The sequence below is a fragment of the Fringilla coelebs genome (genome assembly GCF_963513975.1).
Source record: "Fringilla coelebs genome assembly, chromosome: 1".
Lineage (NCBI taxonomy): Eukaryota > Metazoa > Chordata > Aves > Passeriformes > Fringillidae > Fringilla > Fringilla coelebs.
Window position 1 is genome coordinate 110,299,814 of NC_140028.1, and position 239,345 is coordinate 110,539,158.

At 38.3% G+C, this 239,345-nt stretch overlaps 5 protein-coding genes across 9 annotated transcripts in view; 2 read left to right on the top strand and 3 right to left on the bottom strand.

Annotated features, from left to right (window-relative positions):
* Positions 1-1,383: 1,383 nt before the first annotated feature.
* On the bottom strand, positions 1,384-79,100 carry NEK11 (NIMA related kinase 11; the record flags this gene model as incomplete). The annotated part of the gene is made up of 15 exons (XM_084212188.1): positions 1,384-1,588; positions 14,368-14,464; positions 20,730-20,790; positions 26,052-26,176; positions 41,188-41,323; positions 42,187-42,280; positions 43,881-44,000; positions 47,812-47,897; positions 48,398-48,476; positions 48,559-48,708; positions 54,685-54,811; positions 55,275-55,339; positions 60,095-60,213; positions 65,267-65,432; positions 78,931-79,100. The coding sequence occupies 15 exons, from the start codon at positions 79,098-79,100 to the stop codon at positions 1,384-1,386; spliced, it is 1,800 nt and encodes a 599-aa protein (XP_084068314.1).
* A 3,667-nt stretch (positions 79,101-82,767) lies between these two features.
* On the top strand, positions 82,768-87,817 carry ASTE1 (asteroid homolog 1; the record flags this gene model as incomplete). The annotated part of the gene is made up of 4 exons (XM_084214242.1): positions 82,768-84,081; positions 85,655-85,865; positions 86,935-87,130; positions 87,394-87,817. The coding sequence occupies 4 exons, from the start codon at positions 82,768-82,770 to the stop codon at positions 87,686-87,688; spliced, it is 2,016 nt and encodes a 671-aa protein (XP_084070368.1). The 3' UTR covers positions 87,689-87,817.
* Positions 87,818-91,709: 3,892 nt separating this feature from the next.
* Positions 91,710-153,884, bottom strand: ATP2C1 (ATPase secretory pathway Ca2+ transporting 1). Of its 5 annotated transcripts, none has more exons than XM_084214199.1 (28): positions 136,616-136,690; positions 135,895-136,045; positions 122,069-122,179; positions 121,040-121,156; positions 119,407-119,496; positions 116,660-116,695; positions 115,699-115,760; positions 115,242-115,350; positions 113,306-113,461; positions 112,666-112,734; positions 111,894-111,969; positions 111,329-111,395; positions 110,148-110,272; positions 108,798-108,895; positions 107,273-107,368; positions 107,073-107,162; positions 106,254-106,358; positions 104,383-104,539; positions 102,932-103,102; positions 101,854-101,951; positions 100,292-100,342; positions 99,347-99,513; positions 97,741-97,809; positions 95,929-96,045; positions 95,022-95,169; positions 94,303-94,398; positions 93,362-93,503; positions 91,710-92,522 (listed from the first exon to the last, which is right to left on the bottom strand). In XM_084214199.1, the coding sequence occupies exons 2-28, from the start codon at positions 135,898-135,900 to the stop codon at positions 92,386-92,388; spliced, it is 2,766 nt and encodes a 921-aa protein (XP_084070325.1). In that variant the 5' UTR covers positions 135,901-136,045; positions 136,616-136,690; the 3' UTR covers positions 91,710-92,385. The 5 variants fall into 5 exon arrangements, with proteins under 5 accessions (XP_084070325.1, XP_084070326.1, XP_084070323.1 ...); XM_084214200.1 differs by having other exon boundaries at positions 135,895-136,063; positions 136,616-136,659; XM_084214197.1 differs by lacking the exons at positions 135,895-136,045; positions 136,616-136,690 and adding an exon at positions 153,795-153,884.
* Positions 153,885-183,722: 29,838 nt separating this feature from the next.
* Positions 183,723-205,580, top strand: PIK3R4 (phosphoinositide-3-kinase regulatory subunit 4). Its single transcript, XM_084212004.1, has 20 exons — positions 183,723-183,817; positions 183,980-184,748; positions 185,966-186,099; positions 186,266-186,848; positions 188,158-188,292; positions 190,199-190,420; positions 191,808-191,981; positions 193,126-193,271; positions 194,387-194,590; positions 195,388-195,589; positions 197,076-197,275; positions 198,228-198,438; positions 198,898-199,063; positions 199,519-199,683; positions 200,734-200,945; positions 201,221-201,352; positions 202,563-202,663; positions 203,645-203,733; positions 204,183-204,291; positions 205,205-205,580. Exons 2-20 carry the CDS (start codon positions 184,019-184,021, stop codon positions 205,373-205,375), a joined length of 4,086 nt encoding a protein of 1,361 aa, XP_084068130.1. The 5' UTR covers positions 183,723-183,817; positions 183,980-184,018; the 3' UTR covers positions 205,376-205,580.
* A 29,584-nt stretch (positions 205,581-235,164) lies between these two features.
* Positions 235,165-239,345, bottom strand: part of COL6A6 (collagen type VI alpha 6 chain) — a gene marked incomplete at both ends in the record, with an annotated part of 63,451 nt that continues 59,270 nt past the window's right edge. The window contains 4 exon segments of the mRNA XM_084208229.1: positions 235,165-235,337; positions 237,005-237,276; positions 237,484-237,577; positions 238,404-239,075. Coding sequence (XP_084064355.1) covers positions 235,165-235,337; positions 237,005-237,276; positions 237,484-237,577; positions 238,404-239,075 — 1,211 coding nt within the window.

A 239,345-nucleotide genomic window follows, 5' to 3' on the forward strand; every position in this document is an offset into this window, starting at 1 on the left:
TAATCAGAGCCTGATAGACAGTTGAAATTAGCAGGAGTGGGATGCATATGAAGAAGGGAGCATAAACACTAAGAAAGAACATTAACGCTAACAATGTGCAAGGCAGAAAAAAATCAGTTTATTGTTCCATTTTTGAATAATGAATTTAATCCAAAACTCTTTAGACAAGTACAGTGTATGACCAGACATTCTTCTGCCATTATGAATATACACACCTATCTCTGTGTATGTGAACATGCATATATGTACAGAAATATGCACATACGTATGTATGCCCACAGTTCCCCTGAAGCTCAGATTAAATGCAGCCCTTTTGAACAATCAATAATAACAAGACAGTTAGGGGCTGAGTGGCCATACATATACATATATGTTTAAGAGTAAATCTGCCAAATTACAAAAATCATGGGCTTAAGTATCACAAGGATGAGTTAGCACAGAAATCAGCAGCAGCTGGAGTCTAATCCTGCATCAGTCCATCAAAGGCAGCTTTGCCAGTGATGCTCTGAGTGCAGGACTGGCATCCAGCCATGGCCCTGAACACCCTTCCTTTGCTTTAAGTGGCAGAAGAAGGGGACTCAGGTAACTGTGAATTCTCCCTCCACTGTCACAAACGTTTGCTCTTCTTCCTGCCCCTGAAATTAGTGTCATATTTACCCACTTCTCACTGTTATCTGGACTCTCAAATGGAGCTTACCCACATGCTTATCTACTACATTACCTTCAGCAGTGTCCTCCAAACACCTCCTGTGTGGGAATCTTTAAAATCAGAGGGTTTTGGGAAAGCTGCAAAAGGCAGACCTCAAAGACAGCAGAACTGCAGTTAGAGCTAAGCAGTAGCCATAAGATTGGCCAGCAGCAAATATTATATAAGAAGTAGAAAAGTAAGGACAAATAGAACAATGGTCTGTGTATCAATGCTTAGATAAACTCCCTAAGCTCCAGAAAAGTACATCTAACAAGATATTAGGAAGTTCTAAGCTTAATAATAGAGCTCTGTGCATTGTGTTTTAAGGTTTACAATTAAGTATTGTATTCTAAATAAGCAAACATTGTTTTAACTGATGGTACGTGTGCTTGGATAAAACTACTGTCAATACGCTTTTGTTTTGTGGGGTTGGTTAAAAAGCTTTTAAAGTAAGTTGTAACATTAAGTTCTTTGTCTGCTGCCTGAGATGTGAGCTGCTGGCATCTTCCCATTATCATAGCCATGTAATGAGACTGATGCTAGAAAATAAAACAGCTTGAGATGCGTTCCTTAGCAGTCCCGTCCTGTTGGTGATTTGTACATAGCCCCCAGCCAGCGATACTCCTGCATTGCCTGCTGGCCTGAAGGAGGCCCCTTCCCCCTCGGTGCCATTCCCAGCTGTTGCAGACACACTGTTACAGCTGGAGATGTGGCCCTAAAGCCTGCAGCTGTTCCTCGAAGTACAGCAGCTGATCCACTTCGAAGCAATCACTTGCTCTAGAAACCAGTTTCTCCAGACAGCTCCTGATCTCCTCCTCACTGGCATTCTGCTGTCTCGCTTCCTTGAGGCAGCTGTACACTGCCTCAAATGCCTCCACTCCCAGCTTCCCAATGGCAGATCTGGGGATAAATATTATAGGAAAGGTCAAGTAATTCATCTCATATAGTAACACCAACATTAACTAGTGCAGATTCCTTCTAAATGTTGTAGGTTTGATTAAGCACCTTGTTTGCCTGACAGGAAAAGGAACTAAAGTTTCCTGGTGAATTTCTCCATGTTTAGTTGCTATACAGAGCCCAAGAATAAAAACCTGGCCGCAGGAAAGTCATGGGAAGCATGGCCATCTTCATTGTTACAATCCAAGAATCCTCTCCCTGCTGAGTCTGACAGACACTTTTATCTACAACAAGTCTGGTAAATGCACATGTATTACTGCCTCTGGATTTCATCAAAACCCAAAGAAGCAACCCAGTCAGCTGAACACCAGTGGCATTTAATGAGAGCACACTTTGTTATTCATTGCTTTATTTTAGCTTCTATCAAATACAAGAAAACCATTGTACAAGCTCAGTATGAGCTAACTTGACACTTTTTTCTTTTCTACAGTGCTCTCCTTTTATCAGAACACAAATCCGAAACTCGGTGACAAAACACACTCAGCATCTTAATATTGATTTATTAAAAGGAACCATTTGAAAACTGCAAGACAATGAACAGCATTTCTTCCTCCTAAAGGAAAAACATCTTTAAGTTCATGTATCACAGGTAACATAAAATTTTTCACTCAGTGATGGCTACATATTTTGATGAAAATACCAGGGTAATTTTCCTTCAGCATTTCCGAGACTATCTGCCTGATCTTTATGCTTCTGACAAAGGATTTGGTTTTTATCACTGAAACTTTACGTGTAAGAGCAGTTGAGAGCTGGCTGCCTTTTAGACAAAAAGGAGGTACTTGGAAGGCACCCATGTCATATGGTGCCTGCAGCAGGCTCCCCATCCAGTGCCTGAGGTAGCAGGAGCTGGAACACCCTCAGCTTGTGGCTGTACCAAGGATGATCTATGCAGGGGCAGAGAAGGGGATCACAGACATCTCCTGGGGCCAGTATAAAGGCTTAGAACTTCAGTAAATGTGCACGTAGGTTCAGAGGGAGCAGGCACACTTCCCATAGCAGTTTGAATAGTTAAACCTTCCTCCCAACAACAACTTCACAAGCTGCAGTTGTAGTTTTTCCTGGTTTTGTACTGATTTTTTGTCACATGTCTAACACCAGGGCAAGGTCAACTCTTCTCACACGATAGCATAATCAACCTAATGGTGCAGTTGCTTTTTACCAGTGGTCATCCTGTTATTGCTGAGGAAAAGCATCATCATAGTAAAATGTCAGCCAGTAAGAGCTCCATATTATGTGAGTTCCCCAATTCTTAGGAAAACAATGCAAAGAATTCTACTTTATTGCTTCTCAGGCTTCTGCCATCTCACTTCCTCTTTGCTTTTCTAGCACCTTAATCATGCCCAGGTGTGATCCCCCTTTGGCTTCAGGTCACCCCTCTGCTGGCTCCAGACATGGAGGCAGCTCAGGAACCTGGGGCAGAGAAAGCCAAAACCCAGGATCAGAACTCACAGGGCGAAGCCGGAATCTCTACAGGTCTAGACCTGATTCAGTCCTGCTTCCTACAACTAGAAATTAATGTTGTTCAGGAGAAAATAAAAACTGTTGGAAATAATTAATTCTCAGACACTGGAAAACTAGGGATTGGATTACCACTGAAAAGTAAATGGAGATTTGTTTGACAAACAATGTACATTTCTTCACAAAACATTATCAAAAATATCACTATTTCTCCCCAATAGTTTAAAAATCAATACATGAAAAGCCATCCTGAAATTACTGCTACTTCATCCGTGCCTTTAATGACTCCTCTCTCCCTCTCAGACAATTACGTTCAATTTTTGGGTAGTCCTGTCTATTTAAAGACGAAAAATTAAGCAAACATATACCTTGGGAGTATTGCTTCTGCTAATAAATGCGACCTGCAGACTTGGGTCTTCTCTGTTCAGCTTGGCAGAGCATGCAAATCAGCTAATGTGTGCAATAGCTGATACAATAGAATTAAGGGGAAAATGTTCATAGGTTGAAAATTACGGGGTAGGTAACAAAAATTATAACCTGCTTTTACAAAAGAAGACATCAGGCTCTGTTTGGATTTGAGAGCTGCATTAATTTGACTCTACTACCACATCATGCATCACAGAGGCAGAAGTGGGATCTCAGAGAGGAAATGTCAGAGGTGTCATGGAGTGAACCTATGATCCTGATGAAGGGAGAGGGGAAAGCACTTCCTGGAAAGTGGGGTTTGTCCATTATGGCGCTGATCCTGTGCTAGGGGATATTTTGTCCATCCATGTAAAATCCTAGAGAGGCGCGATTACAGCTTGCTATTTCACATGAAATACTGGATACCTGCACTCATGTTTTAAAAAGAATTAAAGCCTTACCACCAAATGTGCTGTGAGAACAAGTGCAGAACTCCCATTTACAGCCACACTTGGCCATCCATATTTTCTGATTTACTGGCATTTACTCTCTTCATGCTACCCTATAGCTCACTCACCTACAAACTCACTGTGAGTCATCATCTCTTTTTCAGCCAAGATGACACGAGCAGATACCTGACATCTGGGATTTCATTACTGTGAAAATTTATGGGCCAGACCACCTTCCCACACTGGCCTAAATGGTTTTTCAGTGTGCTAAAATCCAAGGAATTACATCAGGCTCTACCAATCAAGGGTCTGGCTTCGGATGATGCTCAGTAATGTGCTTAAATGCCGTATCTCAGATGTTTTAGAGGGAGGGATTCATGGAGCTCTACTTGCCTCCCTCCTGGCTGCACAGAGTGGTCCCAATGCTCCAGGCAGAGGAGACACAGGGCTGAGACACATGCTGTGACCACCAACCCACTGGCTGCACAGCAGATATTGCCAGTCTGGGGACACTGCCATCCACGTAAGCTGTGGCCTGAAAAAAAATGACTCTTGTTGCCAGCTCTTGTGCAGCGCACCACACATGCCTGAGAAAATGAACTGCAACAAGACCTAAAGGCCATATTGATATTTGATTTCTGGATAATGATGGAGTGTGGACATAAAATAGAGAACTTGGTTATATCAAGGTTAAGGCACCTCTGAGTATGCAAGACGCAGTAAAGAATATCAGCAAAATCATAGGCACTGCTGGAGCTAGAGGGGAGTTTAACAGGAGCCTTGAAAACTGCAATTTTTAGACACAGGGTGTCTAAAACCATTCCAAGTCATTTAGTAGATCTGAATTTATCAAGCTATCTGGTGATTTGCAGTTGATTTTCTACACATCACTGCAAAATTACTAAAATTTGACAATATAATAATGTTGTGTTCTCATCTTTCCCTAGGTGAACAAAAATTCTCTATTATTCCACTGGTCTTCATATTTACTATTCTGGTGCTAGCTACATATTAACATCTCCTTTCTGGCTTGGAGATCAATTACAATACACCTACCTTTATGCCACACTGACAAAAGCCACAAAACAAGATTAATGCTGAAGTTGTGCTCCTCCTTGGGCATTAGCAGCCAGGTTAATATCTCTCAACAGCTTGTCATGACCTGCCTTGAAGGATAACTGTGACACAAATCAGCAGCTAAGGGATTTTCAGCTTCTCACTTTCCAATGTCATTTAGCATGATGGCAGCTATAATTTAAAGCTATCCTGGTCTCAGTGATGCCTCCAGGGAGCTGTGTGTGGTCTGTGGAAGGAAAGGCTTTGCACAAGCCACTACTGAACAGACCAGAGCAGTAACACATGGAAGCTCCTCCAGATCAGGCATCAGCAATAGCATCTCATCTCTGCCATAATAGGCAACAAACAAACTGCTTCTAAGACAAACACAGAAAATTCAGTTATTTCAAAATACCAGTTACTCATGCCTACATCAAAGCAAACCTCAATAAAGAAAATTTCTGGACATGGAATACCCATTCCACTGGGCATTTATTTATCCTTTTGAATGCAGCCAGGCCACCTGCATCCACCACCAAAGAGCACATTTTAAAGTAGAAAACAAATCTGTGTTGATTTTGGCTTATGGGGCATTCTTATGCAAGTGCAGGGATCTTTGAAAAAATAATTTCAGTAGATGCCTCTAAATGCTGTTCTTCCTAACTCAAGGAGCTAACCCCATAGAGTCCAGCAGTATTACTTAGGATTCTCATCAACACATCCAAAAATGATTTGTCCCTGAATTAATGCTATTTCCAAGCATCAATTTATTAACACCATATTTCTCTTTAAAACAGTACAACCATGCCCTTAGCAGCTAACCAGTAGTGATATGAATCTCAGCAAAAAAGATTGTTAGATTTATCTCCTGAGATGACTTTGCAAAAGAATCAGGAAATTACATATCCTTAGTCTCACAGAAAATATTGCTTTCTATCTGTACCAGAAAATCTCAAGATGCCTGCTACAGCATCTCATGGTTCAGTAAACAAACAGGTTTATCTCAGTTAGAACACAAAGGATCTCTGTCCTCTCGAGTTATCTTTCTGTCATTCGGTTTGCTGGCATTACAGACTATGAATGATTAAAACTTTGACACTTGAAAGAAATGGCTCTGGGTTCAAATCTTCATTTGTAGCATTACTTCTCTGTTGCTGTTTAAAGACCCCCTGAGATCTGCTAGGAGAAGGGCATAATAAGTTCCATGATCCAGGTTTTAGGAACTTATTTCTAAAGGTAGGGCAACTCTTTTCTAGTTCTGACAGCTGTTCAGTCTTGGGAATGTGAAAAAAATAGCAAAGTCTAAGAAAAGGTCTTATAAAAAAATAAAAAAGGCAATGGAAAGTATTATTATATAAAAGCTAGTAAGAAAAGAAATACAAATTACTAATATTAGCCCCCACCTTTACCTTCAAGTCTCAATGGACTTTGACTATTCTCATATTACTGCTGAAAGAAAATTTCTTCACTTGAAAACACAATGATAATTTTCCTAATTCATCCTTAATTACTTTGTAATTCCTGAATTAAAGCACCTTAATTTGATTGCAAACAAAACTCTCTGATGTGCTACTTCAAAGATCTGCAAAATCTAAAGCATATTTATGACATGTTTTCCCATGAGTTAAGAAGGATCTCATTATTAAAACATGTAGACACACAGGTGAAGAAATATCAGCCATAATATTCTCCATGCACCTCATATTCAGAGATAAATGAATTTATATAATAGGAATTGAAGCTGACATCTGCTCTTGGAAGAAGAGTTAATTAGAATTTAGAGCTGCTAGTTGAATTCTAGCTACTATCAATTTAGAAGATGCTATATCATAAGAGAAAACATGTTTCCATTCATTTTTCCCACAGATGGAAAAAAAATTACAGCAAAACAGTCATTTAAATCAAACCTGAACACTGTAATTGCAAAGCCTTCCTATATAAAGAAATTTACTACTAATTTAATACTGAAAATAAGACCAGAACTATATTTGCTCCTATAGAGATATTCTTCATGAGGCAGGGTAAGTGATAATTGCACTGTTTTACTGTAGCCATGAAGAATTACCTGAAACACATTTCCCTGAGCTTTATATAGAGTCTGAGATTTCCTAGTCTTTCTATAATTATTTTAAACAACTTTCTGATTTTTAACAGTGCCATGTCATTCAAAGAATCTTTGAAAAGTTCAGTTTAATACCTTCAGCACCACTGATCAAGATCAAGAAGGAATTCCAGGCACACTTAACACATACCTGATGCTATTTGCTTTGTTTATCAATGCATTTGTTTTAGACAGGTGTCTCTGAAGAGCAGCACAATACACAGCTACTTCTTGAATGTGGGCATGTGAGGATACAGTACTTACCTCTGAAAAGTAAATAATTATTTGCAGATCTTGTAAGAATTTAAGAATAAAACTGCATTCTCCGTTGTTCAGCTGTGTGGTAATACAGAGTTAATGCTGACTTCCTTTTACATGGTTTAATACTGGGAGGGGTTCTCTCCTGACATAGGATTTCATACCAAAATGAAAGTTTTAAAACCAACAATTTACCTATCAGACAAAGGAAAAGGTACTTAGGTATTTCCATGAAACCATCAGAATACTAACTATTACTCTCTATATTTTTTCTCAATCCATGCATTGTCTTTAGCCATATTCTATTACGAGTTACTACATAAGACAATGCATTTCTGAGTTAGCAATAAGTCAGTCTCGCTAAAAGGTTTGTCAATGCTTCAAAGGTGCTTCATTGGTGAGATTAATGAAATCACTTGGTATGGAGATAGAAAATTCTTTACAGAAATATCACAAACACCACAGTAATTTACTCACAGAATTTCCAGCTGGGCTTGAGCACTGTACAGACACAGAGGGAGGTGAAGCAGCATTCAAGCTCTGAGCTATGCTAAACACCCATACAAGGTTACAGTAAAAGCAAAAATACTCTTAAACAATCCAGTGAAAAAGACATTTTAAAAGCTAAAAAAACCCTAACCACTGTGGAATGTGAGATACCCAATGATGGCAAATATTTAAGTGTATATGTACATATACATAAAAATAGACACTAACATATACACAAAAAGGCTCCCAAAGCCATTTGCATAAGGTTTTATACAAACAGTTTTTCTAACATCAACCATTTGGGCTTAGTTCACATCTATACCCTCCCAATGGGGCTTGAAGCTAGGTAGATTAAGTCCACAACTTCTTTTAGGTCTCTTTTTACATCTGTAGCTCTTTAAGAAGTTCCTAGCACAAAACAGTGACTAAGGCAAATTCACATTTTGGCAGAGCCATACAATTCCATGATGACACCATTCTACAGAGAAAGAAAGAAAGAAAAGCAATTATCAACTATAGACAGTAAATCTATGGTTTTCAGAAAGGCCTAGGAAGATTTATGTATTCAGTTTCTTCTGGTCTGCATAAAAATAAGCTTCACAGAGCTGTTTAGGCATTTAAAGATGTAGATAGAAGTCTAGTTTTTTTTTTCCTACAAAGCAAACATTTAATATATTTCAAAAGAGAGCTGTGGTCATTTCTGCATCAAACCTCTTGGAAAATTCCCTACCTACATTTCTCTCAAGCAAACTTCCCAAGGTTGCAGTGCCACTTCTAGTAAATGCTGTCAAAATGATTCAGGTGGTTCCATATTGAAAACAGACTATATAATTAATGCTGCATGAAAGCATTTTTGCATTTGCAAACTATTGACAAAATCAAGGTGCTGGAAATCTGAACAGCTCAATCTATGCATTCTGTATGCTCAGCATGAGAAACTAGGCAAGCTATGCTTTGTGTGCAAAATAAAAAGGAGTATTATGCTCTGAATGTTTTGAGTGTTTGGGGCCACTTGACATTTTCAAATGAATGAGTCTATACTTAAAATTTTAGTTGTTTTGCTACTGAAATGCAATTTTCAAAGTTAATAAAAACTCTCTCTAGTGCTGAAGCAATCATAGCGTTAATGTCCACTTTAAAAATAAAAGTCCTTAAAAATTCAGAATAACAGAATGACTCATGGATCTGTGACATACAGTTCAGCAGAGAAGCTGAAAAAAAATCTGTGTTTTCTTTAGATATCTAAGCAGATTCACAAAATATTACACATTGTTATGACCTGAGGTAATAGTAATGTGAGGTAATAGTAATTCAAGTAATGTGAAAAACGGGCAAAAGATGAGCATCCCCAAAAAAGGCATCAAACTTTAATTGTGCCCCAACACACACTCACACACTCACTCACTCACTCACTCACTCACTCACTCACTCACTCACTCACTCACTCACTCTAACTACCAAGTTTGTTCTCACTGCTCATTTCAAAGTGCACCCTAACAAATGTAAAGCTGCTGAGAACTGCTGAAATCATGGTGTGGGCAGGCGATGTGCTCTTCCCATCCTCAGGTGCAGGATGGAGAGGAGCAGCATAAGAGACAAAGTGCCAACAAGAGAAGCAGCCCATTTTTGTCACAGAAGGGGAGGACAGTGGGAAGAAGCTGAAGGAAGACCCATGGAAAATGCCTGAGGAATTAGGTCATCAGCTCTAACTTGAGCCTGGAGGAGTTCCTGCTGCCTCTGCTGCAGAGGACTCCTAGGCTTCTGAGCAGCAGACACTGTCTCACTCACCTTCATTTCTTCTTAAGCAGGAAAACACAGGATTTACCCATTCCAACTTTCAGTCATTGCCTGGAGGCAGCAGTGACTCCTGAGCCAAGAGCACCCACTCACTTCTCCCTGACAGAAGCCAAGAACCAATATCCCAGCTTGGCCACACACAGGCAGGGTTCAATCTTTCAGTGTTCCTGATGAACTTACTGTACCCTCACTTGCTTCTAAAGCAAACAGCAAACCCAAAATACTTTCTTCAAATTTGGGTCTGGAAAGTATTGAAAAGTATAAATGGTTCAATTCTCTTAAAATAGATTTTCAGTAAAAGAAAGAGAAACTCATAGACTAAGATGTTTAATTTTTTCCACAATGAGCTCAGTAGACTCATTTGAGACTGGCTTTTAAAAATGAGGTGTGAGAAACTGTGACAAGGAAAATGGATCTGAAAGTAAAATTTTGGCTTAGCCCATGAGACTCAGAAAACTATAGTCATGCTGTAAGATACCTTGGGATCACCAGACAGAAATTATAACCTGAAAATGGAGTGCTGGACAGAGCACTGGTGTGTGTAAGAGGAAATTCAATCCTCAAAAACATTTCAGGATCAATACCTTCAAGAGTACTCTATTCACCTGCAAGAAAGTGGTAACTCAGACAGCGTCAATAAATTTCCTCACCAAATATGTCTTTTGTCTGTGAGAAGACATCTTGTTCCTCAAGCTCGTTTAAATCATGACACCGTCAACTTGACAGTCAATGGCAATCAAAAGGTCACTGTTAAGTTTTTTAATCAAAACCTTAAAAAACAATTAGCTTTTCTGTATTTGTTGCTTTTTTCTTCACTAAGGCTGCCCTCAATGACATCAATAACAAAACCAGTTTCAGTTGGCTCAGAAAGGTCCATTCTGCATAAATTGAAATACTACATCAAGTAAACACGTTCTTTACTGTATTTTTTTTTTTAATTGCACAAATAAATGTACAAAAAGTCTTCTATACTTCTAGCATTTTAGGACTACTTATCTCAAAAAACATCCAGTGCCTACTGAATGACCTCAAAATGACCTTTACTTCTGAACTTTTAAGATAAACTATGCATTTGATGGCAGCATCACAAGCACAAGAAGCATATATACATACTACTCATGAGTCTAAACCAATAGTGTTGTGAGCATTCAGAGGAGCAGAATAAAAATATCACCCAATGCTTTTTCTTCATGACTTCTGAAAGACTGCTTTACTTACACTCAGCAGGGGATGATGAAGTCTTTTTGCTGATTGTGGTATGCTGCTGTGCATAACACTTTGGGGACTGACTAAGAGGTGCTTACTGCTGGGCTAAAGGATTTTAATTTACTTAAAATTTGGGGCATAAAAGCCTTTTCCTTCTACTGCCATACATTTTATTGAATCCTAAAGTGCATATTAGAGTTCATGGCTATTAAAATGACTCATTGTAGATATTAATGGATATCTCCACAAAGGAGCACAAAACTATCTGTACCAAGTTTTGTATATGACCTCGGGGGAAAAAAATTAATAGGTGCTACTACAATTTAATCTGACAGGGGAAAAATGCTTTGGCTTGAGGAGTTGCTTCTGAAGAACAGTGTGGCTCTGTTCTGTGATGCACAGTTGGAAAGTCTCTATAGGGGAACACCAGTGGAAAAGTCTGAACAGTTTGTCTTTGTGGATCTCTCCATGAAGATAACTTGGCTCTGGACAGCACGTGGCAGTAACGCTTCCCAGACTCGGCATGCACCAAGTTACCTCACACCTCCAAGATGGGAACCACCACGAGATTTTGATGGTGGCCAGGACAGAAGATACCAGGAAATGGCTCCTCCCACTTCCTGCACCTAACATGATTCCTCAGTTTCAAAACCCAGTAGGAGGAATAAGAGTCTCACAGCTCCGATTTCTATATTTGGCTGAGTTGTTGCTGCTGGCACACGGGACCAGAAGGAGCATAATGATAACCTTAGTGGGAGCTAGTTCAAAAAATGGAGATTTCTTATTAGCACTGCATATCCCAATATCCAAATGCTTAGCACTGAAGTGGAAATTTTTGTGGAGATAATTAACTCTTCTTGAAAGGTAAAGTTAAATCTCTGCTCTTATAAACTTCATAATGAATTCTGATACCAAATATAACAAACTAGAAACTGCTGTCACTGGAGTTGGTGATTTTATCATGACTTTTACTGACAGGACAGAGATTCACATTGATGCTGGATGCGATCAACTGGAACAGAGAGTGCAATGGTAATTGCAAAGAAAAAGTCAGGGGAAATATTTAGGGGTTGTAGTGATAAAAAAGCCATTTCTTTTCACTTAAAATAGGAGGAGACCAAGCACTCCTACCTACCACATTCAAGAATATCAGTGGCTTCCTTCTATATTCCCATAAAGAGTTTTTGCACAGCTTTACTCTCACATGAGTATCCTTGCCAAGTCCACCATAAGAATACAGTGGAAACCTCCTAAATTGATGCTCTGATGCACAGCAAGTCAAAGAAGGCATTTAGTGAGTCATGCTGCAGTCACTCGAGCAATGAGCACATAACATCTTGTCAAGTGACTGCCTTGCTACAGTGGTTTGCTAGCCAGCATTACTCACGTCTCAATTGGAAATGGCTAAAATGTGCTTTCACTGTCAGACCCTGTGTTATTTTAGATGAATCTGGCATTTTATCAGAGCTACTGACACTTTCTGCCAGTAACGTCATCTGTAATGCATGGGCACAAAGTTTCTTTATGACCAGCTCATGGCACAGGTCCCTCATCAGAACCTATTGCTCCTCACACCTGAAAATGGTGCAAATCCCAAACATTCACAGTCCTCTTTCTAGAGTGACTTGACACCCAAACAGATTTCACTGCACCTCCACATTATCGCCCTTGCTCTGCTCTTCTCTTTCCATTTAGGAACTCCAGCTACTCAGTTTGTCTCAGTAAGACAAACCCCCCACATTGTCTCCTTCATCAGAAGCTGTCATCTGGAAGACCCCCCCCCCCCCCCCCAAAAAAAAAAGTCTGCACTTATCCAAGTAAAACTGAATAGCACAAGTCTAAATTGTATTAGCCTTGCTTATGTGGCACTGTTATGTGGATGACATTCAAAAAACACATCATATGAAGCTTGCTGAAGGATGAGCAGAGAAGCTGTGGCTTTGTGTACTGATACACAGCCACATGTGTTTCCTTCTCACCACTGAAAACACCACTGTGGCCTGTGTGTAGATTGGCCATGGGTCAGAGTTTGCAGGGATCTCCTTGACTATGCACACGCTGGGTACTGTGCTCATTGATTTCTTCCTTAACACTTAACTTTCCAAGCAATTAAGTCCTTTCTGACCTTTATATATTCAGAAAATGAAAAAGTCGTGCTACGTTTTGGAGAAAGGACAAAAATGTGAGTCACAACAAACCATGAGAACCATGAAACAGCACTGGAAAAAGAGAATTTGAAAGAGGTGATCTAAACATACCTCAGCCCTAAAAGCAATGACTGTGAAGTCTAAATATTTTAATTTCTATCCAAAAACCATGAGAACACCAGGTGAAATCTCTAAGTTTAGTGGGCATTTTGACTAAAAATCTCACCTTGTAAGTAGCTGGGACAACATAATGCATTGATTTATTTTTATAAGTAGTTTCCATCAAAAGAGAATGGAAAGCAGTACAAGTGGAAAGCTGTGAGACCTGGGACTGATTGCACAGTAAGGGCTAAGCCATGAAGTGAAACTTCAGGAGCTGCTGCATCTTGAAATACTGTAAAACCAAACAACTTCTATCAGGAGTAAATGTGATTGATATTTTCCTGAAGTACATGGTGATGTTTTAAACAGTGATTGCTATCAATGCTGTTGGAATTGTACTCATTTTCTTCAGAGAGCTCACTCTACTGTTTGAATTTATTTGTATTCCAATAACATCCACCACATTATTGGCACTGTCCACCTACCCAGGAGAAAAAATTGCCCTTTTGTGAAGAGTTTACATTGTGAGAGCAGTTGAATCTTGCAACTTTGCAAAGAATATTTGATCTCAGAAATAATATACATCACTATGATTATCAGATCAGCACCTCAAACAGGATGCAATCAATCTTGGAAGGCCAGAAATTACTGAGTCAAGATAAAGGCTCAAGATACATTAACCAGTGCATTCTAGAAAGGAAGCACAGACCTTCTTTTTATTAAGACACTGAAATAAAGTGTAAATAAAGCTGGGATTTCAGCAATGCTGAAAACAAATAGACAATGAGTTTCAAAGGGAACTGCCCATGTACTGCCCGCTGTCTATTTGAAAATCCCAGCCAACAGCAGCAATTTTGTTTGGTTTAAAACATCATAGCACCATGGGAAGCAAACCCACTTACTTTTCCTTCCAGGCAAGTGAAGGAGCAAACATGGTGGTACTGTGTACATCTACAGGTGATTTGTGGGCATGGGCTGTGCTAATAAAGAAAGTGAAATTCAGAATGATACTGACAGCAGGTAAGACAAACTGGATCCTGGAAAGATGTCAGTGATTGTGCAGCTTACAAGAAAACAATCAGAAATGAGGGTCAGCTTTCATCCACTCTGGAGGCAAGTAGGCAAGTCTCTAAACACCTTACCATTCACTTCTTTTTGTTGATGGGATTTTTGGGTTTTATTTGCTGTGCTTTGCAGTTTTCCAAATCCATATTCTTTGCCGGCACATTGGTAACATATAAATATGCTACTTACTCCCTCATGCGTTTCAGCTTGGTCTCAGCCATTGTGCTGTTGAGAGCTCTGAATCCCTGGGGCACCCCTGGAGACACTCCGGTGACAGTCCTCGAGCCTACAAATCAATGCACAGACACACAACCTTCTTCACCTTCATCCCCCGAGCTCTACTGCAGAATCAAGGGCAGGCAGAAGGAGGAAGACTATTCCTGTTTCTCACAAGGCAGTGCCACATTAATTAAAGATGAATTCGATTATTAAATGTACATTAAGGGCAACTCCTTTCTGAGGGATAAGTAGGTTTATACCCTAAAGGCACCAGAACCGTAATGACAAGGAATACACAAGGAATTACAAGGGAAAGGAAAATCACTTCAGGAAGTTGTGGAACAGATAAATACCCAACAACATTAAATTTGTTTGGGCAATATGCATTTTCTTCCACTGTTTTTTTACTTATCTTTAAGAGCAAGAACATTCTTCCTAACAAGCAAGTCTCTCCTTGAGCTTGATCATTACTGTAAACTGGAAGTATTATACGTAAGTATATATCTTACGACATCAGTTTCTCCTTCAGATAAAGGTACTCTTTTTATGTATGAATATATATGTATATATCTAAACATACCTGTATATGTAAATACATATGTATGTGTAAGAAATATATACATGCATAAACACACATGCCCACTCTTCCTGTTTGCAGGCCTTGTGAGCTGTTGCAATATTTCAGGACCACACGTACCACAGAGGCCCTTGACCACAGGAACACAAAAGTGCTGAATCCCAGAGGACTGGCAGGGTTATCAGCTCACATATGCTGCAATTTCATCCCATCATACAAGTCTGTGGTTTTCCTAAGAAATTTATGTACTTTTTGCCCTGACTGCTCCCATTGAAAGACAATTTCAAAGCCTCACCAGGAGCTAGTGGCTAAAATCACTTATTTCCTGATAAAATTTCTTTGTCAAGCAGTTCATGCTCATTTTCCTCCTGTGCCAGTCCTTTCCCTTGGCTTATGCGGTTCTTTCCTTCCCTTTTGCATACTCATGTCACTGTCATATTTTCTGAAAAATCCCTTTGCCAGGATTTCTACTCCTGGGAAGCTGAGAAGCCTTAGAGAAAAATGAAAACAACAATTATCTGATTGCTTCTCCTGTGTTTTCCTGCTTTGGAATGTGGTTTGCAGATTGTTTACCAACAGGTGAATTGTTTTTACTTAATGACCAATCGCTGTCTGGCTGTGTCAGGACTCTGGAAGAGGTCACGAGTTTTTAATTAGTATCTTGTTAAGCCTTCTGTAAGTATCCTTTCTCTAGTCTTTAGTATAGTTTTAGTAGAGCATTCTTTAATATTATATAATACATAAAATAATAAATTAGCCTTATAAGAACATGGAATCAGATTCATCAAGTCTCCTTCGTCCTGGGGACCCAGCAAATACCACACCTTTTATTTCTTCATAATTGGAAAAAAAAAGATCCTATTTCAGCTTTCAATTTGTTAAGCTGAACAAAGCAGCTGTTTTATCATCTTCTTGCAAATTGTTTGGCGCTAGGATTTCACTTCCCAAAGAAAGGAGATGTATCAGGGTGTAAATGTGTGGGCTGTGCTACACAGGACCCAAGTTCTGAGCAGGCATGGGAGGGCTTTGCACAGGGTAGGAACAAGCCAAAAGTCAAACAAGTTAACACAATGTCTTGTCTAACTGAGCACACACTCCCCCCCTACCAGCAGTTTTTGGCTTGGACTCAGCTGGGGTTTGGCTTAGTTTGGATTGCATTAACAGGGATCACATGCAGCCAGAGGCAGCCTGCAGCCCCCCTCCATCCATGAGCTGATACAGACACCCCCAGAGAACACCAAATGCTTCCCTGGAATGTGTAATCATGGCTCTCCCAACAGTTAAGCTCCCATGCCTTACATGATTCTAGACCCTGATCATGTCCATCTGAATGCTGAGATAAAACTTTCCATTGTGAGTGATCCTACTGAATCACTCACAGTGAGCATCTGCTGGATTCAGAGGCTTGGAAGCACAGAAGAAATGGATTCCTGATTCTGTTAGCAGGATGGACAAACAATTGCACATTTAAAAACATTCTCCTAGCTTATCTTATACCTAATGGCTAAGAGTTATCTGGTGCTCAAGTATTACCACTCAGGTATAGTTAATGTAGTTTAAAAGATGAAAAATGACAAGCCCAGTTCTTACTGGCAACCAGTTATTTCACCCATTAATACAAAAAACATTTCCTGATCTTTTAGTGTAACAGTGCACATGCATATCCATATGTTTCACATGGAGTCTGTAAGCATTCAACTCCTTCAGCAGCTCTGGAAAATTCAGTTATCCTCAGGACAGCTCTGAGGAAATCCCACGGGCTGTGCAAAGCATTGCTTGTGACTTAGTGGGCTCCTCTCTCAGTTGGCACAGTATTAAGGTCCAGATGTAGGGCTTTGGTTCTTTGAAACCAATTAAAAATTGATGCCCTGAGCACCAGTGGCCTAAGGAAAATATAAACCTTGCAGTCTCTTAAAAAGGAGTACATTTAACCACAGGCACCAGATAAATTCTGGCATCACTATTATTACAGGATATATCACTGTAGTAAGAGCTCAGCATATTCTTTCTGTGTAGTGAATTCAGTATATTTATTACTACAATATTTCCTTCTCCTCTGACATTTCATTATTAAAAACATCCTTCTTGTTTGTTTTGGGTTTGTTTGGTTTTTTTCCCCTGGGATTTCTGGCTAAATAATTCAAATTTTGTTTACACATTGGCAGTTGGCCAAGAAAAACTTAGTCTCTACATGTATCTTTCCCTCCATTTAATATGATTTTTGGTCACTGCAAGGCAGCACAGTCTGAATATTTTAGGATTTTGCAAAGGTGTGGTTAGTCATTAAAAAAAAGAGTTCTCAGTGAAGACTGCTAAGAGCTTGATACATTGATGCTACAGCACACCTCAACAAATGTTGCTGGGGTGATTCATAAGCATACTAACTTCTACATCAAAGGTACTTTCTTAGAAGCAGTTACTTGATTAATAATGTATTTTGCACACAGCTTCAGGCAGTTTGTGTACCCACATATCAACACACAACAAGGAACTATGCTTCTTCAAAAAGTTACCAGATATTTGCATTTTTTAATCGAATATATCATTCTTGATCCATTAAACAAAATCAAATGAAACAACAAGAGCACTGTCTTTTCAAAACCAGGTATTGTGGCTTTCTAAATGTATTTCAATGTCTCCCAGTGTCTAACCCAGTACTGCAGAAACAACATAGAGCAAAGGGCAAAAGATCTTTGTCCTCTCAGGTGATAGAGCACCAGTTTGAGGTTTGCACTGAGGATCTGTAGAAAAAGGAATTTATTCACAGGTGCATTATCTGGTAAGAGTTTTCATAAATTATGGTCCAAAGGCATTCCTACAAACATTCCTGCTAATGACCAAAGAATAGGTGATATACACCTACTGCATCTCTTCATAAGCCATGATGAGCTGTGAAGCTCTTATCTCCACTGAATCACAAACCTCTGTTTGTATTTCAGATTTCTTTTCTTTACCTTTCACTTCTGCATAGGACATCCTACAATGCCTTTTTGTACAAGATATAAAAGATTAGAAACAGATGTGTTTTCCAGTTTCATAAACAATACAAAGTGACCTAACTGCCCCTAACCTTCTCTCAATGGCAGGCAAATTTAGTAAATTTTAAAATTAGTTTTTACACCTCCCTTATCTTCTGCAGTTTTTTCTGGGATCTTCCCAATTTTTCAATTTATCAGCACAGCCTATCTTACTTCAAACACACTCCACATGGACCCTTATAGACAACACAAAAGCAATTGTGTACCACAAAAGCTCTTGTACTTGGAGTGATCCTGGGACCTCTTGAGGAGAAAACTCAGTTACCTCCCAAGTCCTTTTATAACCACTGAGGTTTATACTAAACAAATTCCACCTATTGAAAAACAATTTATATTTATTGCATCCTTTTTATCACAGCCTTTGCTGACATAAAAAAAAAAAAGTTGTTCTAGTGTTTTTCTTCTTGGTTATTCTCTAACAACCGCTTGAAATGACTCATAATCTTTTTGCAATACTTTAATAATGAAAGATGCTACAAGAAATTCTGTCTGGCCAGATTCCTGCTTCCATTGCCCGATTATTGCCATGAAATCCATAGTGTTTTCAGGAGCAGCCATTATAATTCTGTTGCAGCTCTGTAGCCCAGCAATATGGTATTGCCACGCTTGCCCCAGGCCACACACCTGGAACTGAGTCCTCAAGGCTTCAGGCTTTGTCTGATCTTGTCTTGTCCTGACAGAAATTTTGATTGAATTGCTTAAGCTATAGCAGCAGTTCTTTGAATTACTATGTAGTGGGCTGTTTTGTTTTATTTCCAGTTATTCTTGTAACATACAACCTGCTTTTTTAGATGGATTAGTAGTATTCTGTGTAGAAAGACATATTTATAACTAACTTAATTCAATTAATGTAGAGAAGTACAGGCCTGGTACAACAGCAGATACCTTGAAAATTGGGAACAAAAGATGAGATGTAAAGGACTACAGGCATGGGATGTCAAGAAAGGAGGCTCTAGCTAATACTGGCAATGCCATGTGTAAAACCCATATGCTAGTGGTTAGTTAAAGAAATGCAGAGCTGGAAGGGGACACAACCAGCTTTAGGGTGAAAAAGACAGCAAGTATCTAACCTAGGTAAAATGCACTATACACAGAAAATTTTGATGTAATGAGAATTTGGAGCCCAGTGAAGAATATGCAAGGTATAAATGAACATTAGCAAACACATTAAAATGACCCCAAGTGAAGGTTTATAGCTTGATTTTGGAAGAACTTAAAATAATGAAAGTTTAAATTTTCTAAGTGATACTGGGCATACAAAGATAAAAGGGAACCTGGAGATCGGTCTCTTATTATCATCACATATATTTCTTTGGAGCAAATCATACCTAATAACTGCCTAGTTTGGAATAAGCCTGTAAGTTTCAGTACAGTCTGGTTGGAATTTTTTTTAGTAATAAAAGTACAATTTATTCTTTAATATTGCAATTTTTAAAAAGTCATCTTCTTGTCCCTAATAATAAAGGGAAAAGATTAAGATAAGGAGTTTCTAATACTAAGATTGTTTTCAAAACACCACTGTTTGTCTTAATATTCTTGTTTATTCTCACCAACCTTCAAGGCAATTCCTCTCTTTATTAAATGAAGGGATATTGAAGCACAGAGCAAAATTTTTTTGTTATTTCAACTTTTGCAAACCCATGGCAGACAGTGATGCTGCAAATGCATAAATGAGTGCAGAATTTGGAGATAGGAGGAGTGTGAAGAGAAACTGGATGTAAATGTTCCTTCCTTCAGTCCTCGGGGTCTCCTGGCATGGAACCCAGAAGGTGACCAGTGAAGGTGACCTAGAAGATGACCTACAAGATTATGATGGCCACAACTTTGATTACTCCCTTTCATCCTTCTTCTTTGGCTCTCTCTTCCCATCTGCCCAGACTCACAAGCAGGGGTGAACCAGAGCTCAGCACTGGAAGAACCTCTGGAAGCAGGACTTCCTGGGAGTCTCCTGTGTTGTGGTTTTAGATAATCCCAAATCAGGTTTATCCCAACTGAATGAGTGCAAACAAAGCAGCTAAATGAGGCTGCAGCTCCCATGGGAGCCTTTGGGAGCTCAGCTGGCCTTTCATGCAGCTCATGCTCGGGCTGCTGCCGGCACAGTCCCACCTGGTGGCTCTGAGGACAGTGACTGTGACAGCCACAGTAAATAGCCTTCTTTCTCATAAGTTTTCTTTTTAGCTTTTAAGTAGACCACAATGACCCAGGTTTTCCAACTGTAAATCTATAGACATTATTTTGCCAGAGATTTTAGGATTAAATTACTAACTTAAATTCTCCCTGTTTTCTTTTTACCTGTAATGAGATACTGTTATATAAATAAGTATTATCCAAACCTTCATCATAATTTTAAAAATATTAAATATTTTAATTCATTTTCTCTTATTGTTACCAGGATTAAAAGCTATAAAATAGCTTACACATCCTCAAATATTTTCCTCTTGAGAAAAAAATGACAGTAGCCAAGTTTAAATTTTTTTTTATAACAATCTATACTTCTGACTATCATGCTTCATAGTTTTATTATTTTCAACAGGAGCACTTAACTACTTATGCCTTTTCTTTTGGCATAGTTGTACTTCTTTGCAATAGATTAAGGAAGCAATTTTCAAAGGGATCACATTTTTTGAGTCATTTTGTTGCAAAATGAAAATAGCTGGACAGTGATGCATACAGACTGCTAATAACTGCTGCTATCTAAAGAGGATACATCATCTTACCCAATGAGCTGCTATTCAGGACACTCTCCAAATACTCAACCATTGCCTCCATATCACTGTCCTGAGAATAAAAGAAATAGGAATAGCATCAGTGTGAGCACAAACCTAAACACAAACACTATGTCCCAGAGGTACCATCCCACAAACATAGAGGATATCACATCAGTAAGTGTCAAGACTAAACTATAAAGAAGTTACATTGCTCAGGACATTTTCTACGTCTTCTTCTCCTAAATCATCAGGCTTTGGAATGATGCAATAACCAAACAACAATTTAAGTCAGATTCCTTGCAGAACATGAGTGTTTAAAACAACTGTGCATGGAATTTAAAGGAGATTATTTACTGTGGAGGGTGGTGTGCAGTCTGTGAAAATATACCAGCATTTTATCATCAGTTAGTCCTGGAAAAACAAAAACAATATTACACTGAAAAAGGCAAGTATATAATTGTTCATGATGCCAAAATTTTTTATGTTTATGATAGCTGCCCACAGCAAATTAATACCTATCTTTCATGTAATTTCATCTACTTACATGTCTAGTAACAACAACTAATTAAAAAAATTTTAATTACGAAGAGATTTTAACATTTTAATATTTCAAGTGTTCTGCTACCAAACAGATGGCTGACAGTTTTGCCACGATATCATTCATATGAAATGCTGTTTGTGTACACAGATGAAATTTAAAGTTCTGGCGATTAAACAGTGGTTGTTGTCCAGGAAGAACATCACAATTTTATGACAGTCCAAGAAAAGCTTGAACTCTGAGTGTGCAGAAGCTGCTGCCATATCACATTTAAAAACACAGCAGTTCTTGACTATTTAAAACTGACAGTCAAAATCTCCACCTTGCTAAAAAATATGTTAAAAATATGTATTTTTAAAAATATCTCAAAAATATGCATTTTTAAAAAAATAGTCAGCACTCTATGCCTTTAAGACTGAAAACAATGGAATAAAAAGAAACACTATTGACCTCCACTTCTACAATGGACAATCTGTTTTACACTCTTCTGTGATCTTATTAAAATGCCCATTCTAAATTTCTCAATTTAGGAACTGCCAGTACTCCTAAATAGGACAGCAGTAATTGTAGGCAATGACTTCCAGCTGGTTAGGGACCTTCTGATGCAAGTGGGAGCTGTTAGGGATGAGCATAACCTAACTATTCTTTCACCCCAAGCCGCTGTATGGACTTATATTTGAAACAGGCTCTGCTACTTTAGCTGCGGTTTGCAAGGCAGGAATCAGGTTCTTAGCTGGCCATTACAACAGGTAACCCACAAGCTCATAGGTTCAAAGGAGCCTCTCTGCCCTTTTGGAGCAGCCTGTGAGGTCCTGATTGGATCAAGACAGCACAAGTGTTTCCAGTTCTGCAGCCCGGAAATGCCAGGGAATGCATTCATTCTGTTAATATACACAGCACATACTGAATATTGAATTAAGACAGTATTACAGATATAATTTCTCTGTAATTCTAAAAAAAAAAGAACCATTAGGACTTCATTAAAACTATTTCATTAAATCTTATTCATTCAAAACGAAAAAGTTATATTGATTTTCTGCTATTATTACTTCATAATTATTTTTACTTTTATTATCCCTAACAGTTAACCACAAATCTACAGACAGATAGACAAAACATAGTAAATAACCATATACAACACTATTGCTTTAATGAAACCTTTTTAAAATGGGATAAAGCCTGTAATTCTCAAACCTTTCACTTCTCATAAAAGGACATCATATTTACTCCAATTATGACAACAAAGCTGGTTTCATCTCTTTATGCTGTAAAGCAAAAGATATATTTTCACCTCTTCATCACTCCTATCTTTCTACCTTTTCCCCACTTGGGTTTAGCACTAGAAGAGGGTTTAGCTGTTTCATTTAATCTATTTCTTTAATCTTTCTCTCTCTCTCTCTTTTTTTTTTTTTTTCAGAGAAGGCAGAGCCCTACAGGAATGGGCAAGGCAGTGTGACAGATGCCCAGAAGAGAGGCACTCCCATGCACAAGGGCCAGTGTGGGTGAATGCTTGCACATTCCAGATTCAGAACAAACAACCCCATTTCTAACAGCCACAAGCCTGCCAAAACATATGTTAGGAATCCAGGGGAGCATCTTAGGGGTCACAGCACACAGGCCACTCAGAACTGCTGGAGCTATGATAATTTATCTCAGCTGATTGTCTGGCTTGACAATCTCAGAAGCAACTTGGAATGTGAAAATAGGAACCTACTTCCTCTCAGTAGGTACTGCATCACAGGAGCAGACTTTGTCATAGTGAAGAGGGTGAATTTGTTATTATGGTCACTGAGAAAAACCACTAAGAGCATGGTGATGAACTGCAGCAAAGAGCATCCACCAGCATCTCAGCTAAATCAAAGCCAATGGAAGCTTCATTGCACACTAACTTTTCAAGATGAAACCTCTGTTAAGCATCACACATTGAAATGCTTTTAAAATCAGTTTGTTATTATTTTTTATGACTTCCCCCTTATTAGAAACTGGTTCTCCTATTAAAAACCATGTGGAAAAGAACCACTGGCTTGAAGAGGTGGAGGTCTGGAAAAGTAATTGGCAAATTGCCACTTGAAATCTGTCAATGTGCATTTCTGCTCCAAAAGAAAGGAACAAAAGACACTAAACTACAGTGCTAGAAAATGTATCTGAAATCAGATAGGCTGTACTGATAGGTATCAACATGAGAAAAAAAAAAATAAAGCTGTCTTAGCTCCCACCTTAAACCTTTAAAATTAGTGTTTCAGTGCCTAACTCTACCTTCCTAAGTGGTCTTACATGCCATGTGAGGCTGCTACTTCCCAGTCTGTCTTGACATCTGTGGGAGGCTAATATAGCTTGAATAAATAGCTCACATCCCTTTCTACATCTTGCACCTTAATATGTTGTTCATAAAGATGACTTTTCTGACCCCATGCTACTGCATGAACATTGGAAATTTTTTAAATCCTTGTTTGAAATAATAGGGTCACCAGAGAGCACCACCAGGTGCAGCATTTCTGCCCTCTCTGCACAGAAGTAACTAGTAAAGCAATCTTGGGATTGGAAATTTAAGAGATTTGCAGAAATTACCTTACCAGCTCCTGTGTTGCAGTGGAATGACTTTTTAGCACACACCTCCAAAAGCTTGGTTTAAGGTATCTTTGAAGAAAGGGTTTAAGAGTATGACTACCATCATAGAAATAGAAGTAGGAGTTTTGGTATTAAGTAAATGACTGCAGAAGCAAACCTTTGCTATTCTGGTAGGATTTGAAGCTTATTATTAATACTGAGCATGATCCCACCTACCTTTGAGTGGGATTCATCTCACATAACCATTGATATCCAAAGGAAGATGTTGTGTGCATGTTAATAACTCTAAATCCCTTTATAATCACCAAAGAGGGACCTCTCTGTGTATTCCATCCAACCTGCATTAGATGTTTATTCCCTAAGAATGCTTGCTTACTTCCCTTCACACCCTTCTGTTTGTTGAGTTCAGACAAAGATGTTCAGATTTGCACAGGTATGTTCAGTCTGCTTTCACCTCAGATTTACTGCAGAATTTTTCACTTGAGAAAGCAAAAATTGCCTATTTTCACTTCTCAAAAAATAGAAAAGGTAATTGTGTCATTAGCCAGAAACACACTTATTGAATATCTTAAGGTGACAGACACAATGGGGTGCCAGTGGGATAGCTCTTCCAGCCCACCATGCTGGTTCTTATTATGGCATTTTTAGTCAGTCCAGCATGAGGGACTGTTGCAGCTCACATCTGAATGCCAACACCTAATGTATTCTGCATTACTGAGAAATCTGTTTTTGTCTTCTGCCCTTCATTAATTCTAAGCAGCAGTCTGCCGGTTCAAAACCACTACTGATTGACACTTAATGGTACCATCAATGAAAGGTGAATGAAAATTTCAAAAGGCATTCTAAAAAAGAAAAAATGTCTCAGAGTCTGAAGAAAATTAGCAATTTCAATGATGAAAGTGGGTAATTTCATTTTCAAGAGTACCTTGTGGTAGACTTTCCAGACAATGGTTTCTTTACATGTCTGTGTGTTGTGGGTAAGCACAAATGCAGCAAACTTTTAAAAATTATTGTCTGAGATAATCCAATGTTTTACAATTGAATAACAATTTCTTTCGATCACAAACTGCTCCTGAATTTGAAGGCATCCTGTGTGTTTAATTTGAAAGTTAGGGGGACATGCCTGGATTGAATGGAGCTTTTTCTGAGTAAACTTCAAGTTTTACGTGGGGACAATTTCAGGATCCCCTGCTAGTGTGGTAGAAGTAGAGTTCTGATTTCTCACACTTTATTTTTGCCTTAAAAACTACATCTCAAAGAAGCTATTAGTTCAAATTTTTCAAAAACCACAAGTTATTTATAATTCAGTGAAGAGTATTAGTCTTCTTGGCCAGTTCCCTGAAATGCAGAAAACATCACACCCTGTTCTGCAAACTCTGCACATGATCACAGAACAAAGTTACTGTCCCTGGGCAGAACCAGATAGTACCATTCAGAGGCACTGCAGGCCATGCTTGAAACTGGAGGCCCATGGGAGAAATTGATAGTTCCTGAATGCCTCAGGAAGATCCATTTTCAGAACTGCCTTAGGCACTTAAGTTTATTGATTTCACTGAGACTTGATCACTGGAGACAAGATTCATCTCTGCTCATTCTGATCAGATCTAAATTAGGTGCCTTTTGCAATAATCTTCAACCTTCACGCTGCAACCCCTTTCTTGTGGCAGCCTTAACTGATAAAGCTACTTTAAGCCTTTCAGCAATAAGTTTTCTCTTCACTGATGATTTCAGTGGGGTGGAAAAGTCTACAGATTTGCTGAACAAGTCTTGCAGCTGTTTAGGCTCATCATTCATCACACTGTCCTAGAAAATATGTCTAATATAGGCAGGAACTAGAGGTGATTATCTTTGTCTGGGAATTAGAGCTGGAACTTAGATCTTATGCTTGAAGTATGCCTTCAGCTTTAATCTAATTTAAATCATAGCTGGCATTTGAGGATCCCACTCTGAGTGTTTTAGAGTCACAAGAATGGTTTCTGACAATGATCTACCTTAAGGCATTCATGGGAGTATTACCTTTAATCTTGAAGGAATACAAAAATCTTTCTCATCAATATCTTATAACACACATATAATTAATTCATGGTATTGATGTATTGATATATACACACACTCCTAAAAAAAAAAATCAGCAATGCCAGCAGGACAAATTCGGGGAAGGAACTCAATTTTCTCATGGAAAATGAGCATCAAATGTATACAGGGTTCTCAGAGGTCATATTTACCTGGTGATTTGTCTTAGAGACTGTCCATGACAATTCTGCATCTTCCTCCTCTTCACTGTCCTCTGAACAGGATTCAAACTCATCTTTATAATATTCTTCTGCAACTTCTGGGTCTTCAGGGATCTCTAAAAGCAATTATGAGTTTATAGCATATATAGAGAAAAAAAGAATGATCTGAAAAAGATATAAATGAACTTTATAGCACCACTGTTATGTCAATAACAATGCATTCTGTAATTGAAAGCAAAGGATAGTTCTCAGAGTAAAATGTGTGTATTTAGTGATATGGTAAGCAGTGTTAAAGCTGCTCTGGCAAAGTGCAAATCCTCATCATGTGTGAATTAATGAACCTAAGGGATCTATATTGATACTGCACTGAAATCTCTAAACTATACAATATATCAGGCAGGAAGTGACCTTATGGCATCATTAAGTCAAAGCAAGGCCAATTTTGAACTGAACCCAGCTTTTGTGACCTGAAATTATAACTCAGTATTGTTTTCTCTAACACACAGAACTTGTGGTGAATACAACTGCTAAGCTAATATAGAAAATAATATACATCAGGTACATGTTAAAAAGATATGAGAAATTAAATCTATATACTTTCCCAAACTTTCTTGAAGAAAAACTACAATAAAATAAAAGAAACTACTATAAAATCAAGATATGCACACTTTTGTGTCATGCTCTCTCAATTTATTACCATCACAAGTTTTAGTAATAGCAGTGAGTGCAATATTAATGTAGCCAATGAGCCCATGAAGTACAATAATTGGTATTAAAACTCAACACATTCATCACAGCTTGAAAGACACTCCAGCCACTCTGCACTGGGTGAAATCCTTTGGCATCCCAGACTCTGTACAAAAGAATTAGTGAAACAGCTTGAAGTCTGATTGCATCTCCTTCAGGGCGATATTACTAGAAGGAATGTTAGTTGAAGACAAAAAATATTTAATGTTCAGCTGTCATAAATCATCACTGTCATTGTCATAATTTTAGCTAATGCTAATTTCAACCACTCTCCTCAATTAAGTCTGCCCCTTTAGAGAAATAAGAACGATCTTAAATTTTACTGCATTTAAATAAATTAAGTTCAAACAATACGACATAAAAATTATTAATCGATTTTTAAATTGTTTTACATGGATAAAAACCCAAAAGGATTCAAACAGGGGAACGCAATTAAAATCCATATAAAGGACATTTGAGTTTGGGCAGGAGAAATAATTCTAATCTTTAAGGTGAAAGAAAGAGAACTCAGGAAAAATAGCGTAGCCATCTGCAGCATTAGATGGTTAAGCTCTCCTGGTGAGAGATAAGGTCTACTATCTATTGCCTCCAAAGTAATTTCAAAAATACTTCTTTTCTTTATAAACCTGATTTAGCTCCAAAATGCTGACACATTTTTACTCAGGTTTCTGGTTTAAGATATTAATGGAAGCTACATAAAAGCCCCATGCTCCACTGTCACAATTGCTAATCCTAATCCTTCCTGTTTCTATTTTTCACCTTTCTTCATTTGAAAAAACAGTCAAACAAACAACTAATCAATACCTGAGTTTCCAGAAGAACACCCCCAACCCAAAAACATATTCTCACAAAGAAAGCATTTATATAATTGCTTGAGTTCTACAAAGTGCCATTTGACAGAAAGTCCAGCACTTTGTTAAAAAGAGAATCTTAAATATCATCCTTTCTATGTGGAAAGAACACTACAAAATTATGATACATCTCCTTTTCCATGTGAGGTGATCAATTTTTCTTTCTTGCAGAGAGGCTGCCATCCCAATGATTATGATAATTTTATTAGGTTCATCTGCATTCTGTCTATGTGCATTCAAACACTTATAAAACAGCCCATTTATTATGTTGTAATACAAACATCAGACTATGCTGGTGTTTTCTGAGTCATCTTCTCCCACATTCTGCATTTGTTTATTGCTGTACTAAAAAATGCAAGCCTCTCCTTTCCAACCAAACAAGGTATCAAAATCAGTCTTTTTACTCATCACTGTAACCTTAAAATGTCTGCTCTGGCTGCTGTAAACTCTATACTTTGTGAGCAGCCCATGACCATAGAAAACTGGTGATGCCCCTGAACTATGCAGAGAGGCTGGCAGGGGCTGTATTCCACTTCCATGCCAGCCTTTGCATCCGTGTTGGAATTATTCACTTCAGCATTTGTGAAATTGGTTTGACAGCTGTTCATAGACAGCCAGTTAATCTGAGCTTAGTAATACAACTTGAAATGCTAGTTCACATGCTGGAGATGTCCCAGGGTATACAAGTTTACTGGCCCCAATTCAGAAACCAATTCCAAGTGGCATTTCTGAAAGAAGACAGCATGTCCAGTGCAGGGGAATTTAGCCTTTACCTAATAAAAGTTCTTAAAACTTTTTGGTTTTATGACTGGCATCTTGAAAGAAGGAGCCTTCAAAGCATTTACATATTTATTTAAACTATTTCCATATAACAATTCTTTGAATGTTACCAAAGTAGAGCCAGCTCCCAGTCCTCCATGTATTATAGATGCACAAGACATCTCTGGTTCTCTGCAGAATTATCTGAGTACAGAACAGCTTATTGAGCTGAGACCCAGGATCAGACAAATTTCAAGAACAGATCAGGTGGATTTGGCACAGCAGACACATAAATCAGCGTGGCAAGCTGTACCTGAGCTGGCCTAGTAAAGTCCAAGTGCAGAGAGCTTGAGTGAGTTGGTATTTTCAGCTCAGGCCCCACGAGCTTCCATTTCCACGCCTGCAGTCCATCCTCTAGAATATTTTCTACCTGAGTTTTCCCATAAATCCATGTGATTTCACATACACCTCCAATTTCCACAGACCAGGTGACAAAAGACTGGTTACTGCTCCCATTCCTGAATGTTACTGGAGAAGTTGCACAGAAGAAAATTCTTTAGTTTGTGCTTTCATATTTTTAAAAAAATGTTGATCTTTGGGCTAGGCTGCTTGACCACTGCAAATCCTAGCATGGACTCCAGTGACAGGACCTTGACCCTGTCCTTTGTTCTGATAAATAAAATAGAAATTAAGCCTGTTTGTGCCTGGGAGGTACTTGGGTAAAGAAGGGGTGCTAAGTGAGGGCAATGCCAAGACTATTGTGCTGAAAGAGGAAACAAAACTGCTGCTGCAGAACCCAGGGGACCCTGCCTCTGTTTTGACAGCTGGACTAGCATCCAGCTGAGCATATCTGATACAGCATTTTGCATTCTCCATAGGGAGCACAAGGAAGGGTCTGTAGAGCTGCTTCTGCCCCCTGACCCCCCCACATCTCTCAGCTGGTCTCTGAAAGCACCTTGTGCTTTATCCAGCTGTGTGTATTGCACCAAGGCCAGTCACAACAGCTTTTATTTGCTTACAAAGCACTGAATTCAAAACAAACTCAGCTGTTGCTTTGGTATTGCTAGATGGTTTAGGCATAGCATTGAGACACTTGGTACTTTCTATTAGATATTAGAAAGAAAACAAGCTTTGAATAAAACCATTCCTCTTTAGATCTTCTTCTATACAGTAACGTGATGCTAATAGTGGAATGAAAGGTAAAAACCCACTACCTAAAAAAAAAACATAAAAGCCTGGTTATTTCCCAAGAAGACTAGCTAAACAGAAAACAGAGGAATGTGATGCTTGTAATATTTTGCTTAAATCCACCAAGAGCTTGTTTCAGGTAGTGTGGTAACTCAGCAACAACAATTTTCTCCAAAGAGATGAAAATACTTTGATAAATATCTTTAATTTTCTTCTGCCTCAAACTCATACTTGTCATTGTTGCATTGATGTAGCATTCCCACATTCCAGAGCATGCAGAAGACAATAAGTAAGGCCACTGTTATTAAAAGAAAAAAAAAAAACAGTAAAAGGAAAAAAGAAAACAGAATGGTGCAACATATGTAAATTTTCACTATTTATATTCACAGTAACAGAGTCACACTTGACTCTTTAGGACTGTTGTACTTTTTGATCCAAAGGCTTCATTGCATCTCTGGAAAAAGGCAGATTTTCTCAGCTGCCACATTCCTACCTTAAGGAAAAAGTTGCTACATTTTCATTTTGTTACACTTGGTCTGCACAGCATCACATAGAGGAAAGTTAGGAGCAAATCACTCAACTGCTCTGACACACACTGTCATGAGACATTATGGACTCCTAAGATGGAAACATGAACCAAGACACCAGAAAGTGATGTTACCACACCTCTGCTACCAGAGGCTGACACAGAGAACTCAGAAAATTGAGAGACGGGGCCAGGACAAAGGTCCTGGCAGGACCCCATCAGTACCACAAAGGTGCCCTTGATCCTTTCCTTTCTGTGGAAATGCATCAGCAAATACCAGTTTGATCCCATATGAGCAGGTGTTAGTTACCTACTGGAGCAGATGCCACAGTGCCACCCAGGCTGGGTGCAAGAAGGGGCTGTGAGAGCAGATTCCCTTCAGCCCTGAGAAGGGAAGGCAAAGGGGAAACCTTGCTGCTGTCTATGCCTATCTGATTGGAGGATAAAAGGAAGATGGAGCCTGTTTCTTTGCAGAGCTGACTGGTGATAGGACAAGACACAACAAACATCTGGAACATCCTAAATTGGAGAGGAGAGGGAAAGGAAGAGGAGAGGGAAAGGAAGAGGAGGGAGAGGAGAGAAGAGAAGAGAAGAAGAGAAGGAGAAGAGAAAGAGAAGAGAGAAGTGGAATTGGCTTAAAGAATATGCAAGAGCTCAATCAAGCCTTGGAGGTGTTTAAAGCTTGATCAGATACCCCTAAATAGCTTGAGCTGAAAAGAGTGGCTTTGAGCAGGTTGGACTAGGCTGCCAGGGGTTCCTTCCAACCTAAATTATTTTATAATGCTGTGGTTATTTGATTCCTCACAAACAGTTCAGAATCTTCCCAGATCTATTTGTCTGTGCACACATATTTCACATACACACTGAACAAGCTAAGCAGAAACTTAGGAGCTGGCAAGAGGAGCTGGTGCACAGGGCTGGGCAGCTCTCTTCAGAGCTGTGCATCAGTTATCACAGAGGGAGAAAACAGAAAGGGATTTCTGCCTTCAAGGAAGAAAACATAAGGAGCTGAAGCATGGTCAGTAGGAGAAATGTTTGAAAGACAGAGACATGTTTCCCCAAGCTAGATCATCCTGAGTGACAAATTCTACCACAAAGGAGATCAAGGGCTCTGTGACACTCTGCAGCTCAGAACAGTACCCATATGATTAGAAAAAATAAACTAACTTCTTAATTATAATATAAGTTCAGTCAGATTGGTTTGGGGGTTTGAGGCAGTTTGTTGAGTTTTTTCCCTGTGCAAGACAAAATCCTTCAACTTTAAAAGTTTCAGTCAAAGAGAATCACCATCCTTTGGTCAGGTATAGATGATATACGCCTTTTCAAGCTCTGAAGATTCATTGTTCAGAAAGACAGTGGAATCTTTTGTCCATCTCTTCTAAACTATGCTGAAACAGACTCTCAGAACATACATTTAAGAAATTAACTAGGGGATGTATAGGATTTTTGTGCCCATGAAAGTTCTGCACAATCCTTCTGGAGAAGCACAAAGGGACTATGAAGTTGTTAAATGAATCATCTTCTGACATGGCCATGAGCGGCTTACACATAAAGTAAAATGAGTTCTCCAAAATGAGAACTAGAAATATACCCCATTTAAACAGTAATATTTTATAATTCTCCTCTTTGCATTTTTAAAAAAGTAAAAAGCTTCAATTATTTTATGGGTATCACTGAGTGAAATGGCTAGAAAAAGAGACACTGAGGTTGTAAATCAGAGTGGCCTCATGGGAATCATCTACTACTTGATGATAGAAAGAAAGTAGCAAGTTTCAAAGTGTTTATCCAAGGAAACATTACCTTTTTTAACCAAAATTAAATTTGCAAGAGAAGCATTTTATTTGAAGAACACCATTTTTTTTCCCCTAAACATTCTACCATCTGGTATTTTATCAGTAACTACAGAGACAAAGAATGAGAGGAAAAAAGAAGTTCTTCAAAGGACTGGTTAACAAAAATGAACAGCAAAAAGGAAGACTTTGATCACATTTTTCCCTAGTTTTCTGAATAATTTGTTGGTTTTTTCTTCTGATTTCCTAATTGTCACATATACAGAAATGGGAGCTCTGGTAGGCAGTGACAATGAAGATGAAGCCATGCTGCATTTCAGAGATGGTTTAAAGATCAGCAAATCTAAAAATCTTTCAAATATTCAGAAATCTTCTTAGCAGTGATGGGTGAGTAAAAAGAAAGAACAACATAGTGAGTGATTTAGTCAGTAACAGGGAGCATTTAGTGAGTTTTGGAAGCCATTTCATTTATGCATGAGTCTTTATTAGTGTAAAAGTTGCCCTACTACTTGCACTGCTTCCAGCAGGAACAGACCAAGAGATGTAAGTTGAAGGAAAAGTGACCTAATAACACCAACTTAAAGCTATCTTACTCCCTGAGTTATTTTAAACTTTTTGTATCAGTCAAAGTGTACTTTCCAATAAAAACTCTGATTTCCTCCTGAATCTGGCAGATACCGACCTCCTGACACTTTCCCTTTCAGTCTGCCATGAGTATCAGGAAGGAAAAAGTCCACATGTTAACACAAAATCTGCCCCTTGAGAGACTCATTTCCTTCTCCCTGAGATTTGGTTCAAGAATGCCATTTTTAAGACTTAAACTGGGGGTATTTTCACAACTAAAAGTTACAGAAAGAGAAGAAAACAAATGGGAATGGCTCATATCCAAACTTGGTGTAGGTAGTTTTGCACATAAGAGTGTGGATGTAGCAAAGATGCAAAATATATTTTATTTAGATATAAGCAATAATATAAGTCATATGTTGAGCAAGTAAGAAAAACAAGCAGAAAGGTGTTGAGCCCTTATACACCCAGATGAAATTCACTTGTGAAAGCACAAATTTAAAAGATCACAGGGGCACACTTTGCTCTGTGAAGCAGAAAATACAGCAGGAGAATTCAACCAAGATCTTCACTGCTGTCACCTTCTCATTCCCTCCACCCAGTTGTCTGACAGCCACATGCAGTGAAAGCTAAAGTGGCAGAATATATAATCTAATTCAGCATTTACAGCTTCTTTCAGAGCAAATTCTTCCTCACTTGGAATTGCCTCCAGCTTCTTGCATCACCGTATAATTTGTCTCAGCTCCCCAGAAATGCCCTCTAGTTGGATAAGTAAGCCACAAAACTGCAACTGGGGCTGGGCTGGGAATCCTTATAAAATGTTTTTCAACACCATCCTGTTCCCTGATGGTTTGTTGCAGCAAAAGCCTGGTGCATCTTTATTTACATCAGTTTAACCTCATGTCTAATGTGCAGTGTAAAGCTATGTTGCTCTGCACGTAGGACAACGTGGAATAGAAACCAGCATCTTTCTAAGGAAGATTTAAAACACTGAAATTATCTGGAAGTACCTGCTAGAGAATCCAGTATGCAGCATTTTTTTTGACTTACACAATCTCAGTGCATCTGCTTATAATTGCTTCTTAAATTCATAGAGTGCTTAATAAATGCTTTTTAGCATATTGCCTTGGAAGAAGTGAAGGGAATTCCTGTATCATTTTTAAAAAGACTAGGACAGAATAATTTTAACTTTAGTCATTGACCAAGGTAAATTTTGAAATAGACTCTCTTTATCAATACCAATATAAACCAGTCTAAAAAAGAGATTAGGAAAAAAGCAGGAGCTCTACAGTAACATAATTTACTCTCCCCACACTGAAAGTGTTTGGTTTTTTTTTACATAGCTGCTTTGTAAAGACTTCATTCTTGCAAGCTTCCCTCTGTGAATCTGCAAGTGCAAGTCTTCTTGTAAGAAGCAAGCTATGAATTTTCGTGAAGCTATGAAAATATTTTAGTAGCTAGGCATGTTGAAGAGGAGATAGATTTGGAAAAGATTTCCTGAGGAGCTTATGGCTAGAGTTCAACTCCTGCTCTCCAAATGCAATACTTCAAGGGAAGAACTTCTTAAATAAGAACAATAATGCTTTAGTCAATGATTAAAAAGGAAAAAAATCAGTGATTAATTTTTCTCTTTCTGGGTAAAACTTGCAAACTTCATTAAATCTTGATTTTGCTATAATAAATCAGATTTAGTATTGCTTTAATTGAATCTGGGACAAGTTGGGCTCAGTGTGAAACCGAGCAGTGAAAACAAGAGACAGATGAGGAGGTCAGAGGAGCACACTACTCCCTCAGATCCTGCAAGAGTCTCAGGAGTTTGTCACCCCATGTTCCAAGGACAAGTGTAGGACTGGTAACTGCAAATGCCAGAACTTGTGGAGTTTCTCTCCACAAGCATCCCAACGCTATCATTGCAGCAAGTCATGGAATAAGCCTTGTGATCCTGGAAGTAGGGTAACCAGAAGGAAGAGGAGACCAATGGTTAACCACAGCAGAACTCACAGCAATGCTGTCCTCTCAATTGAGACAAGATTTCCTGGTTACAAAGGATAATGTAACAAGAATAATGCAGAAAGGTGCTTAATATCACTTATCCTAAGTACTATTCTGCTTTATTTTGACTTGCCAGACTGAAAACCAAGACAAGACTTGATTTTCCTTAAAGCCTTTGAGCAGTGTGATCACATGTATGGTCATCTTTAAGAGTGTTAGTTACCCATGAGTATGAACAAGTACCATTTTACAGGCACCAAAACAAAGGTGTGTGTGCACAGATGCTGGAAGACCTGCTCAGAAATATTGCAGGCTTTCAACCTTCCAAGATTTACAAAACTACCTTGAAAATCCTTCAACACACACAGTTTGTAAAAATAACAGGCTAGGAAAAAAGCACAGTATTTTATAATGTGTGAGCATTTCCTATTTGAGGACCAACTGAACTTTGTCCACTTGAAAGTCAAAGCAATGTATCCATAACTTAAAACTAACCACGGAGACATAGGAATAATGTACACAATTACTGTAACTTACTTAGCTATTCTGAAACTGTAATGAAATCAGGGGGTTGCCAGGTGTAATGTATTACAAGATATTAAGCTAAGGAATTCAACAATTTATAATCTTTGCAGTATACAGAAATAAAAAGCAATATAATAGAGATCAGAGAGATCATAGAATATGTCCCTTTATTCATATGGCTTTAATTTGTTACTTTGTTTTTCTGCACAAAGAATTTAAATACCCCAAGTATTTAACTGAAGCTATTCTCCTCTTTTCACTTGACCCCTTCCCACACAAAAGCATGTTTATTAACTGCAGTAGCAGTTTATGAAGAGCTGGGAGTCTTACAAAAACGGAAGAGAACACAACGGAAGCCCCAGCCGGCAATCCAAAAAGGCAGGATACAATATTTTATTAGTGCTCCTTATGTCCGGTGTTGTTCTGCTTTGGCTTTTTTTCATTCCAGGCAATGAAGTGCTACAAAGAGGACAAGCTCTTAAAAATATAGATAATTTCTGGAATACCTTTTTAAAAAAATTAATCCTCTCCACCCTTGGTTACCATGTCTCATCAGCTGTGAGATTGATAAGAATATAAAATGGCAATTTTAGCCACAAATGCCAGTGCATAGTTTTAAGTTTTCATGCCTGTCAGAGTGTGGCTTGGGGAGTTTAACTCTCCCTATGGTTCCTGTAAAAGGTCTGGGTCCTTGGCAGCTTTGTATCCAGTTTATCTTTCAACTGTAAACACTGATCCAAACCAGAAACATCAACAAGGATGTTAAGGACATGGCAGATTTGTTGCATCTGGAATTGCATGTAATTATCCAGAAGCACTTTTAGATACAGCTTATGATTTTGCAGCCAATTTCAAGGCAAGTTCTACTGTAGAAATTGAATCAGAAACCCTGAACCTTTAGCTATTACTGTTGCATAACAAGATTATGCCTTGCTCTCCATGCTATTTTCAGCTGCAAAGACTGTGTTCCTCTACCTAGAGGATTTTCTATCTAGCAAACTAAGAAATTTGTGATATTCCACACTACTTTCCCACATAAGTGGGTACAGTGCATGGTCTGATACAGATTTCTCTGGATTCTACAGTAAACGCCCATAAGTGTTTCCTAATTTATTCAAAAACTCTGGAACTTAGCCAAGTCAAAAGGAATCAAGTTGTACAAAGAATTGAGAGGAACTATGCTGCAAAATCTGGCTTCATTAGAAGACATTGCAACCGAGGTGAAACTACCTGCACTCAATTATTGTGATGCAGTCAGAGATCTGCCATTACCCAGCCCAGTGTGTAGCAGCACACACAAAAAAGCTGAGGTGGTCTATCAGTGGAAAATCTAGGGCAAAGATGACTTTCTGCATTCTAAAATGTCAATATCCAGTTCTCTGGGAAAGGGGGTGTCTGCTTCTCTGGTTATTCTTTTTGAATCAGAAGAGTGGATGACAAGCTCAATGAGGTACATTAGAAGATGAAGATGAATTGTAATGCTGTACTAGGAAGCAATGCATTACTTTTGTGATAGTTCCAGTAGCTTTTTACAAGGAGTCCACATCATTAAACATGTGATGAACCTGCCCAGCTGGAACTGCCCTGCTCTAACTGGCAGAGGAAGACACTGACCAAATTTATCCATAACAACCAGGCTGGGTTGTAGGTCATGGATGGTCCTATTATCCTGTTGATAATATTTTGCTTATGTCTTATAAAATGAATGATTTTATTCCAGCTGCAGTCATTATCATTAATGGAAATGAGCAGTTTAATATGCAGAGTCCTTTTTCACAGCTTTGTTGGGTTTTTTTCTATTAGATGAACTGACCTCTGGTTGCCAGCACTACAAGATAATTTGCCTCAGCAGTATTTTCACAAACCCACTATTGAAAGATAAGTACATGCACTGAAAATGCAGTAATCTCCAGAAAAATACACATTGACCTATCTGTCCTAGTCCAAATGGAGATAGCTTCTATGAAAAATTGGTTAAGAGACAGGGGGGTGTGTGGGTGTGGGTGGGTGTGTGATGTTAAGCATTTTATTGCTAGATGGCTTTTTTTTAATGATAACAAGAGAAGATTAATAATTTGCTTTGTAAGTAACCCTCAGCAAGAACAGGAAACATAGGTACAAGTTTATCCTGACACATTCTGCACTGCTCATTCCTACATCATTGCCATGACTCGCAAAACATGCATTTTAACATTCAGAAATAATTAATCAATAAAATAAACTGGAGAAATGAAGCAGAAAATAACCCATCCAAATCAAAATATAAAGGGAATTCAGTTATTAATCATTAACTATTCCTAATGCTAATAGTTAGCTATTCCATTTTACACTGCTCATTGAAAACAAACGAAGGGTACAGATGTATAAATATATATATGTTCAACACACAAATATTTGAATTTAATGCTGACAGTGGCTCAGTGCTTCTGTGTACTATCTCTATACAAATCTTATTTCAGCTCCTTTATCTCTTGCAGAAACTGAAGATGGAAGAGACACAAAGATATCTATAGTAAGCCAAAATTGCTTCTAGTAGTACAATATATTCTTAACTGCACTGTCTGCCATAGCGTTAAATTAGTTGTATGATGATAATTCCATAAACTCCTGGACGCATAAGACAGAGATACCAACATTTTTCAACTAATATTAAACACAACTATAAAACATTTATCTTTCCATAAATATCTCATTAGCAAAAAATATTTTAAGTTTTGTTTTCAAATTAACCAATCTAAAAACTCAATGCAGATTAAAAATATTACACAAAAGACTTGCAAATGAGCTCATTTTCTTCTATTTATAAAGGTTTAGTATTCTAAGGAATATGTTAGTGGTCTAACTAGCTGAAACAATACAATAAAAACATTTACTGTTCCAATGATACAATCAACATGCTTCAGTTACTTACTTAATGTGGCTAACAGTAATCACAGAATTATTAATTAATCACAGGATTAATTTTTTTCTATCTCTTTCTTGGCCGCTCCATTGTCTGTCTTTTTACATATAAGGAGAATATTTGTTTACTTTAGATAGTATGATTAAAGATGCAAAACTGTTCAGAAACTTATAGTACTTTCAGAGAAACAGAAATTTAAAGCACATTTTTAAATCTTCACTATTGCAAGTAATGTTATCCCGCCCACTTCTCTGAAAATCTGCAGTGTGGAGAAAAGTAATAGCCAAACCAAAAGAATCCTTTGTTCTTTTATGCATGCTAGCTGGAGAGACCAAGTCCTAGAACCAGATAATATAAGAACAAATGCTAGATGACCCTGAGAAGAGGAATAACAGAAAATGAGGAAACTCAAAGAACAGAGCTGCGAGTTCAAAACTTAGGGCATTAAAAAACCAAAATAATTATTATGTATTCTGAGGTAAGAGCTAGGAAGCATCTTAAGGAAAGAATAAGGATGGAAGGTCCAGATATGCTAAAAGTGACCAGTATTAAAACAGTATATGAACAGTATAGAAGTTTATAGAGTTTTATACACAGGAGGAGAGAAGTACTAAAGCTGCTAGGCAATAAGGCAATGCATCTTAAAAATTCTAAAGAAACAGTATTTACATTTCCTGAAACATTTCTCTTTTGGAATAAGAATCTGATGATTTCTTATAAGATTGTCAAGAACCTGTACCAGCTGCAAGCAGTCTTGAGGAAGCTTTTCCGTAGTTCAATGAGTTCATCTCCACATCAAAACCACAGGGTCCATTCACATGTTCCAGAAAATAAATGTGCTTGAAGACTAACAAATTGGTCAGCTGTAGGTGATTTCAAAGAACTCTTTCAAATGTCTCTCAAGTGCACAAGGCTACGAGTTAGAATAAAAAATGTTCAGAATATCATTGCTGATTACATAAAATAAACATGGAGAGAAGCTTAAACTTCCCAGGGAAGTCTAAAGCAGTTGAATGCTTTTGCCATTGCTAAATTTTGTCCACTGTTGAGTCCAAAACCCCAAACTGCCATAGTGGGGTTTGTTTATCTAACTACACTGCCTTGTTTTCCCCAACTTTCGGTTAAGTGTAACTACCACTACTGAATCTGACTCAAGATGCCACAGAATTCGAAACTACTCACTGAAGCTAAACCTTAAGCTTTGTATTTGACACCTTCCACAATGACATACAACTGTGATTCATAATTGTTTAGATAATTTTCACTGAAAAAGGAGTGCAAAGTGTTTTATTCTTTATTTCTTTCCTTAATCCTTTAATAGCTTGATCTTTCAATGCTCCAAACACTGCTCTTCTCTTCAGCCCATTTTGCAAATTTTACAAGGACTGCAGGCTATGAGCCACAGACACTCTGAACTTTCCTCCACTCCTGCTGGGTCTGGAGTACTATCCCAGCTGTTCCTCATCAGCTTTTCTTGAGATTTTTTTAGGTCTGCCCTGGTAATTTAAAAGTTGCTCCTGCCTTTTCTCTTCTTTTCAAACATTCTGAGTGATTAGTTGGAACTAGGGAGCTTGGTAGTCTGGTTTTCACTGGCTAACTCATTCTGCTAATGTACTAAAGGTCAGCAAGATTAATTAGCATGTAAGACAACTTGCTAAAACCATTTTATAGCCTTGCTTCTAGTTTTTTTTTTTTCTTTTATTCTTGTATAGCCATTGATCAAGAGCTAAATTCTGTTGAAAAATCAACAGCTGGAACAGTTTCTACATTTTCAAATGCAAAGGTGCAATTAATAACTTAATAATTAGACATGTAGGATATGCATGGTTGCACTGAAATGCTTAAAGAAAAGAAGAGCATGAATACTGAATAGAATAAGAACAAGCTTTGACATCAGCTTCAGGAATAACAAGGTATTCACAAAGCAAAGAAAAGAAACCATGTAATTTCTCTTGCTCATCCATAACTCTTTTTTGTCATGAACCCACCACACTCCTCCATCAGAGATTCTGGCACAAGCAATTAAACATGCATTCAGTTTTGTACAATGGGCTGACCCAGCCTTTGCATCACAGATACAAATGCATCTCATTCCTGTCATTATAGTTTAAAAGCTTAATGACCTCTAAAGGCAGAAAAATCAGTTTCTTTCCTTCCAAGCATGTTGTTCTGTTTCTATTTAGGAGTCTTTGTACGTTTCTCCCAGCCCAGCTCTCACCCACTTTACTGCTTTCTCCTGGTCCTCCCTTTGCACGTTTCCCCACCCTCCCCCCAGGATGTATTTCTAGAAGCTGGGTTCTCTCCTACACAGGTCATCTCTCCTCATGCTGTGAAACAGCAAGCCAACCACATAGACACAAATGAGGGTACATTGAAAGAAAAAAAATAGCCATTTGCTATTAAAAAACCCCAAAACACCTCCACCACAAGCAAACTGATTCTGATGCCATTAATTTAATGACCTATACTTTCACAGATGCACATAAACCGACACTAAAAGGCAACGCTATTAGAGAAAAGTAGACTTCCTACTTTAAAGTATATTGATGCATATTTGCAAGATTTTAATCTGATTAAAAATCTTTCACCATAATAGTGCTCACACAATGATTTTTAAATATATGAGTAAGACACTACTCCAGAACATTGTAGGAAAAAACCATATAAATGTCATCTTAAAAATATTCTCCTCACTGACCACAAGATTTCCTCAGTCTGATGCTTTGCAAAAAGCTTGACTATTTTTTGTCTATAACAGAAAAATACATGTTATATAGTACTTCATATTCTTTAGACAATAGCTAAGTATTTGTGGACAATATAGATAAGAAGAGTTTAAAGATTTTCCATCTGATCCTCTCATTGTTAAAGAAAAGGGCATCGAAGTGTACCAAAGGTGCAAACACTTTGAATTCTTGTACTCCTTTTTTCACTGGAGAGATGAGTTAGGAAATGCTTTTCTAATGCCAATCATTTCATATGTGGAAGGTTGAAGTTATTTCCTTCTAATTCAGCATCTCCTTTGGAGGAAGTACATTCATCTCTATTTCTGCTCACAGGTCACTCAAACTTTAGGAGCACAGACCTCCTGCCATGTAACTTGCTATACATCTGCTGTACATACATTCACCCAGATTAATTTCCTTCTCTCTGCCCCATTTTTTGACAACTTTACAAATCTGACCACTTTTTAAGCTGCAGTTTCCCCACTGCATACGAACTGCAAAGGACAAATCTTTCTTGACAGGAATTTTCATTTTAACATCAGATTTTGAATTCTTACCATGGTCTGTAAGTTCAGACATGCTGAGTTCACTTTTCCCATTCCCTCCTGGTTCATCCTGTCCTGTGGACACATAGTTGTCCATAGTGGCTGGCTGAGAATGAATGAGGTGTTTTGAAGTCTGCTCATCAGGTTCCTTAGTCAAATGATGAAGCAGCATGGAGAAACAGGAACAGAGCTTTCAGCATGATCACAACACAATGGTTGCCCTGATCTACACAATTCCTGGGACATGTATTAGGCAAATGCTAAAATAAAATCCTAACATTTTTGTAAATGATTAGTAGTGAGTCAGCCATAAGAAGAAGCAGGTTTAATTTTTTTTTTCCTCTAGACACAATGGAAAACAGAAACCAGAGGACATGCAAAAGAAAAGACAGACTACAAAGCACACAAAAAATTATTCTGTGATGCATTCCCCAACTATTTCCAAACTGACCCTTTTCTTTCTACAATAGGATGTGGTGCTAGAATTGAACTGGCTCATCTTCTGTTGCAGATTGCTTAAAAGCAAAGGACAACCTACTCTGGGAGTCATTCCAAGGCTTCATTCTTACTAGAAAGCCAGTTGAAGTGTTAATATGCTTAGCCAAATGAAAAGAACCCTCAGCCACACCAAATATAAAATGTTTAAAGGATTACAATTCTAAACATCTTGAAAAGAAATGAATTTTCAACTCAGATGTCATACAGTCTGTAAAAACATTTCAGAGAGCAGATATTTAGATTTAAGGGCAAATTAAGAAAAGGTAACTGAAAAAAATGAAACTGTGCAATGAATGGGGAGCTTGTTGAACCATATCTGAAGAACTGAATGTACTTTGCCTCATCACAGATCAACCAGTTCAGCCAAGCAGCCCAGATTTTGATGCATTTCCCAGTTATTAGTCTCAGAACAGACCTGTGCCTCTAGTGCTAAAGAAACCATGTGGGAAACAGAAAAGTGCTATATACTGGTTGCACAAAAATGAGACCTTCACAACAACAGCCCATACTTACATGTAGGACATTGACATTCAGCTGCTGAAAATTACGGGACCTGAATTCTTGCATTCTTTTGATATTTTCTTGGTATTTTTCTTCTGCCAGCTGCCTGTAAATACAGAACACTTGTATTTAGAATATGATATCAGGGCATGTACAAAGGGATCTTCTAAAAGCAGACGTGGGAAAACAAATTCTGTATTGAGATTTTCATGTTGCCAAATATTCATGGCATCTCCTCAGGTCTTAATGAACACAAAAAGAGATTTCAGACCTTATTTCCAAACCTTACTATATTTTACCTTAACAACTTGCATAACATAATTAAGAAATTATTAGTCCCAGTCTTTTCTAGTTCTTCCAAAGGTCTTAAATGCTCTGGGCTTTATTCTACCATGTAGTGCAGGGACTTTTCAGCCTTGGACAGGCATGCAACATTTGTGTATGAACTCTTCCTCTGGGGGCCACTTGGTAACTGTGGATTTTTGTGTGGAAAAACTTAAGACAGGTGCTACATTAAGCAGTCTTTCCAGCTTCCATTAATACATTCCCTTCCCACCCATCTCTGGATTTGCACTGCTGGAAGCAGATCTCCAGTTTGAGAAGGTATCATTTTTGCATTGTTTCCAACATTTTTAGCCAGAGTCAGCTGATAATGATCTAGAGCTCAATGTTGATCCATTTTAAAGATTCATGACTGAGAACAAGGTCTGAATATTAATGTTGCCTTCATATTACAAAACAAATATATTTCATTTTGGTTTTGGGGAAAGGAAAAAATGTGAAAAACTCATCAGAAAACATAAAAATGCAAGAAAGTAATGATTATGAAAACCAAACTAGAACAATCTTGCAATTAGTATTATTTTCTGATTTCCATTCATTTTTAAAAAGTGAGACAGATTTCCTATTTACAAATTTCATATTAGTACAAGAATCACCTTACCATATTGCTGAAAGTACCATGCAGAAGAGGTGTTAAATTTAATACTTTTTATACAGTGGTTTCAGTTCAAGGAGAGGTTTTTTTTAAATGAGAATCAATTTATGTATGCCACTCAGACACAAGTGCTCTTCAGACATACTTCCCAAAAGGACATGAAGGTTTTCGTTCTTTGCTTCAAATGTGTCATCAAAACAGTATATTCTGGTTTTTATTAAAAAACCCCAAACAAAGCCTTCCAGTTGTTTCTCATATTCCATCAGAAACTGTACCTAGTCTCTTCCAAAACATTTTATTATGCCTCACTTAATGAAAAAACCCATCAATCATAAACACTTTACAACATGTCCATTATCCCCGTTTGATCTTTTGACAAGACTATTTATCCTCTGAGCTATTAATTGCTACTGGAAAACCTCTGAGGCCAAAACAATTGACCAAAGCTGGATTGCAGCTAAATGTCTGACTCCTCAGACTGTGCAATTCTTAACATCAACAGTCATTTAAAACTGCCTCCTATTGTAACACATTTGAAAATCTCTCACATACTTATTTAACCAGAACCATGGTACTTGAAGCACCAGTTTTGGGCTAATGTTGTAAGTTTTTTCCTACATAAATAATCAGTGTGATTTATTGTCTCCCAAGATCCTCACTGACTTTGAGTAGCTGAAGACTCATACTATTTTTATTTCTACCTTGACAATTCTAACTCTCCCATTAGACTGTGGGGTGGGCAAAATGGCATGGCTTGGGCACAACTTACTTCAACTTCTTTGCCTTCTCATCTGCAGCATTTAACTTCCTCAGCCGCATTCGTTCCCGTGGTGTCATTTTCTGAACTTCAGAAAGTTCCTGCAGAGTTTGCAAATGAACTTTCTTCTGCCTGAAATTGAATGCAAGCAAACCCATCTTCATATAAAAATGTAAATATTCAGTATTTTGACTGGATATTGAAACACAGTGACATTTCAAATGGAATAATTAGAAAGTCTCTAGAACTATAGCAGACTAAATAGACTTTAGTTTGGAAAGCAAATGCCTATTTAAATTGAAATATTTAAACTTGGATTTGTGAAGAGGGTGATTCATTTCAGGTGAGGATGGAAAAAGGCAGATTCATCTCCTTAAAAGAATAAATATTGAAGCTCAGTGAAATATTTACCCTGTCGGGCTTCATTATTGGGCATATTCCAAGTACAAAGGCAGTCATTAAATGAGAGCCATAATATGGCTTGTGCACGTTACATTGATTGTTACAAGCTGTCTGGAATAAATGAGAATATTTATGTGTCCTTAATGACAGATATAATTATCATGTTCTCCTCTTGAATTTCTGGTCCTAATCAATAATAAGAGTTCACAGGTAAAATGCTCTCCACAGACCATCTCTGAAAGCTGAGCATGAATTATTGACTCATGTATTTCAGCCGTATTTATCAACCGAGGAGAGCAATATTATTCCTTTATCAGAAAAAGGATACTAATCTCAGATTTTTATCTCACATCCTACAGTAATTAAAACAAAAATCACACCCTAGTTCAAAATGCCTTGGCAGTCTCCTTTCACTTACAATATATATATATATATATATATATATATATATATATATATATATATAAAACAGTGTATTTATAATGCCGAGTATTCATTTCAAATTACTGTTTATGCTCTTATGAGATAAATTCACTTCTGATAATCTAAGAGGCCAGGTTTGTAACCATACAAATTGTAACACTCCTTCTGGACTATCATTTTGAAATCAGGATTTTAATAAATGAGCAGAGAAGATTCATTATGTTTTTCAAATAGTGCAAAGATATGAATATTAGTGTGAAATATGAAAGATTAAGGACAAAGACAAGAAGACTTCAATTATTCATAAGAATGGAACTAACTCTTCAGGTATGAATAATGTAGACATATTTCTTGTCTCCTGTAAAAAACTGTAATTTAAATTAAAAGAATCTCATGGGGGGAAAAAGCAATTTTTCATTCAAGTTGAAACAGAACTTGTACAGCCTTATACTTAAATATTTAAAATTTATTACTTGAGTGAGAATAGATTAAAATAAGCCATCAGAGGCCTTTACTAGAAGAAACTAGGCTCAACCTTCTTGCTTTGAATGCCAAAAAGAATTCCTGGTGAGAAAAAAATGAACATAAATATAAAGTAGTAATGGTTGAGGATAACACCACAGCAAGCAACTGTTTGTACCCTCACTGGGACTAGAGTATTGCTGCAAGACAGCAGATGCGGGGAATTCACCATGTTTAATTTTTTTTCTCCTCCCCTTTTCTGCTCTCTGTCATTTTTCAGGTATTTTTTAGTTAATTTTGCTTACCTCTTTAGATCTGGGATTGCAGGAATTATTTGGCATTTTACTTACCAGTGACAATACTGGCAGCTAATGCTCTCATAAGTACAATGAGAGTCATTATAAGATTATGACTCCTTGCATATTCCAAACACTTGGGCAAAAATAATCACACTGTAGTACAAGTGAGGATAAGTTACAGTAAAGCTTCTCCTGGGATTTTTTCTCTAATTGATGCCCTGAATTTTAAAACTTCAAGATAAATTGACATTCATTGCTTCATGATTTATTGAAACTCCAGACCTCTGCAGAGAAACAGACTCTCTTTCCTTCTAACAGTAGCATAAGAGCATGATGGTTGTAGTTAGAACTACATGCTCTTCCTCTTAGAGACTACAAACTTGATTCTGAAAAAGTATATTTACAGATTCTGGGATTTACATAAATGTCCTTTCCACTTGCTAGCTCTGTCAGAAAATTATGTCCATTTGGAAGGTGATGAGACTCAATACACCCAAGCTAATGGTAATGGATTAGGTACAGAATACAGTACATATTTTACAAAAAATACAAAGTGGTTTTATCAGTCTCCTCTAGAAACATGAGGATATTTGAAGTCTGGGTATATATTCTGCAAATAACAATACTGCTTCCCCGAAGCAGATACAATGGTTTTGGTGCGTATAGAGAATCTGAAATAGTGTTCACAAGAAAAAGGTAAGAATGAAAAGTTTCTTGAAGATTTTCATAATCTATGTTTCAACAAGCATTAAATACTGAATATAACTCATAATTAATATTGATATAGTTATATTAATATGAATACAATATATTAATATTGATATAATTAATATATTTGTGCCATAATATCTGGGAAACATTTCAGTGCCCCAAAACTATTTACAGTTTATCTCTAAGGAGCATCTCTGTAGTTAACTACATGTACTTTGAAAATGAAGGAATCCTCTCACAGTTAATTGAATTAACTTGAATATATATATTTATTGTTTTTCACTGTACATCAAAGCCAGCAAAGTTCAATGAAATATTTACACCAAAGGTTCCTATTGATACCAAAATGGAAAACTTTGGCCTCACAAAAAACCGGACTCATCTGTCAACAAGAGACATTAAGGATAGAAGTGACAAGTAGAAACTCCAAACACAATTTGTACAGATGAGAGCCTACAGGCACACTGACAGCAATTAAACTGTGTGAAATGATGTATAAAAGGTTTTGCTATGCTGAATTCAACTGTCTGTGCTCTGCTCTCTTCCTACCACTGACAGCGAACTACACTTTGTTTGGAAAAGCTGAAAGTGGTCACCTCTCCTGAAGGGAGGCTTGCAAGCTGCAGAACTGGCAGCATCTGTAAAGGGATCACAGCTGCAAAACTGTGGGTTCTGTACAAGAGCAGAGGTCACCAAAAACAGAGGTAAAAGTCCTACTGCCTCAAAGGCACTGCAATTCTGGATTGTTTTAATCTTTATTAAAACAATTATCATTATGCTGTTAGCTAATAATTCAAAACAAGTATGAGAGAGCTGTTAAAATATTGACAGTTATTTAAATGAAACAAGAAACAGGAATGTTCATTGCTTCCTCACAGGATCAGAAACTTCTGATTTTGCTCTTGCTAGCTCCCAACAGAACAAAACCTGCACAGAAAACTCCGGGATGGGGAGCAAAGGGGAGGGCAAGTTGCCCATGAAACTGCAGAGCTAATTTACACAGGCAAAATGAAAATGTCCATGCTGGAATTTGCTTTAAACATTGCAGCATTGTAACTTAATGCAATTATTTAATTCAATATATATTCAATGCCTAAGAGACAGATCATGTGTGAAGACACTGCTGATACAAGAGCCAAGAAACATCACTACTCTTGATTTCTCACTGAAATTACAAGATAAAAATAACAGTATGCTACAGAGGCATTAGCTTAATATTAGTTTAAGTGTGCGTGCTTTCAGTCTGGTGTCATTTAGCAAACATAGCTTTCACATTTAATTTTTAGTAGGTACAGAAACAGCAACACTATAAATGATGATGACCTAACTAAAATGACAGCTTAAACCTTCAAAATTTCAGAACAAATGTCATTATTTACATATCAGTTGGTACTAAATTAACATCAACATATACTGCACATGCAATTTACACAGTCACATAATAAAAATATTTCATCTGCAAATCTTTTTTACTCCCTAAATCTTAATTATGCATCCCCCTAATGGGATTGGTTGCTCTTGTATTTCTAGGGAATAGGCTTGTCTAAACATAAAGCACTGTGAGATTGACACAAATGTTAATGACATTATTTGGCAACACTGTAATTTCATATACTACTGCCCATAAAACTGTTAACAATACTTACACAGCACCAAAAATGGGAGCAGTTTCTTTCTCACAGTTAAGTGCTTTGTCTTTCATGGTAATGTTTGTGAACTTGTACTGTATTTTCTGCAGGGAAATAAAACAGAAGGGGTATCAAGACTCGATGTAAAGTCATTCAGAATCTTCAGCTACTAGCCAATACCATCCTAATATAAAAACTGACTTAGCAGTTTCCTTCCCCACCTTCTCAGAAAGACAAATAATACAGGCAATGAAGCCTGGGCAAAAAGAGCAAAAGGCATTGGTTTTCATTAAAACTATGAGTAACCAGAACAGTTGAGAGATATATGTACCCAGGCCCAAGTGATCTACATTTTTTTATGCATAAATGTCTGGTTTTCTTATTGCTTGTAACATTTAAGAGGGGATACTTTCAGCATATCAAGTGATGGGGGCTTCATTCCTCAGTCATATTTGTACTATAGCTCTCAAAGTCCCCTAGATTAATGCTCCCATCAAGAGCTATCAAATTCTTTTTTCTCACCATGTTTTCCCTGCCTCCATTTTGCTTTTGCAAAATACGTACTCAAACGGCAAGTGTACAGCTACTGCTTTTTCTTACATACCTGTAGCTGTTCATCAATATAAGGGGATTTTAGGATCTCTGCTGCTGCTGGTCTCAATGAAGGATTCTTACTTAACATGCTGAAACATTAAAAACCAAATGTAATAATTAAGCCATTGTCCAAACTTACTAAAAAACGTGCTAAACAAGAAAATAGCATACCTGCATAGCACAGCATTCAGTTTGCTTGGATATGTATCAGGAAGAGAAGGTGTTTCACCTTCCACAATTTTTAACACAACAGACAAAAAGTTCTGTCCAGTAAATGCATGGTTCATACAGCACATCTCATACAAAATGCATCCCAGAGACCTTGAAGAATAAACAAGTGGGAATAGTATGGATTATTCACCAGTCCTAATGGCCATCATAAAAGATCACCAAGTTGAACATTTTAAATACTCTCATAATAATTTCATATAATGACTATTCATAAAAATTTGCACTTCAGCTGAGTTCTGTCTCATGAAAATTTTTTTAAAATAGGGGAGTTGAGTTTTGCAGGCCTTGGAGGATGCTCAGGTCTTTCTCCAGTAAGGGGTACTGAATTGATCAATGCTTGACTTGATCAAGGTCATAGAAAATTCTGATGAGAGCCAGATGCAGGTCGAGGCTCATCAAAGCAACCAGCTTAAATATCTTTGTATTCAATTGTGTTGTTTATAATTTAATCTGTGATTCCAGAAGAAGTAAGAAAATAAAGCATAATGATAAGAAATATGTATGGGAGAACGGATTTCAGGAAAGTGGTATAAAAATCTTTGAAAGCAAATAATGAATCAAATTTCATTTATTCATTTTGATGAAAGGAGTTTTGTTCAATCTGGCAATAAAAGAACAAGAGCAAATAATTTTAAAGATGAAACCCAGGCTCTACGTGCAGTGCAAATTAGGGGGCCTCGACTCACTGGTACTTTTCAAGCAAACATGTGAAAACCATTAGCAGACCATTTTTGCTAAGAACCAGCTAAAGAACAACTGCGGAGGAAAATAAATGGTTGCCTAGGTTTTTTAAAGATTTGACTGTCAAACAGCTTTCAAAATTTCAAAATGAGTAAACAGTAAGACACAGATGATAATCTCTACTTACGATGCATGTTCAGACTCTGAAACAAGATAATTACTACATGAGAAAATACTTAAAGCAAAAAGAACAACAAAAAACCCCTATGCACACAGCATCTGAAAGCATCAAATAAAAATGGAAATCAGCCAGAAAGAAGAAAAAAAGAAGGAAAATCCCAACCTGACAGACTGTACTATAACTTCTTTTTGCAGAATCAATATGTTTTGGAAGCTGCTTGATTCTGGCAGCTAGAAATTGTTTAATGAGCCATTAGGAATACGGGATTTGACACATCAGGGAAGCTGATTTATTCATCTAGTTCAGTATTCTGACTACACCTGAGATGGAGAAAGATTAAAAGAATGTCCAGGGCATTCTGCGGCAGCCAGGCCTATGAATAGGCTATCCAGGGAAAATCCCATCTGTCCCATGAAAGAAAAAAACAGGGAAAAAAAGTAAAGAAAAAGGAAGGAAAAAGAATAAAGTTTCTTTCTGCAGGATTGAGATCTTTGAAATTAAATAAATATCTCCTAAGCTGAGAAATGCTGCCCTGGGTTCCTGAACAAGGCTATTTCTTCCCAAGAGAGCTGCTGAGCTGAAAACACCCCAAGAAATAATAGGCAAGCTTTTGGCTCAAAACTGCATTTCTCAGTTGTGTTTCTACATTTCTGCTCTAAGCGCCTTGTGAGGAGCAGGAGAAAATTGCTTCCCAATTCCCATAAGCAATCCACACATGATCCAAACATATCATTTAATTACTTTTATAATCTTAGCCTGCATAAGTGCCAATGTTATAAAATTCTAAAATGGTCATTAAACCAGCCAGCCAGCACATTTGCTTTGACAACTCCCTATATTCACAAATAGGTTTGACAAAGTTCCCAAAGAGCACATAATTTCAGCAAAACTGTGGCATGACAAGTTCATGTTGAAGCTAGTTATGCTCAATTACATCATAAAATGGATCATCTGGACAGGCTTCAGTGTGTTCTCCCCAGTCTCAACTGACAGACCTCTAACTCCTCCCTCTTAGGAGAAACCACCCTGAGGTTTTCTCGAGGTTTATGTTGCTTACATAAATATTGTCATCCTTTTAACATCTTCTGATCTATTGAAAAAGATGTTACAGTTCTTCAAAGGTTCTAAGATCCAAGTTAGCTTTAAATTCAACTTTAAAAGTCAAATAATGCAAATGCATATACCTCTAAGGCTTATATCTCTTAGTCTGATCATATCAGAAGGTCTCAAGAATTCGTTGGCTTCACAGTCTGTGAGGAATATGTCTCTGAATTTAATTTCCTCAATACTCACTCATCAGCCCTTAAATGAGAACTCCCTGCGCCGTCTTCCTCAGCCCCATCCCCTCAGCCTTCACATTGCTTCATTTTTTGATTTTTACTATTAAGGAAAAAGACAAAATGGGGGAATTGCACAGACAAGCAAGCACAATAAAATGGAAGCCTCAAGACCTGTGGTGTGGGCAGCCCAATTTACCCAAACACAACAGACAGATTATCTGTCAAACTCTGACAGTACTCGATGGAAGAGGGAGTACAATGGATTTACACATGACTGTGACATGGCTTTGTCTCTGCCACAGCACTGGAGGCACGGCGATGTCGCCGAGCCCCAACACCACCAGCGTCACCACAGGCTGTGTGAGGGCAGGAAGGGACACCAGGAGAGCGGCACAGCAGCGCCTCGGGGTCACTCTGTGCTGGCCTGCAGTGACACACACACACCAGGGACTGCCCCTGACCCAGCCTGGCTCTGGGGCTCTCTCTGTCTCGGCTCAGCTCCGACTCTGCTCCGTCTGCCGCACCTACAGCGGGAAGCGCCCATGGGCAGAGGGGATGCTGAACTGCTGGGCTGAGATCAGCTCCCTGGAGAAGCTTCTTGTCTGAAAAGGGGGAAACCCCAGACTGGGTCATCTGCAAAGGTTTTCTCTCATGGCCCAGCCAGTCCAGGCTCAGGGATGCTGGGGAAAACATGGGAGCCAACTTTAATTTGCCTCCTGTGAATTTAGATTTGACGTAAAGCGTGGAATAACAAAGAACTCCAGCCCTGACATTTCAACTGAAGAAAAAACATAAATGCTGCCACTTCTCTGAGACCAGCTGCTGAACTTCCATGAGGAAAAACTCTAAAGGCATGAAGATTTTTCCCCATCTATTGGCCTTGGGCTATAAAGGACAGTACTTCTTACACCAGCTGCTCCACTGTGAATATTCAAGCCAGTTTTGATAGGCCAGTTGCAGAACGTTTCAGTAAACCTGAAAAGTACAGTGTCTCTTTAGAGCACATAAGTAATGCAGCAGAAATTAAGGTCTTTCCAATGAACTGAACTGAACAGTGAGAGGATCACGATAACAAGGTGAGATAGCACTGTCTTTTCCATGGGATATTTTACATTATCTTACGTTTAACATGAGAACACTTGTAAGTCTGAAGATTTGTCTGCAGATTTTTGAGTCCTGCTGGAGATCAGAAAGACAAGTCTGATGAGAGAATGTCACTTCAGCTACATATAGAAGCCTTGGGCAAGTCTTTGGAAGTTCTCAGGGGTCAACAAACAGTGCTGTTTAACATCTCTGTCAGCAACATGGACTTAGGGACTGAGCATTTCTTCAGCAAGTTTGCTGACAAGCTGTGTTGTGGTATGGTCAACATGCTGGAAGGAAGGGCTGTCATCCAGAGGGACCTTGGCAGACTTGAGAGGTGAGCTTGTGCCAGCCTTATGGAGTACAAGGCAAATTGCAAGGTCCTGCACTTAGGTCACGAATACTGACTAGGCAGAGAATAGAAGAGCAAGCCTGAGGAGAAGGACTTGGAGGATGTTGCTTGGTGAAGAGCTCAACGTGACTTGGCAATGTGTGCTAAGAGCCCAGAAAGCCAACCCCATCCGGGCTGCATGACAAGAGTGTGACCAGAAGGCTGAGGAAGGAGATTCTTCCCTCTACTCCACTATTCTGAGACCCCACATGGATACTGCATCCAGCTCTGGGCCCTCAAGATGAGAAGGATGCAGATCTGTTGAGGAAAATCCAGAGGAGATACACAAAGATGATCTGAGGGCTGGAACACCCCTTCCATGGATTCAGGCTGAGAGAGTTGGGTTGCTCAGCCTGCAGAAGAGAAGGCTCCAGGGAGACCTTTGAGCACCTTGGAGCACATGAAGTGATAGAGAGCCAGAGAGAGACTTTTTACAAAGGTGTTTAATCATAGGACAAAGGGTAACAACTTCAGACTGAGAGAGAGTTCAAGGCCAGGCTAGATAGGGCTTTGAGCAACCTCATCTAGGGGAAGGTGTCCCTGCCCACAGCAAGGGAGTTGGAATGATCTTCAAGGGCCCTTCCAACCCAAAGCATTCTATGAGTCTTTGATTCTTCATGAGCAACAGGACCTCCTGCACAGTGGCCCAAGGACTTAATCTCACCTGGAGCCTCCAGGGTGGGCTCCCCTGTAAGCTCAGTGTCCTCTTGTCTTTTGGCCCCTGTTACATGGGGACATTGGGAAAAAAGTCAAATAAAATCATTTTTCAAAGATTAAAAGATGAGAGAACCAATCAAGCACAAGTTCTGATCAGAAGAGTTTCCTGTCTCAACAAAAGAAGGGGTTTGTGGGCTGGGGAAGTACTGAGTCAGGGCACACCTCCTCCTTAGTGCCCCTACAGTGAGGGCCAAGAAGCTCCTGCTGAAGGCAATTTCATCCTCATGTAAGTGCTCTTGGTAATGCTTTGGAAAGATCACAGAAGTCAGAAAGTATAGCAGAAAGCTGGTAGCTACTGCATTTGGGATGGGGTTTTTTTCCTGTGTTTTTGTAAATTTTCAAAGTGTGATCGACACAGGATTTATAAAAGTATTGGACCAAACTCTGATTATGCTTACTCTGTGGATGACCCATATGGATTGACACTAGTAACCACAAAGAGAACTTAAACATGTATTTTACTTTATATTTGCACTGCAATAAAACAAATTATTCCTTACAGTAGAAGAGCACAAAAGGCAGGCTTCCCTGTCTATTCATTTGAAATCTTCTTCCAATATATTTTTATTGACTACATGTATTAACTGATATTTGCTACAGATGAACAAGAGAGAATCTGACATCGAATCCATAGCAGTCAGCTACAAAGGCCATGAGGTGAGATTCCTGACATATCCGTTGACTGCACTGAATATGTCAGCTGTGAAAAATGGTTGCTACCAATTGAAAATATAGATGACTGTTCTCTACTTAAAGAATTATATCCTGCAGCCACAAGTATATTTTGAAAAGGCAGAACTGAGATAAAGCTAGAGTAAATTATCAAGCAATCAAACTATATTTCAGGGGCCAAACGTTTTACAAAGGAACTATCCTGGTTTGAAATAGTTATTAAAAAAATTAATCTTCTGATACACACACCTACAGGAAAAAAAACCCAACAAAACACCTCATAAAAGAAACAAAGCCCCTTAAATAAATTACTATGACAAAATTTAAAAACTCAACACTTTTAACTATCATCTTAAAACATGAGATGCTTTAGGACACACATATAAACAAGCCAGATATTTTCACCATTTCAAAAAAATCATTCTTTGTCTTAGAAGAATTGGAAAAGTACCTGCACACCTAGAAGTTTCCAAAAGTTTTTAGGAGACCTCAGCTCCTAAACTTGATCCTTTAATCATCACCTCAGAAGTCCTGACCTCAAGAATTTGTGCCATCTAAATGCAGAACTAACACTATTCTTTCTACATTTGAGACTCTTCTAAACAGAGTGCTTTTTTGGTTTTGTTCTAACACCGCAGTTATTTTCATTTTAGCTCCATTTCCAAATACTTTCTTGCTTTTAACATTAGCTAATGTTCTTAAATTTAGTTCCTAAGAAGGTCCTTCTGCTATCCTCTCAGCCAGAATCACTCTTTGCTCATCCACCTAAAGTTTCACAGAAAGTTGCTTCTTTCAATTCATCTATCTCAATTCAAGAAAAAAAGAGATGTCCCCCTCCCTAGAAAAACCTGAACTTTGTCTACAATCATCCTGTATCACATCAGAGAATAGACCTGAATCTTATTCTCCTTTAAAGTCTCAGATAACCCAGAATAAAAGCCAACTATATGCTTCTTAACACAAAGGGCAAGGCTTCAGATTGCAACATTTGATCCTAATGTCCTGAAATAGTTTTAGAGGAGATAAATGCCTAATCCAACCAAAATAGCATGGCTACTCACCAAATGTCAGATTTTGTATTGTATCCCTGGTGCTTCAATACTTCTGGACTCATGTAATATGGTGTCCCAGTAAAAGTAGTAGCAAGATCACATGAACCCATCAAAAGACAAGAAACTCCAAAGTCTCCTAAAATATCAGTGGAAACAATAATCTATTAATATAAACATGTGTATACATATAATTTTTTTTTATTGTCGGACATGATAAAGTGACTGTACTCCCAGAAAATTCTGCTAGTATTTAAAAAAATGAGAAAAACTATTTTCTGTAATTCTTCAAAATAAAAAACCACAGAAGCATGATATCACAGAACAATGTGGGTTTGAAGAGGCTTCCCAAGGTCATCTGATTCAAACTCCTGGCTCAAAGTTAAATGGGGCTGCTCAGGTCCAGGCCCAGCCAAGCTTGAAGCATTCTCAAGGCTAGAGATTTCACTGCCTCTCCAGTGTCTGACTGTCAAATAAAGGTTTGACTACAAATCAAAATGCTATTTCAGACATGATTTTCTTTAAATCTCCTTATTGACAAAACGTCTGCTGGACTGTTCTATCACACGAAAATATATCTTTAAAAAGTATGGAAATCTCACCAATTTTAAGAAGATTATCTTTCAAAAATATATTCTTGGCTTTCAAATCCCTGTGAAGTATCCGTCTGGAATAGAAAAGGAAATTCAACCTCACCCAATTGGAATCATTCAGAGTCGTGTATTCAGTATTTCAGGTATTTGAGTCCTTTTCAGAAAGGCCAGCCCACCACTGCTAGAGTCTAACTCTGCCAGTGACAATCCATGGACAGTGGCATTAAGGAGCTTCACAGAGGGGCATTCACAGGCACCCACATGCAGGATGAGAGCGGAAGCAGGATAATAAAAATATACCTGGGGATCCCAGCTGAAGAATAGAGACACAGACACAGCATGAGCTGCAGAGGAAGGGAGAAAGGCAAGTCTTCCTATCTGACTCATCTTAAGAGCATTACATCTTATTTTCTGACAGGAGAATGAGATGCCTCACAAGAGAATAACAGATGAGAGAAACAGCAATAAGAGCTTCTCAAAGCTAAGGGAAGACTCCTACAGAGCAAGCATATTACTTCAAAGGCAAATATGTATATAGCCTAAGCTAGGAGTTCAATTTTTTACAGTAACAGTGTGGAAGATGAAAGAACTTTACAAAGACAAAGATGAAAAGGAAAAGGAACAGAACAATTAGCGTTTAAAGACTTATTTTTTCATCAGAGTTTGAAAAAAATCCATTATAAGCTACACACCATGTAAGGATACACAGAATCCTCTTAATTTTATAAGTCTACATGTGTAACAGTAATTCTGCAGCCCCTTAGGAAAACAAAGTATCTCCGTAGTATACAAAATGTATTTAAATTAATTCTTGTTATAAAGCTTCCAAAAGCATTGTTGCCTATAACCTCACCTAAACTAGAATTCATCCACTTTTGAAATTATTGCTAACACACAGAATTAGTCATCAGCTCTGCTCAGGAGGAGGTTAGAATAGCATTTGGTACATACTGGCTACAGAAATTGTATCTGCATTAGCAAATACAGTAGTCATTCAGCCATTTGGATCATGTAAGGAAAGAAACTGATAATCTAAGATCTTTGAGGGCAGAAAAACCAAATATGGTACTCAAATTCAAATTTTTGAGCAATCCTAGAGTATTATCTCAAATTTGAATTATAAAAGTCTTGGGCAATGACACAATGAAATTATTTCCAAAATTGCTTCTATAGTAAGATTAGAAAATATGCATTCTACAGCACTATTTGAAGACCCAATTTTGTCCAAAATGCATTTGAAAATATGTTTTGCAAGAGGAGAAAAAAATACGCTATTTAATATACTCAGTTCACAAATAGAAAAAAAAAAACCATGAAAAATAATACTAGGCTTCATTGCAGTATGTACAGAGACTGGGCACAGAAAACAAAAATTTCTGTTTTATGGGTGAAGGAAAAGATGGGTGAAGGAAACTGTTTCTTATAGTAATCTTTTTTTACTTCCTTTTCTTTACTTCCTTTACTTCCTTTTCTTTTACTTCCTTTTCGTTCAATTTTTTTGTCCTGCAAGTAATACCCTTCATTAGAAAAATTTGCACATTGGGAAAAATGAAATTTTTATTCAATATTCCTCCACCCATATTTATAAAATATTGTTTATAAATAATTTCTTCTCTATTTGACAACTTCCGTGAACAATACACATACACTCATACAATACATCAGTAAGGAAATTAAACTAGGGTGATATTTATTAATCTTTCATAAGTATGTATATATATGTCTGTATATATACATACACACTTTTACAGAAATCTTGCTGTGTTAATTGAGATTCATAAGGACTTTCCTTACCATTCATCACACAAAGCTTTTAAAAGAATTTGCTTTCACTGAGTTAAATTATTCTTGCACATTGTTGCTGAGAATTGGTGGATTTCAACCTTCTTTTAACAGAATTCCTTTGTAGAAATATAACCACAGCATTTTTGAACCTGAAACTTTACTGAATATATATTATTTTAATAACAGGTATATTGAAGTAAAAGAATGATCCAGAAAGCTTTAAATAGCATATAATTTGAAAAGGAGGTTAAAAAAGATGTTTGGGTCACATTAGTTTGAATTATATTATAATGCTGCTCTAATCTTGCAACATATTGATGAAAATATTATGTATTTCATTTGCATTACCAAAAAATATAAGATGCTTCCATATATTAATATGACAAAGAAATATTTGGGTTTATTTTTTTTCAGCTTTCCATAATAATATCTCTCACTTCAATGCAACTTATTCTCCTACAATATGTCTGAGGATAAACAAGGTACCAGCTGAAATCTTACCTGAAAAGAATTCTTTAATACTAGGAAGAAATTAATATCAAGCCTGCACTGTAAATCTAGTTAAAGAAACAGAGCAACGTTTTTATTGTAGGAAAAGACACCCCTATAAAGGCAACATGAATTAAATGGGCTCCAGCAAAACTTTACTTGGTGGACAGTGTTATTGAATAGTTATTTTGGGTAGAAATGAACACTTGAGGAGAGTTTCAAATCTGGGCTGTAAATATACCCATATCTATGTTCTGTAGAGTTCCTGCTTGCTGGCTCAAAGTCACAAAAGAAACAGGCAAGCCCTGAGCAGTGGGCAGCCTCCTTGAATGAAGCTTTGTCTGCAACAGAATGAGCTGCAAGTGAAGCTGAAGTACATCACTGCTGTGAAATCATGCACAATTAATTTCTCTTCCTCTATCTGAAGAACTCTGCAGAAGAGTAAGAGGCTCTAAGTCTGAACCCTGTATTATCTGCTGTTTGCATAAAGGGTAACCTTATAAAAATCTGTGTTCGTAAATTCTTCATAAAGGTTAGCAAAATGATGGGCAACACAATGGTCAGCCTTATTCAAATTGAGGTTAAATTAATCAATGGCCTCATTGCCTGATTGCTGTGGGATTCATTTTGTGCACTGACATGCAATGGGCTACGTGTACTAGGAGACACTACAGGATGGTTTCATGCTAAAGGTCTCTATCAAGATAAGACCACTGAACTGTGTTATCTCTCTTTTACTTCTCCCTTTTACTCCTCCCTTTCTTTATATCAAAGACAGATAAGGATTGAATCTATTTACTTCTAGATAACTTTGTTTTCAAGTTTCAAATTTCAAAAAAAATTACATTAAGTTTCTAGCATAAGTTTTCAAAAAGTGTGGAACTAAAGTTGTGCAAGAAGGATAAGTGAACAGGCTATGTTTTAAAACCATAAGTAAGTGCTCTGGAAAAAAAAAAAAAAAACCCTTACATCCACAAAATCTGAGTTTTCTTAGGAATGGCATGGGGAAGGATCAACCCACAGGCTGTAAACGCTTCAAGCCTCTAATTCTAGGGAAATGCTTTTTTTGCATTAGAACATAATTCAAAGATATATTAGAGCTTTTTTCCATGTCGGTAGAGAAGAAGTCATGCATGACTCTTCTACACAGAAACAGAGGCTGTTATTATGTTTTAGTATTTCAAATTTCTGTAGGTAGTTTTAAATTCTTTTAAGCCTGATCTTTTCCATTTAATCTACTGTTGGACTCTATACTAATAAGAAAAGTTATATGCATAGAGCCAAATAACACAAAATATAAATAAATACATATAAATAAAAACTGTCGAGTTTAATTATTCTGCATAATGCATCTTCTAAACATGTATGTTAAAGCAAAGATTTTGCCAAAAGGGAACCTTCCAGGGCACCAAAATTTTAATGAAAATTTGATAAATTGAAGTTCAAATGAGGAAAAAAAACCTAAATCACACTGCTAGTTTAGTTAAACTGTCAGGATTTTTATGTCCATTTCCCTCTGTCCTTTTGGCCTGAGGTGAATGCTGAAGAGCACAGCATCCCAAGAGAGTTCTTTTTGTGTCCTCCCATGGCTGGCAGGGCAGCATTTCATGTACAAGCTTTAGATAAATTGGCATTTAGGAACAAAAATGCTCCTGCATCTTGGACAGCAATTCACTCTGCCCTTTTCCCTCTACAGTCTGACACAGGCAAAAAACTCATTAGGCATCCATCAGTTTAGGTCAAACACATCCCACACACTTAACTTCAGTTCAACTCGGGAACGGTTGCTCTTGACAACAGGTGACCTCTCTACCTACTGCTTGGTTTCACCTAAAATTCAGGCAATCAAATTTTTCCCAATCTTTGCAAAAGATGATGCAGAAGGGGACCAGACAGGCATTGTACATGTCCAGCACACTGGCAATAAGGGAAATCTTTACATCATGGCAGTCAGCCTGCCTAAATCACACTGCAGGCAAGAGCTAAATGCATGGAGATGACCAGGTGGACATTCATCGATATACACTGCCCCTGCTCTAACCACGTGTGATCTCCTCATATCTGGATGACCTGCAGTAATTTTTTACATTAATCTTTGATGTGCTGTTAAAAGCGACATATCTTCTCAAAGAATGCATGTACACAACTCCACTGATTTTACTGGGAGTCCATCAAGCATATCTATTGGGTGCTTCACATTAAATACATGCAGGATGGGCTTTTTGACTCCCCTTTAAAAAGATGACTTTGTTTTAACCTTTAATCCATTTTCTTCCAACAATATTGAACTATTTCTACTGTGCTCCATTTTCCATTTGGCTCTGAAAAAAAAAAAGTGCCAAAATGCTGGAAGACATTTACCATTGTCCTGCTAAAAGATGAAATGCACAATGTTCCTGCAGGGTAGATAATTAATTACACTTGAGGTATCTAACATAAACTAACTACAATGTTTGGTGAACAGAACTTTCATTTCTGTTTGAATACCTCCAGCTAGTCAGTAAGTCCATTCACTCCCCTCCCAAGCTAAATTCTCTCATATCACATGACTGTACCTTTCATGCATATAGTTGACTCCGAGTAACAGCTGTATAAACCAGTCTATTACTTGACTTTGAGTGAACATCTTCCCAGAATCTCTGTACTCTTGAATTTTAAAGTCTAGATCTCCACCCTGAAAAATATCACAACATATTTGTACATTTAAGGTAAGTTTTCAAAATGCTATTTCCTTCATTAGAGTACAGGGCCCCACTTCCTTAGGCCTTCAGGCATCCTATCACGTAGGTCTGTAAAATCAACATATGCACATGAATTCTGAAATCTCCCAGCACCAAAAGCATACACAAGTGAGGAACAAAATGGTATCAACCAGTCTGGCTTTGTCATTTTCCCTTAGTGTCACACAATATCACCAAAGTTTCCAACTGTTCTTCCTTTATGTCACCCAACTTGAGCAGGTCACCCCAAACCTTTACAGGCAACACAAAGGAACACACATCTGTTTAGTGCAATTATCTCTGTCATCTAGTCGTCTACCTTTGGAATGGATGGATCATGTTGTAGGAACACTGTTTCTCTGCAAAGATTTATGATGAGAGCCTACACTGACTGCTTGTGACATAGACACTTAGGTAGGTAAAATTAATCTGCCCTGACTGGTCTGAATAAGCTAATTAAATTTGAGAAAAGCATTTCCACTCCAGTCAAACATTGCACACTCAAGCAAGTCTCATTTATTATGCTATAATAACCATGTCAGCATCAAAGCAACCATGTTGTTCTCTTAAGAATTAAAATACAGTCTCTTTAATTATGATACTTTGCCCTCTTTCAAACTTTTGCCAGAAACAAAGCAGATTTAAAGTCTCAAGAATACTTAGCATGTTTTATTGTGATTCTTCATTAAAACAACAATTGATCTTGAAGTAGCACTAGGAATGGAACAATAGGACACGCAGCAGGGAGTTTAAACCAGAAAATATATCCAGAAAAGGACTACTTGAAAACTGTTATCCACATATTTGGAAATACCAGTTGTACAACAACACAATGAAAGAGGATTTTGAGACTTCCAGGACACCCATCATTTTTGCTTAAAAAAAATACAAGTGGTTGTCAGCTGATTGTTTATCCAGTTTATAACATAAATTAATTTTGTCTACAAGAATGCACACACATTAATGGTAAGCAATGTATTGAGGTAGCTAACCCCAGAGCAAAGTGACTGTGACTCTGATTACATTCTGGTGACTAATTAGCTAACATCAGGAGAGCTTATTAGCCATAAATCATTATTTTTACATTATATATTCTACATAAAATCAGAAGTTTTATGTGCCATATACAAGAAACTATTCTGCATGTACAACTGCACCAGTACCATCATTTTCCATCATCATCCCTGTATTCCTCTGCACTGTTGACTCTCACCATTTTATGATGTCTTCAGCATTTCTTGTTTTCCTGTTCCAAACACCACAGTGCTTCATAGTGCTGCTACAAAATAAGCAGAGATTCTGTCCTTGCAGATCTATATATTCATGTGCTTCTGACATGAGTTTACAGTAATTTCTATGGATTTCTGGGTCTAAGTTACAACATTCCAAAGTGAGTGTGTTAAAAGAAAGCAAATCTGTTTTGTCATCTATCAAAAATGTGTTCCTTGACAATGTCCTGCAATTTTTTAATTGAAATGTCTGAATCATCTCATACACTAGGGAAGGGAATATGGGTTCAGCTCTCCATCTGCTGCCCTACTGCAGCCCAGAGAGAAGCTCTTCTGGGAACTTGGGACTCCCAGCAGCTGCTTCCCCTTTGCAACTCCAAATGTTCAGCAGCTTCCCCTCGGTTGCTTGCAGCAGAGAAGGAAAGAAAAATTCTTACTGGGTACTCCATTGCATGGCAGCCAGATGGGCTGTGGCTGAGTCTACTCATGCACCCCAAAAACAATGAGTCATTATTATAAAATAAACTGTTCCAGACAGAAGCCCCAAACCATCCAGAGCCCAGGACTGAGGGGGGGGGGTGCTCAAACCTGTGTCACCTGGCTGCTGGCCTCAGGGGACTGTGTACTATCCAGGTGAGGACAGATGAAGTGCAGCAGGCTCCAATCACCTTTTCTCCCTGTCCCAATGTGTCCCCTCTTACCATAACACATTGCCATGGAAAACAGTAAGAAAAATAAGTGCAGCACCTACAGAGTTATGGCAGAGAATACTCTGAAGCTGAGGGACAATTCCTGCAAAAGGTCTAAGGAGAACAAAAGCAGTTGAATAATGCACTACATGTGCCCTCACATAACTGCATAGCTTTTTATCTTCAAGCAGAGAAGAGTGCTCTCAATGCCCCACAATTAATTTACCCTTGATTTTTTTGTCTAAAAAAAGGAAAACAAAAACACATCATAAAAGATTTGCTGAAGTACTGCTGCTGTGAAACTCTGAAAAATTTTGTTTACCCAATTTTGCATTTTGGAAGGTCAATCTAACAAAGTTCATAAGGAATTCAACAATTTAACAGATTAAGTACATATGAAGTTTGCAAGCTGCAGTTTCTATTTAAATATAAGAGTATCAAACACACCAGTAAATTATCTAAAACAGCTTAGCATCTAGAGCTGATAATGTGAACAGGCATTATTGACTGCTTTAGTTATTCCTTTTGCTCAGATTTCCTTAGCATATGTGTACTCACATCACAGCTGAGACCACAGTCAAGAGGCATAAATAATTGTCTGGGGGAAAAGTACAAGGAGTTCTGCCTTATAGTACATTAAAATGATGCAATTTTAAAAGTACACTGCTTCATGAAAACTGTATATTATTGAAGTCAAATTTGTACTATAAAATTAAATCCAAGGTTCATTAAGGCATTTTTGTTTGAAACCAGTCTTAGCTGATAATGTTTATACTACCCATAAGATTTTGATTTGGGGAAAGCGTCTAAGAAGCTCAACAAGTAAGATCAAAACAGAACAAATGTACTTTTCTATAATTTTGATTGAACTGAGTTATAATAAAAGACATCAAGTTGAGCCATGGAGACCAATGTCACTGGTTTTCTTTCACAGGACAAGGAATAGCACGGGGCAGCTGCACTGGAGGCTCCCTCCATGCTACTCCTGCCAGAATGAACAAAGCACCGTGGCTAATGAATAAGTCACAGTACTTTGGAGAAAACAGAATAGAGCTCAGGGGGGTAGTTCCGTTTCCATGCCAACTTAATGCGTGCTCTTTGTTTTGAGCCTGCCCAAGAGTAGCAATTACTGCCAATCTGGTAATTATTCTGTGCATGAGAAACTGAACGTACTAGACTTCCAAGCAAGGATCAGGTAGCACAACCTTTTTTCTCATTCTCAATTTATGGATGGTTTAAACAGGCTTCTTTTAGGTCAAAACACCCAGATCACACCACATACAAAGGCAGGTTATCTATAAGTAAATACAAAAGTATACCTTCTGGAAATACTCTGAGTAAAATAGAAAAGAAACTTTATAGAACTGTGTGTAACTTTGCTTTGTACTGAACATTCAATGAAATATATTGCAATGGCATAAATGCAACTGTACCACAGAACCTGTCCTTTGGGGAAAAATCAGAAGCACATCCAATTGGGCCAGTTTTCATCCTGACCTCCCCCAGCAGACTCAAACTGAAAAGATTCAGTGCATAGTTAATGAATCCATTTTCTCTTCCTTTACCTTGCTTTGCTGTAATACATTCTCAACTGTTAGAGGATGTGACTCCCAGATCCTAGGGTAACTGTACCAAAACATTTTCATGCAAGGTAGTTATATTGCCTGCATAAAAAAACCCCAAAGCTCCAAGGAGTGATGTTTGTGATTACTCTGCTATCATGCTCTTTGTTATTCACCGATAACTTTATGACAAATGAACAAAAAAACAAAACAAAAAAAGAGTAAAGGACAGTGGATAGAGAAAAGACCCTATAGTGCTGCTGAAATAGGTTCCTTTATTCCTACATCTTTAACTGATCTGGTATTGGGTCGCTTTGTACTGCTAGTAGAGAGAAAATGATGAGTGGATGGGAATAGCTGAAGAGTTAGAATAATCCTTTAGTCCTGAGCTCTGGATTTCCTCAAAGAGCTGACAATATTCTCAAACCCCAGCTGTCAGACGTTCAAGGAATGCCACAAAAAGCTTCTGCATGTGTTAAAACAGTATGTGAACAAATACTCAGATTGTATCACAGAACTGAACATTTCAGATTTAATTTTTAAATATCGCAGCAACAAATATGCATTAAACTGTCATTAAAGAAAGCTTCCAAGGAAGAAATAAATGACAGGAATGGTACTTGTTTAATTATTCCCATGAAAGCTAAATTCTTGAAGAAGTGTGATTAGTTAAGTCAAATCTGATTTGTGTGCAGGTAACCCGGCAGTCTAAGTTCATTATCTTCCAAAGCTCTTCAGCATGTCTAGCAGAGCACAACTGAAGAGTTTGCTTCACAGTTTCATAAAAAGATCACTTTATGTATGACAGATATTTTTTGAAAGAGCACATTTATATTTAATACAAAGTAGGAGCTTGTTTTATATAAACTGCTAAAAACTGGCTTAAATATGCTTAAATTCTTATTTGAAAGCTTTAAACAGATCCCAGCAAAATGTTCCTAAAACAAATGCTGCAGTCAAAAAATTAATGGTAACTATACTGTAGAAAATCCTGCTTTAATATTTGCTGTATCCACTACACTCTGGTCTTTGACTCCCAGTGTTTTTCATTTTATAAAACCAATGTTGCTGCCAAACTCATCATCCATGTGATCGGGCTTAAGCTTCTTGTAATCACCTCCAAACCACAAGTGAGTTTTCCCTTCCTCATTTATACCAGATTTTATTTCATGCCCTCACACCCACAATCTCCTCCTCTCTCATCTATCACACACAAGTGGTACAACCTTTCTGAGTTCTCCCACGCATCTGGCAGCGTGTCTGCATTTAAGCCTTTCTTGTAGCCCTTGGAACACCAAAAGAACTTGCACTTAAAATTACCTATTTCTTCTTCTCTGCTTTATTTGTCTATGAGTCTCATATGAGCAGGTAACATTCCTGATCTGAAAGGAACGCACCTAACAAATAGCAAGCTGATGTCATAAGAAACAAATAAAGACTAAAATTCAAACTAAAGCATTCTATTAAATGGCTTCTTAGAAGACCCTATTTTAATACACACATGCTTTTAAATTTCTTCAGTCTCACCTCACAATACTCAGTGATAATGCAGAAACTATCTCGCTCCACAAAGCTTGCATAAAATTTGACAATGGCTGGATGGTCTAATTTGGAGAGTAGTTGTGCTTCCAGATTTGCTTCAACTGTTTCATTAGGCTTTAGGTTTCCAACAGAGATTTCCTTTAGGACCTTTCTGCAGGGAAAAAAAAAAAAATCTTTATATTAATAAAACCAGAAAAATATAAAAATATGTAACATTCAAAATCCCATCAAAATTTCCTTAAATGCAAAATAGTAACATTGACAAACTATTGGAAACATGAAATGATGCGGCAAATATGGGTAAACAATAAGAATGCATTAAAAATCAAACAAATATGCTAGTCACCATATAGATTAAGCAACATATTAAAAATACTGTTTTGAAATATTTCTCCCACTAATTACCTACTGCACCGTTTTCTTAAGAACATGTTTTCAGTGCTATGGATTACTGCATAATAACAAACATAAACAAAAAATCAAACCTAAGTGATTTCAAACCCACTCAGAGCATATGGTCAAGATTCATACACAAAATAAGGAGTAGCAAGAAACTGCATTTGCAGCTTCTGCCCAAGTCTCTCCATGGAGGCATGAGAAAAATCGCAGAGAGTAATATTTCTGTGGCTGTTTTTCTGGTGATAAACTCAGGCTGCCCTTTTTTTCTTTTTTTTCCCTAAAGATTAGCCTGTCCTTCACCTGAGCACATGAGTGAAAAATACAAATCTAGATTTGGGGCTGGAATCTAATTATACTGTTTGAATGATTTCTAATCCTTTAGTATTTAATGTTTGTTTAGGAAGACTCTAAATCCCAGGAAAAATGCTGGGAAAATGTAGGGATTTTTAAGATTCTCCAGTCTTAACACATGAATGTGCCATAGGAGAATTTGTAGTTCAGAATTAGCTCTATACAGAAGCTGGAATAGGGCAGTTTACTGTTAACTTGACCAGGAAAAAAATAAGGAAAAATACAGTGCAGGGCACCATGAGAAAGTACATTTTGCCAAGATTTTCCTGATGAAATGTTAAAAAAAGACAATACAACACATTCCATTTCCATTTCCTTTACCAATTAAGGAAAAATAGATGATAGGTCTTTTCTGAAGGAGATATTGAAGACTATTAGAGAATATAATGTTTCTTTACTGAAACAAAGTGGTGAATTTCCCCAAACTTTTGAATACATGAAAGGCAAGTTTCAGACTCAAAGGAAGCTTCCACAGAGCTTTTAGTAATCTCCCCATTCAATAGAGCATGGTTGTAAAGTTACAGTAGTTAAACATGACAGTGATAAAACTACAATACTTGATCTCATCTAAGGGGAAAAAAATAAAAGCTGTGTTTCTTCACAAGAAAATTTTTTCCTAAGTCTGAACAATCAGTTTCTGATTGGCAATGTTTGAATTTTCATATAAACTTGCCTAATCCCCATCAGGAATTGTGATGAAAAAAACATGCCCTTTGATCTATTTCCATCTTTCCATCTTCTCTGCAGACAAGCTTCATGGACCACAGACAGGCAATACCTACTGCAATCTCCTCATCTTCAGCTGATGTGGACATTTACCCCTTCCTTCATAAAAATCATGTCACAGAACTGACAAACAGGATGAGTCCTTGTTAAAGGCCACTTAATACAAGTTTCTTGCATACTCAAGACAGCAATAAAAGCCTGATGTGTTGATGTGTACAGATCATCTTGTCATCTTAGTCACTCAGTGATCTTAAAGCTGTCATCAGCTGCCAGACAAGATGACAGGTGTTTCTTATTTAAATTAACTCCCAGAAGAAGGAATCAAGAAAATATACTTCTTGTAAATAAGATATTGGTTTTCTGCAACACAATTCTAATTCATAACCACAGCTGGAAGGTATTTGCTTCTAGAAAGAAAACTTTTGGATTAAGCATATCTGCATGCCTCTGGTGTATGTGTGTACAGTGTCTATATGTAGAGAAGGTTTGATTTTACTGCATTAAATATGAAGAAGCTAACTAGACTTCATACTTTCTGCAAAGATTTTGATAATATTTCAGTAAATATACTTAAAATTTAAGATATATGCTTAAATTCTGCGTTCATTAAATGTTGACAAAGCAGTTATGTCAGACTCAGAAGCCTCACAGAGAAAATTGAGAAGTCGCCAGATCTGAAGTGGCTCTTTTCTGTTATCTTTAGAAGAAAAACAAGGAAAATAAAAGTCTGCAGCCAGAAACTTATATAGATAAATTAACTATACTTTTTAATACATAAAACACCTAAAGAGTGCTTAAATTCACCCTACCCCATTTCAGTATTTACACCAGAAACTTCTACCTGAATGGGCAGCTAAAATGGGCACATCCTGTGCTTTATACAGCTCCTAAGATAACTCAAGTTTGGCACCCTGGTGATGTCAAATAAGGCGATAGATCCACAAATAAAAGCTTAGTAATCATGAGAAAACAACAAACCTTTCTTAGCTAAACCATCCTGAGTGCATCTTCTCTCTACCAATAAAATCCATCTCTACATTCTGAAGGAGACAAAACTTTCTGTTTCTATGATCCAACCTGCATTTTACAGTTGGCTAATAATAAAGAGTGAGCCATCATTGCTCATAATTCAGACATGGTACTTGTAGATCATCTGCTGTAAATGTGCTTCCATTGTGTTACTTCACTATTTTTTCTAAACTGTTTGAAGTATTTTGAACAAACCTTCTGAAGAGTGGTACAGTAAAATTTATTCTGCATTTTGGGAACAATCCACTCTCTTGTTCAGATCTTATTAAGGCTCCATCTGGAGTATACAGAGCCGCCTGAAAGTCAAGTTTTTTCAAAATATCTGCCCTTATATCTTCTGCTACTTCGGTTCAAGTATAAGCAGGATTTAAAAGGTCTAAAGCTGTTTGCATGAAATAAGAAATCTCAGATTTATCACATGAATAAAGAAAATAGAGATCTAGGTGACACACATACAAAACCAGGTAGTGCCACAAAAAAGTGGCTCTCTGCCAAATGCAACACTTAACTACCCTTTCTGATGGAATGCTAAATGAGATATGCTAATTTAAATTTTAATATTATTATAAATTTGACTTAGTGTAGAATACAACACATAAGCAGATCATAGAATTGTTTAGGTTGGAAATGACCTTTAAGATCATTGAGTCCAACCACAAACCTCACACTGCCAAGTCCACCACTAGACCACGTATCTAAAGACAAGATAAAAAGTCTTTGAACACACAATTAGAAAACTTTATTACAGAAGGGTTAGCAGATATCTTAAATACAGAACAACATCCTCTGGATTTTGACTGTGTGGAAAAATCTTATAATTCAATCAATAATGGAAACACACTCTAAACTTTATCTCGAACTGACCACAACTGAAAGAGCCTTGTTGTGAAAGAATTTATATCTGAAGAGTAAAAAAATCCAACTGTCACCATGTACATCCATCCTGGAGGAAACTGGGTCTGGTACAGGTAACAACATCCACCCCTTCAGGGTGGGAAAATAACAGAAGAGATGAGCCCACTCCCACATCCCAAAACACAGAAAGCAACCCAGCACATGCAGGGCCCATGCCTCAACAGGCCCACACTCCTTCCCTGGGAACACTTCCTCTGGGAACACCTTCTGATTTTCTTTAGCAAAACCTTGCTGGCTTGCATGGTCACACTTTGAAAAGCAGCCAAACGCTGGATCTGAAAGCACAATAATGGGGAGCAAGTGGGGGAAAAAAAGCCAAATCTAAATCTAATCTAATAATCTAATCTCTCTAAAGAGAGAGAGACTTAAAGCAAGAGAAAAACAAACAGGAAGGTGGAACCCTCCAGGATTCAGGCACGCAGTGGGAATCCCTTTTTGAGCTTTACTAGTGAGTGACAATACACCACAGCAGTGTTTATCTCAGTCTATTTCCACTGATCTTTTACAACCCATCTGGTATTTGTTTACAACGGTGACATACTTTATTATTATATAATTTGGTTTACTGGATCAGATGCAATTCTTAAAAGGCAGTGTTTCTCAAAATGTACTGTTTATTGAGTAAACTGCAATATGAATTATTACCTAGGTAAATTTGCTTGCTGAGAAGGAAGCAAAAGAAATATAATCAAGAATAAATAGGTCTGGTAAAATAACAGAAGAACTGTGATCTAGGAATATATGATCAAAAATTGAAACTTTTAATTAAACAGCTTCATTTTACAAAGGCAATTTTTCAGTTAACTGCAGTTAATTATAATTTCATTTAGGTTTTGAGTTGCCACTATGGAGAATTGTAACATAACCCATAACAGTGTGTTCTATTTCTATCTATGCTGACATTTGCAGGACTACCACTTCACCCTGGTAACTCCTCAGTACAAGGACCAGGTGCAATTCAGTAAAAATGCATCACTTTTTACTGGGTCTGTAACTGGATCTGAAATTGGCCCAAATAATTAATACCTAATAAATGATGCCTTCTATTCTACTTATCAAATGGCAAATAGAGAAGGTACAGCTCTGCAAATGGGAACCAAAATGAAGAAGAGGTGACAACCTTGATGCAGAAGTTTGCATTAAGCTTCCACACTATTAAAACTGTTAGGGAAATATGGTAACAAAGGCACCACGTGCCTATAGACAGGGCAAGTCACCCACCATTACTGCTACTTCTTTTCTGCAGTTGACAGCTTAGCAACAAAAATTCAAATAGTCATTCTTTACATTTTGTCCATCATATTTGGAACACCAGGGTCTGCATGGTCAGATAATTTAGAGACATGCACCTATCTGTTAGAGAAAGAGGAAACTGGTGAAACCATGAAATACAGTAAGTCAGCATACACTAAGCAGTACTACCTAGAAGAATTCTTAGCTTTAGCTAAGGAAAGAAACACAGCAAATTAAGAGCACTTGATTTCTATGGGAAAATCAAGAGGGTTACCACACTTCCAGTGAAAAGCAAACAAGTGCTGCTTTGTATTCCTGCTTACATATACATACTTACTCATTATCCAAAGCATTTCAGACCCAAATATTACTACAGAACTTCTAAAATCGAATCTTGGCTTCCCATGTCCACTGTGGATTTATTAGTCAAGCCATAACTCCTTTTCAATACCAAGTATCACTGCATAGCTTCTTCAATCAAATGCTGCATTTCTTTTGTCCTCCCCCTGGACATTATTGATTTCCTAGTAATGCCAGAAGAGTCATCAGCAACTCATTTTTTCTGTTCCCCAAAACATCCTATTCACACTGTTCATGAACATTCACAGACACTGAGAACTAATCCCCGAGTTAAGCACTATGGATTCAATCACTATATGAGCACTGTAATATCTGCAGATGGATTAAATATAATTTCATTTTCTGAATAAGCACTTTAGCTAATTTAACCTTGCTTTAATATCTTTGAATGACAATGAGATTACTTAAATTTGCAAGTGAAATAGATGATTCACTTTCCATCAGCAAGTCACAATTACAGCATTTACAAATATTTTTCAAAATGCCAAATTTTCAAATGCTCTAACATATGCACTAACACTGAACAGGCCAACTCATGATGAAAACACTTTATGCTTATTTGAAAATTAACAATTCCTAATTAGTATCCCAAAAAATGTAGAATATATTTTCTGGAAAGAGAATTTTTGAAATAAGTTAGCCTCAAGGAATACAGCTTATATCACTTTCTTCTGCACTGAGCAAACTCATTTATACAAAGGGGCATAACTTAAAATATTTTTGGTCCACCATATGTGCCAATTTTGGAAAAAAATAGTAATTAGAAGGCAAAGCAGAGCAATTGTGTTATCTTCCACAGAACCGATCAAGTGATTAAATGGAATTATTTATTAAGATATAAAAATGCATTTATTGTGAATAATTCTTTGGGATACCTTGGGTAGCCATCTACATTGATTAAAAATTGCAGAATAAAAGTAGGCTTTGATTAATACAGGATGAGTTTTTCTCTAAAGCCTTATTTTTGAAATTAGAACACTCTCCTAGAGATAAATGGAAAAATAAAATGTAAATACATTTATAGTCCATTCATATGTTTCAGCTCTAAATCAAATTCTAAAAGACTGTGATTAAACAGAAGAAATTTGTGCCTTAACAGAAAAATTACTAAAAATGATGATGAGATACTGACCTGCTAACGTACTTCTATTTAGCAATACTTTACGGTTACATGTTGCATTATCCCCCCCTACTGTTCATCCAACCTTTTTCCTACAGCTCAGTCTTGCTTAAGAATGCAAGTAAACACCATGCTGTTCCTAACCTAAATGGGATTTTTCAGAAATACAGCAAGGACTAAATAATTGGTTTATTCTCTGTATCTTTGAAGATTTAAATCACACAACAAATCTTCTAAACCAGTATTGTGATTTCATTACACAGACAATATACTTTACAATTAACTGTTCTCTGCTAATTAACATTTGCTTTCAAACAAGAGGAGACACCATTACAGAACTCAAGACTGAATCCAGAATTTTGTCTTCAAGCTTTTTAATATGATTAAACATCTCATAATTGCCATGTTATAACTCTTCACCTAGCAGCCTTGGGCAGAACATCTGCCAAAAAAAAATTTTCATCTGTAGGAATTAGTTTGAATTTTTAAATTAGTTTCAATCATAAATTTTGAAGAAAGACCTTCATATCATGATCTATATTCATCAGTTCACAGAAAACAGACTATTTTGAACAAGAGGAGTTCTGAAGGGAAACCAGATATTCTAAAAATTGCTGTAAGAATGCATTCCATAGAAATTCAACTAGTTCTCTTCTGAATTTAAATATGTTTGTAAGCAGAATTATGTTCCTTTCACTGTTGCAAAGATATTTATGTCAACAATACTGTCCTCCCATAGGAACTAATTCCCAAAAGTAATTTAAACAGTAATTGCTGCAACTTTAATGAGAAAATTCACTCTCCCTACATGTCTCTTTTCATCAGGCATCCCCTTCAAAGCTTATTTTTGATATGCATTCAAGTATCTATAGTACCAAAAAAGAAAAAAAAGGAGAGGAGTGTAGAAAAAGATAAAAGCATGGTTTATAGCTTAACAAAAACACATTACTAAATAGTTTACAATCAAAGGCAAAGGGAATCAAGGAATGCTGAGGAAATTAATTGCATATAACATCCATTGTTAGATAAAAATCTTTTAATACTTTTAAGCCCTTCTGAGTATGATACTCTTGTTTTAACAGTCAGTGAAACACATGCAATTCAAAACTTAAGCAACTACCCCGCAACATGAAAAAGTTTTAGAACACTTGAAGGGCATACTGTGGACGTAAGCAAAACAATGAACAAGGAATTACAGTTACTAGTAAGTCACATAAGCACAGCAACAAAACAAAACAGAAAAAAAATAGGGAAAAGTACAGCGACTGTCCAGCAAATCCAGAATTTATTCCACTCACTGCAGCAGTTTTATCATTAGAATGTACTGAATGCAACAAAAAACTGGAGGTTCGTTCTGCATGGAAGAATTTCAAACCACCCTGATGCAGACTTCAGAGGAAACACCTTGCCAACAAGGGTAGCCCATAAGAAGATACAGGAGACAGGCAGGTTCAAATATTTCAAGCACCTACAGTATCTATGAGGCAGGTGGCCACAGCTCAACCTAAATAATAATACTGCACCTCTCTCCATTTTCTTACTAAAGCTAGCTTACAAATGCATGAAAACTAGTTTCAGGAAAATGAATGAGACAGAAGTGATTTCAAGACATTTGCTTAATTACAAAATCACTAAATTCTGTCTCCACCATGCACCTAAAAGAAAGGTAATTCACCAATAATGCCTTAAGCACAGCTCTGCACTCAATGTTGAAAACATTACTTGTAAACAATTCTCAAAACAATGAACACATCCACCAGCACTGCTCACTGCCTGCACATCAGACCAGAATGTGGAGAGTGCTGCAGCACTGAGCTCCTGGGAGCTTGGCTCTGTGGGGGACAAGATTTATTGTAAACCCAAGCAGTATTTCCTTTAAGGCACGCTGCCACCCACTTACATATGCTAAAGACCTAGTTAGAATCCTTCCCAGTAAATGGACAAGTCCCAGCAAAAAGGAAAATGTAGCCTACTTACCGTTGCAGTAAGGTAGAAAAATCATAAAGGCTTCATAAAATCGAGCCTACTCTCCTGGAATTAGTAGCTGGCCTTGTCAAAGCTAGCATTTTGTAAGTTTCCATGTGAAAGCAATCCTGTTGTGAGCAATTCGTTAACATAACAAGCTATTCCTGGGTAAAAAACAGCTTGCACCTGCATCTGTTTTTGCACCATTAGATAGAAAAATGAAAACTATCTTTCACAAACATTCCCTACACGTATACACCAAGAGTTTGAGTGACCAATCACTACAGAAAACCAATTGTTACTAACTAATAAAAGTAATTGGCAAGAAAACTATTAACCAATTAGAGCCCCACACAAGGTCTGCAAAACTCTATAAAAAGAAGTTATGTGAATAAAGAATGGCCTTTTTCCACCATGAAGAAAATGGAGTCCCGTGTGATTTATTCCCGTACTTAGTCTAAGAAAGGTGTACTAAAAGGAAAGCAGTTTAAAAAAACCCAAAAAAACAAAAACCACCAAACCTCATAAAGGTGACTGAGCAGATGTAAAGGTTGTACCTGACAGCACTGAGGAGGATTGAACAGATTGAACATTGTGTTACACAAGCCAAACAAAGGGTCTCAACATGTTCCAGTAAGGATCTTCTGCTTCCAAAGAAGCCACAGAATGCTGGATTTTTTTGCTTTTGGTTATGAGGGAACTAGAAAATTTAACACAGTAATTGCCTGTGCCAAGGACTGCAGCATGGCTGTGACTTTAAATTGCCAAATTCATCACCAGCATGGGCAGGGTGAAATCTTACATCTTGTGCTTCAAGGCCAAGCTACACTGCAGCACTCATAGAGCCTTACTTAGCACATGAGTGTCCTAAGCTTTCTGACACTGAGCTGGAGGAGCCCTGCTGTGCCATGCCGGGCTGCAGGGAAAGCTGGGCACTGACAGGGACGCAGGAGGTAGGGATTAAAGCACCTTCCCACATGGATTCCAGTGAGAGCTGCTTTGGGTGAGTCTGAGGTTACCAAACTTGTCTTTGAATCAGGCTTGTACTGGCCTGCACTAGATCTGAAATCACTGTGGCCAGAGCTGGGACTGCCTGCTAAACTTGAAGCAAAACATTCAGTTTCACTCCCTGGCAACCTCCATCGCAGGTGCACTCTGAACTAAAGCATGAGAGCATCAGCTGCCCTTACAGAGGTTCAGCAAGGAAATTACTTGGACACTTAGCTCTAGGCTTTGACTGCTGTAACACTGCTCACAGAATATGAGAGTCATGCTTGGCCACTCAAGTGGAAAGCTCATGAAGGCTCACTTCTCACACAGCTCTAGCTAAATCCACAAGGTCAATGCTTTTATGGTCTCTTATTTGGGCCAAGCATGACCGTACCCAGTCAGCAGGCAGGGCACAGCAGCTGAGCCTTACATGAAAAAGCACAGGTACATGTGACAGAACCAAGCACTTTTCACTATGAAAAGCTTATTGAAAAATAAACCACAATCAGGAAGGTCCAACAGCAAATGCACCTTGATCAGTTTTCAAGGAGATCCTGAATATTCTTTCACAAATCCCAAATGCCCTAATAAATTCCGGTTTTAATTTCTGGGTTTTATTATTAAACAAAGGAGAAGAATAAAGGAAAGCAGTGTAATTAGATGAATATGCACACAACAACTGGCAGGGAGTAATTTGTTTCTGTTTTAATCAATTCAGCATCAAATGACCATTCCATTGGAATACCTTCAGAGAAGCAAACAGGCAGCAAACACAGGGATTTGACAACACAGCAATGTGCTGACTGTCACTTGGATATTCATAAGGAACAAATCGCTCCCACCTTTAGATTTTATATCATTTGTTATAAGAAGTCATAAATAATTGAAAGTCACATGATAAATTATTCAGCTAAGCCCACAGTTTCCAAGGAATCCTAGCATGAGTCTGGATTAAAGCTATAATGCAAGTCAGATGCAAAAGCTGAGCCGACACCCCAGTTTCCACACAGTGGAGCAGTCCAGGGAGTCTGGCACTTGTCAGCGTGTCCTTTCCACCACAGGGATACGTAAATACCTTGTGAATATTTATGAACTAGCAGTCCCTCTTCTCTACTGTGTGCTTCAGCTGCTTGCCCATACTTGGTTATGAATCAGTGACACTTAACCCAGAGCTTCCCTCAGCACAATTGATGAGGACATTCATTTTCTTTAAGGCGCTGTCCTTCAAGGCTAGTGCTGAACTTATCTCTGCAGTAAACGATTTTTGTCTTTAACCATAATCAACTATTATCATTAACAGAGAAGATATTCAAGGGGACTAGCATAGAAGTGGCCGCAGGAATATTACTTAGATGTAAAAATGCTGTTACAGTCCTGCTACTTTCTTTGTACCAACCAAATTATCTGCTTTGGGTAGGTCTAGGGCCATAATGTCCAGAAACAAATAAATACCAAATAATCCACAAACTAAGGCATCCTGTCTAAACTGGAACTAAGAAGCTTGCTTTTGTACAGATGTGTCTCTTGTGCTTAACTGACTTTAAGACTAAGATATGAATTCTGATTCTAGTTTCTTCCAAAAGAAGGGGAGAAATTGATAATCTCTCTCCTGTATAGATTGTTTAGTACATGAGAAACTTTGTTCATAGTGAAGAACGTCCCAGGTTCTGACCTCTCTCTTTATGAGGGCATCCTTTTTGTTCTCTACTCTGCTGCTTTCATATAAATTGCAGGGACTTCTATCTGAGATATTTAACCCTCTGTCATACACAATGAGATTCATACAACAGGATCAAAAGTTCTTCCACCAGAAAAAAAAAAAAAAAAAAAACAAACCAAAACCAACCAAACCCCCAAAAAACACACAAAAAACAAGAACAAAAAACCAAACAAACAAACAAAAACAGACAGGAAATTAAAGCAACAGGCAAGGAACATGTCATAGAATGCAACACTTAAGAGGGACTTGTAGTAAGGGATCTATCTACATATGCTACTATACTTCATAGCCTTACTATTTAGGCAAGTCAACCATATCATACTGCTCTAGTATGGTCTGAGAAAGTCAATAATCCTGATCCCATCCATACAAAGAACTGGAGAGAAGCATGAAGCTAGCATGTACTTCTTAGAAAGGCTGGCACTGCTGGCCTGAGCAGCCCTGAAAGTCTTATGTGAAATAGATCTGTTTGTTTAAGGTATGCCCCAAATAATCAACTCTCTCTCCTTCCCAGCTGAAGTAACTCTGTGCATAACGCTTCACTCACTACAGGTATGATCCCTGAGAGGTAACAAAATAGAAGGCACAACCTAAAACTGTTTCTAGAATCATGCAGAAGCTTTGCTGAGCACACTTGAAATTACACAATAACCACTGTTAGTCTCGGCAATAACTCATTCTGTAGACATTGAATAATGGAAATTTGAGAAAGATATCCCTGAACAGCTCCTGTATCTATATGTCACTTTTATTCAGAGTTAATATTCCTATGATTTATTCCTATGTTTTTTCATAGCGCTTTAGACTATTGTAGTTTTTAGGAAATTATCTGTGGCTGAGTTTACACTGCACATAACATTTGTCTCAGCACACTCTAGATCATCTCTGAAACAACAAAAAAAAACAAAACAGAATTCTAACTCTGAAGAGATCACAGTTGTGTTGTTTGTGGGTTTATTTCTGTCAAAGTGCCTTCAGAGCTGTGTTAAGATCATTCTTTTTAACCACATACATTTTCATTCAAAAATACCTATAAGTAGCAACTAGTACAGTTCCATAAGAGATTATCTGAAAGCAGTATTGAGAATGACTTCTAGCATATTTTACCACCTTAAGAAACCAGCATTTCTAAACCCTACAATCTATATCATTAGAAATTCAATGATAAATAACCCGTGTTTTCGTGCTCAGCTGGGACAGAATTTTTGTCATCCATTAGCATATAAGTGGCAGAAATTTGGGGGGATCCCCTCATCGATTCATGCTTTAGGCAAGGAAGGAATGATCTGTGATAGGCGAGCACCCCCTCGTGATGGAAGCCTTAAACACAGCATTGCACATTCTCAGAGCACTTGGGCTAGTTAAATGCTGGTGTATTTCTATTGTACTGCGGTCGCAAAAAGAGACTGATAAAAAAATTAAAACTAAAACCAAAAATATGTCATTTGATATTCAGTTTCTGTCCAGAAGATAGCAGAGGACACACTCAGGCTCATCCCTAACACAACACAGACAAGAAATGCTGCAGCAGTGTATGTTCATTCAAGGCAGTCACTCAAAATTCTTAAGAAAAAAAATTTAAAATAGCCACTTAAAAGCTTATGGCATGTTCCTTGTTTTTGAGGTTTGGCAGGTTGTGCTACAGCAGCAAATGTGTGAGACCCACATTTCACTACAGTGTTAATATTCTAAGAATGAGTTTAGTAACAGCTGAATTCTGAAGTGTCCTAGAAGCTCAGGTAGTTCCTGTCATCCCATGTTTTTTAACATAAAATTTTTAGAATTTTTAAAATACTGTTTATTAGTTTTAATGAAATATTTAATTAAATAACATTTTTTTTTAGAAAAGTGTAGCAAGGCTATGAGAGAGTCAAAACTGTTTAAGCCACGTGAAAAAAGCTAAGAGCTTAGAGGACCCTAACGTTAATCCAAGGACCTAAGAAGCTGCAAATTGATGTAGAAGGAAAACAACTGACAGAATTATGTCTTCGTTACACTCTTATTAAAGCAATATTGTCCATAATGTGTAGCCATGAGCAGCAAAAGTGAAGCAAAAATGAATCCAAAAAAGCCCTTTAATCATATAAGTGCTCAATAATGTGTCCATCAATAAGGACCAATAGACCCCCCTTTTTAAAGGAATTATATATTTCTGGCTGAGGACCAACTTCATTAGATGTTTCTGACTTCAGACAAAGAGCCTTACAAATATTTTTTGATAAAACAAAAATATTTACAGTTAAATTTTACTTGGTGTAAGTATCAAGGTAGAAAAACAGTTCTATACAACAAGAAGCCCAGCCACAAACCCAGCATCAAACCCACACACAGGAATGTCAACACTCTGAAAATGTTCTTTTGTCATTGTGGCTTCAGCATCCCAAAGGGTGTATCAATAAAACTGATGAGACTTCTCAAAATTCAGTAAAGTTTAAAAAAAAAAAATCAAGATTTGCTGGCAATTAAAAAAAGTCAAATCCTCTACCAGTTAGGTACACAGCAAATAGAAAGGTGTTTACTGGAATTTTTGTACCTCCTCCTACTCAGTATGCTTTCAAACGATTCAGTTATAAAATTAAGTCATCAATACTGTAGGTTTTTTTGAGACCCCCTCCAACAATCTGAGTCTTTACAGTAACACAGAATCAATTCTTGAAAGCATCCAATTAAGTGTTGTCAAAAAAAATCTGCTTCTACCTTACATCCTCACTAAAGTTAGACAGTTAAGGTTGCAACATAACACCAAACTGAGAGATGAGACACAAATACAAAGAAAATATCTACAATGCAAGAAATATGTTCCAAACATTTTTATTTAAAGCATGTGAAGTGTTTACTTACAATTTTTCTCCTTGTTTTGCTTTTCTGTCATTAACCAAATACACACTTCCAAAGCTTCCATTGCCAAGTTTCCTCTGAATAGTGTATCTTCTTGCAATCACAGCATCTGAGCAAGCAGAATTAAATCTGGCAACAGTGACATGCTTAGCAGTTTCTTGAAATTTCAGCATTTCTCGGTGCAACAAAAACTACACAAATGTCTCAAGGATGTAGCTTGCAAATCCTTTTATTCTTCCATGGATGTTCACAGAAATCACTTGAAACAGAAAAATATTGATTTGTCACTGTATTATTGTTATTAAACTTCTCATTTAATTCTGTGGCAGTGTTTACAGTACCCAACTTGCAGCAAACACAAATTAAGTGGAAACATTAGGTGCTAAACTGTGGGCAGCAGACTTGATAGACAAACTCCAGATAATGTAGATGTGACATAGTCAGTCTTCCTAAATGAACATTAATTCACTGAACTGATAGCACAGTTCCCCTAGATATGGCACTATTCCTCACCACCTGTCTTTATACCAGCACAGTACCTGACACCAAATATATCTGCATTTCAGGATGCTAATTTCAAGATTTTTGTACATATTGAAGCATAACCTCCACTCTTAATTTGAGTTCTCTCCCATCTCTGTTTTCTCTGCTCTTTCATTTACCCCTCAGATTTCACCATCTGTTCCTGTGCTGACCTCACAGCTTTACCATGACTCACTACTAGTATCTTCTGCAAATCAGTTAAACAGAAAATCTGCAAGATTTCCAATAAAACCCAACTCTAAAGTTCATTTCTCCTTCACTGTGCCCTTTCATGACTCCCCTTTCCAACCTCTCCAACAAGTCAGCTTTGGTAGGGAATTCTTGTCTAACTGAGGTCCTAATTCTGCAAACATAAGGACTGCAAAGGCCAAGCTCTGGCATTTCTATGGTTTTCAACAGCTCAACATGAGCTTACAGTAACTTTGTTTACTCAGCCTTCCTCATTCCAAATGAAAAAGGGGAGATGCTTCACTGCACATAACAAAACAATATTGTTTTCATTACTTTGTCTTTATATAATGCTACATGCATGGTTTGGCTGCAAGATTTTTTGGAGCAAGTAAAAGTCTTGCAAGATCAGTGCTGTTACTGCTACCATCCATCAGCACTGGAGAGGAGCAGGCCCACACTGGCCTTGTTCACCACATCATTTCAAGGCCAAGACAGGCACATAAACAGGATTCTCCTTGTCGTGGTGGTGATTTTGGAAGAGCAAAGACAACCTAATTTTAAAAGCTGTACAACTTCAGGTTACAAGTCACTGGCTTCTCTGCCAAATGAATGCAGAGCCTAAATGAAGATAACAGGTTTGTATCTTGCAACAACAAACTCTGTGTGTGTGTCTGTGTGTGTGTGTGTGTGTGTGTGTGTGTGTGTGTGTGTGTGAGTGTACAGGCACAAGAACCTATTTTCATCCCCATCTGCTGAGCTGCTGTCACACTATACCAAAAAGCCTGACACTGCACTGTTACCATGTTATAAAACACAGATAAACTTAATTATCACAAGACATCTTAATAATATAAATCCTGCATGTTTTTTAAACTACAGCACTCCTAATACTGTTTCTTTATTCTCTTTCAGCAACACCGACAAAAATTTTGAAATGCCAATGCTAAGGAAAGAATGTCAGCTAGAAAATTATTGCTCTGTAACTCCAAATCTGTCTGAAGGAGCCCAAATGGATCATGTTGAGGTGTAGAGGAGGGGAATCCAGAAAGATGAGCTCCATAAAATATTATATTGCCAATTCTAGAAAGTTTATGCAATTTTCATTTACTGTTTTGCTCATAATTACTGTGTTATGCATGCCTTCATAAATTCCTTTAGAAATAAGTGCATTTAGAAAAACTGCTGAGCTATTATACTTTTTTTTTTCTTTCTTAAGTCATTTACCACACCTCACCTTCAAATTTTCTACTTGGGCCTAGGAATGTATGACAATCCTTTACACCACAAAACCATGCTTAAGATCAAGTAGCTCACTGAGTCTAACTTCTGTGCTTTATTTCTAATATTGGCTTCCACCTTTTACTTTCTATGCTTCAAGTTCCCTCCCTATATAATAACAGTAATAATTGTCATGTAACTTTGTGAAATGCTTTAGTGTCTACTGCTGAAGAGTGTTATGAGGCAGGGGCCAGTGACTGCCATTGTGGCATCACAGGTGCATTTCAATGGCACAGAAGAGGTGGGTTGCTGAGCACTGCCTCTGAAAGAAATGCCTTTTAGGAGCCACAGACCTTAAAGATTGACTCAGCCGTAGGACTGATGGATTCTTCAAGAAGTATATGAACCACAGCCTCTCCTACCTCACTCAAACCTTTAGCCCAACCTTCCTTGTGTTCCTTTCCTACCAGGGTCCACCTCCAGCTGAGCAGGTGTTTCCCAAGCAGCAACATCAACTGCTTCATTAAAGTTCAGAACAACTAGAGGTAGCACAAAGCGATCAAGTCTCCAGCTCTCTTTTCCTAAAAAAAAAATCTCAGTATCTTTGGTAAGGAGTTTCCTTTGTCCCATCCACCATTCCCAAGTCCCATCCCAGAGCCAGGGAGCCTGCTAATACCAACCAAACGAATGCAATTACTTTGCCTGGATCACTATTTTTAAATATTTTCTTCCCTGGCTAGAGTTAAATCTTCCTTTTTGTGCTGCAGACTAAAGGAAAGTTGCTGGTTAGGGTTTCATAGCCCCACCTACACATGTTGAGTGCAAACCATCTCAACTTCTTCTCTGACCTTTCTTAGTTTCTGTAAGAAAGATTAACCTTCAGGTTTCTTTAGCAACTGCTAAGACACTCCGACATTTTCTGCTTCCAAGATAATCCCCACTTTGCCAATCGAGGCCATTTTCCAATTTTAGCAGCTTTTCTTTTTATTCCTTAAGAACCATTGTATTACATTAACATTTGCCACCCTCCAACCCCTGCAGCACAAATTCTAAGGTCTTTAGCTCATAATATCATCAGTATTTACCACCTTGGTGGTTTTTTTTCCTGCTGATGACCTCACCGGCCTGCTCCTTTAAATGTTTTGAAAATTATTTTTAAAAAAGATATTTTCCTTGTTTTTTCCTTAATGGAAAAAAAATTATAAAATTAACTTTTTAACACTGGTCCATTCTTCTTTTCTGGAACATCTTTATAAATACTTACCCAAGGCTAAAGTGACATCGCCTCACTTATCTCGGTTTTTTACTGTTCCTAGCGAAATGATAACTAAATTTTATTATTAGTGCCGGTAGAAAAGGACTTTGAGGATGATGGTAAAAGGGGGACAAACGTACTCGACTGTCAAATTTAGCATCTCCCTGGCGCACATTCGGGAAGCCGAGATCCCCTAGCACAACCTCAGCGATGTTATTACCTTCTTTCAAGACTGTGTAAGACTCAAAACAGAGGGTGGCACCCACATGCCCACAACGCAAGGGGCGAGGGCGGCGGCCCCGTTCCTCACCCCTCCGGGACAGGCGGCACTCCCCGAGAGCCCGCGGTGCCCCACGTCCCCGCCGCTTCCCGCCGCTCCAGCGCCCGTCCCGACGGCGGGGCTGCGGTGCCTGAGGGTGCCCCGTGCTCCCTGGGGCTGCCCTGGGGCCGGCAGAGCGGGAGCGGCCGCTACTCCCGGAGCCCTCAGCGCTCCCGGAGCCCTCAGCGCTCCCGGCCCGGCGCGCGCCGTTCGCGGCCCGGTCTCCAGGAGACGGCGCGCGCGCGCCCCAGCGGCGGCGGGCGGGAGGAGCGGGAGGAAGCGGATCCGGGATGGGAGGGCCGCGCGGGTCACCGCCGGCACCGCTTCCGGCGCCATGGGCGTCCAGGGGCTCACGGGCTTCGTGGAGGAGCGCGGCGTGTTCTTCACCGAGCTGCGGGTGCGGGACACCAAGCTGGTCATCGACGGCAGCAGCCTCTACCACAGCCTCTGCTTCGCCCCCGACGCCGACTTCCGACGCGGCGGCGACTACGGCGCTTTCGCCGCGGCCGTGCGCGACTTCTTCGGCGTCCTGCGGGCCTGCGGCGTGGCGCCCTTCGTGGTGCTGGACGGCGGGCGCGGCGCCGAGGACAGGAAGCTGCCCACGCTGCGGGGCCGCGCCGCCGAGCAGCTGCGGGCGGCCCAGGGGCTGTCCCGCGGCGCCGGCGGCTGCCTGGCGCCGCTGCTGACCCGCGAGGCCTTCGTGCAGGCGCTGGGCCGGCTCGGCGTGCCCTTCGTGCAGTGCTTCGCCGAGGCCGACCGGGAGATCGCCGGGCTGGCCAACCGCTGGGGCTGCCCCGTGCTCTCCCTCGACAGCGACTTCTTCGTGTTCGACCTGGCGGGCGGCTACTGCCCGCTGTCGCACTTCCAGTGGCAGAGCGTGCGCGCCGCCGCCGCGCCGCAGGGCTGCTTCGTGCCCGCGCGCTGCTTCTCCGCCGAGCGGTTCTGCGGGCACTTCGGGAGCCTGAGCAAGGCCCTGCTCCCGCTCTTCGCCGTCATGCACGGCAACGACTTCGTCGGCCTGGAAGCGCTGGAGGCGTTCTTCAGCAAGGTGCGCCTGCCGAGGGGCTGCGCGGCGGGCAGGGGCGGGAAGCACCTCCGCCTCCAGGGGCTGCTGAACTGGCTGTCGCAGTTTGCGGAGCCCGCCGAGGCCGTCGACAACGTGCTGAAATACCTCAAGAAACACCAGAGGGAAGAAATAAGGGAGCTTCTGTGCACTTCAATGGAGGACTATGCTCCGTCCGACGTGAATCTTGAGGACTTCTTTCAGAATGGGAGCTATGAGTGCGAGGCTGCTAGGAAAGCAGACGTGCCACAGTGGGTACTTGATGCTTTCGCGAAAGGTAAGCTGGCCCCATTCGTCATCAATGCCCTGATACTTAGAAGTACCTTCCTCCGCGTTCAGGTGGAGAACATGCAGAGACCCAGTGCTCATAGCGCAGCTCTGCCCATCCGACAAGTTATCTATGGACTGCTTCTGAGAGTATCTCACAGTACTGAAGATGCTTCTCCAAGTAAGCAGACCAACGAGCTGCCCATTGTATGTGAATTTGACAGATGCCAAAAGACACTTAAAAAAACATTTGTTCGAGCAGCGAGCCTACCCCCAGATTTTTGTGATGATCGTTTTCCTTTGGACAAGTTAATGGAGGTAAATGGTTGTCACAACAGATCATAGTTAACAGTGTTTCACGAGTGACACAAAAATAGTAACTACTGTAACATAGAAGTATCTGTGATATTTAGGAAGCTACATCAGGTTGTCTTCCTTTCCTTCCTGCCCCCTCCAAGTGTACCAAGACAAATTATATGAGAAGTTGTAGTGTGTGTGTGTGTGTATATGCAATACTCCCTGCATTTTCCATTGGAAGCCCTTATTTCATTCTGTGTATTTCATTACACTAATACTTGCCTTTTTTGGGAAGGAATTCAGTTTCATGTAGTTTAGGAAAGTCCAATTTTAACACTACAAAACCTAATTTGTATTTGATCAAACTGTGTAATGTTTCAGAGCAGTGTTCTTAAACAAAATCTGACCCATGCCTCTTTACTAGAAGTCATTATTCCAAGTGTGAATGTTTCAGCTGCCCAGCAGTTTTACCTGCCCAAAGTATGCTCCTGCTAACATGGCTCTCATGCTTGCCAGACAGAGCATAACAGCACCTGAAAAACACCTGAAAACCACAGGAAAGTTGTACTAGGTTAGTTCCAGTCACCACTGTAATACCTCTGTGTAAATTCTAATGATTAGGACTGTAACTCTTGCCGTAATGGGAAGTAATCTCCCATTTATAAAGTGGCATAACTGAGGTTTTGTATGCAGAAATTTCTGCAACGTCCAGAAATACAATCCATTTGTTTTAATTCTGCATTTTTAAGGCACGTATGCTCTATCCATTCTGGCAGTCAGATTGACTGTTGACACATCTCTGTGTGTGGGCAGTGCTGAATGTTGTTATCACTTGCTAGTGGCTCCTTAGTAAAGGAACCAAGTCTATCACTGCTACACCTATTAAATGCTACAGATAACTATGGGTCCAAAGTACAGGTTACTTTACACAGGTTATTGGCACACTCCTTTTAAACAATATGCAGCACTTAAGAGCTTGAAAAATCAAATTTCATTTTAAGAGCCATTAATGACACCTTACTTCAACCTTGGTGTGTGTGCTGTTTGTTTAATGAATTCGAGCTTTGCTACTACAACAACTTTCCTTAGTGAATATATGGGAATTATCAATTGAACAAAAGGTTAGAAGAAATGTTCAGCATTTAAAGTGCTCCAGGCAAAACTGACTTCAGTTGCTCTTCTGCTGTGGAAATGTCTGCTGAAGAGTAGGCAAAACAATCCTAATAAAGGTTTATAAAGCACTCAGATTGCAGCTGAACAGCCTGCTGCAATTCTGCATGCATGAAATTATGGACAAAACTTGTAACACCACTTTCTGGAAGTTGAATGGCTCAGCAAAAAGGGAACATGTGCTAGGAATTAATTACTTGTTAGTTACTGTTATTTTTCTACCTGCCATTTAACTGTGTCATTTATAAAGTCTTAAGTAGTATTTTAAAAAAAAATTTCCTGTTCAGAATATCCATGAAACTTAAATAATTTTTTTATCAAAAACTTATAGCGGTAACTAATTTAACTAGGAACTTACTGGTCTTTTAGAAATTGCTCAGAGCAGATCAAGTCTCTTACCTCCAATTTTCAAATTTGTTTTCAGGTGCCTGTTTCATGCCGTCAGATGCTTTTGCTGGAGACTCTGGGAGTGAAAATGAGTTCCCTAGAACCTATCCCAAGTCATTTACAACTCCCTGTTGCTGTAACATGTTCCTGGATACGTTGTTCAGAACCAAAAGTTAAGCTGGACCAATTAAAGGCTCTGCTTCTAATGATAGTTTCTGGAGAACTGCAGAGGATAACCGATGATCCAGGTATGTCTCCAAAGAATACAGTTTTAGGTGTTCAGCTACTACAAAAATCGAGACCATAAATTCATTTTTCCACACTTATAGGGAGTTGTCCAAATTTAAAGGAATTAGCCTTGATTTACACTATATCCTGAGGTGTCGCACTCTATGCATTGATATGCACAAAGAAAAAGTGCTAACCATCAATTTAACATTTTATATAGGTAAAACAGTAATTTACCACATTGTAAAACATTAATTTGCATTCATAAGTACTTTGTTTAGGATCAAAATATTAATTCAGATATAAAAGTTACAAAAAATATGCTTAATGTACTCAGGCATTAAAAACCAACTGTTGAAGCATTCCAATTTTTTTTTTTTTTGCTTATGAATTTTTCTAAAAACATTTGTACTTAAAAATGCTGAGTTGCCCAGGCGCACTTTTTCTGCCTATGCAGTGCAGATTTGAAAGTATTAAATAATCACAAAAAGTGCTTCAGTAATATTTATACCTGTTAGGGTTATGGATGTTTCCTCCAGGAGTCCTTCATTTGATGTCTAAGACGATGCATGCCAGGGTTATGTAGTTTCTTTTGGTTCTGGTTTGTAGAAACCAGACTGACAGGGTTTCCAAGTGGGTTGTAGTGAGGTGGAAAGCTTGTTGGGATTTGATCACACAGAATCAATTAGGTTGGAAAAGACCTCTGAGATCACAGAGTCCAACCCATGACTGAGCAAAAACCACCCTGTCAACCAGACCGCGGCAGTGAGTGCCACGTCCAGTCTTTCCTTAAACACCTTCAGGGACAATGACTCCACCACCTCCTTGGGCAGCCCATTCCAGTGTCTAATGACCCTTTCTGTGAAGAAGTTCCTCCTAATGTCCAAGCTGAACCTCCCCTGGTGCCACTTAAGGCCATTTCTCCTTGCCCTATTGATTGTTACTGGGAGAAGAGACCACCCCACCTGGGCTACGCCCTTCTTTCAGGTAGAACCAGGGAGAGGACATTACTCTATACATTGCAGATACCTTTTATACTGTTCACAACAGAACATTTATTTCCAAGTTATTTTTTTATTTATTACCTAGATCCCACGGTTCTACCTGCTGAAGATGACAATGTTGCATATAACGAATTTCTAAAATGGAAGGAAAAGAAATTGCAAAATAACGACTTTGATTTGGATGCTGCACACAGTTTTTGCCAGTGGCAGTGCTGTCTTCAGATGGGATTGTATCTCAACCAGCTACTGGGTACTCCTCTCTCTGAGCCAGACCTAAGTAGGTAAGGTTGTTCCAGAGATCTGCTTTCCACACAAGCCCCTGATGGAATGAATGTGTTAACATGTTTCATTTTCTCTGTCAAACTCATTTGGCCAGTACTTACAGCAAAACTCCCTTCTTTAAAGGATTTATAAAGAAAAAGCACTTTTTATAAAGAAAAATACATTGGCATAGGAGTTGCCTGTTGGATACTGTATGTTTTTGTCATCAAGCAACATGTTTCTGTACCTGTCTAAATGCAGATTCTCTCCTCCTTTTGAGCAGGCTTTACACTGGGACCCTTGTGCACAGACTGTATCAAGAGCTTAAATCAGCACCTTCAGTGGAACACCTGTTTCTCTTGTCTCCAAAAATGGCTCAGCTTTATCTGGTTTTGTTAAATACAGTCGAGTCAGTGGTCTCTCCAGACTTCTTTCAGAAGATAACCAAGACCAGATCAGAGTCCTGCAAAAAGAGGAAAGCATCTAGTAAGAAAAAAACAGCCACCCGACATGCTGTGCCAGAAACTCAGCATTCATGCAATGTTAACAGGTTTGCAGCACTGGAAGTGGATGACTGAAAGCACTATTCTTGGAATAACTTCTAATGCCATGTTGATGAAAGAAGTAACATTAAAATATGTGACTGTATTGGAATTTGCTCAGTTGTTTTCACACAAGGTCCTGATTCAATCTTTACCAAAAACCTTGCTTCAGGGGATTTTTATTTACCTTTTTGTAACTTGCATTTTGTAACTTACATTTGTATAAAAGAAATGCTGTCTAAAAGTTGTGGTGGTTTGTTTTTCTTGAAGGGTATCAGTCTAATTGAAAATGAGAGCAAAGTTGTTTAGTATTTCAAAGCAGGACTATTTTAGAGGAATTATTTTCCCGAACATTTGTAGTTGGCTCTGCAACATCTCCCAGAACACTTCATTTACAAAAAATCCAACTTTAAAGTTTGTGTTTGAGGAGCACAGTAGTCACAGTCTAACAGTTGAGATTAAAATAGAACCTGACAGCTTTAAAAATACTGTAAAATCAGTGGTGGAGTACTTTTACTTGCAGGGAGAGGTAGCTTTGCTCAGTGACAACTGGGTAAGTTGTTTTTGCAGTATTACAGGCTTTGACAATGCTCAGGGAGAAATTTCAGATTTTATTTCTCCCCATTTCCCCTGTGATGTGCTAAAAAGAGTTACATGCACACGGGAGCAAGTTTCTACAGGCTTGCTAATTCTCAGTAGTTGTCACAGTAATTGTGCACAATCCTCTGCTATTAAAGCTGTTGTCACTCTTATTCTTTCTACAATGCCTATATTAAAAACCAGACCCATTCTGACTTCCCCTATGTACACTAATTACTTAATAAACCCTTGCTATCAACATGGTAGTACTGAAAAACAATTGATGAAGTTTTTTTAAATCCTACATCATCTATTTCTCAGTGCTTTGTGTTAGCAAACTTTCCAGCATAACTAATCAATTTATATAAATGCTTTTCTTATGAAACTATTGGTTTTCCCTATGTAAAATACAGTTACATTTGGGGTTTTTCTTCTCATGAATCCACATATCTTTTCTTGCATTTAGGAAAATCATGACTTCCACGTCTAATCATCAAAGTTTTGCCCATAACTTACCAGAATTCAAGCTTGATTCCTGCATTGTGTGCTCAAGTTTTCAGTCCTGCTTATGCTCCCTATTACCTCTGTTCCCATGGAAATAACTCACTGTATCTTAGGATTTAGAGGAAAGGTTTCCTTTACCATACAGCTGAGTGTTGATACTGCCCAAATATAGTCAGTGAGAATAGATCTGTAAGATGTTACATTAAAGAGAAAACTAGTTTTAAGGTACAGCCTGTCCAAGCAAGATGTAACATTTTTTCCAGTACAAAAGCTGCTACTTACTGAACTACCAGCAGATGGCACCTACACCCAACCAGAGCCTCTCAACCCATTTCTCTATAGGTTTCTGTGTACAGCAGCCTACATCATCAGATGACTTTTAAATAAAAGTTGAAAGGGGTTACAGTTACTGATTTTACTAACTAAAACTGATATTCTTTATCGTCCAAATCATCCTCTTCTCCATTATGATCTCATATGCTTTATTTTACCAAGCTTGTAATTCCCTAGTGTTTTTAATCATCAGAAATAGTCACATTGAAAATAAGTCTTAAATATAAAAATGCAGGTGTAGCTGATTCCACATTTTTAGTGCTGGTGAGGAGAGCTTCATTTACTCTGAATACCAGATCAGAAAACTGCTGGAGATCATAAAAATTCTTGAGACTTGATAAGAAACCAGTTCAATTCAATTCAATTAGATAATTCAGAAGACTAGAATAAGGTCAAATATTTCATTTTGGGATAAAAAACACTGCTATGACCACATGGCATTTTGAGAATACCTTTGGGAAAGTTGACTCAATTGAGAATTACTGTAGTGTTCTCAATGCAGAATTCAGCTGTTTTTTATTGCTAAGGAAATGATGCTCATGCAAAACCCAGTCCTGTAGGCTGAAGAAAATAATTACTAATTCTAGGGTTACCATGCAGAATTTGAAGTATTACAGTTTTCCCTTTTTGACTCATTATAGGTCTTCCATCTTCTTTGTAGGAAAATTAAAAAATAAAGGGTCTTTTCTTATTAAAACCAAAATTCTTTATTCCATGCTTCAGTAGAAGCAGGTAAATTCCTCAGTTGTTGCTTATTTCTACCCCATAAGAAATTCCTCTTAATTTTTATGGAAAGTTCCTACTATTGATTCAACTGCTCAGGGAAAAAATCTCTCAAACCTGCTGTAAAGTGGTAATGAATCACAAGACAAGCCAAAATAATGGTAATGGAATTCAGTCCAGACACGTTTTATATACTATGACACTGAATTAGATTTATTACTTGTTAGTATTTTGCCTTCCATTGGAAAACACAGCACCAAAACTTCTGGCAAATTTAAGTGAACTACATTCAACTAAGCCCACCCTGCAATAAGGCTAAATTGTCATTAAGAGACTGAAATTTTATGTCCAGAATGATGTACCTTATTCAGAAAGTGGGACTTGTGCTGGGAAAGGGGCACTTGGTAACATTTGTTTAAAGATTTGGCAATGACACTTCCGAGCTAAGATAACAATCTAGCATTCATCTGTACTTACCTAGATTTCTGGGACTCCAAGACCAAGAGCAGAGCAGAAAGCAGTCAAATTCCATGGAAGAATATCAACCACAAGTTAAGACTCATTATGTGAAAGCTATAGCTGCTGTCCCTTCACAAAATCAAAGTTTGTTCAAGATTCTTCATCAGCATGCACTGTCAGCTTTTACTATGTCTTTATTAATAAATACCAAGGAGTTTATTAATGAAGTGTTCTGAAATTGTATTGAAATACCGAACACACTACAATATTGAACAGCCACTGCCCCACTTGCCAAAGACAGTGACTGTTCAACAACTGTCAAGTTTGTCCAACTTCTGAAAGGCGGAACTGCTGTAAGAAAGAAACTTCTGCTTGAAGACACGAGCATTTCTGTAAGAGGTCATGTTGTTCAGGCCCTCCCAGCTCAGTGGCAAGAGCCCCAGGAAGGGATGAGGTTCAAGTGCTGCAGGATTTTTGTCTTTACACAATCACATCTCCAGCACACTGGTAGTCCAGGTGTTTTGAACATATTGAGGGTGAGGAGGAGCCACGGATGAACTGCATGTATAAAGCAGACTGAATGTGCATTCATACCCTGTCTGCAGCCCCATTTTCTGGAAAATTTCCTTGGAATCCCACAGGCAAAAGGAAGAATTACAATTCCAGTAACATAAGCAAGGAAATTCATACTGCGCTTTCGAGCGTGGCACGTGGGCCAAGTCACAATGGCAAGTGCAGAAATATCCCAGTGTCTGTTCATGACAATTCCTCCTCAAATGACAGGATGAGCACTGTGACAGCATGGGCCTGAGCCAATGCCACTGCCACATTTTCAGGCACACACACAAGTTCACAAGGGAAAGAGATACCACTGTGTCTTTGACTCTCCGCAGAGACTTTAGACATCCTTTTTTCAAGATGCTTTAGGTGATAGTCTTGCCCTGTTTTCATCAGTGTCATCCCATCATCATCCTTTCAGGAAATGCAAGGAACTATTTTGAAGGAAAGCACTATTTCCAATTAATGAATATTAGAGTATTCAGGCATTGTAATATATTAAAAATAATTTTACAATGTCAAAACAAATCTACTATAATGCTTTTCAAGCTCTAAAAGTAATTCTGTGTGTTAAAATTCAAAGTTACCCTACCAGGAAAAAGGGGGTTTTTTTATGAACAGGAAGGAAGAAAAATGAAGCTTCTTTGAGAGAGAGATGGGGTTTTTTTGCCCAGGCAGGATTATTGCATTAATTTTCTAATTCAGAACACTACAGATAACTTCCATAATTACTGCCTTATAAATCACTCAAGTGATCTCACAGTATAAGCTAAAGTCAATATGGAACAAGACATGAAACAAAGCCTGTATCTGCAATGATATCAAAACAAGCTCGTTCACTTCATGTAAATGCCAGTTTCTTTTAAAACAAAGAGACAACGCACTTATAAGAAAAGCAAACATTTACTTCAAATTGCAGTATAGGCTTTTCAATCACAGATAAAGAAAAGAAAAACAGTGATCCGACAGCGGTCACATCCTGTGCAAAAAAAAACCAAACTTGGGATACAAAAAAACTGTAGCACAAGGTACTTGAGCCGCTTACACATTGCAGGATAAAGTAAATAAATACAGTAGCTAGAATATGGCACTCTTGTGACAGACTAAACCCAGTGGAATGCCTCTGAAATATTTTTATCCTTGTATTAGTAGCAAAGTCCCACCACCATAAAAGTAGAATAGTACAATGCTTTAAATAAAAACAAACTAAAATATTTATATCTAAGAGAAGGATTTTACACAGTTATATCTTTTAAGTGCAGAAAATGGGACTTGGGCTTAGATCTTTCTTTAAATTAACCCCTGCCCCCTCCCCCCAACAATACCATTCAATCTTAAAAGTAAATTTATACGTTTGAGGAAAAATGTTACCAAAGTTGCATAATTTCATTTGTTACTTCCACAGCTGGAAGTTAAGTTCTAAACAGTCTTGAAACATGAAGTTCCTCATTAGCCAGTGAAACAAAGGACTTATCAAAAGCCTTCAGGATTTCTTTATCCTCCAGATAGTGTTTTGCTTTCTCCAACATCTTTAGACAGCAATCGCTAAGTTTGCAAACACAAGAATGCAATATGCATCATACATCAAGAAAAGACGAAGTTGATGAAGAAGAACTTCCACGTTTCTGGATCTTTTCCTTGCTTCTTTCAAACTTCTTTATTAGCTCAGTCACTATGCACACAGAGGAAGTGAGTCCCAGAAGAAAAAGTAAATCTGGAAAAAATAATTAGCCTTCTTTAAAATTGCTGTTTAAGGCTAAGGGGAGACTTAAAAGAGAACAAGACTTACAAGACTTTCAAATTTTCTCCTAATCATTGGGAAAGTTGCAGAGAAATGAAGCAAGATTCAATTTTTTGCAGGCCCAGAAGATTAACATGCATGGTTATGCACAAATCATAACTACACACAAGATATTAAAAGCTTTTAAAGTATGTCATAGACTTTTTTCAGCAACATAATTAACCTAATTTTGAAGATATTAATATAATTAGAAATTATGCTACAATAAATACACATATTTCATTAGAATCACTTAAATCCAGAAAACTACAGAAGTAATAAACCTTTGCCAACAGCTTTTGAAAATCCTCCTGTTTATTTACCCTATGACAATGAAATCAATATTAAAGGATTGGATTTCTAAGTATGGTGTTCATATTTAGAGAAAAAAATTGTGAACTAGTTAAATTAACAGTGCTTAGAAACCTACAAAGTCAATATTTTGCCTGCAACAAAATTTATATTAAAAACTCCCAAATAAATATGCACCTTTATAAAAATTTAAGAACACGCTGATCAGTTATGTACCATATGCATCTAAATCATGGTTCCTAAAGAAAACATCTAGAACGATTCAAAAAACTAAAAACCAAATCAATAAAACAAACAAAACAAAACAAACAAAAAAACCCTACCCACAAAACAAAAAGCATCAGCAGGCTTTGTATTCGTGTTCTATACAAACAGCCAGAAAGTGATCTTATAGAACCACCACCCACCACATTTATAAATTAATCCACAATGGACAGTTTTGAAAAGGGAACTGTTCTTACCCAAGACACTCAGGCTCTCTGTTTGGAAAACCTTCTGAAGTGGTGGAAAATAAATGACCAATAACTGCCCCATTATAGATCCAAGGACAGCATAGCAGAACATTTTGTTACTGCAAAGTCCAATCTCAAACACAGATTTTGTCTGTAAAAACAATAATATGTTACATTAAGATTACAATAATATGCAATCTTAATAATCTAGACAAGAAACGACAATTTCTTTTCATCCAGACTTTTAGAAAAATATGAAATATTACTGTTGACTTCTTAGATAATCCAGAACAAATTCTTGAACAGGCTAATTGCATTTTCTCCCTGGTAAGCAGAGTACAAGTCTTGTCTTCATAGTCAAGAACTTGCATATTGATCTCAGTATTCCATAAGTATAGTTCATCAGAAAAAGGTTACTCCTACACTATTCCAAAACAGGTAAGACTGCAAATTACAGTAAATGTAGTAATGTATACGATCACAAAATTTCAGACTTGTTTCCTTAAAATGAAAAAAATATACACAGATAAAAAATACAGAACAGTTTCAGGAATTTTCCTTGAACTACGTGTTTAGGATTACAAAACATAAAAGCTAAGGCCTTCAAGATATTTCACATTCTGGTAAGGCTGCTGAACTGACAGAATTTCCAGGAAGAGAAAAAAAACCAACCAAGTATACACAGCAATACAAAGGACCATCACACTTCAGCTCTTAATAACAACTTTCTTGTTTTTGTCAGGACACCACCATGTAAACAAATTAGGTAATTAATTTATCTGTAATTTAAGAAATCCTACCTAGTAAATACATGAAACTCTGAGCTTAACAGCAGATGTGAAGTAAATCTGCAGGAAAAACACTTGAAACAAACACAGCAACATCTTCCCTCAAAGAAAACACTGATTATTGTGTTAATACTGTGTAAATGGACAGTATGAATCACTTACCTGAGATCTAGAACTCAAAGCATTGAACATATCAAAAAATACAAAACAGGTGAAAGTCATGGTAGTATCTCGCGGTGTTATTACATTGTCTCTTAACTGCCAACAAAATAAAATGAAACGGCTTTAGCATGCTTTAAACCCCCCACAATTAAACAAAGTCAATTGAACAAAATTATTACAATAATTCTACATTCAGTTTTACCAGTTAGGGAATGAAAGCAAAAGGAAGTTGTCTGCCCCAAGCTGATTTAATAAATCATAAATGAAATCACCTGTAATTTATAAAAATTTGTAATTTCAAGCTATGATTAAATGAAGCCTCCTGACCAACATTTATCTTAGCGTATGGAATAGCAGGAATTCTATGATGCACTACCAAATGTTCACATAACATTTTTCTCTACTGGGAAAACAAAGTCAAATGGCTGTTTCATAATAATCTAGTTGAAGATTTGCATAATTACTTTCTATGGGCAAAGTTTCCAAAGTAGATTTGGAACCTGAAAAAGTCTATGTTAAAATACAGATTGGAGATAAAACTGTATTTCGCTTTTCAACAACTGTTCTGAAAATCTTCCTCTCTACTCTGCTAGCATTAAATAATCATGGCCAAAACTCATTACTAAGTTCATATTAACTCTGAATTCCAACTGCTGGTATAAAAAGGATTTCTTTTAAATTAGGTTGTTACTGCTCTAAGTTTTGCACTTTTGTCGTACCTCTCTCCAGAAGACGAACAGTGTTCCACAGACGATAATTATTGATGAAACCAGTATTTTAACAATCAGGTTTTTGGTCAGAATGCTGTCCTTCAGATTTCTTGGAGGTTTTCGAATAATATCTTTATCCACAGGCTCCACCCCAAGGCTTACAATTAAAAGAACATTTTACATTTTTATCATCATAAAATTAATCCACTGCTTCTAACTTAAGGATTAGATTTTCTGAGTTGAAAAAAGAGGATTTCATTCTAGTCACTTCACCATCTCTCACCCCACCATCTATTGCAGTGAAGAGGGTCAGTGAAAGAGCCCAGAGGGAAGGCAGAACCCTGCATGCAAGTTTCATGGGCATATCCATGGATCTTTAGATAGCCCTGCTACCCCCATGCAATTAGATACTAAAGCAAACTAAACAGAATTAACACAGAAACATACTACAAACATTGAAGTTCACAAAGAAAGTTCACACAGAATCACTGGGTTGGAAGAGACCTTCAAGATCATCACATCCAACCCATGCCCTGACACTTCGACTAAAACGTGGCATTGAGTGCCACATCCAACCTTATTTCAACACATTCAGGGATGGTGACTCCACCACCTCCCTGGGCAGACAATTCCAGTACTTTATCCCTCTTTCCATAAAAAACTTTTTCCTAATATCCAACCTGTATTTCCCTTGGCACAGCTTAAGGCTGTGTCCTCTTCTGTCAGTTGCTGCCAGGAGAAAGAGACCAACCCCCACCTGACTACAGCCACCTTTCAGGGAGTTGTAGAGAAAGTTTGCAATTTCTCAAACATCTCACAGAAATTTAACACTTCACAGTTCCCTTCATGAGCAACCATTTCCCTTGTTGAAATAAAAGGACTACAGAGCCTAACAGAGTTAAGAGTAATTACTTACCTTTGAGCTGGAGGTCCATCCATAATAATATTGATCCATAAGATCTGCATGGCATTGAGAGGATTAGGAAAGTTCATTAATGTAGCCAGTGAGATTAAAGTCAGTGCTGCTATACTCCTGTTGAAAGAATCCATTTTTACAACTGTCAGCATTGAACATTTCTGAAGATGCACTGATAACTGCTTTGTAATCAACATTTCAACTGTTTAAGAGTGGATACATATTTTGACAGTGTGAATCATGACTGATGTTAAGTCAAACTTTAAAGGCAGATCATGAAATCCTTTCAAATACTCATTCTGACCCAGTCTGTATTTAAAACAGCATTATTCTGGCAATAAAAAGGCAGCAAATTTGCATTTTAAAGCCTTCCAATCTTTTAGGTAACATTTCAGAATTATCACTCACCATCACCTAATTGATTTTTTTTATGGGGGACTGGGTCCTATAGTTTTCTTGTGTTAAAAGTCGAACTTCTAAACATGGTTTTGAAAAACAAACTGCTTTTCCACTCCTGATGTAAACAAACTCACTCTGTGCACCTGACCCTGGTTTGCCTGGTCAGTCAAGGCAGGGTACTACTCAAGCTCCCTAAAAATACCTACAATCACTCCTCATTACTAGCAAGATGAGAAGGCCAGGCCAAAGACTGAAAAACAGATTAGCTGGCTGCAAGCTCAGCATTAGAAACATCTGTAAACAAGTATGCACTACTTGCTCTCAGCGCAAGATTAAGAGGCTTCATAACCAAGAAGGAGAAAGCAAGACTTACAATAATTCCAAATTTAGCACTGTACTGAACCCTATTATGCGCTCCTTGCAAAGAGGGACAGAAAAAAACCAAAGGGTAACTGATTAATCAAAAACAGGTAAGCACACTTTCTTAGAACATCTGTGCTGAGTTATTTTTCAGCAGCAGATTCCTAGTCTAGTCTTTGTAAGACTAGACTAGGACACCTGGTAAGACTGAAAGTATATGCCACTTCTTACAGTGTTTATGCAAACAAATTGGTCTTTTCTGGGTTTTGTTGTGTTGGGAGTTTTTGTTGGGAATTTTGTTTTGTTCTGGAGGTTTTATTTTAGGCGGTATTTTGTTGTTTGTGGTTTGGGGTTTTTGTGGGGCTTTTTTGAGTTTGTTTTATTAGAGGCTTTAGATTTGGTTGTTTGTTTTTTTAAACTTCTGCAACTTTCAGACCACTCTGAAATGTCATGAAGGCTTCAAAAAAGTACATGAACAGCATGGTGAAGAGCAAAAACATGTCCCTGAGTCCAGATCCAATAAGATAAACTCACAAAAAATTTGAAACTAAGACTTAATAAACTCTTGCCCTCTTGCCTTACATGCACATCATGTAGCTAGCATATGAATCCTTGTGTGCAAGAAAAGGAAGTCACCTTCATATAGTTAGCTCATTCCACAAACCAGTACAAGGATTTCAGAAGAACTACCCTCCTGATTCCCTGGTTTCCTCCATTTGAATACACGTACTGGTTAAGGAGAGACTGACTATGAGCTTCTCATTTAAACAGGGACCCAAAAGCAGCACTGCTGTTTCTTATGATCCCTTCAGTAACTCACTTTACTCATCTCAACAGGAAGAACCATGACAAAGTTACATGTCTGTTTATTGCACTACCTTCTACGTTTTTAAAAATAAAACAAGCCACCCAACACAAAATAGTGCAAACTCAAAAGCACAGTATACCAGCATCCTACTCAAAATTTACAGTATGAACATGAATTTATGCATCTGCTTCATGCTTTGGTTCATTCAAAAGAAACTTCTGATACTGACAGCCTTTCGAACTTACGTGCTCAGTTGAAATCTAACAAAATTTTTTATATTATTATAAATTCCTTTACCCTCTTCAATTGCAGACCTGCAATTAAAAACAAAGATTATATTACAAGACATGTGAATTTACTGCCAAAAAAATCTTAAGACAAACCAAAAAAGCTATTACTTTAAGCACCAATAAAACCAGCAAGAAGCAAATGGAGCTGAGGTTCTTTTGACTTTGGCAGTCTTTGTTTTTCGACTTGACTATAAGAACCCAAACTATTCTGTGATTGTGAATAACCACAAGTTATTTTTCCAGATGCTTAACTTTGAAAATGTAATTATTAGAGTAATATCTCCTATATGTTCAAAATTCACCACCATCCTTGATCCTTCTAAATCAAGTCAGATAATTTAAAAAAAATACAAAAAAACCAACAAAACCCAAACAGCCAACCCCTCCCCACACACACACTTTAAAAAAACCCACAGAAATACAGCATGGCTTTAGAAGACCAGAATGAAATATGTACAGACCATCTTCACAACTCCTAGCATGTGTCACATCTTGCCTATCACATTAACACAACTACTGCAGTGTAAAAGGATTTTCTGGTACCTAAATCACACCTACTTTGCTGCAAATAAAACTGATTTTTTCCTTATACTTGCCCAGTAATTAAACAGCATTCCTTTGGTAACTTAAAAATAATTAAAAGGGTGGGGAAAATATGTAAAACTATGTAAGTTCATACTTCTTTTTTTCCTTAGCATTCAACACTCTTCTTTCTCTCCTATTGAGAACTCTCCTGATGACATGTGCAAAATTGGGTAATGCAGTCCAGCAAAAACCTCACCAAGCCCGTGTAAAGTACTTACTACAGATGTCCTTCCTATGTACTCTTCTGCCTATGTTAAAATGACTCCCTTCTCTGTTATGTTTTTGCATAACAGCAAATTTCTGTTGGCTGAATTAGTGTGACAACCTCAGATCATCTTCTGACATACTGCTACATAGGTAGATTTTCTTATACTGTACTTCTCCATTTCACTTCTTCCCAAGGGTTAAATGTCATACTTTGGAACTGAAGTGTTCTGAGATTGATGCATAATTTCAAAATGAAGGCTATTTTGCCAGACAACAGTTCAGCTCTGTCAACAATCACTACCTTCAAAAGTCAGATGAATTAAAGTCAAAATAGGATTAAGTTTAGCTAAGCTCTTTTTGAAATACACCAACCAAAAAATGAACAAGCACAAACAGCTGGTTACCAGACATTAATAACCCCTTTTCACCTGTGATATCTAAATAGTTAATATTTTTTCCTTTTCTGAAATCATCACATTTAAAAGTTGAAAAATAGAGATCTACATCATTTTTTTAAATCTTGAGTGGAATGCTCTGTCATTTTTCCATTAGTTTTATGCTTCTGAAGTACAAAATTAAATGAAATCTACTAACCACAATTTCACCTCAGTTATGTTTCCAAACATGCTAACACTCCTGACTGAGCAGAAAACTCATTTACAGCAGCTACAAGCTCATTTACAAGTTCAGGGAAACTTCTATTTGCTTAACCCAGGCACCATCTCATTAAAGTTATATAGTACAAGATATGTACATAAAGGCCACCTACATTATTGTCTGAAAATCATCATCCACGAGGATCATATCTGCTGCCTCTTTACAAACATCTGTTCCAGTTTGTCCCATGGCTACACCAATATCTGCAGCCTTCAGAGCAACAGCATCATTCACTCCATCTCCTGTCATAGCTACCACGGCACCATTATTCTGCAGGGACTAAAGAGAGGGAAAAGAACTTAAATCAGGGATTGAAATAACCTATCCTATAAAATTATTCTAGATACAAGGTTTGTGTCACTGCTCCCCCTCCTCCATTTCTTTATAGTTGCACTGTAATGTCCTAAAGAAAAAAGCAGCTGCTTCTGTTCTAAATAGCTTTTATACAAGATTTTGGGTTAAACTTCAGTTTGTATATTCACAGCCTAAATTTTAAAGCTAGGGTATTTAAAATTTGCCTTTAGGCAAAAGAAAAAAAAACTCTAGAGACAGATAGAAGACATTGTATTTCCATATTACCATTATCACCTTCTTATAAGTCTTGCATGCATCCCTATGGTCTCAGTGTTTTGACTTCTCCTTATTGTTACTTTTCTGATTGTTCCAATTGTTACACTGAGTCCCTCCTTCTTTGCTACCTTCTTTTGTTAACTTCTGAATAGAGGCAATGCCACAGACATGGCTTGAAATTCATTCCCTTTTATCTCATCTGACAAGTATCAGAAATATGGTTCTTTCACGCTCCTAGTCAATTCAACTGCAACATGACACAAAATCACAATCAATCCCCAGCTCCCTACATAGAAGAAAGCACAATGTTACCTACCTACTCCTTGTGGGCACTGTGCATTTTTCTAGGTAATATTTTCAAGTACACTTCACTGCCAAATCAGATGCATATTTGATTTTATCTTGACACACATAATAGTCTAAATAAAGGCAGCACAGACAATACCCACAGCAACAGTCCAGCATTTGAGCCTCTATAAAGACGTACCTTTATAATTTTCAATTTATGTCGGGGACTGGCTCTGTAGAATACTGCAACCTATTAAAAGAGATGAAGTAGTGGTGAAAATTTCAGATATGTCAAGAATTGCATTGGATTCTCTTAAGGTAGAGGGCAAAAAATACAATCTAAGGCCAACTGTATTCTTGTTAGCTCTTAAGCTGAAACACCAGCGAGCTGTGTTTTTAACTGAGTGAAATCATTAATTTTAGAGGAGATTCAAAGTGTGTTCTGGTAAACAAAGTTAGTGCTACTTATTTCAAGATAGAATGTGCAGTTTAAAAGCCTTCTAAAATAATGAAGCAACTGAGGTATAATGGCTTGCTGCTGGCCTTCCTGACTAAATCCATGCAGGCAATTGTGGTGCTGACTCTGCAATCAACATCCTTTTCCCTTGCCAGCACAAGTGACAAGCTACTCAGGAGATTTCAATTTTACTCGTTTATAGCATATTAGTAACAATTGAAGTTTTAAAGATAATCAAAAATTCTGACTTGGAAGGACCAATTTTCAGATTTTTCTTGGTCTCTGGACTTCTCTGTAAATTGAAATTTGAGCATGTGGAATTTAGTTTTTCATAATCTCCATATAGTTAGCATTTTTTCCTTTTCAAGAAGCCTGACAAAGAGCTAGATTTGTCACCAATCAGTTTAAACTGTATACAGCTATCAATCTTATTGGTTGATTTTAATTCCTAGTAAGACTTTAAGCAAACACCTAGAAAAGCAATTGGGTCAAAGGTCAAATGTGTAAGTAAATTTGTATCTCTTTCAGTTATTTAATGTGGACAGCCCTTAAGAAAATGTATTACCACATAAACCAGAAATTACTATTTACATAATTCTTGCTTTTCCCCAGTTTCTGTGAGTCACTAAGAAAAGACAGAAAGCTGACATGCACATTTCTTGATTGCAAATATTGGCTTTTGGCTTGCTTACACCAGGCTCAAGCATGCTGAGTCTAATTTTGCAGTCCTTTGCAAACAGAGCAGTATTTTGATGCAAGAATTTTGCAACATAGCTAAACTTGAACCTCTGTTGCATTTGATTATGTCTTCACACTCATAACCTGGACATTGGTTAATCCATTTAGTTATTTAATAACTAAAAAGTATTAAGCAGTAACTTAATAGACCCTTTCAAAATTCCCAACTAGTGACCTCAGATTGATCAAAATAATTAGGAACATGGACAAGTCTTACAAATTACAAAGCAATGGACTGTCTGAACATGCAGACTCTAAGATTATATAAATGAACTGAGTTGCTCAGAAATAAAATGGCCTGATAATACAAAAAGGTGATGTTCAGTAAGAGATGGCAGAATGAAAGTTAAAGATAAAAAAACCCTGAATCATTAAGAGACAGAAACAATAAACTCCCTAAAAAGATAACTGCGTAAGTTGAACGAAATACATTTTCATATTGGTCCTATGTCAGACCAAAAGATACTTATTAGAACAATATTATTTGTCAATCAGAAATTATATTTTAGCTTGCCACAGAAAAAAAGCATTTCCCACATTTCAGTAAGTAGTATATCAAAACAAACCTTTGGTGTTATTTGAGAAAGCTGCTGAATATCCAAATCATCTATCTCTTCTCCAGAGATTGCCTGTGAATTTTTGGAGTACAATCCTAGTCGACTAGCTGTAAGAGAGTCATAAAAACAGTTATTATAATAATTTACCCTTTTAAGACATTAAGTAGTCAATTATTTTTTAAAATCCTAATATTCTCTGCAGCATTTAATTTTTGAAATACCTGGAGCAGAACATCTTACTACATTATTGATTCAGTATGTTGGAGTAAATTACATGAACTCTTGAGTAACAACAACATGCTACAAAGTCTATCCTAAATCAGATATTTATTTGTTTAGTCTTTTTAGGTCTAAAGGTCTGTAATTGATTCTGTCAGGTGTCATATAAACAAATAGAGGAGTTCAGCTGTCTCAAAGAATTTACAGTTCAAAAATAACATGACAGAAAATGAAAAATAACATGAGGGAGACAAGGAAAAGGAAAAAAACCTCTGATAAAATACTCTGAGTTTGGGAGTATACTCTTCACGTGCACATTGAACTGATCATCATCCTGTTTGTAAAGAATTCTTATTCTGGCTAAAGTGCTTGTTCTTTAATGCACTGTATTGTAAAAAGAAGTAGTTTGCTTAAATATTTATTACTAATACTTAAGGTTCAAACTTAGTTATATGGACAAAACTACTAGACAGCACTGAAGTGCCAGTTATCCTTTGTCACTGGCTCTTTTAGTTCATCCCTGCTGTCAGAGACAGGCACCCAAAGCTGAGGGTAGGCAGAGTGGTGGTGAAACAATAAGAATCAGAAATCAAGCATATGTAATAAGTAAACAACATGAAAAAAATACAGTTTCAAAAAGCCAAAGTCATATTACCAAACTAGAAAAGCTGCTATTCAAGCTGAAACCAAAGTAACAGTTCAGGCTAGGGTGGTGGGGTTTTTGGGTCATTTTCCCTGCTAATTCCACCATGCCATACATTAATCCAAAATACAGAACTCACAAATGTTAAAGACTTAATATGCACACTTCCTAACAATTAGCTAAGCAGAAAACAAGAAAAGAAGAAAGGAAGGGAACTGTTCATACCAATGGCAACTGCAGTTTCCTGTGAATCTCCAGTAACCATTTTTATTGCAACTCCTGAGGTGATGAGTGTAGTAACAGCTTCTTTTACACCAGTCCGCGGGGGATCGATTATTCCCACAAGCCCCAAAAAAGTCAGCTGTCCTAACTCAGGACCAGAAGCTAAGGCCAGAACTTTAAGAAGAAAAAGAAATAAAAATGTTAAGGTTTGAAATTAATGTTTACACCAGCATTTAAAACAAGTGTTTCTAACTAACAGACCAGCATAAAGCAAAGGGCTGGAATTGATATTTTCCCTTTTTTAAACCTTGGTAGTAGCAATGTGAGCATTCACAATGGCCTACTTACATACACTCTTGTCTTCTAAAGAACTCTTTACCAAACAGCCAGGTTTTAAAGATAACTTTCCTATTTATTCTCATCTGAAAGTGTTTATATTTTGACTGTGTGGAAAGAGAACCACATCTAGCTTTGTGATTTCTCTGTGCATTTCTTTTATGCATTAGGATGAAAGGGAGGATCATTTAACATATTTATTTTCTGCTGTAGTTATTTTTTTACCTTTTGAGAGGCAGATTTCATTGAGTACATGCTGAATATTTTCTGAAATGTCTTTTCAAGTAGGATTCTTAATTCAAATATATTTAAATGTCATTAGGGTTGTAAGGAAAAAGCAAGCTTGCTCTTTTCAAAACATTACCCTTGATTTTTTTGACAGACAGAACAAATGACTGTTCAAATAAAACAGCAAAAAAAAATACCACTCCTAGCATATCCTCTCAGCTTGTAATAATTTGTATCTTAGGAATTTCCTGAGCCACAGAGTACCCCTCCCTTTAAAAATTAAAAAAAAAAAGTTTAAAAAATTAAAGAGCTGTGCATGGACTTAACAGCCTAGAGATCTCTTTGGAGAGGCCAAAGAAAGCCAGTCATGTATAATCCTGGTCCATAATCAACTACTGCCAATCACCTTGTGAAAAATACTTAATCTAAAATTCTACACAGCTTGTTAACACAGAAGATAATTCCAATGGCATCTCCTGACCTGCAATCAATTGTGCTAGCCTAACTCATGAAGGTGGCAGGAGCCAAAGTAATGGACAAATAAACACATTCACACTAAAAAAAGCCCCACAGGTATCTATAATAAGGTATGGAAGCCATTAAGTAACAATTTACTTATGTAGTTATGGTCACAGGCAAGAGATGACAGAAAGCAACAGCGTCCTTTCCCACCCTCTGCAGTTTAATCAAGGTATTATACAAGCCTAAAAACTAAACAACACAGTGGCAACTTAATGACCAAAAAAACCCCAACCAACCATACAAAAAAGAAGATCCCAGCATTTTAGGTTGCTCTTGTTTGTTGTTGTTGGCTTAGGTTTTTTTTTTAACATCAAGCAGTGCCATTTAAATGAAATTGATATTTTGAGAGACTTTTGAAACAGCCTTACCTCTAAGCCCTGCAGAACCCATAGACACCTTCTCTTGCTGGTACTGCTCTCTCTGCTGCTGCACCAGGGGTAGGCTCTGTCCCTTACAGTTATAGGATGTACAGTATCTAATGACTTGTTCATAAGCACCTTTCATAAAGCAAACCTCAGGTTTGTCCTAAAAGAAAAAAGAGCTGCTGTGTGCACGTGTGCATGCATAACTACACATACACAAGTACATATGGATATATAAGAATGACATGCGTACTTTTGTTAACAATCTTAAGAACATAATACAAATCAAACTTACACTTCTAAAAATAAAAATCTGTTCTTCTGAGTGTCTCCAGACAGTGTAAATTCAAGAGTGGTAAAGTCAAAAGAGCCAAGCTAACAATCAATATCTCATTTCAGAACACATCAGACACAGGCACTGCAAGTCACAGTTTACAGACTAAGAGGCCATGCAAAGGACAGAAATTCAACCTACACAGGACATTAGACCTGAAAGACCTTAAGCTCCTCATCAGACCAGCTGCACAGGTCATTAAACATCCTCTCCATTCTTGCACAAGGCCTAGTAACTCTAATATTTTCCAGATATCCATTTAGCCTTGATATGATGATATCATGGGACTGAGAGTCCACCAGCTACCTCAAATACTTAACTCCAATGTTAAATCACCTCATTCCTTCTCCTCCCCCCTTTTCCATTAAGAACTGCTGCCTCAGCTAAATTTCCAATCACTGATCACTCATTTTTCTCTCCAGCTGAACTAAAAAGCTCTTTTTTAATACACCTATTTTCTTCCTGTGAAGTTATTCATATGCACAGCAGTCAAGTTACCTCAATCTTTAATGACAGGCTTAAAAGAGTTCCAAGTTTCTAAATTCACTGTATTTTCTTAGTCTTCAAATAATTTATGTTCCTTTTGAATCTGTTATCAATTTTCCAACATTCTTTTAAAATTGCTGATTCCAAAACACAGACACAGTAAGTCTTTACACGAATTAAAACCTTATATCAATTTCTGCTCTTTACAAAGGCATGGATAATCAACAATATAATCCATATAGCTAAAAGGAGTCAAATGCTTCCTTTCCAAAGCAGATTTTACAATGATACTGGAATATTGCCAACAAGGCTGGTTTTGATCTGAAGTACTGGAAGATTTTTTAATAATAAAAACATATCCATATATTTTTTTATAATAATAATAATAATAATAAATCCAATATAAGGTCTGTTGTTGCACATATTGTCTAGAAGGCTCCAGTTACCAGACTGGCAGTGATTATGTCAATTCTTGCAACAAAAACATTTTTATGGATCTAAATGAAACATGAATGCATACATGTATGTGAAAGTACCAGAAGACAGAAAAAGAGATTAAAAGAGTGGCTTTTATTGATAATCCATGCCAGTGTTGACATCAATAAAATTTGTCAACACTGGGGATGTGATGTCTGCATCAAACCAGAAACCTGTGTTTTAAAACAAATGAAATTTTACTATTGAACATCAATGCATATTCTTAATTCATTATGTAACTATGCAGCACTGGAACAGCAGAAGATTGGCAGAATTGCTTTGGATGTTTGAGAAGAAAGAAGAAGGAAGGAGAAATAGCTAAGTATACATGTAAGGTCTCAGTTTTCAAAACACTTAAAATAATCTTCCAGGATGTCTTTTATGGAAATTTTATTTCTTGTGATTCCTTTTTTCTACTTCAGAGCTTGAAACTAAAGCTGTGTCTATTATCAAGCCGTATTTCAAGGACTGTGCATTACTGCCCGCCTTCCAAAACTTCTGAAGCGAAAAATGAAGATATTAAACAAGGCAGATAACCATTCTACAGAGTCAGCACTCATGGAAACTGACTGAAGTTTACCTGCTGTGTTCTGTGAATGCATTTAACAGCCATCCATTTTTGCTCTGAGCTGAAGGGATATTCAGCCTTCCTTATGTAGTCTTCCTGGACTCCATCTAAACCCATCTGTATAAAATAGATGTACCACCACAATGTCAGGACCTTTTCAAACAGGTATGAAATTTGATGACTTGTTGAAACACCTTAGTTAGCAAACATCACTTAATTACAGAACAATTTCATCTCCAAAGTTGCCTTTTGAGCACACTGTCCCAATTTAGACAGACTTCTTGGCAAACTAGCACTGAAAACACCTAGAAACTTCTTTCAGGCTTCAGCAAGAGCCTTGCTACATTTTTCAGTAGCTGTAATGGGTGTGTCACAGCATCATACTCAAAACCAACAACAACCCCCCTCCCTCCCCAGCAGAAAAAAAGCCAAACACTTCAGGACAGTGTCTACAATTCAAAAGCCCTGCACTTGAGAGGCATCATAAACCCTGCAGTCACCAATACATCAGTTACCAACTTCCCTCTGCTACTGATGTAAAACTGGAAAAGAAACAGTACAGTCAATATTCAACAGGTAAATTAGTTTGTGGCAGGTGAAAAGACAGTACTAAGTGCAAAAAGATGAAAATAGAGATTTTACTTCACTTGTAAATTTTTTTTTCTGATCCTTCAGAATGCCCAAGATTTACAAGAAAAACATAGGAGATGAGCAGTTGCAATACAAATCTAGGAGATCCAAAAGAGAAGAAAATGAGAAAAACAAAGCCACAAATTATTTCTACACATTTCCCACCTGCCACGAATCCAAAAAGCACCATCAAGTACACACCTTCATAGCAAGTGCAATTAAAGCCCCTTCTGTTGGCTTCCCCATCAATGTGTTGTTTCTAATCAAGGCATCATTGCACACACAACCAGCCTAAATGATGAGGAAGGAAAGGGGAGAAAACAGAACACAAAGTAAATGTCATTCAAAGCTCTCACGCTACATCATCAGTTAAAACTCACCTCTCTTTGCCAAGATCTTACCTCCACAATTTTGCTAATGGATGGGTTGTTATAACCATGAATAACTTCACCATCGAGCATCACTTCTCCAAACCTGTTATAACCTACTCCAGTAACCTGCAAGACAAGCAGCCAGAGGCAGCATGCAATGTAGTGTTCACCAGGTTAACTGCTCTCAGCTTTTTATAATAAACTACAGAAGAATTTCAAAAGGCTATTCACAGTGCTGCTTTTACTCAGTGTGCATGAATTCTTCTTATTCAGCTTCTAATGCAGCAACAGCCTGACTTCAATAAAATATATTAGAGACTAATTTCTTTTAACAGTATCAATTTTATTCCTCAGCATAAAAAAATGTAGAATATGTTGTTTCCTTACAGTATTAGGTCTGCTTTCTTTTTTCCACTTTCGTTTGCTTTCTAACTTTTTCCTCCTATTTTTCTCTACCCTGATTAATAATGCATACCCCCTGCAGGGAATGGAATTACAGAGCAGAGTCCTACTTCCATCGAGTTATTAAAAAAAAAAAGCAAACAGTTGAACAGCCTCTCAGTTATACCTCAGAAAGGTGTTAAAACCAGGAAAATTGTATTTTTAGTGCATAAAAACCAGGCATCCTACTAGGATACTAAAAAAGTCCTATAGCATTAACATCTAATATATTTCACAGCCATTTTAAGTTCTCTTTCCATCAGGAAAAAGGAACTGATTTGACCCAAATGCAACTGTGCTAGTAGCAGTATTCATACAGATTTCTAGCAATAAAAAAACAAGTATCAGGATATATAAGAAAATATGGGCAAATAATAGGAAACAATGTGAAAAAAAGCTAGTATTTTTGCTTGCAGAATAAAATTACAAGACCATCTATTAACTCCATTGTGGAAACAAAACCCAGGTTAGGGAGTTTGAGAATTTAAGAACCTGATTAAAACATTCCTATGAACCCATATCCAGTTCCACACCTCACTGCTTTTGCTTATCTTTTGTGGATTTACATCATTGGTCTTTCCAGCAACTCCCTAATCTCAGCTGTCACTGTTTCATGTCCTGCTCCTTCCTGCAAGTCCATCCATTATAAAAAATCAAGAATGACAGTGCATATTCAGTGTGAATAGTTCACACAATAAACTGCCTTTAGGCAAGAAGCTGGATATCTCCACTTTAAAAGTTTGGAACATGTAAATTTTAGGGGGTTTTCTTCGTACCTGAAACAGCAAAATAGACTCAATCTTCTGTACTGAAGAAAAACACAATCTCTCAGCTTGTCTGTGTATCTTAGCATCTGTCTCTTATTCTGTGTGACCTAGAGTCACCAAAAGTTTTAAGAACTTAACATATTTTAAAAATGCTTCTGTAACCAAAGAAGGCTTGGACAGCACAGCTCAAAGGCTGCATACTAAATGAACGGAGGGACAGAAGTTTAGTGCAATAAATTTATACTTTCTTAACTGATGCTTTACCTGTAGTATAGTCCAGCATGTTTCAGCTGATACACACAACAAAATAAAAAGGCAAATTCAAGTTTAAGTGTCACACCACATACCTCAGCATGCTGCCCATCAGAAGTAAAAATATGGGTAACAGTCATTTCATTCTTTGTCAGAGTTCCAGTTTTATCTGAACAAATGACATTGCAACAACCTGAAATAACAAATTAACATCTATAAGACAATTCTTGTTTAGAACAATCCAAGAAACTAACAAAGAGAAAAGTATGGAAGCTGAGCAAATTTTTAAAAATTTTAAATATAATATTTATATTATATATAAATATAAAAACAAGTGAGAGAGAGCAAATTTTCAACTAATAATGAATAATTGTACAAGGTTCTTTGAGAGTTTGTCCAATAAACAAAAAAAACCCCTCCAAACTAATTTAAGTCCCAAATTCGCAATTTATACAAAATGTGTCCACTCACTATTTCTCCTTTATTTTATTCTGCTGTACTCAAGCTACAATTAATTGAAATCTCAATTGTGATTCCTGGTGAGGAAAAATACTAGGAGCCTGCTTTACAGAAGTTATTCTTCTTCATTAAAAAGTACAACATGTATTTAACACTAGCCACAATATTTGTGTCACACAAGTATGTGGCAAGTGTGACTTACTAATAAACCTGCAAATTTTAATAAGCTTGAAGAGATTACAAAAATGTGAGATTTGCATATGCCTTTTTAACTCTGGAATGGAGATGAGAGACTGTTGCAGCATCTTGACATTTCTGGACATGACAGCAGGGGCTGTACAAGCAACAGAAAACCTTGCAACACTAATGAAACTCTGCTAGAGGCACTGGAAAAAAAATTCCCAATCTTCAAATTACAAAAAGGAATTCATATGCAGCAGATTTATTTAACTTAGTATTTCTATTTTTTTCCCATGTTCTGTGCTTTACATGTTTTATGACTCAACCTGCATACGGAACTTGTTTGAGCTTTAAAGTTTTTAAATGATTTTACATTCTAATATGAGCAGCATAACATCCTGAAGGTGCATTATGATTACAAAGCTTTTTCTAATATTCAAATATGGATTTGTTTTAAACTGTGAAAATCATTCCTAAATTTACACCAAAAATTTTTAATTTAAAAAACGTTTTACAAGTCTTACTTAACAAGAACATCTTACAGCAAACAGTCAGTTTAGTGTATTGCTAGCATGGCATGCTATTAACTGGGAGATTTTTTATTTTCTTCAAAAGAAATAGTTAGAAGGCCCACAGAAACATCTCCCTGCATTGCTCCATGGTAACACACATTAAATTCAGGAATATTTTAAAGATGCCAACATGCTGCTAGCAAAGTAAGAATACCTGCTTTGTTTTCCTCATTAGTCATCAATATTTCTAACATTTACATCAAAAACACTATCTCTAAGTTAGTCTAGTCATACCTAAAGTTTCAACAATAGGCAGCTTTTTTACAATAGCCCGTTTCTTCACCATTCTCATCACACCAAGGGCCAGTGTCACCGTTACCACAATTGGGAGTCCTTCAGGGATTGCAGCTACAGCCAAACTGTAATGAAAGTAAATACTCAGATCTGTTTTCAAATGTCACACAGGAATACACAGTAGTGATGAATTTACAATTCAGACCATTGTTTCTGTGGCTGACTGGTCGCTGAGATTAAAACAGAAAGGAAGGAGTTACCATGTGATTCTAGCTGTATAGCATTCATTATAAGAAACCCGCTGAAGACAGCAACAAATGAAATAAATTAGATCGTTTTTACTCATTATTTATGCAAAAGTATGAAGAAATGTAGGGGAGAGGGAGAAATCAATTGTACATCTGTTTTGCCTACACAAAACACTAATTAGGGCTACACAAAGCAGCGCAGATTGTGAAGAATAAGTGTAGTCAGCACTAAACAGAACTGGGAAATGCCACCACTGATCCACAATTGCTACTGCCAGATCATGATGTGGCAGCAAATTAAGTGAGGGAATGGCCTTGAAGGTCATTTAAAAAACAAACAAATAAAAAACTTGATGACAATGTAAATGCTCAAAGATGCAGTTCCTGGGTTTCTTTTCTCCCCTCCACAAATGCATAATTCTTCAGAATCTGATCCTGCCACTTAAAGAAACCCTACAGCACAGCACTTATGCCCATGTGATCAGCAACCCAACAACCTTTCTAGGAGTATGGAGTTAGACCATCTAAATTCAGTGCTGTTCTCAGCAAATATATTGGGATTAAGTTTGCATAATATAGTAGAAGCTGAGTTATTGAGCTACATGACAAAGCTTGCAATAACTTTGTCATATGCCTTGTAAAATTACAGCTACTTTAGTTACTCAGCAACAAAAATTCAAACTGTAGAACTCTATTGCCTGTTTGCAGATGTTCCACAAGACACTCAGAAATCACCATATGAATGTAAAGTTTAAGAGACTAACAGGAACACACTGCATTATTAAAAATATGTAAGAATTTTCTTTTCTATTTTCATTTTGAATTACATGAAGTTAAGACCAGCATACGCAAGCATATTTAGGAAATAGATCACTAGCTTTCAAACACTTGCTGTAATGAATGATCTGCATTATTTCATAACATAAATCTTACCTCACACCAATTGTGAACATATCAAGGATATGCTTTCCTTGCAACCAGCCAACTAGCATAATAACTCCTATAAAGAAAACAGTCAAGGGGAAAAATGTAAAACCAGCATGTACTGTAGCCTCATGGGGACAAGAAAAAATTCAAATAACCAGAAAAAAAGCTTATGACTGCACTACCTACAAAAAATTATTTATTTCATTGTCATGATTCCATTAGTATAGCAAAGATGAAGAGAGCTTTAGCCAGTCAAGTTGCCCAATCATATCTTTGAGATATTCATTTATGCACACCTTGAATCAGAATCCAAGACACACTGTCATTTAAAAGGAAGTATTTGGAGGACAAAAAGTCAGTAAAGTACATTTGAAGGAAGAAGCAAGTGAACACCCTTATGATTAGAGTTATGTCACATAATGCAATTTTCAGATGTCTAGTGACATGAACCCAAAGTGACCAATGAAATCAGGAGGCAAAAGATTTAGAGGTTTAGTCTTCCATTTCCCAGGGCTCCACACTAGTTTCCTTTAGATAATCTTTTGCAATTATTTTACATAAATTATCTTACCTATTATACCAAAGGAATACAAGGAAAGCTGTTTTCCCAAGAGATCCATGCTCTTCTGCAGAGGTGTCTTTGGAGCCTTGATCAACGGGAAACAAGCAGCAGTTAGCAAATGAACTGCACACATTTTACTTCACAGATGCAAAATTCAAGACAGTCAGTGAACAAGATGCAGTTACACTCTATGTTTCCATACATTTACTTTAGGAAAACAGACTGTTCTTTCACAGAATTCAATGAGATTCAAAAATGCTTCAATGAAATAAAATATTTATTAGAAATATTCTTCTAGGGCTTTGTGATATCTGCAACAAATCCAATATAAAAGGTCTTATTAAAAATTTCATTAAAAAAACAAAACATCATGCCAACTAAAAGCTACTGCACTTCTTCCAAGACCAAAAAAGCTCTCAGTACCAAGAATAAAACTGATTTTCAAACTACAGGCATTAGGGCCCTCGAAAGCCAGTTATATTTCAGAAGAAATGTTTTTAATCATCTACAGAAAATTCAATTTAGCAGAAGAGAAAGCTATGTAAGTATTTAGACAGGTGCAGAACATTATATTCACAATTAGTATCTTTAGGTCAGCTATGGATATTTTGTTGCACTGCATTTTCATGTCCATGAGCTACAAGATTTGCTTCACTAGAGAAAAGGGAAGTACTGAAAGCAATGTATGTTTAACTAAGTTCCTACAGAATAAATTCAAAGTTTTAATGAATGAAATACAAACTTCCAAACTATGTCTTTGCTTCTAAATATCTTCTCTTACCTCTTCTGCTTGCATCATTTTGAAAACCTCCCCAAATTCAGAGTTTTCTCCTGTTCCAATAACTATCCCCTAAAAAAAACAAAAAACAACATAAAGATAAAGCCAAATCAAATCTGAAGTTTTAATGTTAGTTGTTGTTATTGACAGATTTGACTCCAATCATGGACAAATGCCATTAAGCCCAATAAAAATTTTAACTTGGTTTATAGAATTAGTTCTTGTCACAAGTAGGGAATTTTTCCTAAAAAACCTTCTGCCTTAGTGAAACAAATTGCTTTTCTGTGCACTGCTGAAGTACTTACTAACTACCAGTAGCAGAACTCAAACTGGTAAAACCTAACACTAGCCAGAACCGTATTTTCTGTTACACATTTTCAAACATGTGTGTACAGCTCTAGAAGTACAACACCACAGCCTAAACAGAGGAGTTTCACATCATCTGCTCCCTATAAATTTGAGCTCTCATGGCCATAGTTTTCTTATTAAATAGTGTATGACAAAGCAGCAGTGAGAAAAGCTGTGCAAAGTATCACACTAATCACCGGGAGGTAAACTTAAAAAGTAACAACTGCCTTCAAAGTAAGAACTGCCTTTTAGTTAAAACATGAAACATATTCCTCTCTCTCAATAATGATTTTACCTTTGCTTTTCCACATCTGACCAATGTCCCCATGAAAGCAATATTGCTCCTAGAAGTAAGGTCTCCATTGGTTGCTGCTGGCTGAGGAGCTGTAGATTTAGAGCAAGGAGCTGTCTCACCTGTGAGACTGGATTCATCAATAGAAAGGTCCACAGCCTTTGAAAACAAAATAGGTAAAAAACCATGACAATATTTTGCAAGCGTAAAGTTTTACAATTTTGACCATTAAAATATAACCAATTTATTAATATGATAGACATGTCAATATTTTAAGAATCAACAGAGCAATGAGCACTTCTACAAAGCTCTCCCCAGAGTCAGAGATGGAAGATGAAGATGCCACTTTGCTACTGTTTAAACTTAGCCACGAGCTCTGAAATGTTTATCACCACTACCAGAAGGAATTGTGTTTCAAGTCTACACTGTCATACATATGTTAGTTTTTGATTCAATATGCTAGCTTTAGAGAAGATGATCAGAAAACTTGATGGACCACTCATTAACATACAGAAAAAACCTAGGCCAGAAAAGATCTGCAAATTCATTTTAAAAATCAAGATTGTCCCCAAAAAATGAGACCAGTGCAGAAAAGTTTTCACTTGTACAAATGCCTTCCCAAAGCAAATAGTGCCTAGTTATCACTTCTACAGTTTTCTAGGACAGCATCAATGAGAACATGCAGAACAAATCTAGTTCTTTCTCTGAAAATATCATCTCCATATAATCTCTTTTTAAAACCCACCATCCTGTAGCAATGCCCAGTAGACACCATAGGAAAATAAGGTGACATGCTCTTATTTTCAAATGATCTGCAAGAATAGTGTACGATGGAAAAAATTCTCATCTAGTGAAGGGCTGCAGACAGCTGAGAAACTTGTAATTCCATTTTTGCTTTGCTTTGCAAGAGGCCTGAGCACACTGCTATCATAGCATGGTATCAGATATGAGCAGGAAAGTAGGTGCTGCTGCAACAGCAGTTTCGTAACAATGCAGGGACTGCACAATTGCCAAGGAAAGCAGAGTGCTTGCAGTCATAAAAAATAAACCCACTCAAGTACCAACTACACCACAGAGACTAACAACACAGTTCAAACAAATTTGTCAAGAAACTAGTTAATTCAGAATTTGTCTATGAAATGAACACTGATTAATTAACTATCAGCTGTGGATAACCTCGACACACAGATTTTTATAACCAGACACTATTTTAACAGGACAGATAGCCCAGATACTAAGCAAACTGAGGATGCCCAATATGACAGAAAAATAACATTATTCATTTATTCAAGACCACCAAAATATGACAGATTTATATATATATATATATATATATACACACACACATTCCACTTCATTTTTAGAGAATGTTCAAGTACTGCTATAGTGCAACTGCTTCAACTCAAGCACTTCCAGCAGTGCTAATACCACAAATTAAGTATTCAGTAAACTAGAAGATACAGCAACACACACTGATGATGAAGTATCAGAGAGAAAAGATTACACCAGCACAATTTCACAAGTTTTTCTGATATTCCACTATTGGAGAGCAGTGGAACTACACCTTAAAATTTAATGCAAATAAAGAGTGAAAACCACCTTCAACTAGATGCCAAAATATCTTAGCATTCAGACTGAAAACAATGTTTTTACAACATATTTAACATTGAGAGGGAAAAGGTAGAATTTTTCCATTTTATATATAATGTATTCTTGAAAATTCTTGAAAATTCTCCTGTCCTACAGTGAGAAACTACATACATTGGTTAAGAATGTATGTGACATTTGGAAAGTAATTATATCAAATTTTCTATCAAGATAGTTGCAAACTCCAAACAAGAACACTTACTGCACTTCAGTACTCAGTGACTGTCTTCCCTTCCCCTCTGTTCCACAGAAAGTAAAGTTACTAAATATTAAATCCAAGTTAGGAATATACCTCAAATAATCGTAGATCAGCTGGGACTCTGTCTCCCACTGACAGGCAGACTGTATCCCCTGGCACTAAATCTCTTGCAAGTGTGTGTTCCACCCGACCTTCTCGCACACTGTAGGCACAAAGAGCAGTGAGAGTCACTTCCCTGGCATTTTGGCTGAGAAAAGCACTCACACCATTGCACTTTGCAGTGCTACACATTTCAGCAAAATATTTCTAACTTGCTGCTTGCTTCTGAGAGCTTGCATGCCAGTAACACCACTGGAAGGGTTCAAAGACAACCACACAGTGTAGTTTTTTAGACTCATAAAACAATCTTTAAAATGGACAAAAGCAGTGTTTTCTATGTAGCACAAAAACTTGACACAAAGGAACTAAGTTCAGTAGTCTAGCCCATTTACTCATTTCAGATTAAACTTCTTATGATTTACTTTAGGACTTAAAGGACAAAACTACATACCAATGGCATTCTGGAGGCACAAGTTTACTAAGCTCTTCAAGAGATTTTTCTGATCTGTACTCCTGCAGAGACATTTTTTTAAAAATAAATAAGATCATAGTTTTAAACAGGGAAAACTTGCACAACATAAACACAGCTACTGAAATTTATTTCATTATTAAAGTTGTATTAAGTAATATTGCAAACAGATAAGAGATTTTCAACAGTTCTATGTTAGATAGTTTAAAAAGGAAATATGGTCCAAACACTGGAAAATTTAGAGGATTGCCTACATGCATTTCTTCTGAAAAAATAGCAGAGGTCCTTTGCATTTTCCTTCAATATCTTCAGGTCTTAGTAATACTTACTAGAATGCTTCAAAACTCAGGGATCAGAACATTATTGAATGCTACAGTTTAACAAATTAGTACCAAAAATACTGTGTTCGTGTTCTTAGCACGCGCTGCCCCCCCCTACCCCCCCCCCCCGCCAAGGCAACACAGCTCATCTTTAACTCGACAAACGGGTTACAGAATTAAGATAATTAAAGATATAAAGTACAAACACACAAAGCTATTCTGGTTTAGGCACACCCCGACTAAAGCTGCGCATTTACAGAATGAAAACTTTTTTATGACTTGGGAAACAAAGAATCTTTGTTTCCATTTCTGCACAAAATTAAAGCAAGAGCTACATTTTCAAAATCTTTTCTATGAAGTTAGATGTTATGTACTTCTACACTGTTTATCACAAGGACTTCCTTACAAGTACTCTTATTGCTGAGCATAATACTGATACAGGTGCATAAATGTCAACATGGTTAAAGCAGGACAAATCGTGCACTTTAGAAAAGGCAAAGACTTGGATGAAATCACATTACTCAACCATTCACAGCACAATGCACCAAGACAACTGCTTCAGTCTTTTTAATAAAGGAATTTACATAAAAGCAATGATCTTATTTGGACAACAGCTGTCTTACCTGAACGAAGGCAACTGTAACAACAATGACTATTGCCTGCAAGACAACAGAAGTGGGTGAGATAAAAGCATTCCAAATGACCATGAAAGTAAGCAATCATATTTGATTTTGCTCAGTCATAGTCGCTACTACTTATTAACAAGATGATTTGGAAACAAACTAATTTTCTCATGCTCAAAATCACTCTGTATCTCTCAGGTCTGTCATAAAAACAATGCCATTATCTATTTGCACCGGCTTCAGTGATGTCCAAGAATGCAATAACCTGATTTTACTAAAAATAAGATTAATATCTAGATAGCAAACTTGAAAAACTGCCTCTGCTTCCTGTTTCTAAACAGTGAGTAAGAGACATCAACGGAAAGAGACCCGTGACACAAAGAGAAAAACTGACTGGTGTTTTCTGAGACCAGAACAAAGGTGTGATAACTACTATAGGGCATCACAGACGTGGTTTCATTCAAGTACCAAGATATCAGAAAGACTACATAAAAGGCAGCAAGCTGAAGAACCAGTCTGAAGCCATCAAACATCCTAGCAAGAGGAGGATGAGCTCAGAAACTCTGCCCAAGGGACTCACAGAGTGAAACAGAACACTGGGCACACCCCAAACAGACAGGATGTCAGAGATCCCAAACACAAAAGCTAAAAAATGTTGCTCATTAGGAAGAATCCAAGATAAGTAGTAAGGCCTCAAGAGCAGCCTTAATAGTTCCCTCTATCACACAGAATTCTGGTTGCAACACTTCAACATTAACATTACAGGGCTTCTAAGCATGTGATGTGAAAGTGAGCAAATGAAATAAATCTATTTCAGGAAACAACAAAGATCAGAGTTCGCTCTAGAGCAAGTCTCATCTTCTCCTTCAGTACACTTTCATATTGAGTTTTGCTACACTAACTGAATTTGTTACACAAGCCGAGTTGTTACACTGATTTCTTCCACAACAACCATTAATTAAGCCTTTCAAGTACACACAGCAACCACTAAAAATAACCAAGATATTTTGGTCATTTTGCAAGTGAAAAACTCTCTTGAGCTCTTAAATAAATCCACCCAAAACCACCTTAGTTGTGATAGTAACATCAGTCTCACTGACTGAATATGAGGAAATAACTATATATATTTCATCTTTCCATGGAATATTTCCACCACAGCTGCATAGTTTTTGGAGGCTGTATTATACTCCACAGACCACACTACCTGAAAAAGCTTTGCAATCCTAGCCTCACATCAGTCTCTCAGCTTGTGTCTGTGTGTAATGGCCTGCATTAAGAAGCCAAATGGAAAGTATTTAATGAATTTATTTTTCTTTTAATCTTCATCAGTTCCCAGTCCAGATCAAGAGGTTTTACATTTGTACCAGCTGAGCTAAAAGGATGGCAGAAGCAGCTCAAGACAGCAATGCCACCAAAAGTAATATATGTCATTGTTCTTTAGTAGCAAATGAGTTTTGTTGCCAAGGCTCTGAACACAATGCATAGTCATAGAAAAAGTGCACTATAATCTGAAAATGAAATAAAACAAATATTCACTTGGTGATAAAGTGGACATTATTGATAATAACAATACCACAAAATGGTACAAGTTAGAAGTTAGACAAAACCCACACCTGATACCTTTGACTCAATCACACTTTTTCTCCATATTTTAATATAACTCTACCAATGTTCAAAGGCTATTAAAAGATTTCTTGCCAGGCTGTAATAAAGAATGCAGAAATTACTGCTTTCTTACTCAAACTGCCTTGGTCTTTTCTCATTGCCTTGCTCAGGAGGGCTAAGAAATAGAATTAAAGGCACTAACCAAGGGGAAAAAAACATTAAATACGTCAACTTTCAGCCACAATAATTAAATATATTTCATAATACAACAATTTACCTACATCCAGCTTAGGAACACAACAAACTATTCCAAACTAACACTACATGCAAATTCAAAATTGCAAGTTTTATCTTTAAGAGGTCACACAGGTTGTCTTTCAAAGGCAATTACTCTTTATAAAAAATTAGAGGAGTTAGGAGCAAACCTCCAGTTACCCTGAGTTATGTACAAAAGTAAAGTCAACACAGAAAGTGCAAAGGTAAGAAAAAACAGAAAAAAACCTCAGCAAGGATGTGCCTCTAGTCATACAGAAATCATGATTTTCAGTCACCACCTATGACCCCTAAAAGGTCAAAGGGATTACAGTTTTCTTCTCTGTGCCAACTGCAGTGACAAACAGTTATGAGTACTATATTTGGCTCACTAGTTTAGCACCCTATTTAACTGCAACCTTCTACAAAAATATATTATTTCAGCTTCTATCTTTTGTCTGTGATTTCTAAACAGTTCAGGTTTTATTTCATGTTTTAAAAGATTACAGCTTCCAATTAAATTCACAGAAGGTTTTTGTTGGCTTCAATTTGAAATTAAAGCATAATTTTAGATTAAAATTACACAGAATACACCAAAAATTGCTTCTCTAAACAAATGCCTAAAGACATGTATTTTACCAATAGAAAAGATGCAAGAAGCAGCCAGAAATTATTCATGGATGTATTTTGATATGTATTGGTGCTCTCAATCAAAGAAAAGAAAAAACCCAAAATCCAGTCACAAACTAAATGGATTTAACGGTAACACACAAATCCAACTCAGTAACTGCAATCAAGTGATCCCACCCCACATTGGCATTCTCATGATGCTGAACACACATGTGGTCACACATTCCCAAGTACTCCAAGACAGAATTTTAATTGCTTACCACAGTAATACTGACAGCATCATCAAACTGATGCATTACAACACTGATGACTGCAGATGCCAGGAGAAGCATAATAAGGGGATTTTTAAACTGAAATGAAACAGAAGAGTAATTCAGCTACACTCTTGACAGAAAGGCCATTTTACCTACCCCTCAGAGCACACCAGATCTATTTTTGAAACATATTATTCCATTATTAAAATATTTATAACCTAGCAACGCAAAGAAAAGCTAACTCTACAGTTCAGATGCTTACTTGGGGCACTTTCTTTTAAATATCAAAGACCTTGAATAGACTGTATTCAACATGTAACAGGAAGAAAATGTTTCTTACATTTCTTGATTCACATTTTAAATGCAAAAAGAATAATCTCCCATAACTGTTTATACTGTATTTAAACATACAAAAAGAAGCCTGAAATACATTCAAAATGTCTTTGAGGGAAAAGACTGATCCTGTTCCAGCAACTGATCACTCTAAAGGTAGCAATATATTTAACTTTCAATTCATGATTTCTTCTTTTACAAGATAAAAGTTTTCCTTTTAGATCATATGATTTCCACAGTTTTTTAAGGCTAAAACAATAAAGAAGCTTTCTTCTATGACAGCTGGTTGCTAAAATGCTGATTTTTTTGAGAAGCAGTATAAAAAAGAACATTGCTACAATTCAGTTGAAGAACATTCCAAAAGCAGATCTGATAAGCACATTCAAAGAAAGTATGAATCTTAATAAATCCCATCTAAAACAGTCCTGGGCAATATGCCTTAGAAGTGTTCTGTTGTATCTGAGTAATTGACACCACACACTTGAAAATAAAGCATTAATGCCAGAGTACAGCCAGGAGGTGATGTGTTCCCACTACTACTACCATCAGAGCACTGAATGTCTTTTTAATCTCTCCCAAGGAGCCCAGAGTCAACCACAGAGTGCAACTTCAGGGTTGTACTGCTGCACAGCCAAGGTGCAGCAAACACAGACCAAAATGTTTAACATTACAAATTCATTACACTAATCCTCTCTTGTATAGCTGGGAGGTGGGATGGTTAAGCAGGAGAAAGTAGTGACACCTTCACATGAGATATGTTTGTCTGTATATTTGAGATATATCACACTGGTAAGAAACAAATTCACACTTGACTCTTGCCAGTTCTGCTCAACACCAGAATGAAGGCTGGTCCCACCTCCACCCTCAGATCAAAGGCAGCGGTTTTGCTTTTTGAAATTTCCTATCAAGTTCTTCAAGTTTCACATTCCATTTAAATATTTACCAATGGTCATATGCATTGTTCTCTGACCTACAACTCAGGACCAAGTTTGACTAAGGGAAGTTTATTCTGCTTTGCTAGCCCTCAGGCTATTTATGAATGGCACCCTTTGGATAGCTATGAACATACATTTAAGAACAAATCACAACCAAACCTCTGTGATGTTTATAGATACACACCCAAGTAAAAGCTTTTTCAATAGGTAAATCAGATATAAATTTTACAAGCTGTAGCTTCTCACTCAATTAGATTTTTCCCACTTTTATCAAAATAGGTTCATGTATACAAAAGCTAACAAAACAAAATAAAGAGCAAAACTACTGAAAAGTATTAAAACCAAAAAGCAAAAAGGACAAAAATCTTCACCTGGGATATATATTTTTTCCACAGTGGTTCATCTTCACTAATATCAAATTCATTCCATCCATGGAATGCCCGTCTATGACAAACTTCACAGTTTTTTAAGCCATTCTGAAGATTAGCCTATTAAAATATGCAAAGAATGAAACAGCAATTACACTGGGAAGCTGGGGTAAATTCTCACACCCAAATACACAGCCTTTGATTATATGAATTTGGGCAACATCAGAAAGACAAGCTTGGTACTACTGTTTGTATGACAACAAAAGCTAACAGTTGTTTTAAAACTCTGGCAGTATTTAAGGAATCCAATCAAAAATTCACAGAAGAACTACAGAAGATGATGTTGCTTCACATCTGTAAATGACTGCTGATCTCCCCTGCAAAAAACTCTCCAACAAACCACACTGTGGGCATCCTTCAGACTCTTGAGGGTTTCATCAGGAGTTCAGTGACTCAGCCAAATGACTGCAATAGCTTCAACATCTTGAGTTGTCAGTGACCAACATTTATCATGGATGTACTCCTCAAGCAGTCAAGCATACAGAAAATGAAAAAAGATCATCTATCATGAAAATTAACCCAGAATAAATGGTTCATAAATCTGTCAATGGGTAGCTTTCTCAGTCTTGTTTCTCCACTTAAAATGAAGGCTACCAAAATAAATTAAGAACATTAAAGATTCCTTAGAGAAATGGAAGCAGTAAAAAAAAGAAAAACCTAGGACAGAATTTTATAGCAAGATTGACTCTAGGATTTTTATTAAGAAATTGCAATTTTCAAAGCAGACAAATCCAAACATTTTCAAGTTTAATCTCACTCCCCCAGCAAAAGCCCAATTTTTTTTTAATATTAAGAGATTTGAGAATTTCTAGGAACAATTTAAAAATCAACTTTTTTTGGAAGCAGGTAATAGCTAACATGAAACTGCATGATAATGCATCAACTTTCAATTACAAGATCTGTCTTTAAGAAATATCACATTTATTGTTTGCCAACATCAGTATATTCTTTTGACATGAAAAAAGTACTTACTTGCAGAATACTTGCTACTTCATCAACTGGCAATTCACTTGCTTTTTTTGAAGACAGTACAGGAATCATTGTCTCATTGTCACCATCAGGGATTTTTTGAAGACGTGCAACCTAGAAACAAAACCAATGTCTGAAGGGGAGTGCTAATGTTTTATTTTAAACAACACGTGCCAGAACAATTCAGTATTTATACCATTCAAAGGCAGTTTTTTATAAACATTGAACATAAATAATCTACAATTCTTATTTTCATGCAGTTACCACCTGCAAAAGTAGTAAAATACTGGACATGCAACTGAGAACACTAATTTCTGTAACAACAAATTCAGTGATGGCAAAGATCCTAACAGCAAAATAACTTAACAATCCTTTAACTCATTATCATTGATATCTAGTCAGAAAGTCAGTCCAGATAAATTTCACTTCCTGCTCCTACTTTCTAGTCATTAATGAAGGTGCTCTAAGCAGGCCTATTTAGATTTTCTTGTACAAAAAGAAAGGAGAAACAGCAGAAAGAAAACCTCAAACAAGAGTAGAGATGCAAGTGAAGCCATAAAACTTGACTACAGTAAAAGAGCTTCAAATCAATGCTCTAAAAAGTAATGTTTTCTGTAATTATGGGAAGCTAAAATTTTGTGAACTGCAGAAGAGCACAACAGCAACATCGATTGCATAGGTCAGCACTGCTTTGATTTTTAATGAAACTTCAGAGTTTCTGATTTTTGTTTACATGAGAAGCTGGAGTGATACTTTTTTTCCTGCTGACTGTCTCACTGCACCCACAATTAATACTTCATGCTGCACACACATCCCCCCACCATTAACTGGAAGAGACCCAACATGCAAACATGCAGACCACAGAAATGGCTTTCACATTGTACTTGCACAGAATTTCAACTGGCAGGTTTATGCTTTAGGAAATAATTACTGTATTGTATATAACTCCTCTATGGGTGCTGAGATTTAAAATATAAGTACCTAAAGATGACAACACATTAAGAGATTCCAGCATTTTATGTCCCAGAAAAGGTATGGCAATCTTCATTTTCTATATTGCATGCTGTTGGCCATGTAGCTCATTTTCTCTGTAGCTACCAAACACCAGTTTTGGGCAGAAAACCCTTAAGCCTAAATGCTGCTCCAAAACAAGCCCACAAACACATGACTTTGATCAAGATGATTCCGCATTCTCAACAAAATTGCTGAGCAACCATGCTTTCCCAGTAAGGGCAGGCAGAAATGAACTGACAGCCATTACAAATTTTAGTGCTGAGAAAAATCTTTTTCCCTGTAACAACTGACATCAGTGCTAAACACAAACTACAGCTCCAAAAAAGGACACATAACTGGTCATTTCCCTAATATCACCAATCAGGGCTTCAGGAAGTCTAATAATGTTTTTAAAGATTATTTGAAGAATTTAAATATTCTTAAACAGAAATGTTAAGGTTATCTCAGAGACCAGGTTTGTTTTCCAAATAAATCTTCATTAGTACAGAACTACAGTGCAACAACAAAGTTTATTTTGACAACCTTTTTGTGACAGACTCAAAAAAGCCAGTCATATTGAATGTATTTCATTCACATTATCTCCCACTTTTACAAAGAACACTGTACTGTATGTGGTGGAAAAATCTACAGAGAAAATCTGATATAGAATCAGAAAGATAAAGGCTCAGAAAGTCTTTATAACCAGCTTCTTTCACCAGAGCAGAATTACACATGGTACAATAATTCTGCATGGATCCTCATCTAATTTCTAAAAACCCTCTACAATCTTTATAGATTAAACTACACTTGCAGTTCAGAAAAGAACAGCTTCAAATGTCTAACCCTGCCACAAATTAAATTTCAATTGCTTAGCCAATGAGAAATCAATCACTATTCCCCTCACAAAATATAAAGTGCGTTACATCAACAGATTTAGGTCTGAAAAACAGCTGGGCTTGCTATCTGCTGGACCATAGTAACTGTATTCAAGCAAATGATTTTGATTTTACTATGCATCTTTTACTTCCACAAAACTAGAAAAATTATTTATTCTATACTGTTGGCAAGTGCTCTCTACAGCCCTTTGCACTGCTGCCCACCAGAGATCTGGGCCTCCACAACACCTTTTAAGGTACCCAACAGAAGCTATTCCCAGAACCACAGTGCTCTGTACTAAAGGAGACAACCCACATGTAGCAAAATTTCTTTCCATCCTACACTGCAATTAATTTTCTGTCATTCATCAGTTGATACCTTAAAATAGTTCAGTATTGCAGGCCAAGTTTTTTTATGGATAAAGAAAATATGGGCTAAGAAATGCTACTGGCCAATGTAGGGTATTGGATAGGCAGCACACACATCACCATTGAGGCTTCTATGTCTACAGCTTTCCATTCCCCACTTGCAGCTAGTTCCACCAAGGAACAAAGCAGCAGGATGCTAACTAACAAAAATACACCACTGCCTCAGGAAGGGCTTTTCTTGGACCTCTTCCAAGGTACACAGCATCATTTCTAGGCCAAGAAATATGCATCAATCATAAGACCATGGAACTGTGACCAAAGGATGTTTATAAAAATAAATACAAATTTGTCTGGAAGGCTTAAACTACCAGAATTCAGAGTTCCCTTCTGTTTTCTCTGAAGAAAAATCTAGTCAACTAGTTAACAGCAACGTGTTACTGTTTCTTCTTTCTCATGGGTTACAAGAGCCTACCTCACTTCCTTCTACCATGACCAATATGAAGTACCAACAGCTTACCTCTACCATTGCTTTTCTCAGCTTAGCAGGATGAGTCCATTATCCACCAGCTGGGCTCACTGACATCAGTGTATTTTCACAATTATTTTTAAGGGCAATTTTAGCTCTTCTTGTTTAGAGAATGCAAACAGAAGGACCCACATTCACCGAGAGCAGTCTAAAAATCTAGAACATCCTCATAGCAAAATCTATTTTTAGACAAACTGGTGACCAAAACACTTTGGCTAATTACCTAATATAAAGCTCTTCAAATGTTATATAAAGCTATTCAACTGACCTACAAGTATGAAATACAAAGGTAGTAGAGAAACAAATCCATAGTCAACAGCAAAAGTGAAAAAAAAAAATCCCAGATGTTCAAAAAGAAATGAAATTTAGGTAGAGGTACTGAAAGAAATTCTAATTCTTTGAGATTTGTTCAGAATCTTAAGGTCTATCTGAACAGCTCACTAAATCTGTCTGAATCTGTCCCATCAATCCCTGTAAAACTGAGCCCCTTTCAAGCCCTACAAGTACTACAAAGACCTTTCAACTTGTTTGTAATGATCCTCCTGTAAGATTATTACTGTGTGAGCAGTCAGTGACCCACATTCAGGTACGTGATTATCACGGATACCGTGTGATCGTTACTGAGTCATGCTGTGTCCAATCAATAGCACAATTAATGAATGTCCACCTAATCAATGTGTAACTAATCAATGTGCATTTCATTTTAAGTATGTGTACAGTGTGCTGTCTTTCTCACTTGAAATATAACATGCACCTTGCTCAGCTCAGGAACTGCAGCTTTATTAATGAGGTAAGCATATTAGAGTACTTTGTCCATGGGACACTTCAAAGCTCTGATTCCAGACCTGACTACCATCAGTGATGGATGACTCTGTACTGTAAAACCCCATAACAACACTAATGAGCAATGAGCAAACAAGATCTACTACGTGCCATGCCCTGACCAGAGATCCTTCCAAAGCTGGATCATCTCAGGATTCCCAGCATCAGAAAGGGCATATGATTTCATACCTTGCTATTGCCTTTTCTCAGTTATTAGTAGTGATCTGCTTTTCATGCCTTTCTTTACTGGGATCCCAGAGGAATAAGGACTTCCTCACTCACTGTAAGAATTAGTTTTCATTTTTTATCTACCTTCCCCACATTGAAAAAAAACCAATAGTCTTCAACATAATAAAAGGTATTTCACTGAATACCAGATTGAAACATACAAGCTTCCCATTTTCTGAACTTTCTAATATGATCAAGCTATGTGTGATGTACACTGAAAGGTTTAAAAAGCTCAGATCCTACAAAGCATGCTCTGTACAAGTCTGTACAATTCAGAGTGTGGATAATAGGTGCACAGGGGCAACCCATGCCTACAGTAAGATACTTAGATACCAAGTGCTCTTCTGCACTGTCTGGAATCCTGAAAACACACAGAACTAGAGATCAACTAGATGTCAATGGGCACAGAGGTCTGACTCTCCCTGTGGATGCACACAACCTTTGGACACAGTTCCCACTAGGCAAAGAAAGACTCTTGGCTGCAAAATGCATCTTTAAGGAAAAGACTACCCAGAATAGAAATAATCCTTTTTTTCTGTCAGTTCCATCAGATATGAAGAATCACTGCAAAATCCTCTCCTGCTGATTAGGACATTGTGGCTAGAGGTTTTGGAGATGCACATTTTTAACTGTCTTCTTTAAAGCAGAACTATCTTATCTCTCTTAAGCTATCAAGCTCTCTATTTCAATAGATCATTGCTCAGCATCAACTGTGATTCCACAGAGTCACTAGCTAACAATGCCCTTAAAAATACCTATCTCACTAGATGTTTATGCCATCTTTCCCTCCCCCTCTTGTTTAGAAGGCAAAGTGCTTCTGGAACCTCAATACGAGTCCCAGCCACAGAACCATGGCCAAGTGATGACAAGACACAAAAAGCCAAGCACACACACCAAAAAAAAAAAAAAAAAGCCATTAGGTACACTTAATAGTTACAGTAAATCCTAAACCAACTGTACAGCCAGAAGCAAGCCTCTGAAGCAATAGCAAGTTTCCAAAAGTGGAGATAAGGCAGACAGGAGCATACAAAGAGCCATGAGACCATTTTGAAACCAGCAATACTCAACATGGTTGTGACAATGACTCGATTTTATCTCTGAGATTCCAACAGATTTTAACAGGAATTAAATCTCCAGAGAAATTAACCAGCAATGCTAGCAGAAGAAGCAGGCAGAAGCAGCTGAGTGTGGCACACAGAGACTTAATAAAATAAATAGAACCCTGTGCAATCAAGTTCACAAACTATAAATGCAGTCAACCTACATATTTACCTTAAGTAAATTCTGATTTTTGTTGTCTTATTCTTGGCTTTTGAACTAACTTTTCTATATTTAAATTATGTGCATAAAATTGGAAGTTATTTGAGAAAGGCTTTATCTTTACAACTGTATCTGCACTGATACAGTTGTTTGTACCTTACATGTGATTAATCATGAAGACCAACTGTGATTAACCAGCAACTTACCAAATGAGCCTCAAACTCCTGTAAATTTAGATATTATAAATATTCAAGTACAGTGACTGACCACAAAGCCCTGTAACAGAAGGCTTGTAGGAGATGAGCGAGGGTGAAGCTCAGGAAATAACACAGGGTGTGACAAACCACCGCTGTTGCAAAGAGGCTGACTTGGCCTCTACAGTGTGGGACAGGAGGGTGGCCTTTGCTTTGGATAAACACCTCAGTCAGCTGAGTGGATCAACTGGTGGTGTGAATGTTTCTCCCCAGTTTCATCAAAAGAATGCTAATATCTGCGTCTGCATCCCCCCCATGCTGGTCAGGCTCACATTGCTCAGTGACCACATGCACTGAACCACAACATTTCAGAAGCACCATAGGGGGTCTCAACCCACATGATCCTTTCTGGTGATGAGGGATGCCCAGCATGACAATGGTGCATATATTACAGAGACAGGAAACGGGAATCACATTGGTACTGCAACTGAACAGTGTATTGAAATGTCTATGTTTTGCTAATTACAAAATATACTTATAAAATATACTGAGAACGTAATACGCATGTGTCCTTCTGCTAAATCAAAAAACCCACATAACATCAAGTATCTTCAAACACACACATTTGATATCACAGAATCAATTAGGCTGGAAAACACCTCTGAGATCAGGGCCCAGCCTATGGCCAAATAGCACCATGGTGACTAGACCATGGCACTGAGTGCCACATCCAGTCTTTCCTTAATCACCTCCAGGGACGGTGACTCCACCACCTCTCTGGATACTCCATTCCAGTGTCTAATTACTCTTTCTGTGAAGAAATTCCTCCTCATGTCCAACCTAAACCTCCTCTAGGCATGACTTGAGGATATGTCCTCTTGTCCTGTCATGAGTTGCCTGAGAGAAGAGACCAACCCCACACCTGGCTGCCCCCTCCTTTTGGGCAGTTCTAGAGGGCAATAAGGTCTCCCCTCCTCCTTCTTTTCTCCAGACTAAACTATGAGGAGTTCCCTCAGCTGCTCCTCATAGGATTTGTGCTTCAGACCTTCACCAGTTTTGTTGCCCTAATATTCAATGTTGCACCCTCCTTATGTGGGTTATCTAAAAGAACCTGGTCAGAAAGCATTAAACCTTGACACACAGTTCTGTGGGAAATAAGGCTTTCAGAACAAGAAGGACCAACACTTTTTCAACACAAACACCCAACAACCAATTTGCAAAAAGAGTATTCTACTTGTCACTGCAAAGAGCTGTCCCTTCCCACCCCAAGAAAGATTGAAGTCTGCAAACTAATGAGCCTCTTGTTTTCTAGCAGGCACTGTTTGCTCAAAAAAAGAAATACTTTTTGAAGGCTTTGAAGTTACTGTCTACTGTCTTTTTTTTTAAGTACTCCTCTGGAAAAGTGTGATGATTTTTCACTTCTGGGGAAACAGCTGCGAAGCAACCCTGTATCCCAACAGTCAAAAAAAATTTGTTCCTATTCAACAGTATTTTAGTTAAAACATTTATCAGGAGCCCCCACATCAAAGGAAGTTCACACAGAAAAGTTCTGACTCAAAAAAGCCAGAAGGAAAGAAAAACACTCATTTGCATTAATGAGTTCTCCTTGTAGAGTAATTTTATCCTGGGAGGTCACAGTTTCAGACCCTTGCTATTGTGTGTCATTTCATAATACTTTATAGAAAAAGAGCAAGACACCACCCATTAACCAAAGAAATATAAACACCCAAATTATGAGAAATACCTGCTAAGCTGCTCTGTAAGCCTGAAAAGACCCTGCGTCATATTCCAGTACCACTTCAACAGTGCTTAGGACTTTTACTATGGCCAAGAAACATGCAGAACCATACTCTTTGACACACAACTTTGGCATTTCTGATCAAATAAGAAACAGAAATCCAATACTGGCACTGACCATTTTAAATCTCAACATTTGCCCTACCTTAAAAGTCATAAAATATTTAAGCGACCTTTCCCCAACCCCATCTACTTCAGGCAGTGTAATAAAGACTAAGATGATCCATTTATCATACAATTTATTAACTCTACAACAGTCTCAAGAACTATTCAAGTCCTAAAAATACTCTCCAAGAACACTCTCTGAGAAACAGGTCTCCACAACTGGAATCTATTTTACTCTTTCAGCATGTTTCCGCATGTCTTCATTCATGTTTCCCCATGTCTTTTTTAATTTAAAAAACAAAGTGGGACATCTAGTTCAACTGAGGCTACCAGCAAAGAGTAAAGATGGGCAGTTTGCTGTAATCATAGTACACACTGTGTGGTTATCTTGCAAACCTTGTGAGTGACAACTGCCTGCTCTCTAGCTAGAGAAAACATTTCACAAAAATAATCATACTTTAACCTGACTGCAGTGCTGACTGTCAGAGTAATGGCAAAAAAAAAAAATCTACCTAAACCTCCAACACCACTTTATCTTCCTTTAGCTTATTTAATGTTGAACACAGGGAAACTTAAGAATGCCAAACTCATTTTCTATTTCACTTCTACAAAAGATTTACCATTTAGAGCATCTCTGCATACTCTGGAGAATGTACTATAATGGGTTTAAAGCCTCATTGCTGAAAGCCTGGAGATGGCATCAGCTTTACCACTAAGGCATTGACAAACACATCTGACCCATCTATAGTTGGTTGGCCAAAATATTCAGTTTTCAATCTTCCTGTTCAAAAAAACTCCTTGAATATGGAAAAAGCCTGCTTGGATATTTCTTACATTTGTCATTACCTATTAATCAGAAGAACAAAAAGATAAGCACACACTAAAATTAGCGAATCGATGCTAGTGCCTTGATGAAAGCAAAGCTTATCAGTTCAGAAACTCACCACCAAGGAAGAGAGCCCTGCTGGCCATACCTCGTTTGACTCTAAATAGCTCCTGCTTCAGGTTAAATCCTTGATTCACTGGAAGCCCTTTACAAGTTAAACGCCAAAAAACTTTGGGTCTAGGTACCAGTCATTTATCTTGCCAGAGAGTCACTAACTTTCTAGAAGAGAACATTTAAGCTTAGAAATAAGATCATATGGCTGCTCTCCAACAGCCTGCTTGTATCTCATAACAGTCTGAAGTGCTGAGCTTCTCTGAATCAAGGATGGCACTTGAATGGCAAACACTAAAATGAAGAACTTTATCACCCTGTGATGTGCTGCTAATGTTTCCATGACATGCAGAATTTAGTAGCCATGTACTGGTATCGAGCAAAAACAGCAATACAAATATTCTCTCAGTATTTGTTTAAAATAATGAAGCTTCAAGACCCCATAGTTGATTATATCTTTGACAGCTACGCACTCTCTTCATAATGCAATAAAATAAATTTTTAAGTAAAAAAATACTGAACTTACTGTTTACAACAGTTCTCAGGACCAAACTACTGTCAGTGTCAATTTAAATGCAAACATAACTCACGGCATAATGACTCTACTTACTGGTAATAAATTTTCTTACTATTATTATCAAGAAAGCAGCAACACTGTATTCACAATCCCTTTTTTTTTTTTGTGAATTATGTATGCAGAAAAAAGTGCTGCAGAAAATGTTTGATTTAAAAATATTTTAGAAGCCTCTGTAAAAGATTCTGTAGATGGCATCTGTTAACCCATTATCCATTTTATCCTTTCTAATTGTTTGGAGCAGAATGTTTACAAAACAAATAACTAGAAACAGATGCTTGTCCCTAATTTATACCTTGATTACTGCATTTTATTTTCCCTCTCTTCTCTGCATTGTAACTTTATCATTCCTTCTAGCTTCTACAACCCACACTGCAAATGTCAATTTTATCACCCAATGTCAATGAACTCAATGTCATCTGAGCTCTCTCTCTAGATCAAAAGCAGATCTCACAACTAAAAATCTGTTTATTAACTTACGCCACTCCTGCAAAATTCCACCATGGTCTGTGGGTGAACTGGTACTGAATGGAAGCCATGATTATGTCAGGAACTGAGTCAAACTAACAGGTCTCACTCCTCTGTCGCTCACCTTTTTCCACATTACCTGAACACTTCATGAACCCATTTTCCAACTCAAGAAAGCTGCCCAACAAAGGCAAGAGGAAGGAAGGGCTGGGCTAGCCTTCTGCCAAGCCTGCAAGCCAGACAAACTCAACAACCATGAGAGCCAACACAACACTAGTGCAGGAACACAGCTCAGAAGCAGGACCTTTTTTCAACTATAAGGAGACCCTTTTATTCAGTCCTACAGAAAAGCACCCCAAGATGCTCAAAATCACTGCATGTTTGTCATTCTTCACCAAAAACAATACAAGAAAAAATATTTGTTTCTCTTTTGATGAATTTTGTTTGCTTTTTCCTAACAGCAATGCACCTCCTGCCTCACCATGAGATTATATATACCATAGACTTTCCAAGTAAAGAAGTTATAAAGGGAGCAAAATAACTAAACATACATTCTGCAACATCTGAACTCAAAGTGACACCATGTTAAATCACTTCTAGGTTATTATACACTAATATTTCCAAGTTACGTGCATGGGGAAAAAAGGGGAAAGAAAAGGCTAAAACTATCTAATGCTCCATCAACCAAACAGATTAAAAGATTACTCTGTTCACTTATAAAGGAAATACATGTTTCTAATGCATATTAATTCTAAACTATATTAACTTAGCAGTTATTTAAGTTATTGAAGTACTGTTTAAATGTAGGAATAGAACTGGACTTGAGTGAATACTCACACTTTTTTTTTAAAAAAAGAAAAATTCTCCTCTCTCACCTTAACCTCCAAGTTCAAAAGATGTAACTTGTGCCAACATAAGTGTAAGTATTAGGTTCTAGCTTTTTACATGTTGTAGGTAGTAAAAAAACTGTAATCAATGAATATCAAATTTCTTGTTTCAACTACTAATTTATTAAGAAATCATCTACATTCCAAAAGGAACTTGAACTACTGTGGTAACACCAAGTCCATTTGAGAACCTTCAACATTTCCCATCACAAATTTCAGTCTGATTATTTTGGATATTACTTAATGAACAACTGATGATGCCACTCTGGAAGCATTTAATTTGTTTTCAAGCCACTGCTGCCGCAGGCATCCCTCCCCCCTCTGTTGTCTGTTGCATGTACACACGCTCCACCCCTTTGTTAGTACTTACAGCTGCCTAATCCATGATGAACCAGTCCAGGATGCCAAAACACACTGCCCCCAAAACCCCAAATCTATTCAATGATCTTCAATCTGATAGCTTAACAACTAAACCCATTTTTGTCATTTAAAAACACCCACCAAAACAAAAAACCACCACCCATGAAACTCACTAGGAAATTCAACTACACTTCAAGCACAAGACAAACAAAAATTATTGATCTGTCACGATTTTATGAAGAACTAAAATACCTTTTTCTAAGAAATACAACAGTCTTCACTTACATTTCCCTATTCATCCAATCATCAAAATTGTCGTGAAATGACTATGGACCATAGGCTGAAATTAACCATCATCTTTGAAGATTAGCTAAAATTAACTAGGACTCAAAACAATGAGGATTAAGGAGGATTTCTGAATCACCACACAATGTTTTATTACATGCAGCAAGTCTGGTCTGAATTTTTGTACCAACCTTACATATGATTTTGGGAATATCCTTTTTTGCAGAAAAATGTTACTTTGACCTTTTCCATTCAGGTCTTAATGATATGAAAATAAATCCTACCTAAAGGTCTTGAAAGCAAAACAGGACTCCTATTTAACAATTTGTATTTGTGGTCATGGTCTGACCTCAAAGAAGCTCAAAGTCTATGAAACCTGTTCTTTATTTTTCTACTAAAAGGCAGACTTGTACAAGGTAATCCTGATTCAAACAAATAGCCTAAATCACAGTCTAAAAGATGTTGATAAGAGGAAAAAAAAAATTAAGACTACATTACAAAAAATTACTGCAAATGGCCCAGAGGTATCAATGGAGAGATCCAAAATTTAGAAAATTATGTCTTGTCTATGCAAGATTTCCTTAACTGCCTACAGTTTAAGAAAAAGCTCCTCTTACAGAAAGAAGCCACAAAATTCATTCTTTCCAAATGGAAATACAAACATAATTCCTCTAAATCATAGGTTTACGATCAAGCAGAAGGCCTCCTATGATGGGAAATTCTCTCTTCCCCATTTATCATGGGAAACATGAACTTTTGCGGAAGTTCAATCAACCCGACACAAAAAACAGGAACCACAAAGTCTTGGGATAAAATATTAATTACTCTGGACAAAAACACATAATTCTGCTTATGAGTACTGAATTAACACTGAAAAACACCACTTTTCTTAACCATCTCATCACTTCCCCATCTTGAATATTTATTCAAATACAGGAGGGGAAAAAACCCTACAATCTGCTATCTCTTGTTCAATATCCAAACCTAAGAGACTTTCCAAACACATACTTGAGGGGATAAAAAAGCTTAAAAATATTCTAAATGCAATCTTTGTTATACAAGATTACAAAGATTTTTTCATCTGCAGCCAGGAAAAAATACATTAAAGAACAGGAAAAAATACATTAAGGGAAAGAGTTCTGAGAAGTTCCAATATGAAAGCTGTTGGTGTCTAGCTGCCTCAAAATGTCACAGTGATAGAAAAAGAAGGGCTTAGAAATACCAAGAACACCAAAACAGACAGTACACAGTTGTAAATATCCATGCCCATCTGGAGGCTCAATTAATTATGAGATGAAGGGACATGGGAGCAGAAATAGTGGAGAAGAAGTAATTCATGTGTTCAAAGAACCACTTTAGTCTTTTTATCATACATAATTTTCTCCTACCCCCATAAGCCTACCCCATTTTGAAAACCCTCAATAAACCACAGACTTTATTTCTGCCTTTGAAATATGCATCTGATCATATTTTAAAGTATCTTCTCCTAGTCAAAGCTTTTTTAAATATTATTTCTACCATAACAATATTACTAATTTTTATGCATAGTTTATTTATTCCATTAAAAAATGCCATCTTTGTGCATTTTGAAGAACTGAACACAGAGCCACACTATCACACACAACTCGACTGTACACTCCATCTATGATACACTATTTATTTAGTAACAGAACTGCAAGGTATTAAAAGTCTTTCTGCCATTCGGCTTTTGGCACACAGATACTTTTTTCCCTTAAGTGTGATTCTATTCAGTGGTATTATCTCTGCTTGCCTTCCCCCCCTCCTGGGCGTTGCCCATTCAAAACCCTTTTACTTGCAACAGTGACTGCAATGCAAAGGCACTGACCCCACTCAGCTATCCAGCCTCTAAAAACAAAGACCAATCTTCTAGAGGTGCTCTGTGCACTTCAAAATTCCTGCTACCTAACAAGGTCCACACTCTTCTTTACAAATAACCAGCTGGAGGCCATGATCAGTCAAATTTAAAATATTCTAACATGATATTAAAGTTAGAAGAAAGTTCTGAAATGCCAGATGATAGCAACCTACATACATAGTTTTCAACATGGGTTGGACTTCACAACTACCCCAACTTTCCAGTCATCCATTACGGCCACAATTCAAAACAGAAAACTACACAATAACAAAAAAAAACTTAGGTCTACCCCTCAATCTCAATTCAGTTCTTCATTCGAGTCAAACAATTAAAAAAAACACTCCTCTTTTCAGACAGAAGGGGAGAAAAAGGAACACTTAACATGGCATGTAATAACCTGCAGCAGAGCAAATCCAGTAGCCACCTAAATCCCCACCCATTTTCAGAGAATACATTTCTCTGTTCAGTGATGATATAAGGGGGGAGGGGGGTATCAATGGCTCTTTTCTTATACACACAGTAATAAAAAGAAATTTCAGAGATTTTCAACATACAGAGTCAGTCAAACAGAAAGAGAAACAAACAAAATGAAAAAAACAAATCAAGGAAGTTTATAGTCATTGTCACAATGCAAAGGGGCTTTCAAGGCTCCCAGAGCATAAATTGAAGGCCAACAGGAGAAAACTGAAATAACTCCCCAGATTAAGTAATTTCCAAACTAGACAAGAAGGCAAAAGCATAATACAGCAACTTCTTTCAGTACTCAAAACTTCAGTATCACTTTTTAATTAAACTCTGTCGAAGAGAGCAAATTTGAGTAATTTTCAAGAAGATATAAATACACAAAATATTTCAAAGAAAAATGCAACTAATGCTTCTCATTTTTACCCTGAAATAAAATTTTAAGAGAGTGATCTAAACTGAGCAAATACCAAGCAACTAATGCTAAGAAGCTTCTGTCTAAATAAAATATTTCTATTCCAAACACACGGAGCACTAAAATGCACAACAGATACTTTGTATTTGAAGAGAGAATAAAATCTGACAGTTAGTTCAACAAGCGGCAGCACAAATAAAGAAAAACGATGATGCCACAAATCTTAAACCTCGAAATGCAGATCAAAATCCCTACCACAAGATTAGCACACGAGAGCAACCCTGTGAACCCGTGGAACGGTAAAACATACACACGCACCAGTAGGAGTTGTCACCAAATTGCATGCAAAAATCCTCTTAGCTCCAATGAAGTCAGTGACTCTGATGAGACCTTTACCTTCATTTTCCATCGAAATTGTACTTGAGTCGATAGTTACAAAAGTCTTTAGCAACAGCAGCGCTGGAGCGGGAGCGGAAAGGTGAAGAGAGAAATGCCCCAAGATCCCCGGCAATCACAGTGCTCCCTTTGCCCCCACCTGCAGCAACATCTGCAAGAGAAACCAACGCTAAAAGAGGAAAAAATAATTTTAAAAAAACCACACCAAAAAAAAAAAAAAACCCAAAAAAAACCCAAACCAAAATAAAAAGCCGTATAGGCTGCCCAGCGCAGAGCAGCACACGCACACCCAGGGAGCCGGCAGAGCTGTCAGAGACCACCGAGGATGAGGATTAGGATTAGCCGCCCAGCAGCTCCAGCAACACGGAGGAGCAGCGCCGCCGCTTCCCCCTCGCCACCAGCGCCTCCAACAGCCTCGTCCCGCCCGGGGAGGGGCGTTCGCTCCTAAAAATAAACCCTCACCCCAAGTAACCCCCCTTTCCCGCTCTGCCCGCACCCCGCATCCCGGGCGCCAGGCGGGAGACAGCGGAGCGGCGAAGGGAAGCGCTGCCTGCCCGAAGCGACCCCCGCCCGCAGCCCCCTCGGCCGCCCGGCCCCGCCCGCCCCGCAGCGCAGGCCGCGGAGCAGCGCGGGGGAGGCGGCTGGGGCAGCGCACGGAGGTGCAAGCGGCGGCTCCGGCACGGTCACCGCCCCGGCCCCGGCGCCCGGCCGCGCCTCTCACCTCGGAGTGCCGGGGCGGCGCGGCCGCATCCCCGCTCCGCTCACTTCCGCGGGCAGAGGCGGCGGACGGGGCGGGGCGCCGCGGCGGAAGGGCGGGCGGAGCCCACACACGCCCGCGCCCCCGCGGTGCCGGCCCCCGGTACCCCTGCGCGGCGGAGCGGCTTCATCCGCAGCGCCGGGCAGCTCCGCAGGCTGCGGGAGCCGAGCGGCGCCGCGGTTGAGAATGAACGCGTGTGAACGCCCAGCCCCTGCAGGGAGCCATGGAGGCGCCCGCCCGGTGCCCACCTCGCCCCCTGGCCGGGCAGCAGCCGCGCGGTGCCGCGAGCAGGCGGATCCGGAGGCGGCGTTGAGCGGCCGGCGCGGGGAGCAGCGGGCTGTGCTGAGGGGCCCGGCCCGTGCCCGCCGCCCCGCCGGGCCCGGCGCCAGCGCCGGCGGCCAAACCCGGCCCTCCTGGCGTGGGAAAACAACCCCGTCATTCCCGCTGGCCTCTGAGCGCTGCTCTGCTGCCCTCCCATGCAAACCGGGGTCACGCACATGGAGTAGAATCAGAATCATCCAGGCTGGAACAGAAAGGCCTTTAAGATTATCCAGTCCAAGTGTGCACCCAGCACTGCCACTAAGATCCATAAACCGCTAAACCATAACACTCAGTGCCAAATCCAGACCCTTCTTGAACACTTCCAGAGATGGTGGCTCCACAACCTTCCTTGGCAGCCTATTCGAACACCTGGTCACCCTAAAAGTGATTTTTTTTTTTTTCTATTAATGGCAATCTCCTCAGAGTCATTTTAAGGCCTTAGGTAGCTCCTATTAGAGTTTCAGTACAGCCAGGCTAGGCTGGCAGCCCTGGTTGGTTTTGTGCCACAGCATTATCATGTGTTAGCAAAACATAGGAGGTAAATGCTAACAGAAAAAAAAAAAAATCAACTCAATAAAAAATCTTAACATTAGGTAACTATTTTAAAGGTGTGTTTTAGCTACCAATTATGGAACTACCAACACTAATAACTAGTTGAATTCTGGGGGGAAAAATGCTTTATCAACTCAATTATGTTCATCTTGACACCAAAGGAGTATTATTTGAAACTATAGTTGCAATGCTGAACTCTTTGGCTAGGGAAGTTCTTAAGTAAAAGTAACTTCCACTGAGATGATTCATTTTAATTTAAGGTATGATGTACACTACCAGTAAGAACAAAATACCTTTCAGCTTTCAAGGTCAAAATCTAATGAAGACATGCTAATAGTAGGCTTTACACCCCATTTCTAAAGGAGCAGTGACAACATGGTCTGAAAAAAGCACTTGCATTGACATCTCATGATTAACGACCTGTCACCTTGGCTTTGTTTTTCTTAAGCAGCAGAAGAAGCCAAACTCAGTCTTTGTCAGTTCATAAGCAGCATTTAACAGAACTGAATTTTAGCATTTCAAATGAATCTCACACAACCCATAATAGCATGCCCCTTGAAGCTAAAGAGCATCCTTGCTTCTTTTGAAGATAACTTTGAGTGCTAATGTAATATAGATTTGTCAATATATTTTGAGGAGTAAAGAAGAGTTAGAAGTGTTGCCCTAAAGTAAAGGCTGCAGATATTTGCATTCAGGAAATTAAGATGACAACAGGCAGGTTAATAGTTGATATTACCTATTACATAATTTCTGACCTGCCCCATGTAGTTGCCATGTTACTTGAGTATCTCCATGGTTACTCCATGAAGTATCCCACTACAGGTAGCAGTGACTGTCCTCCGAGACAGCACTTCTGTTAACTCGTATAAAAACAAACCAGGAACCCTTCCAAGACACTCATTACACACTCACAGTTATAATGCCCCAATTTCAGCACAAAACTGAGGCAGCCAACAAAAAACCCAAAACATTTACTTACTTTGTTAAAACAGGTAGGTCTTGCTTTCAATATCATATGCTATCATTAAATATTAAAACTTAGGTAAATATTTCATGGAGAAAAACCAAAACCTGACAGTCCTTATACTGTCTACATCCACAACACGTTTGGATTTCTTTACATTGTGAAAAGTTTTGGGGAGAAGAGTTTCTGAACACTAGTTAGATTGTTCACAACTGAGACCTAAATATCTGTGACAAAGTCTGCATACTAAGAAACATTCTGTGTTCACATATCTCACAAGAAAAGAAGTCAAAAGCAAGTCCTACTCTATAGCAACAACTAAAAAAGTTTCATCTTTGAGGCTTAATTTCTTTCATATTATGTACATCTATCAATGTTACAGCCTGTGATGCTGCCAGGCAGCTGGGAAGTGCCACTTTAGCGTTATACAAGGACTGTATCCATCCTTGAAAATTCTATTACGGTTTCTGCTATATTCCACACATGCAAACAGTGGCTGTTTAATAAAATATGTTCAAAGTATTTTATTTACAATTGCTGGTAAATGTTGTTTCTTCAAAAATCCCATCCTTAATGTGAGCTTGATTCACAAGAGCATTAGGACAGCCTTAATATCTTCAGGAAGCCTCATTAAAGTATGTGGCAAAGGCATTAATTGGCAAATCAAAGCCCATTATTAAAATATGATTGTAGAGATAAGTCTTAAATTAAAAAAAAGGCCTGGCTTACAGTAACCTGTCATAGCCAGTTGTACTCACAAACTACAATAATATTTGTCTTATTTAATCTTTAAAAAACAATCTTGCAATGAAATGCTCCTCTGAATTTCCAGTAAGCAAAAATGTCTAGCCCAAACAGAATAATTCCAGCGAAAATACATATACAAACCAGAAAAATGTACACAAACAGTCCTGAAATGTCGCAGTTAGAATCACTTTTTTTAAAAAGTACTTGAAAGGATATGCTGTACTGATAGGTTTGGGGCAGAAAAGACTGAACGCTGGTGGTTGTTAGCATTTTCTCTTTCTAGTTCACAGTACTTCATAAAAGCAAACCTTCCAGAAATAAGTTTACATTCAGGAGAGCAGAGTTTCATAAGCATTCAATGGCAACTTAAGCAGCCCCCGCCCCAGGCATTCTCTTTCTCTTGCTGTGTTCCCAGGTTTCAATGCCACACAGCTCCACCTTAGTGTTCTGCATCAGCAAAAAAGGGTTCCAACCACCACCACCAGTACCAGCACCCCAAACCCTCCCTGTCCTTTTCCCCATGAAATCCTCATAAATTACCTCCTATCCATGGCCAAGCCAGACTTAATCTTCCGTAAGCGGCTGTCAGCAGCAGGCAGCCACTAGATTATTTCAGATCCACAACCCCAAACTGACCCACACCTGAATTCACGTGGGAACTGATTCATGTCTGGAATAACCCAGCACATCAGTGAATACAGACTTCTCTAATTAAATCAAAAGTGCTTGTTCTGACACAGCCAAAAGGGTACAACAGGTATGAGGTGCATTAATAGGTACTTCTGCTTTCAGTACTTTCTCTTCTCCCTTAGGCTTTCAGGGCTAAAAACTAATGATTTGATAAACGGAACTGGTTGCCTAGGTTTTGATTACTTGTTGGGTTTTATAACAGGCAGCTGTAAAAAAGCATACATAGCTTCTGTATGAATCTAGAAGCAACCCAAACTGCTGTTTTTAGCTACCTTTTCTATTTCTTCAGAAGAATTAAGGCCTCTGGAAAGCTTGCAAAAATTAAGTAGTAAATACATTATATTCCAGGAAGTACCATCAGTCAGTTGGAAGCAAAAAAGGGAGAATTCACTCTAATAGCATAAAACAGATAGGCCTTAACTTGCAGTTTGTTTATATACAAGCTGAACTTCAAGTTTGGTTTAGTCTTTGGGATCTTGATCAATTCAGCTTCATCTCAATGGCTCCCATGTACTACAGCACTACCAAAAGTAGCAAAATGTATTTTAAACATAACATGGATAACTATAACTGCATGGTTCACAGATTAGAGATTTATTGCACAGAATTTTGTTGAAGTTACTTTTCAGACCATGACAGCATTTGAAATACTTCTTGCTCTGAAGTGAGCTTCCAAATTCTTTTAAAGTTTTTTTTTCATAGTATCCTTCTCAAGATGCATTTTAAAGTTTGTCAGTGTTGAGTAATGCTACTAAAATCTATTAAAATTTTTGGTAATCTCATAGGAATTTGTTTATAAATTGTAACAAGAGACATTTTTCTGAGCCATATCATTGATAATATCTCAATATGGACAAAGCTTTCTATAAGACTTCAGTCTGGGTCATAAAGGGTTAGTATATGATCCTTCTGTCAAAACAGGCTTCTCCACTTCTTGCTTGGCTTGCTTTAGGTATAACTTAAACATCCCTCAATACATTGATCATAAATTAGCTTTCATGGAAGAAGAAAACTGGTTTCTGGTAAGATGGACTTCCATTTGATTTAATCAAATTTTTTGTTGTCTTTCATCTGGAAGTCAAAAACTCACCAGTGCTTTTACAGTTATCTAAAGAGCTCTTGTGTGACTGGAGTCAGGATAGGGGAGGGATGATACTGGAGCTTCTCATTTATATGCTTTAAATGGCACATCATTTGTAAAGCCTGTTGCAAATTTAATCTCCACATCCTTTCCATCCATGCTTTTCAACTGGTAGCAGATAGAAGCAATCACCTCATCTCCAAACTGAATTCTCCAGAGGAACACCTAAGGCAAGTCCACCTTAAGTTCAAATGGTGTGTGTGTGTGTGCACGTGCAAACCTTTCTCTGTGTGTGTGTGTGTGTGTGTGTGTGTATTAAATGAGTTCAAGCTTAAAAGAAGAAAAATTAAACAGTTTTCCCAGAGGAAATAAGTGCTCATTTAATTTTATAATTCTGAGCATGTTAGGGTGTAAGAAACATAACTACATTTTCAAATTACCTTAGCTCAGCCCTGTCCTGACACTGTGCAATTATGCTAATTAAGGAACTTTGGTTTATGGGAGTCTTAAATTATATTTCACTGATTTTTAAAGCACTTGAATTTAACCATGTCATCCCATCCCTACATTCAGAGAAGAGGTGCAGCACCACAGCATTTTAAGTTGACATAAAATCAGGCTTCTGTGATTGCCCTTTTGCTGGTGCCAAGTTTTACATTGGCCCTGACATTCTCCTCTCTTGATAACCCAGCTCAGGACTGATCTAGCCAAGAAGAAAGCCTCTCTCAAAAAAGGCTCTACTTCTGAACTCCCAGAACTAGTGGAGGAAGGCAGCATAAAACAGTGACAGGATTAAAACCTTTAATCAGTTTGAACTGTTGTGAAAGTGTACTCAGAGCATTCAAGAAAATCAGGTTTAATCTATCCTTCAGGAAAAGAGAGTTAATTTGTTTTCTGACCATAGCACTCAACTTATCTCAAACCTGCATTTCATCTTCCATACTTTTCTTCTTTAATACCTTCCATCTCATGTGCCTATTTAATATTCACCTGCTATTTTATTCCTTCAGCTGAACTACTTTGAAATAGTTAAAAATATTAATTGCACATTTTCCAGAGAGGTTTCCCTTCCTTTTATTTAGGACTCACAGAGATCTTCAGCTGTTTTCTTTCTGTTTTCCCCTCAGTGACTGTTTTCAAAGCTAACTACTCCAGTAAAACTTTCACTGCTAATGTGGAAGCTCTCACAAGTGCCTCTATCCTATCTACTGGAGGCTTCAGATTTCCAGAGACATTTTGTGAAGTCTAGTTTCACATTGCCTGTAAAAGACAGCCAAGAAACATGTGCTCTATAATTGGAATATGCTGTGAAGCAAGTTACTCTTGGAAGTCTTGGCTGAGGCAGGCAAAATGCCTTGTTAGGATGCCTGCTACAGGACAACGACTCCACTCCTCTGCATTGCCAGCTGCAGCTACCATCATATTGTGGCCTGAACACAGCAGAAGGTGGGAAGCTCTTCACTAGTAAAGGTTTATGTCTTTCTGAAGGATTACTGCCATTTATTACATGGCAAAGAAGGCACCACATTTACCTATAAAGTATTTCAGTTACATTATAGCAAGCTGTCTGTGGTGGAGAATGAAGACATTTCAACAATGAAACTATAAACAGCTAAGAAAACCACGGCACTAGCAAAGTTTGAATTTCATTTGAATTGATTCAAGGTTAATGTGCCAAGAATTTCAGGAATGCTGCATATATTACAGACAAGTAAGCTTGCCAAGACTCTTGGAAATTCTTCTTCAAGATTATGGGTGAGAGCAAAACAGGGCAAAGGTAATATTCAGTGAGGAGCTGTTAATAAACAGATGTTTACGTAGTTATACAATTTTGTCTCCTGGCAAGAATATGATGATTTGTTTGATAACACACTTAAGCATAATATGTTGGTCTGTGAAATTTTATTCAGACTCAGAGCCAAAAAATGTTATCAAGTGAAAGCATGTGGCAGCTTTTCAGGTTGGGAGGAATTAATTACAAACTTTTGTTTTACAGGAGAGCCCATATACCTTTTTATTTTTAGTATTACTGCAACTTTCATGCTAATGGAGTCAAAAATACAGAGGATTTTTTCCTCCCTTATGTCTGAAGAGTGTCAAAAAGAGTGGTCTGAAGTCACATTTTTAAAACTGGTAAAGGTTACTGATAAAAGCAATTAATGCAACTACATGCTCTATTGTAGAGACCCCTAACTTTAAGATAGACCCAACTGGTGAACTGAAAGGCTAAATCTGTATTCAGATGCTTTCTTAGTCAAAGTTAACAATAAGACTGCAGGGGGAGGAATAAAAACTGCATACACACAGGTTGTGTAAAATTTAGAGACTTTAGAGACTTAGAAAAAATACCCAAATTTAACAAGGTTGTTCTGACCTCATTCTCTATCCAACTACACAAGCTTGTGCTAGGACAAAGTGGAGGTGGAAGCAAGTGCTCAGGAGTGTCTCCACACCACTGCTAATGAATATCAATCTTCAGCAGAAGGGAATTAAAAAACAAACACACATTTCACAGAAGGCTCCTGTCTGCCTTGAAAATAGGTGCTAAAATATTATCCAGCAACATCACCATGTTTAGTAGCCTGACTAAATAATAGATCACATGTTCAGTTCATGCATCTCCAAAGGTTGGATACAGCCCCAGCTGAAAGTAACAGGAGTGGATATGGGAGGGACAAACCCCACAGCTGTATCATATAAATTGGGAGAGTATATTCCAGCAGCCTGTTGCAATGGGAAGGTTGAAAGGGCCCTGAGGTGCCCCTCTGTCTCCCAGTAATTCAGCAGCTAGTGTCAGCTGCATTCTGTGCATCTGCAACAAGGCAAGAAGCACCAGAGGAGGATTTAATTTAAAAAGAGTTGAAACTGATATCATAGGCCCTCCTCCCCACCATCTGGCTAGTGGGGACATTCAGTACGATTCAGCATGACTACTGCCTATTCAGAAGGAAGGAAAAAAAAACATTTCTCATTCAGCAAAAAAAATAGGCAGTTCCCATTCCATCTTTGAGGGCCTCCAGCCTAATCCAGATCTGTTGAGGAGTTCTGAGGATACAACTTTATAATTAGAGTACAGAAACTGGTAGTGATAAATCAGCAAAAATCTTGTTTCCTATTTGAAGTTCAGGCTAAAAGTAAATTTTTACCCTGAATTTCCTATATACTATTTAAAACTTGACCAGAATATTTTGATATCTAATGAGAGGCATGATTTTTATCCTACTTCTTTCAGATATCATATAATAAATTTAAGGTCAGAAGATTATCTTAGGTTGTTTTAAGATACTGTTATGAGAACATATCTACCACACATCACATCAATATATTGTACATTTTATATTTGTATGATTTCTATTATATCTATGATTTACTTAATCATAAATCTGCCTATCATTAGTTTATCTATTATTATGTTCTACCAAATAATAAATCTCTCCAGCCATATATCTATGACTTATTTAATATGCAGAAATAAAACAATACTAAGATGTAAATCTTTCTGATTCATCAGTTACTCACCTATGGAAAATCATCCATGGAGAGAAAAAACAAAACAATCATTGGGAACCTCTGACATTGTAGTAGCAACATGGATTAATCAGAAATTACTTACGTGTGTATGCATTGAAAACCAAAATCATGACTTTGCTTCTCTTGGAGTTGCAAAACAGGACTCCTGGAGTATTTTCTTCATTATATACAGATTTCAGTAAGCCAGGTGCTTTTAAGAATTCATCTTTCATGTCTCCCACAATTTTCACTCCAAATTGTTTTCCCTTTTTGAAAACTTGATCTTTGGTTGTTTACAGCCTCACATCTTCAACATTTATGTACAGTGATGCTGTTTTTCTCTTCCAGGGACAGATTATAAAGGATGTAGAATAAACTAACCTTGGTGTTGCAGTTTTTCCTGTTTATAAAGTCTGTTTTATCCAAAACCATAGCCTCACTGCAATAGCTAAAGAGAGAGAGCTAGGTTTGAATAAATTAAGCTTTGCATCAATTCAGCTGTTACATCCTACAAAGTGTAATCAAGATACTCCTTCTAGGGTCACAGCACAAAGAATGCAGAACTGTAGCAGAGAAGCTGAAAACTGGTGAGGAAAAATAAAGTCCATTTTCAGACTTGCCAAAACCTCTAAAACAGCATTCCCTTTTGCAGTTTGTAGCAAAAGGAATACCACCACTTCCTCCACCAAGCTCTAGGCCACCTAAAGAAGTACATCCATGCTGAAGAAAAAAAACAAGCGACTTCATTCTTGCAACTCTGCACGCAATGGCTTCTGATCCCAATGAGAACACTTCTTAGCAAATATTTTCTGATGAGTTTCAGATTTATTGCAGGTATGCAAGCTTCACAAGCACTTCTCTTTAAACACAACTCTTTTTATATACATATTTATATATATATATATGTATGTATATGTATATATTTAAATGATTTTGAAGTAGCCTGGTCATTGGAGACAGTAATTCCAAGCAACCTTTTAAAATAGCTGGGGCATGACATCCTGTCCTTCCATGTGAAATTAGCCCTGCCCAAACACAGAGCCTTTTGCCGCACTGTAACTGAAGGAGCAGCTACGTGAAATTTGGTCAGGTTTAAAAGTTTCCAGCAGTAATGCCAGCACTTCTGAGTCCTATACATAGGATGGTTGCAAATATAATTTTATTTTAGGCCTCAGTGAAAATGCCATGTGTTACTATGAAAGACAGCCACTATTATTGAGATTGCTTTTACTAATTCAGGTTCCCTGCTTTGTCTTCAGGGCTGGGCATAGGCTGTAGCTGCCTATAACAAACTTCCTGTGGATGCAAAGCAAATACCATAAAGAGGCTTTGACATGGCATGAATGCCAGGCGAAGGTCACAACCCAAAGCCTGATGCCTATAACACTGCTGTGTTTAAGCTTTTGTAGTTCCTGGGCTTTAATATCGTATTGTTTGATATTACAAGCTGGTTTGTGGAACGGTGCCATTATATCAAAGAAGTTTGCCTGTGCTGAAAAAATGCTTCTAATCCTTTTAGTTGAATAGAAAATCTGGAAAGCATGAACCTCAAAACTTGAATAGAAAGGCCAAATGAAATTTCTCTGAAAAGAAAATCAGAATTTGAAAGGGTAATTCATTTTTGTAATGGTTGTGATTGACAATCCTGGAATTTCTAACACTCAAAAACATTTTCACCTAGCTTTTTTTAATGCCTCTTGAGCAGTTTCTGCTCTGATTATTTTTAAAATATGGTTAAAAAGTAGCACTGCTCTATTTCTGTCTAATTTCCTGGGGAGAAATGTAAATAAATGTATGTGTTACTGAGTGCTCATGAGCACAGTAACTCTTAACTGTAGCACATGGTCGGTACATCTGATGATACAAGAAGCTGATTTGATAGGGCACAGCTGAGGAAATTCAGTAAAGAAAACAGAAACCAAGCATCTGTTTTGTTTGACTGTCTCAGAACTTTAAATGCTCCCTAAGCTTTATTGGGTTCCTTTTCTTTTCATGACATTAGAAATGCTAACATGAAGGCTCCAAAACTTAAATCTAATCCATCTGTAACTGGCAGACATATTGTTATATGAAAAAGAGAGGAAACAGTGGGATAGGACAGTTGTTTGTTTTGGTGTTTTGGTTTTTTTTTTTGTTAAAAATAATTTGTTTCATTTATAATCAAATAAAGCTTCAGTAGTTGAACATATCTTAGTTTTTTTCATTTTTTTTCTCTTGGTTTTCAATCCTTGGCATACTTGTGTTTACATGCACTGTTCTACCAGCTATTTAAATAAAGCTGTAATAGTTGAGCTTAAGGATTAAAGAGAGAATAAGCTTTCTACAACACAGCCTATTCTGTTAAGGTTTATCATTTCACTAGATTTGAGAAGTGGCAGCCTGCCCCACTCCCCTCCCTTCCCAAGGAACATCTGTCAGCAGCAGCCGTTCACTCTTGATATTGGCCTAAGTGAAGAATTGTTGAAACACAGAATGGTTTGGTTTTGAAGGGACCATAAACATCATCTGATTCCAACCTCCCTGCCATGGGTAGGGACACCTTTCACTAAACCAGGTTGGTCAGAGCCCCATCCAACCTGGCCCTATCTGATTGATGTGAAACCTGTGTCACAAAAGGTGCCTGAATGAAAAACAGTATTTCAGGAAAGGGACTACAATCCTATTTAAAATGTCAGTGGTGTCAGATTTCTTCAGAATTGACAATTTAGATTAATAATTTTACAACATATTAAAAAAAGATTTTGAATAAACCATTAGGCAAGAGCTGCCACAGTCTATGAGCAGCTAGATAAGTTCTATGATTTCTGTTTGGAAAGCAGCTCCTTCTTGCTTTTGTGGAAAAGGCAGAAGCTCAGTGCTTTGTGATTAGGATCCTTACTTAGCCTAGTGGTTTCTTCAAGTGGTTTGTATTAGCTGCTAGTTTCTTATGGCAGTGCCAAAACCTGCTCATCTTAAAATGTGTCTGTATAGGTAGACATAGCATATGCTTGAAAAACTGTCTGATCATGTCTGACACAAAGCAGTGGAGACCCAGCCTATGACTGAAATATGAGATGGTGATGCAACAAAGATCTTTATCTGAAAAGGCAAAACACTCAAACTTTGATGCCACTGATCATAATTCAAATAAAAAATCTGAGTAAAAAATGAAGAATCTGTACATTCTTGGAAAACTTCATATAGTCCTAACAGGGATTTCTATATGACTACAGAAGAAAGTCTAGCACAAAGCCAAATTGGACCAAACTGGGATTTGTTCTGATGCAGTCTCTCAAATATTGATTTAAGTGAGCTTAGAAGAAGCTAATGTGACAAAGAACATACCTAAGCTACCCATCTCCATCAGAAAATTTAGAGTTTTCCAGATGAATTTGTGAGCTGCAAGGAACTGCTAGTAATTGTTTTGACACAATGGATATAAAATATTAAACAACATAATATCCATCAGGCCCAGAGAATCCCAGTATTTTAGATTCTGGAGATACCACATCCCAGGGATACACAGCACTCAGAGCTTTTTATGCTTCAGAACACAAATAAGAGAAATGAGGGAAAATGTTTCATTAGGAAAATTAGTCAAGTCTCTGTTTAACCACAAAAATCAGAGTGCCTTAGTCATTCAAAGCAAGCAGCATTTTTAAAGTGTCATCTTAAATTTAACATATACATAAGTTTTTACATACCAACAAGTAAAATACCACTGTTGTAAACAAAATTAACTAGACATTATAAAGCTATTACAATTAACTTTTCATGAATAACTATACAGATTTCTTAGCTGTCCTGGTAGAGAAGTACTATGTCATTTGTAATATCCCTGTATTTCATAGAGATCTTGCACTGTGAACCTGAGGCACCTATACCAAATGTATCTTTAGATACAAAAATCTTTAGAAAAGCAAAACAAAGCCAGAATCCAGAGTGTCTCTCTCTTTTCTTCCTTTTTTTTTTTTTTTGTAAGCCAGCAGTAGCACTTGAACTATCACAGCCATAATAAAAGCATTGTCACTGTTACAACACCAGCAACCACAGATGCCATCTCTGCTGAGAGAGACATCTCTCCACACTAAGAGACAGCATCACTTCCAGCTGGAGGTTAACCTGTGTGGAATGTGAGGTATTGTTCATCTCAGAGCAGAGATCAAGTGCCAGCTATTTCAGCAAAAGCTGCCAGATCTTTCACTGGATAAAGTCATGTCCTGTTCAGACCCTATAGCTGCATCCTCAGTATCTCTTCTCCAGGCTAACTAACTAAATGTCTGAAGTCTTTCCCACCTGGAAGAGCTGATTCTCGCAAAAGTCTTAGATTGCCACATGAAATGCCACTTTAAAATGCCTGTAGTCCTGTAATTTCAGGAATTGTGTGTCAAACATATGTCAGATTCAGTTACACCAATGTTGCTTGGCATATAACAACAACCTTTACAAAGTTGAACAGTGCCAATTTGACTCAACTAATGTAGATTTTAGAGCTGTAAGGAATTATTTATTTCAGTCGGACTGTATATGTAATAGAGAACTTCCACCTGTAAACTGTGCACAAGGACTATAACCTCTATTTCATCTGTCTAAAGTATTTTATAAGCATTTCTAACTACAATTTCAGAGTATGGGCTGACCACAGCTGAATTATTCCAGATATTAAATACAGATTGAAACCTTATATCCTATTTGCATGCAGCCTGTGAGCTTTTTTCTCCTTGATTAAAGACCCATCCTTTGTGAGCACCTCTTCCTCAAAGAACATGTTAAATCCTCAGTTGTTTTGAGATAAGACCTTGACTTGAACAGAGTTGCCATTTTTGGGGAAAACTAAAGATAAGGCAAAATAACAATAAGGCACTAAACAAGCAAGCATCTGATAAGCTCTGGTGGGAGAACATCCTCACTAGAGGATCTGTACGCTGTTCCTACTCAGACCTTAGAAGGACCTACAACTCCTGCTCATCACAGTTACAAATGAGATTTGAAGGAAAGGCAGCTTAATGCTACTCAGCATAGATGCTATTATCCAAGTCTACTGTCAATTCAGCCACTGCTTTTTAAATTCATTTGATTGGTAAACTTGAGGAAGACAAATATGTTCTAATGGCAATAGCTCTCTCATGACTAGGGGAATGTCCCTCCTGGGCTCCAGCAGTCTGGTGTCCTCTGGTTGACTGACTTATAACCTGCCTGAACTGCAGCAAACAACACAGGAGTGAAGGATGTTCTCAGTTACACTCTCCAGGGTAGGCTTTGGGAATTATTCTTTTGAATGCTTGAGAGGTGCAAACACTGATGGGAGCTTTGCCAGCACACGAAGTACTGCTGATTATTCTCCTCTGCGTGATCTCTTTGATGTAATGCTGCTCTTAAAGGCACTTTTAATAGGATGCCTCCCCTCTTACCAACCAGCCTCATTTTCATTAAGTGTGTGGGTGTTTCACATCTTTGAGACTCTCTATCCATGAGTTCTGCAGTTACTGGGAGAAAGGGGCAGATATACAGTTCACTTCCTTCAGAAAAGAGGCTGAGGGTTCTGCCAGAGCAGTTGTGTTAATTGTTAAAGAAACATACTCTCAATGCCAAGCATGATGTACAAATCACTCCATGCTGCCTCAGTTCTGAGCTCCCAAAGCTCATTTGGTAGGTTCCCAAAAGGACAAAGCCCCATCTGTTGATTCTCCTGTATAGAACCTCATTGATGGTAATGCTCTTATGCATGAATTAATAGCTAGAGAAATTAGTTTAGCATTCATCTTGTGGCTGGTGTGTAGCTGAGCAATAATTCTAAAGAGGTATTGGCTGGAAAGGATGTAAGAAATGTCTATTTACTGCTGGGATTCAGGAGGAAAGATGGTGGTTTCTCTGCACAAAATGTTGGTTCTTCCATTTCCTTTAGCATTGGTCACACACTCTTTGGCAACTGATTGTGAATGAAAAAAGCATCCTGTAGTTTCTGCCAGGAAAAGATTTTATCTGAGTCCAGCTGGAATTTTTAACAGGAAGTCTGTGCTTTATGGCCATGTTTTGGAAAGAGGTAACTTTACAATACTCTTGAAAAAGTAATTTCCTCAAATGTTAATGAGATATACTCTAACTAGCAACAAAGGCAAAAGAAAATAATTTTTTGTTTTGCCAAATGAATTGAAAAATGTTTTCAAGGAAAGGAGATAATCCTGCCAGCATAAACACCATTTAATAAGCCACATACATGCCTTCTATTGTTTTTTATCTAAGCAGAGAGGCCACTTAAACATGTTGAAATAATAGCCCTTTTATGCTTGACAGGAAAATAAGTGGCATGTTTCATTTCCTTACTCAGACTGAATTAATACTAAAAACCTCATACCTTCCAAGAACTTAATCATTATAATTTTAATGGAAAAATTCAATGTATAGAATTAGATAAGAACTGCTCTTTAAAAAAATACATATTCTCCTAAGAAAAAGCTAGAGGGGTCTAGATAAAAGCCTCATTTAGCCAGAATTGCCTCCTAAACTCAACTGTGCTGTTAAAATGTCACTTGCTCTCAAACTCTTACCATGTAGCCACAAAACACATTTGCATACCATTTCTATAAGGCTTGTTAAAAAACTTTCAGGTTTCTTTGCTTTAAAGCATTCAAGTTTGAATTAAAATAAGAGAAAAATCTCAAAGATCATAAATAATTCCATTATTGGCTCATACTCCCTGAAGTCCATGCTCCTGGGCCTTGTGTGTTCACTCAGGAATGATTCCAGAAGTTGATCCAAGAAAAGAAACATTTAATAACTGCCAGTATTGAAATAGTCTTCTCAAACCATATTGTATGGTTTAAGAACAGAAGCGAGCAAGTTTATCCTTCTTAGTATAAGTCTGGATGTTCTTATCTGTAGGCACGTCCTTCTTATAATCTCTTTATGTCTTGGACTTCATGAAAAGCCCTGGTAATTTCCAGAGTCTATAGTTTCTGAACAAAATACATTTATTTCCCAGCTTTAGTTTTTACTGAGATATTTGATGTCTAATGCTCTTACTGACGATCAGTTTCTAAGCAACTGGTAAACAGGATTTTTTTAGTTGTCAGTTTCCAGAGGAAATTGCAACTCATTAAAGTGAGCATGCAAAGCTAACCTCAGATTGTAGCCATTACACTTATTTTAATGTTGTATTTCATTTAAAATGTTTGATCAGAGAACAAGTCTCCTAGGATGCCTAGCATTTCTGGAACACCACAGTGAACAGCAGTTCTTCAACAAGCCTCATTACATTCAGTGCACAATATCAAGCAATGTAAAGAGAATGAATGGTAGCACCACATTCAGTTCATTTTATATTGATAAAGCTTTTTGTCTCAGGACTAACATGCTAATAACCACATCAATGCTTGTTTTGATTAAATGGATTTCTTCCAGCAGTGGGAGCAGCAGTGACAGAAGTATATTGCACTAAAGATATTCACATACTTATGCAGGCGGAATGATTAAATTTAGCATCAAGTTACAGGTTGCTCTCTAATTCAATCTCTAATTCTCTCATTCAGTTCCACCAATGAATGTTTAAGTTACAACCGGCCTGTGCATCCTCTGAAGTTCAGCTGTCAGGATAATTCTCGAACAATTCAAAAGTTATTAGCCAACTAACCCTGCATGCATCCTTTGCTTGTGATTTTTGCCTCTGTGACTGGACAAGCAGCACTATGTGCATGAGACAAAATCTATTAGAACAGAACATGACAATAGCACAGTTAGAATGTGCTAAGCTCTCTGGAGCCTAAATTTAATGCCCACTGAGATCAGAAAAGGGTGAATAGTGAGAAAACAACAGAAACCCTCAAAGAAAAATGCATTTATCTACTAGTAGTATTTATTAAAAGACATTCAGTCAGTGTTAAGCAAACCATCCCAAGGACTTACCCTGCTAAATAAAAGACTGTGATCCTCAGAAATAAAGAGCTTATTTTCAACACCATGCAGGGCATCTTCCAGAGCAAAACTGCACTCTGTGTTTGTAGAGTCAAAGCAGCAAGTGTTACTATGTGGTATCAGCCCTGCCAACATCTGACAAACCCAAGGAGAATGAACACGATGTTTCTTTAAGCATGTAGTGCTTGAGCTGTTAGCCATTGTAAAAACATTAGGAGCAAGAAAGAAAATAATGAACATTACTGTACCAAAACAGGAAAAGCAGATTTCCCTCCCACCCACCCCCTGCCAGTTACAGCCCTGGCACTTTTTATTTCCAAACTATATCATGGCAAAGGAATGTGTCTTTCTTTGCCTGGTGACCTCTCTTTTGGAGAAGTATGCTATTCAGCATAATTTAGCACACAGAGAACAAAGAAGTTTAACTGTTTCAAAGGAATGCAGAATTTCAGTTCTTGTTATAGCTCTTATTCTTCTGAATGCTCATCACACAGTTTAATATCCAGCACATTTGGAATGAAAAGGAACAGTAACTCATCAGAGACTGCCTCATTCCAGACTCACTCCTTCTCCCCCCGCCCATGCAAAACAGCTTCCATTTCCTTGTGAAACAGCAACAGCTTCAGATTACAATTCAGTTCTCCTAAGGATATTCGTGCTGCATTTAAGTTAAGAAATCATGATCTACCAAAACATTTAAGAATTCAGGTTACAAGCCGTGCTGCCAAGGGGGTTGGTTTTATTTAACACAGATTTACATGACAAAGGCCCAAACACTGACCAGTGGGTACACCTGATCTTAGAAGAATAAAAATCTCTTAGAAAAGATAAAGCCTTTACAGAACAGAGAACAGCACAGCATAAAGCTTATGGCTAAGAAAAGAGTTAAAAGAAGGGAAGTCCGGTGTATTTTTTAATGTATTTTATATACCTATTTAGAAATTCATTTTGTCTAATATACCCCCCCTTATCATAACAAGCAGATTCAAGACTATGTTAAATATAAGGAAGTTTAACAATTTTTTTTACACAGCTAGTATGGAGATGAGTGGTTCAAGATGAACTGGAATTACACTGAAAACAGCTCATGACAGCAGTGAAAGATGGGCTTCTGTGATCTTCAAAGAGGCAGGTAATGACTACTTAAACCTTCATGGTCTCTCAATGCTTTAAGTCTCCAGTAATTTCCTCAGAATCAAAAATTATTTGTTCTCAGAGCAAATTTTTTCAAACTCACAGCTCTCATAAAATCCTAAATAGAACCATTACTCGCAGATACTGACATTTAGAAAGCAGTGCAGCTAAACTTGTGATCCTCCCCTGTAAGATATGGCTAGATCACCCCCAGGGTTACAACTGAAGTAGTTCTTTTTTTAATTTGCTTTTACCTTTTCTTGAATCCTCTTGGCTTTCACTGTCGATACAAGTTTCCAAATTGCATGGATAGGAAGCTTTATGAAACAGGAGAAGACAGATTTATGCAGCAGATTATCCATAATTCAGGCAATTTCTCTTACTGCTTCCCTGTTTGGAGTTCTGAATGCATGTTTTCCTCCTCTTCCCAAAGACTCGTAGTCCTCGACTGTTGCACAATCCTTTTCTGTAGAGCAACTGGTGAAAATCAAAACATCAAATGCAGAGCCTCCAACAAATGACTAGTGTTAAAGTGCCACAAGGGCAGTGTGAGCTGCAAGAACTGAGGGGCAGTTCTACCAAATGCAAATCATTTCCCTGGCAGCCTGCTCGAATAGCTCTACTTCTGGTAAGAACATTCTGCTGCAAAATCAAATAACAGTAACCAGCTCCTGATTTTTCCTAGCCCCCCTAATGCCTGATGCCTCTTAAAGCTTGTTCAGCTGCAGTAAAGAGGTTAGAAAACTGCTGTTTCCAGCACATTCACCCCTCCTCCTCAAGCTGTATTTCACCGACTTCACTGTCTGGTTTCACTTTTGTTTCACACACAATCCTGTTATGTGGATTTCAGTCAGATTAATGCTTTCGTTCACTCTCTGCTTTCTAAACTGGAACTGCAAGGCATCAGTCACAGAGCATAACAGTGCAAGCTCAGATAAAGCTTAGCTTGCAACTAGGGGCTTTGCCTTAAATCTTACCTGCAAACTCATTTCCTTCCACGTCATTACATTTGTCTTTATGAATCCTTCTCTCGTTTGCACTTTTGATCAGCAGACAAGTATTTGTCTGGCTTTTGTAGTGGATGGAAAAGCAACAAAGCACATTTCCATCAATTATCATCCTAAGTTCTTGAGTTTCAGAGTTATGGAGGTTTGGGTGGATGTCTTCCTCTCTTTGTTGTTGTTGACCTTTTATGCAGATAAGTCACAGAGCTGGGATCTTTTTACAGTAAAGCAATTCAGTCCTCCCTACAACTCCTAGTTTTTAAGTCTTTACTAAGGTACGTCTCTATCCATAATAAATCATTTTAAGGTCAGTCCCTACCCAGGCCATTCTATGATTCTATTTTTTAGATCTTGGATAGTGCAACAGAATTTATCCTGAAGCTATTAAATACAGCTGCTAAAGACTAACCAGCCAGAGAATCTTATGTGCCTCATGCATATCAACATTTGTGGGAGGCAAAAGAAATAATTTCTTTACCTTGTCAGCATAGTTTGTGGAAAGTAATCCATATGGTAGGGAAGCAATACTGCTTCGCAGGACTCTTCTCCTATTCCTCCTTTTCAGGTCTCACAGCCACAAAAAAGCTTTCAATGGATTCAGGAAAGAATCCAAGACAGATTTACATGTTTGTTTTCTGTGTTAACTCGTCCCACACTACTTGCACATATCCCTCCCTTCAGGTTTGATGCTTGACACAGGCAAACATTCTGACATTTCCTGCTTGGAAATGTTCCTTCAACAAATCCTTTTTGTGTTCCTAAATGACTGTTTGGCTGCTTATATTTCAGCCCATCTGTTTGGATGGCAGTAAGCCTGCTCACAAGGTGATCTTCCTGTTTCACTTCCTATCCAGAGATGCCAGCCAATTTTGGGCTCTCGGCACAATACCTCTCCTGCCCTCAGTTTGGTACAAAGCCCTGCTGAGTCAGAATCACTGTTCCTGTGCTTTATAAAATTTGTTGGCACTTGTGTGACTCTGACCACCTGAGCAGCAGAGGAAGAAAACTGGAGTTGTCAGCACTGTAAATTGCCAATTGCATTCATTACTGTGAAGCTAGGAGGGTGTTACAAAGACCAGTGATACATGGGAATTTTAATTGCTCTGCAAAGCCAGGATCCTCACAAGCAGAAGGACAAGAATAATAAAAGCAAAAACAGAAGCCACAGGCATAAAAGAGTCAAGGAGGGAAAAACACTGAGCTCCACTTTTCTGTACTGATTCCTTTAAAATGACATATACTTGGACATTTTTTTTTTTTAATAACCTCAGACTTTTACCTAAAATCACAGTGTTATGTTTATGCCATTCCCTGCAAAATCATACCAGGCTGAAGTTGCTTCTTTACAAAGTTCTGAAGTGCATGACCAAGCTCTTTCAGAGGAATGGAGCACCATAGGCTTGTTTCAGATTGACCTAAGGACAGTGTCTCAGCAGGCACTTGTACACTTACCCCTCTGTGTTCCATATGGATGCTTGGGGAACACAAAGGGAGACATCTGCAGTAATGCAGATGGATGGAGCCTCAGAAGTGTGGACAGCATCAACTGGTTGAACCATACCTTGGCAAATATCAGAATTCTGCATTTCCTTGATTAGCACCTAAAGTCTTTATTGAAACAGAGAGAAAGGTCCCTTAGCTAGGAAATATTTGCACTGTCAAGAGTAAGTCAGTGGGTACATATCACAAATGTTCTTCTGCCCTCCACCCTGTTTAAGAAAAGCAGTAACAAGCCAAGAAAAGCAGACAGGATTTCAACAAACAGTATCAGCTGTCAGAATGTTTTAGTTTAAGGATTGTAGCAAAAAAGTCTCCTTTCTCTGGTGTAAAATAATGTGACAAAATTTCCAGACATGTTCTGACACCTGAAAGAACAGTTTCTTGTTTCTCCCTGTGTTTTTACTAAAGAAATCCCCTCACTTCTCATGCCATGATATGTTTAAAAGAAAATGGTAGAAATTTAAACATTCTGACTCTGCCTAGGAATTAGTCGAATTTATACTAAAATAAAATCTATTATTTGCTCAGAAAACAGCAAACAACAGAGACTAAACTTCTCAGCTCCGGCCTGGCAACTATCCAGTATCAACAAGAATAGCACTAACCTATTTGTTCAACTAATTCTTGTGTTATCAGTCAAGGTGAATTGAGCATCTCTTAGACAGTCCCTGCCCTGTATTGTAAGCTTCTCTAATGACAGTAATAAAATATATCACTAGCAGCCAAAATCCACAAATGGCATCCGGATCCTGTGTAGCAATAGTAGCAAATAATTCTCTTTTCACTGAGTGAATAAAACCTGCACCAAATGTGCAGGTTGTGTATGCATCTGCATAGGTATATATGTATGATTATATAGATGTAGGTGCTACTTATGTACACAATGCCCCCACCCTGAAAACATATTTAGGAGCTGGTGAACAAACACAGACTTTGTCCTACTACTCAGTGCAAGCTGCTGGCAGCAGGACAGGCAGCAGCAGGTAATTCTTGCTCATTGTGAGCTGTTTAATTGTCTTCTCTAAATATCTTGATATCTCAGCCAGACATGTTTGCATTCTAAAGCCTTTCATTGCAAAGTTCCTCTATCCCAAGGAAACCATGGCATTTGGGTCCTTGAAGCATATCCTATATGTATAAAGGAAGTATTCCATTTTGGCTTTGTGTACTGTCAGAATAAGAATTTGCTTCTGCCCCCACCTCCCCCCACCTCATTGCTTTGATAAGTAACAATAACTCCAGCAGAGCTGTTAGTCCAACATTTTCAACTAATCTGATTTTCTGTATTTTGAGCAGGATTTATTAGTTCAATTCTAGTTAAAACTTGATCCAGTTCCTTTTTTTTTTTTTAAATTTAGAATGATGCAAACTCTGATATGCATCACTAATTTAGATTTTCTAGGATTTTAATGCTTCAATTTTAGTTCCATGTCCAGTAACAGTCTCCTGAGTCTGAAAAAGACATGATTATACTGGAGCATGTCCAGAAAAGAGCCATGAAGATAATTAAAGGACTTGAATATCTATTATGGGAGGAAAAACAGAGAGCTGTGACTTTTTAGTCTGGAGAAGGGCAGGCTCAGGGGGATCTTCTTAATATGCATAAATACCTGAGAGGCTGAAATGAAGGAGGAGGAGCTTGACTTCTCAGCAGTGCCCTGTGAAAGGACTGGAGGAAGTGGGCAGAAACTGAAATGCAGTAAGTTCCATCTAAATATAATTATTTGTTTATTAAACTACTGTTACTGTGATGACGCATTGAAACCTGCTGCTAGAAACGTTGTGGGAGTCTTCAGCTTTGGACAAGTTCAAAGCCTTGCAATCAGTCCTGAGCAGTTTGCTCTTTCTGACTTTGCTTTGAGTGTGGTATTGTACTAAACCATCTCCAAGGAGTCCCTTCCAACCTCAGCTGTTCTATGATTCTGTGCAATTATAAGCTATTACTATTAAAAACCCCTAAGGATATGCAAATGGCTTCATTAATTCTGTGTAAAAGTAAGTGCTTTTTAAAGGAAGAAGATACAGTTAAAGAAATGTCACCAGTAAACTGATTCCCAAATATATAGATTCATTGCTGGTCCAGTGACAAAAAATATTTCCTTTTATTGGAAGAAAATTTGCCTGAGTTTCCAGAATGCTTCTCAAGCACAATACAGCACTCTTGTGTAGAAGCATTCACACAGGCATCAAATAACTATATATACTAAAAGTCTGGTTGCCAACAGCTTACTTGAAACTGTTGGACCAGATAACTGGTCTATAATTCCTCCAAGATGCTGAAGTATTTTCAGAATTTTTTCTACCTCTTCCAAGCATGCATGAAGCAGTTTTCTTCCCCCTTTCCTTTCTTATTTCCCAAGAATACAAAGTCATGAGGAGCAACTGGCTGCAATGGTAATTCTGCTGTACCAGGGCTTCAATCTAGATGATGTCACTCTAAGAAAAGAGAGACCCCAGCTGTAAAAAAAATCTCAAAACCCAGCACCCATTTCTCAAAACTTCTTTCCTTGGATATGCTCTTCATGTTCACCCGATTTACCCTGCCCAGTCAGAAGATAACATCAAATATTCAGTTTTGCAGGAACAGGAAGGAACAGGTTGATAAGATGATAGAGGCTGAGACTTCTACATGTATGTCCTGCTGCATTTTCCTTGATCAAAGCATTTCCTCCCGTTGCATTGTGCCAAGTAAAGGAATGCATCAGAAGTCAATGGATCATAATCAGGGTGTGTGATCAGGTGTCACATGGCTGAGAGGTGGCTGTCGGTGGAACACACTGTGCTCACGTGCCTCTCAGAGGCCATATACACAGATCTATCAGCCCAGCACTGCTTTCAGAAACTTAATTCCTTTTAATAGTCAACCTTGAGGTCACAATCAAAGAGTTAATTTCCCGTGATTAACTGGCTGAAGTTTTATACCTGTAGTGCCACACTAGAAACACAGAATAGATATTCTTATAGCCACTGCCCTACAAACGACCTACCTTTTACTCTCTGCACAGCCAGGAAAGCTATTTGACTTTTTAAAGCTCCATGGTATTAGGATTTGGGCCCCATTTGTTACCCACTCTCCTAGTTCTTCGCGTTAATGAGCTCTAATCAGCAGCCTTCCATTTTATAAAGTGTCACCCTCTAGTGCATTGCTTAAATTTATCTAAATTAAAATCACACCCTATTTAAAATTTGCCTCTTGCTCTAAAATCTCTTGATCAATCATTCTGTAGTTTCAGCCTAGCCTCTACAAATTTGATCAATGCATGCTTCATTTTGTCTTCCAGATTGTTTAATAGAAACCTTAATTAGTGCTTTCATTAATTAATACCAGACCTGATACTGATTCAGAGATATCCCATTTGATAGCTCCCTCACCACTGGTGTTTCGTTGTTAATTATCCTGACATTGTAGCCCAGGCAATTCTGTATTCATGTTACAGGTTTATGAAGCTGAGAAGGGCTTTTTCCTTCCGAATTCTTCCTGAAGGAGCTTCCCACACATAGCAACAAGAAGCCACGGTAGAGTTAGATAACAGAAATCCACTGTGTTTTCACTTGTCTATTAAACACATAATATACTGCAGCGTATTAACTTAGTCTGAACAAAAACGCTCAGCTAATTATTCACACATGTCTCAAAGGTGCATGAAAACCTTTTCTTTGCTGCACTGATGGACTGTGGGTTAGTTTTAGGGTGCTTCACCGAGCAGTGGGGCTGGAAAGGCCAGGTGGAAGTTCACTGCTTGTGAACCTGGCAGCCAGCTGAGCTTTTTCTCACCTCTACTCTTTCACCAAGGTTTAACTCATTACATCACCACAGTCTCATCTGTATAGCCCAGGTAATTTTCCTATAACACTGTTAGCACTGTATCCTCAAGTTCCTATAGCATTGTATCCTCAAGTTTGCCTTCAAACACTCAAAAGCAGGTAGCAGCCCATCCAAAAACCCACTAAGCTCCTAGCCAGCAGAAAGTGCCTGAAGGGTAGAAGGGGGCCTTTACTCCCTAGTTTTCCTTTTTTCAGACACACAACTCTTCAGCTTCTAAGAGGACTCATCTGAACAGTTTCCCTATCTTACTCAGAAGAGCCCTGAGCCAAAGCACTTCCCCTGGAGGTTTGCTTAAGGTGGAGAATACTTACAGTACAGTCCAGGTTCAAAACAAGAGCACTTATTTAAGGCATAATCAGAGACACACAAGGTCAGATTACTGAGAAAACCCTCTCCTACTCAAGTACAAGCTCTACAGAAATTGCATCCTGGACACCAAGGACTAGATCTGCAAGTGTACTTAGGGTTACAAGACTTATATGTGCTAAGAGCCCCATAAGAGACTGTAGGAAAACCACAAAGTCTTTCTCAAACTAAGCCTGATTCCAGCAATTCACCTTTAAACACTTAGCACTAGCTTTCCAAAATATTCCCCTCATCAGACTAGGGAAAGATAATGTGGAAATTCAACATGCATTCTGCCAGATTTGGCATACAACTTTCTCCTTGAAAGTAAGGAGTCTCTTCACTCAAACCAAAGTAGCCCCTTCTAGCAATTTAACTTTACTCCTCAAACTTCTTGCACAATTTCTTCTGCTGTATTTTCTTGTGACTTCATACCTATGCAAAACCTTTTTTCTTTCTGAATGTACCTACCATTCTCAAGATAATTCAACAATTGAGAAATAAAAGTAACTAACCTTTTTTCCCATCTTCTCATGGTCTGTAATTCTTTTCCAAGGCTCTTCCAAATGTTCCCCTAGGAACATTTCTCTTACAGAAATACTACATACCACAGAGGAGGAAAGGAAAAGGATTGCAATATTGGCTTCATAAGAGCTCACCTTAGGTTCCCTTCCTCTCGCTTAAAAACATCTAGCCTAGTATACAATTTAAGGAGATTGCTGCTAGATAATTCTATATTTTTTTCCTCTTGTCTCTGTGAAGATCTCAGATTTGAGGCATGAGAGTTAAGCAAGCAAGGAGAGGAGATGGTGTGAGTGCATGAAATGTGCTTTATCCTACAGTGGAGAATGTGAATCCTGCCATTGACAGGATGTAAAGGATCTAATTGAAAGCATATATGTCATTTGAAAGCTGGCGGAGAGTAAGGACCAATTGCTGAGCACCTGAAACTCCAGGTGTAATTAATAATTCAGCTACTTAGCATCTACTGAAAAAAACCCATGTCCTATTTTATAAAAGATTCCATTTTAAAATAGCTATTTCTAAGGGCAATTCATTTATCTATTGATCAGACTAAAAGAAGAATGTGTTGGAAACCGACATGCAGCTAAAATGAAGAACCAGCATGATAGTTTAGAATAAAAGCTTGCCCAACAGGCTCTGAATTTCATGTTGTAAATTGGCAAACATCTGACTTGAAGAATGGTATTTGAAAGTAAAAAAGACATTCAGAAAAAAGATTCTGAAAAATTATGTCTGGTTTAGACTTCATCTGTTTATATATCAAAGGACACTCTTCCTAGTAGCTACGTGTCAATCTCTTCTTTCTGCCTTGTACACACTCCAAAAATTATTTTAGGATTGAATTATCTGTCAGTTTTGGATAGCCTGGATCTCTAGTGCAGATGATACACAGTCACTTTAAAGACATCAAGAAGAAGCTATTGCTCCCATTATGCACAGATGATCAAAAAAGTGTGCCTAGAGAATAATAGAGGGCTGTATTATTTTCTGTTTTACACATCAAGGATGTGTCTAACTGAGAGCACCCATAGCCAGATGTATCATCATCTCACAAAAACCAACTGCAGGAATGGAAAGACATGAGACAGACAGTGGTCATGAATAGTCCTACAAAAGCTTTTGTACGAAGAAGGACTGAAAAGATGCAAACTGTTTAGAGCCAGAAGGAGACAGACACAGAGGGAAATGAAAGACTGTGGAAGAACTAGGTACATCTAGCACATCTGAAACATAGGAAGGAAGTCTGGTTTTTTAAATAGATTTTCTTTTGAATAAAATAGGAAGTGATTAAAATGTTGAATTTTTTTTTTCTGCATGTCATCTCAGGGGTCAAATGTTACTCGGATTCAAAAGAAGATTGAACAAGTAAGTATATAATGGGAACATTCATTAGAAAGGGTGCAGACTGGGATATCATACTGTATGCTTCAGGGCAAAGGTCCCTCATCAACTCTAAGGAATTAGAAACCAGACTTGTATAAGCAGTTATTCCGGCAGGCAAGGAAAGAATTGTGAATTAATTTATAATGCCTTTGACTTAAAACGCAAGGATACAGATGCAAAAAAGAAATAGAAATAAAATTAGTAAACAAATGAATCAACATGCAGTTACTTAGAGAGAAAATTCCCAACTTACTCCATAGAAAAAGAAAAGGGATGAAACATCAGTTAGGCAGCCTGAGAGAAACTCAAGGTTCTGAGGTTAGGCCCAATGAGGTGGAACTATGAAAAGACAGGAAAAGTGTTCCAAATGTTTGAGTAAAAGAGCATCACATTTATAGAGAGGGTGAAACAGAAATGTGACATATTGAAGAGATTAATAAATTGATTTTTTATGAAAACAAAAATCACAGAGCAGATCCAATACTAAATGTTTAAAAGTTTTGTTAATTTAAGGTGGTGGTTTATCAGAGAGGCAATTTGTCTAAATGATTTGCTGTATGTATTTATCATCCTGATCTTGAACGTGGTTCAATTGTAGCAGAGGCAGAAGCTAACATAGAAATGATCATTCCCCAACAGACTGAAACTTGTTGATAGGAAAGGATGATGAAACCTGAATTATGTGTTTTGTGCACAGAAATGATAATTTGTCAGGGCTGTTTGACACTGGCTTCCTCTGCCAATGAATCCTGAAGGAAGGAAGGCAGGAAGAGAAAACCTGCAACCTATTTTCTGTCTCATGAGACAAATTAGATTAACAGATTCCAGTTGCAGAGTTTGCTGTGTTATTGAACACTGCCTATGTTGTTACACAAACTGTTGGTAGCTGGAGTTTTCTTCATTATCCTAGTTTATGACTACAAGTGAGCCATAAGCCATGTTTCAGCCCAGGCCATTTTATCATCTTCGTCTGTTTGAAGTCAAAAGGACCCCCTCAAAAACTTCTAGAAACTCTAGGCAAAACATGTCTGAGTCACCTTACAATTATTACTGAAATTCATTGAGCGGCCATGCCCATAAATACCCTTAACCTTTGTGTTTAGCACAGTAATCTTCAACCTTATAAATTCTTGTAAGAGAATGTCTGTAAAGATGTAATTAAATTATAAGATCATGGTGCTGCATGATCAAGCATATTACTGTCAGACCTGTTAGTTTTTCTCCCAGTGTGTGGGACCAAATGTGCTAGATTCACTTGACAAAAGGCAAGCTGGAGGGTGTGCCTGTGCCCCACAGCTAAAGGTGCATAAAAACCAGACGTGAGCAAAACACCAACCTTTCATCACCTACAATGGATCACAGACTAGGTCAACAGCTTGGTCATGGCACCCCAGAGTGGGCTACTGGGCTGGCACAGCAAGGGAGGTAGTTCCCAAGGTAAGTGGTGGGTAGCTGTGAGCCACAGGGGATGCCCCGCAAGCCAGGGCTCATCCCACTGCCCTCACAGAGGGAGCAGGGCAGGCTGGAAGGGGGCAGCCAGGCACAGCAAGTCCTGGGGTCAGGCTGGAAAGCCAATTCATGGGTCAGGGGCAGTCCATCAGAAGGGTCCATATTGGAAAAATATTCCAGTATTACCAGATCCAACGTGTCTGGGCTCGTCCGGCCCTCACTGCTCGGCCAAAGGCAACTGCTGTGGTTTTTCACCACAGAGATCCCTCTGGCTAGCTAGGAGTTGCAGCTAGACACTGAGAACAAGTCCAGGCTGGTAAGAACTCAGGTTTACCTCTGGTGAAAGTCCTTAGGCTAGGTGAAGAACAAAGGAGAGGATTCTACCGCAGGGTTTAATCCAGAGTTTTATTCCAGGGTCACAGATCTCTGAATATGGTAACAGCTACAGTAGAATCCCGGCCGCATGGTCCCAGGTCCTTTTAATCCCAGGGGGAGGGGTAAGGGAGAGGATAGGTGAGCCACCAACCAGGTGGGAGAGGGCGAGTGTCAGGGGACAGTGATACTTAGACAGGCCAATGGCCCAGGGCTGAGAAGCGTCTTTTGAACTTCTGCCAATCACACGACACCCTTGCTGGAAAGTTAAGCTTGATGGACATCACTTAGGAAGAGGTAGGGGGAAGGGAACAGAGAAGGTATTGCTACCTGGGAAGGGACTAGGAAGTCTAAAACAGGAAATTGCAACACACTACAACAGGTCCACAGCCAGGCATGGGCATGGCCATCATGCAGCTGCAATGCAGACTGGTTGGGACCCAAAGAGCCAGAGCCTGAGCTTAAAACCAGATCTGTGTGAATGGCAGGTGAAGAAAGACCTCACTGAGTCCTACCTACTTTCTCCCTAAGACCAGTAGCTGTGTCACAGGGTACTAGCTGTGTCAAACCCCCAGGAGGGGAAGAGGGTGCCCTCAGGGCCCTGACATGAGGTAGCCTGCCCTCATCCATTTCTGCCAGACAGAAGGAGTACTGCTGTGTGACTGCTGTGTTCTAGTACCACAGGTCACACAGTTCTGGGGGCTCTCTCTGCAGGTCTCACCCTTTGCCAGAAGCGCTTCACAAGAGCAGCCGTACCCGCTCAGAGGATGTGTCCCCTGAGAGCTCCTTCCTGCAAGGGCTTTTAGCAGATGCACACACAACTGACTTGAGAGCAGAGCAGGCCTGCAGCATTGCTTCCCCCAGGTACCTACATCAGCTTCCAGCAATCTCCAGGTCACAGAGTTCCTGCATCAGGAGGGGTGTCTTTAGGTGTGGCAGCCCAGATTAATTTTTTGTGCATGAATTTCTCTAATTCCTCTAAGAGCCCATATAAAGTACCCACTGCATTCTGTAGCAATGAGCTCCCCTTCTTATCATTCCTCTGGCTGCTGAATTCCTTTATGAATCACTCTAAAAAGCAGGAACTATAAATTTGTGTAGCTAAATCACTGCTGAATTCTTACAGGTAACTGAGAACAGACCTTGATCTAGAAGTATCAATTGCTTTGAATTATTTGATACTACTACGCTCACACACAAATATAAAATTTTGGGCTTAGAGATATTAGGAAAGCTACTCTTGGGAAAAAAATCCTACAGTGCATTTCACCTAGGTAAAATCTGGCAGCCAAAATGTTGAGCAGATTAAAAAAGGAAAGTAAGGGGCATGTTAGTAAAAAAATTATTGCATAGTGACACCTCCAGAGACTACAAGAGCAGAGCAATCACAGTGTCAGTGCCATTTATCACCAAGAGAAGACTCGGTGTTCCCACTGTAACCTTGTGTTTCTATGGAGAACGCCTTCTTTGGCTTTCTCCCCATTTTGATCAATACAATACACCAAATATGCTCAAATGCTGCTGTTTCCAGACTCAGTCAAGGTTCCATGATAGAGCAGCAGTACACTATTTGTCAGTCAGCAAAGAAAATTACCTTACAGTCACTGTATTTGGGATATTCAGTGCAGCATATAACTGGGAAATGCTCTCTAGCTCTATGGATTATGGGGAAATTTGAAAAATAATACTGCAGAGCTGGGACAAATCAAGACATCAGCAGAATGCTCTCATCCTCTGATGTTGATAAACACAGGGACTTTTCCCCATGTCTCTGCTATGGGAATGTGCAATGGGATGAGGACACTCTGCTATTATACCTTGTTTGCATTGCCTTTTGAAGTGCAGGAAACCCTGTAACACCAAGAAAAGTTATTCAGGGATGGAGCACGAGAGCTTGTTGGCAAAGTAAGCTGGGAGTAAATGCCACAAAGCCCAGCTTAAGGTGGTACATACTGTGCATTCCCAGCCTACCCTGAGCTGCTCAGAGCACCTCCAGGCTGCTGCTGTTCCCCAACAGCAGCTTATCTTGCAAGAGATGATATCTGATGCAGATATCCAAGAGACCCCTATCTGATGCAGAAAGCTGATGCCAGGCGCTCTGCTGGCTTTAAAACACTGAAGAAAAAGGAAGACTCCATTTCCCTCAAGATTCCATTTCAGGTGTTCTTTGTCAAGAGTCATCTCGAGGGCTTCCTGTACACAGAACATTGGTCTTGAGCCTTTGAGCTGCTATGGGTTTTGGGTGGGAAAATGAAGAGTTGCATTGCATACTCTCAGGAGATCACTGCAAGACAGAGTTTCTAGTGGAGTTAGTGGAGTCACAACTGGAGCTAGCAGGGTATCTTACTCCTCTCTTCCCCCATTTTTCCATTTAAAACCCATCGTCAACACATGGGTTGCTCAATTTGCCTACAGATGCTCACAGTACTTATGAAAGACATTACTATTCACCTTCCATTTGTTTTTTCCATGGCATTCCATGAAATAACATGATGCCATTACCCTGGGATTTACTACTGCTCTGGTTTGCTCCTCATATCTCGCTGTTCCAGAGCATAGGAAGCTAACCTCCTGCTCTGTTGTCTCAATGCAATTTCCCTTATCACCTCCTGGGATATCTTCTTCGTAAGCCTTGGACTCTGCTTTAAATAACAATCTTCAGACTGACTTTACAAAAAGCACACAGTACTCCCCGCTGTCAATGCAATGATAGATTCTGGAAATAAATGGATTATGACACAAATCCCAAAAAAAGTCATTAACAGTGCCAGAAAATAACATTTGTATAGACTGTCAATTAACCAGCTGGGAAGCCTGCATATAGAAAACATCTGCATTTATTTCTACTGTATCAGTATTTCATTCAACAGTACTGGGTTATTTCATTCCCTTGATGAAATGAGTGCACAGAGTGTCTATTAATGGAAATAAAATAAATGCACTGTGTGAGATAGGAGAAGATTGTGTGGATGGAAACAAGCACTTTTGGGGGAAAGGAAAGCAGCATTTGTATCTGGGGTTTTTTTGCCTAAGAGAGAGTGTTTGTGCATAATTTATCTGATGCATTTGCAAGGAGCTGTCTGCTCATGAGATTTGGATCTCAAGCAGCTGAAAACACAGGCCAAACCTCACTCAAGGGTAAGAGGATCTTTAAGTCCCAGTACCCAGTCAGCCTCATCATAGCTGCTGGGATGAAATGAACATCGTGTTCCGTAAAGTGGATTTTGTTACCACTGATTCACTGCATAGTGATGATGGAACAGTCATATATAAAAACTCTTTCTACTCACTGCCCTAGATTCCAGCTTTTAACTAGGAAAGGTAGCTGAGCTGCAAAATTACCTCATGCATTTTGTCCAATGGCCATCATGTACATACAGGTGGCATAGAAGTAGACATACAGGAAACATAAGGAGTGTTCACCACATGCATTTTCTGAGAAAAACATGAAAACCAAACCTTACTTCCATTCTTTAATTCAGCTCTGAGCCTCTCTACCAAAAGCTGAAGGGACACTGGAAAGGAATACAGGCATTTTACAAGAGCGTGGCACAAGTTACATCTTGGCTGCAAAAAAAAGGCTTTACTTTCTACAGCTCCTGCACATGTCTGCAATGGCTGGACTTGATCTTAAAGGTCTTTTCCACCTTAAACAATTCTGTGTAAATCCAGAGTACCTCCAATAATGCTGTGAGGGACGCCATTTATGAACATGGCCATAAATTCACTGGAAAACACTTGTCACTTTTGCAATATTACTTTCTAAGTCACAAAACTCCAATAAAAAGGTAATTTACAATATTATCCTTTTTGTCTCTCAAAAGCATACGTATTTCCAGAGCTGAAGCACTCCTCAGGACCTTTTAAGTTCAAAAATGGCCAGAATGAACAACGATAAGCAGCACACTCATGCTCTTTCAGCCAAAGGACAATTCAAACATTCTACCCTAAATATCATTTACTCAAGAGCACAATTGTCCCACTGAGTCACTTTTGTCAGGTAAACACAGCAAATGAAGACTGTCCTGTAGTGCAATGTGTCATGAATAAACAAATAAATGACAATAAACATTGTCAATAGAGCAATTTTGACCAAAATGAAAAACAGAAATTCCCAGGCACTAGAAAAATAATTTCCTAGGTAAATCATATAGTCTCTACTGTCAAGGAAGTCACTCTGAAATTACATTTCTTCCTCTTCAGCACAAAATTCTGATTGTACTGAAAAAAGTGGAAATGCTCTTATCAATTTTATTACAGAAGGATTTTAACACAGTCTTTTTAAAGGAATAGTGCCAGGAATTTGTCAGGAATAGCATTCACCAAGTAACAGTCTTCCTTTGGAGCTTGCAGATGGGTGGGAAACGGTTCACCTGCAACCCCACAGGCTGTGAGTCAGAATTTCCATCTGGAGCAGCTGAGCAATTGATATAAATTAGCAAATCCCAAAATTCACCCCAGCATTAGATGAGGGGTCTTGTTTCCAGTGAAATGAGTTGCCTTCTAATTTCATACCAGATGGTGGGACAAGGTCAGACCTCTTATCACTTGTGTAACTGCTCCTGAATTAGTCCATCTTCTCAAACTCTCTGACCAATTTAAAGCATTAACCTTCCACCAGGCAAGAGAAGGGCTAGGGTGGGCAAACCAATTTCAGTATGTGCCACAGCAAGTTCCCCTGAGGGCTTTATCAGCTATTTGTTAATAGTTGAGGAAAAGGTTGATAAAAACAGCTGTGCAGAAAGATTAAATATATTTCCCATGTTGACATTTATACTGACTCCAAGTTCACAAACACTTCATAAAGTATTAGTTGTAAGGCACCATGCATCAAGGCTGTTTTTTAAAGCAATTACACTTAATTTGTCAATCAGAACCTTTCATCAGAAATAAAACAGGTAGAAGCAAATGAGAATTTATAGACAAATCCCTTGCCTCAAAATTTGCTTTTACAAACATTACACATAGCTACCGCAAGAAAGGTCACTGAAATAATGAAATTTGGATGAACAGGCTGCAGACAGCAGCAGTAAACATTTCTGTTTGCCCTGGTAGCTTAACAGTGTAAACAGATTTTTTACTCCGTTTTTCTGTATGTAGGTAAGGCACAACTTTTACTCTCTGTTTTGTATTAAAAAGGAAGATAATTTTTTCTAAGATAAGTTTAGCTTACACAATAAGAAAGATAATCAAATGGCAAGTAATTAGGATAACTAAGAGGCAAATTATTAGATGTGAAAAATATTTTTTTCAAATAATCCTCTGAAACACACTTCATTGCAACACTTCAAGGCATAACGAAAATTTGCTCTGCATCCTATGTAACCTTAGTTAGTGAACCTCAATTAACCAAACATCCTTCTTAAGCAAACAGTTTAAACTCCTGAGATGCTGATTAATTCTATTGGAAATTCCCTCAAGCATTAAATCACTTGGTTATCTGAAATGGTTCTTTGCCATTTTCTGCACACAGGTAATCAAGCATATGACACAGTACAGATGTCAGGTTGTTATTTTACCTAGTAACTCCAGAAATGAGCACTAAATTGGAAGGAATACTGTAGCACAGTTATCTAAAGTCATAGATAAAGTGAACAGAATTTCTATTTTCAAGACCTTGCAGCTCCTAATGATGGTTTTAAATTATTCCTTACTCTTCATGAGAAATGTCTGGCCTACAGAGTTACCATGTTAGCCTTGACACCATTGGCTAATTAGATGTTAAGCATAGCAGCTCAGAAAGGAAAAAACTTTCTCCTAACATTAATTCTTAAGAGGATCATCTTGAGAATTTGTATGGCAAACCATTCCTGTGCAGGGTGCACATAGGAAGCCCAAGAAGCAGCAGCACTGCAGATAATTTCCATTCAGCAAAAGAGCCAAGCACTGTGGAAAAGCAGGTCTCTGCCAAACCTGGGCTGCAATGGCCATGTGTCTCTTTTAGAGAAACACCTGTGGCAAAAAGCAACCCTCAGGGGCCAGGACCACTCCCTTAACTTAGCTGAGAAATTGAACCTTCCCTGTCCCAGGAGAGGCTGATGTGAAGACACTTCCCTGTTGGCTCTTCTGAAAAGCAACTACAAATTCCTTCTCTTAGCTATTGCTCAGGTTTCTTTTTCTTTTTTTACCAGGATTATGTGATTTGTATACAATCACTGGTATAGAAAAAGCTTTTAACCAGGACATCTCCATGGGCGCTAATTTAGCACAATTATACTTGATGAGAGTGAAACTGCTTAACAGGAGTATATTCATTTAATGATACAGAAATGAAGTATCTCATACTCTTAAATCAGTGTGAAATGCCAAACTTCCATTACAAACAGAGATTCCAGTCATAATAAGGAAATAAATACCAAAGACAAATTAAATGCTGTGAGTAATCTTCTTATTGCTGTAGTTTTACTTTGATGGCTACTTTATGTCATGGCAAGTCTTTTCAGAAGCATTTTTGTGTCTCTTTATCAGGATAACTGTTTAATTGAGTTGGCTGTCTACCAGTTCAGAGGATTCTACTGAATTAACACTCAGATTTGTTTAGCTTTAGCTAATCAGATGTGCAGTTGTGATGTTCCTACAGATCTTTCACAGAGCTCATGTGTTGAAAAATACAGGTTGGTGCAATTAAGAAGATCTGTTGCAGATATTATACATTCCCTAGGGTACCAGATTGTTTTTCTTCCTTTTATATTTTATATAATTAATACAAATAACTATTGGAAGAAATCTATGTTTTTTTACAGTAAATATTTATCTATGAACTGGATGTTCAGATTAAGAACAAGAAAATATGAAACTAAGAAAAGAAGACTACAATAAATAAGGGAAAAGTGGCTAAATCACTATTAAAATTGCCTGGCAGCTAGGATGGCTATGTTTTCCAGTGATACACCACCAATCCAAATTACTCTAGAAATAAGGGCACAAACTCAATTTCCATTTAGCCCTGCAGGTTATCTGCCACAAAAACCAGTCAAAGAGATGTCTATTTGAGAGGGAGGGAAAAAAGTAAGAAGAATAAATGACTCCTAGAAAGGAATTAATGAATATTTAATGATAGCTTTACTTTCAGCAGCCTACATGTAATTTCAAGACCTAAACCCAAGCTTGGCTATTCGTGCAAAGATTTTCAGGATGTGAAAGAACAGGATGGTCTTCATCTTTTTTGAAAGACCTACACCTGCTCAGGACCATGGATCTTGTACTAGAAGTGTGAGGAGAGAGAATTTCTGCTGTTACAGCCAAAGATTAAGCGGCCATTGTGCAAGAGAACATTGATTGTCATTGTCCCCCATCTCCACGTCCACCCTCCCCATGCTCACTACAGCATCAGAAAAAAGGCCAAGATGAATCTTTTCCTGCTAACTCTTCTCCCTGCCTCAGTTTTTGTCAAGGTATATTTCAGATAACAAAAAGGATTGAGAGAAAGGAGTACACCATCTGGTTTGTGCTTCTTGAACTGCAGAATTCTTTTCTTCCTTCATGCTAGATTTATTGGTTTCCTCTCTTTGCCCACTAACCTCTTGCAGTGAGAATATGGAATTTCCTTCCCACACAGGAATATTTGGCATTTTTGGGAGTAAACATATAGGCCCAGCTCTGCATCACTCAGTGAGGCTTTTAAGGTACCAGTCTTCAAGAGATAACAGCCTGTTATTGTTGGTTACATCATAGAAATTTTTCAGAGAATGCCAAGGCTACAAAGTACCAGCTTTAGCTACAAAACAAAGACTTTTTTTTTTTTTTTTTTTTTTTTTTTTTTTTTTTTTTTTTTTTTTTACTGTCTTCAGGGGATGAATAGGATTATTTTGTGCCCTGGGAGTTGTCTATATGCTCTTTGTACCTTTTGTCTTTCTTCCCTCGTTTTGCCATGGCTTCTTTAGGACCCACGTTGAGCCAGACTGCACCTGAGAAGAAATTTGCTCCTTGGCACATCAGCTCCAGGAGCTGTAAGAGCACTGCTGGAAATGTCTCACTTTCTGAAATAACTAGCAAACTGTATGCATTACTTGAGTAAAAAAGATTCCAGCCTTCCTGTAGTGGTAGGGCAATGGTGTTAAACTGAAAGAGGGGCGATTTAAACTGGATACAAGGAAGGCGTTTTTAATGATGAGGGTTGTGGGGCACTGAGAAATGTTTCTGAGGGAAGTTGTGGAGGCCTTGTCACTGGAAATGCTCAAAGCCATGTTGGATGGGCTCTGAGCAACCTGGTTTGATGAAAGATGTCCTTGTCCTTGGCAGAGTGTTGGACTAGATGATCTTTAAATGTTTCTTTCAACAAGGCATTCTCTGTTTCTTGTCATTCAAATCATATTTCTGAATACTTCTGGTATGGAAATGCCACAAGAAGCAGAAGACCATGACTTTTCTAATACAAAATTATGTAAATTTCCTAGTAAAATAGAAAGGGTATGTACAAAAGATCAGCACAGAATCTCTATATAAACTCTATAGAATCTCCTGAATATTTTCTTTGCTGAGTTTCTGAACTCTCTGCCAAGCTGTTAATAATGTAAAGGATCTCAAATGATGAACACAGTTCATGTTGTTTGCAGAAAGAAAAGGTGATTTATTATTTACAAGAAGATCTATCAAATAAGATGTCAAATCTCAGGTGGTTTTGTCCATACTGACAGACTGCTGAGTGTATATACATCAGTTTCATACTTCAGTTTGTCCTGATTTCATTTAATTCATAATTGACAACTGCATTTGCCTTTTTATATTTGCAATAAAATACTGTGCAAACAAAATTTGTGAGTATACATGCAGCAAATCTCGTACCAACACTGACTGGCTGCCAGATTTGGAATCAATTCACTGATTAGTTTGAGAGTGATTAATGTGAGTGCTTAATTTAAATCCCTGATTTAAAAACATTTATGGAAAGCAAATTGACAGCCTAAATAGCACTTCAGAGTGCTACAACTGTTCCTTCCATGAATTCCGCTTTTGTGAAGTGTAGGGGTAAATTTTTGCTCAGGTGCAACATGCCATAAGGTGATGATGTTCAGATGCCAAAATTTTCAGCCCTTCTTGCAATAAGAAATTATAACTGTAAACAGGTTTTCTGGGGAAAGAAAATTCACTTTTTTTGAAAAACTGAAAGGAACACTAAGCAATGGTTGATTAGGGTTAAATATTTCATTATACCCATACTTGGAATTTCAGCCTGTTTTATGCACTCTATGTCCAGCTAGGACATGACAAGTAAAACTGAATTTTGGGTTTAGATAATTAAACAAGTCCATGTAGAGAGTCCAACAGTTTCCTGGTGTAACTATTAATTCAGCTAGAAGCTTTTATCAGCACTGTCATGTCAGACCTGGTGCCTTCCTTCTCTGCATATTTCTGTCCTGTGTGGATGGGAAACCCATAGTCCAGGTCCAGCCATTGCTTTCCCAGCTGTCTGCAGTGCAGTTCTCCAGGAGCAGTGCAGAAGGGATCCAATATAATGAATGTACCAATGGCCAAATGTCAGGGCTGACACTGGAAAAGAAGGGTTCTTGACACTAGGCCTGGTTTTGAAAGACATTATGAAAAAAAGAAGACATGACATCAAAAAATGTTCTCTTGGACAGACTATGAAGGAAAGAACCCTAGAAGATCAAATAAATTCAATTATTTCTTTTTATTAGGACACAGCTGCATGCTCCTTCTTGAACTGACTGAATACATCTTTGACTGAACACATCCTCTTGCATCTTTGAACTCCTCCAGTTTTGGTTGTTTGCCATGAAATTTTTCCTTCTGATCCTTCTAAGACTCTTCCTTTCTCAAAGTCAAAATCACAGCAGCATTTTAATAGCTAAAATAAATTGTGTTATTTTCTGGAGACCCCCGACAAAGGGGGGAATGATGAATCTGACTCTATGTTCTTAGAAGGCTAATTTATTTTATGACCTATATTATATTAAAGAATACTAAACTAAACTACACTAAAGAATACAGAAAGGATACTTACAGAAGGCTAAAATATACTCATGAAAAACTCGTGACTCTCTCCCCAGAGTTTGACACAGCTTGGCCCCTGATTGGCCAATAAGTAAAAACAATTCACATGAAACCAATGAAACAACCACCTGTTGGATAAACAACCTCCAAACACATTGCAAAGCACCAAAACACAGGAGAAGCAAATCAGATAATTATTGTTTTCATTTTTTTCTGAGGCTTCTCAGCTTCCCAGGAGAAGAATCCTGGGCAAAGAGATTTTTCAGAAGATATGACTGTGACATTAAATTACTGAACACTCTCATATCTTAATTTATGTACATATAGAATGATTGTTTAGCTGACATTTTTTTCTGTTTAAATCTGCCTGGACATAGTGGAAGCAAACAGATTTCAAGAGGAAATGAGAAATGTGCCCAACTGCATTATGGATTTTTTCCCCTCTCTAGCTCCTTTTGGAAAGATTCATTGGTTAAACCCAATATGTACGTAACACTGTCTACTAATTTCCAACACTACTCTTTTGCAGGATTGCCAGATATTTGGAAGGTGCACAGTTCAGAGCTGATGTTCTCCTTGGCAACTTCATTTTTGTGAACTGCTTTTACAGCCTATAGCAAATTCCCTTTTTTTTCTTACAGGTGCATGTAACATGAATAACAGCACAAATTTGTTGTGCTGCTCTGCCTATACCTGTCTAAGTAAGAAAAAAAAATTGCCTCTTTTTCCTATTCACTACTTCAGGCTGCCTATAAATAGGAAAACTTACAGTAGCCACCCACCATGATTAGAGGAGATTTTCATGGTTTTATAGCACTCAAGCAACACAGAACTGACCTAAAGTGCTCAACATTTACATGGATTGTATTCAAATTAAAAATTGATGGGATAAACCCTCCAGACCTCATCATTAGCTCTTCCAAAGTAGCTCCGCTTTATTTTGGAGTGAATTAAACCCTATCGACTTGGTATGTAGAATCAAGGAAAATGGATTCTGGCCCTTTATTGCCTTCTGCCAATGGAAAAAAAATATTCATACTTGACTAGCAGGCACACACAATAGTGCAATTTTGTTAGACTTACTGTTCTTCAGGAACACAAAAAGCACAGGTTCTTTTTACTTAAAAAAAAAGAGAGAGAAATTGCTTTGCAAAAACTTTTTCTTCATCTTTTGGAAGAAGCTCATGGCAATCTATCTTAATTTAAACGGTAAGGGATCTGGCTTGGGTCCTGGAATAGACTCTGGTTCCTTTTAAAACAGGGAAATAGCTTCTAAATACATTGAGCTGCTTTTTAGAATTTATGAAGTAGAACACAAATCTAAGAGCTGGCAACATTTAGTGGTAATGAGGCAATTCTTATATGAGAGAGTTCATTACAGGATCAGATTATATGATTTTCCAGCAGCTGGAAAACAGAATCTTTCACAGGCTGGGAATGAAAAATCTCACTTTAAAATTATCTTGTGTATACCCTAATACACAATTGGTATAAGGAGGAAGCATAGCAGAATTCATCCCACTGCTTCTAATGAAATGGGTTTTTTACTGAAGGAAGAATGGGTGTTTTACTGAAGGAAGAAATGATGTTTTCCTTGTACAGTGCTGTTGTGCCAGCTGACCAGCAGCACATGGTGGAGGGTGGGTCTTGGCTGTGCTTTGCTTCTCTGCAAATGTTTTGAGACAACCCACATTGATCTTGTATGAGGCAGAACCTGTCCCTGTAGTCAAAAAGCACAAAGACAAGGAGCATGTCTGGCTCTGTGGTGCAAAGAGAAATTTCCTTCCACAAGCACTTTCATAATCACATGCCATAACTCTCCAAGTGGTCTTTCCTACTGTAGTTTTGCCATCAGGTATCTTCACAGCAGAAGTATGGCCCAAGAGGAGCTTGAAGTCTCCTCCCAGTCTCAGAGCTGGAGTGAGTTTGCCAGAGCTGAGCCATGTAGATGCAATTTGCAATTCCTACCCACCAGTTCAGCCTTACTCTTTCACCTCTCAGATTTTGACAAGGATGAGATGCAATCATGCTGTTTTTCAAAGTGACCGCATTGGCCAGCCAGTGGAGGCTACTACAGGAGAAAATCTGCTGCTTAGCTCCTCCTTTGCTTTTTTTTTTTTTTTTTTTTTTGTGGTGGTGGTGGTTTTTTGGGGGGTTGGGGGGGTTGGTGTTTTTTTGTTTTGTTTTGTTTTTTTTTTCTGGTAGTCTGCAATGTGCATGCTGAGAGATTCTCTAAATTACTCAGGGCTGCAAACACAATCACCCCCAAAATGGAAAATATTTTCCCTTTAAGTTGCAGTCTGCTGCTGTTCAAATAATTTTGAAAAGATGCTAAGACAACTATTTCACTATCCCCAAGTGTGCCCAAGTTTAAAAGATGCTTAAATCAGTTGAAAAGAAGAGGATAACAAAACATCCTTTTTAAAGGCTGCAGGAGCCCAGAGAACAGCTAGAACTTAGGCTCTCAAGAGGAACACAGTCATCCCAAGTCAGCTGCAGTTCCTCATCAGTTACTGAGCTGGCCCCCACACTCAGTACTGGTACAGAAGGGGGTGGTGGAGACCAAGGACAAAAACTGCTTCCCCCAGCACTCAGTTCCCCAGCTGGCTGTCACCACTATTTCCCTCCTCCCCAGGCAAGCATTATGCAAGGCTCAATCATGCCTTAGGAGCGAGGCCACAGAAAACAGTTAGGGAATCAGGAGGGGCTGGGGAAAGGGCGAAGATGGACTGAAACCTATGAGGATTTTTAAAAGAAAGGCATCTATAAGAAGCTTATTTTCTTGCAGAGGTTTGCAAAACTTACACTAGCAGCCTGACTGAAGTCAACAGATAGGCAAGCTGGGCATGAGCAGCAGTGTGAGTCAATGCCAGCAGTTATCACCATAATTCTTTGTCTCAGAAAAAAATTAATTATAGAGAACTACACAAGTTAAGTAATAAGCAATATTTTTTAAAAACACATGGATTGAAGTTGCAAAAGTCAAGTAAGCTTGAAAACTCTGGACTGTAGTGTTGAGAAATCACAAAGTGCAATGTTAGACTGCTAAACCAAGATAATTTTTTGCTTCAGACAGAAGAAAACAGAAACCAAAAACAACAACAACAAAAAATAAACCACTAAAAAAAGGCTGGCAGAAAAAGAACCAGGTATCTCAGCTGCAAAGAAGGCCGAACTGTGAGCTAGAAACAGATTGCCAAAGGAAGATACCCAAGCAAGTCAGCCAAGTATTTATTTTGATTCATACCCATGCTTGGCCCAAAGCCCCAAACACTTTTAAAATATACTACTTGAACAGTAAGAGTATGAGGGAAATTACAACTTCAGCTTTAGATTAATTTTATAGCAACTTAAAGTTATTGTTGACCTTTAAAGAGCAACTACTAATGGTCTGAATTTCTGAGACAAGTGAATAAGCTCTGAATGAGACATGAGAGAGAGAAATAAAATATAGTCCAATAAACCAATACCAGTAGCTTTCCTGGTAAGGGTTTTTTGTTATTGAGACAAGGAGGCTGCAGTTCTTGGCCTGCAGCTCATCCAGGATGTATAGGTTTGCAGCAAGTTCCTGCTGAATTTTTGACTCTCTCTACAAGAATCCAAACTAGCTGGCAGTAGCAATTTCTGTCCTGAAATCCAATCTATAGCTCTAAGAGACTGTCATGTTGTCATGGCTCAGTGAGACCCAAAAAGAATTTCACTGTTGTTTGCAAACAGATTGATATGGATGAAAGTCAGGGTATGTTCTTCTGTGCTTGAGAAGATATAATTTACCACTCTTGGACCAAATTTTACCCTAATTATAGGCAACACAGAACTTTGCAGTGAAGTCAGTGGGCAGAAATCAGACCTCTAACTGTAGCCTGACAGACAAATAACAATCTGCTGCATGGCAGAATGTGATTTACCCTGCATGCTACAAAATGAGTTTAAACAGCTCTATAATATCAGGGATTCTTCAGAAATGGAGGACCAGTGGATTAAGATGCAAAAATGACAATACACTGATTTGAAAAGAGCCAAGATCTTTCGGTGAACACCCTCCTACACCTGGATGCATTAGAGACGCATTTCTTGAAGCAGTGAACAGCCAACAGCACTAAGGAATAAAGTCTGAAATGGGGGAAAGGAAGAAGAAGGGAGTTCTCTAAAGATTAATCTGCTATTATATTTTTAAGACCCCTTTGTTATCACCAGCTTAATTATAACTAGATTTGCCTTGCTTTTTCTTACTCTCTTGCTGTAGCCAGAACTGGCAGTGACACTGCTATCCTTGAAGTAAGTGCTGATAAAAGGAAAATCCACAGGGAAGCCTGGTGTGTGGCTTTCCAGGCTCTTTGCGTGCAAGGAGTGAAGCTGCGGTTAATTACCTGCCTCCAGCCACTCCTTAAAAGCTGAAGAGCTTTTCTTTGTATGGCTACAGTAGCCATGGCAGCTGCTCATTTATTAGCTGCAGCACACATTAGAGCAGTCTGGGTAACAAGACTGTGTGCAAGGTGAAGATGTCAAATTTCTATTTAAAAAAAAGGAGGCCAATAATCTGTTTACTGAGAGCAGGTAATGGAGGTGCCAATCAAAACCCAATACTGTCATGCATTTCACCATCAGGGAAAAATGACTAACAACTGAATATTGCACTGAAGTACATAATTATGTTCTGATCTAACTACCCCTAGCATTTGAAAATAGATCCTTCACTAAAGATGGGCCTGAGTCCATCATTTTTTGTCTCAAATTTGAAAAAATCTTTAACAATATTAGTTGTATTCAGACCAGGATTTGGAGCTAAACAATCTGACTGCAGCAAGAGGGAGACTCTAGAGGTGAGTTTCCCTGATATTTTACAGTTTCAGTGGGGAAGGGTAAGAGTGGAGAAGAAAGGACACTGTTTGATATCACAGTATAAACATTACTGCTTCTGTGTCTGGCAGAAAACTGTCACGGAAAGAATAAGGTGCAACTGTTTTTAATGCTCTATATCCCCATGAGGAGATCATGAAAAGCAATCATTCCATTCTCGGTCCTTTCTCCTATGAACAAACCCAGTATCACTGTGGTTGCTCTCACACAGAGAGGCAATATTATTGGCCTGGAGAGCAATAACACTCAGTTATGGCACTGACCATAACTATTTCACTGTCCTCTCACCCGACATTCCCATAACTAACACCGCTGACCAGCCAGATATTCCCAGCCCTGCATCAACTCCCCAGATGTTGCCATTCCAATTCTCTTGTCAGTTGTGTGCCAGGCAAGCTTAAAACCTGACTTTTCTCAGAAGGCTTTCTCCTAAGTGTACCTGTTCCCAAAGAGCTCACTCTCACATCATCATCTTCCCTGCAAGGAAGGAATTGCTTTTAATTTCATCGAGATTTCACAGCAACTAGCACCTGCTAGCTGTTTCTTACTGGGAAATTTAATATTTAACCCCAGTTCTGTGCTATCTTTTGCCTCTACAATTCCAGCAAATGAGGACATGCATTTTCAACATGAGATTCAGCCCTTTGTCAGCAGATGCTTTGAACAGTCTCCTCTGTCTTGGTAGAATTATTTCCTACTGAGACAGGAACAAGTGGGGCATGTGCTGGCCACTCTGTTAGGCCCTCCCAAATTCTCATCAGCACACAAAATAAACAGCTGAAACAGACAAACCTCTCAGCTTCCAGCAGAGGCCTGCTTCCTTGGAAACACTTGGCATTTCTGTGGGGTCACAGCCAAGACTGAGTCTGGATCTGGCAGAGAGCAACTTGTTTAGCACAGAGCTGGTACCTTTATTGAAGAACATGTTATATATCTGTCCAAGAGCCCAGTTTGGCATTTATACCCTGGATTTCAAAGGAAGACTAAATAGTCACTGAATAAAATAAAATAAAATAAAATAAAATAAAATAAAATAAAATAAAATAAAACATAAATAAAATAAAATAAAACATAAATAAAATAAAATAGAATAATTTAAAAATTTAATTAAAATAATTTAATTAAATATTTAGGCTGTTTGGCATTGGAGCTTAGGTTAACTAAATCAAGATACATGAAAATAAAAAGCATGAGGTTTTTGGCATTGGAGCTTAGTCCAGTAAAAGATGACCATCTTTTGGTCAATAATACAGAAGAGCCATTTCTGAGTCTCAGGCAGAGGAATCACATGTAGGAAAGGGAAAATTTACAGTTTAGTTCCTGAGATTAAAGAGTTACCCAAATTTCATTTGAAGCTCAAAACAGCAACATTTACCTCAGTAAATCTCCACAGTTCTGCAGAAGAAAAAGAGCACAGCATTCTTCTTGCTCCACTCCCCCCTGCAAGCAGGTGGTTATAAGAACTATCCACAGCTTGCAGGTATGTTTAAGGCTTAGGTTTTTAAGGTATGTAATAGAACTCGCCTCTACAATTTCCATCTTTCTCTTTTTAATTCCCAAAGTTAGAAGTAGCTGCAGACACAGAAGAAAACTGCTCCAGTATAACCTAACAGGGGGCATGTGTGTTAGAGCAATTTAACTTGCTGTGTGGCAGAAATACTGCACTTGGTCTGAATGAAACATTAATAGTAGATCGTGTATGGAAGTATCACACATGACTGGATGCTTCTGAGTACATGGTGTGGGAGTGCAAGGGACTGACATCTACAACACAATGCGCTAGTGACTGAAATCAACTTTGTTTAAAATAAATACCATTTTCCCCTTCCATATGGTCTCTTGCTGAGTTTTGTTAAATTAATTTTGTACATGCTGCTTTGGTAGAAGGATCCAGGAGCAAGTGATTCTCATTCCAAAACAATTAGCACACGACTAGGGAACAAATCTGTCAGTACATCAGTCTGGAGACTAAACTTGAGGCAGTTCTCCTACCTTAGGTACTTCTAAAGTATTCTTTAAACCATTTCTCTCACCCATTTAAGTCCCTGGGATCATTGCCATATTGCACGCAGTGCAGTCTTGCTAAATCAGCAGGACAGACTGTCACAAGATGTGATAGCACAGAATGGTGCTGCAGAATGTTTTAAAATGTACAGACATACTAATCAGGGGTGATATGCACAGAACTTGAATCCCTTTGCAAATTAGTAATTAAAAAAGCACCATTCCTAGAAAGTCAACTGACATACTAATGAACGATTTTGAAAGCAAAAAATTACCCAAAATGCTGGCATAGAGAATCATAAGAAATTAAAACCTTACAAACCCTTTTCAATAAAACATACAAATTTGAGCATTTCAGAAGCTTTGTTCTTATTCCAAGATGCTTTAGATTGAAGATTCATTAAATCTTCTTTCTTCTTTCAAAGCAGTTTTGGTTGCACGCAACATAAATATTTCCATAATCCCTGGTCTGAGTAAATAGGGATATATTCTTTGTACTGGGGCAGAGCACTGGAGATCCATAGGACACACCACTGAGCCCAGGCAGGTTCCAGGCAATTTCCAGTCCTCATCTATGATTTAAAGGAGACTTCTGATATGACAATGCTCTTTGCTTTTCTGTTTCTAAGCTCTGCTCTGCAGAAGCATCAGAGTTCTGATATTTTCAAGAAATGATGAAAGACATTGCATTTGCATAGATACCCAAGGATGTTTGCTTTAGAAGGGAAACAGATCTGGGAGACAAGGAAAAATATGACAATGTATTTGGCAGCTAATATAATTTCTGTTAACTTCAGCATGATCAACCGCTAAAACTGTCTATTTTTACTTCTTGTTTATTTCTGAATAAATGCTGACAAAAGATGCCACAGTGAAATTATAAGTTTTCTTTCCTATTTGTTTTTGATTTGGAGGAGCACCTAAACAGCATATGACCGAGGAAGAAGAGGAGTTGAAAGGGGTGAGCATACACACAATTTGATCTTTTTTCCATTTTATGGCTCTGAAGCCATAAATACACCTCCTCCATTTGTTGTGGCCAGTTTAGGCAAACTTCAAATAAAGAGTATGAAAACGCGCTGTTGTATCTCTCTCAGCACCTGTGGCCACACACGCTGCACACCTGGGTGTGGAGGCTGTCACCCTGACACAGGTGGCTGAAAAACTGGCTTGAAGCATGACTCTAGCCCATCACAACCGTGTGCACAGGCAAGAAATATGCTTTAGCTCGGAGACAGCAGCTAACAGCTCAGCTCCGAGCAAAGTCTGCCTGCAGCAGCTACAAAGAGCCATGGCTATGAAAAAGCCCTGCCCTCTTCTGGAAACAGAACTTACCTCCTATGATCAAAGGGTGGAGAGCACAGCTAAGGTGCAGGGCCTGACAGGTGCAACTGAGAAAACCTTTCTGCTCTAAATCCATTTACGTTTTCCATTAGAGAGAGCAACACCTATGTAACAGTCTTGCAGACAAGTCCATGTAGATTTCTGATTACCCTTTTAGTAACTTACAAGAAAATCAACAACCAACTTAGCCAGACTTTTAGCAGCCACTCAGTCTTCTCCTTAAACAGCTTTCTCCACCCACGTTATTCCCTAAACCTAGGGAATGAAGTTTTAGGTGATTAGGAAGGATCATACCAGGGTACCATTAGAATACTCTTTCAAAAGGAAAGAGTATTTCCTTTTGAAAAGGAAGCACAATAGTCACTACTCCACATTCCCTTCTCTACCCACTATAACAGGAGCTAAACAGTGCTGTTTACAGTGCTATAGCACAAAGCCAACCTGCCAAGCTTCTAGCAGAGCAGAAAACTGAGTTATGCGCCTTCTCTTCCCAACTCCCCTGGCACATGATGCCTGCTCTAGCTGCCCTCTAGGTAAAGGTCTTGTTAATGGAAGTTATGTCCAGATCATGGGATTGCAAAGGGAAAAAACGGCATGACAGTTGTGGCCTAGAAGGAACTGTGCCTAGGCACCAGTCTAATGTTCCCCACTTCTCACTCTCCTCACCCTGGTCCTAGTCCTAACCTAACCCTAGGCCTGGGCTAAGATCTCTGCCCTGGGACAGGCTAACACCCCAAGTGTCCATTACTGACATGACAGTCCAGCTGGCAAGAAACCTTCACTAGGACAACCCATGCACTTTGAAGACAGTGTCTCACTTAAGTGATCTCACACATGGCTGGTGACTATCTTGTATTAAGAAAAGTTTTGAGTATAGAGGCACTGGTCTGTGGGGCCCAAACACAATGTCTTTAGTAATGCATCATAGGTAGCAAAGAAAGAACACAGCAAAGGGAAAAGGCAAAGGAAAGAATGAACAAACTCTGCCCTAGGCTTCTCCTTGCTCTCAAGCACTTTCAGATTAAGTTGTGAGAAAGGCAATGATTTTGTTTGCCACAAGAATGCTTTTTCCTCATATTTCAGATGTACCACGCATTGTCAGGACAGACCTAGAAGTGAAGCCACCCGAAAAAGGCTACAGGCACCCAGTGCTAAGGACCAGAAGAAAGCACGGCAGCTCTTCTCGTGTTTGCTGAGAGAAGCGAATGACTGATGCACCTGAGGCCCGTTCCACCAGCACCCCCATCTCCTGCAGGCACCTTCCGACCCGCACTGCTTGAGCTGGCTCAGCACCAGGCTCACAGGAGACTCTGCACCCCCACAGCTCTTCCTTAACATAGCTAAACAAATAGACGGAAACAACTTAAAGCCGGCCTGAACATGTCACCTATACGCTGCCGCCCTGGCTTCTTCCCATTGCAGAGCAAAAAAACCCAAAAAGAAACCCTTCAAGGGAGCGGAACCAGAGGGGGGGGGGTGGGGGGAAGTTCATCATGAGGCCAGGCGGCGAGAGGAGGCGGCCGGGTGTCACCGCGCAGGCACCGCCGCGGACTTCTGGGGACAGCCCGGGCGCCGCCGGCCGGGGCAGGATGTGAGCTCACGGCGCCGCCCCTTCCCCGCCCGCCCGGCGGTGCCGGTTCCGCCGCCCCGAGTCCCGCCTCGCTCCCTCTCACCGCCTCCGGGGCCGGGGGTCCCGGCTCCGCCTGGGCCGGTGAGTGCTGCGGGGGGACCCGCGCCCCTGGGGCCGGCCCGGGCGGCCGGGCCTGGGCAGCGGCGGCGGCCGGGCCCGCTCGGGGCGGGGAGCGCGGCCCGCGGGCCCGGGCCGCGGGGCGGACCCGGGGCTGCGTGAGATCCGCGCTGTGCTTGTCCGCAGGCAGAGCCCCGGCGCGGTGCCCGCGGAGGAGGTGCCGCCATGGGGAACCAGCTGGCTGGCATCGCCCCCTCGCAGATCCTCTCGGTGGACAGCTACTTCTCGGACATCCACGACTTCGAGTACGACAAGAGCCTGGGCAGCACCCGCTTCTTCAAGGTGGCCCGAGCCAAGCACCGGGAGGGGCTGGTGGTCGTGAAGGTGTTTGCCATTCAGGATCCCACCTTACCCCTGACGAGCTACAAGCAGGAGCTGGAGGAGCTGAAGATAAGGTTACACTCGGCACAGAACTGCCTCCCCTTCCAGAAAGCCACCCTGTCCGAGAAGGCCGCCATGCTTTTCAGACAGTACGTACGGGACAACCTTTATGACCGAATTAGTACCAGGCCGTTCCTGAACAACATCGAGAAAAGGTGGATCGCTTTCCAGATCCTCACTGCGGTGGACCAAGCGCACAAATCTGGAGTCCGCCACGGTGATATTAAAACAGAGAACATCATGGTGACCAGCTGGAACTGGGTTCTTCTGACTGACTTTGCCAGTTTTAAACCAACTTACCTTCCTGAAGACAATCCTGCTGACTTCAATTATTTCTTTGACACATCCCGGAGGAGAACGTGTTACATCGCTCCCGAGCGCTTTGTCGATGGCAGCATGTTTGCCACGGAGCTGGAAAACATGCGGGACCCTTCCACTCCTTTAGTTGACTTGGCAAATAGCAATCAGCGAACAAGAGGGGAGTTAAAACGTGCAATGGATATCTTTTCTGCAGGTACTTGGAGCTATCAGGTGTTGTTTCTGACTAATGCAGTGCAGAAGAACTTTACTGGGTTTTTTTGATTCCTTTTTTTTCTTTTCTTACAGCAGGCTTGGAGAGCAGCATGTTAAAAACTTGTGTATTTTAAGCATAAAGACCCAAAACTTTTTCATTCACAGAAAAGTACAAAGACAACATAGTAGGCTACATAATTTAAGTGTATTGCTATTATCTGAGGAGAGAAATCACAAACTATTCTGTTATGGCTGACCTATGGTCTAGGAAAGAGGTGGTTCTTCAAGGCACAGTCCATCATCTTCTGTTGGCAGAGAAGCATGTGCCTCATGGGGCCTGAGAGGAGAACCCAGTCCGTAGTCCAGCTCTGGGGGGACTGACACAGCTTTCAGGGTAATTTGGCAATACTGGCTGTAGAAGCCCCTTTTTTTTATTTTTCCCACAGGCACAAAGTGGGAGCAAAGTCCTGTTATGGTCCCACTCACAAATACTAGTTAAGAGTTTGACTGTGGGAGACTGCCTTGAGTCTTGGCCTTGTCTTAAAAGTCATGAGTTTAGCTCTTTTTTGGGTTTTTTTCTCCCTGTAAAGTGATTGAAAATTAATTTGAAGGAAATGGTTACAGGCTGCTCTTATGGCCATACTTCCAGGGCACTCCACTGATAAAGCAGACTATTGGGAGCAAACTGCAGGAGCAGGTTCTTTGAAGAGAGACTTGTGTCATGTACACAATACTGGGGGTCTGGTTTTGGCAATCATGTGTGAGTGAATATATGCTGTTCCTCAGCATCATCTGTAGGAGCAGAAGTTATTCCTTTACCTTTTGTAAAAAGGCTGCTTAATTTTGACCTACTACCCACCCATACTGACTTACTACACTCTTCTTCCACATGACAGTGATGTGGGTTCCTTTTCTAGTGATGGATTTTCCAGCTGGCAGGTGGCTGAAGTCACTGCCTCATGTTTTCTAATTGCAAAGTCCTCTGCTGTTGACATGCTTGAAATAAATTACTTGGAACAGATTTCAGGGATCAAGTATAAAAGCCAGGTTTTGGAGCTTGAGATGTTATCTCCTTTCTGGAAATTGATTTGGCAACTCCTTTTTAATTGAGCAAAGATTTGTTTAGGGTTTGTTCTTGTCTGCATATAGAAAACAAAGTTCAAGTGTCTGTTTATAATCCTCTGACATCTTTGACTCCTTTTTTTCTTTCTGTCCCAGGTTGTGTAATAGCAGAGCTCTTCACAGAAGGTGTACCCTTGTTTGATTTATCTCAGCTTTTGGCATACAGAAATGGCCTCTTTTCCCCTGATCAAGTCCTAAACAAAATTGAAGACCGCAGTATCAGAGAACTGGTAAGGACAGGCTACAGAATTAGAACCATCCGTGTGTTCTGTTTGCAGTTTATTTCACCTACTTCGGTGACAGATTGCTTATTGTTTGGGTTTGGGTTTTGATGTTTTTGTATTACAAATGTCTAAACCTTTGATCTTTCTCTTCCTTACTTCTGCCTTTCTCAAGGTCACTCAGATGATCCATCGAGAGCCAGATAAACGTCTAGCAGCTGAAGATTATTTGAAACAGCAACGTAACAATGCATTTCCTGAAATATTTTACACTTTCCTTCAGCCTTACATGGCCCAGTTTGCCAAGGAAACGTTTGTGTCAGCAGATGAGCGTATATTGGTCATACGTAAAGATCTGGACAACATCATTCACAATCTCTGTGGGCATGATCGCACAGAGAAGGCCGAGGGAGAGACAAAAGAGAATGGGCTGGTTATTCTAGTGTCTGTGATAACTTCCTGTTTACAGACTCTCAAGTACTGTGATTCAAAACTGGCTGCTTTGGAGCTGATTCTTCATTTAGCACCAAGATTAAGTGTAGAGATTCTTCTGGATCGTATTACTCCTTATCTGTTACATTTCAGCAACGACTCTGTGCCCAGGGTGAGGGCAGAATCAGTGAGGACACTAACTAAAGTTCTTGCTCTCGTCAAAGAGGTGCCACGCAATGATATTAACATTTACCCAGAATACATTCTGCCAGGCATTGCACACTTGGCCCAGGATGAAGCCACCATCGTCAGACTTGCATATGCTGGTAAGAGGACATCCAGTCAAAACTCCAAATCTTGAGCTTTTCTGTGTTCTCTTAACAGTTTCTGTTAGTAAAACTCACCAGAAGTCTCACATGTGACTGCAGGTATGACACCTGTAGTCCCATTTCATTAGCTCTGATTGTTTCCATAAAATGGCCTAATGGAACTGAATAAATAAGAAACTGACTTAAAAACATCAGTGTGTTGCTGGGCTGCAGAGCTATTTTCCAACAACATGATATCTGATATGCAGGGGCTGAAATTAGATTATTTGCTCTGTAATAAACTATAACAGATGTTTTCTGTAGATGTTAGTCAGATGTGTGAGTTCTGCACAGTTCAGGAAGAAGCTTTGTAGTTATGCCCATGTTTGCTATTTACTGTGTGCTCTTATTTGCTATGACTAGCACATTTTCATTGGGTTTTGGGGTTTTTTTAGTTGAAAAGGTGAGGTGATTTTTTTCTTTCGTTTACTCAGTAAACGGATAAAAATAATTATTGAAGACTTTGTATGCTTAATGAATAGAACCAATTGTTTGTGGTCACCGTGATCAATTTAAATTTCAAATACATTAATGTATTGAAAGGTAGTCTAACTGGGTTAATTTCTGTTACTATAGTACACTTTTGGAAGTGGTCAGACCGGTGACTTAAGAGTATTTGGCCTGGGCTGTGGACAAAGCTCCTTTGGCACGTTGCTGTTGATTTGGATGACACTCAGAATGGCTGCTTAAGTGGGACTTCTGCCTTGATGTTATTGTTCCTGTGCCAGCAGTGGCTGACCCATATAATGCAGCCTGAGTTGCTTCAGCAGCTTCCAAATGGTGCAGAACGGTGCCAAATCGTCTGGATAGATACCCTGACAAATGTTCTAAAAGTGGATTCCAGGGTAACAAGTTGTTATTCCCTAGGATACATGTCCTGGTGTGGTGGTTTGTTGTTATTTTGTTGCAGTCTACTATGTGGCAATGTTAGTTAATTCAGGCTATTTGGCCTTTACCTTCTATCAAATTGTGTAGTTGCTAATTGGGCTTGTTCTAGAAGAATTAAAGTAGCCATTGTTACACTTAATATCATTAGGATTTTTCCACTTGTTTACATGACAAAAGTACTGTGTGATTTGATGTACTTTGGTAGCTTTGCTGGGAGTCAACAGAAGTGGGTTGACCAGAGCATCCTCCGTAATTTCAGTCCTGTTTGTCCATCGTGACTGGTGTTGTCAGTGGCTGTAATCTCTCTTCAGGGGGATCATCAGACTGATGTAAATTGGCAAAGTGGAACAATTCTTAACCTAAATATTTTCCTTTGCAGAAAACATAGCATTATTGGCAGAAACAGCTCTGAGATTTCTGGAGTTAGTACAGCTGAAAAATCTGAATATGGAAAATGAACCAAATGGTGAAGAAATGGATGAAACATCCCACCCTAGTGATAACTATGACACAGGTAATGTCACTTTTTGCCTGCTTATAATAGCAAATCGTGGGCCAAAGCTCCTAGGTAGCACTGATCAATCTCATCTCTCAAAGCTTAGCCTTCTTATTAAATAGGAAAAAGGTTTTGCCTTGACCAGTATCAAAGTGTGTGACAGCTTCCTGCAGAGACACCTCTGCTCTGAATGTTGCGAAAGACAAAAAAGTATATAAATGAGCATATTTTTCTTCTCCAGAGATTCTCAAGGTATTTGACTGTGATGCTGGTTGCTTGGTTGCATATCCAGCTTCACTTCCAGCTTATCTCATAAACAAGACAGCTGCAAAAACACACCTGCGTTCCAAATACTGCTTCTGTTGGAGTGGGAAGTAGCATAAGCTTTGGAAAACCTGTCAAATTCTAGTATAGTCATTGCACTGTATTTTTCATTCTTCCTTTTCTGTCCCTGTGCTTCACAATTCTTGTCTGTTTGCCTGGCAATACTAAATGTGTGGATGCCATTTGGCAGTAACATTACTGTAACATTGTATTATAACTAGCACAGAGAATTAATTAAAATGCTAAGGATGGATTTTCTTTTCCTTTCTCTTTGTAAAGACACATGGTAATAAGTGACCTGTGTGCAATCTCCAGTGCCTTTTAGTGTTGCATAAATTCCCAGAAGAATGCTGGGCAAATCTAAGCTGGGAAGAGTTTGTGGTTAAAAACTGTCATTTCTCTTCTGGGCTAAGTAGAGCAATCTGTGACTAATCAGAGTTGGTAAACATCCTGCACATATTCCATTAGGGGAAAAGGCAATTATCTCTAAACTAGTTGCAGGACGATACTTTAAAATAAAACAGCAACAAATCTACTAAAACCAAATATAAAAGATCTTCTTCAAATTCCTTCATGTAAGTTGTGGGGTGCTCAGAATTGCTGAGGAGTGAGAGAGGAAGCTCCATCATTTGGGCTGTGTTTCTAAGAAATGCCGTCCCTTATCTCTTGAGATACTTCCTTCATCTCCAAGCTAACACAAAGAAGAAAGAAGCTTGAGTAGTTCTGTTCTTTTCACCCTTTTTGAAACCAAGCATGAGAAATTTGAACCCAGGAGGCGGATTTTTCATGTAGCTGATAGACAGGGTCATGATAGAAAGCAAATTAGCCGGACTTCTGACTGCAGGCGAATGATAATCACCCCTCAAAACTGGTGCAGCAGTAGCTGAAATTTTTGTGTTGCTTGTTTGCGATCCTGCCTTGTAGTTTTCAATAATATGCAGTGCATTAACAATCTGTTACTTCCATTTTAAAGAAATACTTTTTTTAATTGCATCATGAAGTAGAAGCCATAGGCAAGGTCATCTTCAAATTTTTCATCAGTATTGTTAGATTAACTGCAGAAATTTATTGAAATTGGAAGCAGTCACTTTTTGAAGTGTTCTTATATTTCTCTCTGTATGCTTAATGGAGTGAATCTATCTGCCTAAATAAAAACATAGTCTTGATCTGTTGTCAGTTCACAAATTTTGAAATTCATAGTCAAATAAACCTATCAAACCAAAATTGCCTTGCAGCATTTTGTTTACTGTGGTAATGTTGCTGCTGACTCATTCTGATGCTTCTTCACATCTGCATATCACTGATATGTATAAAATGAGTGGAATCATCTTAGTGAAAGTTGCAACAAGTTTAGAATAAATTGATCTGGGTAAAAATGTCTCATATTTCTCTACTCTTTGACTTCGTCACCACCTCATGCTTAGCCTGAAGTCTTTGGTAAGCCCTTGTTGGAACTGTTGAGGTTCTGTTGCATTGCCAGTTTTACCGAGTCGGGTGTTGTTCAGGGTGATCTATCACTATAATTACTTTAGCAGCAGGTGGTACACCTGCACACACTGTTTCTCCTCAGCCAAAATGTTCATCCTGTTGTCCCTTGCAGAGTTGCAAGCCTTGCATGAAATGGTCCAGCAGAAAGTTGTGACTTTGCTAAGTGACCCAGAGAATATTGTGAAACAGACACTGATGGAAAATGGAATAACACGTCTGTGTGTCTTTTTTGGACGTCAAAAAGCCAATGATGTTCTTCTGTCTCATATGATCACTTTCTTAAATGACAAGAATGACTGGCATCTTCGAGGAGCTTTCTTTGACAGCATTGTTGGTAAGTGTTTGGTTTTGGCCATACAGAGTGGAAAGAAAATAAATAAATTAACAGTTTCCAGGATATGAAAAAATAAGTCATAAAAGGACATAAAAGTCCTTTCTTATAAAGATTTCTAGAATTTATAAGAAAAGATTTTTCTGAATTATTGGGTGGGAATGTTTCATTAGGGAATGAAGATGAAACAATGTAGATACAAATGTATACTTCTTTTAGCCCAAATATTTAATACAAATGCAACTGAGGCATTTAAGTGTAGGGTAGATTAACATTGAAAAATTGGAATTTAAATGCTCTTTTTCTTCTTTGAGTATCTGCTACAGCCACTAACTTAAAAAGCTAAATTGTGGCAAGTGATTACTAGGATTTCTGCAAGCTCTATAGTAGATGCATCACTTCACATGTGCACATCATCCCATTCACTTCAGTAGATCTGTTCATGTGATGAAAATTAGGCATTGGTATATGCTGAAGTTACAACTGGAAAAGTTTTTGTAATGCCTTAAAGCATCACCTGAAGATTCCTGTTACTTCAGAATACTTCATAACAATTAAAAGAATCTTACCAATAATGACATCAGCTGTTAAGTATATCTGTCCTCCGTGTATGTTGGAAATCCACATGACCTATTGCTGACAGTCAGTGCTCAGGATTTGTGGGTCAAGAAAACTTTCCCAAGTGCGGTTCCTGAGAGCAAAAATGGTGCTTAGGTGCATGGCAGGAAAAACAATCATGATCAAACTTTCAAGGGGGCCATTATGGTGGCTACACATTCCATTGTAACTGGAAGCCACAAATTCTGTGCTGGCAAACTGCCAAGAAGTGATATTGAAAACTTACCAGAAATTGTTCAGAAGGAGCAATGGAACAGCCGAAGCACAGGTCCGAGTGTCCTGGCCTCTCGCAAAAGACGTAGAGCCATGTGAGGCAATTAAAAGTGATGTAACAATTAAAAGACATGTAACCTATGTTTTTAACTCCTCTCCCAGGGTCCATTCAAAACATCCACAGAAGAATTCAGATTAAGTTCTAAAGTTATATTTTTATTTTACTTGAGGCATTTGCACATCTTTAGAACTGAGCTTTTCAACTGGTATTTAAATAAGTGCAGGCACTACTGCCTGTGGCTGTGAGCAGATGCCCTCCTGTAGCAGTGGTACTGAGGGTATTTCTCTTTCTAGTGCTGTTTCTCTCTCTTTCCTCCCTTCCTTTTAGCAAGGGGTTGCAAAGTCCACCATTAAGACATGAACAGGTATCTTGATTATTACCTTATTAGATTAGAAGTGATAAAGTTATTTTATGTTTATTCTCAATTCTGATAGGAAGACAGAGTTTTCTGGTGTTTATCAGTTTGGTTTGGATTTTTATATTATTTTTATGTTTCAGGTGTTGCTGCTTATGTTGGCTGGCAAAGCTCATCAATACTCAAACCTCTGCTTCAGCAAGGTCTCAGTGATGCTGAAGAATTTGTCATTTATAAAGCCCTCAATGCTCTTACTTGTATGTGCCAGCTGGGGCTCTTGCAAAAGCCCCATATTTATGAGTTTGCTTGTGATATAGGTAAGTTGAAATACTGGAGAATACCCTGTTTTCCTAGTAAAGAAAAGAAATCTCAGTACTACATAAAGCTCCACTGTCAGGTTAGCTGTCCAGAATACAAACCTGTAGTTCTGTTTTAGAATCTAAACAAAATTGTGGTATGGACCTACTGCTAGTTGAACCATGTTTGTGCTCAGGACTCTAAAATAATAGTTTTACTGGAACGAATTGGATACATCTTGCCAGATTTTATATAGGGCAGCAGCAAAAAACACTCACTCCAAAAACTTTCTGCCCTAAGATCTTTCCTTGGTCTACATGGCAACCTGCTGTAAAGAAAAAGTCCTTGTTGCTTCTGGTAGTCCATCAGGCACATAATTTGCAAACACTTACACATTAGCCTTGGCAGATGAGAGAATTCAGACAATCATAATCCTTTCTTATTCTAATACCACAAAAAACGCATTAACTCAATATGCCCTTGGTTGCAGAGCTGGGGTCTCCTTCCTGATCAGGCTTATCAATTTAATTTAGATGTGCCCAAGATTTAGCAGCTATTTATGGGAAAAAAAAATCAAATGATCTTTTGAGATGTAGTCTGCTTCTTCTTAATGTTATAGTTTTACCAGTGCACTGAGAATTTGGAGCAGATGATCTGTGATTACATCTCTTGACTAGATACAGTTCCTTGACCTCAACTTCTTAAAGCCCACATAATTAGGGGGACTTCTGAGTCTCATAATCTCGTGATATAAGTAGTGACTCTTCAAGGAAGAGACAGAAAGCAGGAAGGAATAAAGTATTTACTTAAAAAGAAAAAAATAAATCACTGGTTTTAGGATTCACTGTAATTGTTAGAACAGGGTTGAGATTTATTTTTGGATTAGTCTCCGTTGCAAATCTGTAGTTGACAATTAGGGATTGAAATGAGCAAATAAGGAAAATATGCTTTTTGGCACGAGCAAGGAAATTGAGCAGCATGAGTACAGTGAAATCCATGAAATAATTTCCTCCATATGAATGTTTTAACCTTGGTGCTGTGGAAGAGAGAAGGCTCAGTTTGGGAGTAATTCTGTTGGAAGGAAATTACATCACAGGCTGCCGTATGCAGGATGATCTCTCTCCTATATGAATGATATATTTTAACAGCCTATTTTTCTTTCAGCACCCTTCCTGTGTCACCCTAATCTTTGGATATGTTATGGTGCAGTTGGATTTATCACTGTGGTGGCACAGTATTTGAATATTGCTGATGTCTATTGCAAGCTAATGCCATACCTCCATCCTTTTATCACGCAACCAATAATACAGGTAATACTTCCAGTAATATTAATGGGAATATGTCTGGACTAGCCATGATCCAAAAGTTTGTCTTGGCCGTGGTCCTGGCTAAAAGGACTATGTATACTTTTTTTTTTAAATTAATATTAGAGGCAATGTTAGTTTTTTTGATCTCTGCTGGCAGATTTATAGAATGGCCCTTGCATTCTGTGTTTTAAAGACTGTTGTCTCAAATTTGTTGCAAAATGCAAAACATTATACAAAGCCTAAAATCAGCAAGTATGTTTTTGGTTCAAGCCTTTTCTGCCTTGTTTATAGTCAAACTCTTGCAATATTGTACTAGTTTATAGGAGTTTAAAAAGGATGGAAAGTTGGCTGTGAAACAAGTTGGTTTATGTTCTGTGCTTTCATCTACAAGACCACTCTGTTAATTAGTGATTACTGTGCTTGTGATTTCACCAGAACCACTCCTGTGTTTCAGTGCTTTGCCAAGGGTCAGGGCATAATGCTCAGCATGAATTAATTAAGTTATTTACTATTAGTGCATGTCCAGGAATGACCTACATGATGCTGGTAGTATGATCATATAGGCATCTTTGCATACAACTTCAGGACCTGTAGATTACACCTCTCAGGTATTTTAATAGATAAAGAAGAAATAATTGCAGTATGTACTTTGAGAAATGCATCCTGTGTTTAACATTTTGTTGAAAACCTTGCAGATGAGAAATTCACTATAATTTTTCTGTGTTTACATGTTCTTTGTACAGTGTTTTAGTCATTGATTGGTAAATTTGTCTTGTTCACTTCCTGTGCCATATTAGTATATAAATCTTTTCTTTTTCATTTTAGTATTTAAATATTTTCTTTGCTATGCAACACTGTATTTAGCACATGAGTAGTGGGTAACATTAAGTTGGATTGTAATAGTAAGTCTTCATTCTGGACTCATTTTGAAGTTGTTTTTCTTGTAGATGGCAAGCTATGAGAAGTACTTGACAGGAAGGGAGGGGAAGAGAATGGAGAAAGTCTGACATGACCAACACAGATCTTATTTTCAAGAAAGGAGACAAGTTGAATCTAGATGATTTGTACAGGTTATATGGATATCATCATGTTGACTGGTCTGTTGTTTTGAATTGCAGGTAGACAAAGAAATAGTCCTGTTAAGTGTCCTTAAGGAGCCTGTCAGCCGTTCCATATTTGATTATGTCTTAAGATCAAAGGATATCACAAGCCTCTTCCGACACCTGCACTTGCGTCAGATGAAGAGAACCGGAGCTCTCTCTGAATGCCCACCCCCAGAGGACCCTGCCATTGCACAGCTCTTAAAGAAGCTTCTTTCACAAGTAATTGAGTTTTATTTGTACTTGAAAAGTCAGGCTTGAGAATCTTAGGCTCTGTACATTTCCACAAGCCCTGACCTTGCAGTTCCTTCTGTGAAGGACTGCCAGTCTGAGGTTCTGATCCCCCAAGCTGTTAACTTCACTGATTTCAGTATATGCTTGTGGGACAAGTTGTTCAGAGCTTAAAGATGTTTAAAAGATCTGCCAGATGTAGAGACATACAAATACCACCAAAGTCTTTAAAAAATGGCTGTAAGTCTCGAACTTCTGATGCATCCTTGATGTGGCAACATTACAGAGCATTGCTGGATTAAGTGCATTGTGCTGGATAAAGGAGTATGTATTTGTCAAAGTGCTAGACATGTGTGCCAAAAGGAAATGGATCTGGAAAGTCTTGAGAGTTATGTGTGAAGAGGGGAACGTAAAGAATCGCCCACCCAAAGTAGTGAGAACTGGGAAGAGAAAGGACTGTAGCTATGTGGGCTTTTTCTCCCACCATGGCATGTAGGCTGTAAGCATGGTCTAGGTGGCAGCTAAGCAGATTGCACCAGAGAATGATCCAGCATTCTTTTCTGCCCTTTCACTTTTCCTTGCCCCATTCCTTAGGAGGAAAGATATTCTTACACTGCAGTAGCTTACCTTATGTTTCATATGAGCAATGGACCGATGCTTTGCATTCTGGGAATGTGTTCTTCTGCACTTCTGAGCCAGTCATTAATTTTAGTGCTTCTTAAATCTTCATGCCTTGATGCATGTTATTGTTAAGAGAGAGTAATGTTACCTTTTCTTTTATTCTGTAGGGGATGACTGAGGAGGAAGAAGACAAACTGTTAGCACTGAAGGACTTTATGTTAAAATCTAATAAAGCTAAAGCCAATATTGTGGATCAGAGCCACCTGCATGATAGCAGTCACAAAGGGGTGATTGACTTGTCAGCTCTGGGAATAACTGGAAGACAAGTGGATCTTGTTAAAACAAAGCAGGATTCTGATGACAAACGTGGTTAGTATATTTTGTGATCTATATAGTTGAAGTATAGCCTTCCTTTCAGGGTGTTCTCAGTAAATCAGCCTACATGACTATCTCCGTCCTCACTGAGTTTGCAATAGGAAAATTACTGCTTCTGTTTGAAATGTGAGGTGATGAAATGTTCTCTGATCATTGAAAAATGGGGATTATTTTTTTCCTCTGAGAATATTTTAAATTATTTTGACTGCGTGTGCAGTTGTTCAGCTGATTGTGACAAACAGGACTGTAGTGACTCATGGCAACAGTGTAAATGTTGGAGGCTCCCTGTCTGCTCTGTGAAAATCCTGGGTGTTTTCGTGAGACAGCCTGAAGAAAACCAAAAAGTCCTCAGGCTGGCACAGAGGACTTGCCAACTGTTGCTCACCCATGTACATGTGTTTTGGCCCTAGGGTTCTTCAGCTTCTTATCGACTCCCATTTTACATTTTTTTACCTGCTCTTCTTTCAGCTCAAAAACCTCTTACATTTCCTTGTTCAGATGTGAAATCCACTTGCTGCTAACTATTCCAGTTCTCTATATCCTCAAAATTCTCATTTATCAGACAGTTTGAGCTTCCTCTTTACTGTCTCAAGCTTGTTATTCCCTCCTCTATTACATCACTGGTAGGTTCTGTGTTTTTACATATAGAAATACAGAAATATCTGTAAAACCTATAGCTATTAACATCTTATTTCCAGAATTAGGGAGTTTTGCATATAATTGTAAAGGAAAGTACAGAAGTGTAGGATTTTTCTTTTTTTTTTTTTTTTTCATCCTGGAATGAGGAGTCAACATGATTTGAAACACTGTATATGAACTCTATACTTGAAGTAATTTGTTTCACCCAAACCTGTTACCCTTAAAGTCTTTATGCCTTTTATCTTTTCTTCACTGTCTTTGTCCAAATTTAATTTTTTCCATGTTTTTTTTTTCTGTCTATATTTTACAGTTCTAAGTCACTCTAAAGGAATGCTGGAAATAAGTAAATTTCCTATTTAAAGAGATAATGTACTTGAATCTACAGGTGATATTGCAGTTATGATGGGAAACTGATTGTATATGACATCAACAGTGATTGTTGGTACTCATTCCAGGGTGGTTGGACTAAATAACCCAAACCCTTCCATGATTCTATAAGAAAAATTTATCATATGGTGGAGTGTAATGCAGCCTTCTAGATGTAAGCTTTAGCTCTAGTGAAGTGATTTATTACATGAGTCAGCTATAGGATCTAGAGGATGTGAACACAGGCAGGTGCTTGCTTTGGTTGCTCTCATAAATGCTGTCAGCTGATCTCCACAGCATAGCTGTAGGGTTTTCTCTGTAGCTAAATAACAATCTGGCATGTAAACATTAGACTTCCATGTAGTCTCAAAGTAGTGACAATCCTGAGTGAATGTTGTCATGGTAATGTTGGGGGTGTTTTGTTTTTTTCTTCTCCCACCTCCTCCTTCCCTCCCTCCCTCCAAACTCCTTACAGCTAGAAAGCATGTAAAGCAAGATTCAAATGTAAATGAAGAATGGAAAAGCATGTTTGGGTCCCTGGAGCCTACAAACATCTCCCAGCCAATATCCAAAGGACATGGGCAAACTACTGATCCTGAAGCCATCCAAGCAGGGAAGCCACTTCGTTCGGAGTCCTCAGCTGGCATTTCTGCCACTTTGTCATCCTCTCCACAGGTATACCTGCAAAATACTGTTTGCATCTTACCTGAAATGATTTAATTGTTTTAAAGTCAGGTGGGACTATAGGGATGTGATGTTCTTGTTTTGTTTGGGAGTTATTTGACACTGGCCATGCTGTTGGCTGGGGCCTTCTTCAGCAGAGTTGCTGACTTTCAAGTTCTTATTTTTAAAATAGGAATTGAGAGAGGACTGAAGTAAGTTTAGTCTCTTGAGCTTCACTAACAAATAGATGCTTTGCACAAAGAGATGAGGCTTTGTGGATTGGACAATTATTATGTAAACTTCTCTGGCAGGGAAGACTTTTCCTCAAATTGAATGCCCTGATACATGTTGTAAGGAAGAGACACCATGGTTTTAACTTGGAAATCACAGCAGTGTTTAGATATCCTGTACCTGTAATACTTAGTACTGGCTAGAGAAGGATAGGCTGGGAGCTCTGCAGGCCATGGAGGCATGTCTTGACACTGAACACTCTTTTCTGTTTGGCTTCTAGTTGGAGATTAACTTCTGCTAGCTTTAAATGAGAGTGTCTACCCTGAACTTAAGGGAAACACGTCATACTTTGGTTTTTAAAGCCTAATGTAAATGAATTTGAGAGCTAACCTTTAATTTTGTCAGTCTTGAGACCAATAACTGCCTCTGTAATAATCACATTACTAGGTGTGCACAGCACATTACCGTCCCTTTAGACAGAATATAGAACAGAGTAGGCAAACAAGGTAGAAAAAGAGAATGTTAATCTTTTATATAAATAATAATTTTCACTATTTTTAATTGTCTTAATGCAAGCACTATTTTTTCAAAATGCTAATTCATTGCTAATTGATTCAATGAAAAAGGGTTTTTTCCATTTTTATTCACTGTGTGTGACACAGAAATCTCATGAGGGGGATTTATCTGTGTGTAGAATGTAAGGCATATATTTTTAAGGGCTGATTTCCTACAGGCATCTGATGGAGCAGTTGTCCAGCCCAGGAAACCAACCCTGCAGGCCCTGAGTAGCACAATGTCCCCATCTGCACACCAGCTGCGTATCACCACCTGCAAAACTGAGCTGCAGCAGCTGATCCAGCAGAAGAGAGAGCAGTGTAATGCAGAGAGACTTGCCAAACAGATGATGGAGAATGCTGAGTGGGAGAGCAAGCCCCCACCTCCAGGTACATCACAGGCCACTGAGGTTATTAAATAGAGAAAATTTTAGAGATATATATATATATATAGATAGATATAGTTATAGATATAGATATGTATGTATATATATGTGTGTGTGTGTATATATATATATGTGTGTGTGTGTGTGTTTGTGTGCATAAATTTATATATATATATATATGTATAATTTGAGTCCAAATATCTTTTCAAGGAAAAAATGTAAAGGATGAGGAAAAGAGGAAATTCTTAGTTTAGGAAATGTGTTTACTGTACAGAGCACCTATGACCTAGTGTCTAATTTAGAATTGAGCAAGTAGGCTTTTGCCTTTAATGTTTAAAACGCCTTAACACTGTTTTCGGTGCCATCTGTGCTTTGCAGTTGTAATGAGTATATAGCTGTTAGTGGATGGATCTATGGGGACTTGCATGTTCCTGATTAGGTTGTGGTTGTGTTTTCCCTGTAGGATGGCGTCCCAAAGGGTTGTTGGTAGCTCATCTTCATGAACACAAGTCTGCTGTGAATCGCATTCGGGTCTCTGATGAGCACTCCATTTTTGCCACTTGCTCAAATGATGGCACAGTGAAGGTCTGGAACAGCCAAAAAATGGAAGGAAAAACCACTACAACCAGGTAGCTTAAAAACCTATGGTAGTTGGGTCTTCAATTTTAGAGTGAAAAATAAAGTAGAGCATGGAGCAAAATATGAATCACTTGTGGGTGTGCTGGAAATATCAATAAGGAGATATTTTAGTGTTCCTCTTGGCTTGCATCTAGAATATTACATTGCTGTTTCAATTAGTTAATAAAAGAAAAAATGCAAAGGGACTGCTTTGTAGCCGTAATAATTATAGGCTTTTTGATTTCATTTCTGTACATATATAAATATATTCTGCTGTTGTTGTTTAAAGCCAGCACTGGCTTTTTTGCTTTCTCATTTTTGAACAGCTAGAAAATGTTATTTTCAGACCTTTCTCAAGAGCCACTGGTTTTAAGTAGGTGTTTAAGAGAAGTCTTTTTTTTTTTTAAGTGCCACCAAAAATAACCTCTTTTTTCTCTCTCCCCATATTTCTCTCTGTACTGTTTAGATCAATTTTGACCTACTCTCGGATTGGAGGACATGTAAAGACACTTACATTTTGCCAAGGTTCACATTACTTGGCTATAGCTTCAGATAATGGTGCCATCCAGCTTCTTGGTATTGAAGCCTCAAAGCTCCCTAAATCTCCTAAAATTCATCCAATACAAAGCAGGTATGCACTTAAAGCAGTTAAATCTCACCACATACAGAGCTCAAGCTGTTACTATATTCCTCAGATAGATCTTTAAATTTAGAGTGTACTGGAAGGCTGTAATCCATGTTCTTATCCTGCTTCATAAAGAAGGGTTGAAAGGCAACTGTGCAGAGCTGACCATTCTTAGCTATAGGATATTTGTACTTCCTGTGTCAGTGAACACATTATGAGCTTGAAACAGCCATTCTGAATAGTTCTCAGTTTTTTTATTTATGTACTGGGATTGGTTAGTTCCTTTGTTACAATCTTAATACTTACAAAGTGATTTTGAAAGTTCTTTTGCAGTCATTAGATAAATGTTTACAGACATGCAGCATGTGATGTTGCCTAAGACCTGCAATTTTTCCTCTCAGGCTCTTAATGTGATAAGTTTGCAGAGATATGGGTAATGGGATAGTATGTAGGGAAGTCTTTGGGCTTAATTTAGCTCTTCCTTACCTCCATATGAGCAGTGTTTGAATATTTGACACTGAAGCTACAGTTTGATCTTCCAGTTTGAGTGAGAGGTATGTCCAGGCCTCAGAAAGTACTCACAGTACTGCTGGTGGGGTCTCACAAGAGTGGAGCAGAGAGAGGGAGAATCACCTCCCACAACCTGCTGCCCATACTTTTGATTCTTCTGTTGTGGGTGGCTTTTTTGGCTGTGAGCAGACATTGCTGGATCATGCTGAGCTTCTCATCAGCCAACACTCCCAAGTCTTTTTGCTCAGGGCTGCTCTCAATATATTCTCAACCCAGCCTGTATTTGTGCTTGGGATTGCCCTGGCCCAGGGCACAGAGCTGTGTTTATGTTTGCAAAGGGCTGCTGACAGCCTTGCAGGTCCTGTCAGTGGAGAGACTTGAGAGAGCATAAACATCCATTGTACTAAATTCAGAAAGCTGTTTCTGGCAGATGCCTTGAGAAGTGACACAAAGAGGAAAAAGCTGCTCAGCATAAGCTGTGGGAAGGAGTCTTAAACTTGGAGGGAGTCATACCTGTGCCTAAATTAGTTGATTATTTTAACCCAGGTCATTAGATCTGAAGGATGATGGCTGTGTGGTAGACATTCATCACTTCAATTCAGGAGCCCAGTCAGTACTGGCTTATGGAACAGTTAATGGATCTCTGGTTGGATGGGATTTGCGATCCAGCAGCAATGCTTGGACGCTTAAACACGATTTGAAGTTAGGCCTCATAACTTCATTTGCTGTGGACATACACCAGTGCTGGCTGTGTATTGGTAAGTCTGTATTTCTTGTTAGTTTCCCTCTCTTCCCTGCCCTCCTCTTCTTTATGGTTTTCTCTTACAGTAACTACAGCTCAAGCTTTTGCTTGATCTGATTTTACTAGCATCTGCTTTTCTCAAACAAGAGGAGAGAAATATCTTCTCATCTCTTTTTGAGAAGCATTCTGCCTGCTAAGAACTTGAGGCTGAAGGCCATCTCCCTAGGACAAAGATGGGGACAAAAACTCATATATTTATCCCTTTGACTAAGGGGAGCTTTTTCTCACCAGGAACGAGCAATGGTACCATGGCATGCTGGGACATGAGGTTTCAGTTGCCTATCTCCAGCCACTCTCATCCTTCCAAGGCACGAATCAGACGCCTGCTCATGCATCCTGTCTATCAGTCCTGGGTAATAGCAGGTAAAAGATATCTTAAACTTACCTCACAATTACCAGAGGCTGTGATTAAAGCAGGTTTTTTTTCAGCTTCTGCTTCAAGCCCTGGTGGAGAGTTGAAAAGAAAAACAGTAGGGTTTAGCCATTGTCAAAATGACAGCGTTTACAATTCTCATCTTCTGAGCATTGCAACTCTCATGAGGGGCCCTCCCTGTGTGTTGTCTACCCTATCCCTCTTTAAGGACAAAATGTTACAAAATATTAAATTCAAACTCATGACATACATTGAAGCTGATGGGAAATCTGCTGCCACCTTCTGTAGAGCAGAGATTGAATTCCAATTCCCCCTTCAAACTAAGCCAGCTGTGTCATGGATTAGAATTTTTGGAAATCTCCAAGATTCTTCATCTGACACACTTACAGCTGCTTCATCCTTACTGCATGTGGCACTGTCATAGACTTTTATATGTTTGTGTCAGGAACACATTCTGAAATGGACAAGTACCTTAAACTAATCTTAAATAACAAAATTTATCAAGTTGCTGTAAAACGAGAGTAGTTTGAGTTTCATATTTTACTTGCTTTAAGGCTTCACTTTCTATTTTGAGTTATTAACCACCCTGGGAGATAAAACAAATTCCTTGAAAAAACATACAAATAAAGCAAGTTTCACTGTGCTTTCTAGTTTGTTTCCTCCCTGTGAAAGACTAAAGGAATGACAGAGTTCATAATTTTGGATTATTATTAAAAAGGCCTTGCCTGCTAGGTTGCTGCCAGGCTTGTAAGCAATCCCTTGAAGAGAATTCTTTACCTGTCCGCATGAGTGTGTAAGTTCCTTGTGACTACTGAACTTTGTAACTTTGGATTGTTTTCTTACCTGCATAGGAGTGTTCTCCAAAGTCCCTGATGACTATGCTGAACAAACCATCTATCCTTCATAAAGAAGGCTGAGAAGTTATCTAGGGAGGAAACTGAGGGTTTTATTCATTTTTAAAAGGGTTGGGAATTAAATCAGGTTTCCTTTAAACACTTTTAAATCAGGCACTTTTAATTATAGTGAAGCTGCTTTCAAGCAGTAAAACCAAAGTACTAAAGCAAGACTTACACAATTGCTGCAGGGAGCAAACAGAGAGTGTCCCCTATGGCATACCCTCTATGTGATGTTAGTAGAGCAAACAGCAAGAGCCAACCAACCTGTTTTGTACTTTTTGCACTGGTTTTATCTTTCCTGTAGCTGTTCAAGGCAACAATGAAGTCTCCATGTGGGATATGGAAACTGGTGATCGACGCTTCACTCTGTGGGCCAGCAGTGCACCACCTCTTTCAGAACTGCAGGTCTGGTCTCTTTCTTTTCCAGTTTCTGTTGTGTAGCCAGGGTTAGAACAACCTTAGACTCCATGCTGTGCATCAGTACAGAATTTGCCCTGGGATTCATTTTGGCACCATATCTGTTTTACTTGTCAGAATTAAATGCCCTTTGTAAAACAGTGGTGTAACCTAAATCTTCGTTGGTACCTTCCACTGTCTATGGAATGTACTTGTAATACTCGCTTGTTATACCCAGCCATGTTCTTACAAAACCAGTGAGCTGGTTAAGCTTGTAAAGATTATGAGAAAGCCAAAGTTCATGGTGTAGCATCTTGTAGTTTTTTTTTACTTGCTGTTCCCAGGGCAATGCATACTTCTGTGAGTATCTGCTCTTTTACACCTTCTTTCTGTGATATAATACCACTGCTACACTTAACTGCTAGTTTAAAGCATGAAGTGGTTCTTCTTCAAGGACTTAATTGCGAAAGGAGCAATCTGGAATATCGTTCACTAATCCATAGACAAAAATTACCACAGCTGTTTCTATAAATGTTGTAAATGCCTATCTGGAATCTACTTAAATCTAAGTTTGTACGTACTATAAGGATTGCAGGTTCATTTCAGTTCTGCCCTTTTTTACACAGGGACCTCCATGGTCTAAGATAGTTTTCTTTTGTATATCTGTCCCATAATGCCTTCATAGCCTAAAAATTTAAGGTTGCCTGCCTGATTCTTTTAAAAATAATCTCTCATCATTGAGAATGCAATTTCCAAGATTCAAAAAAAAAAGAGGATTATGGAGGGTTAATTCTGTTGTATTGCTCTGTAAAGTGTAAGGGAGCAGTTTACATTAATATATTAAGATGTGGCCCATTAAAGTGACTTGGCATTTGCCAGAAAGATTTGGAGACAGGGTGGATGAATGTGGCAAGGAATGCATTCCCTTTCTGAAGCATGGTGACAGCTATTGTTGATAAGTTATTTTTATATATCCTTTTTTCCTGCTAGCCTTCTCCTCACAGCATCCACGGAATATACTGTAGTCCAGCTTCTGGTAATCCCATATTACTGACAGCAGGCTCGGACATGAAAATAAGGTAATCAAACTAAACAACTTCCTTGTTTGTCACTCTCCCCTCCACCCCTGCTGGTGTACTAAATTTTGCCAGGTGTTGCCTAAGTAATCTCTAAGAAGCCAAAGCAATACTACTGAACATGTATTCATTAGTAAACATCAGTGAGCTGAGGAAATTGTTCTCAGCAAAAGGACTGCAGAACTTGATGCTTCTCTGAAACATGATGTGTACTCTGAAACACAGTGTGTCTTTCTGTAAAATTCTTCATGGGCTCCATGACAAATACCAAAAAATAACTCATATGTGAGCTTAGCATGAGTGTAAATTTCTCTGCATCACTCCCTTCCACTACGTGTACAATAGCATTTGTGCCCACTCGTTTTCATCATAAGAGCAAGACCACTTTTAAGCAGCTGTTTTAAGCTGATGGAATTGAACATCTCACCTTGATTTTGTTTCTTCATGTTTAGGTTTTGGGATCTAGCCTACCCTGAGAGATCATATGTTGTTGCTGGAAGTTCTAATTGCCCATCTGTTTCCTACTACAGGAAGATAATTGAGGGCACAGAGGTGGTTCAGGTATTTTGCTTCGTCTGATAGACACCTATTCTTGCCTTTGGATGGCCCTATGGATTGTACTTTTTGCATGATGTCTTCAATTGTAACTCGCCCACTCTTACTTTTTGTGGATGGTGTCAGCATTCCATTTTTTTGGCAGTCGGGAAGAAGCTACTTTAAAAGAAAAACATTATTTGTTTTTGACAGAATTGGGCTCAACAAATATTACTTACATGCAGAACCCAGAGTCATATGTTCCTTTTGGGATATTGAAATTTAGACTTTTAATACTTTTGGCTTTGATCAGTGTTTGGAATGTCTTTTGTGTAGGACCTTAGCATGTGAGATGTACTGGCACCAGGATAATACAGTAGCTGCATGCTGAAGTTTTTGTTACATCCTTCCCAGTGACTTCGGGAGCTGACAGTGTTGCAAGTTGTTAAATAGCACAATGTTTTGTGTCAGTTCAACAAATTGAGTGCTATTTCAAAGGTGATTGAAACAAGTCAGTAGGGGTCTACTCAACGCACTGTTTTTTAATGTTTCTTCTCAAACTTCTAAATTACATTAATGCTATTGAAGCAGTTTTTATAAACGCTTTGAGAATACAGGATGTATGTGTTCCTATAACTTTTTTCCCCCCGTTGGAATATCAAATCTTAGTGTCATTGAAATAAATATGAGAAAAATCCCCATTGTTTACCTAATCAAAGAGCTGTAAAGTCAGTTCAGATTAGAAAAGAAATCAAAGAGTAATCCTGAGAAAACTGTCAAAGGGTGTGAGGTGGTATATTTGAGTATTTTTGTTTGATTGGCTTTTTGATGGAAGAGGTTTTGCAGTCGTCTTACACCGACAACCTAGTATGGATGACAGTCTCTCTTTGAAAATGCTCACCCTTCTCTAAATAGTATTTCTCACTTTGTTTTTATACAGGAAATTCAGAACAAGCAAAAGATGGGGCCCACTGATGAGACCCCTCGGAAGGGTCCAGAGTCTCTCCCAGTTGGGCATCATGATATTATCACTGATATCGCAACGTTCCAGACCACACAAGGGTTTATAGTTACTGCGTCAAGGGATGGGATTGTTAAAGTGTGGAAATAAAAATTGTACTAATATATATAATATGTAAATATTTGTAATAAAGAAATAGTGTTATAATGAAGTTTTCAAGGACTGTTTCCAGTTAATGGAATGGACTGGACTTTAAAAACTATAAAAGCAATGATAAAATCAGTTACCTGTATCCTACCACCCTGTTGGCACTTCCTAATCACTTCCTATATTAAAGCTTTTAGTATCCATAGCATTTCCTTGAAATAGCAGGGAATCTATGAAGTCACTTAGCTTGGTTTTGACTACATTGTTCTTCAAGAACCTTTCAAAGAGTTATTTAAGGAGTCCCACATGACACATTCTAAATGTACACAAAGCAAAGAGCTGGTGTCTAACTGCTCCTGTGTTGAATCTGAGAAATGAAATAAGAACCAGTGCACTGATGTCCCTGTACATTCTAATAACTATAATAAAGTCCACTTGAGCTTCCCTGTTTGGTACTTGGGTTTCTTTACATCCGTGGTTCCGCTGCAGTGATTCCACAGTCTCAGCTGGCAGAGCCATTGGGCTGTGAATTGTCATTTGAGATCATCTTAGCATTGTGTCAATCCTCAGCTGTCCTTTTACAGTTGTGTCTTTGCTCCTCAACTGTGCCTTGCATCCAGCTTGCTTTAAACTTGGGTCTAAAGCTAAGCTCTGCTGTCCTGGGAACCTAAAGGAGCACCACCAGGACGGTCTTCTCTGTCAGTGTGGATGTCAAAAATAGCCAAAACATGGCTTTCAGCAGGAAGTACTTTTTCATCATGGAATGTTCACGTGAGAGGCAGTTCTAAATGTCAGACGGGGGCAGTAAATGTTCTGACCACCCTTCCACTATCTGATCCAATTCTTCAGATTTCCAAATCCTTTTCAGACTTAAACTTTACTTACATTCCTTACCTGCAGTTCCAGGTACTACTTTTCCCCCTAAAAGAGGTGATTGACCCCCCTCTGCGTGGATGCACTCAGAAGGTCACTGACAACAAGCAACACTAATTTGACATGTGTTTCTTGAGTGTAGCTGGAAAAAAATGGAAGCCTATTTCTCTACAGAGTATCTGATAGAAGCAAGGAATGCTCTTAACATGTGAACTGGGTTCTTTGAAGAGACAACACATGAAATAATGACTTGTTTAAAAAATCTCAGAATTCAATGGAAAAAGACTGCCTGCTTTTCCCTAGTGAGTGCATTACTTGGATAATTTAGTGTAGTAGACATTGCCCCAAGTGTAACAAAAGAGGAAATGGGCTCAAGAACAGTGTGACATTTCTTTGCAGACCTTGTCATTGCTGCTCCCTGTTATGCTGAATAAAGTTTTTCTTGGCTTTGTATAGAGGAGCTGGTGCTGTCCCTTTATGTTGTATGAATTTGGAAATAAGGAAGGTTTTCTCAGTCCATTTGTATCACAGAGCAGCAAGGAAGAGGGTGGTAAGTCAAGCTTGTTCTGCTATATCCATTTGGTGTACAGTTCTAAACAGGTCCTTATACACCTGGTGAAGGGAATCACCTCTGTGGCTGCATTGCTTGGTTAATGGTTCTGCCCACTGACAAAGAAAGGTGAAAGAAGCAGATCATTTTTCATTTTCATGAAACTTACAAGACATTTTAAGTGGTATGAATACATAGGACACTTGAATGGTGGGTATAGTATTAAAAAGAATTTGCAGTAAGACTGATCTCATGGAAAAATGTTGCTGGATCACAGTCCAGGAAGACAGCGAGGTCTTCTCTGGTGTTACCTGTAGTCCCAAACTTTTAAAATCAGAGCTGGATTATTTAAGTTTAGGAGCACCTTTTAGATCAGGGTAAGGAACACACAACCATGCTGCACTGCTGCACTGTAGACATGCAAAAGGGGGAAAAGAAAACACAATTATATTCAATAATATTTATCAAAACTCTTATATCTTATAGAATATTATTCTATTAGTAGCATGGGTTTTTCAACTTCTAACTTACTGTTCCCTGTAACAAGGAAGACTTCTGGCTAAGTTAAAGTGCTGACTTACCCAATAATTCAGGACATGTTTTCATTTTAATATTTCTCAGAGTAGCAATATTGGCTCAGTCCCTGTTCTCCCTCCCAAATCTAGAGAAATGGCAGATAAAACTCAGCAATTCCATCAATATTTAATCAAAAGCATCTTAGAACCCAGGAGCTTGGTGTTTTACCCACAGTTCAAAACATTTCAAGCAGCTGGCTAAACCAGTCCCAAAGCCTGAAGTGCAAAACTGTCTTAGGAATTTTGCACAAAGATACAGGACATTGTGTACAGAAGCAGAACTGAGATTCAGTGAGCACAGGGGAATCATTTGTAGCTCCTTCAGGAAACGTGGTCTTAAACTAAAATTACACCCCACTGCTGACAGTTATAATTTGGTGAAATACTTAAAGGAAAGACAAGGGGAAATACTTAAAGGAAAGACAAGGGGAGTAGAGAACCGATGTGAAAGGGCATGATATTTGCAGTGACGTTTCCTCTGGGTCCGTGTCAATAGAAGCTTTGTGTCCTCAGATTTGGCCTGGAGCAGAGCTTGGCAAAACTATAAAGGGAGGCTGAAGCATCAGAATCCCATCAAAAGAAGGCATGGATTTTCTTACCAAAAAGGCAGTTCCATCTGTGCTAAAGGAAATTACAGAGACTGCAAAGGTGGAGAGCACAATCATGAAAGACTCCATTTAGCTGCCATGATGATGATGATGACGACATCCTATTGCTGTGTGACATTTAAACAAGGATAATGTTTTCAGACAAAGCATTCACAGTAGCATGTTGAAGACTAGTATGAGGTAAAGGAAACCTTTCAAAAGTCATAAGTTACACTGAAATAGAAAACACAGGAAATAAACTTTGGAAACCATGTGTAAAACACAATATAGAAAATATATTCTCAGGAAAATATTCTGCAAGACATAAAAACAAATAATAAACTCCTTTCCAAATATATTGGGAATGGGAATCTGACAGTTTCTGTTTGGCCAATAATTGAGGAAGGTGTAAAAGATTTCAAACAAAACAAGGCCATGGTAGATAATTAGATGGGTACTTTCCCTCTGTGTTCACTGTGGAGGAATTCAGGGGGGGTTCCTGTTCTAGAATCTTGTCCCTTTTCTGCATATGTATGTGATGTGCCACAGGATCTCTCTACTTGAAACATCTGCCAGCTTGGTAGGAGAGGTTTCAATCAGTAGTAAATTGCCAAGAGCAGAAAATTCTCATCTAAAAGATGATCTATTTTAAAGGACATCAGGAATGAAACAGCCAAACTGCCAACTATGGTTTGGAGCCTCTTGCTTAAAATTGCTCTAGTTTTGAAAAGGTTGAATTCACACCAGATCTTTTAGAAAAATCTTGGGGAGTTTTGAGACCAGCCTAATGTATGCAGTAGGCAAAATATTATGAATTATAGAAGAAAGCAGGGTTGGTAAAGACATCGATAAATGTGCTCTATCAAGGAAGAGTCAACATCTAAGGTGGAATTTTTTCTCATAAACTTATCTTTGAAAGAATTGCTAGCCATGTACATGTCTGGCAAATTTCTTGCTTTTCTGGAAGGCTTTGGACAAATTCCCCAGTGAAAGCCTTCCAAAAATAATTAATGTTGTCATCTGATACAAAATATTCCCACAGATTAACACTGTTAAATATGGTTGTTAAATTAAATACTGTTTAATACTAGTTAAGGCACAATATGTGATACCACAAATAGATCAGTTTTCACAGTGAAGTAAAGCTGTCAGTAGGGATAGATGACCTCGGTTTGCATAATGTTTATCAATGACTTAGAAAAGAGAAAGGAACAGCAATATGCCCAAAGTGGCTGAAAACAGTAAGTTACTTGGGGCAGTAGGAACAAAAAAGTGACTGCAAAAATTTTACATAAGGATTTCATTAATGGCAGGTGGCTGAATGATCCCATGTAAAATTAAATTATTCGTAGGTACAAATGGTGTACATGGGAAACACAGCCCACCCTTAACTTTGTGTTAATAATGAAGAGTCCTGAATGAGTCCTGGATACATAGTCCTATTCAGGGAAAAATGTTGGAATTATAACAGACAGTCCTATAAAAAGATTAACTCAGTACTCAATATTGATCCAGAAGTTAAACGTTAGATGTTACAAGGGAAAGAATAGGATAATACACCAGTGAACAAATCCATGGTGCCCTCATACTGTGAATAATGTGTGTAGTATTTCCCCTTAATAATGAAAATATATATAATACAACTGTGGGAGGCACAGAGAGGCCTATTGTGGGTAAAAAATGGTTTCCACATAAAGAGCCATTAACCAGGCTCAGAGTCAGCATCTGAAAACAGAAACCTGAAGAAAGAGATAACAGATCTGTAAATAAGCAATGGCATGAAACACTGAATAGGCAATAACTGTTTGCTCATGCATTTAGTGCAAGAACTACAGAGTATCACATAAAAGATGAGATAAACATGTACAAAAGAAGGTACTGTTTCATAAAGCATGTAATTAAGTGACGAAACTCATTGTTTTGGGCTCTTGTGAACACCAATGTTTGCCTGTGTCCAAATAATACTTACGTACATTCAGAGCCAAAAAGAATTCATTAAGAGCTACTGATAACAGAAGTGCTATATACAAAAAAGCCATATTGAAAACTAAAGTTGTGGGTTTGCAACAATTCCAGCATGAATTTTCTGATAGGGGTGGCCTGTGAAAAAATAATAAAGTTTTATTTTTGTGCACACAGTTTTCTGTAAAGTGGGAGAGAAAAATGTATTTTTATTAAAATAACTTCCTGAATAGAATTCAGTTTCCATGAAAACAGAGATGGTTTGATGTTAGCAAGACTGTTATGAATTACCTGACTATTCTGTGATTTTAAAAATCCAGCCAGAATCACAAATCCCATTTCCTTCCAACTTTAAACACTCATATACTGGGGTAGTATATCCTGACTACAGAAAAAGCAGAGACTTAGCTTTGATCAGATAATTTACTTTTCATCAAAATTAGACCAGCTGGCATAAGGCACAAAGGTACCATGGATTCTGGGAGGCAGAAAACCATTAGCACCACCATTGAAGTAAAGCTGGCAACAGCTCTGAAAGTAGAAGGAAAAGTTCTATTTTTACCTGTGAAGATAACAGTCCAGATTTTCTTCTCCAACAAGGGGAGGGAAAAGAAAAGTGTTAAAAATCACTGTTTTTCATCCTGCAGTGTAATGAGTTTGTGATGTACTGGTTGGAGCCTCTGAGAGACTCTTCTATTCCAGCTGACACCACTTTGGCAGCCATCCTTGAGAATGCAGTGTAGGGATAACGACTGAAATGAAGCCCATTTTCTCACCTTATTATTTCCATAGCTAATTGATTTCTTTGGTGTTGGCTTCAAAAGAGATAATTGCACATTAAATCATCACCTACATACATTTGTAAAAACTGGGTTTTGAACAAGTGAATCAGGGGCTAGAAGAAACTGAAATAGAATAGTATTGCAACACATTACATTGGAATTACATAGAAGGGATTTGATAAGAGATACCAAGTACAGTCTCTTGGGAAGAGACCATATCACAAGAGACCTTGCTAGCATAATTAAGGAGAAAGAAGTTAATATTCTTAGATACACAGAAAAGAAAGGCACTGCCAAAGAAAGTGGTCTATCAAGGATTTATGGAAAGCAGGGACAAGAAGACTATGTCTAAAAACCACAGGGGAGACAAAGACCTGAGAATTATGCAAGCAAGCTGAGTAACAGAAACAACTTGCTCTCAAATCCCAAATCAAAGATGGTTGATGTTACTCTTGCAGTTGATCAAAAGGAGAATATTACAACTTTGAAGATAATTGGGTCAGATGGGCTAATCTGCAAAAGAAATTGACTTCATCCATGTACACACTGTACCAAAAGGTGACATTGCAAGAAGAAAAAACCTTCTTGTTATTTATCTCATTAAAATAATCACCTCTGAATCTGAAATGAATTAATAAATACATGAATCAACATGAGTTACAATAAATATTCAGAAGTGGTGATGGCAAGGACAAAATAATCTTTTATTGTTTTCAGAATGTCAAAACTTTCATTAAAAATAGGAGCCTGGGCTTCCCACTAATCTCCTCAAGATGAGATTTACCTTGGCAGTTCTGTGTAAATATCACATCTGCCTGTGAGATGCAGTTTAGAGGGTCCACTTCTGGCACAGTTTACATAATCTCAGTGGAATCTGGGCTTGAGCCAAAGAAGGCAGAATGTTTAGGAAAAGTTGGAAATGAAAGTCAAACCATAACCATCTGCCAGCAGCAGCCATCACAAACCAGAATGTAGTTTATTCTTCTGTGCTTCATTCCCTGAGTATATTACTAACCAGGTTTGGACATTTCCATTTCTATTACTACTTCTTGCAATTTTGAGGTGCATAAGTAAAGGCATCTATTTCAAATTAAATTTTTTTAATCCTTCTTTTTGATATCTTGCTTGTGCATGGTTTTAAAAGAATGACTTCTCAAACAAAAATTGCAAGACTGCCTTAGCATCTGAAAAGGAAAAAAAAATCTAGCAAAAGTGAAAACAGAAATAATGTGTAAAGTCAGGAAATTCTCCTGGATGCAAAGTAAATTTAAAAAAGAATCTATTTCTAAATGCCAGCTGAGTTAATTATGCAGGGGAGAATGAAAAAGATATTGCCAAAGTAGACAGAACACTTGACTTTTAAAATTCATAAATCCTCATCTTGCAATAAAAATGTAACATGGCTAAATGTATAGCTCTGTATTAACTAGCACAAGCCAAAATTTTAATCTCAGACTGAGGCAGGGAAAGGCCATTATGTCCTAGGCCATAAAAAGGCTGAGTGAAAGAAAAAGCCGCTGGCATTCAATGACACTTTTACATCATACAGAAGACTCATACTGAAAAGCAGCACGTGCTTCCAAAGTCCGTGCCTGTCAGTGTATCATACTACAAGACAGGCTATGCTGGAACATAGAAAAAACTATTGGTTTTTCTGTTTTACTTGGAGAAAATGAGCATTTTATGCTGTATTATATTTTGTGAATGTCTTCTCAAAAGAGGAAAAAAAAAGAATCAAAAAGCCAGAGTGAGTTAGTCAGTACAAACCAGTCACGGGGAATGATACAGTCACAAGAAGTACTGTGGTTACCTTCACAGCAAGCACAAAGGACTCAGGATCCAAAGCCACAGGTTTAATAATGTATGACATAAATTGTGAAGTAAATATCTGAGACAGCTTTTATTTGACAGTTTCGTCAGAGAAGATTAGCTGGAAATCTACTTCTTGTTTAATTTTCCTTTTAAAAATATGGCATCCTCCTGTAAAATTCTTCACAATCTCATAACCTGGGCTAGTTTCAAGAAGAAAGTTTTTAAAAGCAAGTTTTCCACATGTACAATGAAAATCTGTCCATTTTGAGAAGGAAGTGTGGAGCGCACCAGTTCTGTTTTTCTACGGTTCTTTTCTAGCCTTCCTTCCAGTGAAAATGAGGTTGATATTGTTAAGCGTCTGTCCCTTTATTCTTGCCACAGAGGAATTGTGAACATGTTGGCCAATTTCAGCTTAATGTGACAGAAAGGTAGAGGTCCCAAAGCTCTAAAGTACCTGCAGACTTCAGAGAGATGACAGCAGTACAGAGGTTAGGGACAAATTTAATGGTCCATTAAGAGGAAAAGCAGGGTGTTAGCTCAGATACTGTCCAGGAGAGGTGTATGCTCCTGCTGTCCAGGAAGCACATCACATGTACTCAGCCATGGCAATGGATAAGTCTATGCAACCATGTCACTTTAGAGCTTCCTTATATTTTACAGTGCAATCATTACCAAGAAAGCCCAAGTGCTTCTGTGCTGGATGTGCTGAGACACATGAAGTAAGAATCAAAAGTAAACTTCACAAAAAAAGGGGCAGATGGATCAAACAACTTCTGCTGTGTCACAGAATTAAGATGGCTCCAAATAGTTAGATGATTTTTTGTTTGGTTTTAGTTTTTGTGAAATGGTTAAAATAGATGCAAATTTCTTACTATAAATGATCTCTTTTTCTGAACTATTTTAACTGGAAAAGAAAAGAGAAGGGTTTGAAAGAACAAGAACTGGCAGAACTGAATGGATTTCAATGTTTAACTGTGCTGTGAAAGAGCAAGGAGAGAGAGGAGGAAAGGATGCTGAGAATACCATTTTAAGCAGAATCAGGACAGTTGGGGTGAGGACAGAGATCTGAGTGGGAGAGCCCCACTTTCAGTCCTTTTTTTCCTTTCTTGCCCAGCATGGCCAAGGACACAACTTTTGCAATAAGAGTATTAATTTTTTTCCCCCATTTGAATGAACAAGTAGCAAATATTTTAGAAAAGACTTCTTGAACTGTAGAATGGATAATGTGCAGCTTCTTTATTCCCCCATAGACACCTATAGCTTAATGAAGGAAACAGTAGCCAGTCTTTTATGAATATCCAGATCCAATTCTTCTTTTACAGTAATTATACAAAAATGAATCTCTTCTATAAAGTTAACGTTAGCCTCCTTCTGTAAAAGAGGTTCAGTAGCTTATATTTAAGAGAAGTTTAGATCAGCAAGAAACCCATATCTAAAGTATTTTGACTGGCAATTCTGATAGTTATAATATTTTTTTGTTTTGTACTACAATTCTTCCATGTCATATTCAGTACAGCAAAATTCCACATTAAAGAGTTTAATATGTGAAGTGGTTGGTAATTTTAATGATAACAGAATTGACTCATCTATAAAAAGAAGCTGATATTCTGTGTTGAATATATTACAATTAATAGGTTCAAAAGAGTGCACAAGAGAGAGCACATGCTCATTTCTTGCTGTTAATTGGTTAAAATAATTATCTGAAGCTTCATGAAAAGTGCAGCCTTTGAGCAATCAACATGTTTTCCAGTTTTACGACTTGAAATTACATAACTCAAATGAAACTACAGTGTTGTGTCCCTACAAATCTCCTCTGTTTTTCTGTATCAGAATTCCATCACAGCCCAGCTCTTCACAAGGTTTCCAGGAAGATAAAGAAAACTCTTTTTTCCTTGCACTCTATCCTCACATTTCCTTGATTCCTATACCTGTGGGGGACAATTCCATACTGTGAGCTATAGATGAGGCTGTAAATAGCAAAGGGGATGCAGAGATACACACATGCTATCTCACAAATACACCGAATTTCATTTTTACTTCACAATTCTCTTTCATCTGAAAGAAATTGTCCTATGGATGATTTTTGTGCAGAAAATTTTAATAAGGAAGGATATACATTTTATAGCAGAGCCATCAGGATAAATGGAAATCCTGCAATGTAGTTTATTAACAACAATGACAACAAAACAAAAAGTAAAAAGCAAACTTCATGGCACCTTGCAAATCAATTAACGCCAGTAAAGAACCCAGATGGATAAACATGTGTTAGGATGAAGCTCCCAGTAGTGTCATCTGTGCAGTACAGAGGCTACATGTTAACATCAGAGCTCAAGTGTATTTTCAGGTTTCTGAAAGCAATGGAGATATTTTATTTCTCTGAGGCATGAGGAACAGGTACTCTAATTTCAAAACTGTACTGAACTTAAAGTATCTTTCTAGTGACCTTGGTCTCTGTAACTCTTGGAAACACTGAAGAGAAACAGACATCTCTCTGGAATGCAGTGTACTTCCAGAATAAAATCATGAACAGCTTCTGCCTGTCTTCAAGTTACCATGAGCCTTTTAAGCACATTCCTTCTCCCTTTTCCAGACATCTGACAAAACAAACATCTGCTGATGAAGACAGAAATTTATTTCTTTGGTTATTTCTCCCCATCTTCTGCATCCTCTTTGTTTTCAAGATACCTAGTATTTTGTTGAGGGAATCTCTTCCCAACTCACAGGCTTGAATGAGCCTGTAGATTTCAAGAGTGCTCCTGTAGGAGCCTGTGATGGAAACAGATGGGAATAAAACATCTCTCATCACTGTGGAACACTGTAGTCCCTAACAGCAAAACATAACCTCCTTTTTCCTCTGAAGGTTGCATGAGAAAAGAAAAAATGAAAAGCTAAAGATATGAAGATATGGAAACTGGAGAATCCATGTACTCCACTTGCAATTAATTTGATATACTCTCTCTGTCTGAAGGACCTGAAATCCCTGCCTTCTGGCCTCCTTTTTCATAGAAAACTGCTGAAAATTACTTCTTGTCTCCAAGTTTTTAAAAGAGCCTTCATCAGATCATGATTTCAGCAAGCATTGCTGATGCATTGTGGAGGGATAATGAATAGCAGAAAATTGCAAGGAAAAGACATTTAATCTCTTTATGGGGCTTTCTTCTTATAACATAGTATCTCTGATTGAAATTCACACCTTGGGAAAGGCATGAAAGCTAGAAAGAATTCAGAATAAAAGTTACAAAGCATGTTTTAATGTTTCATTGCAAACCCCAAAACCCATTCTCAGGAAATGCAATTCAAGAAAAAGCTAAGAATGATTTGTAGGACTTTGTCTTGAAGAAGATACAATTCTTTTAGCTAAGCAGCTATTGACTGTTCTGATACCTTCTCAGCAGTTCAGTTTTTATTCACCTAAATCTTGGAAACAGCATGGAGCTGAGAGAAGCCGAAACACAACCTTGTGCTTTTAAAGGCTAAGTCTCAGCAGGTGAGTGGAAAAGCATCAGGCTTTTTGTCCCCCTTAGAGAGGATTCACTCAGAAAATGGAAGGAGGCTTATGTGAATCATTCACTTGCAAATAGAGAAGGAGAAAAGTAATGAAAAGAACAGCTTGAAGCAGGGACAAAACCAAAGTTGATTGTTGCAAGTCAATAATAGTGCTATTATCAGCCATGATCCGTTGTAATGTGAACTGCTCCCAGAGAAAAGGCAAAACAGGTAACTGCAAATAAGAGATGGTGATTCTAAACATAAGAAAATGGAAACAAGAACTCTCAACCAGCTGTTCTAGCTATATTCTCTGAGAGGTGGCTTTCAAAGTCTTTCATTTTGCTCATTGTTATCACCATTTTTTCTAATTCAAGAATTCAAATTCTTCTGTGGGCTCATGCTAAAGCTGCTTTAACAAGTAGCTGTAAGAAGACAGAGTGCCTGCCTACAGAACAGAGATCCTTCTATACAGTAGTAATGGCAACCAGGAAAATGTTAGGAATTTTCACACAGTTCTTAGTTGTGCTTCAGGGAAATAAGCCCAAAGACAATGGCTTGGAAACTTTGTGTTTCATAATGTCACCTTTTTTTTTTTTTTCTTTTTTTTTTTTTTTTTTTTCTGATGAGAACTCTGGCTTTGCAGTCCTTTTGCAGCACTTTCCAGCATCTGTCCTAGTGGTCAGTTCTCTAGTGAATCTCTTCATTGCAAGTGAGCCCTTTGCACTTTGATTCAGTCTCAGAACCAACCAATGTCTTTGGCAGGAGAAATCACAAAACTGGTTGCCACCAGTGACTGTTTTCCTCAGTTTTGACTTCTCATTGTGTTTATGCCTTCATGTAACAACAACAACAACAACAAAAAAGTAGCATCTTAATATTAATATGTTGCAGCACTTGGAAATTTTCAGAAGGGCCTAACAACTAGTTTCATGTGACTGTAAAGATGTACTTAAAACACAGAAATAACACAAGGGATGTCATTAATTGTGCACAACAATTTTAGACTTTTTCAAACATAGTATGATGTCAATTTCTAGTGTGTTTTTATAGTCCAGTTCCACTCTTTCTCTTTGCAAATCAAGCAGACTTTTCCCAATCAAACAAAAAACTTGTTGAAAATACCCATGAAGGACAATGCTCTGAAATCTTATCCCCTATTAACCCCTAATGTCCGAATAATTATTTAATGGACTTACACAGCTCTTTTATTCTGAAAGTGGAGTCTGTTGCACTTTCCCTTGGGCTCTTCTAATGTGTTGTTGTCCTCTCCTGTTCAGAAAAAAGTAATAAATGCATTAGCTTTATGGGATTCAGAAGATTTTAGCAAAGTTTTCCCTTTATCCAAGAATAGCTGCAAATTAAGTGACTTCATTGATTTGATACACTTATAGCAAATGCTATATATATATATAGGAAAGCTGTGGTGGTCTGATTCTGCACTTATCAATGGGAAAATTTGAAAGAAAAAAATGAACTAAAACTTTGATGAAAATGTAAAATTTCTAAATAAACTTAAGCTTTGATGATTCTAAGGATTGTATTTATACCTCATTTATTTCCTTAGCAAGATGTTCTGACTTGTCACTTAATATGGTGACAAGTCAGAACAATTTTTATATGGTCTATACACAATTTAACACACTTTGTAACAGATACAGACAATCACTAGACTGTTCTCACTCTCGTTTGACAGGCAGAGTTTATATCTTTACAGTAGCAAGAAAATTACGTATTAGAATTAATTCTGAACTCGGTCCCATTTGCATTCTCTGTATTTAAACAACTGTGATGATGGCTGAATTTCCTCTCTAGCTATATGATGAATCTACAATATATGATCCCCCATATCTGACTGAACAACTTTCAGGAGTTTGTCGCAGTCATACTTTCTGGGAAAGTCCCTTTGTCCAGGATTCTTCTCCTGGGAAGCTGAGAAACCTCAGAGAAAATCAAAACAATAATTATCTGATTCGCTTCTCCTGTGTTTTGCTCCTTTGGAATGTGTTTGGAGATTGTTTACCAACACGTGATTGTTTCATTGGTTTCATGTGAATTGTTTCGACTTATTGGCCAATCAAGGTCAAGCTGTGTCAGGGCTCTGGAAAGAGTCAGGCGTTTTCACTATTATCTTTTTAGCCTTCTCTAAGTATCCTTTCTGTATTCTTTAGTGTAGTTTAGTTTAGTATTCTTTAATATAATACAGTATCATAAAATAATAAATTAGTCTTCTAAGAACATGGAGTGAGATTCATCATTTCTTCCTGCCACAGGGCACCCCATAAATACAATAGGAGTTACCCCAACAACTCTTCTGAATAAACAAAGGCAGAATTTTTTAATTTATTGTCATACATACAGGGATCTAATGACCAGAATATCACCTGTCTGGGACAGAAACCCAGCGAGGCTTCCAGGTCATTCGGTGGCAGCTTTTTGGATCACTTAGATTTTTGCTTATGAACTTTGTCTCCAGACAACTATTCATCCTTATGGAAAGATCTGAAACAGCAAAACTAGTTCTGCAGTGCCCTGTCTGTGTCTGCCCTCACACCACTGACTCTGCTCTAACAGATAGAGCTTGAAATGAACTTCTTCACATTTTTACTAGACAATAAACTCCCTCTCTGCCCAGGATGTGACACAGAGGAAGCAGCAGCAGTGATCACTGGCACTTTGAGGTGATTTTGCAAGGCGAACAAAGTTTGAAATTGTGCTGGCTGCCAGAGTACACAAAACTTTGCCAAATTACATAATCTTTTATTGTGGCATTTTAAGGCACTTTTTTTTTAAATTAATTGGTTTAAAAAAAAAGTCACACCTTTTTGGATGAAGACAAAAAGCGCTTTAGGAAATAAGTTAAATCCAGTGAATGTGAAAGAAGTGGCAGGTCAGATCCTGCTGGACTTGCTCCCATGAGGAGGCCTGAGGCACATGAACAAGAACAGAGATTTTCAGTAAGCCTCAGTCTGTTAACCTCTAAGCTGAGCATAACACTTGAGGAAAAGGAAGAGGCTTCCATTTCAAATAACTCATCTGCAATAGAAACCATCAGAATGGGACTAAATAATTAAGTCTTAATGGGAAACACAGTTTCCCTTTGGGCTTTTTCACGAGTTACACTGTACTTAATATAGTCCTTTCATAGACTATGTGTCACATGGAAGCACATGGAAGTCTTTTTCCCAGTTAACATTATTTAATTATGCCAGTCAGAATGAAAACCTAATATAATCTTGAAAACCTAAAATAATCTTGGCCATTGCTCCATAAGTTTTAACTGCTAGAGAAACACCACCTAATAAATTTTTAATAAAGAGTTTTTCTTTATAATATAGAGTAAAATTCCTTTAAATTCATGCAATCCTTCCTATGTGGCAGTATTATTATCATTTCTGCAAGATCACATAATATTTTTGGTGAACATTAACAGAATCTAAATCAATAACTCAATTTTCTTAATGTAAAAATCTTCCATGTCCCTCTTACAATTAGTTTTTCATGTATCCTTTTGCTCATTCCTAATCAGACAGAATAATAAATTACTCTCAACACAAAATTTATAGTCATTGTACACTTTTTTTTTACATTTTTTCATAAAAATACACCCTCATTCTACAACATGTTCTTTAATGCCAAGTATACGTTATTATATTTGGTCTTTTTCATCTCATATGAAATTACATGGTTTCCTAGAACATTTATCATAGACAGACCACATTTCCCTGTAGGGGCCACAGAGCAGTATTAAATGAATCACTACAGTAATGAACTCCTTTCTAACATATTTTTTACAGTGTGTGACAAGAGTATAAACTCCTTTCAGAAATAAAACAGCAAAATAATAAAAAATAATCCATATTTTATTGAATTTACAGCATGCAGCAATTTATATTAGAAGTAGAGTGTATGTACCTATAGTAATTCTGCAAAATGCCCTGTTAAGAGCAATGTGACTGCAATAATTTTGAGCTTTATTTCTTAAAATACAAGAAAAAAGAAGTAGAAAACACCTCAAAAGAGGTTTTGTGTTCTTATTAGCTGCACTATGGGCACTATTGATTTCACCTCAAACTTTACAAGAGAACCAGTTCACTGGCTTGAGGATTTTGAAGTCATCAGTGACAAGGAACATCTGCCTCAACAACACAACTAACGGTTTTCGCAACAACGGATAGGAGAGATTTGCAATGTAGATAACAACATCCAACTAAGTAGCCAGGCTGCTCAGCTGATCCATGTCTTCCATTTCCAAAGACTTCCTATGCTCCTGCTCTTTCACAGTTTTCTCTTTTGTGAAAACAGTGCATGAAATGTGTCGGTCTCACAGGGTGCCTTTTCCCAGTGTAGCTTCCCTGAACTCTGCTCCTAAAGCAAGACAGAAGAAGCCCATTCATCAACCTTTCATCCATTCTTAAAAATAAATGGCAGAGAAGGAGAAATAAGATCACAAGAGGAAAGCACATCAGGTGGAAGAATGCAACTAATTTCTGAGAACTCATTTTGTAAAGTGAATCTGCATTCACTCATAGGTCAGATACATCTACATGTGAGAAGATGGCTCTGCACCAGAACAGACAAGCAGAGGCATTTTGCAGTTTTTCTCATGAAACAGAACCTCCACACCCATTCATTCTTCATGCAGTCCCTCAAAACAACTTCATAATAACTACTGGAATGGCTTCTACTGCACTCATCTCCATAACAGCTTGTTTAACAGACAAAGCTGGTCCATGGCTGTAAATCACAGCTATTTTTTTCACTTTAGCACCTTGTAGTTCTGCCGAAAACATTCATGGCAACAAATCTCATCAAACATCCAGTGTCCTGTTCACTGGAGGCTCTCTGGTGAGAAGTATTTTTTAGTGCTTTGAGTAACGTATTCTTGTTGTGAAACTCTGAGAAGTACATGAGGTGGTGGTAACAGAGTTGTAGGAAACAAAAAACACCCCCAAATTATTTTGTTCTCTTGCATCTCAAACACAGAGAATAATACCCATAAAAGCTATGTAACACTGATAAACTACATTCCACATTTGATAGAAGCTCAAAGGAAAATGGGGAGCTGGACAAAAACCTACCCAATGTATACTGAAGTGAAGTATGGAAGAGTACAAATTGGTTTTGTGAAAAGGTCTTACAAAGATATTTGAAAAACAGTGCTAAATTCTATTAGCACTATTTAAAGATGGATAAGCTGCAGCAGAGAAAAGAAGTTGCTTTTCCAGCACCACCTAAACAACAGGGGTAGAAATGATCTTGGGTTTTGTCCAAGTTCTGGCAGGCTCACATTCACCTGCACTCTGAACCTCTGGCAATGCAAATCTGCTGCAGCCTGAGCCCCCTTGCTGAGTGTGCCTGCAGAGGAAGGACCTGCACTACTGACCTCAGAGGGAGCCTGCAACAGTCTGCCTTGGGGTGTATAGCTGTACCCTGCAATTTCAGCACACAATATTCCCTTTTAAAGCTCCTCTGTGGCACAGTGTGGGCCTACAGTAATTCAAGTTCTGCTGTGTGGCTCAGGTACTGATTTGATGCTATTATTACTGCACTATTACTAAGAGAGCTGTTCAGGTTTTATAATGAATGTGACATTTCTGTCGCAAAACACATTTCATCTTGTAATTACTCCAGCCATTATATTTCATCTAAAAGCAGAAATTGCGCTGAAGAAAATAATCTGCTTCATCATGAAGAAAAATGTAATTTGAAAAAAATCACAGGCTACAGCAAGCAGCATAACTACAGTAACAATAAGATTATTTATCTAGCATTAGTGAAGGGAGGAGATTACTGACTCACCACTCCAGCCAAATTCAGTGTAGGAGAGGGGCCCATTATCATTTCCTGTATACAACTGGTATGGACACATCTGGGCATGGAACACACCAAGTACTGAGTATAGTTAGGGGAAAAAAACCACACAAAGTGAAACAAAGGAGAGCAGTATTGAAATCAGAACAAATAAAGAGGACACTTTTAAATAATGGGTGTGATAAAATTGTAAGCTCAGTGTGAGGCAGTGGAGGAACTGTTGGGGGTGAAGTTAAACAGAAAAGAAGGTCAGAGAAGGAACAAGGAAAAAAATCTGCAGTGCTGAAGCTGCAAGACAATTAGAATTATGAAAGGTCAGGGAAGGATAAGACAAGCTATATCTCTCAGGGAAAAGTAGAAAGAAATAATAAAAAATAATAAGCACAGGAACATAGAGAATATGGGGAAATGACAAAGGAGGAACTCATGCTACTTCATTATCGCCAGCAATACCCTTACTAATGGCGTTAAATAAAATATCACTGAAACAAAAGGATACAAGACTCTAAGACCCATGACCTTTACTGTAAATAGAAATTTGTGATATATAAAAGATTTGAAGAAACTACATCCAGTTTTAAATGTTGTTTTTCAGTTCATTTTCTCTTGCCTACAAATGGATGAGCAAGTTAAAGCTGCAGATCAGTAAACACCCGGCTCTATGAGGGATTTAACCCCTGTGAAGGAAACACACAGCTCAGAATGTTTGGTTGAGTGGAGCCTACCATTACATAAGCAAAGTAGGTCACAGCATATCAGATTTCTGCTAGGACAATTTGACAAATAAACAGTACTATTAATATCAGTAACATAGGAGTAAGATGTACTCACCATCCCAGAAGGCTAAAGAAAGAGAAAAATAAAGAAGAAAAACGTTGCATCTAAAGAGTTTTTGAAACAAAAGCTGAAATCACTGTTGGAACACACACTGAATTTACTTTCCGTAGTTCTATAAATTTTTAATCTTTCAGTGACTTAGATGCATTACTGTCTTCCACTGCTATGTGGGCTTGCAAAACCCCTTTTGGTTTTATTGGAGAATGGAGTAAAAGAACAAGCAGGACCTGGGCCTGCTCCACACCAAATATTTTCATTGAGAGGTTTCTATCAGATTTTAAAAATGTAAGCATACTTCTTGTTGTAGAAATTCACACTATTTGGCACAGCCACCTCCTAAGGAAATGGGATAGATAGACTGGGAAAAATAATGCAAATTTACCTCATGGTAACTGGAACTATTGGATACCAAGACATTTAACATTTCTAATAAATTATGCTACACTAACTTCAGTAAAATAATCTAAAGAAGCAAAAGAATACTTTTGCATTCTAAGCCCTAATATCATTTTTCAAGCACCATCCTGCTAAGACCATACATTCACAGGAGTGCTGAACACAGAACAAATGTGATATTAATAAATCAGAAAGGAAAGGGATTACTCAGCTTTACAATATCAGAACACAATTGAATGCTCATAGCTGTCTTTGTAGATGTAGGTAATGAGTTCACATGGCTGTGGACAAGAACAAAAAGCCATACATGAGCAAAGGAGTACTTAGTGAGGTGGTGCATTGTGTTTGGAACAGGGACTCTGCTTGAGATATGAACAGAAAATCAGGCTTGTCCATTTGGTCATTTACTCTCATAAAAAAAAATAAAAGAAAAAATTTCAAGCTATATTCTCTTCATCTCATTTAATTGCTCAGATATTTTACTAATCATGAGGGAAAAAAACAATGAAGGCCAATGGTTATTTGCATTACACATTTTTACATGTTTTATTTCATGTCTACTATGATTTGAGGATATTGAAATTCCACAGTAGAACTAAAGGTTTTATTACCTGTTATCTGTTACTTTGATTATATGTTTTTATATATAAGTATACACACCAATACACATATATGTGCATATACATATATTTTTTCTTTTTTCCATTTAAGTTGAGAAAACATATGGTTTTTTGTTTGCAAGGATCGACCTCTAGTACTCAGAAGAATTTTTGAACATGGCTGTTGCAATTCAGTTCACCTTTAATCCTATTTTGAAGCTGTAAGAAATTCACAGTACAGCATCTGTACAAAGATGTACAGGGAAAATACCAGCTTAGCAAGAGCTGCAGACTTCTTGGCAATGGCAACAATTAAGGTGAGGAAAATGAACCCAATATGTCTTTTATACCATGTTGAACTTGCAAAGCTGAAAGTCAAAGAAGAACTAAATATTTCTAAAGTGAGCCTCTTTCATTTGAGACTAAAGATACATACTGTTGAATTCCCACGATGGCACTTGTAAAGAGTCTCCTAGAAACACATCATTGCAAAATTTATGTTGCTACTGGCAACCAAAAATTACAGTAATCATTCTCTTTTGTGTAAGTTAACAGGAGAGGCTCAAAGTATGAGTCAGGTACACTTTTGAAACGTGCACAAATCATGCATTTAGAGGGTGACCTCTGAAAGTTACATTTATAAGTATACAATTAGCTGCCTGCATTCAGAAGTACCTGATTTGTGCTTGCACACAGATGGATTCCCTGTCTCCATTATTTAATAAAATACTGAAGTTCATAAGGTAATACAGTCATGCAATTTGCAATATATGGGCAACACATCATTGGCAGACATCAGAACACTGCACAAATAACTGCTCCACACCACCACAACAGGAAGAAAATGTTCTGTTTCGCTCCCTAATTTCCCTTAAAAATGAAAATGAACAAACATAGTTTCCAGTAATGGCAAAATATTTGGAGTCAAGGTCTTTAGGTCTTGCTCTAGATCCCCAATCACTTCAACTGTCTTCCAGACCAGCAGGTCCTGGAATAGTTCTATGAATAGTAGCAAGTTACATATGTGGTATTCAAACAACATATAGAGACAGCACAAAATTTTTACTTTCTATTGGAAATTAACAGATTTTTTTCCTTCTTCCCTTATTTTCAACATGCTGAATTAATGGTAAATGAGAAATAAGAAAGAAGAACATAAGGTCTGACACCATTTTCACTTATAAGACATGAAAAATCTGAATGGATAACATCAAAGCACCAATTTTCTTCTAGTAGTTCAGCTAATTTTTGTTAACTGAGTTATTCATCCAATATGTTCAAAGTCCATTTAAAAATATAGTCCTTAAAATAAAATTAGCACATGCTTCAGCAGGGAGCAGCCAGCCCTTGTCAGTCCCTGTCATAGCGAAGAACATCTGAAGTTACTATTCAGCCGTGCAAAAGCTTGTGAAGAAAAGGGAGAAAGAAACATATAAGAAGCCACAAAAAACCAGGACAAAGAAGTTAAGGGGAAATAAAAGTGATCACCTCACTGCTCTTAAACCAGCTTATTTCTTCTAAAGTATTTTTTTATGTAAAGGGCAAGAAAGGAAGATGAATTGGAACAATATGGTAGGATATTCAAAGCTGGTTATTGCTTCTGTTTTGTGTGACTTACACAGGGACAGAGTATTAACAGCATTTGCAAATGAGAGACATAACATTTAAAAATCAATACAAGTGTGAAATCAGCACATGTAAAGGAGGAATGTATTCCAAAAATCCATTAAAGAGTATCAATGATGATGTACTTGTCATTCTGCCTCTACATATTTTTAGACCATGTTGTCCTGCAAGTCCCTTGTCCCCAGCTTTACCCTAGTTAGTTGGAAAAAATGAAATTAAAATCTGACAAAAAGTTCTTATAAAAAAGCAAGCTTCTCAAGAAATTATGACAGCATTTTCCCCCTGAAGCATAAGGATATGGAATAAAAAATATTAGTCATAGATTTGTGTAAAAAACTCAAACCAAATTTGCACAGTGACCAGTCAATAATTTTTTACTGGAGAAAAGGAAAATGAGATGCAGCTGTTACTTTACTGCAGCATCATAAGATAACTAAAGACTTGCAGCGTCTTGTTTCACAGAACTGAAAGTACTCCTCCTTTTAATCTGCCACAACTATCCTGTTGACTGGTGTGTTTTCTCCAAGTAATACTGTCTGTGGCAGAAGTGGGCTGCTTCCAAAGTGTGATTTATCTGCTTGTTTACTGAAGCACACACTGATTTCCCATGAGAATAGTGAAGAGCTGTCAGTTCAATTTACTTAACACAACTTCTAATTGCTTCCTAATTGCTGTGTAAGCACAAATCTTGGAGAAGATACTAACAGGCAATTTCTGTGCACAGAATATTGAAAATGTCCAGTGATATCAACAAGAACAAGTATGTGGCAGATTTTCTGTATCTATGAGGGAATGCATATCAGTCAGAAAACTGTGGAAACATGAAGTACTTAATAATCTTCTTTATCCCATATACAAATGACAACTTACCAGAAAGCTTTGGGTCAGAGGTCTGCCCACAGTGTCACCAAACCATGGTGCTCAGCAGAGCAAACCAGCTTTTTCTGTGGTGATAGTTCCGCATCCACAGAGAGTACAGATGTTAAGAAGCCTTATTGTTTAAAGCCTAAAGTGTAGTACCAATTTCACAGAACAGTCCTACTCATGCAATTTTCATTGTTTTGAGAATTGATTGGGGTTTCATATTTCACATTCAGCCTTAAAAAAAAATTTCAGTCTTTTGTCTGGTTAGATTATTCCATCAGATTATGAAAATCAGTTTATCTAATCTGGTTTTTTATTAAGTACTAAACCACAATTATACAGAATACCTGAGAATGCCACGAAGGCTGCAGGAAGTGTGAGCATGAACAACAAAAAGGTAAATACACACCTACAAAAATTCCAACTGCTCTTGAAAGCAAGTCCTTACAAAAGCCCCTGTGCCACAGCACTTGGAACAAGAGATTCAAACAGAAAAGAGACCAAGGAGCGAAGTTAGAAAACCTTTGTAGGAAGGGTTTTCACTAGTGAAATAACTAGAATTTCTAGGAACTAAAATTATGATAGTTATTAGATTAATAGCATCAATTCATACTTGATAGTTTCTGCATGACCAAACTGTGACCTTTCATCTTGTTTTCTGTCTTAGCTTACTGTAAGAAAAATTATCGTTATGAAAAACATTCAGACTTCAATCCTCAGCTAGTTACACATCCAGTACCTTATAATTAAACAACATTGCATGCTTTCAGTATATTCATTACTGGAAGACTCTTAGTTCCTGGATTTTCTGTCCTTTTTGACCCTAAAAATCAACATGTAAAAAAAGTTCAGTTAACATACACAAATCATTATTGCTAGGGTTTTTTTCCACTTGTGAATATTAAAAATATTTACCTGAGGTCCTCTGTATCCCTATTTTCATTGCAAGCCACTGTAACTAGGCTGTTCACAACTGATCTGTTTCTAAATGACAACAAATTTTTGTCTCGTTTGTGCTTTTTTGTGTGACCTAACAGACAGTAATATGTTTGGATCCAGTGTATCAAATAGGTTTAACTTTTTTCTTTACATCTTCCTCCTTGTGTAACATACTTCCTTGCATTTACAGATGTCAATGAAGATTCCAGAAGGTCTATCTATTCAGTCTGATTTCAGCATTGAACACTGCAGACACAGAAAGAAGTAGCAATCCACACAGCTAAAACAATTCAAAGACAGTAATCCTGAAATTATACAGTGGTAATGTTCTTGAAATAAAATCTTGTGTATTGTGTAAAAAATCATTTTATACTGTAGTCACCAGGAAAGACTTGCTAAGCACTAGGCCTGGTGGTGGAAGCTGACCTAAATAAATGAAAAAAGAAATTTTATATATCTAACAATACTTACATGCAAGCTACAAATACCTAAAACTTGCGGTTTTATCTGCACGTTATTTGGAACACATACAGCTCTGTGTGTCCTTCAGCACTTCTATAAGGACAAAAAGGGTAAGAAAGTTTTATCTGGAAGTGAGGTACCAAGTAGTTATTTCAGAGCATTGCACGCTCCTGATAAAGACTACTACAACAATCTTATCTGTTTTTTCCCCTGTCCTACTCTACTGAATGTATACCCCATTTTGAAAACTACCCACTGGCTATTCAGCAGTAGTTTACTCTTTTTCAGAACAGCAGAAAGTATTTTATGTCCTATAATATCTCTTCTGATAGAAATTCTAACAAAAAGAAGTGCAAATAACTCTTTGGTACAAAGTTGCGCCTTGTGCTTGAGAGTTTATTAAAGACATTTCTCACAGGGGCAGTTTCATGAAATAGCCATACTATTGTCCTTAAATCCAAACCCTGACCAATAAAAGATGACTAAATGTTACTGATATCCAAAGTCACCCTTTTCTCCTTTCTTTCCAGGAACCCCAAGAGATCTCTTAGAGACAAAATATGGTATATTATTTCATTTTTAGCACTCAGAAACTTTGAGGTCAAGAAGACAAAAGAAAGGAAATAATTTATCTCTTCTCCTCTAATTCCATCACCCCCATCTTCCCCGTTGTTCCTAAAATAATAAACATGTGTGTGAATTTTTTACATAAACAACCAACCAAACAGAAAAAAAAAAAAAAAAAGAAAAAACAAAGGGAAGAAAAAAACCCCTAAACACAGGAATTAATGCTTGCAGAGAGATTTCCCATGTGCTTCCTAGGCAAAACCACAAACTGGGCACTGCAGCAGATATCTGCACACAGCATCAAAAAAAGTAACATTAACATAATACTCACTGACATCTCTGCAAAACTCTCAAAATCTTCAATTACTGCAAGAGAGAACCCTAAAGAATACTGCATTCATAGATTCAGATTGTGTAGAGTAGTACTGTACCCTTTTCCCAACAAATCCTTGCATCCATTAAAAGAAAAATGATGGTAAAATTCAGAAAAAGATGTAATAAAAACATTGAAGAATTATTCTAAATCACAATTACACAGGATTTTCAGAATTTTTGTTTAATCTTTAGACCTCTTTTACCTGGATATCCCCTGTTACTTTGTCTTCCTTTTGATCCTGGTGGTTTTCTCTGAGCATCCTCTCTGAGAGGGGTGAAAAGAATGGCCACAGTCAGAAAGCTGAAGAAGCTGGTCTAACCATGCATGAGTACCAGGAAGAGTCAGCTCTATCAAAGTCTAGATGCATCCTGACTTTTTCTCTAATTTGAAGGAAAGTGGGAAACACTTAGCTAGCCACCTATTAATCAAACAGTAACTATTTAAAAAAATGTGTTTTGAAGTCATTAACCCTTCATAAATGGGCATATTTGTGATTTCAGGAAGGCTGGGTATCTCATATTGTTATAAGATACCCAGCCTTCCTGGGTATCTTATAACAATACGAAACCACTAAGAAACCACTACTTTCCAAAAAAGGTACTGCTTTTTAAAGCAATATATAATGAAAATCTTTTTACAGAATATTGAGTAGTCATTTTAGTTCCAGTAATTTTAGTGGGACCAAGTCTGTGCTCTAATATTTGATTTATGTGAACTTATTTTAACTGAGAAGAATCCATTCTTATGAGTTTCCTGATGACAGAACACTTGCTGCAAGAAAACATTTATTTTGCAAGATTATTAGTAAAGATATGTGTATAAAAACACACATATGTGTGTTCAAGTCATTCAGAAACAATGGTCAGTGCAAACTACTGCAATGCAATTTTTCTGGACATAAAGCTGGTAGCTCTTTTAAAACCTCAGCAAGGCTACAGCCAAGCACCTAACTTCCTCATGAGCTCAGACTCTGCTGATCTAAGGACTCTGGATGAGTCTCCACCACTCCATTACAGATACTGGGGGCAATCTAGGCACAGATGAGACAGGGAGGCAGAACAAGAACAGGGATAAGATAATTGCAACATGATCTTCAGCTACGAGAACACCATCTTTTTTGCAAGGGCTGGCAGTTCTGACTTTGAACTTCAATTTTATTAATTATAGAGTTGGCTCTTGATGGCCCTTCAGACATGCCCTTTCTTGGGGCTGTGACTGCTAGCACTGCCTTGCCTTGGGACTTTTGTGGCAATTCAGAGACTTCTTGCCAAAGAAAGTGAAAAGATAAGAGAATCTCAGAACTTAAAGCTGTGGATTAAACTAGATGAGAAAACTAATTAAAGAAGAGGAATTATATGGGATTCCCCCCTTAGATCCCACTAGAGAACATTGTCCTTCACATCTCTATTACAGTAAACCCTTGACCTCCCTTGCTGTAGATTGCAGTTAATTGGATTTTCCTGTGTTGTCAGCTATTTCTACAGGTTAGCAATAAATGTCTGGAAAGGTGTAATACACAGCCTTCTTCAAAGAAGTGTTTTAATTTGAAGAAGACATCAAGCAGTCCCTGGTTTTCACAATCAAATACCATATTTCTCAGATGAAACTTGTATGATCTTCCATTAGACACACTTAAGAGCTAAGGCTTTTCTTTTTTCTTATTTACTTTTTTTTTTTTTTTTTTTTTTTTTTTTTTTTTTTTTTCAGAAAGCAGGAATGGGATTTGGAAGTAAAAAAGATTTTCCCTTAAGATCTTAAAAACTGCTGACAGACATCCCTGGAACATGAAACATGCACTCGCCCAGAAAAAAATCCATCTTGGCAGAAAAGGGTCATACTAAATGCTTCACTAGACTACTTGACTCAGGAAACAGTGGATGTACGTGGCAGAGGTGTCTGTTGTCCAGAAGGCACATTCAGGTTTGATGTAGTTGGACTATGCCCACTGCCTCTGAAGTCATTGGGATCTCTTTCTCTGCTTCCTGTGAGAGATACAGTGATGTCAACCAGCTAACAGGCTGTCCTGCACAATTGTGGGAGAGCACCACTGCCATGAGGCTGCCAAAAAACTTGCCCCAGAGGTTCAGAGACTTTCTTCTCTCTTCTTTCATCTCCTGAGAAAGGTCAGGTCCCAAGAGCGGAAGACATACCATGAAGGAAAGAGCACATAGAGCACTCTCTGAACGTAAAACAGTCAGGGAACATTGCCTTTGACAAAGCAAAGGTGATACCAAGGAGCAGAAGGTGTCACTTAGATGAACTTGCATCTGCAGAGAAACCTCCTTTGACCAAGGACCCCAGAGTGGTGTTACTCTGTCAAACCAGTTTCTTGGCTCCTGAAAACTCTTGGATTTGTCATTGATGGACAGCCTGATACAACATTAAAAACAGCTTCAAGCACTTGGACAGTTCCTTCATCTGACAGGCCTGACAGAGATTTGGACTATGACTATCCAGGCATGAAATTATCAGCCTTTACAAAACTCTATCAAAGACTGCTACCAGATTTCCAAAGCAACTCAAGATTTGCTCAGAGATTTGTCCTAGTTGAGGGGAAGAGGTGAGACAGGCAAGAATGGCTGATGACAACTATAACATAATCCATCTACAGAACAGCAGCTTTATGTAGGGCTTTTAAAAGGGCAGAGAGAATCTATTTGGGCTAGAAATAGACCAAAAAACTTAAACAACAAGAAAGTTGGTCCCTTGGAGAGAAGAGTCCATACTGGAGCAGATTTGCTGGCAGAACTGGTGACTCTGTAGGGTTCCCATGCTGGAGCAGCCTCTTCCACAGAGGACTGCACTGTGTGGGAGGGACCCCACACCAGAGCAGGGAAAGAGTATGAAGAGTGATTTGGTGGTAACCTGGCATCCAGACATGGTAAACCCACCACCTGTAGGGGTGGAGAATGTTCTGGTGTTTGTTGGCTGGGGTAAAGCTGATTTTCTTCACAATAGCTGGTCTGGAGGTCTGCTTTGCGCTTGTGATGAAAACAGTGTTGATAATTCAGGGATGCTTTGGTTATTGCAGAGCAGTGCTTGCACAGAGTCAAGGCCTCACCCTGCCACACCATCAAGAAAGCTGGAGCGGCACAACAAGTTGGGAGGCTACACAGCTGGAACAGCTGACCCCCACTGATCCAAGGGATGTTCTACACCACATGACAACATGCTCAGCATCTAAAGCTGGGTAAGATCAAAATGGGTGGTGTTCAGAGTGATGCCATGTTTCTTCCCAAGAAACCATTACACATGAGGTAGCTCTGCTTCCTAAGGATGGCTGAATTGCCTGCCCATGGGAAGTGGTGAATGAATTCCTTGTTTAACTTTCCTTGCATGCATGGCTTTTGCTTTAACTATTAAATTTCCTTTGTCCCAACCCTTGAGTTCTCTCCCCTGTACATTCCCAATTCTCATCCTTGGCTGCATGGGGCTTAGTTGCTGGCTGGGGTTAAACCACGGCAATCCTTTCTAACTGCTGGGACTAGTGTACAATGGGTTGGTCTTTGCCTGAGGTAGGAATAACCCAGACAGTTTTCCGCGGCACATTTTTATTTGCACAGCAGGAATTCTATCCTCTTCTACAGTACGTAAATTTTTGATAGGTCAAGGCCAGTCTGATTGGCAGATTCCCTAGTGTTCACTAACCAGATGGCCTTCACTAAATGCCAAATACCAGTATTTGAAGATCCCACCACCCACTGCTCTCAGTGTCATCTTTAACAGTCCATTACACTGTTTGATTTTTCCAGAGGCATGATTGGGAATGTGATACACCCACTCAAATTCCATGTTCTTTGGCCCAATCATCTACAAGATTATTTAGGAAACGGTTTCCAATGATTCATTTCTTTTTGGAGTACTCTGTCCCACAAGACTTGCTTTCCAAGGCCCAGGATGGTCAGTGGCATGGAGCACAGGGTATGTTTCCAGCCATCTGGTGGTTGCTGCCACCATTTTAAACACATGGCTCTTGACATTGCAGGTTTGCAGGAGTGTGATATAGTCAATCTGCCACATGTCCCCATACTTACATTTCAGTCATTGTCCTCTGTACCAAAGAGGTTTCAACAGCCTGGCTTGCTTAATTGCAGTGCATTTTTCACATCCATGGATAATGTCTATGTCTAAGTCCACTTCTCAGTCATGAGCCCATCTATATGCTGCATCTCTTCCTTGGTGTCCCAAGGTGTCATGGACCCACTGAGATAGTAATAACTCATGCTTACATTGCAAACCCAAATCCACCTGAGCCACTTCAGTCTTGGCAGCTGCTGGTTATTCTTATGCACTTCAGTGGCCTGACTCTTGCATAACATGAGCATCTACATGACATACCTGCACAATCAGATTCTCCACAGAGGCAGCAATATTTTACCACAATGTGGCAGCCCTGATGGGCTTAGCCCTATGCTGCCAGTTATCCTGCTTCCATTGCTGCAGCCAGGCCCACAGGGCACTTGCTACCATCCAGAAATCATTAAAAAGTGCTGACTACTTTTCCTATTCAACAGCATCTTAAGCCAGTTGGATGGCTTTGACCTCTGCAAATTGACTCAATTCACCTTCTCCTTTAGTAGTTTCTGTGGCTTGTAGTAGGGGACTCCATACAGTGGATTTCCATATCTGATGCCTTCCCACATGATGGCAGGATCCAGCAGTAAACAAGGCATATTGCTCCTTGCATTCTGCTGATTTATTATAGAGTGGGTCATTATCCACTTGTGCTACCTCCTCCTCAGGTGGCATTCCAAAATCTTTGCATTCTGGCCAGCTCATGATCGTTTCCAAGATTCCTGAATGACTGGGGTTTCTTGCTTGAACTCATTATGTGAGTAGTGTGACCCACCTACTCTAGGTAGCATTAGTTGCATGATATGCAGAGGAACATCCAATCCAACACGGGTAACCAGGATGCCAGGAGAAGCAACTAAAAATCTGGATCTCCTATGCAGGTCCCTTCACTCTATTTTGTTTTACAGCAAAACTGGTTTTCAAAAGGATTTTGACTATTTCCTTCTCTTTCTTAAAAACGTTTTTGCTGTATTGCCCTACACAATGGTATAATCAGCGTACTTCAGGTTTTCTGGAGCTTCACCCTGTTCCAGTGCAGTCTGGATCAGTCCATGGCAGTAGGGCTTTGTTATTACTCCTGGGGCAGTTGATTTCAGGCGTACAATGATCCCTCCAAGTGGAAGCCAAATGTGCCCCTCACTCTGTCACCCAAGGGGTTAAGGAAAAAGCATTGGCAGTGTCAACTGTGGCACAGCACTTGGCTGCCTTTGACTGCAGTTCATATGGAAGTTCAGTATGTCTGATCCAGTGGCACTGAGCAGTGGCACCAGAATGACTTCACTCATAAAATTCCCTGCTAACATCTTCTACAAGTGGACAAGACCTTCCTTCCATAGAGTCAGTATTATAACCAGCCCTTCCATTTTGATAGGAAGGGCTCACTGTTGTGCATGTGATTCCTCTGAATCAGCAAAGTCTATATTTTCTAAAGGGAAACTTTAAAATTCATTTATGGAAAGCCAGCACATATTGTTTATATCGAGTGGCATCTATCTTCATATATGGAATATATGTCATTATTTCACTTCTTCTCTTCAGTAAGAAATATTTTCTGCATAATTTTTACAGCTTTTCGTCCAGTTTAATATTTTTTCTTTTTTTTTTTTCCAAGGGAGCATATAGAAAGATGCTGCTAGATCAATTGTTATATCTTGTAACTGAATCCACAGAAGAACAAAATGCCAGGTAAGTACAGCCACCTCTGCAGAATGGCCTATGGTGACAAAATTAAATGCACCATGACTTCTACAGCCATAAAATGGGCAATAACAGAATGTGGGTAAGTCATCAGAGTACAAAAGCTCAGCTAAGTCCTACCCTTCTGCAGTGCACTGCATTTACTATCCTCAATCAGATGTCCTCAGGATTTTTTCTTTCACTCGAGAGCAGCCATGAAAATCTAATGTTCTAAAATAAAAGCACTTGTCTAACATCTGGCAACAAGGACAGGGGACCAATACTTATTTACCAATAGGAAGCCACACCATGAGAATACACTTACACCTGCTTTAAGAACTAACAGCAGAAGTAAATAATTTGATAATGATTGATTTTATTCACATGTTGGATTATTCATTAAAAAAAAAAAAGCCAATAATGATGCTATGGTAATAAATCTTTTAAATCCTTTAAGAGAATTAAGTTCTACGAATTCTGTCATTTGACATCTAAATGCTTTCTGGTATTTTCTATAAGCAGGATAAATGTAAGCAAACACAACAAAACCTTTTGATGTCAGTGTCTTGCCTCTGATAATATTTCATGTAAATCTCTGAGGCACTGCTCTGTTTTATGCAGTATATTCAGAAAGTGCACATTTTGGTATTTATCGAAGAACGTCAGGTTTCAATCCTTTTAGCCTTTTAAACAGTGCACCATTGGCTAACTAGAGTTTCTCAATACTCAACATGTTAGATCAATGGAGAAATAGCCTAAGTTTTATTTTCACAATTACGTCACCAGATAAAAATTTTATAATCAAGTATTTCTTTCAACTGAAACATGGAAGCTGAGTGAGTATGTAAAGCTTCCTCTTTGAATGCCTTTTCCAATGCCTTATCAACCTGATAGTGTTTAACTGAAGAGTTAAAGTAATTTAAGTGTCTCTGCACTAGGAGGATTCTATACACAAGAATCCACATTCTTCTTGTGTTTCAAATCTATTTGTATTGCCTCCACAACCCCCATACCAGAACTGACCACACTTTTTCTGCTCTTTGTCGTAGTACCACTTCAAAATGTAATTCTGACATTCTCCACTATCTTGAACAAGGTCACATGCATCTGGAAAAGGGAAATAAGAGACAGATTTAATGAAAGAAAAGTCCACTCTTCTCAGTATTGTAAATTCAGGGAAAAATAATCTTCAGTGCAAACTGTCAGACAAAAGGAGTAGCCAGTGTTCAAGGTCTTACACAGATTCACTAAGTATTCATCTATAACTCCACAGTGCCATGTGAAAACCCTCTTTTTATGATTGCTTTGCCCAGAAAGAATGTCTGAAACTAGATTTTTCTTTGCCATAAACAGAAGGCCTGCTAAAAGTTGTTTAGTTTTCTAACAGCAAAAGTTTTTTAGTGATTGTAAAATAGCTATACCTGGTCCATAGAAACTAGGAGAATAAACTTTCTAATAATTCCCCTCTTCTTCATTCCAACTTCTTATACTGGTATTCATCAATAAAATTTCATAAATTACTAAGCATACATTGTTAAACTATCCATGGTAGTCTCTTAGCCAAATCCAAAAGTATTACAGATTTAAATTGCATAAATTAGCAAAGTAGGAGAGAGAAGCATACTTAGTAGCAATCTGGTATTCAGTGAGAACAGATCTAATGATCTCTCACCAAAATAAATTCAGAGTTACTCAAAAGAAGACAGAAAGACAGCTCTAGACTTTGGTGTCAGTACAATATTAAAAAGGAAGAACTGAGAAATAAAGAAATATAATGATACAACTTAAAGATTTAAAGTTATATAACCTTCTCCTAATCAACTAAAAAGCAAAAATCTCAAGCAAGAGATGAGCACAAAGTACATCTCTCAAAAGGCAAGTTCTGGAACTGAGCTACATGTTTTTAGAAGTAAACAGCTGGGTCACCAATTACAATACAGGATTGGGGAAGGCAGTTCATACAGCTTTCCTATGTAGCTTAGGTAGTTTCTTACTTAAGTGCAATGACCATGACTGCTTCATCAAAGAAAATATTTTATTAGTCAAGTACAAACAGTAACTTATCTTCCTGTTACTGATCCTCTCTCATCCTGAATGAGGCTACAATTCCAGAACCATTCTTGAGTGGAGAGAGATGAAAAACAAAGGGACAACATCTGTAGAAATGAACTACCACACCCAAATGTATGCAGACACCTTTTCATTTATTTTCACATAAATTCTCTCTAATTATAGCTTAAACGATAAATTCACTCAATAGTGTTACAAGAACATTGGTGCCAAATAATCTCACAATCAGCTTCCCATACCTATATCTAATGGAAAATCTGCAATGAAAAATGTATCATTAGGAAGCTAAAACCATGAAGAATATATATTTTGATACCTCTGCTGATGGATCCTGTTCTTCCTACAGGAACAGACTGTAGCAGAAATATAATTAGTTCCTCCATGTTGAGCTAAATTAGCAGCAGGAGTAACTCACTAATTACAGAGCAACTTGGGGATTTTAAAATTATTGGCTATTTTAATAAGGGGAATTAGAACTTTATATGATATTACAAAAAGTTATAAATCAAAACTGAAGTTAAAATGACACCTGTAGTTCAGTCTTTAACTACTATATAGGTTTGGACTAAATACTAACATATGATGACTAAAACCTTGGAAAAATGGAGCTGAAATTCTTCACCTTGTAAAAATATTCATTTAAGTCCTTCACAGTTTAGTCTTTTTACTGAATTAAAAAAGGTTTTCATATTCTAGAATCATACCATAATCATTACAGCCACTTCTAGTTTCTGCTGTTGTCTCTAAGTTTTTCTTGTTCTTCTCCTGAGCTTTTCCACACTTTTGAGGCTTCTCCCTTTTTGCATTTTCCTCTGTGAAATACTCATTCTCCACATAATCATCTCTCATTTCTGGCACTGTGTATACAGGTTCTTTGGCGTTCTCTTTCACATTCTTCATGACTCTACTTTCATTTTTTTCTATGTCTTCTAAAACTTGACTGGAACCACTTTCAGCCATTCCAGGAAAAGGTATCCTTCCAAGGAGAGGAGGGGAAAAAAATTTAAGCACCAATATGACCTTAGAAAATGCATCTGGTTCATTCCTTCAGAAAAACATGAAAAAAACTTTTGACCCCAATCCCATTTCTGTTATAACTACTTTGAATGTAAAAACTAACCCAAAGGGATAAATCTTACATTCAGAGGTATGCACTCAAGAAGTTAAATAGGCAATTTCCAACCTTTCAGTCATGGATGCTTCCTGTTGTATATCTCCCCGATCTAAGTTTTCACATTCTTCTTGAAGTTCAGGTGAAGGATAACTGTTCATTTCTTCTGTGAGAAAGCACAGGTGGCAGGGGTGAGTTTTAAAGTCCTCAAAAGTAGGATTAATGAAAACCACTACATGGCTGTTTTTGTGAACTGGAGTTTGCATCTTTCAATAAATAACACACTATATCCAGAGTGACTGACACTATAGCCAGAAAAATGAAAATTATTATAGAGATCAGATAGATGAGAACGACTCCTGAACCAATCTTTTATATTTTTGTCTTGCTCTTTAATACACTATTTATCCTTCTATAGAAACTGTGACATCTCCAAGCATATACTTCTGATGAGGATCTTAAATAAGTGGCAATTTCCTTTTTCATATTCTCTTGTTTCCATGTCAAAGCATCTAAGACCTGCTAATCTTCATGTATGAGTCTTGAAAAGTAAGTCCTGTCTCTGCTCTATAGAGAAGTTAAGGTCAAATGTGCAAAATATTTATCTTGTACCTGTCCCAAAGCCTAAAATAGGCAGGGACAGCCCAGTAGATCTGGACTTGCCAATGGTCTGAGGAGGAATATGGGCCTAAATCAGGAATATGGCAGTGTTCTCTTACCTGAAGAACGGTCTGTCTTTAGTGAAAGTGGAGTACATAAAGTCACACATTAAATAAAAACTTATGGGAAAAAGATTACTTTAGAATAGAAAGCTGTTCTGTCATCACTGGCACTTTTATCGATGTCCAGCATCTGAGGTAAACTAATCATGAATTATTAGCAGCAAAGTTATGACCAGAAACTGAATGATAGCACATATACACTGACTACCTTTTTCTACACATTTTTCTTTCTTTCCATAAGTGAAGCAAATGCTGCTGTGTGATACTTACGTTGTAGAAGATTTAGGAATGCCCGGCTAAACCTCTGAGCATACTCCATCTCTGGGGTGGAAAACCTGCCCAGTGTCAGTGAGTGCTGATCTGTGGGGGAGCTTGACAGCTCCATCAGTTGATTGTCACTCACATCACTGCCAAGTGCAAGAGTGAATAAGGTGAACCCTTGGCACTTGGCTCCGAGTGAAATCTCTCTCAGCCTTTCTCTGTCCCACGTGCTTATTTTGCTTCCGACTATTGTAAATATGACCCTGTGTTTTCTTTGTCTGGGGGCTTTAAAGAATACGTTTTCAACTGTCCACTGCAGAGCAGAAGCAATGGCTGATGGTCCTTCCAGCTGGTGAACAGACTCTTGGATGTGTTTCTTCATCAAATTTTTATTGCTGTATGTGACTAGGTCAAACTCCAAGGCCACGGGTGTCTGGTTTCTGTCAGGCAGGAAGCCCCTGGGAGCCTGCTGCACCAGTGCCACTCTGATGCCTCCATATGATTCGTTTGGCTGAGAGGAAACAACAAACTGATCCACCATGTTGGTCACAAAGTCTTTAGCTCTCTGAAACTCTTCACTGCTAATGCTGCGAGAGCTGTCCATGATGTAAGTTATATCCATATCCATCTGAACCAGGGGAGAAAAAGGCACCTCACAGTTGGCTCTTGGATTGCATTTATCTAAAGAGGAAGACCCAACAGGCAGTGAACTATTTAACAATACAACAAAAGCAATGATTTATAAAAATTTCACACAAAGTCCACTAGATCTGTATTAGGTTTGTATGGCCAGGTTTTGGTAGTGGGGGGCACTACAGGGGTGGCTTCTGTAAAAAGCTGATGGAAGCTTCCTCCATGTACAGCAGAGCCAATGCCAGCTAGCTCCAAGAGAGACGTGCTACTGGTCAAGCCAATTAGAAATGGTGGACATGCCTCTGTGATAACATATTT

Coding starts and splice junctions, on each gene's coding strand:
- ATP2C1 (XM_084214199.1), bottom strand. Junction 113,462..115,241: donor CTGATCTACGATTATTTGAG/GTATATTCCTAA, acceptor TTGTTTTCAAAG/GCTGTGGACCTTTCTATTGA. Junction 94,399..95,021: donor TGTTCGTCTTCTGGAGAGAG/GTACGACAAAAG, acceptor TTTTGTTGGCAG/TTAAGAGACAATGTAATAAC.
- PIK3R4 (XM_084212004.1), top strand. CDS start 184,019: ATGGGGAACCAGCTGGCTGGCATCGCCCCCTCGCAGATCCTCTCGGTG. Junction 188,293..190,198: donor TAGTGATAACTATGACACAG/GTAATGTCACTT, acceptor TGTCCCTTGCAG/AGTTGCAAGCCTTGCATGAA. Junction 201,353..202,562: donor TCAGTCCTGGGTAATAGCAG/GTAAAAGATATC, acceptor TCTTTCCTGTAG/CTGTTCAAGGCAACAATGAA.